Source organism: Mastigoproctus giganteus, chromosome 14, assembly GCF_048544385.1.
Source record: "Mastigoproctus giganteus isolate SK-2022 chromosome 14, ASM4854438v1, whole genome shotgun sequence".
NCBI classification, from domain to species: domain Eukaryota; kingdom Metazoa; phylum Arthropoda; class Arachnida; order Uropygi; family Thelyphonidae; genus Mastigoproctus; species Mastigoproctus giganteus.
In genome coordinates this window covers 75,819,087-76,107,444 of record NC_143588.1, presented here as the reverse complement: position 1 = coordinate 76,107,444, position 288,358 = coordinate 75,819,087, and the positions used below count along the sequence as shown (strand labels likewise).

Sequence of the window (288,358 nt, the reverse complement as noted above, 5' to 3'; positions counted from 1 at the left end):
AGTTGGTTCTGTGAGTTTGAATTTGGACAGTAAATGTATGTTTGCTGGTGGCAGCACGTGTTCGGACTGTTTTGAAAGAGAGCGGGAATTATAGAAGCCAATTCAGAAGAACCGTGCCCATGGAAGTATCTGTAGAAAAGTCATGCAGCAGAAACAGTATATCTATGAGACAAAGAGTGGAGAGACTCTGTTAGAGATGAGTCATTAATTAACCTAACTGCCCTCTTCCGAATGGAATCTAGAAGCCTGAGAGAGGTTTTGGGGGCACCGACCCAGATGTGGGAACAATATTCCATGGTAGGGCGGATTTGCGATTTGTACAGAGTGAACAGCTGTTTGGAAGAAAAGTAATGCCGAGAGCGAAAGAGAAAACCAAGTTTTTTAGATGCACAGGAAGCAATATTTGTAATATACTTGTGCCAAGAGAGATTAGAAGTCAGGGTAATCCCCAAAAGAGATATATCATTTTGCCTAGAAATCGGAGTGTCACCAAAGATAAGCATAGGAGCAGAAGAATCCTTTTTGCGAGATATAAGACAAGACTGAGTTGTAGGACTGAAATCAACTGAGTTGTCTTTGCCCCACTGGAGAAATACCTGGAGATCGGCATTTAAGGAATTGGTAGCGGATATTCGAGAAGTTGAAGTTGATTGAGCAGGGCAAGGTTTCTCAAAATGGAAAGTGGAATGCAATGTGCTATCACCAGCAAAACTATGGATAGGATTTCCAATCAATGAAAGAAGGTAATTAATATACAAGAGGAAAAGAATGGAGGGAAAGAACTGAACCTTGGGGGGACACCAGCATTAGTACTGAAGTTAGAAGACAAAGAACTATCTATCATCTCCCTCTGTGAGCGGTCAGAGAAAAAACTGGATAAACAATTACAAAAAACAGTTGGCAAATCATAAGATGGAAGCTTGTTTAGAAGACCTTTATATCAAACATGATCGAAAGCCTTTGAGATGTCAAGAGAAACTGCTTGTGTATTACTGAACGTTTCCATTGAATTTGTCCATAAATGGGTAACATAAGCCAGAATATCACCAGTGGATCGACACTGACAGAATCCATACTGGTGATCGTTGATCAGACGGAAGATTTCTAGGTAGTTTAAGAGTTGGCGGTTAATTGATTTCTCCATTACTTTAGAAAGAGTAGAAGTAATTGCAATGGGACGATAATTGAATGGGAGGGACTGGGCAAATTTCCAAGTAGAAGGAAAAACACCTTTGGAAAAAGAAAGTGAAAAAAGGCGGCAAAGAACATTCCCCCTGAAACCTGGGGGAATTTGTCCATAAATGGGTAACATAAGCCAGAATATCACCAGTGGATCGACAATGATAGAATCCACACTGGAAATCGTTGATCAGACGGAAAGTTTCTAGGTAGCTTAAGAGTTTGCAATTAATTGATTTCTCCATTACTTAAGAAAGAGTAGAAGTAACTGCAATGGGACGATAACTGGATGGGAGGGATGTCACCCTTTTTAGGAACTGGCTGGATATGAGCAAATTTCCAACCAGAAGGAAAAACACCTTTGGAACAAGAAAGCGAAAAAACAAGGCGGCAAAGAACAGGAGTAAGTTCAGGAGCACAGTTTTTTTGAGAATAAGTGGAGAAATACCATTAGGACCTGGAGCTTTCTTAGCATCAGGCTTCGTCAAAATCTCTTCTAACGTTCTTTTGACGGAAGACCACAGCAGGCATTGAACGGAGCGTGTTGGGAATGGCGGGAGGTGTTTTACCATGATCATTAATACATGAGTTGGAAGAAAAATGGGATGCTAGCAGGTCAGCTTTATCCTTGGCTGAAGTGACAACAGAACCATCTGGGTTTGACAGATGTGGGAGCAGAGATGGGCAAAAGTTGTGGCCAATAGCGTTGACAAGAGACCAGAATGCTCGGCTACCATTAGGGCAAGAAGCAAGTTTTCTACTCTTAGCCTGTTCAAAATCTAGTTTGGACAGATTAATAACTGCTTTACAATTTTTGCGAGATTTGGTGTAGGTAGAAAATGAAACTGAAGAATTGAAAACAAGCCAATTACGATATGCAATGTTCTTCTCTTGAACAGTCTTAGCACATTTATTAGAAAACTAAGGTTTAGATAAAGGATGGGATTTTAAAGTGGAGTGTGGAATAAAGGATTCCATTCCTACAAGAATAATTTCACTGACATGATCTGAGCAAACGTTGACATCAGAAGTTTTGAAACAGTAATCCGACCAAGGAAAAGAAATCTCTCGGGTCATCCCATTTTGCATTCTTGTAATGCTAAACAATACGAGGTTGGGAATAGCCATGAGATAAAGGCTCCATTGGAGAAGAGACAATCACCAAGTTGTGATCTGAGGTGCCTAAAGGGTCACTCACTTTGACCGTGTACTTAGAAGGGTTGTTTGTGAGAAAAAGATCAAGCGTGTTGGCTGTATGGTTAGGACTGTCCAGTATTCTTGCAGGTAAATGAACAATCTGTGCAAGGTCATTAGTAATTGCAAAAGCCTCAGCATCTCATCCAGCTGGGTCGGTGTAACTAGAAAATGGAAGCCAGCTGGAGTTGGGAACCTTAAAATCACCAAGGAAAATTACTTCACTGTTAGGAATGTTGGACTGGAGAAAGTGAAGTTGTAAAGAAAGGAAGTCAAAGAGCTCAAAGTGATTAGTGGAGTTGGGAGAACAGTTGAGACAACAGATGAATTTGACACAATGAGGTAAAGAGATTTTAAGACAGAGAAGATCGAAAAGAGGAGATTCCAAATTACCAAGTCTCTGACAGGAAATATCAGAATGGTCATATGCACAAGTACCACCTTTGAGGTGAAAGGAATCATACAGTGAATAATTCGGGCAACTGAGATGAGCAGTAGTTGAGTCAACCGATAACCGAGATTCTGTTAGAAAAAGTACATGGGTTTTGGCAGACTGTAAGTGGAAATGGAAATCGTTGAGATTAGAATTGAGACCACATACATTTGTGAAATGAACTAGGAAGTGTTTGGGAGGTTTAGATCTTTTTGCAGATAAGCGTACTCTATTAGTTTGACAATTCATGGTGTATTCAATAGTAAGAAAAAGTGGGGGGAGGACATGCTGTATGAAGTAATTAAATTTTTGGATATGACATACACATGGTAAGAATATATCCAGATCCTTGACATAACGTGGCATCGACAATGCCCCCCCGCATACACACTACTCGGACTCCCTCCAGTCACTGTCTGGCAGAGTAGAGGTAGCAAGATTATACACTAGCTGATCCAGAAGCCTCCTAAAGAGTTACCAATAGGTTCAGTCCAGTGTACTAACTAGCAGCCAGCCTGCGAACACCATTTTAGAGCTGTACCCTTGAAATGTAAGGAAGATTGGATCTCATCGTGATGTTCATCATAACCTCTAAAGTTATCAGTCATACTACATGATGGAAGAGATGGAGAAGGGTTGACCGGAACTTAGCTCTGGAGACTAAACATGGGTTCCACCACTTTAAGCCTCCATTAAGCAAATTGGTGGTATTGCACCAGTTGATGAGAGTCATCTACCACCTAGTATTGCCTGGTAACACAGAGAGGAAGCATTCGTCCATGTGGTGTGGGTGCCACACCTCTACCCCTGCTTACATTGGTTCACACCTGGGTGGTCACCCACAGTGTGCTTGTGCATGGAGGTTATACCCAGGATTACTAACAGTCCCACCATCATGAAGGTGCAAGCAGAGAATTTGGCTGTCACGGACCATCTGGACTTTTCAGAAATTGAGTCCACTTGACTTGAATGTCACCCGAATATCAGATCCATCAGCATTTTAGACTCCCTGGTAGCAAGCACAGCTTGTCTGGCATATCTGAGAGAATGTCTCTGACAACCTCAAGGACCAGTGTTAGAATAGTTTATTTCTTGATGGATATCACCTGCAAAGAAAGCATCCCATTTAAAAATATGATTAAATCATTAAGATTTTTTTTTTTTAATCCTCCAATGCTTTGATTTGATTTGATTTGATTTGATTTGGTTTTTTTATGGCGCATTGGCAGCTAAGGCCATAATGCGCCAAGTCAAATTTTAAAACGCTACTAAACATTTTGGTAGCCAAAGCTACCACGTCAAATAATAAATCATTGTCAAAAGATGTATAGTAAAAGTATAAAAAGTGTAAACCTTAGATTCTTTTATAAAAATTAATAGACTGTAAAAAGTTAAAAACGTCAGACATATTGTCTCTGTCACCTATAATGTGACTGAGTGTAAATGGCTCAGTCACATTAGTAAAAACGGTAAAATACAAACGTCGCGCTTCTATAAAATCAGGACATTCTATTAAAATATGACTAACGGTTAAAATAACATTACATATCTCGCACATAGGTGGGTCATCCGCCCTCAGCAAGTAGGAATGGGTTAGATGACTATGACCTATGCGGAGCCGAGCAAGAACAACTTCCTCTCTTCGGACCCTGCGTAGACTGGACTGCCATTGCGCAATTACAGGCTTAATGCGATGTAATTTATTTGTGGCCTGTCCGTGCCAAGAATCTTGCCATTGGGAGAGTAATTTAGAACGTATTATTTGCCTGTAGTCTGTATAGGGGACTGACAGGCAATGATTATCCAGGGAAATGGCTGATTTAGCAGCGGCATCAGCCGATTCATTTCCCCGGATCCCAATGTGGCTTGGGATCCAGCAAAAGCGAATATCATATTCCAATTCTATGAGAGAAAAAAGAATCTGCCGGATCCTGGACAGGATCGGATGAGGATTAAAACTCACCGATACCAGAGCCTGTAACGCGCTTGATGAATCGCAATAAATCATATACCTCTGGTAGTCGCAATTTTTAATGTGATCTAGGGCTGTTTGTATTGCATGCAACTCTGCAGTATAAATGCTAGTTTCTTGTGGGATCTTATAGGATATTGTTTTGTGAGGGAACACAACAGCAGATCCCACATGACATTCTAACTTTGAGCCATCTGTATAGATTGGCAGAAAGTCAGAATACTGCTGTCGATGTACTGCAAAGAGTTGCTGGTAGACAGATGGCGGTGTAGTAGCCTTCTCCCAGATCTTAAGGGAGAAGTCGCAAGTTGGAAAATGAGCATGCCAGGGTGGAAAGAATTGCCTTGGTGACTGGGCAACATTGTCTACCGTCAAGTTCAGCTCATTCAGCAGCCCTTGAATGCGAATACCAAAAGGTTTGTTGGCAGTCCGACGGGTGTTGTAGAGATTTTCCCAACGCGGCTCAAACACGGATGGCCACGTGGGATGATCGGGCAGGGATTTTAATTTGAATGCATACTGTAAGGACAACTGCTTACGTCGAAGAGACAGAGATGGTTCATTTGCTTCGACGTAAAGGCTTTGGACAGGAGATGTGCGAAATGCTCCAGTGGCTGTCCGGATGGCTTGATGGTGGATTGGATCTAACCACCGAAGTGCACTATCTCTAGCAGAACCATAAACCTGAGACCCATAGTCGAGTTTGGAACGGACAAGTGCTCGGTAAAGGCGAAGAAGGGTAGAACGATCTGCGCCCCATGAAGTTGATGAAAGGGCACGAAGGATGTTAAGCCCTTTGACACATCTTGTCCTCAGCTGACGAATGTGTTGTAAAAATGTCAGCTTTTTGTCGAAAATAAGTCCAAGGAATTTGAATTCTGCTACAACTGGGATGTTATTTTGCCCAAGCCTTAATTCTGGGTCAGGATGAAGGTTACGTTTGCGACAGTAGTGTACACAAAAGGTCTTCTGTGGTGAAAATCTGAACCCATTAGCCAAAGACCAAGCTGTGAGACGATCAATGGTTTTCTGCAGTTGCCTTTCAATGACCCTCATATTGCATGAATTGCAAAATATGGCAAAGTCGTCTACATAGAGGGCATTGTTTACAGTGGGTGGAAGTTGTTCTGTGATAGAGTTTATTTTGATTGCGAAAAGCGTAACACTTAGAACGGATCCTTGTGGGACTCCCTCTTCCTGAGAGAAAACTCGAGAGAGGGTGGATCCTAAACGGACTTGAAACTGGCGATTCGAAAGAAAGTTTTTAATAAAAACAGGAAGGTTACCTCTAAGACCAAAGTTATAGAGGTCTTTTAAAATTCCAAATCGCCAGGCTGTGTCGTACGCTTTTTCAATATCAAAGAAAACTGCTACCAAATGCTCGGATTTAATAAAAGCGTCACGAATGGACGTTTCCAATCGGATTAAATGATCCAGAGTGGATCGATTTCTTCGGAAGCCGCACTGTGTCCTGGAAAGCAGACCATTTGTTTCTAAATACCATACAAGGCGTGCATTAACCATTCTTTCCAGGACTTTGCACAAACAGCTTGTCAGAGCAATAGGACGATAATTACTTGGATTTCTAGGATCCTTTCCTGGTTTTGGGAAGGCAAGGACGATTGCTTTCCGCCAGGAGTCCGGAAATTGTTTATTAAGAAAAATTCTGTTAAACAGAATTAAAAGGTGATCCTTACATTGTGGTGTGAGGTGTTTTACCATTTCGTAGTGGATGTCATCGGGCCCCACAGCACTTGCGTGCGTGAGAAAGAGTGCAGCATTTAACTCCTCCTGTGAAAAGGGCTTGTTATACGATTCAAGCCCTTTTGAATAGAAGTTCAGGGGGTTTTTCTCATTTTTCTCTTTCAGGGCCAAAAACTCTGCGGGAAAAGATGTTATTGCAGATATTTTTGCAAATGTTTCCCCTAGAGTATTTGCTACTGCAGTTCGATCTGCAATTGGACATCCGTTATGCTCGAGGATCACAGAAGGGCATGGTGGATATTTTCCCTTCATTTTCCGGATCTTATCCCAGACTACTTTTGAGCTAGCAGCCTGAGTTATGGAAGATGTAAAACGAATCCAAGATTTCCTTTGGCTCTGACGTCGTACATAACGTGCTTTTGCACGTGCACGTTTGAAGGATATTAAATTTTCAGTGGTGGGATATCGGCGGAATATCCCCCACGCTTTGTTTTGCGCTTTTTTTGCTGCCGTGCATTCTGAATTCCACCAAGGTTTGGGGAATAGTGGGAACCGGCTGGATGATTTTGGGATTGCAATTGCAGCTGCTTGGACAATCGTTTCTGTGACATACATGACTGCTTCATTGATTGGCTCCTGACTGACTGTAGTGATGTCAAAGTTTGCCAGATATTGAAAGGCATTCCAGTCAGCCTGATCGATCTTCCACCGCGGTAAACTAAATGGCAGACAGGGTCTACCATTAGTTAGGGTTGTTATCACGGGGAAGTGATCGCTTCCATATGGATTTTCTTCTACCTCCCAAGTAAGTGAAGGAAGGAGAGAAGGGGAGCAGATAGAAAGATCAATGGCAGAGAATGTACGGGTAGGCATGTGGAAGAAGGTGTTTGTTCCCACATTTAGGAGGGAGAGATCATTGTCAGTGAGCATATGCTCTATGACTCGTCCCCTTCCATTGATGTCAGCACTACCCCACAGAGTGTTATGTCCATTGAAATCCCCAAGAATTAAACAAGGGGAGGGCAATTGCATGATAAGATCATCAAGGTCTTTCTGGGGGATGTCAATCCCAGGTGGCAAATAAACAGAGCAGACAGTTAATAAGAACCCCACTGTAAGGCGAATTGCTACAGCTTCAATGCTAGTTGTAAGCTGCAAAGCCTGAAATGGGATCTGGTTGCCGACGAGGATTGCGACTCCTCCGTGGGCAGACCCATCCACAATTCTATCCTTACGAATGATGGTAATGTTATACATGGTGGGGTCATCATTTGCCTTTAAATAAGTCTCCTGTACGCAAAAGCAAACTGGTTTGTGCTTTTGCAGGAGTGCCTTGATGTCGTCAGTATTTTGCCGGAATCCACGACAATTCCACTGTAGGAATTTAGCCATTATTTGGACTTGGTGGGTCCATCAGGCGGCTTCCGAGGTGCTGAGGGCTTAATTTTGTCAGTCTTGGATTTATCTTTCCTGGGGAAGTATGGACGCTGTCCTGTGTCCATTTCTTCCTCAGCAAAGAGTTCCAAAACTGACTCATCATGTACCTCCTTCTGCTCGACATCCATGTTTTCCTGGGTACTAGGTGTTACTTCCCCTTTCTTATTCTTTTCTTTTGCTTTTGTAACTTGTGGAGCATTAGGAGGTATCGATATAGGAGTGGCAGCTGATTGGTCCTTTTGTGCAGGTTTTTGGGAGCTTAAAAGATAACGTGCAATGGGAGTAAATGATTCTTTTGGAGGGACAGACATGTCCGTCTGAGTCCCAATCGAACATCTCCCTGCTACCTTCTGGGCGTAGGTAGGTTTTTTGATGTTAAGAGGTTTCACTGCTTTTCTTGCCTCCTGGTACGATATGTTTAGCTCTGCCTTCAGCCGTTGAATTTCTTTTTCTTCTTTCCACCTCTGGCATGCCCTTGAATAGGCCGGATGTTCTCCCTCACAGTTAATGCAGGTGGGTTTAGTGGCTGAACATGCTGTTGTTTCGTGGTCCTTTGCACCGCACCGGGCGCATGCAAGGACTCCACGGCAGGCCATTTGAGAATGTCCATACTTCTGACATTTAAAACACCGTAAAGGGTTCGGAATGTATGGACGTACTGGACAGTTGATGTATCCAGCTTTAATCTCATCAGGAGGTTTGGGAGAGTTAAAAGTCAGGATAACACTCCTGGTTTTAACAATTTTCCCATCCCTTCGCGCAGTGATTCTCTTGACGGCAGTAACTCCCTGTGGTTGTAATTCGGAGCAGATTTCCTCCTCGGTGACGTCGAGAAGGTCCCACTCCGAAATGACACCTCTCGATGAATTTAGTGTTCTGTGTGGTGTCACTGTTATGGGTATACCTCCGATTGATGTTACTCGGAGTAGATGTTCAGACTGCCCGTCATTTTTTGTTTCAATCAAGAGGTCCCCAGAACGGAGCCTCTTAACTGACTTGGGTGTACCTGCTAACCCATCCAACCCTTTTTGTATAAAAAAGGGCGACATTTTACCAATCGGTGTTTCATTGGTGGAATGCATTATTAAGAACCTTGGGACAGGCCCTGATGGTAGTTCGGTTCGCTGCCTCTTTGTAGCAATAATGCTATCTGCCTCTCCGTCGTTATTTTCAGATAGGGACCGGGTTGGGGCCCCTGAAGGAATACGTTTATCAGGATTCATATAGTTTTTTTAATTGTTCAGTGCCCGGGCTCCCCACCCACCACGGAGCCCAAAGGGACGCCCACTACCCGGCATGCAATAAATGCGCTCGGGAGTGGGACGCCAGGGCTACCCAGACACTATACCCGCACCGCCGCCAGCCTGAATCCTGTCCCTCGGACCATGAGGGTAGGGGCGTGGCATTGACACGGTTGACCCTCGCAGGCGAACCTACTAGCCGATTGATCCTAGCCGGGCCTTCCAGGACCACCCGTCTTGTCGAAGCAGGGGCCAAAGTGGTGTATTGAAGCTGGGCCCCTCAACCACCAGGATCCCCCTTTCCGAATTTCCACGGGTCGCAGCGCACGGCAAACACGCCGGATTCCATTGATGTAAGCCCGGAACCTAGGCTGTGGGCGTTGGATCCCAGTGATGCTAGTCTGGAAGTCCAGCAGCGTCACTGGGAGGTCCCCTCACCACGTACAGGTGCCCACGTCGAGGGGTCCTCCAATGCAAAAGTATTTTTTCTCTGAAGCACATATATTAACATTCTCTAAAAATGAGTAAATACATGCAAGCACTTGAAGATGAACAGCACCTGCGTTGGGAACAATGTTTTGTACTGTTAATAATTAATGTGTTCCCTCCCTTTCTCCCAGTGTTAACAAAATGGATTATATGTGCACCCATTATGTTAGTTAAAGTTATGTGAATTCTCCACACTTCTGCACACAGTTCTTGGCAAAGTGAACTGAAACATGAAATTCAAAGGTGCTATATACTGCATAACAATACTATGCAATATACTAGCAAATTTTCAATATAATGATGTTGCCTGTAGACAAGCTATTCAGAAATTGCAGGACTCAGTTCACACTTCAAATTTTATTACAGACACATGATATATTTTGAATAAGCCATACTAAAATGCATATAAAATCCTATATTGTTGATTGGGAAATGATAGTGACTTTATCGCAGCGTCAAAATATAAAAAATAATTTTTCACACATGCAACAATAGCAATTTGTTTTTAACGTTGACAGGTATAAAGAAATAACAACACCGCTTTCTGTTGAGTTTCGATAATTTCCAGTAATTACTAAAATATAGGAAAAATCATCACAAGATACGTAAAAGTACATACCTTTATTAATTTACAATTTAAAACAAAATTATAAAATAAAATGAATGCCAAATTCAGCAGATGTTGCTGCCATGTGTCACAGCACACAGGGGCAATACAATAAGGAAGTTAATACATTAACTGCCATAATGTCAATAAAAATAGATTCCTGGGGTCTCGCTCTCTCTTTTTTTTTTTGGAAATATAATTAAAAGACTGTTAATGAAAAATGAATGCATTTATTAATTACATTTATTACTGTTAATTGCTGATTCTCACTGTGTGTCCCATGGCAAAATTTTATTTTTATAGCAATAAGCCATTACACTCAAATGTTGTTTCTTGCCCTTATCAACCATTATGACCACAGAATAATTACTCTGGTTATGACCTTGTCTGAACATGTTTAGCTATCTGGATATTTCATACTATGTATATAAGTGCTCAGTTTTGCCGTGGCTTCATTGAAAGTCTGAAAAAGCTTCATTGAAAGTTAGTTACAAAAACTAAACAACAGATGTGAAGTACAAACATTGTCTCTCACTCTTATCAACTGCTATGACCACAGAGCAGTTACTACAATCTAGCATGAATGAATCTGGTAATTAGGGTGGGTGTGTATGTGCATGGTTATTTCACACTAAGTACTCAGTTTTGCCATGGCTGCATGAGGATGAACAAACATGGCTACAAAAATTCTAGATAAGTTTTTATACGATGATTATAATTAATTTACATATCTCAAATAAATGCAGATTTATGGCAATAAACAAAAAAACAGTACAGTATTATTTTTTATAATTTTATAACACAAAAAACTGCATATTACCATATATTCCAGATAAGTTAACTTTTAAAGGTCCAAAATTTACTTCCAAACCCATCAGTTGACTTATATGCTTGGTACAAAACACAATCTTAAATTCACATATACCTAATATCATATATATATATATATATATATATCTCAACCTAAGTACTAAAAAATTGTCTAAAATTTTAATGCAACTCTTCCATCCACCCAACTCATGTGAACATCAACAAAAACTCCTGCTGGAAACTATTTTTAGCATTCTGGTTTTTCTGAAAAGAATCATCAGTTTTAAGAAATAATACTCTTTACTAAAAGTAAACTTTTGAGATTTTAATTTCTTATAGCAAACACTTCCACATTAAGCCATAATTTATAGAGAAACCAATTTGCAGTAGAGTACTAATCAGGCATCAAGGAATGGCCCAGCTACATAATCAATGCTTCTTGTATCATACTGCATCAATAAAGAAAGAGCAACATCATCACCAATGTCTATAGGTAACAGTTTTGTGACCTTCTAAATGTGAGAATGCTGTGTACATTTACCACTTCCCTTACACTTTACTCTGCAGCATGATAAAATCATTGTATACTTTTAAAATAAGGTGCAAAAATAAGTGAATTAAAAAGCAGACAGCAGTTATTAATCTAGGTTTCACAATATTTCACTTTGCAAGATGTAAGAGATAAACATTTTCAATTTTAAGGTGTTGCCTGGAATGAAACTCATATATCCATATATGAGCTGTAATATAGCTCATATATATTATAGCTATAAGTTCTATGTGTTCTCTGAGCAGTTTGTTTGCTGGATGGGAAAAACCTGAGTTTCTGGGAGGGGAAAAGCCATGCTACTCTTGCCGCCTGAGACTAATCGGTTTGAAAAAAGCCTAAAAAACTTCCTCGCATAATTGCCAGGAATTGAACCCAGATTTACCACACGGTGTGAGAGAATGGTGAGTGCAACCACTGTGTTACTCACAAAAGCACATGAAAGACAACTGTAAAGGTGTGGGGGGGGGAGTTGACATATGGATGAACGTACGATTAAGAACACATTTTCAAGGCTAAAAATACAAGTTAAGTTATACGCCAGAACATGTGTTATTACATAAACTAAACTATTTATATATGAACTACTTCAGATATACCATGATCTATCGAAAAAAAATTTAAACCAAAAATCATATTTTAGATCTGTTGGGTCATGTAGATTCATTTTACATTACAGAATATGCTGTTTGTGATGCTAAGGTAGAGGAGTCACTCTGAACAGTAAAGTGAACTGTGACATAAATGTTGTATCATATAGCTTAATTCTGAAAAAAGTGAGAGACACTGTCTTGAGGGATTAACGTGTTAATTCCATGAGATTAAATTCCTTAAATTTCATTTACGTTTCACACCAGTATTAGCAAATTATTAAAAATATTTCTTAAATTATATAAATTTTTGTGATAAGATTGCTCCATGGGTTACCTCTAAGTATTGAGGTTATTTTTGAAAAGTTGACTTTTTTGAAAATTCAAGAAAATGGTACAAAAATATTTTTATGCATGTGATAAGCGGAATGTAATTTATTAACTTAAAACACTTTTACTGCTGGTATGGCATAAGAATATCAGAAGAGTACTTTCAAAATGATAACGTACAGTCTAAAGGTTTTTACAGTGTGGTACAATCTAAAGCATGGATTGATACATAATCCCGCATCACCTTCGGAACACATGATTCTCTACTTCTCTTTTGCCCTCTTTTGGTATGTGTACAAACAAATGGCAGTACACACGCCAAAAGAGGGCATGTGTACTATGCTCTTTTGGCATGAAAAGAAGAGAATCATGTATCCTCCCGGTAGGTGTATAAAGATGGCAGTATCTCATTGCATTTTTCTTGCAGAGGGTACCAGGCACAGAAGAAGGAAAAATGACATACAGCTGTCTCAGAGGGATTTTCACCAGATTTTTTTCTGCCATTAATCCCATTTCCGAAAGTATGGTGATTTAAAAATCGTTGCAATCCATATAACTGAAATTTTTTTACCAACCTGCCCTTGGTAAAGAGCATGGGTATTTGGCAGGCATACATCCACAAAATGTAAAAACATGTTTTTGTACCACTTTACAGTTCCACACACAACTGAACTCAGCATCACATCAGATCTGTCCACTGAACCCATATTTTTGTTATATGCATTTACACATAGTGGTGTCATTATTTTTATTTTAGTTTTCTTGTCAATTATGCCAGTATCAAACATCTTGCCTGCCTGAAGTGTTTTTAGTATTCTAGCTTCCCTTCTGTCAAGCCAATGCAGTGCCATCATAATATCTATGCAGAATAATTGTGTTGCACCTTTCAGCAATTTTTCCTTCAAATTGAATGGTGGCATTCCTTTCATTTTGGACAAACAGTGCCATCAGGATTGGTTCTCTTTTCATGCAGTTCCTTAGAAAATAGTGGACTTGAATACCAGTTATTTGTACACAGAATATAACCTTTACCTAAGTATGACTGAAGTAAATTCATTACAATAGCTCCACTCACACCTAAATTTGCATTTACTGGTACTTCAGTGGTGGGTCCAGTGTAAGGTCAAGGATATATTCTGTCTTTACATACATAAAACAAACTGTTTATACCAAATCTATGTAATTTTGTGTGAATGTGCTGTTTTATGCCAAGTTGTCCTTTAAACAGAAAAAAGCTCTCATCAATACCAGAAATTTTAAAATGGATAAAAGTGTCCAATTTTTTTTTTTTCTTAGAATATTCGGTACAGATCTCATCTTATGCATGTAACTGCATTTTTACCTGTTCCCCAATACAACTAAAATGCAGCATTCTGAGTAAAGAGAAGACTATCTCTTGCCATAATCTCAGAAAAAGTTGGGAATTTCAAAAGATAATTATTTGACTAGTATTCTTTTAATAACAGTTTCTTATTCCATACCATAAGTACAAATATATCAATAAAACAATAAATTTCTAACAAAATTTTCTTTCCATTGTCCTGATGAGTGCAAAAGTTTGGTCACATTCTCAGTTTATGTTAATGGCATAAGTATTTATCTCTTCAACTACTAATTTTTGTGACTTAAAATTACCACAACCATCAGTAACTCAGTTACTATCATCAAACTGATATATTTTAGGAGCGTACTTATCCCTACACCATTTCATTTCATTTGTTTCTAACCGCTGCTTCTTTGTAGGCCGTCTGATTTCTCCACCAGAATCAAAAAACTTACCCCAATATAATACTGGAATTTTTTGTTGCTACTAACCTCTATTTTATCAGACAAAACATTTTCAGAATCTTTGGCATCAGATTCATGATTTTAATAGACTTCTAACACTATCACACAATAAAACCGAAACTTTCCTAAGCCACCATTATCAATTGTTTATACATCATTCTGCAGTAATGCTATGCTCAGAATTTATAAACAAAAACTACCAGGTCTGACTTCCAATATTTGTAATTGATGGTTTATTTGAAAGCCAGCAGATGACAACACTTATCCATAAAGTTTTAGTAGCTTAACTTTACACAATCATAATACATAGCATGTTGAATTTATTACTTGTGTATAGTGAGTCGAGTGCTGGCTATCAGTGATGAATGCAATGCCCAACTCTAATTGAGCACAGTACCTAAAGGGTTAAAAAAGCAATCCATAATTTCTAGAAATAAACCAAAAAAAAAAAAAAAAACACTATTTCCATTAGAAATTAAAACATGTGCCACATTTTATGAATTAGCAAGTACACCAAACACCTACCTCTCCAGCAAAAAAGCAGCAGTGTTTCCTCTCAATATGTTTGCCAAATGTCATATGCAAAAGAGTAAGTCTCATATGTAATGTTTCAATTATATCACTTTCTCTGGCAAGAGGATGTTTGCGACGTGCAGATTCTCTTCGTGGCATTTGTGCTTTTATACTTTGAAATCTTTGTTGAGTAGACATTCTCAATCTGTGAAATTCTGAATTCAGTATAGTAGAAGATAAAGTATTGAAATGCTTGCATACCTGCAAAAAATAAAAAAATAAATACACACATTCACACAAAGTTCAGAGACATAACACTTATAAGTATATAGGTAAATTAAATGAGGATCAAATTTAAGAATAGTTATCCCTGTTCAGAACTTTCAATTGGCTTTGTGGATACAGAGCAGTAAGTAATCTAAACTGAGTCAGTGAGGGAAAGCATTCATAAGTAATAAAAATAATTATAACCTGTTACCTTAAATAACTCATCTGGCTGATTTTAAGCCAATCTTCCTATATAACAATATGGAGCTTATTAAGCCAGTGGTTATTAGCAGTTTGGCAATGGATCCTGCAGACAAATGTTTCTTAAGATTATCATGAAAACTTCTCTTGAATAAATGTGGATCATGCACAATTCTATGCACTTTTCCATGTAAACAAATATAATAAATTCTCTACTTCAACCATAACTGATGCTCTAGAATGATTTAGTTAAGTAACATTTAGAGTATTTACTACCTTCACCAAATACCAAGATTTTTTCTTATTCTTGATTCTTTCTTGATTCTTGATTGACTAAAGAATGACTTATTCTTTAGTCAATCCCAATAAATCAAATGTTTTGCACACATTAAATTGGCACTCTCCCAAGGTCCATTATTTTAAGAGCAGCAAAATTTCATTAAAAGAAGAGTAAATAAATATAAATACACAGATTTAAATCAAGTCTGTATGCTTCCACACAAATGTGCACAGCCTGTCGATAACTATGCCACTTGTATATATTGTTGTCAGAAACAGTTACATTGGAGCTGCAAGCCCTCTCGTCACCTTATGGATGTGTGAGAGTTTATACCTACCTGTAAATGTCTAACACAGAACAGGTGCTACATACTATACACATTTAGTGATATTTCACCTTTTAGATCTCGGCATACATTTCAGTCTCAATATAGTTATAGCTGGCAAAATTCGTTTATTTTTGGCACTTATACAGGCTTATTAGTCTTTAATTTTTTTTTTTTTTTTTTTTTTTCAGTCTTATTTGGTTTTTTAAACTATTACTGTTAGTATTTCCATTTAAATTATACAGGGTGTCAGGGCTAGAGGTATCCAAAAATGCACACATATCTCAGCATCTATAAGGTGTATTAAAATAATTTTTTTGTTATTATACAGAGCATAGTAACTCACCAAGTTTTTATGAAGGTTAGTAAAGTTCAATTTACAAAGTTTGACATCTGTCAAGTTACAAAAAACTTGACAGATGTCAAAACGATACTCGAGCTCTTGCCAAGTGTTTTCCAGAATCTGAGGTGTTATTAGAGCAACTGCTTCAACGATGCGCTGTTTCAAATCATCCAAATCCCGAACTTTTCTCTGGTACACACAGTCTTTAATAAAGTCCCATGCAAAAAAGTCCAAAGGAGTCGTATCTGGAGATCTAGGCGGCCAGGCAGTTGGGCCTCCTCTTCCAATCCAACTACCAGAAAAAGTGTTGTTCAAAAACGTGGTAACATCTCGATGAAAGTGTGGTGGAGCACCATCTTGCTGAAACCTGAAACCTGGGGGAATCTGTGGAACAGCAAAGATACTTAGTACAAATTAAGATACTTAGTATACCTAGATACTTAGTATAAATTATGAAAAAAATTGACCGATGACACCATTTTTCTGTACTCCTAACCAGACATTGACTTTTGGTGTGTCCCTTTCATTTTCGATCACTTGGTGAGGATTCTCTTTACCCTAAATGTGGCAATTGCGTCTGTTAACTTTCCCACAAATGTGAAAGGTTGATTCATCACTGAATAATAACAGATCAAGATAATTGGGATTGTCATCAATACGGCTGTTCATCTCAGCAGCAAAATCAGCTGTTAAGCGGTGATCATCTGGCTTAAGGCGTTGAAGAAGTTGAATTCTGTTTGCACGCAAACAGAGACGTTTGTGAACATGTAGCCTTGGTGCAGGCGAAGTTTTTACGGCTTAGGAAAATAGAAGTTTTTTCTGTTTTATTAACTTAAATTGGCATATTAACTTATTTTCTAGAGTAGCTCTATATTCCTAGTTACGATACTTGGTTTAAATTTTAACTTAGATAGAGATTTTGTAGGTTATTACTTAGTATCAGTAAGGGTATCCAATCCACGTGTTTTACAAATTTTGCAGAGCCGGTGAACGGGAAGTTTTTTAGCTTTTTTAGCAGCTTTATTGATTAATTGTTATATTAAATTATTTTCTGTTAAGTAGCTTACACACTTATTCAAGATCCTTGGTTTATTCTGAATTGAGACAGCGAAATTTTGAAAGTTAATTAATATAAGTGTCCGCAGATTTACTGTTCATAACTTGCCACCATTTTTATACGATACAACGTTACATCCCGAACTAGATAGCATTAGCTTAGTAAAGTATATAATATTATCAATCTTGTTGAACTTCATTGTCAATTAAATTGTACTATTTAACTAAATACATACAACGACTTAGATTTTACAAATGTAACACAATTAATTAATACATAACTTGATATGGAAGTTATATAAAGAAACTCGAAGATAATACTTGATACTAAAAAATATATACAGATATATAGTGTTACAACTGCATTGGGATACAAGTTTAGGGTTATAATTTTGTACTGAAATTGAAATTCTGTGGAAATTGAATCAAAATCATGACTCAGACCATCTAAATTGAGGGGCCCATCAAGCTCTCAGTTGCCCACATCAATGCCAGAGCTTGCACTTGATCATCACGCAACACAGTGGAAACCCCCAAGGCAGAATGCTCTGGTCCCACAGGAACTAGCAGTTGTTGGTGACTCTATTGTTGGGGAAACGGGGAACATGCTATGTAAAAAGGATAGGTGGAACAGGACCAGGGTATGTCTGCCAGGGGCAAAGGTTGATGACGGTGTAGAGTGGATATCATCTTTTACGGGCACAAAAGGTGATATTGTTGTACACGTTGGCACTAATGATATTAAGAGTAGGAGACTGGCAGAATTACTTAACAAGAACAGGTCACTGTTGAAAAAAAGCTGCGAATTATTGTTGAATTTGAAAGTGTCTGCAATTCTGCCCAGACACGATAGGAGGGGGTATATGATGAGAGCATTGTCGATCAATTCGGCCCTGCAAAGACTGTGCAAGGCTCAAGGGTAGAATTTTTTTCAGCCTGGTCTGTACTTGTTAACAGGAGAGACTGCTTCTACAGGGATGGGATACATTTAAATAGAAAGGGTGCAAGAATATTTGCTGATGCTATCGAGGCAGTGTTAGGTGGGTCGGAAAACTGCTAGCTTGGGGGGAGGATACAAGGACTAATAGATTAAGAGTAGCCACTGGCAGAGGTGAAAGTGATTCTTGCACTGCTTCTATTGGAATGGGCAGCAGCCTAAAAAACAAGATGCGCGGTATTTCAGAGACTGCTGGGAGTCATTGCGGTACAAATAAACACATGGGTTGTGTTAGGGTAGCTAAGAATAGGAACAGGTGCATGTATACTTGCATGTACATCAATGCTAGGAGTTTGGTAAATAAATTTGATGAATTTGAGGTATTGCTCAGAACGTCAAAGGCAGATATTGTTGGGATATCAGAGGCATGGTGTCACAGAGATATAAGGAATGCAGAATTGGAATTTGGGGAGTTCAATGTGAACAGGAAGGATAGGAAGGGAGGAGGGGTTATGCTATTAGTTAAAAAACACATAAAATCAAAGGAAGTGAAGCCAGTCGACATTGCTGGACAGTGCAGTGTCGAGTCAGTTTGGTGTGACATAAGCATTGGGAGATCAAAATTGAGAGTAGGAGTGAGCTATAGGACTAATGACTCTGATGAGTATAATAAGAAACTGTACAGGGAAATAGAGTGGGCCAGTAAATCAAAGAGTCTTATAATGGGGGATTTTAATTTCCCAGATATTGACTGGAATTTGTGGGTTGGTCACTCACACACTAGCAAGGCTTTTGTGGATTTATTGGATGATTGTTTTCTACATCAGCATGTTCGGGAGGCAACTAGAGGGAATAATACTCTTGATCTGATTATCAGTAATGATTCTTCATGCATTAAGAATCTGCAGATAAAGGAACCACTAAGTGGCAGTGATCACAGTGTGCTGATGTGGGATTTACTCAAAGAGGTAACTACTATCAGGGGTAAAGGGAAGGGTTTTTGCTTTCTTAAAGGTGACTACGGTGGTCTGAGACAGTATTTAAATTCTATAGGGTGGGACCAACTGATGATGTTACCAACAGCAAATTCAAAATGGGAAGCATTCAAAGAATTTATCTTGGAAGCTACTAGGCTTTACATACCAACTAAGAAATATTGTTCAAGGTTTAGGCCTAAATGGATGTCAGATGAACTAATGAGACATATGGCAGAGAAGAAAAATGCATGGGATACATATAAATTAACATGTGACATGGAAGCCTATGATAGATATAAGCTGGACTGTAACCAAGTCACAAAGGAGATTAGGCAGGCAAAGGCAGATTATGAGAAATCCTTGGAAAAGGATGCAAAGAAAAACAACAAAGAGTTCTTTACCTATGTAAACTCTAGAAGGAAAGGGATGAATCAGATTGGTCCACTGGATATTGCTGGTTCAACTGTTGATGATCCTGCTCAGGTGGCTAACAAACTAAATGAGTATTTTGCATCTACATTCACCCATGGGGAGTTATTCAGGGAGGGGAATGCCAGAGGTAATAACTGAGAGGAAAGTGGAGGAGAAACTGTTGAAGATAAACATAAAAAAGGCACCCGGGGTGGACAGGATCTATCCAGTTATATTAAATGAGACAGCAAAGGAAGTAAGCAAACCCTTAGCCATAATTATGAGAGCTTCTTTGGACTCAGGGGAGGTATCCATGGACTGGAGATGTGAAAATGTGACTCCAATTCACAAAGTAGGATCAAAGTTCAAAGTGTGACACAAGTAATTATAGACCTGTTAGTTTAACTTCTGTTCCAGGAAAATTAATGGAGGCACTGGTTAAAGAAGCACTGCAGGATCATCTAGACAAGACTTCAGTTATAGCTCAGACACAGCATGGTTTTGTTAAGAGAAAGTCTTGCCTGACCAATTTGATTGGATACTATGTTGTGGTCACAAAGGAACTGGATGCAGGGAATAACTTTGATATCATATATTTGGATCTTAGAAAGGCTTTGATACTGTTGCACATGGAAGACTGCTGCACAAATTGGAGCAGTGTGGCATTGGAGGCAAATTGCTGTTATGGATAAAGGGATGGTTGAGTGGGAGAAGACAGAGTGCTAATCAATGGACACTGCTCTTCGTGGACTAATGTTATTAGTGGAGTCCCTCAGGGTTCAGTCCTTGGGTCCATTGTTGTTTTTTGTATTTATGATATTGATGATGGTATATCAAGCTTAATGTCTAAGTTTGCAGACGATATGATGGTTGGTAGGGTTGTTAAGAACACTAATGACAGTACACTGCTGCAACAGGATCTAGAAAAGTTGAGCAAATGGGCTGAGAGGTGGCAAATGAAGTTTAACATTGACAAATGTACAGTAATACATATGGGAAACAGCAACCCCAGAGTAACGTATCAAATCTGTGGTACTACACTGTCCGTGGTAGAGAATGAAAAGGACCTGGGGGTAATTGTGCAGGCAGATATGAAGTTTTCTGAGCAGTGCAGACAGTCTGCAAGAGTAGCTCATGGTGTCTTGTCAATGATATACAAATTTTTCTAGCAGGGATAAGGAGATGATTATCCCCGTGTATAAGGCAATATTCAGGCCACACCTTGAGTACTGTATACAGGTCTGGAGGCCTCATTTTAAGAAGGATGTAGAGCTGTTGGAATGAGTACAGAGAGGGGCAACAAGATCAGTGAATGGAACAAAGGGTTGCTCTTATGAAGAAAGGCTTAAATTTTACAAATTAAATTGTCCATAGACTAGGCACCTGCGAGGTGATCTGATTGAGGTGTATAAAGCCTTGAATATTTGAGCATGCTCAATGCTGATGGAATTCTTCCTCTTGCTCAGAATAATCATCTGAGATGGCATCAATTCAAATTGAGGAAAGACAGATGTAGGATAGATGTGCAGAAGTTTCTTTTAGCCAGCGGGTAGTTGGTTAGTGGAACAGACTTCCATCCTATGTGTGGAAGTTGGTGGTCTAAATAAATTTAAGGCTGAGCTGGACAAGTATTTGGAACGAACAGAGGGGTGAAATGGAAGTGGGTTTTTTTTTTTTTTTTTTTGGCTGATGCTGCATAAACTTGCTTTCTTGCATCATATGCCTCTACTAATACTAATGTTGTGAACTGTTGAACAAGGAATCTGCAGTTCACTACTAGCCAGTGTAATTGACTTACGTGGGCTCCTAGAGAATGACTCACTCACCCGATCCACAGTCTCATTGGTCTCACGCTTCACAATTTGTGTAACCAAGCTTCCCGTCTCTTTTAGTCTTATCCTGCTGAAGAATGGATTTGAATGTCGGAGGATCCACATTCCATTCCCTTTGTGCACTCTGCCAAACACGTGTAACTGATTGAAATTCAGCTGACCAAAGCACGCACTGCACCTTTCACTGTGGTGTCGACCTCTCAACCGAGACAACAGCCATTCTTATGCTGTTTTTGCACTTGCGCGACTATTGGTGATGCGCCTGCACTAGTGACCTTGACACTGTGACGAAACAAATCTTGGAGAGATTTCCTATCGATTGTGCTTTCGTTTGAGAAAATATAATGAGTGGTTCTAGCATTATAAGCTGTTATTTTTGGATACCTCTAGCCTGAACACCCTGTATAATATTAGCAGTGGCAAATGATGCAAGAAAGCAAGCTTATAATCAGTCAAAAAAAAAAAAATAAATAAATTACACAATTCACACATCCATACTATCCAAGAATTTGTTTAGTTCTTCCTTGAATTTATTCAAACCACCCACTCGCTGATTACAAACTTCTGCACATCTAACCTGTAACCATCCTTCCTCAATTTGAATTTATGCCCCCTCATGTGTGTAGTCAGCAAGGGAAGAATGACAACATTTAGCTTACTCAATCCATTCAATCCTTAAACACCTCAATCAGAGCTCCCTGCAGGTGGCTAGTTTCCGGATGCTACAATTTGCAGCACTGAAGCCTTTCTTGTAAGAGCACCCTTTGTTCCCTTTGCCAATCTGGTTGCCTATAATTTCATGGTTATCATATTCCTGCTCATTTACTCTCATATGTTTCAGTTAATCTTCCTGTTCTAATATTTTGTGTGTGTAATTTTTTTTTTTTTTTTGTTGTTGTTACATATCTGGGGGGGGGAAGGGATTCAAGGGGCTATGGAATTGTAATCAGTCTTAGATGCTTCACAGTGTGTGTGTGTGTGTGTGTGTAATTTTTTTTTTTTTTTTATATCTGGTGGGGGGATTCAGGGGCAACAGAATAGTAATTGATCTTAGAAGCTTCACAGAGACCAATGAAGCATATGGTGAAAATTTGGTGTTGATGTGACTTTTTCCCAAGTAATGCTCAAACACCCAAAACTAATTGATTTCTGAGGCAAGAAAACTGTATGGGGGGGGAACTCAAAGCGTCAACTGATTCATTCATCTTCCCAGGGACAAATGGAACATACTCTGAAAATTTAGTGTACATGTTTACCTTATTGAGTAATACCCGAACATCTGATGCAGTGGTTTTCAACCAGGGTGCCTCAACAACATTCCAGGGGTGCCACGTAATTTGGGTTTAAGTTATTTAAACTTATTATTTTTTAATTTATATGTTTATTTAATTATAAAAAGGTGTACAGTATCTTTAATTTTGTGGTGATCTATAATTGATGTTTACTTAGTACCTCTATATAAAGAATAAAATTATTATATACTGTATATATATATAATTTGTATTATGAAATGTAATTTTTATAATTATTATAATAAATATCATATAACATATATATTTTTAATATTATATATATATATATATATATATATATATATATATATATAGAATCGTAATATTACTGTGTTTAAAATGTTAAAATAAAATAACATAAAATATTGCATGTTAAATATGGAACGTTAAATTCTTGCACTATAACTTATCTAATTATGGTGTATATACACACACACACACACACACACACACACACACACACACACACACACACACACACACACACACACACACACACACACACACACACACACACACACAGAATCGGATCTAACAGGCAGAAAATTGAGTAGGGGTGCCGCAAAATAAAATAAATTACTTATGGGTGCCGTTATTAAAAAAAGGTTGAAAACCACTGATCTGATGTATTCTGTTCACCCAATTTTAATAAAATTTGGGAATGCTCAACAAATGTTTCTAATTAGACCCAAACAAAAAATTTCATGAAAATCCATCCACTGGGAGCCAAGTTGTTACATATAGGTGGCCAGATGTCTGGACACGGTGAAGACAATCAGTGCTTTATGCATTTGTGAACACACCTAGAAAGTTGCACAAAAATAGCTGTGAACACAAAGCTATAACTGAAAATGTAAGGTGATGAAATGAGGTGCTTGGCATCTGGAGAAGATCACCAAGTAATCATCGAAAAACTATGGAACAATTGACCACAATGCATCAGTATACCCACTCCATGTGAAGAATCCTACGAAGAATTCACTACAAGAGTAGTAGGAGACCATCATGAAAACCACTGAGCTTAGATAACAATCAAAAAATACAGCTATGGTGGTGCTAGGAATACAAAGGATGAACAAACACAAGAGGACTACAGGCAAGTCATGTGGTCTGTTGAGTCCTGATTTATTCTTTTCAACACTGATGGAAGAGTGCACATATAGAGGAACCACACAAGGCAATGAACCATCCTATTATGTATTAATAGTACAGGTGCAGTTTATTATATGACCATTCTGATACTACATTTTCAAAATTTATGTCAGTTGGTCATTAGTATTCTTAATTTCCAAATCATGGACAAATATGAATAGTTATGTTTTGCATTGACAATTTCTCAAATTTAGATAACACCAAAATTTTAAATTAATGAGGTGTTATTGTAGCTATTAAAAACCTTCCATAACCTAAACATTTCCTTATAATGTGGCCATGTTATTACCACATGTCCTACACTGGATTCTGGATTACAGATATGGCCACTAACTTTACAAAATAACTTAAAAACAACTTGCAAATTCAATTTAACTCAGTGAACAATACCATGTAACAAAGCCCAAATGTAAAGTGTTTCTATTCTCCTTTGTATGAACAGTCTAAAAATGCAAATTAGTGCGGTCCAGCTCCTATAACCTGGTAACATTCAACCAGCACAAACTCATCTAGAAAACGAATCATCAATCCTAATTCAAAATGAAACTGAACCTAAAGCTTCAGAGGAACCTACTTCTAAAACTCAACTTTTGAACAACCTGTGCTACATCTTAAGTTATAAAATCAAAAAACCAGCTTGCTCTTGGACATTTTAGTATATTTCTTAGTAAGAAAGGTAATTTATTTCTCATGTGGGATTGAACAATCTTTTTGAGTTCAACTGTACTGTACTTTTTTCTTTTTCAGGGGGACATGCTGATCTAGTGTATATTCAAAACCACAGTACAAACTGGTTTCTTTCAAGATTGCACAGTACCTGTGCAATCTTGAAAGAATAAAAAAAGAAAGTATCTGCATATACTACTTATATGTACTATGCACATATAATATATAGCAGAGGTGGCATCCCCCCATGACCCATGAAAACATTTTTGATATCCTGCAGAGCTCTGGAAAAAAAACTATTCAGGCTTGCTGCTGTGTAATGTAGGGGATGATTTTATGATATTTTTCTTGGAGAATCACTGTTGGCTTGAAAAAGTAACTGAATAAATTCACTGTACACTAATAATTTTGTTCCCCAATTAAATTAATAATAATACTTGCTAACATGAAAAAATATTTGCATTTTAGTAACTGACACATTTTTGAAAACTGAATCTGAGAAAAACATTTCTAGCTCTTCAACAATGCATTCTCTATTTTGAAGAGTGATATAGGGAAAAAAAAGTCCTCCAAAGATACAATTAGAAATTAGCAGAAGTATATATGATGCAAGAAAGTAAGCTTATATAGCTTCAGCCAAAAAAAAAAAAAAAAAACACCCTTCCCATTTCACACATCCATTCACTCCAAATGTTTATCTAGTTGCTCTAATAATGCCTCTAATAACCACCCACTGGCTAAAGGCAAATTTCTACACATCTATTCTACAACTAACTGTCTTTCCTCAATTTGAATGTCTCCTCAGGCGATTAATCTGAGAAAGAGGAAGAGTCCCATCAGCATTGAGCTTGCTCAAACCATTCAAGGCCTTATACACCTCAATCAGATCACCTTGCAGGTGCCTAGTCTCCAGACACTGCAATTTGCAGTACTTAAGCCTTTCTAATAAACAGTCATTATCATTAATAAATGATATTTTTAATTTGCCCTTAATGCCATACTGCTCCAATTTGTACAATAGTCTTCCCTGTGCAACAGTATCAAAAGCTTTCCTGAAATCCAAGTATATGATATCAAAATTATTTTTTGCATCCAGTTCCATTTTGACCACATCATAGTAGCCAATAAAATTGGTCAGGAAACACTTCCCCTTAACAGCCCCATGCTGTGTCTGAATTATTATTGCAGCCTTGTCTAGATGATCTTGCGGTGCTTCTTTAACCAGTTTCTCCCTTATTTACCCCAGAACAGAAGTTAAACTAACAGGTCTGTAATTACTTGTGTCACCTTTTGATCCCCCTTTTGAATTGGGGACACATTTGCACATCTCCAGTCCATGGGGGACCTCCCCTGAGTCTAAGGAAGCTCTCATAATTATGGCTAAGGGTTTGCTTACTTCCTTTGCTACCTCCTTTAATATAAATGGATAGATCCCATCCACCCTAAGTGCCTTTCTTATGTTTAATTTCAATAATTTTTCCTCAACTTTGCTCTCGGTTATTACAAAATCATTTAGCTCCCTGCCAGAGGTTGATAAACTTTTGGCATTCCCCTCCCTGAATAACTCTTCATGTGTGAATGTAGATGCAAAATATTCATTCAGTTTGTCAGCTACCTGAGCAGGATCGTCAACATTCTAGCCATCAATATCAAGTGGACCAATCTGATTCAACCCCTTCCTTCTAGAGTTTACATAATTAAAAAACTCTTTGCTGTTTTTCTTTGCATCTTTTGCCAGAGATTTCTCATAATGTGTCTTCACCCGCCTAACGTTCTTTGTGACTTGATTACAGATCAGCTTATATCTACCACCATAGGCTTCTATGTCACCTGATAATCTATATGTATCCCATGCAATTTTCTTCTCTGCCACGAGTCTCATTAGTTCATCTGACATCCTAAACCTTGAGCAATATTTCTCAGTTGGTATGAAAAGCCTTGTAGCATCCAAGATTAATTATTTGATTGCTTGCCATTTCGAATTTGCTGTTGGTAACATCATCAGTTGGTTCCACCGTATAGAATTTAAAAACTGTTAGACCACTGTAGTCACCTATATGAAAGCAAAAACCCTTCCCTTTACCCCAGATGGTAGTTACATATTTGAGTAAATCCCACATCAGCACACTGTGATCACTGCCACCTAGTTTTCCTTTATCTGCAGATCCTTAATGCACGAAGAATCACTGCTGATAATCAGATCAAGAGTATTAGTTGCTCTGGTTGCCTCTCGAACACTGCTGTAGAAAACAATCATCCAATAAATCCAAAAAAGACATGCTAGTGTACAAATGACCAATCCAAAAGTTCCAGTCAATATCTGGGAAGTTAAAATCCCCCCATTATTAGACAATCTGATTTATTGGCCTACTCTATTTCTCTGTACAATTGTGTGTTGTACTCAGCAGAATCATTACACATATATAACACACTCCTACTCTCATTTTTGCATCCCCAGTGCAACACCACACTGACTCAACATTGCACTGTCCACCCACGTCAACTGGATGTACTTCCTTTGATTTTATGTGTTTCTTAACTAATAGCATAACCACTCCTCCCTTCCTATCCTTTCTGTACACAATTCTGCATTTCTTATATCTGTGTGGCACCATGTCCCTAATATCCCAACAATATCTGTCTTTGTTTTGACCAGGTCCTCAAATTCATCAAATTTATTTAATTATTTCCTAGCACTGGTGTACATGCAAGTATATGTGCACCTGTTCTAAATCTTAGTTACCCTAACACAGTCTATGTATTTACTTGTTCTGTTATGATCCCAGCAGTCCTTGAAATCCCCAGCACCTTGTTTTCCAGGCTGCTGCTCATTCCAATAAAAGCAGTGCAAGAATCACTTTCAACTCTGCCAGCAGCTACTGTTAATCTATTAGTCTGTGTATCCCCCCCACCAAGTTAGCAGTTTTCCAACCCACCAACACTGCCTCGATAGCATCAGAAAATATTCTTGCACTCTTTCTATTTAAGTGTATTCATTCTTTGTAGAGGTAGTTTCTCCTGTTAACAAGCAAAGACCAATGCTGAGAAAAATTCTACCCCATGAGCCTTGCAAAATCTCTCCAGGGCCAAACTGATTGACAAGCTCTCATCATATACTCCCTCCTATCATGTCTGGGCAGAATTGCAGACACTTTCAAATTCAACCCTAACTCACGACTTTTCTTCAACATCGACATGTACTTGTTAAACAATTCCGCAGTTCTCCTACTCTTAATGTCATTAGTGCCAACGTGTACAACAATATCACCTTTTGTCAAATTTTGCCCCGTAAGGCGTACCCTGCTTCCATTCCACCTATCCTTTTTGCACAATATATTCCACGTTTCCCTGAAAATAGTCACCGATAAGAACTAGTTCCTGTGGGACCAGTGTATTCTGCCTTGGGGATTGCCACTGTGTTGCCTAATGATCAAGTGTTGATCATTAGGTGTTGATGTGGGCAGTTGAGAGCGAATGGGCTCCCAATTTAAATCCTTCAAGCTCTCATAAAGGCCCATAACAATGCCGAGTTGGCACCTAACTTCCTCACACTCCTTACATCGAACATGCACAAAGACATCCCCCCCTTGTCAATATTATATTGCGTTCCTGATAGCTCCGCAAACATCAACAAGCAGTACATTTAAAAAGGCTGTGATTAAGAATACAACCACCACCCTCCTCATTTCTCCCCCGAGCCACAGAACTCACTGCATTGAGCCTTTTGCTTTGCTACTTTGGGTCTGAGGCATGATTTCAATTCAATTTCAATACAATTAAAAATATTACACTAAACTTATTTCCCAATAAAGTAATAACACTACATATATATATATATATATATATATATATATATATATATATATATATATATATATATATATATATATATATATATATTTCAGTATTGAGTTTTATCTCCTCCTGCTTTTATGTCCGAGTCAACTTTAACTTAAATTATGAACATTCAGAATTTAGAAAAAATTTTAGTTTGTGAGCATCTGTCTTTCCCCACTTTTTTTGGAAATTTAATAAATGATCATTTCACTAATTTAATTTTGCCTAACCTTTAAAATAAACTCAAACATTATGACAGGCAAGCACTGATATTGCATAGAATTTTCTATATACTGATTACTTATATAGTATGAATCAGAGCTGTAATACTCAATATGTTATACATTGATAATAATATTAGTAAAATAAAGGAGATACGGTGGTAATACTAGATAAACGTGATTATATTAATAAGTTAGATTCAGTTGTGTCAGATACCTCCACTTATCGTGAAGTAGACTCGGCACTGTTTACCAATTTGGTCAATCAATACAATAAAACGTTAACCACGTATCGAAAAAACGACTACATTACTATGGTTCAGTTAAAGGAACTGAAGTCCAGAACATACAACATTCCTGCACTTTTCGGTCAGGTAAAATTACACAAGACTGGATTTCCTATTCGACCTGTTGTTTCCTACAGGAACTCAGCATTTTCATCCTTAGCCACACATGTATATAACATTATAAAACCCTTTAGACAGGTAATACAATTTGGGATTAAGAACTACGATACATTATTTAATAATCTTAAAGACTGTAGACTCGGCGACAATGGCAATTTATTCTCACTAGATGTTACCTTGTTATACACGAATGTAAACGTTGAATACACATTAGATATTATTTGGGATATGTTAAATAAAAACTCGACACCGATTAATTATACGAAGCTACCTATTAAGGAAATTTTTCACTTAATTAAATTGTTAGTTGAGGCCAACTACATCACCTTTCGAGACAAGGTGTACAAACAAATTTTTGGATTACCAATGGGTTTGAGCCTGAGTGGCTTAATGTCAGAGATCTATCTCTCAACGATTGAGCATATACATTTGACACCTTTTCTACCCCGTATCACATACTATGGGAGGTATTTAGACGATGTTCTAGTTATTACCGATAGTAGTACTATCCAAGACATTTTACATTCGTTTAATAATATTCATTCTAGACTCAAATTTACATTGGAAAGGGAGGATATGGATACTAAGTCATTAAACTTTCTAAATTTCATGCTTACCCGGGGACTCGAATAAAATACAATTTAACATCTATCGAAAACCTACAAACACCGGTATGCTTCTACATTATAATAGCTATCACCCGTTCACCTACAAAAGATCGATTATCTTTAATCAATTTCTAAATGCCTATAAATATTCAACGACGGAATCTGCTTTGGACTCAGAAATACAAATATTAACTAGCAGATTCTTAAACAGGGGTTATTCCATTACCACAATAAACCGAATTAGGGTACCGGCTAAGGATAGGATGCAAAATACTACACCAATTAACAATAGTAATATCAAAAAATACTTTATTTCTGTCCCATATGTTGAACAGTGGCATAAACAGCTTAACAGGTTCTTTAAAGATACCGAATTTAAAACTGTAGCTAGGCCAATACGGAAGTTACACACTATACTGAACAATCGCTCGGTTCTTTCCGCGTTTGCAACACAAATTAATGATCTGGTATACAACATTTCTTGCGGTGATTGTGACTCGTCTTACCAAGGTTCGACGCGATTTTCTCTTAATATTCGTGTAAATCAACATGAAGCCTCAGTTTGTGCTTCTCGTTCAGCAGCGTCAGAATTAGCCTTTCATGCCATTAACGAAAAACATACTTTTTTATTTAACGAGGCCAAAATACTTAACATTCAACGTAATTATACGCGACTATTAATTGCAGAAACCGTTGAAATTAAATTACACGAGAATTCTGTTAATGTTCGACGGCCATATTTGATCTCCGATGTGTGGACCTTTTTGCGCATGCGCGAAAACAAATAATCACTATTTAAGTTTCAGATTTAACCCGATTCGGTAATTTTCATTCCTGTGATCACGACATACGGTCGAAAAGCGTTGTCAGCTTCAGGAAGGAAAATCGTTTTGAATATTTTCGTTAGATTCTTTTAATTGCATTAATTTGATTTTTAATTGTTTTAAATTAATTTGAACTGTGTTAAATTGATTACTTAATTATTTATATTTTACTCTAATGTACCGGTAAAGTTGTCGATTTTTTCGGTTTTTCCGTTTTAATTTCTGGAGGGTATCATACGGAAGTGTTCTACGTACTATATTGAGGTATACTCCTCTTATTATTTTACTAATACTGATTACTTGTATATGATTTATTATTCTGACATATCAGTGAGGTATGTTTTAATAAAGATGAAGTATTTTATTATTTTTACTATTCCTGTTAATTTTAAATATAATTAATAAGAAAGGTGTCGCATTTTAAGTTTTGTTCTGGTGAGCACTACAGATGAGGAAAAATAAGCAATTTGCATAAATTAAAACCTGAAAATTAGACATTAGAATATTGATGTATCAACACATCCACTTGCTCTAACTTGATCATCCTGAAAGAAAAGGTTGGCCACTCTTGGTAAACAGTATACAGGGTGTTTCAGTTAAACGTTTCAGAACTTCTAAGAGGGGGGGTAGGGTACATCCTGACAACTCGAAATCATATAGCAATGTGGGGTCGGAAATGCTTTCCTGAAGCGGTGTTGTACACAGAAGCACCATAAAGAAAAGAGACCGTAAGTGAGAAATCGTTTTAATAATACATGAAAAGAAGCAAAAGGTACATGGATTAAAGTAAGTGTTCGAAGTTTCTTCCACGGGCTACAATGCACGCCTCACATCTCCGACGCATGGACATCCGAACATTCTGGAATACTCCAGGCGAATTTCGACTTTCTTGAACAAGAACGCCAAGTTAGTAGGATGGATGATTACACGAACGCAGAGTTAGCCGATATGCATTTGGCGTACGGGGCTGCAAATTGTAGTGGGCCAGCCGCACAGCGTTTGTACGCAGAACGATATCCGACGAGGCGTATTCCCAGTCATAATTTCTTTGCAAGACTGCACCAGAGGTTAGCTGAGAGAGGTTCATTTGAAAGAGCTGACAGGGACAGGGTAAGAACAGCACGGACTCCAGCCGTCGAACAGAATGTGCTGCAGCATGTACAGGGGAATCCAAGAACGAGTACACGAAGTGTAGCAAACGCAGTCGGGGTTTCCCATTGCAGCGTCTGGAGGATTCTCCGAGAACAAGACATGCATCCGTTTCACGTGCAGCGTGTCCAGACACAGCAACCGGAGGATTATGCACCTCGTATTGTTTTCGCACAGTGGTACCTTGAAAAATGTGCTACAAATCCCCTTTTTCCTGCTGAAGTGTTGTTTTCCGATGAGGCATCCTTCACAAGGGAAGGAATTTTCAACACGCATAACGACCATATCTGGGCGGTCGAGAACCCGCATGCAATACGACGTCGTGCAGCACAGATTCGATTTTCGGTCAATGTATGGGCCGATATTATGGGAGATCACCTCATCGGACCTTACCTGTTACCGTGTCGTCTAACCGGACCTATCTACTTGATCTTTCTGCAGCAAGTATTGCCACAACTTTTGAGAGATGAACAGATTTCTGCATCGACGCAACAGACAATGTGGTTCCAACACGATGGAGCCCCTGCCCATTATAGCGGAGATGTTCGTAACTACCTGGATGTCACATTTGGTCAACAGTGGATCGGACGTGGTGGTCCCGTGCGTTGGCCTGCTCGGTCACCCGACCTATCATGTCTTGATTTTTATTTCTGGGGTCATATGAAATCGCTAGTTTATGACACCCCTGTTGACAATGCTGAGGAGCTGGTTGCAAGAATCGCAGTAGCTGCCGAAGAAATTCGAAATTCGCCTGGAGTGTTCCAGAATGTTCGGATGTCCATGCGTCGGAGATGTGAGGCGTGCATTGTAGCCCGTGGAAGAAACTTCGAACACTTACTTTAATCCATGTACCTTTTGCTTCTTTTCATGTATTATTAAAACGATTTCTCACTTACGGTCTCTTTTCTTTATGGTGCTTCTGTGTACAACACCGCTTCAGGAAAGCATTTCCGACCCCACATTGCTATATGATTTCGAGTTGTCAGGATGTACCCTACCCCTCTTAGAAGTTCTGAAACGTTTAACTGAAACACCCTGTATACATGCAGCTTAACATATCAACATACTATATCAATTATAATAATAAGTGAACACACGCACCACTGTATAGGGTAACATTAATGTTTATTGTATAAAGGTTATGAGAAGTTAATGATAATAAAAAGTTAAAAGGGAGGGGGGTCAGCCAAAATTTCAAAGGCCACTTTGCCTTCTTCTGCACTATAGCAAAAAAGAAAGAAAAGCAAAATGAAAAATTATATAATTAACATTCAGAAAAGCTTACCTAGGCTGGTCTGGAGCAGGCTTACAAAACAGAAACTGAGTGACCTAAGCAAAGTGTACAAACAAAATGATCCCTACAGTCCTCAAAAGACAAAAACTATCGACTGTTCTGTTTATTGGCTGTGGTAATTGGTGTTTGAGTGCTAATTATGCAGCACTCACAAAGAGGCATTTCTCGAACTTGGAACTGTATGTCACTGAATGGGGGAGGGTGAAATTCAGTATTATCAGCAGCTGGCCACAGATGTTATTAGCAGATATCCTGGCCAATCTAACACCCCCCCCCATTATATCAGTTGTTATTATTATTATTAATTTATCATTATTATAATTTTTATTATCATTAACTTAATCATAACCTTTAAACAATAAACATTCTAATGTTACTAGATGCAGTAGTATATGTGCTCACTTATTATTATCTCAATACCTGCGTAATTCGTATGCTGCCAAATGAGTTTTATCAGTACATCAGCTATAAGCAGATACACAAAATGTCACAAATGACAAATTAAAGCTAGTAAAAAATAAAAATTATAAACTTACTGGTCTAGTCTTGCCTATGGCTTCAAATGGCATATATCGAAATATTAATTCCAGCACCTCTGGTGGGAGATCAAGCAAACGTAGAGGTTGATTTTTAATTTGAATATGATCATCATTGTACAATTTTTTATTCCGCATTCCAGCTGATTCTGAAGTACTCATCTGTGGCTAATGAAATTGACAATTTTCACCCAATCCTAGGGAATGCAATTTAATCAATTTAATAATTAATGTGGATAACAACTGTGTTGTCATTTAATGCCAATCTATAAATGTATTTGTATATTTAAGAAATAGATCAATCTAGTACAGAATAAATGGTGAATGTGACCAAAAACTTGAAGGCAACATCAGTTATAAAAAAATATAAAATTACAAAACTTTTGGGAATTTATGCCACATATTCTTCAGATGCACACTGAAGAAAACTTAGCATCAATTTCCTAAACACTTCATGATTTTTATACAACCATTCCCCAACTTACGTAAGCTGGAATTTCCCTAAATGCTTATGCAGCACTGACAAATTTGATTGAAGCAAAAAAGAAATGTTCGACAAACATATAAATAGAATTATTTATTCAATTTTTTTTTATCTCATGAGCAGGAAAAATTACCAGTGCACAAAATTACAAAAATTTCAAAACTAAAATTACAAAAAGATAGAGGAGGCAGGCATAACGTCAGCAAGTTTTATCTTTCGAGCATCTTTGCCAGAATTAACTCTCCAGTTGATAAGCATGCCTCTGCAGAAGTTGAGGGCTGTGGAGATTTAGAAGGGGTTTTTTCGAACACATCACAAAATATCTCTGCTGCTGCTGCAGAATCAGCACTGGTGACTTCACCACATACTTGAATGTTTTGGAAACCTGCACGAGGCTTGAACCTATTAAACCATCCGTGCTTGCCACGAACTTAGCTTGGGGTTTGCCGTATTTATCCTTAATATCTTCATAAATACTTCTTGCTTTTGCTTGAATGGCCATTGGACTCAGGGGCACTTGCTTCTGAATCCGATTTTCCATCCATATTATTAATAGCTATTCCATCTTCGATATAGTCCTTTAACATGTTCTTTTATACGCGCAGTGAGACCTAATTCCATGCAGTAGATGACAAACTTTGTCCTGCTTCATACTTCTTAATTAGGAATGAAGGGGAGATTCTGAAAATCTATGTTTTTTATATGATTGAAGATTTCAGTGAAGGGGAATTCATAATACTGTAACATAAAAACCCACAGAATTCCAGTTATCGGTATTATCGCAAATACAATATGATCACGTTTACTAACTGTTTACTACCCGTTTATTGATTGCACTAACAGAAAAGCCCAATAAACCAGAAGGTGCAAATTGTTTTTATTCTTTTATGGTAGTGACCTCTAGAAATGTGTTTTAGAAAAATATCACAAGGGTGTTCAAAATTGATTCTTATAACGGAACATATGGTAACGATGAAAGTGAAGTGCAATACACATTATAAAAATGACCTTTTAGAGAGAGATAAATAGCTTAGTTATTTAATAAATAGCTTAGCGAAAATATCAACTTCCAAGGTCTTTGAATGCCAAAAAAAAAAAAAAAAAAACACTGTTATTGGGTTCACATTATAATATTTTCATGATACCTCCATTTATTCCTACAGGGTGCAAAATACGTTTCCACAATTTTTTTAAGTTTGCACCGCCTGGAAAAAACTTGCGTAAAGTCGAATATTATGTAAGCCAGGAGTGGCTGTATTTATCTGCAATTACACGTTGGTGCTATATCCAAATTTAATTATATTTACAATTTCCAATGACAGAAGGCATTTTTTGACTGAATCAGTGGTTCCTTCTGACTTTCTAACAGAATATTATGATATATTTAATTAATATGGAATTAATAAAAACCAAAAAAATTATTTTCTTTCTTAAGTGATGTTAAAAAATGGTTAAATTTAATTTCTTATGCTTATTTTAAGTTCACAATCTCTAAAATAAAGGATTAACATTTTAGTTAAGGAATACATAATAAATATTTCTTTTAAGTAATAAAGGTTATATTTAACTAACTGATGTTACATGATGAATCCATTTAATATGATGAAGAAATCCTTATTGTACAGTAAAGATACAATAACGTGCCTGCCACAGCCAGGTTTGTTTGTTATTTGGTTTTTAGGAGCATTAGCAACTAAGGCCATATTGCTCCGGGAATATGCAGTGGTCATTCCCTAACCTTTCCGCATCCTCCGTATTTGGTGGTGATGGGCTCAAACCCCAGTCTAATCAAGTAGCGTGTGCTACGCACTGCTGCTCCTTCCCACCTGGCTACGGAGGCGCGCGGCACAGCCAGGAGGCCAGGGGCTTGACAAGGTTACGGGCTAATATAAAAACATGTACGGCATTACAAATAGATAACATAAAATTAAATTAAAAACATGGCATTAAACCACACTATAGATACGATGTTTTACTTGATCTAATACTACCTCAAAGAATCCATATTTTTACAAACAGTAGAACTGCATATTGTCTGGAGAGATTTCTGGACTAACAAAGAGCATTTTTCTCCTTCCATTTTATGGTTAAAACAATCTGTTCAGTGGAACATAACTAACAGAATCATAGTGGTATATACCTTTGTTAGAGTGTAAAATAAATGTATTGCTAAAAACTGTGGTACAGATCCGCTGCCTGTATGTATAAATGCCTTATATAGAACAAAAATAAAAACGAAAATAACCCAAGTCTTCTGCATATTTATCACTATTTTCACAACTGACACTCATATGTACATTTTAAAACAAATTTACATATGTTGCAGATTTACTCATAGAACATGCGAGTGTAAAAGAAGGGGAGAGTCCTTCAACAGCACTGATCTCTTACTTTGTGAGGTTACTGCTAAAATGCTCCAAAGCTACATGAAACTAAGCAGCACTTCCATAAAATGTGAAGTACAATGTTGCTTATTTGTAATGTGGTTCCCTCCTCTCAAGATGACCAAGTAATCCACAAAAACTGTCTCAGACAGTTTTTAAATTCTGTACAGTGGAATCAACTGACGATGTTACCAACAGTAAATTCTAAGTGGGAAGCATTCAAGGAATTAATTGTGGATGCTACTAAAAGTTTCATACCTATTAAGGAATATTGTTCAAGGTTTAGGCCTAAATGGTTATCAAATGAACTAATGAGACTCGTGAGAGAGAAAAAAAATGCATGGAATGCATATAAATTATCAAGCGACTCAGAAGCCTATGGCAGGTATAAGCTAATCTGTAATCAGGTCACAAAGGAGGTTAGGTAGGCGAAGGCAGATTACGAGAAATCCTTGGCAAACGATGCTAAGAAAAACAGAAAGGATTTCTTTACTTGTATAAACTCCAAAAGGAAGGGGATGAATCTGATTGGTCCACTTGACATCAATGGTTCGACTGTTGATGATCCTGCTCAGATAGCAAACAAACTGAATGAGTATTTTGCATCTACATTCACACATGAGGAATTATTAAGGATTGAAAATGGCAGAAGGTTATCAAATTGTGGTAGGGTAGTTAATGATTTTGTAATAACTGAGAACAAAGTGGAGGAGAAATTGTTGAAGTTAAACATAAGAAAAGCACCTGGGGTGGATGGGATCTATCCAGTTATATTAAAGGAGGCGGCAAAGCAACTAAGCAAACCCTTAGCCATAATTATGAGAGCATCCTTGGACTCAGGGTGGTTCCCACGGACTATAGATGTCCAAATGAATCCCCAATTCACAAAGGGGGATCGAAGGGTGACACAAGTAATTACGGACCAGTTAGTTTAACTTCTGTTCCGGGTAAAATAATGTAGTCACTGGTTAAAAATGTATTGCAGGATCATCTAGACAAGACTGCAGCAATAATTCAGACACAGCATGGGTTTGTTAAGGGAAAGTCTTGTCTGACAAATTTGATAGGATATCATGATGTGGTTAGAAAGGAACTGGATGCAAAAAATAATTTTGATATCATATATTTGGATTTCAGGAAAGCTTTTGACACTGTTGCACATGGAAGACTATTGTACAAATTGGAGCAGAATGGTATTAAGGGTAAGTTGCTACAATGGATAAAAGGATGGTTAAGTGGGAGAAGACAGAGGGTGGTAATCAATGGGTGCTGTTCTTCGTGGACTAATGTTATTAGTGGAGTCCCAGAGGGTTTGGCGTTGGGTCCCCTGTTGTTTTGTATATTTATCAATGATATTGATGAAGGTATATCAGGCTTAATGTCGAAGTTTGCAGATGATACAAAGGTTGGCAGTGTTGTTAATGACAGTAATGGCAGTGTGCTACTGCAACAGGATCTAGATAATTTGGGCAGATGGGCTAAGAAATGGCAACTGAAGTTTAACCTTGACAAATGCAAATTACTGCATATGGGTAGAAGTAACCAGAGAGAAAAGTACCAACTGTGTGATACTACACTTAAGGTGGTAGGTTTGTTTGTTTGTTTTAAGAATTCTTGGTGCAAGAGCTACTGCGGCTAAGGTGGTAGGAAAATGAAAAAGACGTGGGAGTAATTGTGCAGTCAGATATGAAGTTTTCTGAGCAATATAGACAGGCTGCCAGGGCAGGTCATGGGGTTTTGTCAATGACATATAGGAATTTTGCTAGTAGGGAAAAGGAGGTGATTGTCCCTCTGTATAAGGCAATGGTCAGGCCACGCCTTGAGTACTGCATGCAGGTCTGGAGGCTTCATTTTAGGAAGGATGTAGATTTGCTTGAGCGTGTACAGAGAAGGGCAACAATATTTGTGAGGGGAATGAAGGGATCCTCTTACCAAGAGAGGCTTAGTTTCTGCAAATTGCAGTGGCTGGAGACTAGGCACCTGCACGGTGATCTGATTGAGGTGTATAAGGCCTTGAATGGGTTGAGCAAGCTGAATTCTGATGGGATCCTTCCACTTGTTCAGATTACGAACCTAAGGGGGCATAAATTCAAATTAAGAAAAGACAGATGTAGAATAGATGTGCGGAAATTTGCCTTTAGCCTGCAGGTGGTTAATTGCTGGAACAAATTTCCATCTGTCGTTGTGGAAGTTAATAGGTTGACTAAATTTAAGGAGGAACTGGACAGGCATTTGGAGGGAATGGTGTGATTTTTTTTTTTTTTTTTTTTGGCTGATGCTGCATAAGCTCATACACTTGCTTTCTTGCATCATGTGCCACTACTACTACTAAAGCATCATGAATCACAGTATCAAAGCACTTTGGCCAACTTGTGACTGAACCTATGATTCCAACCTGTTATCTGACATAGCATGCATGTTTCTCACTCTAATTGCCTGTCTTTATGCTGGAATTTATGACATAGTTTCAGTAATTCAGAAGAAACCTAAACTTTTTATACTTTTAAAGTTTTTTATTTTTAATTACCTGTGCTTGTAGCAGCAACATTTTGCTACATATCATATATAAAATATTACCTAAAAAAATAAAATGAAAAATGACACTTCTTAATTATAATTTAATTAACTATACACTGCAATATTACTAATTAAAAATTATTGCACACTTGCATTTCAATCCTAAAATTCTTCTGTGGGGAAAAGCAAACAAACTGCCTTTGTTTATTAGGCAGCCTTGATATTGCTATACATGCTAATTGCAAATACTAATTGCAGTGACACAATTAGCTATTCACAGCATGTGTGAGATTTTGTCTTTCTATGATAGGGCCCAGAGAGGAGCATATTGTGGTTTCTGATCAATTTTTGGTGAAGGCTACATTGTCGTTCCCATGGATGTGCCAAAAAAGAAGAAAAGGAAGAAAGGCTTGGAGAGGAATGAACGTGACACTGACAGGTTTAATGTAGACTCACTAAAAGATGAGAGCACTCAGGGTTTGTATCAACAAAGACTAGATCACGAATTAGATGAAAGCTATGGGGAGAGTGCAAAAGACATATATGAATATCTAAAGGAAACAGTGAAGAAAATTCCTGGATAGGCAAGGAAAATCTCAAAAGATGAAATCAAAATGACTGGCTGAACATAACAATTTAAGAATTTATAAAGGAAAAAAAGGAAGCATACCAAAGATGGTTGAGCTCAAAAAGTGAAGTCACAGAAAAATATATAAAGAAAAAAATAAGGAAGTGAAAGCAGAAGTCAGCAAGGCAAAGAATGAGTCCTGGGATAGAGCATGTGCCGAGGTGAGCAGCAATCTGGGATGTACAAGGTCTGTAGAGGTGTGGAGAGTACTGAAGAGTTTAAGGAAAGCTCATAAGTAAAATGCTATACTGGAAATGACAGATCTTGAGGAATGGGTCAATTATTATGAAAAGCTGTTGAATGAAGGAAGAGAGGAATTTAGAGAAACTGAAACAGAGACAGTTGCCACAAAAAGAAGACTGAACATTTGCATCAAGGAAGTGAAATAGGAAACAAAAATGGCAAAAAAATGGAAAGGCACCAAGACCAGGTGGAATTAACATGGAACTGTTTAAATATGGAGGTCTAAAAGTTATAAATCTACTAACTCAACTGTTTAACAAATTATGCGATGGTGACAAAATATCAGATGAGATGACAGTCAGATACATCACATCGACCTTCATAAACGGTGACAGATGTTCCAATTATAGAGGAATTTGCATAATGAGTCCTATTGCTAAGCTATTTGGAAAAGTGATAAAATCAAACCTGGAACAAGAAATTGTAATTTCTGAGGAACAGTGTGGCTTGTCGACTGGGTGCTCATGTATAGACCATTTATTTACTGTTAAGCAAATTCTAGAAAAATGCCAGGCTACAAGCCAAAATATATGTTTGTGTTGTTCATAGACTTAGAAAAGCATATGATAGTGTGCCAAGAAATCTTTTCTGGAAGGCTATGGAAAAAATGTTGATAAGCCAGCCATTAACTGATATAATTAGAAGGATCTACAAGAACAATACATGCTGTGTTAAAACTGGCTCAAAACTATCAAGAAAATTTTAAAACTTCCAAAGGACTACTTCAAGGATGCTGTTCATCACCTACTTGGTTTAGGCTATAACTGGAAGTTGTTCTAAGACCATGGTCACAGAAGTGTAGTTCAATGGATATTCCTCTTGGTCAAAATAAGCACCTTTACAATCTACTCTTTGAAGACAGCCAAGTTATGGTAGCACAGGATGATGAAGGTGCAAATTATATGGGCAGAAAGTTACTAGAAGAAAATAAAACATGGGGACTGACAGTTAATTTTAATAAAACAGAGTACATGAATTGAAGTGGGAAGGTTCTGGATTTAGATGGAATACAGATGAAAACTGTACAGAAATTTAAATACTTGGGTGCAATTATTCAGGCTGACAGATCATCTGTACAGGAAATTGAGAGAAGACTGGGTGAAGGTAGAAAGGTCATAGGAATGCTCAATTCAGTGCTATGGAATAAAAATATCATTAATAAAACTAAACATCAAATATATAGTACAATGTTACAAAGTATTTTATTATATGGATGTGAGATATGGACCTTAAATGAAAGACAAAAAAATAAACTACTGGCTGTTGAGATGGACTTTTAGGAAAAATCGGCAGGAACATCTAGGACTGAAAAAGTTAGAAATGACATGATAAGGAATACAATGAACATCCAAAAAACCATCATTGATAAAATAGAGAAAAAAGATTGGAGTGGTTTGGCCATATAAAGAGAATGGATGCAACAGACTGCCCAGAGGCACCATGGAATGGATGTCATGGAGAAGGAAAAAGAGAGGAAGACCAAGACGGATGTGGATAGAGGGTGTGAGAACAGCTATGAATAGAAGAGGACTAGTGGATGGAGATTCAGACAATAGAAGAGAGTGGAAAAAAAGAACAAAGGAATGACTTTTTGATGATATGTTGAGGATAACTGTTGTGATAACGGAATAAATGGAGAAGGAAAAAGAGAGGAAGACCAAGACGGATGTGGATAGAGGGTGTGAGAACAGCTATGAATAGAAGAGGACTAGTGGATGGAGATTCAGACAATAGAAGAGAGTGGAAAAAAAGAACAAAGGAATGACTTTTTGATGTTAGGTTGAGGATAACTGTTGTGATAACAGAATAAATCCTAAGAAGAAGAAGTCTTTTCATAAAGTATAATTTACACTCAGTGATCACTGAATTGTGGCCACCTACCTAATACCATATTGGGCCACCATTCACATGGATCACCTAGGCATTGACTCCACTAGATGTTTGAAGACATCTATAGGGATCTACAGCTATGTTGCTTGCAAGGCTTTCCAAACTACTGGAACAGATGAAGGTTGCATGTTCATATGCCTTACTTCCCATTTTAAAACATCCCACAGGTACTCAATTGGATTGAGGTCAGGCAAATTTGGAAGCCAATCAAGTTGAGTGATATCTTCACTGTTCCTCAAACAACTCATGCACAGTGCAGACCTAACGACACAGTGCATTATCATCTTGAATGATTCCATTTCTGTCCAGGAAAAAATGCAACATGGCAGAATGCACATGGTCTCCTAAGCATTGCCAATAGACCTCAACAATGAAATGTTGGCCCGTACGCACCAGGAGTCCTAATTATTGCCAACAAAACATGCTCCATATTAAGCGACCACTGACACCTGCCTGGATAGCAGACACCATTCATGATGGGTCCATGGACTCATGTTGCTTGCACCACACACTAAGGTATCCATTGACATGTTGCACCAAGTATTTTGACTCATCTAACCAGCACACTCCTTTCCAGTCCTCTAGTGTCCAACCAGCATGTTGCTGCCACCACAACATTCACCACTGATGATGATCAGCAGTGACGAGAGTAGGTCATCTGCTGTGGAACCCTGTAAGTTTGAGTGTGCAGCGCATTGTCATTTTGGATATTGTTGTTGCATTCCCCATATGGTATTGCAATGTCAACTGTTGCACAGTAACCTGCCATTCAGCCTGTATAACATGCTGAACACTTTGCTCACCAGGAATATCCACCTTGTATAATTCTATCAGCAGGCAGTGGCTTGACCTGTGCAACACCATTCTTTGTGCACCTTAACCATAGTGGGCCCTGTGTGGTTTCCAACATGGAAACACCCAACACACGAGCTCCCACAACCATGCCCTTCTGAAACTCTATGATAGCTTTACTACACATCCCACCCATAACTGCTATCATTTTGATTTGCATAACCAGATGCAAATTACCACTGCTCTAGCGTATGAAGCTGTTCCGCTTTTTATACTTCAAGCTATAATGATACAGTCCGTTATGGATAGTGTGGTCACAATTCAGTGATCACTGCATGTGTGTGTGTGTGTGTGTGTACACGTTTCCAATAGTTCGATTTTCTTAAATACTGGTGTTTTTATATATAGGTATTATTGTTAATACAATACTGGTCTTTAAGCTAGCCTTATCTCGGTTATCTTAATTTCCCATGGCCTATACATTTAGGATTTAGAAGCTTATTGCGTTTTGCTAAAGAAATTTTCATGATAATTATTGATGAAAAATTTTTTTTTTTTTTTTTTAAATCTGTAACAATAGGCAATTATCAATACTATTTTATAACTATATAATATTATTTATACATTTTTATACATTTTTGTATTACATCACGTGGACGTCAATCCCCTACTTCATTGGGGGCTTTGAGTGGATTGACGGCCCATTCGATTGTAATGCATTTTTTCCTTACTCGTTTCTGTTTGTATCTATCACAGCTTTGCTATTTTATTTAATTCTAGATTCTAAGGTTCTTTTTAAAATTTTTTGAACTTATGTTTATATTATTCTTCTTAATTGTTGTTAGTTAAATTAGTATTAATTATGAATTAAATTAATTTTTTATAATCTCTACAGCAACTGTGATAGAATACACAAAGCCCAACGGGTAAGTATTTTATATTGCAATACTACTACTTACTTGATGTGTTCAGTGGAGGTCGTAGAGTCGAAAAGGGAATTTACCGCCTTTAATTTGTTTTTATGGATGGCTATTTTTATGGCGCAGTCGCATTAACATTTCACTGTGTGCTGATGGCGCATTGGCCGAAGTCCCGAATTTTCAAGTGAATGCCTATTATGGTGGTTTGTTGTTCGTTTAATGAATTTATGTTAACTTTCTGTGGTTTGTGTTAACTAGTGGATTAAATTCCTTTATTTACATGTGTATTTACATTATTTTTACATTTGTTTTATGCCTTACCTCGGACTGTGCCGGTACCGCTTTTCCAAGGCGTAACAGCACGTGTTTGTCCAGAGGCAAAGCTATATACATATATAGAGCCTCTTACTATGGGTTTTAGTTGGGGGGAGGGATTGGGTTGGTTCAATTTTGGCAATAGGTTGTAGTGCAGTCAGGCGACAAGCCTCGCCTGAGTGCTGTTGTTGTTGTTGTTATTTGGTTTTAAGGAGCATTAGCAACTAAGGCCATATTGCTCCGGGATATGCGGTGGTCATTCCCTGACCTTTCCGCATCCTCCGTATTTGGTGGTGACGGGCTCGAACCCCAGTCTAATCAAGAAGCGTGTGCTACGCACTGCTGCTCCTTCCCACCTGGATACGGAGGCGCACGCCTGAATGCAATAAACCTTATAAACACGGGGATACTCTTCTGAGTAATTACTATTTTATTTTTATTTTTAGATGGTTTTTATATATATATATATATATAGTGTGTGTGCGTGTGTGGGCCAGTCATACAACACAAACACACAACTGGCTATGCAGAATTGCCTCAGCGTGTACGTACACGCACACGATACAAAGCCCTAAAATTTTATTACTTTATTTCAGGGAAGGGCAAAAATATCACTGCTGTAAGTGCAGGAAATTAAATTAATGTTAACTACAGTACAAAAAAAAAAAAAATTTAAATTCTTTATTAGTAAAAATAAGAAAAATTGCTTACACCAAATCTGCAGGGGGAATAAAAACTATTTTTTTAAATCCTTCCTCAATTACTGAAAATACATCAAAAATTCCCAGAATGGGGATAGGCAGACAGAGTGAGAAAAATGTATACCGTCAGAATAACAGGCTGTAATCACAGGATTCAGTCACAGTTCGGAGTTGAACCACTCTGATGCTGTCATACTGTGATGCCATGACACTAAAATAAAGAATTAATGATAATCACGTTGGTGCTTACCAGCCCTTATCAGTGCAGCACCTGGCAACCCAGCAACTATTCTACTCACAAGAAGACTGATGCCAAAGGGTATAAAAAATCAAACATTTTTACAAAACTTCTATAACAAGAGGACTTTTTTTTTTTTTTTTTTTTTACAGAAGTGGTAGGTGTGAAATGCAAATGGACAGGAATATCACTAAGATAGACAGAAGTAAGGATATTATAAAAGAGTCTATAGTGTCTTAGATAGGTGAGTAAGAATGAGACTAAATCAGTTTGGACACATCTGGATGCAGAGAAACTCAATAAGAAGAGCTTTTGGGTTGAAGGTAAAGAATGAGATAAATGCAAAAGCAAAAATTATGAAAAATAATTTTCAAAATTTTTTTTTTTTTTTTTTGATTTTCATTCTGATTTAAATCAACACTGAGTTGTCATGTATGGTAATGATGGATAGCAGGTTTCACTAAATTTTTCTATTACTAAACTGAACTATGGTGGTCAAATTATTACCTAATTATTAAAACTATTATATTAATATTTTAACTTACATTACTTAATGTTAACATTTTACACACACACAGATTATTGTCAAACTTATGAAAATGATGCACATGAATGCAAATACTCCATAACCAGTCATAACAGACATATCCTAGTAATATCTTTACTAACAGCTTAGGTTTCCTTTCATTGCTAATTAATAAATAAGAGCAGGGTAAGTTAAAAGTAGCATCACAACTTTAAAAGTTTGTAAACACATTCACTACAGTGAACATGTGCCAAAAGTGGTAAAAATAGATAGAGCTTAACTTAGTTTTCATGCTTATTTGTTACTGATTGCTGAAATTGCCACCAGCAGCACTACTGTAATGTAAACAGAAATGGCAATATATACTGATGCAAAAACAGCACAATGCATTTTTTTAAGGAAAAAATGAATCTATGACACAAAGTAAATGGAAAGTTTTCACAAGATTCAACAAAACTAACTGGCATAAGAATTCTTATGTAGCTACTGGATGTTCCGTGTGCCATGGTAAGAAGACAAACAGACCTGCCACGTGAGGAAACTGTTGAGAATTGAGGAGTTCCACCCAGAATCCACAAAATTCAAAGTAGCAGAACAGCATAGAGAAAAACATATGTGAGAATTAATTCTAATAAAAGATTAAACAACACTTTACTCCAGATAAATTTTTAAAGGCAATACATGATTGAGTTTATTGAAACTTGCTGGAAAGAAAACTTTACAGAAACATTCCAATAACCCAGGGATGGGCAACAAGTTGATCGCGGCTTTAATTTTGGTCGATCACAACGAATTTTAAATATACAGTCATCCAACGATTTGCACGGTCAGGTATACTACCAAAATTTTATATTGTGCAGAGAGTTTCGCTACCTGCGCATTATTTTTTTTTATTTTTTACGAAGCTTCAAAAATAGGAATGAAGAGCAGATTTTGAAAATTTTTTTTTTTGCATGATTAAAGATTTCATTAAAGGAGAAAAACATTTCATCATAATAACGTAAAATACCACAAAATTCCAGCTGTCGGTATTATTGCAAATGCAATAAGATTGAGTTTACTACCTGTTTATAATTAGATTGCACTAACAGAAAAGTGCAAATCGTTTTTATTGTTTTATGGTCATGACCTCCAGAAATAGCTTTAGAGAAATATAACAAAGGCATTCAAAACTGATTCTTATAAGGAAATAACCAAACAGAGCAATAAACGGTGGTGTGTTTGTCCGGTTCTTTTGGAAACAACTTCCTCATTCAGGAATCCTCTTCATCAATTATCCTATGTTAGCTGTTCAGACAGAATATTTTTCTGGTTCACACAACTTAGTGTTTTAATCGGTAAGCATTTCTTTTGCTGATTTAATAACTGGACAGTATTTATATGTTAATTTAATACCTTTTGATTTAAAATGAATACTATGAAAATGAGTAAAACGAATCATTTTCGTCAAGAGTGGGAACTAATTTTTTTTTTTTTTTTTTTGTTAGTTTTCGGCACATCAGCTTCTGTGGCCATATTGCACCTCCCAAGGTTTTTGCATTTTCTACTCTGATCTAACCCCGAGGCGAGATTCAAACCAGGAACCTTTGGGTCGCCAGGCAGGCACTTTACCCACCCGGCTAGCCTGGTCAGCTATGTGGGAACTAGAATACTTTTTGTAATGGTGAAAGAAAAATGTTGCTGTTTGATTTGCAATGCTTCTGTGGCTATAACCAAAAAAGAAAATTTAGAAAGGCACTTCAACGCACTCCATGGTAAATACCGATTGGATTTTCTGCTGAATAGTGACCTTAGAAAAAATAAATTATAAGAACTTAAATCCAGATTATGCACGCAACAAAATTTCTTCATGACACCTAATTTACAATCTAAAGCAGTAACTGTAGCATCATTTAAAGTGAGTCATATTCTTGCAAAAAAATGCAATTCATTTTCCGATGGTCAATTCATTAAACACGTATTTTTATAAATCACAGATTCTCTTTTTGAAAATTTTAAGAACAAAATGAAATTAAAAGTGCCCTTCAAGATCTGCAATTATCTCAAAATACTATGATGCGACGCATCGAAAAAATGAGTAAAAATGTGAGCGAACAATTGCGTGCTGATATTGCTAATTGTGTGTCCTTTTCTTTACAACTGGATGAATTTACAGACGTCAGTGATACAGCTCAATTGCTCATTTTTGTTGGTATGTTTTTCGATGATTCTGCCACCAGAGAACTGCTGAGTATGGTTTTGTTAAAAGAAAGAACTAGAGGTCTTGATATCTTTAACTCATTCAAACATTTTATTGAAAAAATTTTAAAAATTACCACTATTGAAGCTCGCATCAGTAACAACAGATGGAGCTAAAGCAATGACGGGGCATCTTAACAGATTCATCGCATTGGGCCAAAAGGATGACAAATTCCCAGATTTTGAGTTACCACTATATCATCCACCAACAAGTGTTAGCCAGCAAAAGATTAAATACTAAAAATGCTATGGACATCGCTTTCAAAATCATGAATTCCATCAGAGGATGGAATCTCTTCAAAGGAGACTTTTAAAAATGCAACTCGATGAAAAAGAACCAGATCTGATATTACACACAGATGTGAGGTGGCTGAGTCGAAGTAAGTTTCTACAGAGATTTCAAAATTTGCTGAATGAAATTAAATAAATTTGTTGATCAAAGGAGAGATGATTATCAGCAGCTACAAGATACGGAGTGGTTGTGTGATCTGGCTTTTTTGGCAGATTTTACCAGTAAATTAAGTGATCTGAATTTGGAATTACAAAGAAAAAATAAAAATGTGGGTGACATTATTAGTAGTATTTCTGCATATAAATATCAATTTTTGGCAATGGCTAAGGATCTCAAAGAAAAAAAAGTCGATCATTTTGCAAATATGCAAGATCATTTGCAAAAATATCCTGTTTTTGAATTTAATAGTGAGAAATACGTTTCTGAAATTGAGAATGTTGTGGATGATTTTGAAACCAGAATAAGTGATTTTAAAACAATTGAAGACATTGTTCAATATATTTCTTATCCATTTAATGTCCACTTAGATACGAAATAAATTGCAGAAAAGATCGCTGCGATTTTCCACATGGAGAAAATATTACTTGAAAATGAAATTATTACACTGCAAAACAATATCTCCCTAAAAGCCAGATCATCAGAAGAAGACTTTTGGGAATATGTTTGCCGAGAAAAGTACCCAAATATAAAAAAATGCAGTAAACTTTTAAATTCCTGTTTTGGTTCCGCATATCTGTATGAATCGGCCTTTTCGTATTTGAAATAAACAAAGAATCGCTGTGCTTACGGACTTGCATACAGAAGGTTCTTTACGGTTGGCCTTATCACAGCGTATCCCTGATTTTGGCAGTGACATAAAGACACAAACTTCACATAAATTAAAATTTTAAATATGTATGAATTTAAAATAATTCGGAATTGTATTGAATTTTAAAATTTATAAACATTTTTCAATATGTGTTGATTAATTTTTTTAACCTTGTGCAATGAAATTTTTGAGACGGTAGATCGCGGCACATTTTGAAGGAAAAAAGTAGATTGCATCACAAATTAAGTTGGCCACCCCTGCAATAACCCAACCGTTTAGAGGACAATTTGACAATGTTTTGAACTCCTTGTGGTTAACATCAAATCTAAAGTACTGAGCTGACTAACCATTATCAACATCCATATAGTGGCAAAACCATGTAGCAATTCCACAACACCACACAGATGCTGACAAAGGGTGGTCAGCTCAGTACAATGATACCACAAGGATTTTTTCGAAATGTTATCAAATTGGCCTCTAAATGGTTGGGTTATTGGAATTGTTTTCTGTAAAGTTTTCTTTCCAGCTTGTTTCAATAAACTTATTTATTACCTTTAAAAATTTACATGGAGTGCAACGTTGCTTAATCTTTTACTAGAATTAATTAATTCCCAAGTATGTTTTTCTTACAAGAAATTAGCATGGGGTGTAGTGTGTAAGAAGTTGAATTTAAAACCATACATACTGCACAAGCCATTAACAGCTAATAACAAGATCAGATGTCAGACATTCTGTATGGACATGATGGCAGAAGATAACTGCTAAAACTTTCAGGAGTGAGCATTTTGATTTGCTGATTTCATGTGTGGGCACTCAGGGAGAGGGAGGTATATACATTGATCTCTGCTTTTGGGGATTATTTCAAGAACATTTCAATAACACATCCTTTTGTGTATAAACTGCCTTTAAATTTTTCTAATATGTGTCACCATTTCTTATCTGTGGTTTTAATAGATGGCAACATGAAAATAGGCAATTACACCTGCCAGCACTGTTGTCCAATTTTGGCTTTACAAAAGCTGAAATCTCTAGAATTTCAATTCAGAAGTTGATGAAATCAAAATAAATTATATTTTGATTTCATCAACATCCATATAGTAAATAGAGGTAGAAGATATATGTAAAAGTAATGGTAATAACTTTTTTTTACCCTTTTTTTTAAATTTTGGTTTGATTTTTGAGACTAGTTTAACACAATATAATTTAATTTTAACAGGGCAATCAAGTCAAAATAAAAAAAATTAATATTTAAAAGCTTGCATGTACAAAGTTTTCATTTTTTAAACATTCAAAATATATAATAACTCATTCCACAGAGCCCAACCGTTCTGAAAACTCACTAAGGGAAGCCTATACAATTCAGTGAAATTCACTTTTGAATGGGTTAAATGTTTTATGTTTAGTGACAAGTGCTGTTTCATGTCACAAGCAAGATGAACATACATACAATGTAAGAGTGTGGACATGAAAATCCCAAATTGGTTTTAAAACAGGTCCAAGGCAGTCCCATAAGTTAAAGTGTTTTGTACTGAAAGTTGCAAAAAGGCATATGGTCTGTTCCCCACAGAAAGAATAATCACCAGTTTTGTGAACTGAGACATGCTGGAGAATTTCCTGTTCCTGCAAACTTCTCAGGATGAACCCAATAACATGCTCTTTTAACAAGGTAGCACCCCCCCAATGACATAAGGATGTTCAAGGCAGTTTGGATTTCCACTTTCCAGGGCAATATGCAGGACATGTAGATCCGATTCAGTGGCCAGCTTACTGATTTTCTGTGCTTTTGCAATTTCATGAGGTTACAGGGCTTTGTAACTCAAACTTAAACCAAAGTACCATGTTTGACTTAATAAACATGGTACTTTGATTAATTAACAAGATGGCCTTCACAGAAGGCAAAGCAAATAGTAATAGTATCACTGCTTTCTCAAGCAGAATAGACATGGGGTTGATTCCAGTCAGTGACTAAGATTCAGGGTTATCTCCGTTGTGGATGGTAGAAATCTTTAAAGGTTATTTTTCACTCCAAGTTCTAGTTTGTCTCGGGAAAGAGAAGAGATAGCATTCACCCCCTCCCCGATAGGAGAGTTTCATCCAGTGCCAGATTATGTCAGCAGTTACTGGAGGAAAAACAGAAAGATTACTGACAGGAAAGATGAAGCACTTTTTTATTTGTGAAAAATAACTGATATCACATCTTAAAATATTCTTCATACCTCAGTTCTCATAAAAGTGAAATGGTTTAATTTTTAAGGGGGCCAACGAGAGCATCTGAACAAGAAGCAAAGATGGAATACATGTAATCTGAAACATATACATAGAAACTATTGTCATTAGACTTCACACCATTAAACTTCTGTTTTGTAAGGTTAAGGTATGGCATAAAGTTTTTGTAGGGTTAAGGTGTGGAATATTATTTTTTGGTTTTTAGGAGCAGTAGCAACTAAGGCCATATTGCTCCGGGGATATGCAGTGGTCATTCCCTGACCTTTCTGCATCCTCCATATTTGGTGGTCACAGGCTCCAGTCTAATCAGGAACTCCGGTCTAATCAAGAGGTGTGTGCTACGCACTGCTGCTCCTGCCCACCTGGCTATGGAGGTGCCAAGGTATGGAATAACAAAAAATGAAGGATTCATCTATTGCTGTGGAAGTGGATAACTTAAATAAATTCAAGGAAGAACTAAACAAAGTACCATGTCATCACAGCATAGAGGGAAGAGATAGGTGAAATAGGAAGTTTTTTTTTTTTTTTTTTTCTGATGCTGTATAAGCTTGCTTTCTTGCATTATTTGCCACTACTAATAACTAACTCTTCTGAGATCAGTGCATTCTGCCTTGGGGATTGCCCTTGTTTTGCCTTATACATAAGTGTAAACTCTGGATTGAGTTGTGCAGCTGAGAGCTTGATAGGCCCCCAATTTGAATTCCTTCAAGGGCATAAATCTGCCATTTGTCTTGTCCACACAAACATACAACAAATTGTGGCTATATCAACTATGAAGATTTCATTGGAAATATATTGAATAAATTTCAAAAATTAGGATGAACTTAAAGATTAATTTCTTTCACTACCACACTTTTTTTTTCTTAGAAAATTTTGTGTGTGTGTGTGTGTGTGTGTGAGAGAGAGAGAGAGAGAGAGAGAGAGAGACATGAAAATAGACTTCCTGGAAAGATGTAACGTAAATATGACAGCACATTACAATGATATTTGAAAAGGGAGATGTCTGCACCAAGCATAAAAAAACAACTACATGTTCATTTAAGATCGAAAGCCCTAGAATTTATTCAAAAATCTGGTGAATCGATATATGTTCAATTTAGTATTAATATCCTATTCTGTTCATATTAATTGAATTTTGTCTGTCTGTATAATTTTCTATAATAATAAAACATTACATACTATTATTTGGATAAATTAAATTTAACTGAAATAGCTTTAAAATTTAACTTTTAATAAATTTATGGAAAATCCTTACATGATGCAAAAAAAAATGGATGCAAATTTTGAAATCAGCATAGACAGCTTAAAGTAACATATCAGACTAGAAACTTAATTCTACAAGTTTCAATTTGCAGACTTAAGTTATTATACAATTCATGAGGCTTAAACAACAAACTGAACACCTCAGGCAAAAATTAAGAAAGAATTAAAAAACTCTTAATGTTAACAATATTCGCTAAGTACATTTACCTACATTAGCAACCCACACTCACTTGTCTTGATGTGCAAGAGAATATTACAGATTCATTGCCATTGCTGTCTAAAGATGGGGAATTTCTATGGGCTTTTTTTCCCTTCTCAGGTACAGAGTTAATTTCGGGATATGGTGGCAAAGCTTTTTTATCTAATGATCTTCTTGGTTTCTCCTCAGAAAAGAAACTTGTCCTTGGGTTACACGTAGTATGCAGTCTGAAACAATAAAATAAAAGATACAAACAGGAATACATCAGAACCTCATCTATTAATGGCTTTAGGAAAAATAACCACAAACCTCAGGTCAAATCACCTGGCAGACTCAAGTAATTCATAGTGTATCCTGATGGAAAACAGATTTATTATTAATCAAAACAATGTAATTCAGGAGTAGCTGAACTTTTTATTTTTCAATTCAAGATAAAACTGAGTGCAGTGCCTTGTACCTAAATACTTCAAGTTTTCCATCCAGCGTGCTCTAATTGCAGCATCTACATTGTATCATCATAGGCAGTGCAATATTGAAAATTAAAATAGCAACCTTTAGGTGTGGAATGAGCTCAATGTGTTTTAGTTTAAAGGAATCAAATTTAAAAATAACTAAATGCACAAGGCAGAATACTTTAAGAGTTAAGAGTTTAATATCTATATAATATCGGTGTAGATACACCATAGAACTCTTAAGAAACTACAATGGTAGTTAGTGTGGGAGGCATTATTTGCTCTGTATCTCATACTGTGCTCTTCCTTCACGAGTTGCCATGGTATTGCACTACCTCGAATAAATAATGCTTCACTAATAGAATAGACTATTGTTACTTATTCTCAGTGAGTACCACCACCCAGACGGCACCGTTTCAAAGCTACTGGCCTATCATTGGTGGGTGGGCAGGTACCCTGATATTGGAGACATGACAAGAGCACAATATGAGATACAGAGCAAATAATGCCTTCCACACTAACTACCATCATAGTTTCTTAAGAGTTATCTATGGTGCATCTACACCAATACTATATAGATATTAAACTCTTAACTCTTAAAGTATTATGCCTTGTGCATTTAGTTATTTTTAAATATTATCATATAAACCTTTTGGCATCTCTCATATTGTGTGATTTTCTTCATAACTGGGTTGTCGTGTCTGCAATACCAGGGTACCTGCCCACCCACCGATGATAGGCCAATAGCCTTGAAACGGTCACCAGGGGAGCCTGCTATTCACGGAGTTTCTGAGAATTGGAGACGACAAGAGCACAATATAAGATACAGAGCAGATAATCCATCCCACACTAACTACCATCGTAGTTTCTTAAGAGTTATCTATGGTGCATCTACACCAATATTATATAGATATTAAACTCTTAACTCTTAAAGTATTATGCCTTGTGCATTTAGTTATTTTTAAATATTATCATATAAACCTTTTGGCATCTCTCATATTGTGTGATTTTCTTCATAACTGGGTTGTCGTGTCTGCAATACCAGGGTACCTGCCCACTCATCGATGATAGGCCAATAGCCTTGAAATAGTCACCTGATATTCACGGAGTTTCCGAGAAAAGGTAACAACAATCTTCGCTAACAGGGAAGCGTTGCCTATTCGAGGAATTTACAAGCTTTTGAGTAGTGTGAGTTGAAGGAGTAGTAGTAGTGGCATGTGATGCAAGAAAGCAAGTGTATAAGCTTATGCAGCATCAGCCAAAAAAAAAAAAAAAACACACCATTCCCTCCAAATGCCTGTCCAGTTCCTCCTTAAATTTATTCAACCTATCAACTTCCACAACGACAGATGGAAGTTTGTTCCAGTAATTAACCACACACTGGCTAAAGGCAAATTTCCGCACCTCGATTCTACATCTGTCCTTTCTTAATTTGAATTTATGCCCCCTTAGGTTCGTAATCTGAACAAGTGGAAGGATCCCATCAGAATTCAGCGTGCTCAACCCATTCAAGGCCTTATACACCTCAATCAGATCACCGCACAGGTGCCTAGTCTTCAGCCACTGCAATTTGCAGAAGTTAAGCCTCTCTTGGTAAGAGGATCCCTTCATTCCTCTCACCAATCTTGTTGCCCTTCTCTGTACATGCTCAAGTAAATCTACATCCTTCCTAAAATGAGGCCTCCAGACCTGTGCGCAGTACTCAAGGCGTGGCCTGACCATTGCCTTATACAGAGGGACAATCACCTCCTCCTTGCTAGCAAAATTCCTATATATCATTGACAAAACCCCATGACCTGCCCTGGCAGCCTGTCTGCATTGCTCAGAAAACTTCATATCTGACTGGACAATTACTCCCACGTCTTTTTTATTTTCTACCACTTTAAGTGTAGTACCACATAGTGGGTACGTTTCTCTGGGGTTACTTCTACCCATATGCAGTACTTTGCATTTGTCAAGGTTAAACTTCAGTTGCCATTTCTAAGCCCATCTGCCCAAATTATCTAGATCCTGTTGCAGTAGCACACTGCCATTACTGTCATTAACAACCCTGCCAACATTTGTATCATCTGCAAACCGACATTAAGCCTGATATACCTTCATCAATATCATTGATAAATATACAAAACAACAGTAGACCCAACATGGAACCCTGTGGGACTCCACTAATAACATTAGTCCACGAAGAGCAGCACCCATTGATTACCACCCCTCTGTCTTCTCCCACTTAACCATCCTTTTATCCATTGTAGCAACTTACCCTTAATACCATTCTGCTCCAAGTTGTACAATAGTCTTCCATGCGCAACAGTGTCAAAAGCTTTCCTGAAATCCAAATATATGATATCAAAATTATTTTTTGCATCGTTCCTTTGTAACCACATCATAATATCCTATCAAATTTGTCAGACAAGACTTTCCCTTAACAAACCTATGCTGTGTCTGAATTACTGCTCCAGTCTTGTCTAGATGATCCTGCATTGCATCTTTAACCAGTGACTCCATTATTTTACCCGGAACAGAAGTTAAACTAACTGGTCTGTAATTACTCGTGTCACCCTTCGATCCCCCTTTGTGAATTGGGGATACGTTTGCACATCTCCAGTCCGTGGGAACCACCCTACCAAGGATGCTCTCATAATTATGGCTAAGGGTTTGCTTAGTTGCTTTGCTGCCTCCTTTAATATAACTGGATAGATCCCATCCACCCCAAGTGCTTTTCTTATGTTTAACTTCAACAATTTCTCCTCCACTTTGCTCTCAGTTATTACAAAATCATTAAGTATCCTGCTACAATTTGATAACCTTCTGCCATTTTCGAACCTTAATAATTCCTCATGTGTGAATGTAGATGCAAAATACTCATTCAGTTTGTTTGCTATCTAAGCAGGATCATCAACAGTCGAACCATCAATGTCAAGTGGACCAATCAGATTCATCCCCTTCCTTTTAGAGTTTATATAAGTAAAGAAATCCTTGCTGTTTTTCTTAGCATCTTTTGCCAAGGATTTCTCATAATCTGCCTTCGCCTGCCTAACCTCCTTTGTGACCTGATTACAGACTAGCTTATAACTGCCATAGGCTTCTGAGTCGCTTGATAATTTATATGCATCCCATGCATTTTTCTTCTCTGTTACAAGTCTCATTAGTTCATTTGATAACCATTTAGGCCTAAACCTTGAACAATATTTCTTAATAGGTATGAAACTTTTAGTAGCATCCACGATTAATTCCTTGAATGCTTCCCACTTAGAATTTACTGTTGGTAACATCGTCAGTTGATCCCACTGTACAGAATTTAAAAACTTTCTGAGACCACCGTACTCACCTTTACGGGAGCAAAAACCCTTTCCTTTCCTTTACCTCTGATGGTAATTAAATCTTTAAGTAAATCTCACATCAGTACACTGTGATCACTGCCACCTAGTGGTTCGTTTATCTGCAAATTCTTAATACACGAATGATCACTGCTGATAACCAGATCAAGAGTATTACTCTCTCGAACATGCTGCTGCAGAAAACAATCATCTAATAAATCCACAAAAGTCTGACTAGTGTGTGAGTGACCAACCCACAAGTTCCAGTCAGTAACTGTCCCTTTCTTCCTTCTACGGCATTCCTTCCTCTACCTCTCCTACTATCACCTTCCTACATCTTTTTTGCTTTCCTAAGTCTAATAGGGATAGTATGAGGATAACAGAGATCTTTATCCCATACCATATTTCAAACAGTGCCATCTGGGTGGTGGTACTCACTGAGAATAAGTAACAATAGTCTTCTCTATTAGTGAAGCGTTACTTATTCGAGGTAGTGCAATACCATGACAACTTGTGAAGGAAGAGCACAATATGAGATACAGAGCAAATAATGCCTCCCACACTAACTACCATTGTAGTTTCTTAACAGTTATCTATTGTGTATCTACACTGATATTATATAGAAAGGAACAAAATGTATGACACAATTTCAACATATATTTATGGCAGATTATGGCAAGAATCCTCCCACCATACACTGTGTTTGAGTGGCACAAAAAAACATTTGTGACTGGGACTGTAGTTTTAGTCAAGCAAAGAAAAGTGTAAAACTGAGTGATAAAAGCATCAAAATCATGAGAGAAAAACTTATCAACAAAAATCAATTTATCGATTTGTCTGCAAGGCTCTGGGGTATTATTAATCAGTATCTTGGAATATCACAGACAACAGTGTAGAGAGTCTATTGAAAAATGCTTGTTTTTCAAGCTCTGCACACTACAAATTGTTACAGGAAAGCAATGTGGTGACAAGGTACTGCATTACTAATTCTGTAAAAACATCCTTACTCAATGCAAAGAACACTAAAGCTTCATTTGTGGTATAATTTTTGGTGATAAATGTACCTTCCACACAAAGAGCAAAATTAACAATGTAAGGTTTTAAGGCTCTAAAAACCCAAACATGATTTTTAAAGAGTGTTTGTAACAATTCAAAAATGAATGCATTTTATGCACAGAGCAAAAGCAAACTTTGGTCCATTCTTTTTTTCAAAAAACACTACATACCTCAATATGCTGGAGAACCCTCCGTTTCTCTAAATTCACAAGGACAATCCAGAGGGAAATGCTGTGCTCTAGCAAGACTTGGCACATTCTCATTTCCAGCAAAACATGCAAGGCTGTCTGGGTAAACACTTTTTGAATAGATAGATGGCCGAGGTGGACCTATCAGTTAAACAGTCCACTGAATATGCATGCAGACGTTTTTCTATGGGTAATTTGTAAAAGATGCTGTGTTCAAACCACCATTCAAAACAAATTTATTTAACTTAAAAACCAGGATCAGAGAGGGTGTTTCTAGCATCACACCTGACATGTAGAAGTGAGTGTGGGCAGAAACAGATCACATAGGTGAGATTTGCATTACCTCATTATGAGATTCACACAGACACAAAATATCTGTTATATAGGAGCTTTTAAATTTTCAGGTACTAAACATTGTATCTTATTTGGTTTTTGAATAGAAAAAGGCATACAATGTCAAAAGCAATCAACTACTTTGAATTATCTTGCAATTTAAATATGTTTTCTGTAAATACCATTATAGGCTGATATCACAGAGATCCTGAATCTGGAAATACCCAGTATTTTTGGATATAGTACCAGTTTAGTAAAAACCATAACCAAGCACTGCAATAGAGAAACCAACCTGAAGGTTCCATAAATTGAAAATAAAATTCCAAGTCATTAATAACTGTCACACAGCTGTTTCTTTATTTTCAGAGAACTATTATCCAAATGAATTTCAATATGTAAAGGTATAAAAATTTATCTTATCTGATGTCAGTCCCTAGTAGAGCTCTTAACATTACATTATAACAAAAATATGACACAACAAATTTAAAAGCCAAAATTTAATACATCCCAATTTATTTGAATATTGAAACAGTATTTATTTATTTCTCAGTATTCTGGAGCCTTTAAAAAAATCTAGTTTTCTGCTAGATATCTTGTGGTAATGGCTTAAAAATGCCCACGTTAAAAATGCCCACACCATATTTGTGAAACTGTCATATACTGTATGATTGCTTCATTAACTGGACCTATGCTAATTCTGAAACAACGAATAACACTGGTCAAAACTAAACTTTTTAACTTTTTTTTTTTTTTTTTTTTTATCAAAGATATAAACACTTTTCTAAACCAATTTTATGCACTGATTTCAAATCTGTTCTCAGTTTTTTTTAGCACATGTAGTTTTTGTCATACATCTGCTGATAACATCAATACAAGTTAACTACAACTATTTGATTACAAAGTACATGACTGGCTATAATTACATTTTATCACTTTGACAGTTTAAATCCAATACACTTAAGTTAAAATAATACATACACAGTTATACATATATACATTTAACGCAAACAATTTAAAAATGTTTTGCAGATTATTTTGTCTATAGTACTTGTCCACAATTCTGAGATAAAACATCCAGCAGTAGTCTGCCAACATACATTTCTTTCAGAAACCTTGGTAGAAATTTTCCATTAACATACAGACAACTCTCGGTTTATGATTGTTAGATTTATGAATATTTGCTATAACAAATGTCACAATCATTAAAAATTTCTTAAAGTCACCAATAAATAGAGTTCCTTATAAAACAAAATGCCAAACATATAGTGAACATAACTGTAAGATTTAAATAAACTTTTAAAAAATGTATTTATTACAATAACTATCAGGAAATTGTTGAACTGGACAATAAAATGGACCTCGACCTTGATGTAACTGGTGTGAGAGAGCTTTTGGACTCACATTTTGAGGAATTAACAACCAACGAAGGAATTGAAATAGAGACATCTAAATTCTGAAGTAACAAAAGAACCTGATATTCCACAGCCTCCCAGAACATTTACAATGCAGAAAATGGCTGCAGCTTTTAAATAAATTTCTGAGGGATTGACAATCACTGAAGAAGAAGACGCAAATATGGAAAGAATTGCAAAAGTGAAAAGAGGCATTTATGAAAAGAGGTGTCTAGCATGCTACAGTAAGATTTTTGAAGAAAAAAAAAAAAATCTAACTGTGTAATCTTCTATAAAAACATTTTGAAAAAGTGGAAAACCCAGCTGTTTCTTTATTATCAGATACCCTTCCATCTACAGCATCTGCACCTAGTGTCACTTATGCGGAAAATATTGAACTCTGATTAAGATATTGACGAATAAAAGTTTAATACATATGTATGTACAGTACATATATTATGTTAGTATTCATTTTCTTTATTTCTATTTTGTAACTCTATATGTTTTTAATTAAAATTAACAAGTACGATATCTTGTTTTTTTTTATTCTTTTTTATTTTACGTTACGTATTGTATACGATAAACCATAACGCATACATACATTATAATAAAACTTATAGACAATCGATGTTTAGCACATGGTTTTAATGCTTTAAAATGGCTGCTAATTTATACGATACACATCGTAAAAGCTCAGGAATGCAAGGTACACATACTGAACAAAATGTATAACGAACAGTGTTTTGGAATGGAACTTGTTCGTAAATCAAGAGTTGCCTGTAGTGTCTTGATGGACTTGTTCTCCCTGCTTGTCAATCACCATGCCAATGATTTTAAGAAAAAGGTTTAAATGCAAATGCAAGAAACTGTGTTTCAGCAACATACCATTTCTTTATATGCACTGAACAATTTCTGAATTCCATCTGTGTATGTGAGAGACCTGTGGTTACCCAAAAAGTTATTTGAAAGCCTAACACATTTTTTTAGTTCTAATATACTGAAGCACTATTCAAAGCATTCATTCTGCAGAAGCTCTGTGGTCAGAGGCTCCACAATGATTCAGTCTTTCCCTTTTGCAGCACTGATCTTTGGAAATTTCTCATTTAAGTCCTCTCAAATTCATCTTATCCATCACACTCACAAAACTCTTCAGCCAAGTTTAATGCTCAGAGGTGGAAGGAAAATCTTCATTGGATCCATTAATGGAACGTATTGCACATCAAGGTTGCAAGTCAGTTCTTGGGTAATTCTGCGGTTCACAGGTCAGGTGAAATTCCAGTCTTTATATACAGGGTGATTCACTACCAGTGCGACAAACTTGCAGGAGGTGTAGGGGACACAAAGACGAATCGGAATCACATAGGATTGCAGGGTCCGAAATGCTTTCGTCATGCAGTAGAGGATGTTGAACGGGAGGTCGCGTGAACAGCGATCCCGCTGGAAATCAGCATTTGCGAACCAGTTCCCGAGGCAGTAGGATGGTCGAGTATTCAAACATTGAACTGGCCGACATGCACCTCGCGTATGGAGCTGCAGACTGTAACGGGTGCACCGCTCTGCGCCTGTACCAGGAACGTTTCCCGCACAAGCATGCTCCTCATCATACGATTTTCGCACATGTGCACAGAAGGTTACGTGAGACTGGTTGTTTCACGAGAGGTAATCATGAATCGAGAGCGAACGACGAGGACGCCAGACAATGAGGAGAATGTCCTATGTCTTGCAGAAGGCAATCCGAGTACGAGTACTCGAGTGATAGGCCAATGATTGGGTATTTCCCAATCCACTGTATGGAGGATACTGTCAACAAACCAAATGAGTTCATACCATCTGCAACGCGTCCAATCATTGGTGCCTGTGGATTATCCACTCCGGAGGACTTTTGCTACTTGGTTTCTTCAACAGAAACGGTTTGCAAATGCTGACTTCCAGCAGGATCGCTGTTCACACGACCTCCCGTTCAACATTCTCTACCACATGATGAAGGCATTTTGGACCCTGAAATGCTATGTGATTCCGATTTGTCTTTGTGCCCCCTACACCTCCTGCAAGTTTGTCGCACTGGTAGTGAATCACACTGTATAATTCATTGCCACATGACACAAAGACCAGAATTAAAAGGTTCAACAGAAAGAAAAAGGAGGAATTTGATTTATTTGACATGCAAGATTCAAACAAAACCAATTTCTGGTAATGAAGATTTTCAATTGTTGAAGTGGTAGGAGTAAAAAAAAATTATCATTATTTATTTATATTTTTTTGTCTCATTTTCTTCTTGCCATCCCTTCAGCTAGTGAAAGAAATTTTTCTGTTGATGAATTACAAATCCAAGGGAAAAAAACTGCTGAACCTAGAAACTTATACAGTACTGTATTATGAATATATTTTCATTATATATTTTTTTAAATAAAAAATAATTTTTTATAAATAATAAAAAAAATTTTATAAATAATATAAATTTATAAATTTTTATAAATAATACATTTTAAAAAACAAAAAATTCATTTTTTAAAAATTAAATACAATAAAAACAATATCTTTTATGGTTGAATTTTGTATTATTATTGATATGAAAAACATTTAAGACAAATTTTCTAAATACATCCCCTTTTTCGGTTTTGTGGGTTGGATTGCAAGCAGAACCAATGGGTGTCAGGTTCAGGTGCAATTCTAGTTCGTGCAAGTGCAGATATAATACAATGGACCCATGCAAGACTTTACTGCACACTACTCATTCCTGGCATATAGTGCTTCTTTGAGGCCAGTCATGCCTGCTGTAATTTTGTTCAGAAGGATGACTATCTCACAGGCATAGGAAATGATATCTTGTAAACCCTCCTTGCATGCCAATTAATATGCCAATGACTTTGAGGTCACCACAGATATTCCATTGAGGAGTGCTATATTGCATTGATCCAAGTAGTGTCTTCATGTTATGGTGTGTCTCATTTAGGTGAACAGAGTACGCAATAGAGATGGATGGATTTAAGTTCCCATTGTGCAAGAGAACAGCTTTCAAACTTTGCTGTGATAAGTTGATAAAGAAGTGCCATTCAGATGTAACATGTAAATAAATATATAATAAATTTTCTCTTTACTGGGGGATGACCACATGGTCAGGGAAGTTTACAAGATAGAACGAATACAAGAAACAACACCATATTTAGTAGTCTCAGGCTTGAACTCCAGTCGCTCAAGGCACATGTACTTATGCACCCTTGTGCCTGACCACTAAGCTTTGGCTGCCTTTACATTAGCATTAGCAAGGGCACATGATGCAAGAAAGCAAGCTTATATAGCATCAGCCAAAAAAAAAAAAAAAAAAACACACACCCTTCTCATTTCACCCATCCACTCACTCCAAATGTTTGTCTAGTTCTGCCTTGAATCTGTTTAAACTAGCAAATTCTATCAACTTCTAGAACAGATGGAAGTTTGTTCCAGCAATCAACCACCCACTGGCTAAAGGCAAACTTCTGCACATCTGTCCTACAACTGTCTTTCCTCAATTTGAATTTATGTCCTCTCAGGCGATTATTCTCAGCAAGAGGAAGAATCCCATCATCATTGAGCATGCTCACACCATTCAAGGCTTTCTACACCTCATTCAGATCACCTTGCAGGTGCCTAGTCTCCAGACACTGTAAGCAAAATTTAAGCCTTTCTATGTAAGAGCAACCATTTTTTTCCATTCACTAAACTTGTTTCCCTTTTCTGTACTCATTCCAACAGCTCTACATCCTTCTTAAAATGAGGCCTCCAGACCCGTATACAGTACTCAAGGCCTGACCACTGCCACATAGAAGGGGATAATCACCTCCTTTTCCCTGCTAGAAAAATTCCTGTATATCATTGACAAGACACAATGAGCTACTCTTGCAGACCATCTGCACTGCTCAGAAAACTTCATATCTGCCTGCACAATTACCCCCGGGTCCTTTTCATTCTCTACCACTGACAGTGTAGTACCACAGAGTTGATACGTTACTCTGGAGTTACTGCTTCCCACATGTAGTACTTTACATTTATCAATGTTAAACTTCAGTTGCCACCTCTCAGCCCATCTGCTGAACTTTTCTAGATCCTGTTGCAGCAGCATAGTGTCAGTAGTGTCCTTGACAACCCTGCCAACCTTCGCATTGTCTGCAAACTTGAACATTAAGCCTGATATACCATCATCAATATCATTAATGAATACAGAAAACAACAATGGACCAAACACTGAACCCTGGGGACTCCACTAATAACATTAGTCCACGAAGAGAATGTCCATTGATTACCACTCTCTGACTTCTCCCACTCAACCATCCCTTTATCCATAGCAGCAATTTGCCTCCAATGCTATTCTGCTCCAATTTGTGCAGCAGTCTTCCATGTGCAACAGTATCAAAAGACTTTCTAAGATCCAAATATATGATATCAAAATTATTCTTTGCATCCAGTTCCTTTGTGACTACATCATAGTATCCAATCATATTGGTCAGACAAGACTTCCCCTTAACAAACACATGCTGTGTCCGAGCTATAACTGAAGTCTTGTCTAGATGATCCTGCAATACTTCTTTAACCAGTACCTCCATTAAATTACCTGGAACACAAGTTAAACTAACAGGTCTGTAATTACCTGTCTCCCTTGTGGTTTGGGGTCACATTTGCACATCTCCAGTCCAAGGGGACCTCCTCTGAGTCCAAAGGAAGCTCTCATAATTATGGCTAAGGGTTTGTTTAATTCCTTTGCTGCCTCCTTTAATATAACTGGATAGATTCCATCCCACCCCAGGTGCCTTATGTTTATCTTGAACAATTTCTCCTCCACTTTATTCTGTTATTACAAGATTATCTAGCTTACTGTCAGAGTTTAATACACCTCTGGCATTCCCCTTCCTGAATAACTCATGTGTGAATGTAGATGCATTCACACATCATCAACAGTTGAACCACTGATATCAAGTGGACCAATCCGATTCATCCCCTTCCTTCTAGAGTTTACATAAGTAAAGAACTCTTTGTTGTTTTTCTTGGCATCCTTTGCCAAAGATTTCTCATAATCTGCCTTTGCCTGCATAACCTCCTTTGTGACTTGGTTACAGGCCAGCTTATATCTATCATAGGCTTCTTTGTCACCTGTTAATTTATATGTATCCCATGCATTTTTCTTCTCTGCCACATGTCTAATTAGTTCATCTGACATCCGTTTAGGCCTAAATCTTGAACAATATTTCTTAGTTGGTATTAAAAGCCTAGTAGCTTCCAAGATTAATTTTTTGAATGCTTCCCATTTTGAATTTGCTTTTGGTAACATCATCAGTTGATCCCACCATATAGAATTTAAATACTGTCTCAAAACACCATAGTCACCTCTACGAAAGAAAAAACCCTTCCCTTTAGACCTGATGGTAGTCACTTCTTTGAGTAATTCCCACTTCAACACACTGTGATCACTGCCACCTGGTGGTTCCTTTATCTGCAGATTCTTAATGCATGAAGAATCACAATTGATAATCAGATCAAGAGTATTACTTCCTCTAAAAAAAAAAAAAAAAAAAAAAAGAAGGCAAAGTGCAGCCATTATCAACCCACTGCAGGATGGAAGCCTCCTCAACAATTCACGCTGAGGGAAATGGACCATAATCTGCCACGGTGGTCCAGTGCGGATTGGCAGATTGACTGTATTCAGCAGTCAGGGGCTTGAACCCCGGTCTACTCAAAGAGCGTGTGCTACTGCACTCCCGCTCCTGACCACTCGGCTACGGAGGCCGAAATGTTACTTCCTCTAGTTGCCTCCCAAATGTGCTGCTGTAGAAAACAATCATCCAATAAATTCACAAAAGCCTTACTAGTGTGTGAGTGACCAGCCCACAAATTCCAGTCAATCTCTGGGAAATTAAAATCCCCCATTATAAGACACTGATTTACAAGCCCATTTTTTTTTCTTTACTCAATTGCTCATTATACTCATCAGATTCATTAGGCCTATAACAAAAACCTACTCTCATTTTTCCTTTCCCAATGCTTATGTCACACCAAACAGACTCAACTTTGCATTGTCCACCAACATCCATTGGATGCACTTCCTTAGATTTTGTGTTTCTTAACTAACAGCATAACCTCTCCTCCCTTCCTACCCTTTCTGTACACACTGTACTCCCCAAATTTCAATTCCGCACTGCTTATGTTTGTATGACACCACCACGTCTCTGATATCCCAACAATATCTGCCTTTGATGTCTTGACTAGCACTTCAAGCTCATCAAATTTTTTTTTTATGGTAATAAAACTCCAAAACATTTAATAAATTTCAAATAGATATTTACAGTATACCCAGTTATAAAATATAAGTACAAATTCAGTAGCTTTCGGAACACGTATCCCTTTATCAACTGACAAATTTGAATACATTACAAGCAAAGTGTGGCACGTTACTCATGCGTCATTGTTGTAGCACGGACGTGTGCTGCCTTACGCCAGTGATCATCCATCAATAAAACGGTTGTCTCTAGGATGGGATGTATATGCCTTTCTGGCGATTTAATGCCTTAGGGTTGTTTATTATGTTTAGTGACTCTAGCCATAGGCGGTGGCGAAAGTGTCGCGCGTGGTCCACTATCTCAAAGTCGCGCTTGGGGTCAAGATCGTGGTTGGTAGCCCAAAAATGTTCTGCAAGCATGGACTGGTCAGTTTCGGCAAGCCGGATTGCTCTGTCGTGTTCCGTGAGGCGATCCTGGAGACGTCTCGATGTCTCACCTACGTAGCAACTGTTACAGGCCCTACAGGTGATACGGTACACTACATTGCTGCGTAAGACAGGTGTGACAGGGGTCTTCACACTGGAGACAAGTGAACGTAGGCTCCTACCGGGTAATTGCACACATTTGATGTTGTAACTTCTCAGGATCTTCGAGATAACATTTATTACTCCAAAACAGCCGAAGCCTTACAGAGGAGGAATTTGACAGTAGAAATATAGTAATCCTTCTATTTACAATCTGTACACAATGTCAGGTATCAATATACAATTTCAAATATACAAGGTCAATTTACAACATATACAATGCATAACAAACGATTTGCATTTTAGCAAAGCTGTGGTAACAGAGAAATTAGTATTTCTAATCATTTTGTTGTTTTCTTTTCTTGATAGTTCACATTAAGTAGTTGCATTAATTGCTTTGTGTTATTATTCTTATTGTTATCCCAAATTTTTTTTTTTTTTTTTTTGTTAAGGCTAAGTATACCTATCTTTATAGTATTATTATTGTTGTTATTATTAAATTAGTCATTTATTTTTATTCTCTATTAGTTTGATTGAAAAACCTTTGTAGCTCTTTTTTGATATTAATGTTTTCATTTAGAATATCAATGTTGGATTCGTTCAGCAGTTTTGCAGTTCTGTTGAAGTAGTGGAATCTGAGTTGATCAGTTCTGAATGGCTCTTGTGCCAGCATATTTTGTCTTCTCAAGACTCTTGGAGGACAGCTGAAGTTGATAAGGTAGAGCAGCTCGGGGGCATCGAGCTTGCCAGCCACGAGATGCATTAGGAATTTGCAGTCTGCCGCAGCTCTTCTTTGGTAGAGTGGTACAATCCCGAAGTGAATGCACCATTCATTGTAGGATTTTGTGTTCAATTCCAACCTAGATTTGTACACCAGGAATCTGACTATGGATTTCTGAATACGTTCCAGTTGTTTTATAAGAATTTTGGTGTGAGGATTCCAGATTTGAGAGGCATATTCTAGAATTGGGTTGATGATCATTATGCAAGCTGTTTTTATGAGCTGTACATTAGTGAAATCAAAGCAGATTCTTTTAACCAGTCCAAGGGATTTGGAGGCCTTAGCTGTAGTTTTATTTACATGTGTGTTGAAGTTTCCCTTCTCAGAAAACCATACTCCCAAATCTGAGACCTCATGTATTCTCAATAGCTCATGATTATTAGCTTTATAGGGATAATTAATCTTGTGTTTTTTGTGATAGTCTGTGACAGACATGGTGCAGCATTTGTTTAAGTTTAGTGTTAGACCATTGTTTGTGATCCATCGGGTGATGGTGTCTAGTCCATTTTCCAGTGATTCACAGTCTTGTGTTGTTTTGATGGTTTTGTATATTTTCAAGTCATCTGCATATGAGAGCACTTTGATGTCAACATGTTGCATACAATCTTGTATGTCGTTAATATATACAGCAAAGAGTAGTGGCCCCAGAGGAGAACCCTGTGGGACTCCCCTTTGTATATGGAAAGTGGAGGAGTATCTTCCTTCAAAATTAACTCTGCTTTTCCTGTTTTCAAGAAAGTTAGACATAAGTGATAAGGCATTACTTGATAGACCTGTGTTCTTTAATTTGAGGCAAAGCAACTTATGTGGTACTGAGTCAAAGGCTTTCTGTAGATCAAGGTATATAATGTCTATCTGATTGTTATTGTCAAGGCTAAGTTTTATGTCATGTTCAATGGAGAGTAGGTTAGTCACAGTTGATCTGCCCATTTGGAAGCCATGATGAATGTGGCTGAATTTATTTTTCTGAAGGAGCAGAGTTGAGAGTAAAGCAGGTTCTCAATGATCTTGCTTAGGGGATTAGATTTGTGTATGGGTCGATAAGAGGAAGGTGTGTCTTTAGCCCCCTTTTTAAAAAGAGGGGTGATAGTGGTTTCCTTTAATATTCTGGGGAGTGATCCCTTATTGAAAATGGCTGTGATCAGATGTATAAGTTGTTGTTGCAATACAACAAAGCAGTGTTTCCAGAGTGCCATGGGGAAACTGCCGGTGTTTGTGTCATAACTTAATTTAAATTTGTTGATGGTATACAGTAAAATCTCTGCATTGACTTCAAATTGTGTCAGGGTATCACTGAAATATGAGGAGGGAGAGGTGTTGTCAAGCTTACTGCTGTGATCAGCTTTTTCAGTATATAGTTCACTGTAGAATTTGCAAATTGATCTGATTGAATGTTCTCCATTTTGTTCAAGTTTTTTTGTTTTTTATAACCCATTTTCCAATGCTTCCAAAATGGACCCATATCATGCCTGTTTAGCATTGCATTCTGTAGGTTAGCTAAGTGATTTTGGTAGGCCAATTTGATACTGTTTTTTATTTGCCTTCTTAGATTGGAGAACTGAATGTAAACGTCATGTCTCTGGGTGTTTTTGAAATTGATGAACATTTGTTGTTTTTTCCTGAGTAATTGAATGATTTCTTTTGTGAATCACAGGAAATTTATTAGTGTTTGCCTTTGCATGGCTCTTGGGTGTATAGTTTTTGAAAATTAGGTCTAAGTTGTTGTACAGCATATCCAGAATTATATCTGGGTCTTGACTCCTAAATAATGGTTGCCAGTTGACATTTAAGATTTCATTTCTTATTTTGTTCCAGGGGGCTCTCCTAAAATTGAAGGAGCATTCCCTGACTTCATTGCTGATATATTTGGTCTTGATATCAAAGTCAAGCAATAAGGCTAGATGATCCGAGTGGAAGTAATTGGGGGTATAGTTAATATTTATGTCAAAATTTGTGAAGACCAGGTCAAGGAGTTTCTCTTTTCTGGTGGGGAGTTTGCATTTTTGCTTCAGGTTGAGTCTGAAAAACATATCTTTCAGAAACTGCAATAGGTGGCTATTTTTATTGTAATGTTCTTCCTTGCCCAGTCCATGCTCAAAGTGAGTGTTGACTATACTCCTAGCATTGGTGTACATGCAAGTATAGGTTTAGGTTATAATATTTTCAGTGATCGGTAAAATCTATTAAACTTCTTGAACTTCGTTGGCATTTAAATTGTACTTTTAACTAAATACATATACCGACTTAGATTACAAACATAACATAATTAATTAATACATAACTGATACGGAAGTTATATAAAGGGAACTCGGAGATAATCATTAAAAAAGTAAAGTGCAGCCATTATCAACCCACTGCAGGATGGAAGCCTCCTCAACAAATCATGCTGAGGGAAATGGACCATAATCTGCCACGCTGGTCCAGTGCGGGTTGGCAGATTGACCGTATTCAGCAGTCAGGGGCTTGAACCCCGGTCTACTCAAGAGCGTGTGCTACTGCACTCCCGCTCCTGCCCACTCGGCTACGGAGGCCTAGGAGATAATCAATACTTGACACTAAAAAATATATATCCCATTATAACTGTGTTGGGTGATAATTTAGGGTTATAAACTGAAATTGAAATTTTATTTAAATTAAAAGAAACATGACTCAGACCAGAGCAGCAAAACAAAAGGCTCAAGCTAATGGAAGTGCTGTGGCTCAGAGGAGAACTGAGGGGGGCAGTTGCCTTCTGAATCACGGCCTTCTAAAATGCACAGCTTGCATGATGTTTGTGGAGCATTCAGGTACGGGACATGATATTGCCATGGGGGATGTCTTTGTGTGTGCGCGATGCAAGGAGTGTATCGAAATCAGGCAACAACTCAGCGTTCTTATGGACCTATATGAGAGCTTGAAGGACACGGTGGATGCCCTCGAAGGGACTAAATTGAGGGGCCCATCAAGCTCTCAGCTGCCCACATCAATGCCAGAGCTTGCACTTGGTCGTCACGCAACACAGCGGCAACCCCCAAGGCAGAATGCGCTGGTCCCAAAGGAACTAGTAGTTGTTGGTGACTCTATTGTCAGGGAAACGGGGAACATGCTTTGTAAAACGGATAGGTGGAACAGGACCAGGGTATGTCTGCCAGGGGCGAAGGTTGATGATGTTGTAGAGCAGATATCATCTTTTAAGGGCACAAAAGGTGATATTGTTGTACACGTTGGCACTAATGATATCAAGAGTAGGAGACCAGCAGAATTGCTTGACAAGTACAGGTCACTGTTGAAAAAAAAACCGTGAAATAGGGTTGAATTTGAAAGTGTCTGCAATTCTGCCCAGACATGATAGGAGGGAGTATATGATGAGAGCCTTGTCGATCAATTCGGCCCTGGAAAGATTGTGCAAGGCTCGAGGGGTAGAATTTTTTTCAGCCTGGACTGTACTTGTTAACAGGAGAGATTGCTTCTACAGGGATGGGATACACTTAAATAGAAAGGGTGCAAGAATATTTGCTGATGCTATCGAGGCAGTGTTAGGTGGGTCGGAAAACTGCTAGCTTGGGGGGAGACAAAGACGAATAGATTAACAGTAGCCACTGGCAGAGGTGAAAGTGATTCTTGCACTGCTTCTATTGGAATGAGCAGAAGCCTGAAAAACAAGATGCAGGATATTTCAGAGACTGCCGGGAGTCATTGCGGTACAAGTAAACACATGGGTTGTGTTAAGGTAGCTAAGAATAGAAATAGGTGCATGTATACTTGCGTGTACATCAATGCTAGGAGTTTAGTAAATAAATTTGATGAATTTGAGGTATTGCTCAAAACATCGAAGGCAGATATTGTTGGGATATCAGAGACGTGGTGTCACACAGATATAAGGAATGCAGAACTGGAATTTGAGGAGTACAACGTCTACAGAAAGGATAGACTGGATAGGAAGGGAGGAGGGGTTATGCTATTAGTTAAGAAATACATAAAATCCAAGGAAGTGAAGCCAGTGGACATCTCTGAACAGTGCAGTGTCGAGTCAGTTTGGTATGACATAAGCATTGGGAGATCGAAATTGAGGGTAGGAGTGTGCTATAGGCCTAATGACTCTGATGAGTATAATAAGATACTGTACAGGGAAATAGAGTGGGCCAGTAAATCAGAGAGTCTTATAATGGGGGATTTTAATTTCCCAGATATTGACTGGAATTTGGGGGCTGGTCACTCACACACTAGCAAGGCTTTTGTGGATTTATTGGATGATTGTTTTCTACATCAGCATGTTCAGGAGACAACTAGAGGGAAGAATACTCTTGATTTGATTATGAGCAGTGATTCTTCATGCATTAAGAATCTTCAGATAAATGAACCACTAGGTGGCAGTGATCACAGTGTGCTGAAGTGGGATTTACTCAAAGAGGTAACTACCGTTAGGGGTAGAGGGAAGGGTTATTGCTTTCGTAAAGGCGACTACGATGGACTGAGACAGTATTTAAATTCTATACAGTGGGACCAACTGATGATGTTACCAACAGCAAATGCAAAATGGGAAGTATTCAAAGAACTTATCTTGGAAGCTACTAGGCTATACATACCAACTAAGAAATAATGTTCAAGGTTTAGGCCTAAATGGATGTCAGATGAACTGATGAGGCATATGGCACAGAAGAAACATGCATGGGATACATACAAATTAACACATGACAGAGAAGCCTATGATAGATACAAGTTGATCTGTAACCAAGTTACAAAGGAGGTTAGGCAGGCGAAGGCAGATTACGAGAAATCTTTGGCAAGGGATGCAAAGAAAAACAGCAAAGAGTTCTTTACTTATGTAAACTCTAGAAGGAAGGGGATGAATCAGATTGGTCCACTTGATATCGATGGGTCAACTGTTGATGATCCTGCTCAGGTAGCTAACAAACTAAATGAATATTTTGCATCGACATTCACACATGAGGAGTTATTTAGCGAGGGGAAAGCCAGAGGTGTATTCAACTCTAGCAGTAAGCTAGAGAATCTTGTAATAACTGAGAGTAAAGTGGAGGAGAAATTGTTGAAGATAAACACAAGAAAGGTACCTGGGGTGGATGGCATCTATCCAGTTATATTAAAGGAGGCAGCAAAGGAAGTAAGCAAACCCTTAGCCATAATTAGGAGAGCTTCCTTGGACTCAGGGGAGGTACCCACAGACTGGAGATGTGCAAATGTCACCCCAATTCACAAAGGAGGATCAAAGGCTGACACAAGTAATTATAGACCTGTGAGTTTAACTTCTGTTCCAGGAAAATTAATGGAGGCACTAGTTAAAGAAGCACTGCAGGATCATTTAGACAAGACTTCGGCTATAGCTCGGACACAGCATGGTTTTGTTAAGGGGAAGTCTTGCCTGACTAATTTGATTGGATACTATGTAGTCATAAAAGAACTTTGATATTATATACTTGGATCTTAGAAAGGCTTTTGATACTGTTGCACATGGAAGACTGCTGCACAAATTGGAGCAGTGTGGCATTGGAGGCAAATTGCTGCTGTGGATAAAGGGGTGGCTGAGGGGAAGAAGACAGAGAGTGGTAATCAATGGACACTTCTCGTCGTGGACTAATGTTATTAGTGGAGTCCCTCAGGGCTCAGTGTTGGGTCCATTATTGTTTTCTGTATTCATAAATGATATTGATGAGGGTATATCAAGCTTAATGTCAAAGTTTGCAGACGATACAAAGGTAGGCAGGGTTGTCAAGGACCCTACTGACACTATGTTGCTGCAACAGGATCTGGAAAGGTTCAGCAGATGGGCTCAGAGGTGGCAAATGAAGTTTAACATTGACAAATGTAAAGTACTACACATGGGAAACAGCAACCCCAGAGCAACGTATCAACTCTGTGGTACTACACTGACAGTGGTAGAGAATGAAAGGGACTTGGGGGTGGTTGTGCAGGCAAATATGAAGTTCTCTGAGCAGTGCAGACGGGCTGCAAGAGTAGCTCATGGTGTATTGTCAATGATATATAGGAATTTTTCCAGCAGGGATAAGGAGGTGATTATTCCCTTGTATAAGGCAATGGTCAGGCCACACCTAGAGTACTGTATACAGGTCTGGAGGCCTCATTTCAAGAAGGATATAGAGCTGCTGGAACGAGTACAGAGAAGGGCAACAAGATTAGTGAATGGAACAAAGGGGTGCTCTTATGAAGAAAGGCTTAAGTTTTGCAAATTACAGTGTCTAGAGACTAGGCACCAGCGAGGTGATCTGATAGAGGTGTATAAAGCCTTGAATGGTTGGAGCATGCTCAATGCTGATGGGATTCTTCCTCTTGCTCAGAATAATCACCTGAGAGGGCATAAATTCAAATTGAGGAAAGACAGATGTAGGATAGACGTGCGGAAATTTGCCTTTAGCCAGCAGGTGGTTGGTTGGTGGAACAGAGTTCCATCCCTTGTCGTGGAAGTTGATAGCCTAAATAAGTTTAAGGCTCAGCTGGACAGATATTTTGAACGAACAGAGGGGTGAAGTGGAAGTGGTTTTTTTTTTTTTTTGGCTGATGCTGCATAAGCTTGCTTTCTTGCATCAAATGCCTCTACTAATGCTAATGTATACATACACCTATTTCTGCTCTTAGTTATCCTAACACAGCCCATGTATTTACTTGTTCCACTATGACTCCCAGCAGTCCTGGAAATCCCTATTGCCTTGCTTTCCAGGCTGCTGCTCAATTGCATTTCAATAGAAGCAGTGCATGAATAACTTTCACCTTTGGCAGCAGCTACTGTTAATCTATTGTTATTCGTTATTCAGTTTTTTTTTTAGGGGCATTAGCAACTAAGGCCATATTGCTCCGGGATATGCGGTGGTCATTCCCTGACCTTTCCGCATCCTCCGTATTTGGTGGTTAATCTATTAGTCCATATTAATCCCCCCCCCCAAGTTAGCAGTTTTCCAACCCACCTAACTCTGCCTCAATAGCATCAGCATATATTCTTGCACCCTTTCTATTTAAGTGTATCCCATCCCTGTAGAAGCAGTCTCTCCTGTTAACAAGCACAGACCAGGCTGAGAAAAATTCTATTCCTTGAGCCTTGCACAATCTCTCCAGGGCCGAATTGATCGATAAGGCTCTAATCATATACTGCCTCCTATCATGTCTGGGCAGAATTGCAGACACTTTCAAATTCAACCCTATACTTGTAACAATTCCCTAAAAACTCCATTCATATCATAGCTACAGCAGAGCAGACCATTTATCATAAAAAATTACACCAAAGGAGACACTTTGGCACTCTTCTTAACCAAATGTTACTGCTTTAGTCTTGAGATGAGAAGTTTGCCGTTATCTTTAAAGAGGGCTAGATCTCTGTTGAGGTCATTCAAACCTTGGGTAAACAGCACTGGCTCTAAGTCTCTTTGTCAGATGTGTATTCAGGATCAGTTGAGGTTCTCAGAAACCCTCCAATCACACCTTCATCACATACTATTTCATCTTCTAAAGAATTTAATTTGTGCTGTGGTGGTTCCAGAATTGGTACCTCGATGAGTAATTAGTCTCATTGCTGAAGCCAAGTTTAGATAAATAATCTTGTGCTTATTCTTCATTGAGATTCCAGTTACATTCTCGTTACAAAAGTAACAATCATTGTGGTAGTTTGGCTCCCTCCATATCATGGGCAATGCAAATAATATTGCATGATGTGACTTTCTCCTTTCGTTCAACAGTCATGTCATTCAATTAAACACGCAATACAAATAACAAGTGGTGCCAATGGCTTATTCTAGTCAGACAGTACAGTTTTACACTTTCAAGGCATGATGCTGAATGTGTTTTGGTAATTCAACAGATCTTACCTAAAACAATTTATAATCAAATAATTAATTAGGAAATAATAAGGATACTTAAAAAATTCAAAAAATTACAAAAATATGAATGTATAGACAATAATAATTATATTCATGCAGGTTGGTTGAACAGGTATATAAGTGATATAATTAGTCTCATCAGAAAGCTACATATGTTAAGGATAACTAAAAACAGATTTGGAATCAGTGTCCAAAGATCTACCTAGTCAGGCCACACCTTGAGTACTATATACAGGTCTGGAGGCCTCATTTTAAGAAGGATGTAGAGTTGTTGGAACAAGTACAGAGAAGGGCAACAAGATTAGTGAATGGAACAAAGGGTTGCTCTTACAAAGAAAGGCTTAAGTTCTGCAAATCACAGTGTCTGGAGACCTGCGAGGTTGTTGTTGTTTAGTTTTTTTTTAGGAGCATTAGCAACTAAGGCCATATTGCTCCGGGGATATGCGGTGGTCATTCCCTGATCTTTCCGCATCCTCCATATTTGGGCACGGGCTCAACCCCCGGTCTAATCAAAGAAGCGTGTGTTACGCACTGCAGCTCCTGCCCACCTGGCTACGGAGGTGCCACCTGCAAGGTGATCTGATTGAGGTGTATAAAGCCTTGAATGGTTTGAGTATGCTCAATGCTGATGGAATTCTTCCTCTTGCTCAGAATAATTGCCTGGGAGGGCATAAATTGAAATTGAGGAAAGACAGTTGTAGGATAGATGTGTGGAAGTTTGCCTTTAGCCAGCGGGTGGTTGATTGCTGGAACAAACTTCCATCTGTTGTCGTAGAAGTTGATAGAATTTGATAGCTTAAACAGATTCAAGGCAGACCTAGACAAACATTTGGAGCAGATGGATGAGTGAAATGAGAAGGGTGTGTGTGTTTTTTTTTGGCTGATGCTATATAAGCTTGCTTTCTTGCATCATGTACCCTTGCTAATACTAATCGACATTTTTTTTTTAAGAGAAATGCTTGTTGACCTGTGTAATTAGCCAAGGAGTGCCTTAGATAATTTTCTTGTTCATCGAGTGCACTAATAATAAAACATTTCGTTTTTCTATATGCATTGCTTCCTTTGAATTTTGGAAAAGAGATAATTTTAATGATGAACCTCAAAACTTGAAATCAAATTTAACTGACAAAATAACAAGCATATCATATAAATATACAGCCACAGGATTGTTTCAGCTGTACAGTATGCTCTCAAACATTAGCACACCTAGGATTTTTCTGTCTGTAAATTTCTGTTTGGAGTGACTGGAAGATACCACCAACTATGACTGCTTCAAGAAAGGTCCTGTTGCAAACTTTGTCCTCTTCAGAAAAGTTGACTCAAAGTTTTCTTAACAACAGCAGCCTTCTGTCTACACTTGGCTATCAAAAGCACTTCCAAAGTTTCATCAAGAAGGAAATATCTAAACTGAGTTTTTGTTTTTTTAACCTCACTGAATATCCTCTCACACTCAGCATTGCTATGAGGAAATAAAATGAAAAACATGACTATACATAATTTGTTATATTTAAAATTTCCTTCTGCACTTGTCACTTCCCAACCAAGGTTCAGTGTATATATCACTTCTTTCATAATAGCTTCTGTATATCAATTTGTTCATAATAGCACTATCAGTTCTGTCAGTTTCAGTATAATTCTCACACAAACTGTGAGAAGTGATAAAAGAAAATCATCTATTACTTCATCTATTTCTTTATTTTCAATGATACTAAAAAGTACTGGAACTGTCAACAAAAAAATTAATTTCAAAATAAGGCAATACCAATTGAAATCTGTACTGCCATGGCATTTAAAAGAATATTTTTAAGTGGGAACTTGCATACCATACAACAACAAAGTACTTCCTTAACTGAACAAAAGAACAGTATCTTCTCTTATTTTAGTCCCTCTACGGCCTTGGCAGCTATACTGCGAAAGTATTGGTGAGCCCAAAATAAGTCAGAATCATCCTTCTTATTCAGTCTGCTTTGGTAAACAACTTCCAAATTGAAGTGGAATATTTAACAACTACTGCTCTATCAAATTTACACATCACATTCTTCAACATAAGGATGAAGACGGCGCTGACCCTCTTTAAAAATTACAGCTGTGAATTACAGGCTCCGAAAAAGCGATAAGTGTTTGCCTTTTTATTTACCTAATTGTTATTTTATATTGTACTTTATATGTAGTCTTATGGTTATGCTGATTATTTTTATTTTTCATTTAGATAAAGAGTTTTTGTAGATTACTACTTAATATACGTAAAACTGTTATTTCGTTCAAATCTTGCAGCCATTGTTTTTGTATAGAGTAGTAGGGAACTCAAATTTTTAATTTGAATTAGGATTTAGGATTCTATTAGATAGTGTAGTATTGACAATTATTTAATTAAATTTATTAATCTTATTAATTTAAAATATCATGCCCCAGACTAAAGCAGCAAAGCAACAGGCACAAAGTGGCAAGAGTGCTGTGACTCGGGGGAGAACTGAGGGGAGCGATTCTCCAACGCATCACAGCCTACAAAAATGTGCAACTTGTGAAATGTTTGCCAAACTCTCTGGAACAGAACATGATCTAGCCAAGGAGGATGTCTTTGTGTGTGTGTGTGTGTGTGTGTGCGCGCGCCAGGTGGAGAGAGTGTCTAGAAATTAGGCATCAACTTAGCGTTCTACTGGGCGTCTATGAGAGCTTGAGGTGTAGGGTAGATGCCCTCGAAGAAATTAATATGAGGGGCCCGTCAAGCTTTCAGCTGCCCAACTCAATGCCAGAGATCACTCGTGGGTATCAGGCAACACAGCGGCAATCTCCAAGGCAGAATGCACTGGTCCCAAAGGAACTACTTATTGTTGGTGACTCTACTGTCAGGGAGATGGGGAATATATTGTGTAAAAAGGATAGATCGAACAGGACCAGGGTATGTCTGCCAGGGGCAAAAGTTGACATTGTAAAGCATATATCATCTTTTAAGGGCATAAAAGGTGATATTGTTGTATACGTTGGCACCAATGACATTAAGAGTAGGAGATCTGCAGATTTACTTAACAAGTACAGGTCAATGTTCCAAAACAGTCGTGAATTAGGGTTAAATTTGAAAGTGCCCGCAATTCTGCCCAGACACGATAGGAGGGAGTACATGATGAGAGGCTTGTCAACCAATTCGGCCGTGGAGGGAATTTGCAAGTCTCAAGGGGTAGAATTTTTTTCAGCGTGGTCTGTGCTTGTTAACAGGAGAGACTGTATCTACAGGGATGGGATACACTTAAATAGAAAGGGGGCAAGAATATTTGCTGATGCTATCGAGGCAGTGTTAGGTGGGTCAGAAAACTGCTAGCTTGGGGGCAACGAGATTCACAGACAAAGGTTAAAAGTAGCCGCAGGCAAAGGTGGAGGTGATTCTTGCACAACTTCTATTAGAATAAGCAGCGACCTGGAGCAAGAGGTGCTGGAGGTTTCAGGGACTGATGACAGTCATCGTGAAACAGTATATGGGATGTGTCAGGAAATAGAAGTATAGTATAGTATAGTAAAATATTTATTTATTTACCATACTAGAAGTATAGTAAATAAATTTGATGAATTTGAAGTGTTGGTCAAGACACGAAAGGCGGATATTGTTGGGATAACAGAGATGTGGTGTCACACAGATATAAGGAATTCCGAACTGGAATTTGGGGAGTACAATGTGTACAGAAAGGATAGAAGGATAGGAAGGGAGGAGATGTCATCCTGTTAATTAAGAAAAACATAAAATCAAAAGAAGTGCATCCAGTTGATATAGATGAACAGTGCACTGTTGAATCAGTTTGGTGTGACATAAGCACTGCGAAAGCAAAAATAAGAGTAGGAGTGTGTTATAGGCCTAATGACTCGAATGAGTACCATGAACAATTGTACAGAGAAATAGAGTGGGCTAGTAAATCAGAATGTCTTATTATGGAGGATATTAACTTCCCAGATATTGACTGGAACTTGTGGGTTGGTCACTCGCACACTAGCAAGACTTTTGTGGATTTATTAGATGATTGTTTTCTGCAGCAGCATGTTCAACAGGCAACCAGAGAGGGTAATACTCTTGACCTAGTTATCAGCAGTGATCATTCGTGTATTAAGAATTTGCAGATAAACGAACCACTAGGTGGTAGTGATCACAGTGTACTGATGTGGGATTTACTTAAAGATATAATTACCATCAGGGTTAAAGGAAAGGGTTTCTGCTTCCGTAAAGGTGAATACAGTGGTCTCACACAGTTTTTAAATTCTGTACAGTGGGATTAACTGACAATGTTACCAACAGTAAATTCTAAGTGGGAAGCATTCAAGGAATTAATTGTGGAAGCTACTAAACGTTTCATACCTATTAAGAAATATTGTTCAAGGTTTCGACCTAAATGGTTATCAAATGAACTAATGAGACTCGTGACAGAGAAGAAAAATGCATGGGATGCATATAAATTATCAAGCGACTCAGAAGCCTATGGCAGATATAAGCTAGTCTGTAATCAGGTCACAAAGGAGGTTAGGCAGGCGAAGGCAGATTACGAGAAATCTTTAGCAAAGGATGCTAAGAAAAACAGCAAGGATTTCTTTACTTATATAAACTCTAAAAGGAAGGGGATGAATCTGATTGGTCCACTTGATATCAATGGTTCGACTGTTGATGATCCTGCTCAGATAGCAAACAAACTGAATGAGTATTTTGCATCTACATTCACACATGAGGAGTTAAGGTTTGAAAATGCCACATGGTTATCAAATTGTAACAGGGTGCTTAATGATTTTGTAATAACTGAGAACAAAGTGGAGGAGAAATTGTTGAAGTTAAACATAAGAAAGGCACCTGGGGTGGATGGGATCTATCCAGTTATATTAAAGGAGGTGGTAAAGGAAGTAAGCAAACCCTTAGCCATAATTATGAGAGAGCATCCTTGGACTCAGGGGAGGTCCCCATGGAGTGGAGATGTGCAAATATGTCTCCAATTCACAAAGGGGATCGAAGGGTGGCACGAGTAATTACAGACCAGTTAGTTTAACTTCTGTTCCAGGTAAAATAATGGAGTCACTGGTTAAAGATGCATTGCAGGATCATCTAGACAAGACTGCAGCAATAATTCAGACACAGCATGGGTGTTGTTAATGAAAGTCTTGTCTGACAAATTTGATTGGTTATTATGATGTGGTTACAAAGGAACTGGATGCAAAAAATAATTTTGATATCATATACTTGGATTTCAGGAAAACTTTTGACACTGTTGTGTATGGAAGACTACTGTACAAATTGGAGCAGAATGGTATTAAGGGTAAGTTTCTACAATGGATAAAAGGATGGTTGGGTGGGAGAAGACAGAGGGTGTAATCAAGGACCTCGATGCAAAGAATAATTTTGATATCATATTTGGATCTTAGAAAGGCTTTTGATACTGTTGCACATGGAAGACTGCTGCACAAACTGGAGGGCATTGGAGGCAAATTGCTGCTAGGGATAAAGGAATGGCTGAGTGGGAGAAGACAGAGTGGTAATCTATGGACACTGCTCTTCGTGGACTAATGTTATTAGTGGACTCTCTCAGGGTTCAGTGTTGGGTCAATTGTTTTCTGTATTTATAAATGATATTGATGATGGTATATCAGGCTTAATATCCAAGTTTGCACACGATATGAAGGTTGGCACGGTTGTTAAGGACACTAATGACAGTACGCTGCTGCAACAGGATCTAGAAAAGTTGAGCAGATGGGCTAAGAGGTGACAAATGAAGTTTATCATTGACAAATATAAAGTACTACATATGGGAAGCAATAACCCCAGGGTAACATATCAACTATGTGGTATACACTGACAGTGGTAGAGAATGAAAAGGACCTTGGGGTAATTGTGCAGGCAGATATGAAGTTTTCTGAGCAGTGCAGTCTGCAAGAGTTGCATGGTGTCTTGTCAATAATATACAGGAATTTTTCTACCAGGGATAAAGAGGTGATTATCCCCTTGTATAAGGCAATGGTCAGGCCACACCTTGAGTACTGTATACATGTCTGGAGGCCTCATTTTAGGAAGGATGTAGAGCTGTTGGAATGATTACGGAGAAGGGCAACAAGATTAGTGAATGGAACGAAGGGTTGCTCTTATGAAGAAAGGCTTAAGTTTTGCAGATTACAGTGTCTGGAGACTAGGCACCTGTGGTGATCTAATTGAGATGTGTAAGGCCTTGAATGGATTGAGCAAGCTCAATGCTAATCGAATTCTTCCTCTTGCTCAGATTACTCACCTAAGGGGGTATAAATTCAAATTGAGGAAAGAACACTTTTAAAATAAATATGCAGAAATTTGCCTTTAGCCAGCAGTGGATGATAGATGGAACAAACTTCCATTTGTTGTAGTGGAGGTCAGCAACTTAAATAAGTTCAAGGCAGAACTAGAGAAACATTTAGAGTGAATGGATGGGTGAAATGAGTAGGGTGGTTTTTTTTTTTTTTTTTTTGGCTGATGCTATATATGCTTGCTTTCTTGCATCATATTCCCTGCTAATGCTAATAAAAAGAAGTGGTCCAATGTACTTGAAATGCAATATTTTTTAATCAATAAAATATTTTCTAATCAATAGAAAGGACTTATTCTATCCCACCCCAAAGTTCTGCTAAATACAAAACATACAATTAATTTCTTATGGTATGAATTATACTACATCTCCCTTCCTCAGTTTAAAACAATGGGCACCATCTCATATTCAGAATACTGAATTTAATACTAATACCAACACCAAAAGACAGGGCTAGCCAATAAAGTTTTAAATTAATGACTTGTCTTTCGGCACCTAGTGTTGTTATTAGTATTACATTCTGTGTTCTGAAGTTTATGAAAAGTAGGCCCAATCACTATTTTAAACTGAGGGAAGAGAGAATGTGGTATAATTCCCTAAGCATTATAACTCGTAACACCATAAGAAATTTTAATTGTGTTTTACATTTAGCACCACTTTAAAAAATATAAGTGAGTTAACACCTTTATTATTAAACAAGTTATTTAGTATTAATAGTGGAAAATGAAGCAAGAAAACAATTTTATAAAGCATCAGCCAAAAAAAAAAAAACCTACCCACCTTATCCATCTATCCCCTCCAAAAATTTGTCTAGGTCTTCCTTGAATTCATTTCAACTACCCATTTCCACAACAACAGATGGAAGTTTGTTCCAACAATCAACCACTGGGCTGAAGGCAAACTTCGATGCTGGGTTAATTCTTGTTAAAGGGAATTTTTACCTTATCAGCCACTCAGGCCAAAGCATACTAGCTCTTATGATATAGGGTAAATCCCATAGTTTTGTCATGAATTATACTTTTACAAATGGAAATATCAGAAGTATACAAAGTTATAATTGGGAGCAAAATGATTTTTTGATAACTGAGAAGTGGAAGAAAAACTGTTGAAGCTAAAAGTAAAGAAGACACAAAGGGTTAACGGAATCTATCCAATTCTAGCAAAAGAGGATTTTTTTGGCCATAATTATGAGAGCATCTTTGGATTCAGGAGAAGTGTCTATATGCTGAAGACGAGCAAGTGTCTCTCCATTGACAAAGGGGATCAAAGAGCAAACCTGTAAACTTAACTCCTGTTTCAAGGAAAATAAGTACTGCAGAAGCATCTTGACAGGAATGCAATTATATAGAACTCAGCACAGATTTGTTAAGAGGGGATCCTGTCTGACCAATCTGAGTAGCTACTATGACACAGTAAAAAAAAATAATAATTTTGAATTGTATAGCTAGAGTTCAGTAAAGCTTTTGACATTGTTCTGCATGAAATGAGAGACTGCTGAACGAGTTGGGGCAGTTTAGCTTTGGGAGCAAGTTACTGCTGTGGATAAATGGATGGCTGAGTGACAAAAGTCAGAGTAGTTATAAATGGTGACTGCTCCTCTTGGACTAATGTTAAGAGTGGAACCTCTCAGAGCTCATGCTGGGTCCCCTACTCTTTTTAATATATATTGATAAAGGAAAATAATACTTGTCTAAGTTTGCTGATGATACAAAGGTTGGCAGAGTGATTAATGACAGGAATCAAGGCATTACTGCTGCAACAAGACAGAAAAACTGAATAGATGGGCTGCAAGGCACCACTTGAGTTTTAACATTTGGGTGGTACTATACTTAAGGTATTAGGAACAGGGGTAACTGTATAGTCTGATATGAAGTTCTCTGAGCAGCACTGACAGGGTGCTAGGACAACTCATGGGGTTCTGTTAATGACATACAGCAGTGGTGTCCAATCTTTTCCCATACAGGGGCTATATTCAAAGTGAGATTTCTTTTGTGGGCCACACCGAGTGATTCGAGAGAAATTAGCATGTTACATTTTCCATATCTTGTTACATGTAAAAGGCAGTTTATTTTCATGTTACCGTTTTTTATTTTCAGGCTATATATAAAAAATGCAAATTCCCAAGACTTTTGTGTGCAACAAATCTATGTCAGTGATTTTTTTCGATTTTATTAAAATTATAAAAATATGAATTACTTTTGCTTTTTAATGCCCACTTCAAGAAATTTGCAATGCTCAACTTCTCGTTGGAAAGGATCACTGCTTTTCAATATTAAGGTGAATAAATAAATATAATGATACACGTAAAATTGAAATATTCGAAAATTTTATTAAGTAAAATACACAATAACATTTACTGAACAAAACTTAACATTTAATGAGATAGTTGATGCTGGATATTTTTAGATAATTGTTCAAAACTTGGTTTAAAATTTATGATGCCAGTTATTACGGAATGAAGATGCTCATATGTTATTGTTTCTTTTTAAATATTTATTTAATTTCATGCGTGAAAAAATTTGCTCACAAACATACATTAACCATTTTCATGGCATTTTCTTTTATTAGCAGAAAATCTTCAGGTGGGAGAGTCTTGTAGAATTCAAGTAGTTTATTTTTGCAGTCTATATACTTATTTTTGAACCAAGCTTTGGATTGAAGATCAATAATTTCAAGTTGCAAGCTGGGATTGTAGTTTTCGGCAATTGATTCTCAAACAAGCTTATGTCTTTTTCATGGGATCTTATATCAGTAAATCGACTTTGAAACTCGTCAAAAAGTAATTGTAATAACGAAAGGCAGCGATTCTTTGGAAATATGTGTTTCTCATTTAGCTTGATACAACATTCAAAGGAACTAAATTGTTTCGCTCAATTTGGGATTTAAATAATAGCAACTTATTCTGAAATGATTTCATGTCACCATACAAATCAGAGACCAATTTTCCTTTACCTTGTAGTTTTAAATTAAGAGCATTTAAATGACTAGGAATGTCTGTAAGAATTGCAAGATCGAACAGCCACTCCATATTTGATAGTCATTTTATTGGTTCCCCCTTTTCTGTTATAAAAATATCAATTTCATGACATGATTTAAAGAAACAATATAACACTTTACCACTACTAAGCCATCTCACTGCACTATGTAAAATTACAACTTTGTATTCAGCTTCAATTTCTAAATGAAATTGTTGGAATACAGTGATTAAGGCCATGTGATATAAAATTTACAGTTGAAATAACCACATTCATAACGTGTTGGAGATCCAATACATTCCCATAGAGAGCGTCTTGTTGCAAAAAATTTCAATCTGAGGTTCAGCTCCGATATACAGGGTGTCTCAAAAATATTGGTACAAACGTTTAGGGGGGGGGGGGGTAGGTAACATCTAAAGGAATGTGAATATCATAGGAACCCATAACCGGAAACATCACAGGAAAATAGTAGCAGAAGCACAAGAAGCAGAAATAACACGAGACAGTAATTAGTGGCAAACATTTATTTGACATAATATTAACAATGGAGTACGAGATGGATGCATTTCATGATGTTACAACAGATACTCGAAGGTTCCACCATGAAACGCTATGCATGCGTGACACTGACGCAGCATGGATTGGCGGACACACCTGGAGTTTCTTTGACAGTAGCAGCAGCGCAGACGAGTCTCGCCACGAGATCCATTTCCGTCTCCACAGGCGATTCATACACGATAGATTTGAGGGCCCCCACAGAAAGAAATCAAGGCTCGATAAATCAGGTGAGTGTGGGAGCCAGGCAACGGATCCACCACAGCCAGTCCAGCGACGCCCAAAACGCCTGTTCAAATGGTCATGAACACACCTTCCATAATGGGCAGGCGCCCCGTCATGTTGAAACCAAATGTTGCATCTCACATTTTCTGGAACATCGTCAAGTAACCCTGGTAGAACTTGTTCAAGAAAGATTCGATATTTAGCGGAGTTCATGCGGGATGGTAACAGGTATGGGCCGACTAAGCAGTCACTGACCATACCTGCCCACACATTTATTGCGAAGTGATGGATGTTGTGCCGCATGGGGGCGCACACCGTGTGGGTTGTCGTGAGCCCACACATGAGCATTGTGCTGATTGAATAAGCCTTCCCGAGCGAAGTAAGCCTCATCCATGAACAAAACACTGAAATTTTCCCTCTCGCAAACTGATGAACAGTGCTGTCTACCGACTTAAGGTGACAGTTCCGGTTATGGGTACCTAAGCGATTCACATTCCTTTAGATGTTACCTACCTCCCCTAAATGTTTGTACCAATATTTTTGAGACACCCTGTATATTTCTTGGTTATTCTACCCACAAGCCCAGTGTTTACACCAGTCATATTTTTTGCACCATCAGTTGTGACTCCTACCAGGTTTTTAATATTTAATCCTACCTTTTCAATAGATTGGCAAAAATTTTCAAAAAGATTTTCACCTGTAGTTGTTCCATGCATACTCTGTAGATCAGCTAAATCTTCAACTGGTACAAAGTTATCACTAATTCCACCTACGAAGATAAGGAATTAGGCTCTTATCTATCAATCCAGTGCCATACTAAAATATTTCATTTTTATTTTGTTTTTCAAAAGTTCTTCGAATAAATTCTTTCCAATATCTTCTAATCTTTGAATAATTGTTTGTCAAGACAAACAATTATCTTGTATCACTGTTCATTTCTTCTGACAAATTTCTACCACAACTTTTAACAAAACGTTTAACAAATTCACCATCACTAAACAGTTTATTTTTAAAATTGCTCAAATGTACAACTTGATAACTGGCACTCACAGCAAATAAATTTCTTGACTGATATGTTTTCAGTGTATTTTGTTATTTTCTTAATTTGTTTTGTAACGTTGAACACTTTTCTTTTTGCCACTCTCCTTTAAAATGATAATATTTATGCTTGGAATCATAGTGTCATTTTAAATTATATTCTTTAAAAAGTAACATAGTATCCTTACAAACAAAACACACTGCTTTTTCATCATACTCAATGAAGAAATAGTCTTTAGTTCACTTTTGATTAAAAACATAACACTCCAAATCGACTTTCCACTTTTGGAACATTTTTAAGGATGATTTTTAAGGCACATTTTAAGGATGATTTTTAAAATTCAATACAAATTAATAACAATTCTATACAATGAACAAGTTATATCCAAATAGCAGAATTTCACAATATGAAAAGATTGATATGAACATAAGTGTATTTAGCTTACATATGACTGCACTGGACTACAAGTACACTTTCTGTACACTTTTGATACAGTCGAGTTCAAAGCTTGCATACCTGTACAAGCAGCGGTGCGACTCTCTAAAATGCTGTTTTAGTTCACTTTCCACATGGGTCGTATAAAAACTATTTGCAGACCATAGGTTGGACACCACTGACATACAGGAATACTGCTAGCAGGAACAAGAAGGTGGTTATCCCACAGTATTCCATACATGTCGTTGCTCTTACAAAGAAAGGCTTAAGTTTTGCATATTACAGTCTGGAGACTAGGCACTGGCGAGGTGATCTGATAGAGGTGTACAAAGTCTTGAATGGTTTGAGAATGCTCATGGGATACTGCCTCTTGCTCAGAATAATCACCTGAGAGGGCATAAATTCAAATTGAGGAAAGACAGATGTAGGATAGATGTGCAGAAATTTGCCTTTAGCCAGCGGGTAGTTTGTTGGTGGAACAGACTTCCATCCCTTGTTGTGGAAGTTGATGGCCTAAATAAATTTAAGGCTCAGCTGGACAGGTATTTCGAATGAACGGAGGGGTGAAGTGGAAGGGTTTTTTTTTTTTTTTTTTTTTGGCTGATGCTGCATATGCTTGCTTTCTTGCATCATATGCCTCTACTAATGCTAATGTCTGGAAGCTTCATTTTAAGAAGGATGTGGATTTGATGGAATAGATGAAGGGAAGGGTAATAATAAGGGCACAAAAGAATATTCTTATCATGAAAAAATTCAATTTTAAAAACTGCACCACTTGGAAACTAAGCCACCTATGAGCAGTGTTCCCGTTTTAGTGCTTTTTGAGCTAGATTGGCACTTTTTTGTTTATCTAGCACATCATTGTATTATGCTCTATAGCAGTGTTTTCATGCTTTTCAGAATTTCTAGCATCATATTTGATCCATTGCTTTATTTTTCTCGAAAAATGCTCTCTTTTAAGCTGAAGCTCTGTGCTGCAACATTTTTTAACACTGCCCAGTACTAAACTGCCAAGTATCTTGTAATTACAATACTATATTAAGAAACATATCAAAACTAAAACTTTACAGGTAAACCAAGTAACCCTGCTCTAATTGATAGAACATACAGATATTCTGTATTCCCAATGATTATAACTGGGAATACAGAATCTGTTTTCTGTAATAGCTATAATAGCCCAATTAAATGGTGTAACGTGTACACTCTTCTCTAAATTTCTTTTGAAAACAAGGATTTATTATTTGTGCATATAGTATTGCCATATATATATTACTGTTTTATGGTATCATTATTTGTTACGACAAAAAAGGGGGAAACTAACAAAAGATGGTACTTAATAGAGGGTCGCTTAATGCAGGTTTCACTTTTCAAATTACTAGAGTATCCCACCCAAAACATAGATGCAGTAAAACTGAAATCGTTTCTACATGGTATCCATTGTTCTGAATACATTTAACAAAGTGTTAACAAAAATTAGTCCTTTTCATTTGTGCTGATTCAGTTACTTTGAGTACGTGACTATTTTTTATTCATTTATGAATTTTAACACTGAACAATTGTGCGTAATTTTACCCCTGTGTGAAAATGAGTAAAAAATATATTCAACACTTTCGTGATCAATGGCTCAAAGATACTAAATATAAGAACTGGCTTTGAAAAATGGTGATTATTTGAAATGTTTTTGTAAATACTGTAAATGCACATTGACAGCCAAATGAAGTAACAGTGAAAGGCATCGTGAAAAAAAAAGCATCAAGAATATGAATCAATAGAAACAGCACTGAAAAATGTGGCTATTCATCTGTTAGGGAGAGAAATGAGAAAATTAAAAAAAGGATGAGGACTAGTATCCTATCTCATCATGAAATGCTAAGGGTTTGGCAGTCTCTGCTATTGTCTCTAAATATTTCCCATTTGCCATCAAAAAAATTTTGCACTTTTGTTCTCTGCACTGTCCTATTTTCAGCCTACTTAAAGAAAGTGACTCTTTCAACAGGCATAGTTTTTGCTTCTACTTTTTTTGGTACTCAATACACATTTCTGTATATTTTAATAATCTTAATATTTCAATTATCAATCATTTTACAAAAACCATTTTATTTTGCATCTACATACTTTTTAATTAAACAGCAATTGTTTGATTGTTGTGTGCTTCAGGAGAAAATTGGAATATTCCTATAAGCAAGGCCAGATTTTCAGGGTGCAGTAGTGCAATTGCTCCAAGCCTCACGGTCACAGTAGGCCACAGTTCAATACAATTACCACAGGCCTTGGGGAAACTTTACAAGCTTATATTAGGACCTATAAAATGTGCATCCCGGAACCCCAGACTACCTAAATCTGGCAGTTGTACATAATAAATTTTCATAAACATTTTGTGAGACCAACTGGAAAAAACTGTGGTAGAAAACAGTGGTATATTTCCGAAAGCAGTTGCAAAAATCTAGCTGGTGATAAGTATTTGCAAATTCTGTCTCAAAATTACTAAATCTCTCCCCATTTTGGCACCAGTTTGTTTGTTTGTTTGTTTATGGTTCTCTTCTACAGTTCTCTTCTACACCCTCATATAAAGAATGCATTTTCCAGTCTAAAATGTGTTTATGTGGAGGGAAAAAGAAGCCAAAAAAAATAAATAAATAATAATGAAATATTAAAAATGGAACCCACAGGTGAGAAAGCCATTTATGAAAGCAAATACATTATCATATTGCTACTTCCCTTAAACATATTATACCCGTGATATTTTATTAATTTTTGCCACCACATTCAAAATTAACTGAAAGCTTTTTTTTTTTTTTTTTTGCTTCATTTTACTACGCCGAAAAAACCAAAGGATTGTCTTACTTGTAGCCCCGGGTAGGGAAAAAAATCAATCAGTAATGTAATTTCAAAAACAGAATATCTTTACTGTGTGAATTATACATATACACACATATATATATATATATATATATATATATATATATATATAAGCAATGCCATGTATAGATGTTTTCAATTTATATAGCTTTTCTTTGCAAATATAACGAATTATTAAAACTGTGCCTAAAAGTACAATGTTTTTCTACATTACATACAGCGGTGACTTTGAAAATCTGAAATGACAAGATGGATGAAGATGAAGAAATTCGTTGACAATTACCACTTCTTAAATTGTTCTGATATATCTGATAATATTCATTTTAACTACTTATGCAAAGTACTTTACGGAAGTTTAAGAAACTTTTAAAATATACTTACTAACGTGAGATAAAATATATTAATAGGTTAAATTGTTGTCTCAAAATGTTGCTCTATTTTGAATTGTTGCTCTATTTTTTTTTTTTTTTAATTTTTTCGTATAAATTTTCATTCAAAAGGAAAAAATCATTCGAAGGCCGAACTTGATTTAATTAATTTTTTAATTCACAATAGATTGCTGGCTTCACAGCGATTAAGTAGTCATTATTCTATCTATGAACGTACAATTGAAAATTGTCAGGAAGTTTATTTAGTCGGCTGTCATTTTCACCTAACTTCTTAAAAAAACAATTAACCTTAATTTACCTTCCTATTTTGCTTTATTCGAACTTTGAAAGCCTTTACATGTTTGCAGGAGTCTAAAATATTCCTACACTGCGTCTCACGATTATGCCATAAATGCACGAGAATCAACGAGAATACGCAATGTTCTTGTACAGTGAAGTCATTTAGAATGGTTCACTGTATTCAAATATAAACTTTGATCGAACTGATTAGTTAAATATGAATTCCACAATTACAATCGTTTTGAAATATAAGAAAGAAATGATATATGCAACGGTTCAATACAATAAAAAATGCGATCTAAAGTAAAGAGAGATGCACAGGTCCCAAATATTTATGAAACTGCTTTATAGGTTCTGGATCCAGAAGGAACCAAAGTTTCTATTATTCTTTTAGTCACAATTCGTTCAAATGCCTAAGGCCGAAAGTGGATACCCTCTCATATATAATAATATATATTAACAAGTGGCATGGAACAAGAGACAAGAGTGATGGATGTGCAAGAATAGCTGGATTAAAGGAACAGTGACGGCGAGGGACTCCCCAAAGCAACTAAAGCTATGATGAAGCGACAGCATGTGTCTGTGAATTGTATGTATTCTGTGATCGATCTGCCTGTTTGCTGGATGAAAAGCCCAGTTTCTCGGAGCAAATACCAACGTGAAACCATTCCTTACGACCAACTAACTCAGACACCTTGTGAAAAGAGCCCAAAAATTCGGTGTACCATTGACACCATTCGAACCTGGGCATTTCCACGCGGTGTGGGGGAGAACGGTTATATTCGTGTGCTACTTGAGAGGGCCTAAAGTGATGGAGGCCCCAAAACAATGCAACTACTGTTTTTGTCAGGTAGTCCTGAAACCTTATTTTAGTGTACCATAATCGATGGTAACAGGGCCTAGATTGGCTGAGTTTAGCTTCACATGTAAGTATTTCAGTGGAGAAACCAGCATAATCCAAAAAACTAGGGGTCCAATGGCTCATTTTCTATGGTTATTAAAGATCGCCTTGTGACATTTCAGAGATCTCGCGGTGAAGCAGAATTTATAGTTTTGCCTCTGTTTAAAGCTGTTCTTTGAAATGTGTCATTCAGCAATTAGGCTCACTGACCAAAGAATATATGCAATTTATAAACATGACATAGTTGAATGAATGGCTGAATACTAATTTTGGGCGAAGATCCAAATGACACTTTACACAAGCAGACTATTATGCACAATGACAAATCCGGGAGATTGCTGTTGTTAGGTTTTAGGTGCATCAGCAACATCGGCTAGGCCCTATTGCGCTGCATATATTGTTTATAATTTCCGTGGGTTCTCTGGTCGATTTTGCTGTTTTCTGGGTGGACGAAATGCCCAAGTTTCTGGAAGAGAAAATAACCATGCTACTCCCACCTGAGACCAACGACTAACTCAGCCACATTGTGAAAAAGACCCATTAAATTGCTCACGTTATTGACGGGCTTTGAACTCGGGTCTTTTCCACTTGGTGTGGGGAAACGGCAATTATACCCACGAGAGCAATTTGGGAGGAAGAATGGGATAATCAACCTCCCATGATTGTTCCAAAAAAACAGATTCGTACATGTTATAATTCTCATTATTTGTAAACAGAACAATGTTGATAAGTTGTCATCATTCCCGATTGATTAATCTTGTTTTCCTAAGCTTTCACCCCCCCTCCAAAACATGGAAGCTGTATTACCCCTGATCAAGATGACGGAGGCGCCTCCGTAGCCAGGTGGGCAGGAGCAGCAGTGCATAGCACACGCTTCTTGATTAGACCGGGGTTCGAGCCCTTGCACACCAAATACGGAGGATGCGGAAAGGTCAGGGAATGACCACCGCATATTATTATTATTGTTATTATTATAAATATCAATTAATTTCCGAAGAAATGTCCCTTTACAGCTATGCAGCTAGAGGACATGAGTTACATACAGATATAAAACATAAAATACAGACAAATGCATTGTATACAGAGCCAGATACAATAAACGGCCTTAAACAGCCATTGGTGAAGATACAAAAACATAAAGTTACAACAAAAACATAAAGTTACAACAAATAAAAGTGCATACGGATACATCGGAGCGTGGACAGTGCGGCATCACAGACAGTCCACCTAGAGCATGACTAAGGCATACATGTCTGCAAGAATGGAAGATCTGTAGGTTCTGTCCTTGCAAAGTTTCTCAACGTCTATGGCTAATCTATTAAATATTTGGAAGGAGTTATGTGGAAACATGTTGTCCAGGGAAGACATGCTACGCAGCTTCGATCTGTATGGGGCGGTATTGCACTAGCACCTTCTCCTCTCGGACGGTCTGGCGATGATATCCCATATATCAGGTGAGCTCGGTTTTCCGGATAGAAGCTGAGATAGGGTAAGAAGGTTTCTAGAGATTATGTGATACCTCCATGGAAGCGTATTAAGATTGGTGACCAGAACAGATTTTGAGATTGTAGATGTTAGCCCGGCAACCCTATTTAGCCATTTTAAGATCAAGAATTCCAGGGAGAGGAACCTGGCTTGGTATGATGAGGGTGCTGAGGACCATATAGTCGAGGCATATAAAGGAATTGGGAAAATGCAACGAAGAATGTATTTGATGATAAGGTTCGGGTTATGGAAGTTGGAGATCTCTTATTTTACTGCCCATAAAGCCGAATATGTTTTCGTTCGAGTGGCATTAAAGTGAGGCAAGAAGGTGAGGTCTTTGTCCCAGGTGACACCCAAATCCTTATGTTGGATGACGTTTTTAGCTGGAGAGTTCGCTATAATGAGGTTCACATCGTTGGTATTTTTCTTCTTGGTGATAGAGAGTTGTGAAGTTTTCTCTTTATTAATGGAGAGCCCAATCACATGAAGGTAGTTTTCCAGTCCATGTAGCTGTCGGTTGGAGCTCACCGCAATAGACTGGAGGGACTGGGGGCATTTTGTGATGATGAAGAACTTAATATCATCTGCGTAGGTGGTAAAATTAGTACAGTTTGATAGGAAGAGTTCTAAAGATGCGGCGAAGAGGGCGGCAGAGAGAACCCCCCCTTGGGGGAGCCCTCTAGATCAGAGAATATGATGATTATGATTTTGATTTCTGATCCATAGGGTCATGGACTGAAGGAGTTTCCTAAGAGAACTAGGATGTTGCTAGAGATTTTGAAGTAGTTGCGCCGTATGGTACATAATGTATGGGTGGACAGATTGTCAAAGGCCGCCTAAATGTCGAGGAACACAATATCCAGTTGCTCTTCGTTGCTTAAGGTACTTTCAATTCTGAACAGTGTGTCCAAGAGGTTGGTGAGCGTGGATCGTCCCGGTAGTACATTATGGAGGTATGGAGATTTGTGACCGAACATGTTATGGGTGAGAGCAGGAAGTATGGCTTTTTCCAAGATTTTGAGGAAAGTGCATACTACGGAAATTGTTCTCTAGTCATTAGGCGATTTTGGGTTAGACTTTTTTGGAACGGGAGAAACATAATATGTGTTCCAGATAGCAGGGTAAACTCCTATTATGAGGACGGAATTGAATGCGTCAAGCAAGAGGTCAATGATATATACACTGCATAGTTTAATCATGAAAACAGGGAATCCATCCGGGCCAGTGATGGACTTGTTGGGAAGACTGTTGATGATCTCAGTAAGGCGTTCCTTTGTGATGGCTATTTTATCCAGTGATGTCTGGTCAGCTGGTGGATTAACCCGAATAAAGGGGTTTGGGGCAGGTAGGGGCTTAGTTTCGAGCGAGTTAGCCCACGCGAGGAAGATATCAATGGTCATGGGGGGACTGTTGGTTCTTGTTGGTGTAGATTCTTTTCCCAAGTTTCATTCTGTGTGCAATCCAGTCGTTCTGCGCCTTCCTCCGAATGCGTAGGAAGCGTGCCCGATGTTTTTTATAGAACTGGTAGTCGGCTAGATCCCGTGTTCTTTGCCATTTCCTGTATAGTTTCTGTTTCATGATGAAGGCGAGTTTTGCGTCTCTGGTAAACCAGTTCTTGGTCCTGGGACTCTAGGCGTACAGATTTGGAAGCCCCTTCACGGGCGATGTCTTTTAACAAGTTAGCTAAATTGGTAAGCGTTTGATCAGGATGGCTAGCAGCAATTTTTTTTCCAGTCTGTAGCTTTTAGTCTTTGTAGGATGATTTGAGGTTGCATATATTTCAATGAGAGGATCTTGAGTTGGAATTCTTTATAGTCATGTTGTTCAAGTTGTCAGGGAGAGCATAGGCTTTCACTATCAAAGGAAATTGGGAGGTGATCTGATGCAAACTTAAAAATCGGCATTGTGAGAATGAGATGGTCAAGGTTATGGAATAAGAGGTCGAGGTTTTGATGTCGTCTTGTAGGTTGCATATGGGTTAGTCTAAGGCCTAGAGATGAGAAGAAGCGTACGACGTCCTTCATTGCAACTTCGTGTCTATGGGAGGGCACGTTGAAATCTCCTAAAACAAAGGTGAGCATGTGAGGCTTGACGTGGGTTATAAACCAAATAATTAGCTCATCCGTTGTGTCGAGATTATGGTCAGGAGGTAAATATACAGCTACAACTTGAGTTCTCACTTCTTTGACTTCAAAAATTGCAGAAATGGCTTCAAATGCAGGGGAGACGCTGAGTTGTGCACGCACAAGGTGATGGATGTCTTCGTAAATGATGGAGACGCCACCTCCACGTCTGTGGTCCCTGTCGTTCCAAATATTTCTGTAATGGTGGGGAGTGGCCATCTGGGTGAATTGTGTTCCAGACTGGTTAAGCCAAGTTTCCTGGATACAGATGAAATCATGTTCGTCGAGCAGGAGGAGAGATTGCAGAGGGGCCAATTTGTTAACAATACTGCTCACATTTATGGCCTTAGTTGCTAATGCTCCTAAAAACTAAATAACAAACAAGATGACTGACTCAATCTTGATGTGGAAATAGCCAAAAATAGTTGCTCTCATCCAACAAAAATAAAGTCAACTTTGTCTTTGATTTGAACACACCATACACACCATGATTTATAGCTTTGATTGCCTGAGCTTTTCTGATCAACCAAGTTCATCCTAAATTAATAATAACATAGAAAGAAAGAACATTTGTTTGAAACCAGTGCATTCTACACACTTTATAAATATCATTTGTTCAACACAACGTTGTTGTGCCTGCAAGCCAAATCTTTTTAGGCCGGTTAGATCAACTTCTGTTCCGGATAAAATAATGGAGTCACTGGTTAAAGATGCATTGCAGGATCATCTAGACAAGACTACAGCAATAATTCAGACACAGCTGATATGCATGCTGCATAAGCTCATACACTTGCTTTCTTGCATCACATGCCACTACTACTTTTCAAAGCGGCTGAATAGATTTTTCTCATTTAATTAAATAACGTACATAATGCAAAAGAACATTCCTAATTCATTGCCCATTATTAGCACAGTTACTATGATCGCTGTTCCTATACATTATTATTTTTTATTATTAGTAGTAACAGGGCTGGATTTTAGTGTTGCTGGACCCTAGGCATTTTATTCCGAATTGTGCTAGGGGGGGGGGGGCAAAACGTTTCTTCTATTTTAACACTTTGACTGCTAATCACGTCGATTAACGTGCCTCGAGTTTCAACTATAATAAATAATAAACCAGCTTAATTGACGGAGCGACCATCACTTCAATTCTTCTAGTTTCGAGCACAGTCGCTAGATAGCATATGCATATTAAATTGTAGCTCCTAGAGTCGATTGCGCACAGGTTTTCTCAGCTCATTTTTCGTTAGTCACAGTGAAAAGAGTGAAATATTGTTGTTTTTTTTTTATGTTTACCCTTCCTTCGTAGGCCCTAGGCACTGTGCCTATGGAGCCTAAGGGAAAATCCGGCCCTGGGCAGTAATAGTAACAGCTTTAGTAGCAGCTAACGATAAAAGAAAGTAAGTGCATCAACCAAAAAAAGAAAAAACATTTTTTATTTTTCAATATTGTAATGAAGAGAGAGAGAGAGAGAGAGAGAGAGAGAGAGAGAGAGAGAGAGAGAGAATTATACGGCTTTTCTACCACAAAAAATATTATTTATTTATTATTATTATTTTTTTATTAATAGGAGTTCTGAGTAGATTCAACAGTAGAAATCAACTGTCCACTACAGAAACTTGTACGTACTTATTTACGATTCCTTTAACAAAACTTCAAAAGTTAAAAGTTCATAAAAATGAATTGTTAGTCTCTTATTGAATCGGCAGTCCGAACTATTTAATTCATTAGGTTTGTTTGTAAGAAAGTACCTTCAGAAAATTGTCGTCTGAAGTTCACATCGAATCTCTGCGAGCTTATTTCAAGGCTACAGTGAAATACGTTCTTTACACATGGCAAATTTATAATTATCAACCCAGATGTAGATGCGATTTTGCTTGATTTTTCGCTTTATATTTAGTATTCTCGCGGGTAGGAAAGTTGTTATAATCACCGTGTGGAAAACGTTTGGGTCGAAATCTGTCAATGAAGCAAGAAAATTTATGGGCTTTTTTCACACCATGCCTGAATTAATTAGTGCCAGGCGAGGATAGCAAGGTTTTTTTCTCCTGGATAAATTTTTTCATCCAGCAACACACGCAAATGTTTCATAAACTATTTAAGTTTTTGCATTAGGTAACTCTAAAATGAAAAAAAAAATATTTTCACACAACAGCATAGTCAAAAATGGAATTTTTTGATATTTACCAATGGTGTCCTGATTCAAAAAGAATCCTGAAATGGCACCAGCTAACCATTTGGTGTTGATATTGCACTTGTAAATGATACAACTAAAATTTTCTCTATATCATTTAACATGAACTCTCCTACTACCATTTTCACTTCCTAGAGCACGGCAAGTGTTTTTTCATTCACTGTTATCCTGGTTGCAGCACCCAACCAATTGCCTAATACGATCCATAAAAAAATTTGAGCTGCCACGGGCTGAATTTGACTATTTATCAAATGGACTAAGCAGTGTCATATATACTAAGTGACCACTTTTATTAGGTTCTTACCTAATAGTGAGAAGGTTCCGCTTTTAGCTGGTGAAATCAGTTGTATACATTGCCATAACTGGGTTGCATTATAATAAGATAACATTCTAAACTCAGCGTTCCTGTGCAGTTGGTAGAATTGCCGTCCTCCCCCCCCCCCTCCTAACCGGGAGGAAAAAGACCTCAGTTCGAATCCTATCAACGACGTGATGAATTTTTATGAGTCTGTCTCAGACCACCGTAGTCACCTTTACGAAAGCAAAAATCCTTCCCTTTACCCGTGATGGGTAGTTACCTCTTTGAGTAAATCCCACTTCAGCACACTGTGATCACTGCCACCTAGTGGTTCCTTTATCTACAGATTCTTAATGCATGAAGAATCACTACTGTTAATCAGATCAAGAGTATTACTCCCTCTAGTTGCCTCCCGAACATGCTGCTGTAGAAAACAATCATCCAATAAATCCACAAAAGCCCTGCTAATGTGTGAGTGAGCAACCCACAAATTCCAGTCAATATCTGGGAAATTAAAATCCCGCATTATAAGACTCTCTGACTTACTGGCCCACTCTATTTCCCTGTACAGTTCCTTATTATACTTATCAGAGTCATTAAGTCTATAACACACTCCTACTCTCAATTTTGATCTCCCAATGCTTATGTCACACCAAACCGACTCGACACCGCACTGTCCAGCGATGTCGACTGGCTTCACTTCCTTGGATTTTATGTGTTTCTTAACTAATAGTATAACCTCGCCTCCCTTCCTATCTTGTTTTTCCTTCCTGTACAAGGATACAAGGACTAATAGATTAATAGTAGTAGCCACTGGCAGAGATGAAAGTGATTCTTGCACTGCTTCTATTGGAATGAGCAGCAGCCTGGAAAACAAGATGCAGGGTATTTCAGAGACTGCTGGGAGTCATTGCGCTAGCAGTTTTTCGACCCACCTAACACTGCCTCGAAAGCATCAGCAAATATTCTTGCACCCTTTCTATTTAAGTGTATCCCATCCCTGTAGAAGCAGTATCTCCTGTTAACAAGTACAGACCAGGCTGAAAAAAATTCTACCCCTTGAGTCTTGCACAGTCTTTCCAGGGCCGAATTGGTCGACAAGGCTCTCATCATATACTCCCTCCTATCGTGTCTGGGCAGAATTGCAGACACTTTCAAATTCAACCCTAATTCACGGATTATTTTCAACAATGACCTGTACTTGTTAAGTAGTTCTGCCGGTCTCCTACTCTTAATATCATTAGTGCCAACGTGTACAACAATATCAGCCTTTGTGCCCTTAATAGATGATATCTGCTCTACAACGTCATCTACCTTTGCCCCTGGCAGACATACCCTGGTCCTGTTCCACCTATCCTTTTTACAAAGCATATTCCCCGTTTCCCTGACAATAGAGTCACTAACAACTACTAGTTCCTTTCGGACCAGCGCATTCTGCCTTGGGGGTTGCCGCTGTGTTGCGTGATGATCAAGTGTAAGCTCTGGCGTTGATGTGGGCAGCTGAGAGCTTGATGGGCCCCTCAATTTAGATCCTTCGAGGGCATCCACCCTGTCTTTCAAGCGCTCATATAGGCCCATGTTTTTTTCACAACATTGCCAAGAAGTCGGTCTCAGGCGAGGGTACAGATGTGGCCATGGGAGCAGGCAGCATGGTGCAAGGTGGTGCACGTGCACTTTATATTCTCATTAATTTATTGAAACAACTCATATATCACCGTCCATTTGTGTAACATTAAAACAACACAAATTCTACAAAAAGAAACGAAAATATTAATTCAATTAATTTATCAAAACAAGAACAAAATTAAAATAACGCTTGCAAAGCAGAATTAGACCACGCGCCTTTTTCTTTTCCACTCTGCCCGAATGCACTCACAGTCTGCGGAATACTTTCTCCCACCGACCATGGAACGTTGGCTCCGCTGTTCAAGTAAATCAGTTAAATTTGACTTAATTAAGGTATCGCATGTATTCGAAAATTTGTTCAACAAAACATTTATTCCCACATGCATCACCTTCAGTCTGCGCTGGTAGCACAGTGGTATCGTCACTCCTTACACAGAGTGGAAAAGGTTCGGGTTTGTATCCCGTCGAAGACACGAGGAACTTTTATGGGCTTTTTTCACTCCATGGATCAGTTATTCGGTCTCAGGCGTAGATAGCATGGTTTATCCCCCCAGAAACAGGTTGTCCAGCGAAACAGTCAAATCGACTAGAGAATACACGCAATTTACAGACACAATACACGTGGGTATAGGTAATAACTTATCGGGTGACCCTCATGTAATACAATAGAATGTCAATTATCCGAACTAATTTGGACCAAGGTTGGTTCGGTTAATCAAATAGTTCAGATAATCAAACATACATGAGAATACCCAGTTTATACGAAACAGTGTAATTAAGTCTACATTTAAATTATTGTACGCAAGGTATTTTGAAATATGAAGTTTTATAAAAAATAGTTGATTTAGGAAATGGTTTGTAAATAATAATCAAAAAGTTTTGAATAAACAGTGTATATTATATATTACATTTATTTTGGACTTACCTAATTATTTTACAAGGTTTTAACTATAAATCACACTTTTTTTTCACATAAACAGAAATAAATAAAAACATAAGTAATAGCACACAAATAAGAGTATAATGAATCTTGGGAAGGTTTATTTTTGAGAATATATAATCTTGAATTTTTCTTTGAACCATGCGAGATTGTCTTTTTTTCTCGGCGAGGTCTCTTATTCTCTTTAATAGCAATATCTCCGTAGAACTGCATTCAGACGGTTTCTCACACCATGCCATTGCAGTTTCTATCAAGTGAAAGTCTCCCCATGAGTGAGCCCGCTCCCTCTTCTTCTTCGTCATCAGAATCACCTTGGTTAAAGTCAGCACTTTCTTCATCCGGGACTAATGCAACAATTTCTTCTTCAGTTAAAATATGGATAACCATGATCATCAGTATGGAACTATGCCGCTGCATCATCTTGACCACATTCGGAAAATCCAGGAATCCCTTGATATTAAGTTACAATATCACCCACGTCTTCATTCATATCTTGCGCATATGTGATAGTCTCTTCGGCCCCAAAGCTTATGTCATGCCTTTTTCATATTTCTTTCCGACAACATGTTCCAGAGAACTGCTAAAATGTAGCAACAATCCTTATTGTTGAGGGTCTTTTAAAACTCAACCACGCTCTCTTCATCTCCCTCTGGTAGCAGAAAGCGACGTTTTTTATACATCTTTTTTAGTTTTTCTATAACACCTTGATCCATTGGCTGCAGCAGGGACATAACATTTGGCGGTAAAAAACTGACAATGAAGTTCTCATCAATTTAATTATTTTTTTCAAGAGAGGGGTGGGATTTTTTTTTTTTTTTTTTTTTTTTATGTGAACCCCAAACAGGAGAGGTATTAGAACCTATAGTACTTAGTACCGTGCTTGGGTTTGAGGTTAAGAAGACGAAAGAAGATATTTGTTGACATTGGACTTTAACTTCTGTAGATTGTAATTTTCAGGAAATACGTATGAAGGAAGGTTGTTCCAGAAAACGGCAGTTGAATTTATGAACGAAGAAGATGAAAAGTTGGTTCTGTGGGTTTGAAGTTGGACAGTAAATGGATGTTGGCGGCACGTGTTCGGACTGTTTTGAAGGAGAGAGCGGGAATTATAGAAGCCAATTCAGAAGAACAGTGCCCATGGAAGTATCTGTAGAAGAGGCATGCAGCAGAAACAGTGCGTCTATGAGAAAGCGAGTGGAGAGACTCTGTTAGAGATGAATCATTAATTAACCTAACTGCCCTCTTCTGAATGGAATCAAGAAGCCTGAGAGAGGTTTTGGGGGCACCACCCCAGATGTGGGAACAATATTCCATGGCAGGGCGGATTTGCGATTTATACAGAGTGAGCAGCTGTTTGGAAGAAAAGTAACGCCGAGAGCGAAAGAGAAAACCAAGTTTTTTAGATGCAGAGGAAGCAATATTTGTAATGTGCTTGTGCCAAGAGAGATTAGAAGTCAGGGTAATCCCCAAAAGAGATATATCATTTTGCCTAGAAATCGGAGTGTCACTAAACATAAGCATAGGAGCAGAAGAATCCTTTTTGCGAGATATAAGACAAGACTGAGTTTTAGAAGGGTTGAAATCAACTAAGTTGTCTTTGCCCCACTTGAGAATTACCCGAAGATCGGCATTTAACGAATTGGTAGCAGATTTTCGAGAAGTTGAAGCTGATTGAGCAGGACAGGGTTTCTCAAAATGGAAAGTTGAATGCATTGTGCTATCATCGGCAAAACTATGGATAGGATTTCCAGTTAATGGAAGAAGGTCATTGACATACAACAGGAAAAGAGTGGGGGAAAGAACTGAACCTTGGGGGACACCGGCATTAGTGGAGAAGTTAAAAGACAGAGAGCCATCTACCATCACCCTCAGTGAGCGATCAGAGAGAAAACTGGATAACCAATTACTAAAAACAGTTGGCAAACCATAAGATGGAAGCTTGTTTAGAAGACTTTTATGCCAAACACGATCAAAAGCCTTTGAGATGTCAAGAGCAACTACTTGTGTTTCACCGAACCTTTCCATTGAATTAGTCCATAAATGGGTAACATAAGCCAGAATATCTCCAGTGGATCGACACTGACGGAATCCATAGTGGTGATCGTTGATCAGATGGAAGGTTTCTAGGTAGTTTAAGAGTTGGCGGTTAATTGATTTCTCCATTACTTTAGAAAGAGTAGAAATAATTGCAATGGGACGATAATTGGATGGGAGGGATTTGTCACCCTTTTTAGGAACTGGCTGGATATGAGCAAATTTCCAAGCAGAAGGAAAAACACCTTTTTCAAGAGGGGGGTGGGATGGCGCATTATCGATAATAAACAAAACTTTACCAGCTTTACCTTCATTTTCTTGATGCCTCTTCACATCTTGAATAAAATCTTGGCTAAACCAATCCAAAAAAATGTTGGAATTCATCCAAGCATTTTTCTGTCCTTTATATCGTACTGGTAGGCACTTTACAGCTTTAAAGCATCTGGGATTTCTCAACCACCAACAATGGTAAAACATTCTATCCACTTGCATTTGCACCACCATAACTGTAACACATTGTTTGAAAGCTTTGAAACCAGAAACATTTCGTGTCGTGATGCAAGTAATTTACGAAATAGTGACTTCCAATTAAGACCAATTTCATCTGCATTGTAAATGTCATCCTTGGAAAACCTTCTTCCTCTGCCATTTTCAGAAAAGACTCTTTAAAAGCTTCTGCTTCGGGTTTTATCACCTGATAAAACCTCTTGAATTTCAAGCTTCCTTATACGGTAGCGAGATTTGAAAATTTTCAGCCATCCTGTACTGGCTTTAAATTCAGATGGACTTTTAAAATTTTTATTCAATTGTCAACGCTTTTTCGCATAACAGAGGTTCAGAAATAGGTTCGTCTTGACTTCTCTTTTGTAGAAGCCATAAATAAACGTCTTCTGATTTCTCATTACTAGCATTTTTCATAGTTTTCCTTTTTTTAGAGCCATGTTCATTGTCTGACTTTGAAGTAAACTTCAAAATTTCAATTTTTCTGCTCTTTATGTCAAATATGGTTGCTTTACCAATGTTAAAAATCTTAGCAAGCGATACACCGGTTTCGCCCTTTTCCAGTCTATTAATAATTATTATCTTGTCTTCTATTGATAACACATTTCAGTTTCTTATGACTGTAGACACCATCATTAACAAAAATGGGCGGCAGTATTAAAATTAAAAAGCGAAATGACACCAAAATTTCACTTTGAAATTGCCACAAACAAAAACTCTAACATTGGGTGATTAGAAACAAAATGCCTGAAAGAACCTCACACTGCAGTGGCTCGCAGCAGACTGAGTTAAAACTAGCTGTATGGTAATGGGTCCCCCCACCACCATACTCCCGCACTCATAACGGACAATAGACAATGACGGAACAAGGTCACGGGAGACTGTCCTGGGTCTACCCAGTAGTTAAAGCCAATGTTTGATTTTTAACTCCTGTAATGACAAATTAAGACTATTTCTATGCTATACTGCATATATCTTCAAATAAATAATAGGAAACGAATGCATCAGGCGGCAGGATAATATTTCAACATAACCAGTACACTAAAAGTAGATACTGTAATTTTTTTTAGGAAGTGGTGGTGGTCCAGGTAATTGCGATTCGGATAATCAACGGTCTACTGTCACACCACCTTTAAAAATATCCTGCTGGTGCCCAATGATGTGGCCCTAGGATTTTTGGCGCTCATAGGTAGAAATGTATTTGGCGCCCTGGAGACACAATTCTTAAATATTATTATAATAAAAATTTTGAATTTCGGCGCCCCTATGCCCTGTTTATTAGGCTTGCCGTGTTCTGCTGACCCTGCGAAGGTAGCATGGGTTTTTCTTCTGGAACCTAGGGTTTTTCGTCCCGCAAACGGCAAATCGATCAAAAAACACACACCATCAGACATTTGTAAATTGTTGTATGGAAGTTCCCATGACAGTCCTTTTACTTTCTTTACATTGTCCTTCAACAGGTGTGGGGCACCAGAAATTCTGCATTATGAATACTAAGTTACCACTTGTCTTTGCAGATAGTCTTATCCAAAAAGTTTGGCAAGTCCCAAAACCACTAAGGCTATGAAGGGCCAGTATCACCAAAAATCCACTAACATGGGCATACTGAAAAAAGCTTATAAAATAAAAGTTCATTCCTCTTCACACATAATTCAAACTCTGGCCTTTCCTAGAGTGGAAAGCCAGTGATTTTAACCATTGTACAGTACATGTAATTTAGACATTATACAGGGATAGCTCAGCACTAATTACAGGGATGGTTCAGCACTTGTTGATAACTGATATTAGTTATCAACAAGGAGGTACTAGAAGAGGTTTGTATGGGCAACAGTAATGCAATTATGAAGGTAATTCAAAGGGTAAAAGCAATTTGTATATTAGAGACTATAATCATTGTCAGAACGTCAAAATGAACTTTGTCAGAAAACAAACATTCACTGGGTGTCCCTCTAATAAGCGCAGTAAATTGGGCATGTTTTATGAACCAAAACGATGAAATGTTATATAAACATGCTTCTAGAAATTAGCATTATAATTTGTAAAAGCATATGATGCAATTAAAGCAAGCTTATACAGCATAATCCAAAAAAAAAAACCAAACAAACAACTCTTTCCACAATTTGAATTTGTTTCATCAGGCAATTAATTTGGTCAACAGGAAGAATCCCATCAGCATTGCGCTTGTTCAAACTATTCAAAGCCTTATACACCTCCATCAGATCACCTCGCAGGTGCCTAGTCTCCAGACACTGCAATTTGCAGAACCTAAGCCATCTAACAGCAATCGTTTTTTCTATTCATCAATCTCATTGCCCTTCTCTGTGCTCATTCCAGCAGCTCTTTGCTTCTTAAAATGAGGCCTTCAGACCTGTATGTGGCCTGACCATTGCCTTATACCAGTGGTGGCCAACGAGTCGATCGCGCATTTAAGTTCAGTCGATCACGACGAATTTTAAATATACAGTCATCCCTCGATTTGTGCACCTTGTGCAATGAAATTTATTGCGGCACATTTTGAAGGAAAAAAGTAGATCGCATCACAAATTAAGTTGGCCACTCCTGCTTTATACAATGGGATAATCAACTCTTTATCCCTGCTAGAAAAATTCCTGTATATCATTGACAATACACCATGAGCTACTCTTGTAGACTGTTTGCACTACTCAGAAAACTCGATATCTGACTGCACTTTTCTCCTGTTAGGGAGAAAATTTTCAAATGGCTCATTTGTTAAAAAAAACCCACTTGCAGAGCCATTTATATAACATTATTTCAGTTTTTGGCACATAGGACTCGCCCTCCAATTTATTATTTTATGGATGCCCTGTATATAAAGGCAAATTTAAAATCATTATATTGAAGTATATTCAGTGAATTTTGTGCATCTTCTGAACATGGCTCTTTTTGGATTTCACCATTATTGAACTTCATTCGGTAATTCAGTTTCTGTGGTCTGAGTGACAAAAACCATTCTAGATTCAATAACAAATATTAGCTCAGTGCATAAGAAATCCGTATTACACAAACCACTGTTAATCAACACTCAGTAATTCAATTTTTGCTGCCTGAGGGAACAAATTCCTCTTAGATTCACAGATGAACATTAGCTCAGTACACTGAAATCTGTATTACGCAAAAGTGTACGAGTGGGTGGAAAAGCTCAAAACCAGCAGACAAACTGTGCAATGTCATACAGCAGCAAGGACTTCTGAAATTATTTTTAAATGAAAAATGAATTTTTCTTATATTCATTGTGTAGTTTTAAGTCTTTCGACATCTTTTTGCAACACTTCAAGTATTCTGTGAGCAACAATTTTGAAATTGCAAAAAGGTAAAAGATGTAGTACTAACTTGGCTCTTTGTGTGAATATGTATATATATTTGGACAGTATCAGGAAGATAGTGAACTTATGTAACAAGAGTTGAGCAAGCAAGATTAATAAACTATCAAAAATGGCATTTTTTGATATTTACCAATGGTGTCCTGATTCAAAAAGAATCCTGAAATGGCACCAGCTAACCATTTGGTGTTGATATTGCACTTGTAAATGATACAAGTATAAACTAAATATATATTTTGATTTTTTTTTTTTTGAGATCCATTTAGTAAAAGAGTATTAAATATATATATATATAATTTTTTTATAGTTTGGCTATAGTAGGATTTAAAACCTTGTTTTATAGCACAGGCAGAAGTCTTATGAAAGGCATTGGTACTGCACTGCACTACTAAGTAACACTTCTTAAAAACAGAAGTATATTACAGGCAACCCCATATAACACAGTACTTTTACATGGTTTCACTTTAACACGGGCGTCTCTGTAGCCAGATGGTAAGGAGCAGCAGTGCGTAGCACACGCTTCTTGATTAGACCGAGGTTCGAGTCCGTCACCATCAAATACGGAGGATGCAGAAAGGTCAGGGAATGACCACCGCATATCCAGGAGCAATATGGCCTTAGTTGCTAATGCTCCTAAAAACCAAATAACAACTTTAACATGATTGATAAATTGCGGCAATGCTCACACATGGTACTTCTACAAGGTTTCACTCTAACACAGTTTGAGAATTGCTGGAAATCTAGAATAGCACGGTATTTTTGAGCTTTTGTGCTGGGAAAACCCTGCTATTACGTTTGATGTAATTTTCAACGTTTCCATTCCTCTTTGTGAATCCCTGCTGTTGACTCACCAGTAGTTATCGCTTTCATGGTATTTTTCTAAAGCACATTTCTGGAGGTCACTACCATAAAACAATTTGCAGTTTCCGGTTTATTGGTCTTTTCTGTTAGTGTAATCAATTATAAATGGGTAGTAAACTTGATCTTCTTGCATTTGCAATAGTACCGATAGCTGGAATTCTGTGGATTTTCACGTTATTATGGTGAAATGTGTTTCCCCTTCCATGAAATATTCAATCATGTAAAAAAACAAATTTTCAGAAACTGATTACGCCGTATCGTGTTTGTTGCAACTTGTGCATGCCTTGTTCTTTATTAATTGCTTATCATTTTTACTGTTTTAAATTTTGCAACAAAAAAAAAGGCAGTGAACAGAAATATCATTTAGTATGTACATATTGCAGTATGTATTAATTAAGCTCTGTATGTAATCGCAAATATATTTTTATTTTGTGAACTGGAAAATATTCTTCCGATTTTCACGTATCATTTAAAGCGGGGGTCCACTGTATTTTGTTGGGAGAACTCTGGGTGCTTCTGTGCTATTAAACTTGTGCTTGTTTGAGACCATAAAAAATATTGTGACTTCAAAGAGTTTTAAAAGTTCGTGACTTTGAAAGAGAGCAGAAGGTACACAAAATCTAGATGTGCAGAAGAGATTATGCTTAGAAGTGATTAGGAGGAAGAAAATTAAAAGAAGGTACATTATCTCACATATAAGTATCACAGTTTGTAAGGTAAGATGTTTGTTCAGTTACTATTTAAGTTACTACTATTATAAAAATAAAGTTAAAATATTCTATTACTTCTATGAAAAATAACTTTCCAATAGTTATAAAAAAAATGCTTGTTGTTGTTAATTTGGTTTTTAGGAGCATTAGCAACTAAGGCCATATTGCTCCGGGGATATGCGGTGGTCATTCTCTAACCTTTCCGCATCCTCCGTATTTGGTGGTCATGGGCTCGAACCCCAGTCTAATCAAGAAGCGTGTGCTACACACTGCTGCTCCTGCCACCTGGCTACAGAGGCGCCTTAAAAAAAATGCTGTATTTTTGTTAGCTTTTGGAATGTAACCCTCCTTTTTGTACTGATTCTTAGTCCCATATAACATGGTTTCACATTACACGAGATTTTATATTTACAAAGGAGCAGCAGTGCATAGCACAAGCTTCTTGATTAGACCGGGGTTCGAGCCCGTGACCACCAAATACGGAGGATGCAGAAAGGTCAAGGAATGACCACCGCACATCCTGGGGCAATATGGCCTTAGTTGCTAACGGTCCTAAAAACCAAACGAGATTTTATAGGAACCAAACTACCGTGTTATATGAGGGTTACCTGTAATTAATAGTAATGTGGTGCCACACATGGTTGATTTTGGTGCTTGTTGGCACCCAGATCGTTTGCATGAAACTGGTATGAACAATCTTATGAGACCATTATTTAACACATTCATAAGTCTTTCGTCTGCTCAAGCTATAAAATAAGAATGTAAATCCTACCATAGCTAAACTGTACTATTTACTCAGGGTCAGAGCATTTCTTAGCCCATTTGTATTTATACAAGATAATTCACTACCAGTGCGACAAACTTGCAGGTGTAGGGGGCACAAAGACGAATCGGAATCACATAGCATTACAGGGTCCGAAATCCTTCGTCACATGGTAGAGGACGTTGAACGGGAGGTCGCGTGAACAGCGATCCCGCTGGAAGTCAGCATTTGTGAACCGGTTCCCGAGGCAGTAGGATGGACAAGTATTCAAACGTTGAACTTGCCGACATGCACCTCGCGTATGGAGTTGCGGACTATAACAGACGGGCGCGCCGCTCTGCGTTTGTACCAGGAACGTTTCCCGCACAGGCATGCTCCTCATACGATTTTCGCACGTGTGCACAGGTTACGTGAGACTGGTTGTTTCACGAGAGGTACCATGAATCGAGAGCGAACGAGGACGCCAGACAATGAGGAGAATGTCCTACGTCTTGCAGAAGGCAATCCAAGTACGAGTACTCGAGCGATATGCCAACGATTAGGTATTTCCCAATCCACTGTATGGAGGATACCGTCAACAAACCGAATGAGTTCATACCATCTGCAACACGTCCAATCATTGGAGCCTGTGGATTATCCACTCCGGAGGACTTTTGCTACTTGGTTTCTTCAACAGAAATGGTTTGCAAATGACTTCCAGTGGGATCGCTGTTCACGTAACCTCCCTTTCAACGTCCTCTACTGCATGACGAAGGCATTTCGGACCCTGCAATGCTATGTGATTCCGATTCGTCTTTGTGCCCCCTACACCTCCTGCAAGTTTGTCGCACTGGTAGTGAATCACCCTGTATATACAGGGTGTCTCAAAAATACACGGCAAAACTTCAGGAATGAGTTCCTCATATGTAGACAATAAAAATATTTTATATAAACATAGTTCTGGAAATGCTTGGTTCCCTAGTTACTAACTTGAATGGCTTATCTCCCGCAGGTGATTTCCTTCATTACAAGGTACTGACAGAATCTGGGGGTTTTCCATTCCGACCATGTACTCAAATCAGGAGCAAGCGGATATGCACTTTACGTACAGTTTGGTGGACGGCAATGCTCTGGAGGCTCACGTTTGTACCACGAAAGGTTCCCAGAACAAAGATGTCCAGACAGGAAAACATTTGAAGGTATCCATCGCCGCTTTTGTGAACATGGGACCTTTACACCTCGTGCTGCTGACAGAGGACGACCAAGGTCTATGACTCCTGAAGTAGAGGGTGGACCAACTGCCTGGCCTCCACGCTCACTGATTTAAACCCACTAGATTTCTTCTTGTGGGGGCCATTTAGTCATTGGTGTATTCGACTCCAGTAACTGATGTGGAAACTCTCTGCAATCGAATTGTGGCAGGTTACGAGACAATACGAAACATGCCAGGAATTTGGCATCGTTTTTGAGAGTCCATGAGACGTCGATGTGAGGCCTATATTCAGGCAGAAGGTGGATATTTTGAACAATTACTATAAGGTGATGTGAACAGTTAAGTATCATAGACAGACCTTCAAAACTCGGAAACCAAGCATTTCCAGAACTATGTTGATATAAAATATTTTTATTGTCTATATATGAGGAACTCATTCCTGAAGTTATGCCGTGTATTTTTGAGACACCCTGCATATATTCATATATTTTTATTCTACAAATGTTTGTTTCTGAAGAACACAGATGTGCTGCCCACAAAACAATTGCACCAGGTGGCTATTTCTTTAGTTTTTTTTGGAGGAGTATTTTCAATGAAAGTACCATTAAATAAAGAACATTAATAAGGCTGGATTATATCAAGCCTCCCCACCTACCTAAGAAAGATTTTTGCCCAAGGGTATATCCTGCACTTTGACAAACACTAAATTAATGCTTAGAAATTTTAGTGAGGACAGAACATCTACAATTTGCTGAGATTATATACCATTTTATTTTTTCATCAAATGAACAAAATCTATTAACAATATTTTACACGATTTTTCTTTAATGAATGTACAAAATAGCTTTATAAAAAGAGATATTTCAGGACGGACATTTTTTTTTAAATATGAAAGCACACACATTTACTGTCTTAAAAACTGATAAACAAACAAAAACTATTGGGATAAATGCCTGGAGCATCTGGAATACATACAACATAAAATATTTATGTTAAACAAAAAGAAGGCTAAAAAATAAATATGCAAAACAATTTTTAAGAAAAACCAAAATGTTGCTGAATGAAAAGAAGAGTGTAGCCATTCATCACTAGTCAAAATATAATATTACAAATATGTAATGAACAGCATTACTCTACTAATGTTTTACAGCACTCAATGTTTCAATCTATACTGGATCTTTGGTCACATGTACAAGATGGTTATAAAGTCCATTCCCACTTTTAAAAATTAGTAACTACAACTGCAAGTCATAATAACAATTTTTTTTTTTTTTTTTACACTGTAATCAGCATGCGTGAGTTTTTCTTAAAAAATTAGTTCAAAATTTGACCACCATGGAGCTAAGCAATTTATTCACTCCAATAAGTAAATTAGCTTTTGCATTCATTATAAAAATGAAATTGGAGAATTCTAGTGTTTGCTCGGTATGGTTTTATTCTTCATAAAGATAAAAAAGCTTGAAGCTGTAGCCCTAACTAAAGTAATAAAGCCCATTCAACTGTTTTAAAATGTTGCTTAAAGATAAAGCACTTTTAACTAAACTTTTTACAAGAATGGCAACAGTGTTAATGCAGCCCTCAGAGTGTTAAAGACAGAAAAATGTCTCAAGGCCTTCGAAGAAGGCTATCTTAACTCTTAAGCTTAGAAATGGTTGTCCATCAGTATCACTAGAAGTGATTCAAATATCTGATGAAGTGCAATAACTTTTTCATCTTTGAAGGATGGCATCAAACATTCCATCAGAAATTCTGAAGGCAGCTGTGGTAAACAAAATGCCTCATCTTGATTGTTTATTTGAAAATAATGAACATGTGGAGATTTGATCTTTAATAAATATAGATAAAAAAATTACCTTTGTGTTATTTTTTAAATTGATTACTTTGCACACTCACCTAGCAGTAAAATTTAAACAAAATTTTTTACTGTTTAAAAACAAAACACATATACTGATCACAATGGAAAATAACACTTTTCAATACAACCTACAGTTTTTCAGTTATTAATTTTAAAGAGTGAGAAAGGACTTTGTAACCACATTCTACTACACTATATAACCAAAGTATTCAGAAAAGCACAGGTAGTTGCAAAATGAACTTTTAATTCAAAAACCCAAAAAAATAGTATGGCCATCTTTGGCTTATAGAACAGCCTTGACCCTCTGGGCATACTTTATACCAACCAGTAGGTGTCAGCTGCCATTCAATTCCATTCCTCTTGCAAAGAAGTTGCTAAAGCTGGTGTGGAAGAAGGCCATTTTGGCTGCAACCTAATCCAGCGCTACAATTAACCCCACAAGTATTCACTGTGGTTGAGGTCGAAGCTCTGAGCCACCAGTCTGACTTTTTGATGTCATTGTCCACAAAGCAGTCCTGTATGACCCTCACCATGGGACATGGAACACTGATGTGCTGGCAATGACAACATCCATTTCCATAGTACCAATTGTGCACAGTGCATAATTGTCCAAGCCATTCAAGAAGATTGAGCACTTCACGGATTCATGAACTACTACCAACAGACGAAATCCAAACCAGCCCCATACCATAATACTGCCTCCATCTGGTTTCTTGTTCAAGACAATACATCTAACAGGAGGAACTCTCCAGACATATCCAAAAAGACAATCAGAACAAAACACTGTGCTCTAGAACCATTAATATCAGGGATGACACCACTCTGTTTTTTCATAAGGGTGACCATACTGGACTTATGCAAAGCTGCTTTACCATTAAATCAAAGGATGCAGTTCCTGAATGATGGCTGATGAATGTTTCTAGGATCTGCTCTGTGATGTTTTCTGCATATGACATGAACAGTTCTCTTCATTTTAATTGCACAAGGTACAAGAAAGCTAGAAGATTTAAATAATGACCTCATGATTAGCACAGAACTTTGTTACTAATAATGTAAAGGCCCTGACTCATCAAACTGCAAATCTCTTCCACTTTTATATATATTCTTCCACTCTAGCTACAAACATCCTGAGATTTATATTGATATGCCAGAGGCAATATGAATGCATGGGGGACTTCTAATACAGCACACATTTATGGAGGGAGCGTACAAATACTTTTGGTCATATAGTGTATAATACAAATACACAAAATAAAGAACTGAAAAATCTTTTAAAGTGTTAGATATGCATGTAGCCAGAATCCAATAAAGCTTGAAGGTGCCTTGTTCTGTTTTATAGTGTTATCAGTATAAAACTGTTCATTGTATTATTGTAGTAGTGTATGCACTGTCTATTAAAATATGCAACTTTGATTATAACAATTGTGACCTTCCACACAGAACTGGGATCCTTCAAAATGATGATACAATACAGTATCAAGTATATATACAATGCTAAAATAAATTTGTAATGCAGTAAAACATTTGAAAAATTACAGTAATAATAACGCCTAACATGTTAATTATTCCTCCAAGGATTATTTTTCTTGATAAGTTTAGCCTAGCAGTAATCACAAAAAAATTTTAAAAAAATCTAAAGTATTTCCTTCAAAAATGTGTGGTATGAATAAAAATGATGTACAAAATAAAATATTAGCAATATAAAGGTGACTTTTTCATACATCTTCAGAAACATAATTTGGATGAACAACTAGAATTGGATCATCTTCTTCAACTTCTTCTCCTTTCAAGCCTTTTTTTGATAAAGGAATAATAACCTGATCCTGGAATGAAATTTAATATAATTTAATATGATGACACTGTATTTCATATTATGAAAGCCTTCACAACAAGTTGCCTATCCAGTTATGCTTTGAATAAGTAATGCTTCCCCAATAGAGAAAACTATAGTTACTTATTCTCAGGTGGATGCCACCATCCAGACAGCTGTTTCAGGGCTATTTGGCCCTTCATCGGTGGGTAGGTACCAATAGTAAAAATAATTCCACAATATGAGAGATGCCGAATGGTGTTTAGTAGTTTAATACATAATAAAAATTAAGGGCTAAAGAAGCCTCAGACTGTGGAAAAATTTACAGAAGTTAGTGCAAATGCATTGTGTCTATATTAAATTAACTAAATTAACTTAAGTAGCACTAGTAGTAGTAGTGGCATGCGATTCAAGAAAGCAAGTGTATAAGCTTATGCAGCATCAGCCAAAAAAAAAAAAAAAAAAAAAAAAAAAAATTACAAAACAATCCCCTCTAAATGTTTGTCCAGTTCCTCCTTAAATTTATTTAACCTATCAACTTCCACAACGACAGATGGAAGTTTGTTCCAGCAATTAACCGCCCACTGACTAAAGGCAAATTTCCGCACATCTATTCTACATCTGTCCTTCCTCAATTTCAATTTATGCCCCCTTAGGTTCATAATCTGAACAAGTGGAAGAATCCCATCAGAATTCAGCATGCTCAACCCATTCAAGGCCTTATACACCTCAATCAGATCATCTTGCAGGTGCCTAGTCTCCAGGTGCTGCAATTTGCAGAGGATCCCTTCATTCCCTTCACTAAGTTATTATAATGGCATCATTTCAACTGGGTTGTCAGCTGTTTTACCATCAGGTACCTACCAACCCACTGATGAAGGGCCAAATAGCCCTGAAACAGCCATCTGGGTGGTGGCATCCACTGAGAATAAATAATAGTCATCTCTATTGAGGAAGCATTACTTATTTGAACCGGCCTCCGTAGCCGAGTGGGCAGGAGCGGGAGTGCAGTAGCACATGCTCTTTGAGTAGATCGGGGTTCAAGCCCCTGACTGCTGAATACGGTCGATCTGCCAACCCGCACTGGACCAGCGTGGCAGATTATGGTCCATTTTCCCTCAGCATGAATTGTTGAGGAGGCTTCCATCCTGCAGTGGGTTGATAATGGCCGCACTTTACTTTTTTTTTTTTTTACTTATTTGAAGTATAACCAGATAGGCAACTTGTTGTGAAGGTGTTCAAAATATGAGATGTAATGAAATGCCACCATAATAATTTTGGTTAACTTACTGTGTATAGACATGATGCATTTGCACTAACTTATGTGTCTGTAAATTTTCCTGCAGTCTAAGCTTTAGCTCTGAATTTTTATTAAGATGCTAAATTGTTGCTAAACTATATTAAGATGCTAAAATGTAGATTAAAAGAATTTAAAAATCAGCCATATGAATTAACAAAGTTAAGAATATTTTTAAAGCCAGTAAAGATTTTGTATCTGTGTCAGTATAGCAACTATGTTATTTGTCACTTTTATGTAAAGGTCTATGTTTGTTTGTTATTTGGTTTTTAGGAGCAGTAGCAACTAAGGCCATATTGCTCCGGGGATATGCGGTGGTCATTCTCTGACCTTTCCGCATCCTCCATATTTGGTGGTCATGGGATCGAACCCCGGTCTAATCAAGAAGCATGTGCTACGCACTGCTGCTCCTGCTCGCCTGGCTACGGAGGCGCCTGTAAAGGTCTAGTTTTGGTTTCTTATTGTAGACCAGCAGAATTTTCTAATGGCTTTTTTTTGTTTTTCTAACATTTTCATTCCACAAATCAATAAACCAGCTCAGAATACATTAAATATGTGTACTTATACATAGATGCAGAAGATCGCAGCAGGATATCTGTATAATTTTGCAAGACAACAGGTAAGGAATAACTGTGGCTGTTTCATTAATAACTGAACAACTCTAGTTGACACTGAAAAGCAATGATGTACAAGTCAGGATCAAAAAGTTCCCAAAGCTGAATTTTTATTTTAAAAAATATTTTTTTTTTTACAGATTTTTTGCATCAAAATAATTTTTAAAATAATGACCGTGGCTATTTAAATTTTTTTTTTCTCCACTGGTTATATAACTGGAGAGAGACCTTTTTCAAAGTTCTTTTCTGAAAGCAGCTTGACTAATGCAATCGATTATGTCACAGCTGCTATAACCCCTACCATTTTTGCTGTTATGGGCATTGCATCAGGCATCCATGTAAAATTTACTTATTTTCGCCGATTGCAATAAAGATATTATTATAATTTCTGCTTTGCAGAAATAGTGAATAGATGATTAACGCTTCCACATCTACTTATACATAGATGTTGAAGGTGGCAGCACAAATCTGTATAATTCTACAAGACATAACAGGTGAGGATGATAACTATGGCTGTTTCATTAATAACTGAATTACCAACAACTCTGGCTGACATCGAAAGGTACAAGTCAGGATCAAAAAGTTCTCAGAGCTGAATTTTTATTAAAAAAATATATTTTTTACAGATAGCTGCATCAAAATAATGACTGTAGCTATTTACACTTTTCTTTCCACTGGTTATATGAGTGGGGGGGGGAGGATTTTTCAGTCATTTTCTGAAAGCTCCTTGACTAATGCAATCAATTATGTCACAGCTGTTATAATTTCTGCTTTGCAGGAATAGTGAATAGATGATTAATGCTTTAATCATCTATTCACAAACATCTACCACAATGAAACTAAAAGATTCTTAACATTTTAAATGAGAACTGTGAAAATTAAGAACTGTATGAATAAGAATATCCAACTAAAAATTTCTCTTTAATACTAACATTCTTATCTTGTTTGGATACTTTGTTTGACTGCTTAAGTAGAAACAGATATATTTTGGTCCCTTGAAATTCACATTAATAAGGTTTTACTGTAATTATAAATGGCTACTCTTCATAGAGTAATAGTATAGGTGGGGTCCCATAGGATTCAGTACTGGCCCCATACTGTTCCTTATTTTAATGATAGTGTCATATAAACATGCATGGCGCCTCCATGGCCAGGTGGGAATGAGCAGCAGTGCGTAGCACACGCTTCTTGATTAGACCAGGGTTCGAGCCCGTCACCACCAAATACGGAGGATGCGGAAAGATCAGGGAATGACCACCGCATACCCCGGAGCAATATGGCCTTAGTTGCTAATGCTCCTAAAACCAAATAACAAACAAACAAAACAATAAACATGCAAAACTTCGAAATGCAAATTTACTTCCATCCTTTGACTTCAAAATACAGGGGATCATAAGGTTTTACTGTAATTATAAATGGCTACTCTTCATAGAGTAATAGTATAGGTGGGGTCCCATAGGATTCAGTACTGGCCCCTTACTGTTCCTTATTTTAATGATAGTGTCATATAAACATGCACAAACTTCAAAATGCAAATTTACTTCCATCCTTTGACTTCAAAATACAGGGGATCATACCCTACATTCTTGAAATTAATACTTGATTTTCTTGCCTTGCAATGCATTTGAAGTAACTGTTACAACTTTTACATTAAATCCTGTTATAACGTAGGCTTGAATTTCTTTTCAACCACACAAAGTATCAATAATAAACACTAAGGACACAGAACAAGCAGTAGGGCATTATGTGGCAAAGAGCACTTTAAATGAAAAATAACACTTCTCCATATATGGGTTTATTGGAGTCCTCCAGGATTCAGTGCTGGTACCCAGTGTTGTTTTCAATATTCATTAATGATATCGATGAATGCATATTGGGCTTAATGTCTAAGTTTGCAGATAATACAAAGGTTGGTAGGATGGTTAAACAGGGAACTATTGATCTAGAAAAATCTAAAAAGATTTTTCTAGATCAGTATTTGGAAAAATTAGGCAGATAGGTTGAGAAGTAGCAACTGAAGTTTAACATTGAAAAATGCAAGGTCCTATATATGGGTAGCAGTAATCCAGATTAACATACCAAATGTGTAGTAACCATGCTGAGGATAGTTGTTGTTATTTGGTTTTTTTAGGAGCATTAGCAACTAAGGCCATATTGCTCCGGGATATGCGGTGGTCATTCCGTGACCTTTCCGCATCCTCCGTATTTGGTGGTGACGGTCTCGAACCCCGGTCTAATCAAGAAGCGTGTGCTATGCACTGCTGCTCCTTCCCACCTGGCTACGGAAACACGTTGAGGACAGTGGAAAATGAAAAAGAACTGAGTGTAACTGTGCAGCCAGACATGAAGTTCCCCAAGCAGACGACCTGCTAGGACAGTTCATGGGATTTTCCTCAATGATATATAGGAATTTTTCAGCAGGAATAAAGAAGCAATTATTTCACTGTATAAAGCAAAAATTAAGCCACATTTTGAGTAATGCATATAGGTCTGAAAGTTTCATTTTAGGAAGGATGTGGATCTGTTGAAATGGATGCAGAAAACAGCAACAAGATCAGTGAGGAGCACAAAAGGGATACTCTCACCAAGAAAAACTTCCGTTCTGCAAACAGCAGCATGTGGAAACTAGGCACCTGTAAGGAGACCTGATTGAGGTGTTTAAAGCTTGAAATAGATTGGATAAGCTAAATGTTGATGGCATTTTACTCTTGTTCAGACAAAACACGTAAGGAGTTATAAATTTAAATTGAGGTAAGATGATTGTTGGATAGCTGTGTAGAAATTAGCTTTCGACCAGAGGATAGTTGAGTTTTGGAACAAATTTCATTTGTTGGAAAATTGAGTAGTTTGAATAAATTTAAGGAAGAATTAGACAAACTATTATAGGAGATGTGGAAATTATTTTTTTATTTTTCTTTCTTCTTTTGGCTGATGCTGTACAATCTTGCATTCTTGCAACATTTGCCACTACTAATACTAATAAAAAATAATATTAAAACAAAATTTTTTATTTAGCAATATTAATAATATGTGCCACTGTTAACATACACAGTCACCTAGTGTCAGCTTTTAACCACATACCATTAAATTCACCGAGTCTGTAACTGAAAAAAATTAACACACCGGTGTATTCGAAAAATAACACAAACTTTGCCAACAACTGGAAAGAAAACTTAAGCTAATTTGAAAAACTGGAAGATACATCCAATTATTGGAAACTTCTAACTAAACTAGAAGAGCTTACAAGTACAATATTGTATATGGGCTTGGAGATCCATCTTAGTAAAAATGTGAACCTACTGGATAGCATAGAGAGACAAACAACAAGTGGTTAGAGGGTACACATAGATATTCCAATTAAAAGAGTAATTTGAGTTCTGTAGGCCTGGAAAATACTGTAACCTACAAGGTGAACTGCTAGAGAATTTTAAAAGATTTAAAGTGAGTGCATCTTTACAGTTAGTCCCACGACATACATTAGAGGCATGAATTTAGTGGGAGGGAATAATTATCAAACAGATGTCTTAAATTTTAATAAGTTTAGAAGTTTATCAAAATTTAAAGAAAAAATGTATTACTTGAAAAAAAAATCAGTAAATGAATTGAGAGAAGGAAATTGAGATTGCTTTTTTTCCCTGCTACATAAGTTTGCTTCCTTGCATCATTTTGTGAATACTAAAGCTAATACTATACTTGAATACTAACATTCAAACTAACCTTGAACAGTTGATGATTCAAGGTATACTACAGAATTTCATTCTTTGATTTCAACTAATCATTTCACAAAAAGAACAAATCACATGTGTTTAACTTTGATGTATCTCCTATCGGAATTGGCTTGCATCCAAATCTCCACATTACTTTTCTGCCTACATCAAAGTTCACAACAAATGTAAAGAGTTATTAAATCCCAACTAGATTTTGAACAGACTAAGGGTAAAAAACTTGCTTCTTGTCCAAATGGTAGCCAAGCATAGTGGTATTTTACCAAAGTATTTTGGCTGCAACTTTTTCCCATCTCTTTATCATATTTAAAAAATCATTTTAAATAATTAACAATATATGATTATGTATTTTAATAAGCAACTGAGTTGGCTCGATTAAAAATAAAAAATAAATAAATGAAAAACCTCCCCATACATTAAATGGTGCTTATACTTAATCTTCAAACAATCAAGTGAAATCTTATGTAAGATGCTGCCAGCTTTGTAGCACATTTCCACCCTATTCAATAGAGACTTCTTGAATGTGGTACAAAATTATTTTGGAAAGCAATGAATTGCTCCAGAGTGGTTCTGAAATGAAGTCAGAGCTAAATATGCAAAAAATGCTATAATTCTGATGTGATCCATAATAGGTTAAACTTATTAAAGCAACGGAGAAAGAAAATTAAAAGACTGTTCATGATAGTGAAGTACATTTTAGGAACCAGAAATAGTAAAGAATCTTATCTCATAGTTTTAGCAGAAACTATGCAAAAATAAATGGAACAATTAACCATTAGAAAAATGAAGACCATCGGAGAAAATAATTTTCCTCTATGTATAAATAGCAGGGGATTATTTAAATTGTCACAGATTTCACAACAAATAAACAACAATTCTCACTATGCTTTTATTTGTAATATGGGGGATTCTTCTCCTGCACCAGATGATTAATTTAACAGTTACTGATCTCATCAGCATACTGATCTCACCAAGCATCTCATTAGTGCATTACCTATTACCTGAAAATCAGTATCACAACAGTGGCAATTTAATACCAGCTGCATTACAAGTTCAATTATAAAACAGCTTAAAAAAAATTATACAATAGTTCAACTCACATGGTGAATGAGTCTTTCAATGATTTTCTCCACCAATAATTTTTTCTGTATCAGCTCAGCTTCACTTTCTATTTCGTTCTCTATTTCTTTTAAATACCAGTTTATTAATTCACTCATTCTAATACCTTCTTCTCCAGCTTCTACATATAAAACAGTAACAATACAATAATATTAAAAACACAATATGAATCAAATATATATACACATACATATAGGATGTTTCTATATACTAAAACATAGCCAACACTCTTGTTCTTTTTCTCACTAACCTAGTACACAGTCATGGTAGTGGTCCTCTAAGCACTTCAGATCACAACTTGGTTATGGTCTCTTCTCCAATGGAGCCTTTCTCTTGTGGTCATTCTCACCCTCATGTTGTTTGGCATTACAAGAATGCAAATTGGGATGATCTACACGATTTCTATAGTTCTTTTCTTTGGTTAGATTACTGTTTTAAGTCTTTTGATGTAAAATGTTTATTCAGATCATGTCAGAAAAATTATTCCTGTAGCAATGAAATCCTTTATGCCACATTCCACCTTAAAGTCTCGTCCTTTAGCTAAACTTTGGTTTTGGTTTGGTTTCAGTTTTTTTGGCACAAGAGCAGCTAAGGCTATAATCTAAACCTTGGTTTTCCAATAAATGTGCTAAGGCTATTCAAGATAAGAACGTAACATATCAGAATTGGCTTGCATTCATATCTCCAGATTCATTTTCTGCCTACATCAAAAGCTCGCAACAATTGTAAAGCAGTTATTAAGTCCAAACTAGATTTTGAACAGGGCTAAGGGTAAAAAACTTGCTTTTTGTTCAAATGGTACCTGAGAATAGTAGTATTTTACCAAAGCTATTGGCTGCAACTTTTGCCCATCTCTATTCCCACTTCTGCCAAAACCAGACAATTCTACTGCCACCCAGCTAAAGATAAAGTTGACCTGCTAGCATCCTACTTTTCTTCTAACTTGTGTACTGATGATCTTGGTAAACCAACTCCTATCATTACCAGAACACTCCATTTAATACCTCCTGTGATCCTCTGTCAAAAGGATGTCAAAAATTATTATATTAGGGTTACCCGTAATTGATTACATAAACCCGTATTTTTGACAGTAAATTCCTTGTGTTCTCTGGTCGATTTGCCTGTTTAGCAGGACGAAAAAAATGCAGTTTCTGGGGGGGGGGGGAAACCTTGTTATCTATGCCTGAGACTGACTAACTTTCTTGTGTCATCAACAGAATTCGAACCCGGGCCTTTTCACCCGGTGTGGGGAGGACAGTGACGATACCACTGTGCTACCAGCACAGACTCAAAATGATGTCAGAAGAATTTTAGAGTCTTAATACGAAGAAAGAAATTTTCAAGATTATAAATGATGCTAGAACTAGGGGACATAAATTCAAGTTACGGGGGGAAATGTTTAGATTGGACTGCAGGAAGTTTTATTTTAGCCAGCGAGTTATAAATTACTGGAATAAGTTGCCTTCATGTAGTAGAGGCCGACAGTTTGGGGAAATTCAAAGGTCATTTGGATAGTATTTTCGAGTAAGGGAAGCGCATAGGATGATAGGTTTAATTTCTTTTTTTTTTATTAATTAATATTATTATTATTATTATTTTTTTTTTTATCATTGTTTTGTTCGGATTTTTTTTTTTTTTTTTTTTTTTTTTGGCTGGTGCAGCATAAGCCATAGGCTTTCTTGCACCATGCGGTCATTACTAATACTAATACTAAAGCACCAGGTCCTGATGGTATTTCTCTTCTGCTGGGACATTTGCTCATATCCAGCCAGTTCCTAAAAAGTGTGACAAATCTCTCCCATCCAATTATTATCCTATTGCACTTCTATTCGCTTTAAAGTAATAGAGAAATGCATTAACTGCCAACTCCTAAACTATCCAGAAACCTTTCATCTGATCAGAGATTGCCAGTATGGATTCCATTAGTGTTAATCCACTGGTGATACACTGGCTTATGTTACCCATCTATGGACAAATTCAGTGGAAAAGTTTGGTGAAACTCAAGCAGTTGATCTTGACGTTTCAAAGGCTTTGGATAGTGTTTGGCATAAAGGTAGTAGTAGTAGTGGCATGTGATGCAAGAAAGAAAGTGTATGAGCTTATGCAGCATCAGCCAAAAAAAAAAAAAATCACACCATTCCCTCCAAATGCCTGTCCAGTTCCTCCTTAAATTTATTCAACCTATCAACTTCCACAACGACAGATGGAAGTTTGTTCCAGCAATTAACCACCCGCTGGCTAAAGGCAAATTTCCACACATCTATTCTACATCTGTATTTTCTTAATTTGAATTTATGCCCCCTTAGGTTGGTAATCTGAACAAGTGGAAGGATCCCATCAGAATTCAGCGTGCTCAACCCATTCAAGGCCTTATACACTTCGATCAGATCACCGCGCAGGTGCCTAGTCTCCAGCCACTGCAATTTGCAGAACTTAAGCCTCTCCTGGTAAGAGGATCCCTTCATTCCCCTCACCAATCTTGTTGCCCTTCTCTGTACACGCTCAAGTAAATCTACATCCTTCCTAAAATGAGGCCTCCAGACCTGTACGCAGTACTCAAGGCGTGGCCTGACCATTGCCTTATACAGAGGGACAATCACCTTCTTCTCCCTGCTAGCAAAATTCCTATATATCATTGACAAAACCCCATGACCTGCCCTGGCAGTCTGTCTGCATTGCTCAGAAAACTTCATATCTGACTGCACAATTACTCCCAGGTCTTTTTCATTTTCTAAATGAAAAAGACCTGGGAGTAATTGTGCAGTTGGCAGTCTTTTTCATTTTCTAAATGAAAAAGACTGCCAACTGTTCTTAGTAATTGGGCATCCAGTTTTCTGGCTGCTCTCTGACTGCTCACTGCAGGTGACGGTAAACAGTTCTCTGTCTTCTAACTTTTTTTTTTTTTTTTTAATGTAAACTCCAAACACGAGAGGTATTAGAACCTATAGTACTTAGTACCATGGGTACCATTGGGTTGGAGGTTGAGAAGATGAAAGAAGATATTTATTGACATTAGACTTGGAACTTCTGTAGACTGTAATTTTCAGGAAATACATATGAAGGAAGGTTGTACCAGAAAACGGAGGTTGAATTAATAAACGAGGAAGATGAAAAGTTGGTTCCGTGAGTTTGAAGTTGGACAGTAAATGGATGTTGGCTGGTGGTGGCACATGTTCGGACTGTTTTGAAAGAGAGAGAGAGGGAATCATAGAAGGAAGCCAATTCAGAAAAACAGTGTCCTTGAAAGTATCTGTAGAAAAGGCATGTAGCAGAAACAGAACATCTATGAGACAAAGAGGGGAGAGACTCTGTTAGAGATGAATCATTAATTAACCTAACTGCCCTCTTCTGAATGGAATCTAGAAGCCTGAGAGAGGTTTTGGGGTTACCACCCTAGATGTGGGAACAATATTCCATGGTAGGGCGGATTTGCGATTTGTACAGAGTGAACAGCTGTTTGGAAGAAAAGTAACGCAGAGAGCGAAAGAGAAAACCAAGTTTTTTAGATGCAGAGGAAGCAATATTTGTAATGTGCTTGTGCCAAGAGAGATTAGAAGTCAGGGTAATCCCCAAAAGCGATATATCATTTTGCCTAGAAATCAGAGTGTCACCAAAGATAAGCATAGGGGCAGAAGAATCCTTTCTGCAAGATATAAGACAAGACTGATTTTAGAAGGATTGAAATCAACTAAGTTGTCTTTGCCCCACTGCAGAATTACCTGGAGATCGCCATTTAACGAATTGGTAGCAGATTTTCGAGAAGTTGAAGCTGATTGAGCAGGGCAGGGTTTCTCAAAATGGAAAGTAGAATGCAATGTGCTGTCATCGGCAAAACTATGGATAGGATTTCCAGTCAATGGAAGAATGTCATTAATATACAAGAGGAAAAGAGTGGGGGAAAGAACTGAACCTTGGGGGACACTGGTATAAGTGAGGTAGTTAGAAGACAGAGAGCCATCTACCATCACCCTCAATGAGTGATCAGATAGAAAACTGGATAACCAATTACAAAAAACAGTTGGCAAACCATAAGATAGAAGCTTGTTTAAAAGACCTTTATGTCAAACATGATCGAAAGCCTTTGAGATGTCAAGAGAAACTGCTTATGTACCACTGAACATTTCCATTGAATTTGTCCATAAATGGGTGACATAAGCCAGAATATCACCAGTGGATCGACACTGACAGAATCCATACTGGCGATCGCTGATCAGACAGAAGGTTTCTAGGTAGTTTAAGAGTTGGCGGTTAATTGATTTTTCCATTACTTTAGAAAGAGTAGAAGTAATTGCAATGGGACGATAATTGAATGGGATGGATTTGTCACCCTTTTTTAGGAACTGGCTGGATATGAGCAAATTTCCAAGCAGAAGGAAAAACACCTTTGGAATAAGAAAGTGAAAAAAGGCAGCAAAGAACAGGAGTAGGTTCGGGAGTGCAGGTTTTGAGAACAAGTGGAGAAATACCATCAGGACCTGGAGTTTTCTTAGCATCAAGATTCGTCAAAATCCTTCTGACATCCTTTTGACGGAAGACCACAGGAGGCATGGAATGGAGTGTGTTGGGAATGGTGGGAGGTGTTTTACCAAGATCATTAATACATGAGTTGGAAGAAAAATGGGATGCTAGCAGGTCAGCTTTATCCTTGGCTGAAGTGACAACAGAATCATCTGGTTTGGACAGAGGTGGGAGCAGAGATTGGCAAAAGTTGCGATCAATAGCTTTGGCAAGAGACCAGAATTGTTGGCTACCATTAGGGCAAGACGCAAGTTTTCTACACTTAGCCTGTTCAAAATCTAGTTTTGACTGATTAATAACTGCTTTAGAATTGTTGCGAGCTTTGGTGTAGGTTATTATTTATTTATTATTTGGTTTTTAGGAGCATTAGCAACTAAGGGCATATTGCTCCGGGATATGCGGTGGTCATTCCCTAACCTTTCCGCATACTCCATATTTGGTGGTTACGGGCTCGAACCCCGGTCTAATCAAGAAGCGTGTGCTACGCACTGCTGCTCCTTCCCACCTGGCTAAGTAGGTGTCTTTTTGGTGTAGGAAAAAAATGAAACTGAAGAATTAGAAACAAGCCAATTACGATACGCAATGTTCTTCACTTGAACAGCCTTAGCACATTTATTAGAAAACCAAGGTTTAGATAAAGGATGAGATTTTAAAGTGGAGTGTTTTGAAATAAAGGATTCCATTCCCGCAAGAATAATTTCACTGACACGATCTGAGCAAATGTTGATATCAGAAGTTTTGAAATAGTATTCCGACCAAGGAAAAGAAGAAAAGAAATCTCGCAGGTCATCCCATTTTGCATCCTTGTAATTCCAAACAACACGAGGTTGGGAATAGCCATGAGATAAAGGCTCCATTGGAGAAGATACAATCACCAAGTTGTGATCTGAGATGCCTAAAGGACCTCTCACTTCGACCGTGTACTTAGAAGGGTTGTTTGTGAGAAAAAGATCAAGCGTATTGGCTGTATGGTTAGGACTGTCCAGTATTCTTGTAGGAAAATGAACAATCTGTGTAAGGTCATTAGTAATTGCAAAAGCCTCAGCATCTTGACCAGCTGGGTCGGTGTGACTAGAAAACGGAAGCCAGCTGGAGTTGTGAACATTAAAATCACCAAGGAAAATTACCTCACTGTTAGGAAAGTTGGACTGAAGAAAGTCAAGTCACAAAGAGAGGAAGTCAAAGAGCTCCACGTGATAAGTGGAGTTGGGAGAACGGTAGAGACAACAGGTGAATTTGATACAATGAGGTAGAGAGATTTTAAGCCAGAGAAGATCAAAAAGAGGAGATTTCAAATTACCAAGTCTCTGACAGGGAATATCGGAATGGACATATGCACAAGTACCACCTTTGAGGTGAAAGTGATCATACAGCAAATAATTTGGGCAACTGAGATGAGCAGTAGATGAATCAACCGATAACTGAGATTCTGTCAGAAAAAGTACGTGGGGTTTGGCAGACTACAAGTGGAAATAGACATCGTTGAGATTAGAATTGAGACCACATATATTTGTGAAATGAATTAGGAAGTGTTTGGGAGGTTTAGATCTTTTCACAGATAAGCTTACTCTAAGCTTACTTAGTTTGGCAATTCATTGTGTATTCAATAGTAAGAAAAAGTGGGCGGGACATGCTGTATGAAGCAATGAAATTTTTGGATATGGCATACACGTGGTAAGAATATACCCAGATCCTTGACATAACGTGGCCTCGACAATGCCCACCGCATACACACTACTCTGACTCGCTCCAGTCACTATCTGGCAGAGTAGAGGTAGCAAGATTATACATCGCTGATCCAGAAGCCTCCTCGTGAGTTACCAATAGGTTCGGACCAGTGTACTAACTAGTGGCCAGCCTGCGAACACCGTTTTAGAGCTGTACCCTTGAAATGTAAGGAGACTGGATCTCGCCACGATGTTCTTCATAACCTCAAAAGTCATCAATCATACCGCATGATGGAAGAGATGGGAAAGGGTTGACCGGAACTTAGCTCTGGAGACTAAACATGGGTTCCACCACTTCAAGCCTCCAATAAGCAAAGTGGTGGTATTGTACCGGTTGATGAGAGTCATCTACCACCTAGTACTGCCTGGTAACACAGAGGGGCGGAATTCCTCCATGTGGTGTGAGCACCACACCTCGACCCCTGCTTATGTTGGTTCACGCCTGGGTAGTCACCCACCATGTGCTTATGCATGGAGGTTATACCCAGGATTACTTACAGTCCCACCATCATGAAGGTACAAGTAGAGGATTTGGCTGTCACAGACCATCCAGACTTCACCGAAATTGGGTCCACTTGACTTGAGTGTCATCCGAATATCAGTTCCATCAGCATTTTAGACTCCCAGGTAGCCAGTACAGCTTGTCTTGCATATCTGAGAGAATGTCTGTGACAACCTCCAGGACCGCTATTCTCCACTATTGCTGATGTTCCACAAGGTTCAGTTCTTTCTCCCACCCTTTTCCTCTTGTATATTAATGACCTTCTTCCATTAATTGGAAATCCTATCCATAGTTTTTCTGATGATTGTACATTGCATTCCACCTTCCTGGTTGAGAAGCCTTGCCCTGTACAAACAGCTTCAACTTCTCAAATAACCACTACCAATTCCATAAATTTCTGATCTCCAGTGGGGTCAAATTAACTTGGTTAATTCCGATCCTTCTAAAACTCAGTCTTATCTCACAAAGGATTCTTCTGCTTGTATGCTCATCTTCGATGACACTCCGATTGCTAGGCAAGGTTATATATCTCTATTGTGGATTACCTTGATTTATAACCTCTCTTGGCATAAGCACATTACAAATATCTTCCTCTGCTTTTAAAAAACTGGGTTTTCTCTTTCGCTCTCGGCGTTACTTTTCTTCCAAACAGCTCTTCACTCTGTACAAATCCCAAATCCATCCTACCATCAAATATTATTCCCACATCTAGGGCAGTGTCCCCAAAATCTTTCTCAGGCTTCTAGACTCCATTTAAAAGAGGGCAGTTAGGTTAATTAATGACTCATTTCTAACAGTCTCTCCACTCTGTGTCTCATAGACATTCTGTTTCTGCTGCATGCCTTTTCTATAATTACTTCCAAGGGCACTATTCTTCTGAGTTGGCTTCTATAATTCCTGCTCTCTTTTCCAAACCTGTACAAACATGTACTGTAAGTCAGCATCCTTTTACTCTCCAAACTTTAAAAACTCACATAACCAACTTTTCTTCTTCCTCATTACAGGTGAAATTCACGTTACCTCCATCATTCTCCCAACCCCACAAATTACTTGGAACTTTTTTTACTTTCTTTCTTTGTGACTCTGATGTTCACGACTCCAGCTGGCTTCAGTTTTTAAGTTATGCATCCAGCTAGTCAAGACACTTAGGCTTTTGCTATTACTATTTCATTTCCCTACTAGAATACCAGGCAATTCTAACTACACAATTAACACTCTTGATCTTTACATAATCAGAAACCCTACAAAGTACACAATTAATGTCAGTGGCCCTCTAGGCACATCAGACCATAACTTGGTGATGGTCTCATCTTCAATGGAACTGCTCGCACACGGCCATTCTCAGCCCTGTGTCATTTGAAATTACAGGAATTTGAAATGGGACGATCTGCACGATTTCTATTCTTCTTTTTCTTGGTTGGATTATGTTATTATTACATGTTAATTTTCTAATCCTAAATGTATGCTCAGATCATTTCAGTGAAATTATTTTTGTAGGGATGAAATCCTTTGTTCTGCATTCTACCCTAAAATCTCATCCATTATCTGAAACTTGGATTTCCAATAAATGTGCTAAAGGCTGTTCAAGATAAGAAAGTAGCTTATCACAATTGGATTGTATCCAAATCTCAGATTCATTTTCTGAATACACTAAAGCATGCATCAATTGTAAAACAATTAATCAATCCAAACTCAATTTTGAACAGGCTACAAAAGTATAAAACTTCATGTCCCAATGTAAATTGAGCAATCCGGTCTTTTTCCAAAGATACTAGCTACAACTTCTGTCTATCTGTACTCCCATCTCTGTTACAACCTGATGGTTCTATTGCAGCTAAGCTAAACATAAAACTTACTTGCTGGCATCCTATTTTTCGGCTAACTCGTGTATCAACAATCTTGGTAGACCAGCTCCTACCACAGCAAATACACTCCACTTAATGCCTCCTGTGGTCTTATGACAGCAGGATGTTGGAAGAATTTTGAACAATATCAATACTAAAAAAGTTCGAGGTTCTGATGGTATTTCTCCACTCATTCTCAAAATCTGTGCTCCTATTCCATGTTACCTTCTTTCACTTTCTTATCCTACTGGTGTTTTCCCCTTTTGAAAATTTGCTCACACCTAGCCAGTTCCTAAAAAGGGTGACAAATCCCACCTGTCCCATTATCGGCCTCATGCATTTACCTCTACTCTTTTCAAAGTAATGGAGAAATCCACTGACTGTCATCTCTTAAACTATTTTGAAACTTTTCATCCGACTAATGATTACCAATGTGGATTCTATCGGAGTCAATCCAATGGCAATATACTGACTTATGTTACTTATCTTTGGACAAATTCCATGGAAAAATTTTGTGAAACACAAGTAGTTGCTCTTGACATTTCTAAGGCTTTTTGTTATGTCTGGAATAAAGGTCCTCTAAAGAGGTGCCATCTTATGGACTATAGACTGTCTTTTTTGCAAGTGGATATGCAGTTTTCTCTCTGGCTGCTCTCTGCAAGTGATGGTAGCAGATATCACTGATTTCTAACCTCTCCAGTAATGCTGGATGTTCTCCAAGGTTAAGTTCTTTCTTTCAATTTTTTCTTCTTGTATATCAATTAGTTTTTTTCCACTGATTTGAAATGTTATCCATAGTTCTACTGATGATCACACTCAATATCCCATCTTACATTTTGAGAACTCCTGCCCTGCACAAATGGCCTCAATTCATAAATACCCACCACCAATTCCCCAAATGCCAACCTTTGGGTAATTCTCCAATGGTGCAAAGAAAACTTAACTTCAATCCTTCTAAAACTTAGTCCTGCCTTATTTCATGCAAAAATCAGAGTCCACTGCTTCTATGCCCATCTTCGATAACTTTCAGATTCCTAGACAAGATCTCATATCTTTATTAGAGATTACCCTGATTTCTAATCTCTCTTGGCATAAGCATATCACAAACATTGCTTCCTTTGAACCAAAAACCTCAGTTTTCTTCTTCTTCTTTTTTTTCCCTCTTGGTGTTACTTTTCTCTCACAACTACTACTCACTCTGAAATATCTCAAATTCGTCCTACAATGAAATACTGTTCTCACATCTGGGGTAATGCCTCAAAACCTCTCTCACAAGCTTCTGAACTCCATTCAAAAGATGATAGTCAAGTTAATTAGTGACTCACGTCTTAAAAATCCCCCCCTCCAACTCTGTCATACAGACATTTCAGTTTCTGCTGAATTCTGTATATATTTCCACAGGCACTGTTCTTCTATATATACTTTTATATATGTTTTAATGGAAGCAACATTTTAAGATATTATTAATAATAATATATAAAAAAAATAAATAAATAATAATAATAATAATGAATTATGGACCTGGGATACTGCTATATGCAGAAAGTACCCAATGACCATATCTACATAAGTTAGTAGTCGTGAAGGGCAATGTGCTAACGTTACGTTACTGGTAACGCTAGTAGTAGAGAATAATCTCCCCCCCCCCATATCAAATTTATTAGACCCCTAAATTTAACTGTAAAGTCCAGCTATAGGATCGAAAGAAATAATCGGTCCATATTTATTTTATGCCAATCCAAGTAATGGTTTCCATACTGCCAGAAGTATGGTGTTTGTAGACAGCAGTCATGAGTGCTCATTGTTGAGACTGCACGGTCTGAACACTACGGTTCTGACAGTGGGGAAGATGTCCCATCTGCTTTACAAAATAGATATCGCCATCCTCAAGAATTATTAGCGAGTTGGACTAGGAGAGTTGGAAAAGAAGCTTCCTATATCTAAAATAAAGGTAATCCCTGTTGATTTATAATATAATAGAATATAGGAATTATCGAGCACTTAATAGCTCTCAATTATCAAATATATATATATATATATATATATATATATATCTTTTAATTTTAACATTAAACGTTGGTACATCTTGATTTAAACATGATAGACTTTTTTATGATGATTTTTGGAATCAGCATGTTTCTTTCCTCCAGAATCATATTTTCATTGTGGAGGTATGACAAAAAAATATTTTTTGTTGGGTAGTGTAATTATAAGACCTTACCTTCTTGTCTGCTTTCTTCTTTTTGCAAGTGAAAGATGAGTAAATTAGAGAGAGATTTATAATCTTCATATGACAGCCTCAATTTCTGTGTCTGTTTTTCTTTTGTGGCTGGTAATCTATCTCTATCTGCTTCGACCTCAGCATGGCTTTCTAATCCATTAACACCATTAACAACTAGAAAAGTGAAATTATTAATATTTATGTTAATTTCAAAAACATTTTCATATGATTTAAAATTTTTCTATAGTAGACTGAATTATAATATAGAGAAACCTCTCTAAAGCAGACACCACACGATCAAAAGAACGTGTCCACCATAGGGAAGTATTCACTTTGCAGAGATCAGCATAACCATTTCAGTAATCAAAAAAAAAAAAAAAAAAAATGAACTTCATTGTAACTAGTTGCTTGATCAAAATTTTTTTGTTATCATTGTACATATTCAATTAACTTTTAATAAATAACTTTCAGTAAAGACAATTTTACAGCATTTCATTTTCATTAAGGACAATTAGATTACTTACTAGTTTAACTGATATTCATTGTTTTTGCCAACATAGAATTTTTTTAATATAATATGATACATCCCCTTTTGATGGATCAAAATCCCTCCCAGTAGCACAGCTATCCTTTTCGGGACCGGAGGCAAAGAACATGTTCGGGCCCCTACTTAATTAATGAAAATTGCAAAAACAGGAGACAGCCAAAGACGCTGGGCCCCTAAAGGGCCCAGACCCAGAAGCAATTGCCTTGCTTGCCTATGTAGTAGCTACGCCACTGATCTCTCCCTCTAAGTTTCTGCATACAAACTTCAAGAAATTTCATTCCTTAAAAAGTTAACACTCAATTAATGCACAGTAATTCCCAGGAAAATTTCAAACACTATTCAAGGGCAACAGACACTACTGTTGCTAAAGCAGTTACAAGAGTAATGGCAAGCATCACGTTTTTTTGAAATACAGCAGGCCCCCGTTATAACGCGGTTCGCTATACGCTGATTCGCTATAACGCTGTTCTTATATTATGACCCGTATCTGACTATAACGCTGTCACAGATCACTATAACGCTCTTTTACAGATTACATTTTTGACATAACGCAATCGTTTCATTTGATGGAGTCGATAGCTTGAAAATGAATAGCAAAACAGCATTAAAACGTTTCCCACGCCGACTTGAGAAATTTTCCCACGCTCAGTGAAATTTTCTCGCCCGCTAATTTAGTTTCAGTACAGTGACTTGTTACGTAGTTCCGAGATCAACATTTTAAAAAATGAACAAGTATATTGCTTGTAATATTTGCGTTATATGCATTTATCCGAAGTCTAGTCATCACTCAGTAGAGTATTAGATATCGTGCCTAACGGAAAGTTTACTTAAATATTGTATCGTAATTAATTCAACCAACGCAGTTACATTTTCGAAGAGCTAATAATGACTGATAGGAATGAAAAAGCAACAACGTCTGGGCGCAGTACGAAGACTATAAATGTAAGAAAAAGACTGAATTTAAAAATTAAATTAGACGTTTTGAAGCGAATCGATTCCGGTCAACGACAAACGGATGTGTGCCATAATTTAGGACTTGCAACTTTAACTGTAAGAACAATTATAAAAAAATAAAGAATTAATTTTTGCAGCGGGAAAGATAGCTGTTCCACTGCAAGCAACTAGGACTAGGCCGGCTATTAGGATTGAAATGGAAAGACTAATTTTATTGAAGATAATATTCCAATGCAGAATTCAGTTAAGTTAAATATTAAAAAGAGAGAGAGAGAGAGAGAGAGAGAGAGAGAGAGAGAGAGAGAGAGAGAGAGAGAGAGAGATTAGCCAATATGATGATCTGAAGAAAACTCGCCTAAAAAAAAAAAAAAAAAATGTGGAACCATTTAAAACTGGTAAGGGCTGGTTGAATAGATTTAAAATCCAGGGAGAAGCCGCAAGTGCAGATCATGGAGCCGAAACTTTCAAAAAAGAACTTTTGTTAAAATTATTGAAGAGGGGTATTATGTGTTATACTTCTCAAGTTTTTAACATAGCTGAAGCAGGGCTTTTGTGGAAACGAATGCCTAAAAGAAGTTTCATATTGAAAGAAGAAAAAAACATGCCAGGTTTCAAAGCGGCGAAGGATCGGTTGACTTTATTGTTGGTTGTAACGCTGCGGGGGATTTAAAATTAATACCCCTTTTAGTTTATTTGGAAGAGGGCCAAAGTTCAACTCAAAATCCACACATTTTTCATGATTAAATTCATCAATTGAATTAAATTCATTATTTTAATTGGAATTTTAAATTTACTTTTGATACGCAAGTAGTTACCACATAATTATACGTATGCAATGCAGAATATTTTATATGTGCAAATATTTGAATATTAAATATTTTGACCGACATTTGTGCATCTTTTCATTACTGTTTATTATTCATTAGGAAATATCCTATGGCACCGACCGCAGCTCATAAATACGTATGTTACCTTATGGGAAAGCGGCGCTCGCTTAGCGCTGATTCACTTAGCGCTCTGTTTTTCCGGAACGAATGATCAGCGTTAAGCGGGGGTCACCTGTATACGGAATGTCCACAACCTTTACAACTGAAATGTTATTGTGTGAATAGGGTATATGATGCAAAGCCAAAACCACTCCAAAGTGATACGGATATCTTCGAGATTTACTCACCAATCAGAAAAAGTATGTAAGTGTTCTGAAGTAGATGCCAGTACAATTACAAAACTGTAATCACAGAGAAATTCACCAACAAAATTCCATCCCATTGATTTTGTCAATCATTGGCTTCTGTATGCACTGCAACTTGTATGGTTTCATTCTTAGACGGCGACTTAAGTGAACACATTAAGCTCACAACTGGCATGGCGCATGGATTTCCCTGGGTTTTGTGAAACATTCCTTGAACCAGCTCCACTGCACTCTGACGTTTTTTTCAGCTACTACTTCTGCAAGGATGAGTGCAGAAACAGGTATCCATTTTCAGTACACCGAATAGACCTACAATTTCGATTGTAGGTCTATTCGGTGGTCTTAAAGCCAGCTTGCTTTTTTAAACAGTGCTCAAAATTTACAATACTACAACTCATTAAACCAAACACACATTATATCTTCCTGTGGCTGATAAATTCTGCCATGATTCCAGTTTTGCAATTATGCTGCCATATAGTGCAAAGTGCACTTTACTGGTTGGTGAATAAAGACTTAAAGATAACCTCTATCAGCTGGAAGTGGTTTCAATTTGTATCACATACCCTATTCACACAATAATGTTTTAGTTTTGTAAAGGAGATTGGAGATAATCCAATCTCGTATACAGATTTGCTACAATCTTTTTTTTTTTTTTTTTTAAATTCTAGAAACAGCATTTCTCAGTATGGCAATTTTATTGTCTTGCTAACTGAGGTGCAACAATAGAATGTCATGGGACAGCCCAAATAAGTTTGTAAACATTCCTTACCAGCAGTGGCGAGCATATCAATCACACATTGTGCCATCTGTAATCCATGGCCATCACAAGACAAATTAGCATTAATATAAAAATCTTTAGCTTCATTTTCCTTCACTGCAAATGCCTGTTGACCAATGAAAATGTGCATGTATGTAAATTACCTTCAGAAGTGTTGCCATCTGGGGAGGTTCAAACACCAAAGGAACACCTATTAAGTATCTCCAACCATATTAGAGAGTGTTCATTTCAGAGAGGTCACTTAACATAATTTCTACTACTTGTGAATGGGACCCAAGCCTGAGTGTCAGGCTTGGGTCCCTTATAGAGAGATGTTCATTAAGGGAGGTTTCACTGTAACAGTACAGTAAGTTCCCCACATACATTCCAGGACTTCTTATGTAAGTTGAGTTTTAAGTAACTCGGGAATGACTAATAAAATATTGCTACTATATCCCTGATATGCCAAAATCACAAAAACCACATAATATCCTCAGAAGAATGAAGAAAAATAGTCATATATTTTTCAATTAATTAGTTATATATTTTTAATCAGTTCAATTAAAAACTTTATCTGGGAACAACGGTAAAGTAGCTGGAGTGGCACATAAGAACAGAAAGCATAAAAGGAAGAAAAACATATGTTATTGTACTGTAAAAACTGACATGTATTTCGTAGCCTTGGCTATTATAGTTGACTTCACTGGTGTCGATCCCTTCACCACTTCTCGTATTCTGTCCTTGTACTTTATTATTGTGTTCACTGTTGACACTGACAAATCTAAATTCCATGCGATACTTGTTAATGTTTGACCATTTTCATACATCCTTATTATTTTAATTTTCTGATCCAAATTGATCGCTTTCCTTTCCTTGGTAGATTTACTAGTACCCCTCTCACTTATTCTCTTAGTTGGCACCATGGTAACGGTCAAAATGAAATTTTCTGTAAAGAACTTCACAGGGTTAAGGCAGAAACACACTATTATCACCTCATGCAAGCTCACATTTTACTAAAGTATATTTCTGGAGGTCACTACCATAAAACCAATTTGCAGTTTCCTGCTTATTGGGCTTTTCTGTTAGTACAATCTATTATAAACCCATAGTAAACTTGATCTATTTTGCATTTGCAATAATACCAATAACTGGATTTCTGTGGGTTTTTACATTATTATGGTGAAATGTGTGTCCCCTTCACTGAAATCTTCAGTCATAAAAAAAAAACATCAATAAATTTTCAGAATCTTCTCTTCATTCCTATTTTTTAAGCTTGTTACTCCATATCTCATTTGTGCAATTTGTGCTTGCCATGTTCATCACTACTGATTGCTTATTTTCTTTCTTATTTTTTTTTTTTTTTTTACTGTTTTAAATTTTACAATCCTAAAAAAAAAAAAAAAAAAAAAAAAAAAGAGTGAAAAAAAATTTATGTAAGTCCAAAGTTAAGTAACTCGGGGACTTCATCATCATCAGTCATTTTCAATTCACTGCAGGATGAAGGCCTCTCCAGAAACTTCCCAGTTCCTTGTTTTGTGCAATGGCTATCCATTTACTACCCAGGAACTCGTGAATTTCACCTGTCCATCTCCTTTGTTGTCTTCCGGGTTTTCTTTTAGCTCTTCTTAGATACCATTCTGCTTTATTCTTAGTCCATCTGTCATCATGTCTTTAAGCTGTGTCCTCCCGAAGACCATTTCAGTTCTTTAATTTTGATAAGAATGTTCTTTATTTGTGCTTGCTGCCTAATCCATGTGTTTCTCTTCTTATCTAACAGTCTGATCCCTAATATAATTGGTTCCATTCTTCGCTGTGTAGTTTCCAGCTTCTCTTCCATTCTTTTGGTGAGTGCCCAAGTTTCACTTCCATAAGTCATGGTGGGGAGTATACATTGGTTCATTATTTTACATTCAGACAAATTGGGATATTGCTCCTCAGTATGTGACTATATTTTCTGAATGCTATCCATCTGAAATTTATTCTTCTCTTTACTTCCAGCCACTTATCATTATTACAGCTAATGACTTGTCCCAGAAAGTACATGACTCCACCTTTTCAATTACTGCTCCTTCAATGATTATATCCTGCGGCATACTTGTTCGTCATTACTTTTGTTTTAGCCATATTCATCTTTAGTCCGAAATCCTTACTAACTCTGCATAACTGATTAAGATTTTCCTCCAATTCTTTAGGATTGTGGCTTATGAGCAATGCCATCTCCAAATTGTAAATGGTTTAGGTACTCTCCATTCACATTGACTCCTTTCTGCAGCCAGTCCAATCTTTTGAAAGCTTCTTCAAGGGCAGCAGTAAACAACTTAGGAGATATTGTGTCTCCTTGTCGAACTCCTTTCTCAATTTTAAATTTGCTACTTTCTTCGTTTAGTCTAATAAAGTTGGTAGCATTCTCATATATTTTCTTCAAAATTATAACGTATGGGGTGCGTATGCCTTGTCTTTCCAGTGCCCAAAACATTGCCTTATGCTTAGGAATAATGATGTTTTAATTCATTTGCTTTCTCTATTAGCTGTGATATTACGTGAAGGTGATCCACAGTTGAGAATCCTGTCCTAAAGCCAGCTTGCGCTTTTGGTTGATTCTCATCAAGTATTCTTTCTAATCTGTTAGTAATGACCCTTGTGAACAACTTGTAGATGTAGGACAACAAGCTAATTGGTCTATAATTTCCAATTTCTGATTTATCTCCTTTCTTATGCAGCAAAATTATGATTGCATTATTCCACTCCTTAGACATCACACCTTTCCTAATGTATTTTGTGAAGAGTCTTGCCAGTTTCTGTGTCATGTCTCTTCCTCCCAATCTTCACCCGGAGCTTTCTGATTCTTCAATTTCTTCATTTCCTCTTCGCACTGACCAGGAGCCTTGAAGTTCTACACTCTACACGTTTGTTGCCACCAAACTGACATAACAGGGCTTACCATCGAGAAGATGTGCACAAGTGGATTTTAGGGAGGCAGGCCAACTGGACTTCTCCTAAATCTTCTAAAATAGAAAGATATTGGATCCATCAGTGTTTTAGACTGAGTGTTTGATAACACACAGAATGCCTGTTCCCCTCTAAGCCCCCTCTAAACTCAGGGGCTTACTGTATGCTAAAATGATAATTCTCCATAATTATCTTTTGGAGGGAGTAGTGGTTGGTTTTTTTTTTTTTTTTTTTGGCTGATGCTGAATAAGCTTGCTTTCTTGCATCATATGCCTCTACTAATGCTAATGCTAATGCTAATGATAATTCTCCATAATTATCTTTTGGAGGATATTCTTGTTCACTAAGAATATTCCCTACCATATATAAGTTATGATTTCACAATATGAGATGAATTATAAGAATACCTTTTTATGGAATCTGTTTTGCTTTATGTAATTTAGCTATGTATAAGGCCTCCATAGCCGAGTGGTCAGAAGCAGGAGTGCAGTAGCACATGCTCTTTGAGTAGACCGGGGTTCAAGCCCCTGACTGCTAAATACAGTCGATCTGCCAACCCGTACTGGACCAGCGTGGCAGATTCTGTTCCATTTCCCTCAGCATGAATTGTTGAGGAGGCTTCCATCCTGCAGTGGGTTGATAATGGCTGCAGTTTTTATGTCAGTTAAATCAGTCATAACTTGAGCTTATAGTGCTAATTCTTATATGATATAAATATTCTCTAATATGATACCCCGTTTTCTGTGTTCATTTTATTTTTATCACTGGTACTGTATCCCTTTCTGCTTTAACTTCAGTACAGAATTCTAATCTGATAACACTACTGACAACTAGAAAAGCGAAAAGTTATGACCATGTTAATTTCACAAAGGCTTTAATCTGATATAAAAAAGAAACTACTGAAAACTGAACTGTGCTGTAAGAAATGAGAAATGGTAAATCGGTCTACACAAAAGGTATTTAAAACCTTTTTTGTACTTAGTACCATGCATGGGGCTTAAGGCTGAGAAGACAGAACCTACTTGAGACATTGAAATTAGACTTCAATTTCTGTAGGTTGTAATTTTCAGGAAATACATGTGAAGGAACATTGATCCAGAGAACAGAAGTAGAAGGGATAAAAGAGGAATAGCAAAATTTAGTTCTGTTAAGTTTGGAGTTGAATAGTAAATAGATGGTGGCTACATGAGGCACATGTTCTGGAATCCCAGCCCCTAGTTCTGGAATCATTTATAACAGTGAAAATTTTCTTGATTCATTTTATTATCTCCTCTCAGAGCCTTAGAGAACTCAATCAGATCCCGTCTAAAGTGCCTGATTGTCAAGCTCTGTAGTCTGCATATTTGGAGTCTTTCTTCATACAGATGCCATTTTGCAGTTCTCACCAAGTGGGCTGCAAGTATCTAGACCATTTCAAGAAGTTTGATGGGTTTTTTTTTTTTTTTAGGTGAAATTTCCATACTCAGACAATATTCCAAGTGGGTCTTACAATTGCTTAATACCATAAGGGATTATGACCTCCCTGTCTCTACAAGAAAATGTTTAATAAGTTATCAATGTACACAGTGTGGTCACCTCCACTTTATTAGATGCAGTATTCTCAATCTCGCACATGGGATATACACAGAGTTACTAACAGTCCACCATCACAATGATGCAAGCAGAGGATTTGGGTGTGGCAGAACAGCTGAACTTTGACAAAATCTGGTCTACTTGACTCACAAGTGGGACCTGAATATTAGTTCCATCAGAATTTTTAGACTCCCAGGTGGCAATCATAGCTAATATGCCTGGAAGAATGTCTGAGACAAGCCTCATGGACCAAGATGAAAAACCAAGTACCATGATTCATCAATCCATGGTAAAGCTATCTAATCCCAGGAAGAACCAATTAGGATGGGTTGTGCACCAACCAAGTTGACACTGCATCACATGCTTTGATGTTTGGTTTGTGTCCTCCAGCTCTTCTGTAAAATCCATTGCTACAGCTCTCAATGTATCATCCTTGCATTAATATCAATTCCTGTGGCCATCTTGAACTCACGGTTGAAAGTATTTGATGAGGAGTGATGGGATCTACATGCCACTTCTTCAGAGCACCCACTTTCTGTCAATTTCTATGGTCTTTCTGAACATTTACTAGGTACTAATATCATAATGTTTAAATTTGGTGATTATGTCAGCCACCACTGACCTATGGTGTTTCAGTTTTGCTGAATGGTACAAACAGATTGATTATTAACATGATATCCTATGACAACCTCTTTGAAAGTCATTAAGCTGTAGGCCTCGACCCACCTACTGTATTTTGCTGATCTGTTTACATACAGCACAAACACAGTTGTTTTAATACCCATTCCTGAATATGTATGGTGGGTATGATTCATTTTTACAAAATCTGAGGGTGTCCAAATAGTTTTGGTAATATGCTGTATATTCAAATATCTTTATGCATGAGTAACAACAATGCATTTAGTTATACCAGTGGTTTTCAACCTTTTTTTAATAACGGCACCCCTACTCAATTTTCTTCCTGTTAGATCCGATTCTCTGTGTGTGTGTATATATATATTAAAAAAATATGTTATATGATAGTTATTACAATAATATAGCTATAAAAAAATTACAATTCATAATACAAATCATATATATACTGTATAATTTTATTCTTTATATAAAGGTACTAAATAAAGATCAATTACAGATCACCACAAAATTAAAAAGATACCGCACACCTTTTTATAATATATAAATTATAAAAAATGATAATAAATGAGTTTAAGTAACTTAAACCCAAATTACATGTCACCCCGGTTGAAAACCACTGAGTTATACCATTACCATATGCATGGAAATAAAAAGTGTAATGGTGGATGAACAAAATTAATGATAATTTGATGCACAGCATCAATTAATTACTGTCAGTTCAACATTATATAAAGGGATGTTCTACTGCAATAACATGTGAAATATGTATAAACACGAACCTTTACTGTAACAAGTGCTTTAGACTGCAGTAATTATGTAATGTAATTTTTATCATACATGTTTTTATAAATACACATCTCTTATTCTATTATTCTGTTTTAATTGTTGTTGTTGCTACTTGGCATATGCTAGCATTTTTCCACTCTTAAAAGTTATGGGAAAAAAAGCATATGCAATTGGAGTGTGTGGAAAGCATGACTAACACATTGCAACTTGACTTGCCTTTTGGGTTACACTTCTCTCGTCAGCTGAGCTGTGTACTCATAAAAGCATGGCACTTGATAAAATGCTGAAGTTACTTTCCGTCGAAAGGCACATTTTAAGATAAAGCTTTAGGTTGGACTTAAAAACAAAATGTTTTTACAAATGCTGTTGTTGTTATTATTGGTTTTTAGGAGCATCAGCAACTTAGGCCACACTGCTTCAATATGTATTATTTCTGCAGAAGTGTATGTCCACATGCTGATTTTTTTGTTGAGGGCCTGAAAAACCAGGATAAATCCTCCTCCCTCCACTTGAGATTGGCTAACTGCAGTTAGCCAATCTCATTTGAAATGATAAATGCCTGTGATAACAGGAGTCAGCAAAAGTAAAAGTGCTAGGAGATATCAGTTATCTTCACAATCTCTCTCTTCAACGTCCTTAAATTCTTGTTTCCTTCAGTAGCTGTGCACCTTTTAGCCTGAAATTTGGCCATAATAAGAATCCATCACGATAAGAAATTTTTTTTTTTTTTTTTTGATTTTTTTAAACTCTCATTATGGTAAGCTTCTATAGCATATCTTTGCTCTAGTGATGTTTAAAAAAACCAAAAAAAAAAAAAAACACCAGCATGGCCAAGTCAGTGTCACATTAAATATTTATTTTTTGGCAAAGAGAAAATGAATTAAAAAATTGCTTATAAATTCATTGCAATTTCATACAGACTAACACCAGGTAAAAAGTTCTCAGTTGTGAGCTTTTTTGTAAAAGTTTACAACTCAGAACTTCAGATACTAAACTGAATTATAAAAATGTAACTCTACTGCACTTTAAATTTAACTAGATTATAATTAGAGAAAATTTTTATCTTCTATTTCATATGCTAATATCTAACCTGGAACTTCTCCATTAACTTCAGCTACTTCCATATCTTCATCCTCTCTTTCTTCATATAAATGTATATCAGGTTGTTCTACACGAATAATAGATTTATTCAGGAGTCTATATGCCTCCCTCACATGTTTTGGCTGAATCTATTAATACATATGCAAAAAATATCGACCTGCTATAGCATTGTTACATATATACACAATTGCTGCATATATCACATTAGCATTAGGTTAGTAATTACATACAAAGCTGAATGATTGGCATGAATTAAATTTATAAGTGGATAAAACTAAATATTAATCCTACTGTTGGTCTGCTCAATAAAAGTTACTTCACTGGTCCTATAGAGTCTTTTACATTATTTCCATTTCATTTTACATCATCACTATTTCCATGATTCTGAGCATATTTTAAATGTTAGATATCTGATATGTAAATAAATGATTAAAAACTATAAGAGGAAACCTCATACCTTTATGTAGGACCGAAATTCTCTCAACCCTCACAGTTGAAGTATTATGTGATTATCTGATTATATGAATGAATGTCCCATATATAATATTAAATAAACTCAATTACAAAGACTGCATTAAAATTATATAAATAGATCCGTGTTAAAAGATTGTCATGTATTCAATTCTCATCCCAAAAATAACGCACCAAGAAAAAAGCCAGGGGAAGCCGACAGCCATCAACACCCCTAAAAACCCAACCAATGACATATGTCAACATGAGAACTAAAACAATTGTCAAATTAATCCTTAAGAAACATAAGATAAATGTATATCGAAATTAAAATATCTAAAAACCTAATATTGTCTAAACTTCTTATAAGGGACCAAACTTATTTATGCATGGTAATTCACACATTGGTTAGTATAAATAATCTCATACCAGGAATTCGATAGGTTTATGCATACAAAAGGGTGGACATCATCCACGAAAAACAATTTCCTTCTTGTGAGCATGGAAGCTACCCGAATAAGTTTGGTCCCTTATAAGAAGTTTAGACAATTTTAGGTTTTTAGATATTTTAATTTCAATATACATTTATCTTATGTTTCTTAAGGATTAATTTGACAACTGTTTTCAGTTCTCATGTTGGCATAAGGTTTCCTCTTATGATCTAATTAGTAAACAAATGAGTATAAATGTATTATTTCTAATCATCATTTCAAGAAGGACTGGCAATAATATATTTATTTATAAGAAAAGAAAAAAAATAAAATAATAATAATTTCTTATGTCTTGTGACTAGGGATGTCAAACCGGTTATTTGAGCATATTTATAACTATTCGATAACTGGTTATTAATGTCAGGTAACTGGTTATTTTCTTTTTTTGGTGTGCTATGAAATTTGAATGGTACTCTAATGGTACTGCATAATTGACAAGATTGTAGTTTTTGATAACGTAATTTTCTGAAAGAGCGCATATTTTGTTATACTATCATTCAATGCTACAAGCATTGCTGTCATGTTTCAATATCTTTTAAGAGATAACAAATAAAAAATAAGTAATCGAATGACAGCAAATATATTAACACTGTATGATATTTCTAGCTTTCCAATCATTTTACAGCATCATGTATAAGTTCATCAAGAAAAGATGCAACAGTTTTATTGTTTATATTTTTTGATGTATTGTGCTAGCACTGGTGAGTTTAGTGTTATTAAACGTGTAAAACATGGGCCTTTATTATTCAAACAAAAATAGATCACATATTCAATATGTGATCTCTGTGCATCATTATGCAGATTGACGTTTACTGTAACTGCAGTCAGTGTTTCTTCAGAGTGCCCTACACAACAGCTGCAATTTCATCTTTCAATTCTTCTACAATATGCAGACTATTCCTGTAGACCGTGTCCTCCAGGATTCTCCACAGGGAATTACTTGCCATTTGAATGGTCTTTGTCAGTACACTTGCAGGATTTGAATCCTACTCAGGGATTCAGTTTCTGCAGGTATGCTGACAATGATCATTCAATTTCATATCATCCAGGATGTCGATAGAGATGATGTTCACTTCCTTAATGAACATTTTAATGTTCATTAAGGAAGTGAAGAAACCTCATCTGCTATGTGGTCTTGCCCTATCTTATTGTAAAAATGTTTCTTCCACCGTGATTTTTTTTTTTTTTTTTTTTTTTTTTCACTTTTACGTTGCCTCAAGTTTGATGCTGTATAAACCTAAAAGTGTCAACTGAGCTGCCCCAATCAAGGGTATTTTTAATGATTGCTGGGAAATGTGTTGTCTGTTATGCTCCATGAGAATATTTAACATTGGATGAAATGCATATTGCATTTAAAGGATGTTGTGGTGGATTTAGGCATTATATTCCCAACAAGCCAGCAAAATATGGCATAAAGGTCTTCACTTTAATTGATGCCAGAACTTGTTAAATATTGAACAGGGAGATATATTCGGCAAACAGCCTGATGGCCCTTTCAATTTGGTGAACACTGACAAAGAAATACTTGTCAAAATGATATCTCCTTTTTCAGGCTTAGGAGGGAACATAACAATGGATAACTTGTTTAATAGTTACCTATTAGTCACAAGTAGGGATGTCAAATAACCGGAGTTTTTTAATAACCAGTTATCCAATCATTTTTGCACTAGATAACCGGTTAACCGACACATTTTTTTGGCTTATAGAAAGTAGTACAACAAAATGCTGCTGACAATTGCAATTTTTTTATTAATAACATGAACTACATAAACAAATCGATAATATAAAAGAAGTAAGTTAAAATATTTCTTTTTTTTAATCATATTTATTGCTACATAAACAAATCGATAATATAAAAGAAGTAAGTTAAAATATTTCTTTTTTTTAATCATATTTATTGCTTATTAAATAATAATTACAATTAAAACAAACAATATAAAGTTTGAAAATTTATTTTTTCAAAAAGTAGTACTTTAAGTAAACAAGTACATCTAAAAGTTCGGGATTAATTCTATTTCTAATCTTACTTTATATAGCTGAGCATTGTAGAAATAATTCATTCTGTAGCAGTGGAAGTTGGCTTTACTGTTAATAGAGCATTATGAAGGTTTTACATAGTTTTTGTGCGTTGTCCTGTACTTTCAAAGAATTTCATTTATTTCTGAATGTCATCAGTTTTCGAACAATTATTGGACTTAAAACAGCCGTCAATAGTTGCTCTTAATTCACCGACAAATGACATATCTATGTTAGTGTTACTATTTGTTTCGGTACTATTCGTCATAGTAACATTATTTTTAGAAAGACTTATCTTTATTAGGAAATAGTTTCAAAATTAATGTTTTTGCAAATGGATATAAAACTGACTTTTGTACATAACTTAGATCACCTTGATTATTTTTAGGCAGGTTTCCCATTTGTAAAAATTTCATTAGAGATATTAATTTTTTATTCCTGCTTTCGAAAACTTTATTTTTTAATGCTTCTAAAATTTTTATACTTAAATCATTGTCTATTTCTTAAAGTTTTGCAAACATGAATTTTAAAATACCTTCCACAGTCATCAATGTCGTCGTTTCTTTGCTAAGTTCCACTACACCTAATTCTATCGGTTTTAAAATTTTTATTAATAATTCTATAGATTTGAAATCACTCTCGTAATATACATGATTTTGTCCCATATCATGTAGAACTTTTTTAATACAATTTTTAACAAGAACTAATCTTTCAGACATTGGAATTAATGAATTCCATCTAGTTTTCACATCTAGAAGTAACAACAATTCTTTCTTCCTTTCTTCAACTATATATTTTTTAAGAATTGAATTTTTCACGCTTGAATTTTTAAAAACTTTTATAAGTGCTCTGGAATGCGTTATAACTGTATTTAAATTTTCTGTTTATACTCCACAATGACCAGATGGTCAGAGGAGGTCACATATGAGCCAATAAAGCAAAACGGGAGGGTGAAGAGGGAGGAATGGAGTGTATAATAGTCCCATTAATTTATTAAGAAATAATGATGCATATATACCCAATTTTCAAGCCTTCTGCATAAGATGGGCAGATATTCTCACCCACCCCTTCCTGGATACACTGTGGATTACTACCCAATTTAGAAGCTGATTAAAAAAACCCTTTTTCTCTCCCTCCCTTTCCCTTTAATATCCTTTTTCACTTCCCCCCTCCTCTTTGGCTTATCGTTTCATACCTCTTCCACATATTACTCACCCTCCCCCTCTTCCCTTGTTCATTCTTCTCTCTAGCATAAATCAATGTGCTTAATAATGTTTCTAAATTCTCTAGCATTGCACTGTGTTCGTATAAACTATTGCTCCAGCCAGTTTTTATAACTGATAGAAGCATTATACTAATGGCAAAAGCTTTTATTATATATCTACATAAAAAAAATCTTATTATTTTTTGAGGTTGATCTTTTAGTGATATGTGCAGGTAAACTGAAATGGAGAACAGTGAAAATTTAAGCACTTCCACTTGCACAGAGTAAAATCTATGTTTAATTTCTTAAAGGCATACAGATAATTCTCAGATGATCCGTGTTACTTCCTGTACTACCTCTTCAGTCACTAAGGAAGTGGTACAAATTTTACTCTAGGCAGGTGGAAGTGCTTAGGTTTTTACTGTTCTCCCTATTATTTTTTAGCCAACAGGTTAAAAAAAATAACAAGTGTAGTACATGCACATTTATATTAGTACATACATATATGGTATTATACCAATATACAAGGTGAGCCAAAATTATGTATAAACACTTTGATATACTGAATCTTAAAAAGTTATAGAGTAAACATGAACCAAAAAGGCTTTCAAATTGATTTCTTTGATGACATCTTATGTGCTCCTTAATGGCTTGGATGGTTTTGGCACTTCTTGATGTTCTTTTCCTCCCAGATTTCCTTATTAATGTTGTGAACAGTTCCATATTCTTCAGACTTATCAAACAGGTGGACTATTATTAGATGCACTGGCACTTTTTGTCCCATACTGACATTTCCATATATGCTGAACATTTTTAATGTTCTCATACTTTCAGTACCATTTCAGAATGCACATCCTCTCTTCAAATGTTAGCTAATTATTCTCAAATTACAAAAAGGATCACCAATTAACATTCAACACAATGAAGACTTGCTAAAAGCCTAATTGTTTATTTCAGCCTAAAAATAAACAACTTTTTATTCTAATCTTGTCATTCTGTCTACAAATTATGATTATTTAAAGCATTTATACAATGATTTTAACTCACCCCATCCACACATTTTTATAGAATACTATATTTCATTGGTACAATCTAGAATATTTAATTACTTTTAATTGTATATTATATTAAAATTTATAATAGTCAGTGTACAAAGAACTTAATATGTATCTATTCCTGACCACCAAGGGTTTTATACTTACATTAACAGATAATAAGAACCTCTGTGTTGTCAGTCCAAATTAAAAGTTAATTAATGATATAGGGAAAAGATGAAAAGGGATAAACAAGCTACAGGTACCTTACAATTATTATTGCAATAAGGAAAACTATTCAAGATACCTGTTTTACAAAATAAAATATTCTGAAATCATATTATTTAATTTTGCAGTGCAATATTAAAATACTGCAATTGTTTACAGGTAAGATCAAACATATACATTGACATCTTTATCCTAATGTGTAATTACCTCTTCACAACAGTGAAGTCGAGCCATGGCTTCTGAGAGGCGTATCATGCTTTCTAATTGTCGCACTGTGATGCGCCAAGATGATTTTGATAAACCAGCAGTGTCTCTCAATCGAAGGTGACGATACTGATCTACTAAATAATCTTCTGCTTCTTTGCTTATCTGTGAAATAATAATGGAGATTAATAACTTTATTCTTTACTATATATATATACAAAGGGTACTAGGAAAGTTTTGCAATATGACGCAACAATGAATCACAGGAAGCTGCTTGTTGCTGAATGTTTAGACATGTTCATACGTGCATAGTAGCCGCCGCGCCAAGTCGATGGGCTCAGTTATTCATTAGTAGTGAGAGTGTAAAGTGCTTGCGATGGCATCGTGGTCACGAAATGAGATAAGGACAGTTTTGCGGTATAATTTCGTGCATGGTTTAACCATAGACCAGTGCTTAGAAGAAATGACTCTTGCACTAGATGATGATTGTCCACATCGTACAACGATATTCAGGTGGTATAGAGAATTCCAAAGGGGAAATTTCACTCTGGAGGATTCTGAGAGGCCGGGAAGGCCACGAACGTCAGTTACGGAGGAAAACGTTACTGCTGTGAGGAAAATGCTTGACGAAAACAGGCGAGTGACCTACCAACAGATAGAGGATACTTTGGGCCTAAATGCACCAGCAATTCGTTCGATTCTGCAAGATCATTTGCACGTGAAGAAACTTTGTTCTCTCTGGGTGCCGCATCAACTGACTGAAGAGCAGATGACACGACGTGTGACTTGGTGCCGGGAGATGTTAAAAAAGTTTGATAAGGGACAATCTCGGTATGTGAACAACATCGTGACAGGTGACGAGACTTGGCTGTACTATTACGATCTGCCGACCAAGGCTCAAAACAAAGTTTGGGTCTTTGATGATGACGACACACCCGTAATTGTCAGAAAATCCCGATCTGTAAAGAAGAAAATGATAGCTGTATTTTTCAAATCGAGTGGAATTGTGGAACGTGTCGTTTTGGACACGCAGAAGACAGTCACAGCTAAGTGGTATACTGAACAATGCCTGCCTAAAGTCATTGGATCTATGAAGAACCTGTGGCCAAAGTCAAGAATGGACACCTGGTACCTCCATCACGATAATGCTCCAGCTCACCGCGCCAAAGCCTGCACCGAATATTTGACCACGACAGGACTGAAACTTCTCGAGCACCCTCCCTACAGTCCAGACCTTGCTCCCTGCGACTCTGCACTGTTCCCGCATGTGAAAATGAAGCAAAAAGGGTGGGACAACGAGTGTGCTTTACTCCCTAGTGAAACTTGGCAGAACTGGTTTAAAGATTGGTTTCGGAGGATGGAGAGGTGTATTGAATGTAGAGGAAATTACTTTGAAAAAATTAAATAAACAAAGCTGTATTGCAAAACTTTCCTAGTACCATTTGTATATCTTAAAAAGACACCTATTCTGAAACTCTCCTCTTAAATGGACAAAATGTATAGTATTCAACTTTAAATGGTGAAATATACCGTTATCAGTTCATTCTTTTTGCCTCCCCCAACGCTGTATACATAGTATTTCTTTTATTAGTTATACTAGTTTTATTAGTTAGTATAAAGTCCCATCTATTTTGAGAAAATAATGATATATCTCGAAGAATAAAGAAATATAAAAAGGGAGATTAAGGGGGTGAAATGAGTGACTACAGATTTCTAAACTCGAATTCTGGTTTGGGGGCCGACCGGGCTAGCCGAGTGGGTAAAGTACCTGCCCGGCAACCCAAAGGTCGCGGGTTCGATTCCCGCCTCGGGCTTGGATCAAAGTACTGCAAAAACCATGGGAGGTGCAATATGGCCACAGAAGCCGATGCGCCAACAACTACCAAATCAATCAAAAAATCAAATCTGGTTTGGGGGGAAAAATATAGTCAGTGGTTAAAGAAGTACCAAAAGATTACTTTGAGAGGAATGCAATTGTATGAAAATCACTGCATCTTGTCTGACCAATCTGATTAGCTATTATGATGGGGTAACAAAGGAATTGGATGCAAATGACACCATATACATCATCATTTTGATATCATACACTTAGATTTCAGTAGAGCTTTTGACACTATTCCACATGAAATGCTGTACAAATTGGAGCAGTGTAGCATTAGGAGCATCAGAGCTGGAAAAGGAATTAGAAAATGTGAATTGGGATATCATCGGTTTGGCTGAAACAAGAAGAAGAAATGAATCACTTATAAGTTTATCAAGTGGAAATCTGTTGTACACCAATGGAAACAGTGAAAGGAGTGAAGGTGGAGTTGGGTTTCTGGTCCATAAAGATTTTAAAAACAACATTTTGGAATTCAAAAGTACATCACCAAGGGTGTCAAGACTAATACTCAAGATTTCTAAGAGGTACAAGCTAAAGATTATAATGATTTATGCACTAACATCGAGCCATGATGATGAAGAGGTTGAATAAATGTACACCGAAATTGAGAGTCTTCTAGATGAGCAGAAAACCCACTACACTATTATTATGGGGGTCTTCAATGCTAAGGTTGGAAAAAGGTAAAACAGCGCAGAAAGAGGAACTATAGGAAATTTTGGAATTGGTGAAAGAAATAAAAGAGGTGAAAGACTTGTGGAATTTGCAGAATCTCAAGGACTGTCAGTAATGAACACTTTTTTCAAGAAAAGGGTGAACAGAAAGTGGACATGGAAGAGTACAAATGGATTAACAACTAATGAAATCGACTTCATCCTCACTAACAGAAGATATATTGTGAATGATGTTACCGTCCTGAATAAGGTAAATGTTGGAAGTGATCACAGAATGGTAAGATGTACACTTGATATAGATGTAGGAAAGGAAAAAACTGACTCGAGTAAATAATACAAAGGTTTTTGAGATAACAGAGGAGGAAAAAAAGCAGTATAAACTGGAACTTAAGAACAAGTTTGAGCTTCTGCAGACTGCTCAGGACCAAGATATCGACGAGGAATATTACAACTTTCCGAAAGTGATAAAGCCCAAGAAACCTATAGGGAAAAAGAAATCCAAAGATGAAAAAATTAGTCAAGAAACACTTGTCATGATGAACCGAAGACGACAAATGAAGAGCAAGAAAAACACTGACAAGGAGAAAATTGAGTATACTGAGTTATGCAAAGCCATTAGAAAGAGACTCAGAGAGGACATAAGAAGATTTAACACAAGAAAAGTAGAACAAGCATTAAGGGAAAACAAAGGATTTAAATCAGCAGCCATGAGCAGTAATACAGAAAGACAAATGATACTGAAACTGAAGAATAGCGATGGTGTACTTATAAACAGCAGAGAAGGCATAATTCAAATAGCAGAAGACTACTATAGAGAATTATACAAGGAGCGAGGAAATGATGCCAGCAGTGGGGAAGATGGATTGCAAAGTAGCAACACATACGACATACCCGATACTCTTCCTGATGAGGTAGAACATGCATTGAAGAAAATGAAGAATCGGAAAGCCCCGGGGGAAGATGAAGTTACTGTAGAGTTGTTAAAATTGGGAGGAAGAGACATAACATAAAAACTGGCAAGGCTCTTCACAAAGTGTATTAGAAAAGGTGTGACGCCTAAGCAGTGGAATAATGCAATCATAGTTTTGCTGCATAAGAAAGGAGATAAATCAGAAATTGGAAATTATAGACCAATTAGCTTGTTATCCCACATCTACAAGTTGTTCACAAGGGTCATTACTAACAGATTAGAAAGAATACTTGATGAGAATCAACCGAAAGAGCAAGCTGGCTTTAGGACAGGATTCTCAACTATGGATCACCTTCACGTAATATCACAGCTAATGGAGAAAGCAAATGAATATAAAACACCATTATGCCTGGCATTTGTGGATTATGAAAAGGCATTCGACTCCATACAGCATAAGGCAATGTTTCGGGCACTGGAAAGACAAGGCATAGATACCCCATATATTATGATTTTGAAGAAAATATATGAGAGTGCTACCTCCTTTATTAGACTAGACAAAGACAGTAGCAAATTTAAAATCGAGAAAGGAGTTCGACAAGGAGACACAATATCTCCGAAGCTGTTTACTGCTGCCCTTGAGGAAGCTTTCAGAAGATTAGACTGGTCGCAGAAAGGAGTCAATGTAAACAGAGATTACCTAAACCATTTACGATTTGCAGATGACATTGTGGTCATAAGCCACGATCCCAAAGAATTGGAGGAAAATCTTAATCAGTTATGCACAGTTAGTAAGGATTTTGGACTAAAGATGAATATGGCTAAAACAAAAGTAATGATGAACAAGTATGCCAAGGAAAGGGAAATAATGATTGAAGGAGCAGTAATTGAAAAGGTGGAGTCATATACTTATCTGGGACAAGTTATTAGCTGTAATAATGATAAATGGCTGGAAGTCAAGAGAAGAATAAATTTTGGATGGATAGCATTCAGGAAATATAGTCACATACTGAAGAGCAAAATCCCAGTTTGTCTGAAACATAAAATAATGAATCAATGTATACTCTCCACCATGACTTATGGAAGTGAAACTTGGGCACTCACCAAAAGAATGGAAGAGAAGCTGAGAACTACACAGCGAAGAATGGAACGAATTATATTGGGAATCAGACTGTTAGATAAGAAGAGAAACACGTGGATTAGGCAGCAAACTCAAGTAAAGGACATTCTTATCAAAACTAAAGAACTAAAATGGTCTTGGGCAGGACACATAGCTCGAAGACATGATGACAGATGGACTAAGAAAATAACAGAATGGTACCCAAGAGGAGCTAGAAGAAAACCTGGAAGACAAAGGCGGAGATGGAAATATGAAATTCATGAGTTTTTGGGTACTCATGATGGCCGGTGCTCAAACCAGAAGGAACTGGAAAGTTGCTGGAGAGGCCTTCATCCTGCAGTGGATTGAAAATGGCTGATGATGATGATGATGATGATGGCATTAGGAGCAAGTTTCTGCTATGGGATAAAGGGATGGTTGAGTGGCAGAAGACAGAGGGCGATTATAAATGGGCACTGCTTTTCTCGGATTAATGTTATTAGTGAAGACCCTTAGGATTCAATGCTGGGTCCCTTACTGTTTTCAATATTTATTAACAATGCTTCTGAGGGCATATCAATCTTATTGTCTATATCTGCAGGATTAATGACAGGAATCAATGCATACTACTGAAACAAAATCTAGAAAAAATGGATAAAAGGACTGAGAAATGGCAATTGAAGTTTAATATTGATAAATGCAAGGTACTTTGTATGCACTGCAGTAATCTCAAAATAACATACCACTAGGGTGGTACTATACTCAAGGTGGTGGAAAATGAAAGAGAACTAGGGGTAACTGTATGGCCTGACATGAAGTTCTCTAGGCAGTGCAGACAAGCTTCGAGGTCAGTTCGTAGGAATTTTGCAAGCAGGCACAAGGAGGTGATTATCCCATTGTATAAGGCAATAGTTGGGCTGTATCTTGAGTACTGCATACAGGTCTGGAAGCCTCATTTTAGGGAGGACAAGGATCTGCTAGTTTGTTTGTTTGTTTGTTATTTGGTTTTTAGGAGCATTAGCAACTAAGGCCATATTGCTCCGGGATGTGGTGGTCATTCTCTGACCTTTCCGAATCCTCCGTATTTGGTGGTGACGGGCTTGAACCCCGGTCTAATCAAGAAGCGTGTGCTACGCACTGCTCCTTCCCACCTGGCTACGGAGGTGCCTAGGATCTGCTAGAATGGGTGCAGAGAAAGGTAACGAGATTAGTTGGGGGAGGGGGAACAAAGGGTGCTTTTAGCAAGAAATGCTTCAGTTCTGCAAACTGCAATGCCAGCGCCAAGAAACTAGACACCTGCAAGGGCACCTGACAGAAGTGTTTAAAGTTTTAAATGATTGAGTAAAATTAAATTCTGATGGCATACCTACTCTTTCTCAGACAACATACGAGAAGACATAAACAGAAAATGGTTGGATGCAGCATAAATGTGCAAAAATTTGCTTTCAGCCAGACAATGAACGATTGTTGGAACAAACTACCATCTGGTAATGTGAAAGTGGGTAGATTAAATAAATTCAAAAAAGACTTACACAAATTATTAGAGTTGATGGAAAGATGTGGTGGGCAATTTTTTTTTGGTTGATGCTGCATAAACTTGTTTCCTTGCTTCAATTGCCACTAATAATACTAATACTAAATACATTTATAATTTACTCATAATACTAAATACATTTATAATTTACTTATAATACTAAATACACTTATACTTTACTAATAAACTTGCATTTATCAATATTAAACTTCAATTGCCATTTCTCAGCCCATCTGCCTAGTTTTTCTACATCTTGCTGCAGTAGCAAACCCTGATTACTGTCATTAACCACCCTGCCAATCATCCCCTTCCTTCTAGTGTTTACATAAGTAAAGGTACTGTATATAAGCAGAAGAAATCCCAGATTAATGTACCAACTGTGCATATGTACCACTCAGGGTAGTGGAGAATGAAAAAAAAAAAAAAAAACCTGGAGGTAATTGTGCAGTCAGATATAAAGTTCTCTGAGAAGTGCAGACAAACTGCCTAAGCAGCTCATGGGGTTTTGCCAATGATATACAGGAATTCTGACAGCAGGGATAAGCAGGTGATTATCCTGTTGTATAAGACAGTGGTTAGGCTACATCTTGAGTAATGTATAGAGGCCTGGAAGCTTCATTTTAGTAAGGATGTAGATCTATAGGAATGGGTGCAGAGAATGGCAACATGATTAGTGAGGGGAACAAAAGGATGCTCTTACCAGGAAAGGCTTTATTTTTGCAACTTTCAGTGTCTGAAGATGGGCACCTATGAGGTGATCTGAATGAAGTGTTTAAGGCCTTTAATGGATTGAGTAAACTGAATTATGATGATCTATCCTCCTGCTGAGATTATACACGAGGAGACATAAATGCAAACTGAGGAACGACAATTGCACCACAGATGAATATAAATTTTCCTTCAGCCAGCGGGTAGTTGATTGTTGGAACAAACATCCATTTGGCATTGCAGAGGTGGGTAAACAGGTGATATGGGGAGTGCTGGCTGATGTATAAGCTTGCTTTCTTGCATCATTTTTCTCTACTGGTTATATTTATACTATACTGAAAAGGTATTTATTAATATAACATACAGTCCAATGCACATTAATTGAAATGCAATCAGTTTCTTCCTTTCAAAAAATTCAGCCATTTAAAAATTTAATCAGGTTTTATATTTTACAGAACTATTTATAGAAAACTTTAGAAAAATTAACATTAGGTACATTATTATGAAATATGACTTCCTACTCATTTTGATATTAATTCATGGTCTTGAAGTTTCATGAATTCAGCATCATGAAACCACACACAAATTATCCTTTCTGTAGCTGAATAATCAAAATTATACAGCCCTCTTTCCCTCCCCAACAAATGTCACAAAGTTCTTTGAACAGCCTGACTGGGTGAATTTGTAGTTTAACACAAATACAAGTATCACCAAACAATTTCTGGACTTTTTTTTTTTTTTTTTTTAGAAGGAAGCTAATCTTTTATTCAATTCTTTTACTAATCTACATGAGAAAATGGCTAAATAGTGATCAGTTTCCTAATTACAAAAAAAAAAAAAAAAAAAAAAAAAAAAACCAAACTTTTTTATTTTTTTGACTGGATGGTTAAATGTTTATTGAAAGTAAACTACAGATGAGTTTGTACCAAAAACCAGGACCAATCAAAACAAAGACTTTTCTTAAAATCTTGTTCTACATAGCATATAATTTTTTTGGCCCATAATAACCACTGATGTTTCACTATGTCTGCCGAAAGGTACTTTTTCACAGTTGTGTGCTTTTCTGCCTGTTAAGAGAAGCCTTGCTGAACAGTTGCAAGAAAATAAAAGAAACAAAAATTTGACCCATCACAGACATGTATTTGATATAAAAGTTTGGTAAAAGTAGCGTTTTGTTATAATTTCAGTGCACAAACTCTGCCAAAATTAATGAAAATTTATGAAAAATCAAATTTTATTTCATGATTTTTGAAAAAACCTGATGCGAGAACTGTGGGTTCTCACATCAGGTTTATTATTTTAAGGTTTAGTTTATGACTTTATTATTAAAGTAAACAAAAAAAAAAAAAAGGCCCTTGGGGTGGATGGGATCTATTCAGTTATTTTGATGGTGGCATCAAGAGAGGTAGGCAGGCCTTTGGCCACAGTTATGAGAGTGTCCTTCAATTCAGGAGAAGTCCCTGTGGATGGGAGATGTGCAATGTACCCCAGTTCACGAAGGAGGATCAGAGGGTGACGTGAGTAACTGCAAACCTGTGGGCTTGACTTCTGTTCCAGGTAAAGTACTGAAGTCACTGTTTGGGGGAGGGTGATGCGGGCCATCTGGACAGAAATGTGGTTGTGCTGCAGTCGCAGCATAGATTTGTTGAAGGGTGGTCTTGTCTGGCTGATCTGATTGGATATTGTGGTGCAATAGCACAGGGGGCTGGATGAGATGTACAAATGTATCCCCAGTTCACAAAGGGGGATCGAAGGGTGACACGAGTAATTAGAGACCAGTTAGTTTAACTTCTGTTCCGGGTAAAATAATGGAGTCACTGGTTAAAGATGCATTGCAGGATTATCTAGACAAGACTGCAGCAATAATTCAGACAAAGCATGGATTTGTTAAGGGAAAGTCTTGTCTGAAAAATTTGATAGGATATTATGATGTGGTTACAATGGAACTGGATGCAAAAAATAATTTTGATATCATATATTTGGATTTCAGGAAAACTTTTGACATGTTGCACATGGAAGACTATTGTACAAATTGGAGCAGAATGGTATTAAGGGTAAGTTGCTACAATGGATAAAAGGATGGTTGAGTGGGAGAAGACAGAGGGTGGTAAACAATGGGTGCTGCTCTTCGTGGACCAATGTTATTAGTGGAGTCCTACAGGGTTCGGTGTTGGGTCCTTTGTTGTTTTGTATATTTATGAATGATATTGATGAAGGTTTATCAGGCTTAGTGTCGAAGTTTGCAGATGATACAAAGGTTGGCAGGATTGTTAATGGCAGTGTGCTACTGTAACAGGATCTAAATAATTTGGGCAGATGGGCTAAGAAGTGGCAACTGAATTTTAACCTTGACAAATGCAAAGTACTGCATATGGGTAGAAGTAATCCCAGAGAAATGTACCAACTGTGTGGTACTACACTTAAGGTGGTAGAAAATGAAAAAGACCTGGAAGTAATTGTGCAGTCAGATATGAAGTTTTCTGAGCAATGCAAGAGGCTGCCTGGACAGGTCATGGGGTTTTGTCAATGATATTTAGGAATTTTGCTAGCAGGGAAAAGGAGGTGATTGTCCCTCTGTATAAGGCAATGGTCAGGCCATGCCTTGAGTACTGCGTACAGGTCTGGAGGCCTCATTTTAGGAAGGATGTAGATTTGCTTGAGCTTGTACAGAGAAGGGCAACAAGATTGGTGAGGGGAATGAAGGAATCCTCTTACCAAGAGAGGCTTAAGTTCTACAAATTGCAGTGGCTGGAGACTAGGCACCTGCGCAGTGAACTGATTGAGGTGTATAAGGCCTTAAATGGGTTGAGCATGATGAATTCTGATGGGATCCTTCCACTTGTTCAGATTATGACCCTAAGGGGGCATAAATTCAAATTAAGAAAGGACATATGTAGAATAGATGTGTGTGGAAATTTGCCTTTAGCCAGCGGGTGGTTAATTGCTGGAACAAACTTCCATCTGTCGTTGTGGAAGTTGATAGGTTAAATAAATTTAAGGAGGAACTGGTCAGGCATTTGGAAGGAATGGTGTGATTTTTTTTTTTTGGCTGATGCAGCATAAGCTCATACACTTGCTTTCTTGCATCACATGCCACTACTACTACTACTAGAGACAGCAGTTTAGGTTTGAAGTTGACAGGTGCAGGGTGCTGGAGAATGAAAATACCTCGTGGGTGGGATGCTTAGGTGGCTGGTGTGGTTTTGTCGGTGATTATTCCATTCTGTAGGAGCATGAAACCACTAAAGATGTGGTTGGGGCACATCTTTAGTAGCTGCATGCAGGTGTGGGAACGTCATTTGGAGGGGACAAATGAGGTTAGTGAGAGGCACCCACCTGTACCCCTCACCAATATAGCAACTACTCATCTAGATATAGATAATAAATTATAGACTAAAGTATACGACAAACAGAAAGAATTTAGTTTTTATATTAAAATTAAGAATTTAATTTTAATCCATTAGCTTAACACACTGGCATTCAAATATTTCAAAAAGAATTCACAATATTTATTTTACACAGCTTTAGAGTGATAAAAAATATGTAATATGTATATAATATTATTGAATCACTTAGAGACTTGAGATCTAAGCTGATTAAGAATGGTTTTCCATCTAAGTTAATCTCTAAACACCTTAACAAAGCTATTATTATTGAGTTAACAAATGGCACAATAATATAAATCCAAGTTAAATTATAGCTAATGTATGTATTAAATAAATACAGTGGTACCTCCGGTCACGAATGCCTCTAGTCGTGAACAAATCGGTCCACGAACACAATTTCCGAACAAATTTTGACTCGACCCGCAAAGAATGCCTCGGCGCACGAATGCACAAACATGGCTTTGGCGCCATGTTTTCGGCTCACGAACAGCATCAGTTGTACTCAGGTTTGCACGCTGTGAACATTGTTTGTCATTGCGTTGTTCTTGATACAATTTTTTTTGCTTTTTGCATTAAATTAACCCTCATTATGGCTCCCAAGAAAGTGAAAAGTGTTAGTGAGTGTGGTGTAAAGAAGCCTAAGCATATTACAGTAGAAACGAAGAAGGAAATAATAACTAAACATGAGAATGGTGTTCGTGTTTCTGATCTCGCCAAGCAGTACGACATGGCTAAATATACGATCTGTACTATCTTAAAGAATAAAGATGTGCTAAAGACGGCTTATGTGGCTAAAGGAGTGACTATGTTAACGAAGCAAAGGTCTCAAGTGTTAGAAGAAGTAGAAAAATTGTTAGTTTGGATTAATGAAAAGCAGCTTACTGTTAGCGAGGCCCTAATATGCGAGAAGGCTTTACTTTTGCACGGTGATTTAGTGGCGAAAATGCCGAATACAAGTGATGCTAGCATTGACGAATTTAAAGCAAGTAGAGGCTGGTTCGAGAAGTTTCGTCGACGAACTGGAATTCATAGTGTTGTTAGGCTTGGAGAGGCAGCTAGTTCGGACAAAAAAGCAGCAGATGCCTATGTGGAGGAATATGCAAACTTTATCAACTCTGAAGGTTACGTACTGCATCAAGTTTTTAATTGCGATGAAACGGGACTTTTTTGGGAAAAAATGCCAAGAAGGACCTACATAACCCAAGAGGAAAAGTCACTGCCTGGCCACAAACCAATGAAGGACAGGCTTACACTTTTATTGTGCGCTAATGCAAGTGGGGATTGTAAGATTAAGCCTCTTTTAGTTTACCACTCTGAAAATCCGCACGCTTTTAAACGCAATAAAGTGCTAAAGGGTAAACTTCCGGTATTGTGGAGAGCGAATAGCAAGGCTTGGGTAACAAGATTACTTTTTATGGAGTGGTTGACTGAAGTTTTTACGCCAACTGTCAAGAAATACCTTGAGGAAAATAATTTTCCCATTAAGTGTCTGCTGGTTATGGACAATGCTCCTGCCCATCCTCCAAGTATGGAAGAAGACCTTGATGTTGAATATGACTTCATAAAAGTCAGATTTCTGCCTCCTAACACCACTCCTCTCATCCAGCCCATGGACCAGCAAGTAATTTCCAACTTCAAGAAGTTATATACAAAGGTTCTTTTTTCCAGGAGTTTCCAGGTGACCAACGACACAGATTTGACCCTGCGTGATTTTTGGAAGGATCACTTCCATATCCTCCACTGCATAAACCTCATTGACAAGGCATGGAACAATGTCTCTAACTGCACGTTTCAATCTGCCTGGAGGAGACTTTGGCCAGGTTGTCTGCCTGATAGAGACTTCGAGGAGACAGATGTAACTCTAGTAAACGAGATTGTGACCATTGGCAAGAGTTCGGGCTTGGAGATCAATGAGGAGGATGTGGTGGAGCTGGTGGAGGACCACAGACAAGAACTCAACACAGCTCTGTTGAGTTGCAACGTGAACAGATGAAAGTTATGCAGGAGGAGCACTCAGGAGAGGAGGAGGAAGAAGTGGTACATGTTTCAAGTGCTGAGATCAAAGAAATTTGTAGCAAGTGGAGCGAAGTGCAGGTTTTCATTGAGATTGTTGTTGGTATTGTTATTTGGTTTTTAGGAGCATTAGCAACTAAGGCCATATTGCTCAGGGAATATGCGGTGGTCATTCCCTGACCTTTCCGCATCCTCCGTATTTGGTGGTGACGGGCTCGAACCCCGGTCTAATCAAGAAGCGTGTGCTATGCACTGCTGCTCCTTCCCACCTGGCTATGGAGGCGCCGTTTTCATTGAGAAGCATCACCCTAACAAAACTGTGACCAGCAGAGCAGTGGACATTTTAAATGACAATGTGATGTCCCATTTTCGAAAAATTATTCAACAAATAAAAAGACAAATGTCTCTGGATTGTTATCTTGTGAAAACACCAGCCACCGAGCCAGCAATCGAACCACTTCCCAAGATACAAACAAGAGAAAAAACACCAGAAATGCCCGATGTTATTATGGAATGGAGCTCTCCTTCGAAGGAGTAGTCTTCCTCCTCCTCCTCTACCATCTACCTGTGCCAGAAACTATCAACCACAAAGGTAAAGTTATACTGTATATTTTATATTATATATTTTTGCCACACATAAATCCATAAAAAAGTCAAAAAACAATATGTTTCTGGGGCGGGCGAACGGATTAATTGGATTTGCATTTAATTTCAATGGGAAAAATTGTTTTAGTTCGTGAACATTTCGGTTCCCGAACGGAGTCAAAGAACGAATTAAGTTTGTGACCCGAGGTACCACTGTATTTCAGTTCTCCTGGTTCTCACTGTTCACTATTTCTTTTGGTTCTTTTCGCAAAGTTCTCTCTATTACAGTTATATCTGTTCTCTCTAACCTTTCAATTGTCATTCTGAGACCATGTATATATGTATATAGCAGGCACTTCCCTTAGCGGCGACTCCATTGCCAGGTGGGAAGAAGCAGCAGTGCGTAGCACACGCTTCTTGATTAGACCAGGGTTCGAGCCCGTCACCACCAAATACGGAGGATGCGGAAAGGTCAGGGAATGACCACCGCATATCCTGGAGCAAGGCCTTAGTTGCTAATGCTCCTAAAAACCAAATAACTAACTAACTAACTAACTTCCCTTAGAATATGTTACTTATAACTTATGCTGTTTGAAAAAGTTGTACCTATATTTGTTCTAAGGGCAGTAATTAATTTTAGTTATAGGCATTTCATTTCCATTTGGTTTACAGATATTTCGTTTTTAATTTGTATATTGACCTTTCATCCTAATTTATAGGCATTTCATTTCAATTTGGTTTATAGTTCAATTTGGTCAATTGGTACAATGACTAAATTGAATACATTGACATTTGGTACATTGGATGCGAGAGTACATGTGAACAGGCAAAGTATTTACAGCTACAGCAAATAGAGAAGTTTTTGCTTTTTTGTTGACTTAAATTAGCATATTAATTTATTTTTTAGAGTTGCTTTATATTCCTAGTAACAAAACTTTAGTTTAAATTGAATTTAGATAGAGATTTTGTAGGTTATTACTTAGTATCGGTAAGGGTATCAAATCCATGTGCGGACAGGTTTTGCAGCTCCCGCAAACGAAAGTTTTTAATTATACTTAACCACTTTATTGACTTAATTGTTAGATTAAATTATTTTCTATAAGTAGCTTATAGACCTAGTCAAGCTCCGTGGTTTATTTTGAATTTAGATAGCATGATTTGGAAAGTAAATAATACCTCGTGACCATAGATTAACCGTTCGTAACTTGCCGCCATTGTTATATGATACGATGTGTGCTAGGGTAAGGTTTAACGGAAAACTAGATAGTGAGTATAGTAGTATCAATTAATCAGTAAAATTTATTAATCTTATTAAATTTCATTGTCAATTGAATTGTACTTTTTTAACTAAATAAATATAGAGACCTAGTAATTACAAACGTAATATCATAAATTAATACGTATAAGTTGACAGGGGATAAGAAAGTCATATAACGTAACTCGGAGATAATATTCGATACTGAAATACATATATATAGTGTTATAACTGCATTGGGATATAGGTTTAGGGTTATATTTTGTATTGGAATTTTATTGAACTTGAATAGAAATCATGACTCAGACCAGAGCAGCAAAGCAAAAGGCTCAAACTAGTGGAAGTACTGTGGCTCAGGGGGAGAACTGAGGGGGGGGACAGTTGTCCTCTGAATCACAGTCTATTGAAATGTACTGCTTCTTTGATGTTTGTGGAGCAATCAGGAATGGGATATGATATTGCCAAGGGGAATGTCTTTGTGTGTGCACGATGTAAGGAGTGCGAGGAAATCAGGCACCAACTCAGCATTGTTATGAGCTTATACGAGAGCTTTAAGGACAGGGTGGATGTCCTTGAAGGATTTAAACTGAGAGGCCCATCAAATCCAGAGCTTGCACTTGATAATCACGCAACACAGAGGCAATCCCCAAGGCAGAATGCGCTGGTCCCAAAGGAACTAGTTGTTGTAGGTGACACTATTGTCAGGGAAACGGGGAACATATTGTGCAAAAAGGATAGATGGAACAGAACCAAGTGGTATGTCTGCCAGGGGCAAAGGTTCATGATGTTGTAGGGCAGATATCATCCTTTAAGGGCACAAAGGGTGATATTGTTGTACACGTTGGCACTAATGATATTAAGAGTAAGAGACTGGCAGAATTACTTAACAAGTACAAGACATGCTGGAAAAAAAGCCGTGAGTTAGGGTTGAATTTGAAAGTGTCTGCAATTCTGCCCAGACACGAACTTCATGCATCAAGTATAGTTAATAAATTCGATGAACTTGAAGTGCTAATCAAGACATCAAAGGCAGATATTGTTGGGATATCAGAGATACAGATATAAGCAGTGCGGAACTGGAATTTGGGGAGTACAATGTGTACAGAAATGATAGACAGGACAGGAAGGGAGGAGGGGTTATGCTGTTAGTTAAGAAACACATAAAATCAAAGGAAGTGCATCCAATTGATGTTGGAGGACAATGCAATGTTGAGTCTGTTTGGTGTGACGTAAGCACTGGGAAAGAAAAATGAGAGAAGGTGTGTGTTATAGGCCTAATGAATCTGATGAGTATAATGAGCAATTGTGCAGAGAAATAGAGTGGGCCAGTAAACTAGAGTGTCTTATAATGGGGGATTTTAATTTCCCGAATATTGACTGGAATTTGTGGGTTGGTCATTCACACACTAGCAAGACTTTTGTGGATTTATTGGATGATTGTTTTCTACAGCAACATGTTCGGGAGGCAACTAGAGGGAGTAATAATCTTGATCTGATCTGATTATCAGTAATGATTCTTCATGCATCAAGAATCTGCAGATAAAGGAACCACTAGGTGGCAGATCACAGTGTGTTGAAGTGGGATTTACTCAAAGAGGTAACTACCATCAAGGGTAAAGGGAAGGGTTTTTGCTTTCGTAAAGGTGACTACGGTGGTCTGAGACAGTATTTAAATTCTATATGGTGGAACCAACTGATGATGTTACCAACAGCAAATTCAAAATGGGAAACATTCAAAGAATTAATCTTGGAAGCTACTAGGCTTTTCATACCAACAAAGAAATATTGTTCAAGATTTAGGCCTAAATGGATGTCAGATGAACTAATTAGACATGTGACAGAGAAGAAAAATGCATGGGATACATATAAATTAACATGTGACACAGAAGCCTATGATAGATATAAGCTCGTCTGTAACCAAGTCACAAAGGAGGTTAGGCAGGCGAAGGCAGATTACGAGAAATCTGTGGAAAAGGATGCAAAGAAAAACAGCAAAGAGTTCTTTACTTATGTAAACTCTAGAAGGAAGGGGATGAATCAGATTGGTCCACTTGATTGACTGAGTAGAAATGAATTCCACACAGTTAGGTCCATTAGGTGAAAGTAAACTTTCCTGTAGTATTTTTTAATCCGTTTCCTGGGCAGGGTATGGTTCGCCAAATGCTGGTTAAATTTATCTACACCTCCCATGGAAAAGTTATAGACAAAAACTACTTTTCTTTATGTAAAAGAAAAATAAGTTTCATCACCTACTCACTATGTAGAATCTGCTTAGAAATTAACATTTCACATAAGTAATAATAGAATTCTAATTACTTAAAAATTGAAAAATTAGATTAAATTATTTTCTATAAGTAGCTTATAGACCTAGTCAAGCTCCGTGGTTTATTTTGAATTTAGATAGCATGATTTGGAAAGTAAATAATACCTCGTGACCATAGATTAACCGTTCGTAACTTGCCGCCATTGTTATATGATACGATGTGTGCTAGGGTAAGGTTTAACGGAAAACTAGATAGTGAGTATAGTAGTATCAATTAATCAGTAAAATTTATTAATCTTATTAAATTTCATTGTCAATTGAATTGTACTTTTTTAACTAAATAAATATAGAGACCTAGTAATTACAAACGTAATATCATAAATTAATACGTATAAGTTGACAGGGGATAAGAAAGTCATATAACGTAACTCGGAGATAATATTCGATACTGAAATACATATATATAGTGTTATAACTGCATTGGGATATAGGTTTAGGGTTATATTTTGTATTGGAATTTTATTGAACTTGAATAGAAATCATGACTCAGACCAGAGCAGCAAAGCAAAAGGCTCAAACTAGTGGAAGTACTGTGGCTCAGGGGGAGAACTGAGGGGGGGGGACAGTTGTCCTCTGAATCACAGTCTATTGAAATGTACTGCTTCTTTGATGTTTGTGGAGCAATCAGGAATGGGATATGATATTGCCAAGGGGAATGTCTTTGTGTGTGCACGATGTAAGGAGTGTGAGGAAATCAGGCACCAACTCAGCATTGTTATGAGCTTATACGAGAGCTTTAAGGACAGGGTGGATGTCCTTGAAGGATTTAAACTGAGAGGCCCATCAAATCCAGAGCTTGCACTTGATAATCACGCAACACAGAGGCAATCCCCAAGGCAGAATGCGCTGGTCCCAAAGGAACTAGTTGTTGTAGGTGACACTATTGTCAGGGAAACGGGGAACATATTGTGCAAAAAGGATAGATGGAACAGAACCAAGTGGTATGTCTGCCAGGGGCAAAGGTTCATGATGTTGTAGGGCAGATATCATCCTTTAAGGGCACAAAGGGTGATATTGTTGTACACGTTGGCACTAATGATATTAAGAGTAAGAGACTGGCAGAATTACTTAACAAGTACAAGACATGCTGGAAAAAAAGCCGTGAGTTAGGGTTGAATTTGAAAGTGTCTGCAATTCTGCCCAGACACGAACTTCATGCATCAAGTATAGTTAATAAATTCGATGAACTTGAAGTGCTAATCAAGACATCAAAGGCAGATATTGTTGGGATATCAGAGATACAGATATAAGCAGTGCGGAACTGGAATTTGGGGAGTACAATGTGTACAGAAATGATAGACAGGACAGGAAGGGAGGAGGGGTTATGCTGTTAGTTAAGAAACACATAAAATCAAAGGAAGTGCATCCAATTGATGTTGGAGGACAATGCAATGTTGAGTCTGTTTGGTGTGACGTAAGCACTGGGAAAGAAAAATGAGAGAAGGTGTGTGTTATAGGCCTAATGAATCTGATGAGTATAATGAGCAATTGTGCAGAGAAATAGAGTGGGCCAGTAAACTAGAGTGTCTTATAATGGGGGATTTTAATTTCCCGAATATTGACTGGAATTTGTGGGTTGGTCATTCACACACTAGCAAGACTTTTGTGGATTTATTGGATGATTGTTTTCTACAGCAACATGTTCGGGAGGCAACTAGAGGGAGTAATACTCTTGATCTGATCTGATTATCAGTAATGATTCTTCATGCATCAAGAATCTGCAGATAAAGGAACCACTAGGTGGCAGATCACAGTGTGTTGAAGTGGGATTTACTCAAAGAGGTAACTACCATCAAGGGTAAAGGGAAGGGTTTTTGCTTTCGTAAAGGTGACTACGGTGGTCTGAGACAGTATTTAAATTCTATATGGTGGAACCAACTGATGATGTTACCAACAGCAAATTCAAAATGGGAAACATTCAAAGAATTAATCTTGGAAGCTACTAGGCTTTTCATACCAACAAAGAAATATTGTTCAAGATTTAGGCCTAAATGGATGTCAGATGAACTAATTAGACATGTGACAGAGAAGAAAAATGCATGGGATACATATAAATTAACATGTGACACAGAAGCCTATGATAGATATAAGCTCGTCTGTAACCAAGTCACAAAGGAGGTTAGGCAGGCGAAGGCAGATTACGAGAAATCTGTGGAAAAGGATGCAAAGAAAAACAGCAAAGAGTTCTTTACTTATGTAAACTCTAGAAGGAAGGGGATGAATCAGATTGGTCCACTTGATTGACTGAGTAGAAATGAATTCCACACAGTTAGGTCCATTAGGTGAAAGTAAACTTTCCTGTAGTATTTTTTAATCCGTTTCCTGGGCAGGGTATGGTTCGCCAAATGCTGGTTAAATTTATCTACACCTCCCATGGAAAAGTTATAGACAAAAACTACTTTTCTTTATGTAAAAGAAAAATAAGTTTCATCACCTACTCACTATGTAGAATCTGCTTAGAAATTAACATTTCACATAAGTAATAATAGAATTCTAATTACTTAAAAATTGAAAAATATTCAAAATAATAACATCTGAAATATTTTAGTAACCTACAATCATCTAATTCACTACATATGTATGTAGTGAATCAAAAAACAGTTAAAACCTTCCAACAGCATACACTGAGTGAGAGTTTACATCAACAATATTAGGATCGACATTTGCCACATTTTTAATGATTACACCAAATCCTACCTTCCTTTATGCAACAATTAAGCGTATAATGCAAAAAAAAAAAAAAAATTCTATATCAGTAATAGTACCTTTGGTTTGAACTGACGGGCAAAAAGAAGATATCTCAAAATTTCATCCACAGTGTATATTCTTTCAATAGATCCTGTATTATTACTATGTAGATCAATAATCCGTCTTGCAATAGCATAATCTGTAACCTATAAAAATTATACTTATATTAGTTGATTGATAAATGACCTTTAAATAGGATTGAATAGATTAAATTTAATATTAGGCTGATAAATCTTGTATTGATAAAATGTCAAATTAACATTTTATCAATACAAGGTTTATTCAGAGCAATCATGGTAACTAATTAACAAAAGTGGATGTTTAAATTATCAGAGGTTGTTATTTAGATTATTGGGACTATAAAATGAAAACATTTTTCGCACATAAATTATCAGTTTACATATGTATTTATTATTTAATGCAGTGGTTCCCGAACTACTGAGATCTACGGGCCCTTTCAAAAATCAAAAATGTTTACGGACCCCTTCAAAAATCATACAATGTTTCCGGACCCCTATACATATGTATGTGTGTATATGTATGTATATATGCATATTTTTCTCTGTATTTTCTCTATATATGTATGAACACTGCATTTTCTGAAAAGAAAATTCAGTTTTATGTTTAAAACAACTTTATTCTTATTTTTACATAAATATATAATAATAACTCTATCATCAATTTGCTATACAAAGAACAAATAAGTTAGCAAGTTCCAGGGGTTCCGTGAAACGGACCCTCTGGAACTGGTCTGTGGGCCCCAGTTTGGGAAACACTGATTTAGAGCATATCACGCAATGTATTATTCACTTTTTAATAAAGAAATCACAGTCTTTTGTCTGCGTTACTTTTCTTAGTCTCTTCTCTACAGCACATTCATAGAATTGATATAAAAGTAAGATCTGGTGGGTTGGTATGCCATTTTCTGTGGTTTATTCAATAAATGTGTTAAAACATAAAATAGCATCTTTTCCATGTTTCACCATATTTGTTTAGTAAAGCATGGGAATTTCTGTTTTTAATTCAATGTATGAGAGGCATTCAATAAATTATCTACCTAAGGAATGTACTTTCCATAGTTAATATTTCAATGATTCATCATGTTCCTACATATCTCAACTTGAATCATACTAATTTTGCTCCAACTATGTTTTTAGGTTGTGCTGCTGTAACAGAAAGAAGGAAGACACCTGTATCAAATTATGGATTTACTGAAATTGGAGCATCGTTCAAGTCATCAAGTTTCTAACCAAAGAAGGAAATGGGCCAAAGGCCATTCATGAAATGATGGTGGCTGTGTATGGCAACAGTGCACCTTCACAGTACCAGGTGAAATTCTGGTCAAAACAATTCAAGTGGGGTAAAGAGCCCATCAAAGATGATCCACCCAGGAAGGCTTGTGACAGCGACCACTCCACAAATGTGCCAAGCTGTGGAAACCCTTGTGCTGAATGACAGACGTTTAAAAGTGTTCCAAATCTCTAGGAAAGTGACATTTCTGAGGGAACACTTATAACCATCCTCCATGAACATTTGGGGATGACTAAGGCCAGTGCAAGGTGGGTGCTCAGATTTCTGAACCCTGTGAAGAAGCAATTCAGAGTAGTGTTGTGAGGAGAATTTACAACTTTATGGTAGGGATCCTGAAACTTTCATCTCAAGGATTGTTACAGGTGATGAAACATGGGTTCATCAAATAATCGAGTGTTAAGAGAGTATGGATGCTGCTGAGCTCTTTTGCCACTGGTTTTATAAATGAATGTGAAGGGGTTGTTTAAAATAATGTGTCTATTTATGCATGAATATAACATATGGCTACATGGGTTCATCACTGAGATCCCGAGACCAAGCAAGAATCAATGCAATGGAAGCACAAGGGTATACCAGTTCTCCCTAACCCAATAAATTTCAAACACAACCTTCAGCTGGCAAGATCATGGCCACCATTTTTTTGGATGCTGAGAGAATTTTGTACATTTGCTACTTGGAACACAAGCAGACAGTCAGTCACTGAGGAGTGATATGCATCCCTACTGTACAACCTAAGGGATGTCATAAGGGAAAAACACTGGGGAAAACTTTCCAGAGATGTGCTGCTTCTTCAGAACAATGCACCAGTGCACATGTCACATGCTGTTGCTGCTGCTTTGAGAGACTGTAACTTTACATAACTTACCCATCCACCTTATAGGCTGAATCTGGCCCCCAATGACTTTCCTGTTTCAACACCTCAATAAAAACGTACGTGGATGTTGCTTTGCTGACGATGAATTAAAGTCTGCTGTTTCTGCATTCTTTGTTGGATAGGATAAATAATTTTATGTCTAGTATTTCCTCATTGTCAACAAATTGGAATAAGTGTATTGAAGTTCAGGGGAGTTACATCAAAAAATAAAAAAAAGATTTTTGCCTTTATCTCATTTTCTTCATAGGTAGATAGATAATTTATTGAATATCCCTCGTACAACCTATTTTCGTCTTCTTCCCAACTTCTTGGTTCATTTCATTTATCAGATAAACAACTGATATCAATTCTTCCTCTCCTCAATTTCATTTCTGAAAAATTATCCAATTGTCCCCCCCCCCCCCCCCACACACACATTCACTTCTAGAAAATTATCCAATTATTCAAAATAGGATGCATGGCTTAATCCTAAGGATTACTTTATGTGAATCAGCCAAATAGATAATGGAAAAGTATCCCTGAACAGGTTTCTATTGATCCTGCCTTATATGTTGATGAAAGTTAATGAATTAAAAACAATTTTATGCATCTTCTAATTTATATATGGTTTAAAAAACTACTCTGAATTCTCTATATTTAAATATTTCTGTTATTTTTCAGCTTAATTGTGCAAATATGGGTAGACCAAAATTTTAGATTTATATAAGCTATTTTTGCACAATGCCTGCCAGTTCTGAATGCAGTTAAAAATTGTCAAATACCACATGCTTACCATCTTGTTTTTTTTTTTTTTTAATGGTTGAAGAATGGATTAAAAAGACAGGGACTATGTGAGAGAACATGGACTATGTATGACACACTTCAGATATATACTATTATCCCCTGGATAGTAAAAAGGCTTTCTGTGGGAACGTGGCTGTGATAAAGATTAACTGTTTAGTAAAGGCTGAATACAGTTAATCATTAACAGATGCTAATTACTGTATAAGTTTGTTTTTTAAATACTTATTTAATAAAAGATAAGGCATTATTACTTCCTAAGTGATCCTCAGTAATGTACTTGTGATATGGTTAACTGTTGCAAACTTATCTGCCTTGAGCCAAAATCTGAAAAGAATTTCAACTTACCTCATTACATTCATCAACTAAGATGAAAAACAGATCAAATCTTGACATGATTGGAGCAGTTAACGTGATATTTTGCTTCAGTGATTTAGTTCGATCATAACGTCCACCAATAGGATTAGCAGCTGCTAAAATGGATGTTCTAGCATTCAAACTTGCCTGAAATTATTATTAACATAATTATTTTCAGTGCTAATCTTTAGGAAACATAAAATAATGGATCAAATCATTAAACCAGAAATGTATATGAAATCATTAAGTATTCAATTAGTCTTGCAGTTCCATATATAAAGTTGTTTCTCACTGCTTTTGGCTGTACTCATTTTTACCTATGGGCGAAAAACACACATGAGTTGACCAGTGGTCAGCATCATGCTAATGGATAGTATATTCATAAATTCAAAGTTCCTTGTGAAAGTATGCATAAATCCTAAAAATATCTGTTCTAAAAATTTCTACACATATTCTGGAACTGCAGAATGTGTATGGAAAGTCTGTGATTAGTCATTCAAGCATGAAATGGTGAATATTTGCATCTCAAATAAGAGAACTGTTTTGCAGCACTTTGTTTTTTTTCCATCAACTGCTTACATGGGAGTGATGAAATAATGGCTTCAACCATTTCACCAAACCTGCAAACAGGGTAATTTTACTTTTGACTGTCTTTCTCTCTGTTGTGACAGCAGATAAATATCTAATGTTGTGAACAAAAAAAGTTAATAGTTTCACTTGAAGGTACTGAGGAAACTTTTTTGACTGTTTATATAAGCCTCAATAGTTACCAGCAGTTCATTTAGCCAAGTGGCAATAATCTTATGCTGAGAGGGGAAAGTTTAAAGTCTATACTGCTTCTGTTGTTACAGCCTAGGTTTCTATGATTACATGAATTTCATGTAATCGTAGAAACCTAGACACTGAAAAGAATTATAACACAACAGGAGGGATTTCAAAGAAGGCCAGACAATCTAACGGCAGCCTAAGCAAAAACATCAATATAAAATGGGACAACAATGGGCATCTCTGGACTCAGGGTAGATCCCTTTGGATTGGAGAAATGCGAGGGTATCAACAATACATAAAAGCAGTTCTAAGAGTGAAGTTGGTAACTACAGACCAGTTAGTCTGACTTTAGTGGTAGGAAAAATTTTATCGGCAATGATTAAGAGTGAAATCCAGGAACATTTAAGATAGATATGGCATTCTGAAGGACACACAACATGGCTTTGTTAAGGGAAAATCATGTTTAACTAACTTAGTAAGCTATTTTGACACAGTTACTGATGAGTTGGATTTAGGAAACAATGTCAACATGGTTTATTTGAATTTTAGCAAAGCATTTCACTCGGTCCTTCACAAGAGGTTACTGTATAAGGTTGAACAGTTTGAAATTACTGGTAAGATTCTAAGATGGACGGTTGGGTGGCTGCAGGGCAGAAAGCTGAGAGTTGTGATTAATGGATATTCTTCAGATTGGTGTAACATCAGGAGTGGGGTCCCCCAAGGATTGGTTCTTGGACTACTGTTGTTTCTAGTTTTTATAAATGACATCGACGAAGGGATAGAAGGCATCATGTCAAAATTTACAGATGATGTAAATATTGGCAGAGTTGTTAATGATCAGTGCCAAGCAGCGCTCCTTCAAGATGAACTTTCCTTGGAACAGACTTCAAGGATGGCCAGAGAAGTGGCAGTTATGTTTTAATGCTGCTAAATTCAAGGTCTTACACTTGGGGAATAACAACTAACAAATAAATTAGACACTTCGAGTTGAATTAAAAACAGTGGAGGAGGAAAGCGATCAGGGAGTTACAATACGGGCAGATATGAAGTTTTCTGAACAGTGTAAACAGTCAGCCAGGAAAGCCCATGGTGCCCTATCGATCATTTATCGAACGCTATGCTGTAGAGATAAGGTCTTAATCCCACTGTATAAAGCAATTATAAGACCACATTTGGAATACTGTGTTCAAGTATGGAGACCTCATCTGAAAAAAGACTGAGCTCCTTGAAAGGGTCCAAAAACGAGCAACTCGAATGGGAAGATCGGCAGAAGGACGACCATATGAGGAAAGACTCCGATTATGTGGGCTACAGAGCTGGATGACCAGATTGAGGTTTATAAGGCTCAGACGGATTAACGGATTAGTAAAATGAATGGAGGTGGAATTCTCGCTGTTATAAACATGATGGGTGATCATTTAATTCGCGGACTAGTGCAAGATTTTATGTTTACCACGTGAACTTTCCATAACTGCCACTAGAGGTGCTTTCCCTGATTGCTACTGAGCAGACTGTGTGTGCATTCCAGTACTTGTTGAGCTAGTGTTGTGTGAAGAGAATTTTTTAGCCACGTGTCACTGACGATAATTTTGAAGCAAGTATCAAGTAGGACATACAAATTGAACAGCGATATGTGATTCATTATTGTGTCAGATGGGCTTAAATGCATCGGAAACAGTTAAAGAGATGAATGAAGCATATGGTAATGAGTGTCTTGGTAGGAAGGCCATATTCCAGTGTGAGTGAACTTTCCAGTGTAAAGTGGTTTCTCCATCAAGACAATGCCAGGCCCCATATGGCTAATATTGTTCAGGCAGTGATCACTGCCATAGATGCAAAGGTTCTGCCACATCCCCCCTTATTCACCGGACTTAGCCCCGTGTGATTTCTTCTGTTTCCAGTCTGAAGGAAGCTCTGAAAGGCAAGAGTTTCACATCCGACAATGGTCACAGAACCACGATGGAAGCACTTCGCAGTCTTTCAAAAAATGGCTCGCAAGAAGCATTTAATGCATTGGTACAACAGTGGCGAAAGTGTGTAAAGTTCAAGGGAGAGTATTTCAAGAAGGAGACATCCACAAAAGATTCAGATGATGACAATTAGATTTTGATTTTGCACCAATCTGCAAATTAAATGATCACACCTCGTAATTCCAAAACTAGGGGCCATAAATTCAAATTACAGGGGTTGAGGTTTATATAAGATTGTAGGAAGTGTTCTTTTAGCTAACAAGTCATTGATCGTTCGAACAAGTTGTGCCCTCGCAGATAGTTGAGGCTGAGAGTTTGAATAAATTCAAAGGTCAACTGGACAGCTATCTGTGAGGGGGGGAAGCATATAATTTGTATTTTCTTATCTATTTGATTTTCTTTTGTTTTTTTTTCAGTGTAGCAAAAGTATGGCTTCCTTGCAGTACATGGCAAATACTATTAACATAACTCGACTCACTTCCCCCCCCCCCCAAGGACGACCTTCAGGAACATACATTTCACACTAATACAATTCATGACACATTTTATCCCAAAACTCAGCAGAATACCAGAGCAAACAAAAATCCAAACAGAAACAACAGAATAAATATAGTCATGAAACCTCCCACCTTCCCAGCATGAGTTCACTGGCTTCACAGTCTGAACACAGAAAATCATGGCCCACTGCAGCTAACCTGCGAGGTTTCCAATCAAAAACAGTTCATAGAGATACGGTTTTCCTTTAAGCCAAGGATGGCATATGTTGCACACAAACCTATCATAAGACAGCTTCCTGCTTCTTGTATTTCAATTTGATAGTACCTTATGTTTTTCAAAACAGCAACAGGTAATGACCAGGGTCGAGAGAAACGAAGTCCCAGGAATACAAGTAGACTGCAAATGTATAATATTATTTCAGCTTTAATTCTGTACATGGCTAAAGGAAGGGCTACAAGATTTAGACAGTAACATATGGTTAGTCAAATTACTAAAAGTTATTTAAAATAATTTACCATTAAAAGTGTCGAAATGGTTTGACTCTAAGCTCCTGTGAGCAGTTATTTTTACACCATAAATCTGTTTAGAACTGCAAAATTCAGTGTGATTTCCAAGTTAAATATACCTTCTAAGTAAACAACATTACCTTTACTCCTGCTTTGGTAATAGAAATAGTTTGCTGTTCCATAGCTTCATGAATGGCAACCTGATCTTTGGGATCCATTTTATCAAATTCATCAATACAACAAACACCCTATAACCAAAATTATACTCAATGTTAGAAACTTTTGTATACAGTATAGGGAATTCTAAAAATTTGTAACCTATATTTTTAAGTTTCTAGAATTTAAAGGAAAATTACGGTTTTAGAAATCAAAGTGATTGATTAAGGAGTGGGAGGTATAGATTAATTCATCTCAGAACTCCATGAATTTTTAATTCTTCCTGGGATCCACTTTAATGGTGGAATGAACCAACACTACTTGAAAATCATTGCACAGCCTCCCCCACACAAATTGTTCTAATGTGTGAAAGTTAAGATTTATTTTAACCATGAAAGGCTAAAAAACAGATGCCATAACAAAGTTTTGGGAGGTTGTCCTCAGCTAGTCTAAGAGGCTGATAAGGTTTCATGAGAAAAATTTTTGATAACCATAATGTGTGCATTCAGTTGTTTGGGAATTGTGAGAAAACTTGCTATATTTAGTTACCAGATTTAGATTTCCATATTTTTAATGTTTGCTTGCCTAATAAATTCTTACAAATCTGAAAACAACCACATCAAGTTTTCCAAGATGCCTGAATGGATGCACACATGTACCAAATGCTTCTTACATGAACAGTTTCTGACGAGCAGAAGATCATCTTCAAAAGCTGTGTCACATCCTAGTTTACATTCATCCACAATTTAAATTTTTTCTTATGAACCCAATGTGAAAAGTGTGAACATTTCTCAAAGGGGATATTAACATTTTAATTTTTAACAGTTACCTTTTAATTTTGACTAATTCAAATCAAATCAAATCAAATGAATTTTGGGAAAATCTCAAGATATAAACTTTTGTTATCTAATTAAATCTAGTCTAGAAGTCTCCACATTGAAATAATAATTTATATAATAATTATGCCACTGAAAGATAATTTGTAAAAAAAAAAAAAAAAAAGTTCTAATTACCATGTGCTAATGTTGCAATATAATGTTAATTTACATCCTAAAAGCAGAGCAAATTTTATTCAAATAAGCTATGCACTTACCTCTCAGTGTTCTCCCCAGGACATATTGAATGGGCGCACTGCCCGGCTAAAATTTAAGTGATTCTCGCGGTACCATATGGTACTGCTCAGTGATCTTGATCAATATTAATTCGAACATACTATGCGATCGAGGTCAATGTGACAGGAGCATGTAATGTTAAATTATTTTGCAATTAATTTTTGCTCTGGATTGCTTAAGTCACATTTATAAATAACAGAAAATTTTATAATATTACAAAGTATTATACTTCCCCACCTGGCTACTTCATAATGCCACCCAGCTGCGAAATTTTCTGGGGAGAACACTGCCTCTGATCATGCTTTTTCTGAACTCTGAAATGGTAACCTCATTTATTGTATTTTAAGAAAAAAAATAATGTTAATCTATGTTTATTTCCCTCCATTACAGATGCTTTAATGCAAACAAACAAAATGGCTGCCAATAAACACAACATGGAATAGTTTACACAAGATGTATGACAGAACATTCTAGAATTACACAGATGTTTAAAGTGCTTAACAATTTGTTGCCTAGTGGTTCATTTTGGAAACAGAATGCTGAAGAAGATTTTTAATGAATGAACTGACATGAATTTTCAGTAAAGGCAGCAAAAGTTTTAATGTTGAATTCGCATAACAGAAATAAGAAAAGATAAATCTCTGATATTGAAATGATTTTCTTTTTCAAGATCACATAGCTGTGCTAGATGTATCAGGTTTTATTTGTGAAATGTTTTTCTTTATAAAAAAAATTATACTCAACAAATCTGTGTTGTTGCACTATTTTTGCTTCTTCATTATCATTATATGAGAACACGAGGCTTAAAAAAAATAAAAACCTTTCTACATGACCTTAACAGGTATAATTCAGATATTTGAAGGAAGAAGCAACAAGTTTTACACTAGAAATTCTAATAAAGATAACATGTCACACAAACACATTTCAGAAGTTGAACCTGCTGCTGTTAAAGAGGACAGAGGTAAGCCACTTTATTTTCTACAAAGCAAGTGGAACTATATGGTTTTTAAAAAGCTAGTAAAAGAAGATATGAGGGCCAGTCAATACGTATTTATCCTCACTTAGAAATATCTGAATTAGGGATTTGAAACTTGGCTGACAATTTTGCCCTTCTCTATGTGGTTGCCATTTACAGCTACACATTTTTCCCATGTATGGATAAGCTCTTTCAGGCATATTTAATAGAATATCTCAAACTGAGCAATAAACCAGGCTTCCACTTCATTAATTACCTCCTCATCAGTCTGAAATCTGTAACCCTGTAATGGTTTCTTCATTTTAGGGAAGAAGAAGAAGTCTGAAGGTGAGAGGCTGGGAGAATAAAGTGGATGCTGCTGATTTTCAAATCCACACCTAACTACAAAGTCCACTATAAGAGCAGCCTTGTGAGCAGGAGCATTGCCAGAAAAATTGCTGGAAAACTATCCAGACACATCTGGATATCTTTCCATATCTCTTCAACTTAGTAATCTCTCTTAACTTTTCCAGGACTATATAGTACTCCCCAGTTAGTCTTCTGGGACTCTACTTTTAGAGTAGAATCCCAGTTTGTTTGTTTGTTATTTGGTTTTTAGGAGCATTAGCAACTAAGGCCATATTGCTCCGGGGATATGCAGTGGTCATTCCCAGAACTTTCTGCATCTTTCTTCCGTGGTGGTCACGGGCTCGAACCCCGGTCTAATCAAGAAGTGTGTGCTACGCACTGCTGCTCCTGCCCACATGGCTACGAAGGTGCCGTAGAATCCCAGAAGACTAACAAAATGACCCTGTTGGCAGACAATAGAATAAAGGCTTTTTTTGGGATTGATGAAGATGAATGTTTCCACTGTTTGCTTATCTGTTTTGTTTCAGGATCAATGATGTACCCAGCATTCATCGATCATCACAATTCAATCAAGAAAAGTCATCAACATTCTCTCTACTAAGCTCCAACAGTTGCATGGAATAGTCTTTCCTGTGGAGTTTTTGAGATTTAAACTGTTCACTGATTATGCAAAAACAAGCAAAACAAAATCCTTTTTTTGGATGAAAAAAAAAAACAAAAAAACTTTACTACCAAAGATTTTTTCAGTAGCTTTACTACTGAAGAACAATTTACTAAATAAAATGACTGAGCCTATTCTCAAAGATCTCAGGTTCTCCACAAGGATGTTATAATAAGTGCGAAACCATACCAACAAAACATTATAGAGAAGGAAGTAAAGCCAGTAAATGAAACAATATTTGTTCGATAACACTAGTTATTCCAAAGGGATTCTGCTTCTGCTGCTCACAAAGCAAAAACCTAAGGGTTTTTGCTTTGTGAGCCTTATAAATTGCCCAGATTTGGATTTATTAGATAGTAAACTATGGGTATAGTTAGAGAATATATTCTACAATATATGACACTAGATTATCAATAGCCTTAATCAGTCTTAATGAATGTAGCAACCAATCTCTTCATGATCATGCATGCAAACATCAACGAGTGGCTGACTCAGCTGAAAGACTACATCAAGGCACAAGGGAATTTTTAAAAGGTCTCTGAATATTATGTTACTGATTGATATGTCAGCATTAAGCAACAAAATGCAAAATAAAATATTTTATTTGTTATTCTTGTGTAAATATTCAAACGCTACATAATAATAATTATGGCAGCATTGGGTATAGGAAAATCTACAGAGTATCTGTTTCAAGTACAAAATTTACGAATAATTTTAACTTGGGTTTTTACCGATTTTTCTAGGGACCTCCGTTCTCACAATCTTTGTAGCAGTGCCATATTAAAAAACTTAAGCTGTGTGGTCAACTGTTGGGGTCAAAAAGAACACTGCAAATGATAGTCAGGTTATTATTATATTGGCTATTCCTGATGTTAGATGATCAAGCTACATTAATTTCTTAGAGAAATTTAAAAACAATCAGGAGCTACTACAAGGTAACTTCTGCTTTTCAAACTATCTGGTATTATCAAATACACTAAGTGGACAGAAATCATAGGATACCTACCTAGTAATGGGTAAGCCCACCTTTTGCCCAGATAAGGGCAGTCACACAGCGAGACATTGAGCCAACTAGTTCACGAAAGTGTTCCACAGGTATTTCCATCCATGCTTGCTGTACTGCTGTCCATAATTCCCTCACATTCCTGGGTAGAGGATCCAAAGTTCAAACGGATCTTTCCACAACATCCCAAAGATGCTCCACAAGGTGTGGAGCATCTTTGGGATGCTGTGTTCATGTCTGGTGAACGGGGAGGCCATTCCATGGTGGTAAAATCTGCTGAATGCTCTTCGAACCATGTTCCAGTCACCACGGCTCTGTAGGGAGGCACATTGTCCTACTGGAAGAATCCATTGCCCTGTGAGTGCACGATGACCTGCAAGGATGGACATGCAGCCTAGACCAGTCAGAGATGTGTCTAGATGTACAAGAGGTTCCAACGTGTGCCAGTTGAACACACCTCAGACCATTACTGACTGTTCACCTGCCTGAACAGTTCCTTGTTGACATGACGGGTGCATAGCTTCATGGGGTTTCCACCAGATATGCACCCTCCCATCCACTCTAAATAACTGGAAATGGGACTCATCGGACCAGGAGACTCATCTCCAATCATCCAAGGTCCAGTGCCGATGTCCTTTCGCCCAGGAGGCATAGAGTCCTGTGTTGTGGTGTTAGCAATGGGACTGGTGGGTCGGCAGCTCCCATAACCTATTGCGACTAATGATCGCCTGATGGTCTTTGTGGAGACATTTCTGGCACCTCCCTCGTTGAAGTCGGCGGTGATTTGTGTCACTGTCGCTCTCCAGTTGGCTGAGCGAGACAGACATCAACAGCCACATTCATCCACCACCTTTCTCTGCCTACAGTGCTGTCCACAATGAGATGTTATTCCAGAAATGGCATATTCACAATACACTCTTGATACTGTCGAATGGGAATAGTACAACTTCTGTACCACCTCTGCGATAGAGTGACCCATTCATCGGACACCCACTATCATCCCTCTTTCAAAGTCGGTTAACTCACGACATTTATCCATACTGACATCGAATTTCCAACTACAGGAATGCAGTGTACCTATATACCTGCCAAGTGATGGGTTCATCCACTAGTGAGAGGGGTAACAGTGTCGTGTTGCCCAGGAACTGGGTATCCCATGAATTCTGTCCTTTCAGCGTATATGTTCTTAGGGTAACTTAATTTTAATTTAAAAAAATAATAATAATATAATACATATTGAATTGTGAGCTTACATTATCAGCCAACATAAGAGCTCCAGCTTCAATTACAAATTCCTGAGATTCTTCATCTCTAACTACAGCTGCTGTAAGACCAGCAGCTGTTGAAGCTTTTCCACTGGTGTACACAGCTCGAGGAGAAAAGTCTGTAACTTGTCTAAAAGAAATTAATGAAATAAATGAATTTAGTTTTTATATATAAAATTACCATTCACTGAGGGAAATTCTATTTACTTACCTAATGAAATGATTATATCAATGCTCACAAATGGTTCTATCTGTTAGTCTGATATCTGAATTATTTCTATAAATGCAGCTCCCATCTCCAACTTTATTTTAACAAAATTTTCAAAAAGTCTGTGGCCTTTGTTATAACAAATGTATTTGTGTTTAAATTTTTTTTTTTGTAAACTATTCATAATGATTTCCAGAAAAGAGAAAAGCAATCTATAAGTAGTATTTGTTATCTAACAGGTGTAACTCAATTTTAAAAGAAAAGAGGGAAAAGTGGAAGGGAAATAGACCTACTGAAAACCAAAATAGTTGTATCTCCACATTAAGCCTAATTGTACTGTTATTATTTGTTTTTTTTAGGAGCATTAGCAACTAAGGCCATATTGCTCTAGAAATATGCGGTAGCCATTCCCTGACCTTTCCGCATCCTCCATATTTGGTGGTGATAGGCTCGAACTCCAGTCTAATCAAGAAGCGTGTGCTACGCACTGCTGCTCCTTCCCACCTGGCTATGGAGGCACCCCTAAGTGTACTGACTTGTGTAAAAAAAAAAAGGGGGGGGTTAGTTCATTTTGAACTGTCTCTGTGTTGCACTATACATAAACACTTTTTTACTGAAGAGACATTCACTTTAACAGAAATTAATTAAATTTGTTAAACAGAACTTCAGTTACTCACCAGAAGTAAATGCAGTGTCATTTTCTCTAGTGATTTCCAAAACTCTGTGGCCAGCACAATCCCAGATTTTTATTTTTGGGACTACTTAAAAGGAGAAATAGATATGAACAACTCTCGTTGAAAAAATTAAAAGCCAATACAGAATCAAAATTTCAAAGATATCTGTTCAAACAGTATATCAAACATGATGAAAAGATCATGCTTGCATCTGGGAAGAACACTTTCAACAGGAGGCCTCATTTTAGAAAGGATGTGGAGCTGCTGCAATAAGTACATAGAAGGGCAATGAGATTGGCAAGAGGAACAAAGGAGCACTCTTACCAAGCAAGGCTTCAGTTCTGCAAATTGCAGCATCTGGACACTAGGCAACTGCAAGGTTATCTGATTGAGGTGCTTAAGGCTTTGAAAGGATTGAGTAGATCGATGCTGATGGGATTCTTCCTCTTGCTCAGACCACACACATGAGGGTCACAAATTCAAATTGAGGAAGGATGGTTGCAGAATAAATGTGTGGCAATGTGCCTTTAGCCAGTGGGTGGTTGATTAATGGAACAAATTTCCATCTCTTGTTGTGGAAGTTATCAACTTCCACAACAAGAGATGGAAATTCCACGAGGTTGCAAGTAACAACCAGTTTTGTTAGTAGCATTAAAATTCCATGTCACAATTTTGCAATGGAGCAACAAAAGCATATCAAATTTTGCCTTTAAACTGGGAAAATGTGCAATAGAAACATATGAAATGTTAACTATTTATGGTGATGAAATGTTAAGTCATCCCAGTGTGTTTAAATGGTATAAGTGGTTCAAAGGCAGATGTGGGGATGTTTGCAATGACCCATCATCTTCTCCAAATGAGACAGAATTTCAAAAGTTCAGGAAATTGCAGCTAGAGATCATTGTTTGACCCTCAGAATGATGGCTGATGAGTTAGATATGAATACGGAGATGATTCATCAAATTCTCCTTGAAGATTTAACGAAAAGGAAGGACTTTGCAAAACCTGTGCCCTCAGCTTCACGGATAAGCAGAAGCAAAGAACAGTGTTGGAATGCAAAGACTTCATCCAGAACTGTCAAGACAAACCTAATTTCCTCAACTGTATTGTGATTGGAGATGACTGTTGGATATTTCAGAACAACCCAGAGACAAAGTGTCAGGGCATGCAGTAGACTTCAAAATCATTAAAAAGGCCCAAAAAAGTTTTGTTTACAGAAGTCCAGATTCAAGTTAATGCTGATCATGTTTTTCAACAAACAGGGTGTGATTCACAAGGAACCTGTCCTAAAAAGGAGAGTCGATGATGCATTCTAAATACAGGTACTTCAAAGACTATTGAAATGCATTTCCTGAGTGAGGCTAAAATTTTGAGAGAAAGGTAGCTGGTTCTTGTCACACAACAATGCCCCCACACATTCCATACTTGTGGCGAAGAAATTTTTGATGAACCATCCACCCTACTCTCTTGATCTAGCACCAGCGAACTTCTTCCTCCTTCCCAAGGTGAAAACTGCCCTCAAAAGAAACAGATTTCAGGACCTTGAGGATACAAAGAAAAACGTAACCACCTAACTGAACATCATCTCTTTGCATGCCTTCTTTGACTCTTTTCAGAAACTTTTAGAATGGTGTAGTAAGTGCATTCAATCAAGTGATGATTACTTTGATATATAAAAATAAAATCATTTTTGAGTTCCTTCAACTTTTCATTCTTTTTATTACACTAGTCCAGGAACTTCATAGCCACACCTCATATAAAAGAAAAACCGCAAAATGTTCATGACATAAAGACACTCTGATGTATTTGCATAAATGTTCATTTTTGTATTAATTGCATGGAAAGGGGACAATATATGGTTAGTCAACTAAGTCATTTAATCAATATGTATTGATTAAACAACTTAGTTGTCATTTAATCCATACTTCTGACTAACGGTGTATTGTCCCCTTCAACAACTAAGTACATTACTATACCACATAATGTATTTTAAAATTAAAGTGAAGTGTTACCACATTAATCTATGCTTAAAATATTGGCATGTTTCGAGGTTCTACTGAACCCCATCTTCAGGCCGGTAGGGGAAAGATGAGAAATTACATAAGATCCTACACAGTATTACAAAGTGCTTTTGCATAAGATATTGTAATAACAACAAAGAGTGAAAAAATAAGAGAGGTAATTAAATTATTCCCAATAAATCCACTAGCAGCTGGATATTTCAGTTCCAAGAATACTATGGTGAGCAAAAGAAAAATTCTCCTGTACTGCAGAGGACACATAACTGAAGAAACAAAAAAAATTTTTAATTATTTTCTACATTTGATTTGTTATAATTCAAATGTGTTAAACAGATAATCTTATTTTCATATATCAATGTGTGTTTGTACAAGGTCTTGTACAATAGAGGAGTCATGTCCCGTTATCAAGGCTAGATTTATTGAAGTGTAGTGACAAGGTTGCGCCAAAGTCCCAAGGCTGCAGAGGATCCAGGAACAGCACAATTACTGTTGGTGTAGAGCACCACAACCTTATTTTTAGGGTCTATAAAAATATGTGAGCCAGAGCTCCAGACTACCTAAATCTAGCACTGCCCATCATATACACTGCACTAACTAACCAAGCACCATGAGTCAAACACAACTATAAATATGCTCATACAGTAGTATGAAGTAGAAGACAGTAGCATGGCTGTGAACCAAATGCCACAATAACTGGAGTTAAGAGACGTACAGCATGGAATGATACTAGGGTGCCACATAAGCAATGTGCCATTCAAATGTGTGTATGTGACATTTCAATGGCGGTGAAAATTCCTAGGTCAGTGATCAGTGACACGATCTGCAAATGAAAGCAGACTGGTGCTGAAACCATCATGAAATGACCCAGAAAACACCCAAATCTGATGAAACGTGACAGGAGAGCCCTACAAAAAATCATCCACTAAAAAAAAAAAAATGCAGGTCGATGTTGCTGCATCACATACACACATGCCCCCTTAGTGAGACTGGGACCAAATGCAGCATTGGTAGTGCACAGGACATTGTATGAATGGGTTACCATGATCGTGCGGCTGTACAGAAGCCATTAATACCAGATGCTGTCTAGTTTAGTGTAAGTTCTGCCATTCTTGAACTGCAGACCAATGTAAAGCTGTGCTTTGGAGTGACGAGTCAGGGTACATGGTGTACCAGTCTGACAGTTACGCCTGCATTTAGCAGACGCCTGGAGAAAGCTACCTACTGGAATGTATTGTCCCAACAATGAAGTTTGGCATAGATATTGTGATGGTCTGGGACTGATTTTCATGGTTTGGCCTGGGATCATTGGTTGTTTCAGACAAAAACGTGATTGCTGAGGTCTATTTAGACATCCTAGACAATATGTTATCTTGTTGTGGTGGACAATCAGAGAAGAAACATACCTGTCTCAGCAGAACAATGTTTGATGTTATACTGCTCACATCGTGACAGACTGGTTTGATGACATGAATAATGAAAAGTAGATGGGCTAGCCTAGAGCTCTGACCTCAATCCTACAGAGAATCTCTGGGATGAATTGAATTGTGTGTGAGGAGAAACTACCCAAAAAAATAGAACTTTTTGTAAATGTCTTCCAAAAAACTGGAAAAGTTTTTTGGAAAGTGGAGAGTTTTCCACAGAGACTAGAGGCTGTCATAAAAACTAAAGACTTCAGCACACATTTTCAGTTTTCTTGTAAAAAATAAAGATTATTTACATACGTAGGTGTCCAAATATTAATGGCAGGGCAGTGTATGCTTGTGTGGAAATGTATGATTGATAAAGTGAGTAGGAACTAGTTTGCTTCTGGTTGGTTATTTGCAATTGCATGTATTCCTTGGTTAGTCTGTCTACTTTGCTGGATGAGAAACTCATATTTCTGTAAGAAAAAAAAATCACATAACTCTTTTTTGAGACTGACCAACTCAGCAAAGTGAAAATAATACATAAAAGCACTTCCTGTCCACATTGGAATGAAATCAGTCCTTTTTCATATCATCGACACCACACCAAAACCACGAATGTGCAAATTTGGCACTTTTTACCTAAATGCATTCTTGAATTTGTGTCTTGATCAACTACACCCTGCCAGCTTGTATGTGTATTTCAAGGCCAAGTGGTTGAAAATGTTACATGCATTTTCACTTATCTGTGAAAAAAACCCTTTTCACCATGCAGATTCATGAATGTGGCAGTTTCGTTAGTTTGGCAGGGTAAATACTGACAGAGCAATTTGACAAAGTAGCACTTTCAGGATTTTGGCATGTACAGTAGGGTGGGGATAGGTCAGCTCATGCATGCTGTTACATGTATGAGTTTTGTTTGTCACAGTTTGCCAATCAGTATTACTGTAACATCTCATTTTTGTGGTCAAAAGTAAAATTTGGAATAATGAGTACAAGTTTTTTTTTTGTTTTAGTTAGTTGTTGGCGCATCAGCTTCTATGGCCATAATGCACCTCCCAAGATTTTTTTTTGCAGTACTCTGATCCAAGCCTGAGGCGGGATTCGAACCCGCGACCTTTGGGCATGGACCACTTAAGTGGTTTTTTTTTTTTTTTTTTTTTTGTTCGGCTGTTGTTCAGTTCTTGGGTTTGGGCGGCCCAAGGCTGGACAGCTGGCACTCAACAGTCTATCTAGCACTCTCTCTGTTGAGTGTTTAATTGTGCTTTGGCGCTTCAGCTTTTAAAGACAGAACCAGGTCCGGCTCCACGTGCCAGGGACGGGCATCAGATTGCAGTTGAAGAGTTCAGCTGCTTTCTGATGGCAAAGTGACCTGACATAAAAAACATACTATACTCACAAACATCTCTCTTATATTTACTTTTATTCTTTCCTATTCAAAATTTCTTGTTTATACACTTAACTTAGCTTAGATTATGAACTTAACTTAACTTAAAAATTTTTTTTTTTTTTTACTTTATTTCTCTTTTCAAAAATATGTTTTGTCTTCTTATTTCTTAGCTATCTTTTTATTTATCAGGTCCACTTTACAGATTTTCTGTTTTAAATGATTTAGGTGGAGATGGGCATTTGCCTGGGAACCACCCTGAACCAGTATACACACACGACCTTTGGGTTGCCAGGCAGGCACTTTACCCACCTGGCTAGCCCGGTCAGCATGAGTACAAGAATGTGAAAAATTCTTGCACAGTTTTCCTCACTTCAAATGGAATCTGATTTGGAAGGTGAAGATTGTGATCCCTTGAATTACTTTGAAGTTTCAGACAACGATAAAAATTATGTACCCTGCGATGACAATAGTGACTCATCACTTATGGCTTTGATGTGTATGTACTTTTTAAAAATTATCCCCAGTTTAAAAACTGTTAGATATGCATTTTTTTAGCCAGGCTATTCAGAAATGGAGTATAACTCAATGCACTCTAAAGTTTAGAGAAAAGCCAAGTATGTACCCATGTATGTCCCTGAGGGATGGGCCCAAATAATTAGAGGCACAAGATTAAAACTTATACCATACTGTGTAAATAACATACAATGCGATGACTTTTGTGATTTTACTTGCCAAACAACTTAAAGGCACTGTTCTTTGGAGAAAATTCTGCTGCCTTGAATTCCAAAGAAGGACAGAATGAGCAAGTCACAATGTTTTACAAAACAAACCACAAAGATAAATTTATAACAGTAAACCTAAGAAGACTTAAAGGAAGATCCAGCAATGAGCAACCCAACCTTCCCAAAGTCTATAATGAGGAACTTTGTATATCTCAAGCAAAGCCTCAAGATTTAATGAAAATGTGCCAAGATTTGACAATACCAAAGGAGTATCACAAATTCTCTTTAAAATTAAATATAAGGGATATTACCAGCACCAAATTTAAGCGAAGAATCTGAATATGAAGACAATATTGAAAATTAATTTATACCAACTTGTATGTTATTGTAATTAAACCTGTGTTATTAATGTATGTTTAATTTATTTAGATGTATATGTTATTCTAACCTCATTTTATTAATAAATCATTCATTTCTGACTAAAATGTGTTCAAAATTTTTTTTTCACTTTTTCAATTCGTTATGAATTTGACATACAACACCAAAACAATGAAAGTGCTTTTTAAGTCCCCACATAATGGCAATCTTAAATTACCAAATAGATTAAAAACAGCATCTTTGGACAGTACTTATAAAACAACATTTAGTTAAATAACTTCAAAACTTGATTTTTCTAAAGTCAAAGAATCTTTAAATGCATTTTTCTCAAAATTATCTTTTTACAGATTTGCGATTTTGGTGTGGGATCGACATATAATTAAAAGAATAACTATTGTATTCACTGTGCTATCTGTAAGAGATGTCAGCTTCTAGAGTGGAAAGTGATACTAAATACACAACATGAACAGTTTTATTTGAAAGTGAAACTCAGTGAATATAAAACAGCTCAGGTGTATAACACAGTACTTCTACAACACGATTGATAAATTGCGGAAACAGGGTACAATATAGTACAAAATCGCACAACATGATACTGATATAACACTGTTAGAGAATTTCGGTAAACCTCGCATAACAGGATATTTTTGAGCTTTTGTGTGGGGGGGAACCCTGCTATTATGTTGAATGTAATTTTTCAACATTTCCACTCTTTTCGAATCCCCGCTATTGACTCGCTAGTCAAAAAAAAAAAAAAAAAATATTGAGAAATCCCTGTATTTTATTTTGTTGGGAAATTACTGTGTTACATTCTGTGCTATTGAACTTCTACTTGTTGAACTTGTGGAAAAATCTAGATTTCAAAGTTTTATTACTATTGGATAGCAACACCAGGCCATCAAAAAGATTTAAGTCATCCAAAATTTGAAGTTATGTTCCTATCACCACAGTTGTACTGGGTTAATACAACTTCTTTCATTCAGCCGTTAGATCAAGGCATTATATCCACCTTTATTACTCGTTCCATCAGAAAATTGTTACAATGGATTTTGGAAAAAATTGATTCCGAATCTATTGAAGAAATGGAGGCATGGAAATATTTCTCAATCGTGCACTGTATCAGAATCAGCTTTGTCGCTGAAAGAAGTAAAACTATTAATGTTAAATGCATGTGGAAAAATGTATGGCCAGAGTCAGTTCATTCAGTAAATATGACTGAACGGGAAGAAAATGGAATCGGTGCAATAGTAGAACTTGCTACATTGGTAGGAGAGGAAGGTTTTGATGATATGACTACTGAAGCCTGCGTGGGTAGCACAGTTGATAGAATCACCCTCCTCCCCACACTGGCTGAAAAAGACCCAATTTCAAATCCTGTTATGAAGGGAGGAATTTTTATTGGTCTTTTTCACAATGTGGCTGAGTTAGTTGGACTCAGCCGAGGGTAGCATGGTTTTTTTCTCACAAAAACTCGGGTTTTTCGTCCAGCAAAACAGAAATTCGACATCAGGACACACACAACAATTTATAGCAACATATACAGAGTAACATGGCCTTAGTTGCCAATGCTCCTAAAAATATAAAAAAAAGATATGATTACTGAAGACATTCAAGAATTACTGGTAGAAAAAGAAGCCAGCATAGCGATTTGGTGCAAATGGCATCGGAGGTAAAATCAAATCAATTAAGATGATGATATCACAGATGAAAATTCTAAACTTCCAAATTTTACACTAAAATGCAAAGGGGAAGGCATAAGGTTAGCTGAGCAATTATAATCTTTTTTTTTTTTTGAATGCAGATTCTTGAATGAAAGGAGCCCGAAGTTCAAAGGGAGCTTCAAAAATGCTTAGTTCCATACGATGAAATTCACAAAGATTTATCAAGCAAAAGCAAACAAACTCAGATTACTGATTTTTTTAAAGAGAGCAGAAGATACACAAAATCTAGAATGGTGCATTTTTGTTAGTTTTGGTAACGAAATAGTGTATTTTTGTTAGCTTTTGGAACATAACCCCCCTTTTTGTACTTTTTCTTAGTCTTGTATAACACGGTTTCGCACAACACAACATTTTACAGGAACCTAATAACTGTGTTATATGTGGGTTACCTATATTTTTTTAAATTTCACTTTATACATGTATAATTATGGGGAAGTTAATCCCATAGGAGTTCGTATTGCAACCACTGCTGTTCACACAATCCTGGAGTCTTCCTGCTACAATTCTGTAAATTTTTTGGCACAAGTCGTTTTTGTCCATCTACTGTAAGTTCTCTGAATGAACCTGAGAGATATACCATTTCATTTTGTCAATATTCCTCGATTTCTTCAGCGCATTCTGTCATTCAGAACTAACATTCCATAAGAAAATACCCACAGGGGTGAGTCTTGCAACCACAGAGGCATTAGTGAGATGGGTGCACAGGGGAAAGAAGTTAACCTATTGAATGAAATGTGGTGCAAAGTTTTGCATGAATATTCAAAATAAGTCATAAGTCCTGAAATTCTACACCTGTTTCAAATATTAATAAAGCTTTCTGTAGGGATTGTGGAGTTGAACACTTAAAACATTCCTAGGACCAACAGAACTTTTCATTATTGAGTGATTCCCAATCATCCAAAACACACCAATATTTGTAAATAAAAATAAAGGAGTATGATCACTTATCATACTACTACTATAGTAATCTCACCATATTTGTTCTACAATTTATAGTAAACTAATTTGCCCTTAGCTGCTTAAAGAATAAACAGAAATTTATTTTATTATTAATAAATCACATCACTGTAATGAGCTTGAATAATAGCATGTCTGTGGAAAAAAACAGGGGTGCACCCAGGGAGTGTGGCTGCTGGGTTTGAACTCCCTCTCTTTTTTATTATTAAAAATATTTAATAATAAAAAAAACCTTCGACGAACTAAAGTTAAAAATTAAACACTTCTCACCACATAAATATTGAGTAAAATTCTTTGTTTATTGGTTCTAAATAATCATTTTAAAAAGGTTTAATTAACTCAACAATTCTGCACACAATTATGATGTTTTGAACCCACTACAGATCATTTTCAAGTCTAGACTGCGAATTTGAAGTAGCAGTAGTAGTGGCATGTGATGCAAGAAAGCAAGTGTATGAGCTTATGCAGCATCAGCCAAAAAAAAAAAAAAAAAAAAAAAAAAAACACACACACACACTATTCCCTCCAAATGCCTGTCCAGTTCCTCCTTAAAATTATTTTACCTATCAACTTCCACGACAGATGGAAGTTTGTTCCAGCAATTAACCACCCACTGGCTAAAGGCAAATTTCCGCACACATCTATTCTACATATGTCTTTTCTTAATTTGAATTTATGCCCCCTTAGGTTCGTAATCTGAACAGGTGGAAGGATCCCATCAGAATTCAGCATGCTCAACCCATTCAAGGTCTTATACACCTCAATCAGATCACCGTGCAGGTGCCTAGTCGCCAGCCACTGCAATTTGCAGAGCTTAAGCTTCTCTTGGTAAGAGGATCCCTTCATTCCCCTCACCAATCTTGTTGCCCTTCTCTGTACACGCTCAAGTAAATCTACATCCTTCCTAAAATGAGGCTTCCAGACCTGTACGCAGTACTCAAGGCGTGGCCTGACCATTGCCTTATACAGAGGGACAATCACCTCCTTTTCCCTGCTAGCAAAATTCCTATATATCATTGACAACACCCCATGAACTTGCTAATAACATTAGTCCACGAAGAGCAGCACCCATTGATTACCACCCTCTGTCTTCTCCCACTCAACCATCCTTTTATCCATTGTAGCAACTTACCCTTAATACCATTCTGCTCCAATTTGTACAATAGTCTTCCATGTGCAACAGTGTCAAAAGTTTTCCTGAAATCCAAATATATGATATTAAAATTATTTTTTTTGAATCCAGTTCCTTTGTAACCACATCATAATATCCTATCAAATTTGTCAGACAAGACTTTCCCTTAACAAACCCATGCTTTGTCTGAATTATTGCTGCAGTCTTGTCTAGATGAACCTGAAATGCATCTTTAACCAGTGACTCCATTATTTTACCATTATTATATTGGAAGTGTTCAGAAACACTTCCAATCCACAGCTAAACACCTGCAACATTGTAATACTCTACTGCAATACAGTATTGTGGGGTTCTAGTTGCTGAGTAGAAGCATTTGCTGAACTTTTTAGGCTCAAAAATGAATCCCAGAGCAGGTTCAAAATGTTATCATAATTGTGTGCACAGTTGTTGAGTTAAGTGGACCACTTTTATAATTATTACTTAGAAATAACACACAAGTAATTTTACTCAGTATTTATCTGGTTCAAGAAGAGAAAGAGTCACAAAGTGACAAGATACAGTTGGGACGGTCATCAGGAATCCCTTCTTGACTATATACTCATGGATAAAGAGCGGCATAGAAGACGAAGCCTAGCGGACGTCAAGGTCATTCCTAGTGTCTCCTTGGGTAGTGATCACAGGTTAGTTGTTGGAGTTCTAAGATTCCCTAAATTGAGGAGGATCAAAATAACAAGAGAGAGAAAACTAAGGGTGTGGAAGTTTAAAGAAGAGGAAAAAGGGACGATGTTCAGAGAGAAGAGTTCAGGAAGGTTGTACCTAAGACAGTGATGAACAGTGTGGAATCAGAATGGAAAGCATTCAAAGACTGTATAGTAGGACAGACGGAGCAGGTTTGTGGAAGGACAAGCAATAGAAGGAGATGGAAAGAAACCCCATGGTGGAACGATAGAGACTGTGAAAATCAAGAATAATGCATTCAGGACCTACTTTCAGAACAGAAATGATGAGAATAAAGATAGATATGAAACTGTGAAGAGAGAGGCTAAGAGGATAGTTAGCGAGGAGAGAAGAGAAGACTGTGGTTGGAAGAATGGAGTGAAACTCTACAATGGGATATTGATAGTAATAAAAATACGCTGTATGGTATGGTGAGGAATAGAAGAAGATATGGTGAACAGAGCAAATACTTGATGGATGAGAATGTGAACCTAATAACCAAGGATGAAGAGATAAGAGAAACATGGAAAAAGTATTTTGAAAATCTGTTGAATGTGCAGGACAGCCAGCAAAAGGGACAAAGGCAGGTTGGTCATAGAAGAGAGGATGGAAGAGAAAATATGGAGAGAGATGTTGTTGTTGTTATTTGGTTTTTAGGAGCATTAGAAACTAAGGCCGTATTGCTCCGGGATATGCGGTGGTCATTCCCTGACCTTTCCACATCCTCCGTATTTGGTGGTGACGGGCTCGAACCCCGGTCTAATCAAGAAGCGTGTGCTACGCACTGCTGCTGCTCCTTCCCACCTGGCTACGGAGGTACCATACGGAGAGAGAGCAGACAGACTTGATGTGGAATGATGTAGTACAGGCATGGAAGTACATTAAGACAGATAAGTCTGCTGGTATGGATGAGATAAATGGAGAGATGCTGAAGGCTACAGGCAAGGGAGAGATAGTGTGGACATACAGACTGTTCCATAAGATCTGGGATGAGAGTCAGGTGCTGAAGGACTGGAAAGAAGACTTGATCATCCCATTGTTCAAGAAGGGAAACAGGAAAAAGTGTTCCAATTATAGAGGCATCACACTGACATCACATGTGAGTAAGCTGTATGAGAGAGTGTTAGAGTGGAAGATAAGAGGAATGATTGAAAATAGGATGGCCGAGGAACAGTATGGCTTTAGGCCAGGCAGATTGACGGTGGATCTAATTTTTTGCATCAGACAACTGATGGAAAAGTGTTATGAACACGATAAAGAATTATGGATGGCATTTTTGGATATAAAGAAAGCATTTGATGCTGTAAAGAGAAAGTGTGGGAGGTTTTGAGAAACTTGGGGATAGAGGAACATCTTGTGGAAAGAACTGAGAATATGTGCAACAATACAGTGAGCAAAGTAAGAACAATGATGGGGTTGACAGAGAGTTTCAAATAACATCAGGTTTGAGGCAAGGAGGCGTCCTGTCACCACTACTATTCATAGCTGTCATGAATGATGTGCAATGTAGAGTGGTGGAACAACTTGGACAGGACCAGATGAAAGTCATGCTCTTTGCAGATGACCTCTGCATACGGGGAGAGAGCAGGGAACAAGTGCAATGGCAAGTTGATATATGGGCCAATGAATTTGGACTGGTTTTCAGTCAGGAGAAGAGTGAAGTAATGGTTCTAAATAGGAGTGGCGAGCTTGACAGATACATTACAATGGAAGGGAAAGAGCTAAAAATGGTTAACTTCAAGTATCTAGGAAGCACCATTACAAAGACTGGAGTGATAGACAAAGAAATAAGTAGAAGGATACAAGCGAGCGGGAATTTCTATAGGCAGACAAGAGATCTGATCTGGAACAGGAATATACCACTGAAGTGTAAGAAGGCTATATATCAGGCCTATTAAGTACCAATTCTGACGTATGCATCTGAAACTTGGACTATGAGGAAAAAGGATGAAAGCAGAATTCAGGGGGCAGAAATGAGATTTGTGAGCATAGTCGAAAAGACAAGACATAACAAAATCAGGAATGATGTGATTAGGAACAGAATTCAGGTTGAAAAACTCCAGGACAGGATTGAAAGGTCCCGTCTGAAATGGTTCGGACATGTAAAGAGGATGAAAGAGAGGCGTTTGCCAAGAATGTTTGATTTACAATTAAGGAACAAAAGACCAAGAATGAGATGGCAAGACATGATAAAGACATGTCATTAAGAGAGGAGGAAACTGGAGTGAAATCAAAGATAGAGAGAAGTACACGGACAGGGCATGGCAGCGAGGCTTCATACGTCGACCTGTGGAATAGCGGAACAATGACAGATGATGATGATTTATGTGGTGATGGTAAGCCAATAATTTTAACATGAATTCATAGTAAATTCCCATGTATGCCAATCCAAAAAGAAATGATATTTTCTATATCAAGGCAGAAGCTCTGATCCCACCTCTATTCAGAGAAAAATCATGGGTGCAAGCCCAGAAAGAAAGTAATTTTCCAGGACAAAAGCAAAGTTAATCAACAGAAATTAGCAAATGGGAAATAAAATGTATAATCAGGAGCACTAAGGTCCAGAAAATGTACTATCAGGAAATTGTACTGGTCCAGTAAACAATACACTGTCAGCAAATTGCACCATCAGGAATATTACTGTTGGCAAATAAAGAGGAACAGTACAACATTTAGTTGTCAAAAATTTTTATTTTTAAAACTTCAGTAAGGGATAAGTCCCAATGCTACTGAATGTAAGTGGTTTTACTGTAGTAAATATTATAAGATTGTCATAACTATTTTTTTTTTTTTTCTATATTCAGTTTAAAATTTTAGTGTTTTAATCTCACTTACTTTAGAAACTGACTCTTCGCTGTACTAGGATCTCCTACGATGCAAACATTGATATCACCTCTCAGCGTAGTGCCTTCCAATGTAGTTTTTGGAACCCCTCCAAATAGCATAAGTAAAATCCCCCTTTTTACTTCATCATTTCCTGAAAATTAACTACTGTCAAATTTCCTATACTCATGAAGGTGTCAAATAAGATCAGTTTAGTGATTTAAATTGTTCTACAGAGTGTATGTTGGCTGAATTTAGACTACTATTCAGAATTTGATAACTAATTCTAAATAATTAGAATATTTGGAATTAAACAGGTGAGAATTTAGACTTAGCCAGATGAACACTTTGCTCCTTATGAGGAGATATTTGATTTTGTAATAGTTAATGTATAGCGTGTTGAATTTCAGGTATGTTATAGCAAATATAATAATTCATGATTTATAACAAAACAAAAAAATGATTTAAAACAAAAAAAGAGCAAAAAGCAATGAATTTTATGCATGAACTGAGAAAATTTCATTTCTATGCATCCACCACATTGTCCATTCATTCCTTCAACCAGTACATGGCAAGAAATACAATATCCACTGCTTCAGCTACAATACAATGTATATGGATAGCCTAAGTCAGGGATGGCCAATGAGTCAATCACGGTTTTAATTTTAGTTGTTCACGACAAATTTTAAATGTACTGTATGTAAAAAATAGATTAGTCAAAATCTAAATGTTATGCACTCCACTGCATACGCTTTTTACAAATCCGTTGTACATGACTACTTTAAGTAAGCTCGTCGACTGAAAATTCAAGCAGTTATGTTGTGGAGAGCTTAGTGTATGTGTGAAATTCTTATTCAGCTTACTTAATATTAATAACTGGATAGTACTTAAACGTTAATTTAATACCCTTTGATTTAAAATGAATACTACGAAAAAGAGTAAAACGTATCATTTTCATCAAGAGTGGGAACTGGAATACTTTTTTGTAATGATAAAAGAAAAATGTTGCTCTTTGATTTGCAATATTTCCATGGATATAGCCAAAAAAGGAAATTTACAAAGGTACTCCATGGTAAATATCAATCGGATTTTCTGCCTAATAGTGACCTAAGGTCACTTTTAGGCAGAAAATTAATAACTGGATAGTACTTAAACGTTAAGTACTTTTTATGATTTTCTGCAATTAGGCAGAAAATCATAAATTAATATAACTTAAATCCAGATTATTCGCGCAACAAAATTTCTTCATGATACCTAATTTGCAATCTAAAGCAGTAACTGTAGCATCATTTAAAGTGAGTCATCTTGCAAAAAAATGAAAATCATTTTCTGATGGTCAATTCATCAAAGACACATTTTTAGAAAACATTCTCTTTTTGAAAATTTTAAGAACAAAAATGAAATTAAGTGCTCTTCATGATCTGCAGTTATCTTGAAAATACTGTGATGCGACGCATTGAAAAAATGAGTAAAAATGTGAGCGAACAATTGCGTGCTGATATTGCTAATTGTGTGTCCTTTTCTTTACAACTGGATGAATCTACAGACATCAGTGGTACAGCTCAATTGCTCGTTTTTATTCGTATAGTTTCCGATGATTCTGCCACTAGAGAAGAACTGCTGGGTATGGTTTCATTAAAAGAAAGAACTAGAGGTCTTGATATATTTAACGCATTCAAAAATTTAATTGCAAAAATTAAATTACCACTACTTATTCATTGTTATTGTATCAATAACAACAGATGGAGCTAAAGCTAGGGCATCTTAACGGATTCATTGCACTGTGCCAAAAGGAGGATGAACTCCCATATTTAAGTGACCACTGTATCATCCACCAACAAGTGTTAGCCAGCAAAAGATTAAATACTAAAAGTATTATGGACATCAGAGGACAATCTCTTCAAAGGAGACTTTTCAAAATGCAATTCGATGAAAAAGAACCAGATCTCATATTACACACCGATGTGAGGTTGTTGTTGTTGTTGTTATTTGGTTTTTAGCAGCATTAGCAACTAAGGCCATATTGCTCCGGGGATATGTGGTGGTCATTCCCTGACCTTTCCACATCCTCCGTATTTGGTGGGCACGGGCTCGAACCCCGGTCTAATCAAGAAGTGTGTGCTACACACTGCTGCTCCTGCCCACCTGGCTACGGAGGCGCCTACCGATGTGAGGTGGCTGAGTTGGAGTAAGTTTCTACAGCGATTTCAAAATTTGCTGAATGAAATTAAAAAATTTGTTGATCAAAGGGGAGATGATTATCAGCAGCTACAAGATACAGAGTGGTTGTGTGATCTGGCTTTTTTGGCAAATTTTACCAGTAAATTAAGTGATCTGAATTTGGAATTACAAGTAAAAAAGTAAAATGTGGGCAATATGATTAGTAGTATTTCTGCTAATAAATATCAATTTTTGGCAATGGCTAAGGATCTCAAAGAAAAAAAATTTGATCATTTTTAAAATATGCAAGATCATTTGCAAAAAATCCTGATTTTGAATTTAACAGTGAGAAATATGTTTCTGAAATTGAGAAAGTTGTGGACGATTTTGAAACCAGATTCAGTGATTTTAAAATAATTGAAGGCATTGTTCAATATATTTTTTATCCATTTAATGTTGACTTAGAAAGGAAACAAATTGCAGAAAAAAAAAAAAAATTGCTGAGATTTTTCACATGGAGAAAATATTACTTTGCGAAACGATATCTTCCTAAAAGCCAGATCATCAAAAAAAAAAAGATTTTTGGAAATGTTTGGCAAGAAAAGTACCCAAATATAAAAAAAATGCAGCGAACTTTTAAATTCCTGTTTTGGTTCCACATATCTATGTGACCGGCCTTTTTTGTATTTGAAACAAACAAAAATTAAGAATTGCTCTACTCTTACGGACTTGCATACAGAAGACTCTTTACGGTTGGCCTTATACAGTATATCCCTGATTCTGAAAGCTTAGCAGATGACATGAAAACATAAACTTCACATAAATTAAAAATTTAAATATGTATGAATTTAAAATAAGAATTCTGAATTGTATTGAATTTTAAAATTTATAAATAACATTTTTCAATATATGTTGATTAATTTTTTTAACCATGTACAATTAAATTCTCGATATAGTAGATCGTGGCACATTTTGAAGGAAAAAAGTAAACTGCATCACAAATTAAGTTGGCCACCCCTGGCCTAAGTGATATGTATAAAAATAAATAAATAATAACCACCAGATGTCTATTAGTCTGATTTTAATGAAATTTGGGAAGACTCAATAAATCGTTCCAAATGAGCCAAATATGAAAATCTAACCACTGGGAGTTGAGTTATTACATGTGGACAGACAGGGCAATAACAATTGTCAGATTTGTATTGATCCAGTTTTTGGCAAAATTTGGGAGGACTTTACAAATCTTTCTAATAGGCCCAAATATAAAATTTCATGAAAACCTATCACTGGGAGTCAAGTTATTACATGCAAATGGATGGACAAAGATATAATAATTGTTGGATTTCTACTGGTCCAATTTTAATGACATTTGGGAGGGCATCGCAAATCTTTCTGAAAGGTCCAAATATGAAGTTTCACAAAAATCCATCCACTAGGAGTTAAGTTATTACATGAAGATGAAAAAATAATAATAATAATAAATAAATAAATAATAATTGCCAGATTTCTATGGTCTGATTTTTATGAAATTTGGAATGGCTTGACATCTTTTTAAAAGGCCCAAATATTCTGTCATGGAGACAGAGGATTCCAAGAATAACAATTACATTAGAAACTACAAATAATACAAGTAATATAAAAAATAAAACACAAAATTACAAAAAATATATAGTTATGAAATTTCAGTTAAAATACATCATATACGGCACTTTCCTTATGCTACTACTACTACAAGAACAAAAACTATTCATTTTTGGCATCTCACTGAATGCACATTGACACACATGTTGGCATGTACCAAGTTGCTGAGGAAACTACGTTGTGTTATGCTCTGCAAGGCTAGAAGTTTCAAGATGAAATTCATTCAACCTGTGCAAGAGCAACATCGTTATCTCAGTATCTGAACAGAGAGCAACAAGAATATTTTAAGCATGCTATATTCTGTTAGGATTGAAAATTCTTCCAAAATTCTAGCTGCACAAATGACAGGAATTGTACTAACTGATGTTGAGTGGGTATTGGACATTACAATGTTATTCTTCTGCAGACAGGCACTTTGCCATAGGACACATAGCTCAGAATTCCCAATGTAGTGTTTGGAAAGGTTGTCCAGTGAAAGTCAACTCAACTTGAACAAAAGGGATATAACCAGGGCTCCCACTCACAAATTTTAAAAAAACTTAGATTGCAACTTAAATAAACCCAAAAAAAACCTAGTTTTCATCATATAGTATAGCAACACAAATAAGATAAAACTTACCATGCAAAAATATCTTTTATTTAATTGTAATCAGAATTTTCATCCCATTCAGTTCCCTCCACATTTATTTTTTGAAGTTCTTTCATTTTTTTCAAACGTCTTCGTATGTTTTATGACAAGTTCCTTGTATGACTTCTTTTACCAATTCTGATTTAGGTTTCCATGTATAGCAATTTTGATTAGATCTATTTATCGCCTGTTTTGCTATTAGTCGATTTTTCACAGTTTCTGGTTTAAGGGAGTTTGTGGCTTTTGTTTTTATATGGTTTACTTGGGAGAAGATTCTTTCTACGCTTGCCGAAGAGTGAGGTAAAATAGTTAGACTGGTCATAAAGTTAGATAAAATCTCATATTTAGAATTATTAAAGCCATCTTTTACATTACGTAACAGATACCAAAACTCAGGGATGGTTTTGTAAGAGAAATCTAAATCTTGATTTAAACGAAATGATCTCCATTCATCATCTAGAAGATCTAGTTTGTCTTCAGAAACAAGGTGAGGGAACTGCACATTGCTAAATGGAAAATTGGGGATGCCGAATTGGCACGATCATGTATCACTGCTGGGTCAAGAACATTGAGACTGGCGATAATTCCATCATCATTTAGAGGAAATCTTTTTCTGATTTCCATACAAAGTTCAACAAGAAATTTTAAACAATCATTTTTAAACCTGCTTTCACTGTCACCAAGTGGTGTTGAATTTAATAAGGCCATACAACGGCCTCCCAAATATATTTTATTCAGAGGCTTATGATTTATTGCATTGCTTGGATCAATTTCAACCAGCTTGCACGAAGTAATGACTTCTTCTTTTATGAAAAAACTAAGAATATTTTTATACTCAATTGAAACCATTGAATGAAGTAAGTGCAATCTGAAATGTTCAGATTGATTTGAAATACTGATATGAATATTGATTCAATATTCAGGCAGTTTATTTTCTCCAGTACATATCCTAAAAACAACAACATATGCTTAGTTCCTTTGGTGATCATGGTATTGTAAATATTCCCTGCACCATCGATTTTGTCAATTTTTGATTGAGACTGAAAATAAAGAACTAACGCATCCCACTGCTCAATAATAATTTTTATTACATTGCCATGGGATAACCAACGTGTTTGTGCTAATTTGGGGATTTTATGCGTAGCAGTATCTACAACGTCTTGAATCATTTTGAACTCGTTTAATCTTTTACTACTACGGGAAAAATAACAAGAGATATCTTTTATAAATATTTCTAGATATGATGGTAGTACCTTGACTGAATGACTAGCACATAATGCAAAAGAATGACAAACACATCCCATTATAAATACTGATGGTACATCCTTTTTTAGCAATGACTGGAACCCACTCTTAGTGGCACAATTATCACTTCTAAAGCCAACGAGATTACTTATTTGAATGTTTTTTTCTATGAAAAGATCTTTTACAGCTTGATAAAGCCCTTCTGAAGTACCATTTTCGACACAAACAGTGTCAAGTAACACATCTACAACATCAAGTTTTTGAATATCAAAATATCTAACAACTACAGCTAGAACTTGCGATAAAGATAAATCTGTACTTTCATCTATTATCATTGAAAACTTGTTGTTTCTGCATATGTTAGAAATGTATATTTTTTCATGATAGGCTATGCCATCTTGTATAAGATAAGAGACTTTAGTCGCCTTCATCTGAACTTGTTTTGCAATATTGCTATCATGAAATGCTTTCTTACATGCTTCTATAAGGTGATCACATTGTGCAAATGGAATATTATTCTCAGAAATGAGTGCAGCAATTGTTAACTCTGCTTTTGCTACTTCTTCATTCTCCGTAGGTTTACGTTTTGTGAAGAACGTGTCTAACGTTGAACTTGTCTTAGCAATATTTGCACTTTTTTTATGTTTAACTGTATTTTTATGCGCTAGTAACATCGATTTATTGGCATTCTTTAATTTTATTTCACAACAAATACAGTAAGATGCACCTTTTTCATTACTGTCTTCTTTCAACCAATCCTTTAATTCCGGATCTTCTAACCATTCGTTTCTAAAATTTTGAGTATACCACCGTTTACTCATCTTTCTCTGTGGAGAACAAGTTTCAGACATTGTGGGCAATTTGTGGGTATGGCTAATTAGCAGTTATCTTATTTAAAATGTTCTATAAAATAAAAAATAAATCACTAATCCATTAACATAAAATAGAAATAGCCACTACAATTTAAATTTATTATATCGCTGTATGTAGTACATGCATAAATGTAAAAATCACACCAAATAATGCAATAATATCACGAAAGACTGTGCAGTAAAGACCGCCTTCCGCCTGCTCAATAGGCTGCGCATACATGTTAGTAACACGAACATGTATGCTTACATGTATGAACATGTAAGCATAATTTCATAGTGTAGAACCCTGCGAAAACTTTGAAATCCTTTTACATTTGTAGTATTTTGTACAAGCACTTGAGATATTACAAATTATGATCAGTATTGTTAGAATATAAAATTAAGAAAATTGTAAACTGTTATTAAATGTATTAAATTTTATTGTATTTACAAGAAATAAAAATAAATTTTGACTTAAAATTAAAAATTACCAAAAAAAAACCCAGATAATGAGATATTTTTGTGAAAAAAACCTATCAACCCAGATGACAATCAAAAAACCCAGATCTGGGTGGAAAAACCCAGCAGTGGGAGCCCTGGATATAACAGGATTGGGAAATGGATGACTGTCCAGAAGATTACATCTATAGGATGAAAGCGAACTGTTCTCTAGTGGAGAGACTATGAATGTAGGATTAGGAATGATCAATGTGCTTTTTGTATTGTTATTGTTGCCTGAGATGTAGCTGTATTTCAAATTTACACTCCTTTCATATACCATTAACCGCTGCATAATCTTCTGTATTTGTCAAACACGCTAACCGTTAAACTGTTATTTTAATCTCGGAGCCGAAATATTTACCACACATATAACATGTGTCTAATGAATCCTCTGTACCACTTCTTCTGTATGGTAAGATGTATTATCAGTTTTTTTTATGCTTCAACCACCAAATTTTAATAATCAAGAGCACATTTTAACACAGCCACTACATGCAGCACCACTACGGCACATTTGTTCCTCTATGCAAGGTAACTGTTAAAAAATTTCCAATCAGCATATGGTTTTTTTATTTTCAATCACAGCTGTTTTATGTGGAAAAATCTAGTGAGCTTCCTTCTTACTTTCAGAGCAAGAATAAAAGTAATGGAAAACATGTGTAGGATGTTCATCAATGGCATAAGAGGATACCTGACTTAAACTTCAGTTCCCTATGCAGGGCATACATTGTTAAAAAAAAGTTTCCAAGCAATAGATTTTTAATTTGAATCAGAGCTGTTCTACATGAGAAAGTTGGGCATGCTTAATTTCTAGCATTGAATCTGGTTCTCCTTCCACATGTGTGGCCGTGTTCAAGGGCAAAATATTTATCAAAGATAGTAAAGGAGACCCAGCTCTTAGCTATTGTTCTTCTATGTGGAATATCCTCTTGGATCATTGGAAAAAAAATTTTAAGCAATATACACGAGCCTAATATTCCAACCAGAGATGTTTTGTTGTTTTTCGTCCAGAAAGTCAGCAGTACTTTTTGTGGCTGATATGACTGCATTAATATGGCAACAAATTTTGATCAATGGTCCAAAAAGATAATCCAATAATAATAAAAACAGAATTTATTGGGTAATGATAAAATAACATGAAATAATCGAACTTCAAGTAAGAAGTGGAAATGCTTTCTATGATGTAAACAAACTGCACTATAAATAATTCCTAGAATTTTGACTATTCCCTTTCATGTTCACACATGAGAAATTTTTAGGGATGAGAATGCTGGAAGTATATCAAATTCTAATAGGGAGCAGAATAATTTTGTGATAACTGAGAGGAAAGTAAAAGAAAAATTGTTGAAGTTAAATGTAAAAAGGCACTTGGGGTGGATGGGATCTATACAATTATATTAAGGTAGACAGCAAAAGAGATCAGCAAACCTTTAGCCATAATTATGAGAACATCCTTGGATTCAGGGTAGGCCCCTATGGAGATGCACAAATGCTTTCCCAATTCATAAAGGGGGGAGAGGGTAAAAGGGTAAAGTAATTAATTACAGACCTGTAAGCTTTGCTTCTGTTCCAGAGAAAATAATGGAGTCATCATTGAAAGAAGTAACGCAGGATCATCTGGACAGGAATGAAAAAGGTGATGGATGAAGTGAATAATTATAGACCTGTATGCTTGACTTCTGTTCCAGGAAAAATAAGAGTCACCTATTAAAGAAGTAATAGGACCATCTAGATAGGAATACAGTTATACCATAATCACATCATGGATTTATTAAGAAGCAATCTTGTCTGACCAATCTCATTGGATACTATTAAGTAACAAAGGATACAAAAAATAATTTTGACAACTTATACTTAGATTTCAGAAAAGCTTTTGATACTGTTGCACATAAAAACTGCCAAATCAGAGCAATGTGGCATTAGTGACAAGTTACTGCTAAAGTTAAAAGGGTGGTAGAGTGGCAAAAGGCAAAGAATGGTTATTAATGGGCACTGCTCCTGGGTTAATGCTTTAAGTGGAGTTACTCAGAGTTCAGTGCTGGGCCCACTGTTGTTTTCAATTATATACTACATTTCTCCTCAAGGGACACGGCTCCATCAACAACAAACTGGCATCCACGGGCATTACGGAGGATCCCAAATGTCACTCTGGAGTTAATGAGGATTGGGATCACCTTATGTACTTCTGTCCAACATATGAGGATCTTCAGTGCTGACTCATCACTCAAATTCAGGACAAACCACAAGGATATGAATTTTTATATGTCAACAAGGAGCACTACTATCAAGCCTTTTTCCCCACTTCGCCCAGGAATTATTCACCTGGAGATCACTACTTCCAAAGTTGCCACTTTTTTTTGATTTGGTAGTTGTTGGCGCATCGGCTTCTGTGGCCATATTGCACCTCCCAAGGTTTTTGCAGTACTTTGATCCAAGCCCGAGGCGGGAATCGAACCCGCAACCTTTGGGTTGCCGGGCAGGTACTTACCAAAATTGCCACCACAACCTGCCAATGCTTCCAGACTAGCTGAGACACCTACCTAGCCATTTTAGTTATGCTACTATCAGGAACAACCACACTACTTCAGTCAATTTGCATAATTCAAATTGCATAATGGCATCTACCTCATCACCTGCAGAATTTGTAACATTAAATATGTTGGACAAAATAGTAACAAATTACACTTAAGAATCAATCTACATAGATCAGATATCAATATTTTTGGCAAAAATATAAACAAAGACTTTCCAAACACAGTTTTTCTAATTTTTATACATCTGTTCTCTTACAAATTCATGATTACAACTTAAGGACAATACAAGAAGAAATATTTATGTTAAAACCCTTTATCCTTATGGTCTCAATAATAAATGCAATCATCAATTTATCTCCAATCATTTATCTGATACCTATGTCTACAACCAAGTTCAAATGGTTAAATATCTTTAAAAAAATAATTCTATTAAACGATCATATATAAAAATCTACAGGCCAAAAGAATAAATCCAAATTAAGCAGTTTCACTCTTGTACTACTTGAATGGGTTGTTCAACCTATTAATGTATTTTCTATCCATAGTCCACTTTTCAATATTGAACTTAGCATTCTTAAAGCCTTGTTTAAGTTTATTTCTTGCTACCATTTGAAATCTGGTCATCTTTTTCACCTTTTGAATGTCTGATTGAAGTAAATTTAGACTTAAATCTATTTCAATAATCAACAACAGGAATATTCTTTTCTTCTTATTAAATTCCAATTCAAACTTGTGGTCTTCTTAATATCAATAAATGTTTAAATTTTCACTATTCTTTACTTCCTACAGCCTGCCAGAACACTAAAATCAAAATTAGATATAAATATTCAAAACCTTTCAGCTTAATTGTCTTTAACTATAAATCTCTAGCTACCAATCTTAATGCTAATACTTCTGATTTATATAATTGCATTTCTAAGCATCAAAATTTCAAAGCTTTCATTGATCTCAACTTTGGACATATCATTACTAGAGGGCTAGATATTGTATCTCACTATCCCACCCCGAACTTAAAGAAATCCTTTTCTATGGCTTTAAGTTCAGGTTATCTCCTAAAATCAATTTTACCACTTACAAAAAAAAAAAAAAAAAAAAGATCTTTATCAGGATCTTTTAAATTTTTGCATCTCTATGTCCTATAAAAATAATATCCATGTTGAAACCTTCCATATGTGGTTCACTACCGTCTTTTCAGATCAATTTTCTAATGTATACACTCTACATATCTAAATAATGAACCCTTTAAGCATTAGAATTTGGCTAAAATTAAGGCTGAGTTGAAAGAGCTACATGAGCATTTTATTATTACTCCAGTTGATAAAGCTGCCAACAATTTTGTTTTCATTTCATCTGTAAAACCTTTTATGCAGATGTTTTAAAAAAAAGAACTGCAATCTAACAATACTTATAGCCCTGTTCTTTCATCACCTACTATCATTAATGAAAAAAAAAAAAAAAAAAATCACTGGCCATCAATAAGAAACTGAAAATCAATAATTACAGTTTTCCTTATATACATTTCATTTAAAATTTTCATAAAACTCCAGTCAGTTTCAGATTCATTACCTCATGTAAAAACAGCTATTCTCAATTACCAAGTAGAAAATTACAGCTATTACTACAACCTATCATGGACATTCTCCCAAACAATAAAATTATTCTCAATAATTCACCCATTTTAGATGCTTTGAGTACAAATAAGATGGTAAATATTAAAACCTTTGATCTTCACAGTCTTTTTACTATTATCAACCTCTCAAACTTAAAAATGTGCTAAAAGAAATGTATCAAAAGCAATTATTATAAATATATGCAATTAATTGCAGCTTAGCCTTTTGGAATAATTTGGTTAATCTCTTATCATTAAAAACTTTGTCTTTGATGGCAATTCTGTTTACCAGCAAATTAAAGGACCACTCATGGGCAGTCCTATATTAATCATTATTGCAAATTAATACTGGTTTGAAATCTCCTTTCCACAAGACATGTTACTTTTTAAATATGTAGATGATTCTTGATTTTAAGGAGTCCTTATGTGCTGTAATGTAATAACTAGATCGTATGTATAGCTTAGCTTAATTTTCAGCACTCACCTCATAGTAATCCGCTTAGCTGGTGGAGAGTTTTACCACATACATAGTGGTTATAGGATTCTAATAACTTACAGGGATTATGGGTTTAAAACTAAGTTATGGGCTATAAAAATTTTCCTAAGAAAGGAAAGTGCACCTTCCATTCTATGGTTGCCTAATTAAATTAAATTAAATGAAGAAAAAAAGGAAAATAGAAGCTAATAGCCGTGCACGAGCGACTTTCGAAATTCGTCCTCAGTTAGCTATAGTGGGGGGGGGGGGAGAGCGCGCTTGTGTTATATACAGGTTGGGTTCCCGAAATGCATTTCAGTGCACGTGGAAACTTAATACGTGCTAAATTCCAAATGGGGGAGAAATTGACGGGAATCTTTTTGTTTAACACGTTGAGTGATGTATGGCGCTTAAACCATTTGATAACAAGGGCTTCGTTTTCAAGGATTTTGTAGCTGGAATTTAATTTAACTACTGTGATGGCTGAATCGATGAGTGGGTTGTGATTTTGAGATTGGACGTGTTGTGTTAGTTCTGTACTTGCTGAATTAGTTTTGAAGCTATTAAAGTGGTAGTATGCACACGTGTTGGAACCATCACCACAGTTCATAATAACACTAATAACCCAAACAAAATTATTAACCACGTGAACAAGAATAAGATACATAAACCCCTTATCGCGCTCCCATATCATCAACAACACGCTAGAAGACTTCAACAGATTTTTAAAAATACAGATATCAATTTAATATTCACATCTTATAACAAATTAAGTTCCAAATTCAATTCATACAAGACAACACACAAGTACAAGACACAAGATCACAACAACATTATATATTTGATCAGATGCCAATCAGATTGCCAAGCATATTACATAGGCAGTACAACAGCAAGATTCGGGATATCAAAAATTTCCAACATGCATGCATACTACCACTTTAATAGCTTCAAAACTAATTCAGCAAGTACAGAACTAACACAACACGTCCAATCTCAAAATCACAACCCACTCATCGATTCAGCCATCACAGTAGTTAAATTAAATTCCAGCTACAAAATCCTTGAAAACGAAGCCCTCGTCATCGAATGGTTTAAGCACCATACATCACTCAACGTGTTAAACAAAAAGATTCCCGCCAATTTCTCCCCCATTTGGAATTTAGCACATATTAAGTTTTCACGTGCACTGAAATGCATTTCAGGAACCCAACACGTATATAACACAAGCGCGCTCTCTTCCTCCCCCCCACTATAGCTAACTGAGGACGAATTTCGAAAGTTGCTCATGCGTGGCTATTAGCTTCTATTTTTCTTTTTTTCTTCATTTAATTTAATTTAATTAGACAACCATAGAATGGAAGGTGCACTTTCCTTTCTTAGGAAAATTTTTATAGTCCATAACTTAGTTTTAAATCCATAATCCCTGTAAGTTATTAGAATCCTATAACCACTATGTATGTGGTAAAACTCTCCACCAGCTAAGCGGATAACTATGAGGTGAGTGCTGAAAATTAAGCTAAGCTAAGCTATACATACGATCTAGATATGTAGATGATCTATGTGTACTCAATTATCCTAATTTTATTCAAAATTTTGGTCATATGTATCCATAGGAACTCACCCTAGAAAAAATTAATTCTTGCAACCAAATTGCCACTTATCTGGACCTTAATATTCATATTGATAATGGACATTATATTATTAATCTTTACAATAAATGTGATGCTTTTACTTTTGAGGTGATCAGTTTCTCTCATTGGTTCTCTAATATCTCTCAAAATGTTCATGCTAATACCATCCTCTCCCAATGCAAAGAATTTTTATCATTTGAAAATAATTATAATTTGGCTGTTTCTAACCCGAGAATACTCTGAGATCCAATCTTCCTTACACTTCAAGGGTGCAGCTCTAAAACGGTGTTCCCAGGGAGGCCACTAGTTAGTACACTGGAGCAAAACTATTGGTAACTCTTTATGAGGCTTCGGGATCAGCTAGTGTATAATCTTGCTACCTCTACTCTGCCAGATAGTAACTGGAGGGAGTCAGAGTAGTGTGTATGCGTGGATCATTGTCAAGAGCACATTATGTCAAAGATCTGGGTATATTCTTACCATGTGTATGCCATATCCAAAAATTTCGTTACTTCATACAGCATGTCCCCGCCCCCAAATTTTCTTACTATTGAATACACCATGAATTGTCAAACTAATTGAGTAATCTTATCTATGAAAAGATCTAAACCTCCCAAACACTTCCTAGTTCATTTCACAAATATACGTGGTCTCAATTCTAATCTCAACGATGTCCATTTCCACTTGCATTCTGCCAAACCCCATGTACATTTTCTGACAGAATCTCAGTTATAAGTTGACTCAAGTGCTGCTCATCTCAGTTGCCCAAATTATTCGCTGTATGATTCCTTTCGCCTCAAAGGTGGTACTTGTGCATATGTCCATTCTGACATTCCCTGTCAGAGACTTGGTAATTTGAAATCTCCTCTTTTCAATTTTCTCTGGCTTAAAATTTCTCTACCTCATTGTGTCAAATTCATCTGTTGTCTCTACCGTTCTCTCAACTCCACTAATCATTTAGAGCTCTTTGACTTCCTCTTTGCAACTTGACTTTCTCCAGTCCAACTTTCCTAACAGTGAGGTAATTTTCCTTGGTGATTTTAATGTTCACAACTCCAGCTGGTTTCCGTTTTCTAGTCACACCCACCCAGCTGGTCGAGATGCTGAGCCTTTTGCAATTACTAATGACCTTAGTCATTTACAAGATTGTTCATTTTCCTACAAGGATACGGGACAATCCTAACCATACAGCCAACATGCTTGATCTTTTTCTCGCAAACAACCCTTCTAAGTACACGGTTGAAGTGAGTGGTCCTTTAGGCACCTCAGATCACAACTTTGTGATTGTCTCTTCTCCAATGGAACCTTTATCTCATGGCTATTCCCAACCTTGTATTGTTTGGCATTACAAGAATGCAAAATGGGATGACCCGAGAGATTTCTTTTCCTTGGTCGGATTACTGTTTCAAAACTTCTGATGTCAATGTTTGCTCAGAACGTGTCAGTGAAATTATTCTTGTAGGAATGGAATCCTTTATTCCACACTCCACTTTAAAATCTCATCCTTTATCGAAACCTTGGTTTTCTAATAAATATGCTAAGGCTGTTCAAGAGAAGAACGCTGCATATCATAATTGGCTTGTTTCCAATTCTTCAATTTCATTTTCTGCCTACACCAAAGGTCAAAACAATTGTAAAGCAGTTATTAATCAGTCCAAACTAGATTTTGAAGAGGCTAAGAGTAGAAAACTTGCTTCTTGCCCTAATGGTAGCCGAGCATTCTGGTCTCTTGCTAAAGCTATTGGCGGCAACTTTTGCCCATCTCTGCTCCCACTTCTGTCAAAACCAGATGGTTCTGTTGTCACTTCAGCCAAGGATAAAGCTGACCTGCTGGCATCCCATTTTTCTTCCACCTCATGTATTAATGTTCTTGGTAAAACACCTCCCACCATTCCCAACATGCTCCACTCAATGCCTCCTGTGGTCTTCCGTCAAAAGGATATCAGAAGGATTTTGACGAATACTGATGCTAAGAAAGCTCCAGGTCCTGATGGTATTTCTCCACTTGTTTTCAAAACTTGTGCTCCTGTTTGCCGCCTCTTTTTTCACTTTCTTATTCCAAAGGTGTTTTTCCTTCTGCTTAGAAATTTGTTCATATCCAGCCAGTTCCTAAAAAGGAACTGGCTGACAAATCCCTCCCATCCAATTATCGTCCCATTGCAATTACTTCTACTCGTTCTAAAGTAATAGAGAGATAAATCAACTGCCAACTCTTAAACTACCTAGAAACCTTCCATCTGATCAATGATTGCCAGATGGATTCTGTCAGTATCGATCCACTGTTGATATTCTGGCTTATGTTACCCATTTATGGACTAATTCAATGGAAAAGTTCGGTGAAACACAAGCAGTTGTTCTTGACATCTCAAAGGCTTTCAATTGTGTTTGGCGTAAAGGTCTTCTAAACAAGCTTCTATCTTATGGTTTGCCAACTGTTTTTTTGTAATTGGTTATGCAGTTTTCTCTCTGATCAGTCGCTGAGGGTGATGGTAGATGGATCTCTCTTCTAACTTCTCCACTAATGCTGGTGTCTCCCAAGGTTCAGTTCTTTCCCCCACTCTTTTCCTTTTGCTTATTAATGACCTTCTTTCATTGACCAGAAATCCTATCCATAGTTTTGCCGATGACAGCACATTGCATTCCACTTTCCATTTTGAGAAACCTTGCCCTTCTCAATCAGCTTCAACTTCTCGAATATCCGCTACCAATTCCAGGTAATTCTCCAGTGGGGCAAAGACAACTCAGTTGATTTCAATCCTTCTAAAATTCAGTCTTCTCTTATATCTCGCAAAAAGGATTCTTCTGCTCCTATGCTTATCTTTGGTGACACTCCGATTTCTAGGCAAAATGATATATCTCTTTTAGGGATTACCCTGACTTCTAATCTCTTGGCACAAGCACATTACAAATATTGCTTCCTCTGCATCTAAAAAACTTGGTTTTCTCTTTTGCTCTCGGCGTTACTTTTCTTCCAAACAGCTGTTCACTCTGTACAAATCGCAAATCCGCCCTACTATGGAATATTGTTCCCCACATCTGGTGCAGTGCCCCCAAAACCTCTCTCAGGCTTCTAGATTCCATTCAGAAGAGGACAGTTAGATTAATTAATAATTCATATCTAACAGTGCTTCTCCACTCGCTGTCTCGTAGACGTTCTGTTTCTGCTGCATGCATCTTCTACAGATATTTCAATGGGCACTGTTCTTCTGAATTGGCTTCTATAATTACCACTCTCTCTTTCAAAACAGTCCGAACACGTGCCGCAACCAGCCAACATCCATTTACTGTCCAACTTCAAACTCACAGAACCAACTTTTCATCTTCCTTGTTTATTCATTCAACTGCCATTTTCTTGAACAACCTTCCTTCATTTGTATTTCCTGAAAATTGCAGTCTACAGAAGTTCAAGTTTAATGTCAACAAATATCTTCTTTCGTCTTCTCAACCTCCAACCCAACCATGGTTCTAAGTACTATAGGTTCTAATACCTCTCGTGTTTGGGGTTTTCTTAAAATATATATATATTAAACTCATTGGAAACTTTTTTCTCTTATCATGATTGAGGTTTCATTTTCTTAAAGCTCTTAATATCATTAATTATAAAAAAAATGTTTAAAAATCATATTGAACTACAGCAGATTTTCAATTACTAAAATTCTTTTCTCTCACACCACATTGATCTATTGTAGATTACATCTCTGTTAATATTTATTTATTATTATTCATTACTTGGTGTTTCATTTATTTCTCATTTTCCAGGCCTGTATATAGCATATGATTATGCATGATGATTAATTATACTATGTAGGTATTTTTTAGTTTAGTTTTAATTTACTTTTTTGTTCTCTCTTTTCACATTTGATTTGATCTTCACAGTGTTGTATTTTCTTATTGAAATTTGTGATTCACATGCTCAGAATTCTGTTCAAGGTCCTACTTTAGGAACAGGATTTGCAAACCTGAATCACCTGAGCAAATCTATTTAACTTCATTTCCTTATATTTTTGACCCCTCATTTCTTCATCTTATTTCCTGCAAAGCCATTAGATTCTTGAATGCTTACAGGTTGATATTCCCTTCCTATTATATCTTTTTTAAACTTTGCGAAGTTTTACATCCTTTATTTATCACTACTTTGTTAGTCATTCCCTTTAAGTATGCTGGGTGTACATATCATGAAATTAACTGCTCACTTTCCCTTCCCCATGCTAAATGTCACTAGTCTACTACTTTAACTCCAAAGTTGCTAGAATTTACATATGATTTTCTTTTTTGCACTTTTAGTTCTTTAAATGCATTTTCTCTTTTCACCTCTAACCATTTTCACCCCCCCTCCTTTGCTGTTCTACTAGATGTTGCTATGTGAGGACTATATATTCCAGTTGCACTTTGTTTACATTTCTTTAGTGACCTCACTTACACCTTTTACTTTTGCCTTTCACATGGCCAGCTCCACTTTCACCGAGCTCCATCATTGTGTGTTTTTCATCTGTGGCGAGTTACTTTTCCATTTCTTCATGTCCTCTATAGAACTAATTATACAATATATGCCAATGCATTACTTTTTCCATCCTTTTTTCACAACTGTCAGTTAACTTTTTCACTTTTGGTATAAAATTTTTTCAATTTTTTTTTTTTTATGAAAATTCAAAGTCATCATAGTTTTCAACATTTTTGGCTTATATATTATATCAGAAACAGAGACAAGCTTAATATTATTTTTTGTACATACAATTTCAGCAATTGGTTCTTGAAAAAGATGCTGAGATTGTACATTGTGTAACAATATCCAGTTTTCTTTAAATACTTTATCATTTAGTAATATATAAAATATATATTTATATACTTTTTTATGTTGTTGTTTTATTACATGTACCATTCTCACTCCATCTCTTCTCTTGTCTTTTTCTTACTATTCCTCATTATCTTCCTTCTATTTTTCTTATTCCCATTTGATATCTACTCTTTGCTAATCTACATTCCTTTCCTCATTATCTTTCTCTTTTACTGATCTCTTCCTATTCTCACTCCCTCATTTCTACTGTTTCTCCACCTAATGAGTTCTTAACTAATCTTATCCCTTTGTTTACTCAGTGAGCTCCCTCTTGCTATTCTTGTCTTAATTTTTATTATTATTCCCTCTTTTGTTCCTTCACTTTCACTTCCTTCTTACCTTCCCCCCTTTTCAACCAATCTTCTCTCTCTCTCTCTCTCTCTCTCTCTCTCTCTCTCTCTCTCTCTCTCTCTCTCTCTCTCTCTCTGTCTTGTTTCTCTTGTTCTTTTATTTCTATTATTTTCAATCTCATTCCCTTTTATCTTTCTCTTTTACTATTTTTGTCTACTAATCTTTTCCTAACCTTACTCTCATTATCTTTCTATTCTCTCCACTCTTCCTTCTATCTTCATTCCTCTGCCCTTAAAACTATATATATAAAATGGAAACTTACCATGAACAGTAGGAAAGAGACTAGAAATAAGGTTGTGGTATAAGTTTTTATCTTGACTCATTTCATATATCTTTTCCCATTCCTGTGGTGTCATTTGTTTTTTTAATGTTTCTGCTGTCATATCTTCTGATTCTAGTTCCCTACCACCAAACTAGAAAAATAAAATAAGAATAAATAAGCAAGCAAAGTAAAAAAAAAAAAAAAGTAAACAATATTATTATAAATGAAATTTTAAGAGAAATTTAGTTACAGCAATATATAAGAGTAATAAAAATCAAATTATCAAATGCAAACATACTGAGAGAGAAAGAAAACAAGTTAAGGCAGTGGTTTTCAACGAAGGTGCCACAAAATTTGAGGTTAAAGTTACTTAAACTTAATAGAGGTACAGTACTAAATAAACAGATATATATATATTAGTACAGTCAGTCCTCGTATAACGTGTTTGCACTACACGAATTCGATCATACACGATTTATAAATAGGGGAACGATATCATATATAACACGAACCAAATTCGCTTATGCACGATTTGCCTCTGTGTAACGCAGAATCACCCCAACTGAACACAACACGATAGGAATGAAGAGAAGATTCTGAAAATATATTTATGTTTTTTTTATATCAGTGAAGGGGAAACATATTTCACCATAATAAGGTAAAAACCCACACAATTCCAGCTATCGGTATTATCGCAAATGCAATTAGATCGAGTTTACTACCAGTTTATAACAGATTCCACTAGCAGAAACGCAACTGGAAATTGTTTTTATTGTTTTATGGTAGTAACCCCCAGAAATGTGCTTTAGTAAAATGTGAGGCGATAATAGTGTATCTCTGCCTTTACGGTGTTGTTTATTCAGTTGCTACACACGCGCGTAGTTTTGTTTATGTGTATCAAGTGTGCCTCCACATTTTGTAATTGTGCTTTATTCCCTAAAAATGAGTAAAATACTTAAAAGGTGTGAAAAGGAAGCATCCTGGTGCAGACACTGCAGATTCAGAGAGAAAAAGAAAAGCAATATCGATAAACAGAGGCAGACTGGGTCAAAAATTCTTACCCGGGAAAATTTGTAGTGGCCTCATACTATGGTTTATGGCCAAAATCACACCGGCCTCCGGCCCACCGGAGATTCCCCGGTAAGGTTTATGGCCAGTTCACCTCTGTCGATAGAGAAAAAATATGAAATTGTGAAACGCTTTGAGCGAAATGACCATGTGATATTGCACGTGCTACAGGCCTAACGCTGAGGCAACGCTGAGAATTAGAAAGATGCATAAAAACAACTTTCATAGCAGGAACAATTCAAAGTGTAATTAAAATCTATTAGATTAAGACACAAAGAAGTGGAAGAGATGGAACGGCTGTCATCTGTTTTGATAGAAAATCAAACAAAAAACAAGTTTGCTTACGATAAAAACAAAAGCATTAGTAATATTTTGTTACATAATAGTCATAATAAAATACGTATTTTATTACAATAATTTATTGTTTTTGGTAATGTTTTGGTTACAAACGTGTGTTCAAACCTTGGGTGGTCGACACCTAACCCTATTTTTCCCATAGGGCCTGTTGTTTATATCGCACGATTTTGCACTGCACGAGGGTTTTTAGGAACATAACTATCGTGCTATACGAGGACTGGCTGTATTAGTATTAGTAATGGCCGCATGGTGCAAGAAAGCCTATGGCTTATGCTGCACCAGCCAAAAAAAAAAAAAAAAAACCCCAAATAAAACAATGATAAAAAATAAATAAATAAATTAAAATAAATAAATAATAATAATTAATAAAAGAAAAGGAAATTAAACCTATCATCCTATGCGCTTCCCTCACCCGAAGGTACTATCCATATGACCTTTGAATTTCCTCAAACTGTCAGCCTCTACCACCCATGTAGGCAACTTATTCCAGCAATTTATAACTCGCTAGCTAAAATAAAACTCCCTGCAGTCCAATCTAAACATTTCTCCCCGTAACTTAAATTTATGTCCCCTAGTTCTAGCATCATTTATAATCTTATATATATCATACATACTTATATATATTATATAAGTATGTATGAATAGATATATTAGATAAAGTATGCATAGACTGTCATACCTGACGTTAATTTTTCATCAACTGAAACCTTTTTCATCCACTGTACTTTTTATTTTAAAATTACATTTAATAAATATATATATTTGTATTTATTTAATATGCATGTTGTTACAAAAAGCAGTCAATGTCTGGCTATTTAGCTATTGCGAGGCGAAGTTAGAAAAGTACTTAGGATAGTAATAGACATGTTGCACTAATAGCTCAGAGTGTTGAAGAATTTTCGGGGTAGGAAAGTGAAAAGAATATAAAGCTGGTGCAAGTTCCTGTCCGTATTAGTAACGCCCATGAACTGGGGTAGGTTTTTTTTTTTTTTTTTTTATGTAAACTGCAAACACGAGAGGTATTAGAACCTATAGTACTTAGAACCATGGTTGGGTTGGAGGTTGAGAAGACGAAAGAAGATATTTGTTGACATTAAATTTGAACTTCTGTAGACTGCAATTTTCAGGAAATACAAATGAAGGAAGGTTGTTCAAGAAAATGGCAGTTGAATGAATAAACAAGGAAGATGAAAAGTTGGTTCTGTGAGTTTGAAGTTGGACAGTAAATGGATGTTGGCTGGTGGCGGCATGTGTTCGGACTGTTTTGAAAGAGAGTGGTAATTATAGAAGCCAATTCAGAAGAACAGTGCCCACTGAAATATCTGTAGAAGATGCATGCAGCAGAAACAGAACGTCTATGAGACAGCGAGTGGAGAGACACTGTTAGAGATGAATCATTAATTAACCTAACTATCCTCTTCTGAACAGAATCAAGAAGCCTGAGAGAGGTATTGGGGGCACCACCTCAGATATGGGAACAATATTCCATGGCAGGGCGGATTTGCGATTTGTACAGAGTAAACAGCTGTTTGGAAGAAAAGTAACACCAAGAGCGAAAGAGAAAACCAAGTTTTTTAGATGTAGAGGAAGCAATATTTGTAATGTGCTTGTGCCAAGAGAGATTAGAAGTCAGGGAAATCCTAAAAAGAGATATATCATTTTGCCTAGAAATCAGAGTGTCAACAAATGAGATATTTGCGAGATATAAAACAAGACTGAGTTTTAGAAGGATTGAAATCAACTAAGTTGTCTTTGCTCCACTGGAAAATTACTTGGAGATAGGCATATAAGAAATTGGTATCAGATTTTCGAGAAGTTGAAGCTGATTGAGCAGGGCAAGGTTTCTCAAACTGGAAAGTGGAATGCAATGTGCCATCATCGGAAAAACTATGGATAGGATTTCTAGTCAATGTAAGAAGGTTATTAATATACAAGAGGAAAAGATTGGGGGAAAGAACTGAACCTTGGGGGACACCAGCATTAGTGGAGAAGTTGGTGCCTCTGTAGACATGTGGGCAGAAGCAGCAGTGTGTAGCATACGCTTCTTGATTAGACCGGGGTTTGAGCCCGTGACCACCAAATACGGAGGATGCGGAAAGGTCAGGGAATGACCACCGCATATCCCCGGAGCAATATGGCCTTAGTTGCTAATGCTCCTAAAAACCAAATAACAAATAACAATCAGTGCAGAAGTTAGAAGACAGAAAGCCATCTACCATCACCCTCAGGGAGCGATCAGAGAGAAAACTGGATAACCAATTACAAAAAACAGTTGGCAAACCATAAGATGGAAGAAGCTTGTTTAGAAGACTTTCATGCCAGGTTGTGTGCGTCTCTCCTCCATTTGGCTTAATGACTCCAGGTAACGCTTTCTTCTGTTTTTACTTTTGGTTTCAGTTTGCCTTTCTTCTTTACAAGCCTATGGTATTAACACCCATTTTTACTAATGCTTACAAATACCAGAGCTCTTTCTTTAAGGTTGGGCCTTACACACCCAGTAAGTTCAGTAATTTCATTGACTTTTTCTACACTTTTTATCTTTTCACTTTCTTTTTCTATCTTTTTCCCATTCATAAAACTATTAGTGTAATACAAGGGTGATACGAACACTCCGACTATCCTTCATCCTATCGCTACTTTCGCCTTCTTTTAATACTTTTTCTCCCTTTCCCCATCCTCAAGAATGTTTACCCTTCCTTATACCACTTGCTTGGCCACACTTTTTAATCAAATTATGGTGCACACCTTTGTATATTTGTATTATAAATACAAACTAAAACTAAAACTTTATTAACTTAAATTTTTACACTGCATATAACCGCATGGTACACACCTTTGTATATTTGTATTACTTTACTTTCTTTTACTTTATTTACTTATTTTTTTACGCTATGTAGGGACTACCTTGTCTGATAGTATTAAGATAGGGGCTGCATATTTGCTTTTCCCTTTTCTTGTACTATAGACAAGTTTGGAAACAGTGTCTGATACATAGACAGGAGTAATCCCCTGATGAAATGCCTGGCCATGTATCATTTTTTCTTTTACTGTACTCAGATTCTGCATATTTGCCATCCCTATATTCATTCAACCTTCTTTCCAAAAATTGCCCTTCCATATCTAAATACAGTGATATCTCTTTATTATTTATTTGGTAATTTGTAATTTTTCGTATATTGTTTTCTTCCATAGTCCCATTTCATTATTGCACTAGGTTTTTTAAAATTCTTTCACTTTTTCACTACTACTTTACTTCCTTTTTCTACTTTCCTTTAAACCTCTTTTAGTTCAGGCACTCTGTGTACTTCTCTTTTCCATCTTTTCAGACTCTACACTTTATGTTACAAACTACACATTTATATATATATATATATATATGGAGAAAGAGAGAATCAGATCTCACAGGCAGAAAATTGAATAGAGTTGCCATAAAATAAAATAAATTACTTAAGGGTGCCATTATTAAAAAAGGGTCAAAACCACTGAGTTAAGGCACGAGAAAAATCATCACTACAACTTAACACTGAATATATGCAAATTTTATAATTTGGAAAATTTTTGCATATTCTACATTTACCCTTGGATTTGTAGGTGTAACAGAGCATCCTAAGAAAGCCATTCTATAAGAAAGATCTCTAACTCCTAGAGCTTTCAGTCCTCGAATCCCCTCTGTTTCAAACCCTTCCATTCCTTTATGACGGGCACTGCTTTCAGTACGAAGGCCTAAAGTAAGTTAAGAATATATCAAATATTAAATGGCTAATTTTTCAGAAATTTTTCCAAATGTGTGTAATGTATTCTAATAAATAGATATTTATGCTTATTTATCATAAAATAATTTCTAATGTAAGAAAAAGAAAAATATTTCAAAGAAAAAAGTATTTAGTTTTACTTCTCAGTTTGACAACTAAAATTCAGCCAATATAAAATCTCACTACTTTTTCAATTAAAATAACTGTAAAATAAGCTGAGAGCCTTTCTTAATATGAAATAAATATAATTTCAAAATTAATCTTCTTCCCTCAAATATAATTTGAGGCTTTTGAATACGCTACCTTTCAGCATTCAATTTTTACAGCACTGCAGTAGCGTATGAAACTTTCAAGTAGCAATCAAAAAAAAAAAAAGGAATTAACAAACAAAATAAAATAATGTAAACCCCCATTCTGCAAATTTATACAATTAGTTATTGAAAACACTGTTGTGAACACACAATTAAGTAATGCACAGTACAACTGTCTTGTCATGTACTCAACCACATGATGATTACAATTTATTAATATGCGACAATAAAAGCATGATATTCCACCAAGAAAATGCCCCCCATCCTCATCTAATTTACCATCACAATAAACAGGTCTAGGTATAGAATTAATACCCAGACAAGAGAAAATGAGAAAAATAATGTTTTGTAATATTTTAACTGCAATCTTCATTAAATTTAAAACAGTCTGATTAAAAAGCAGAATTCTTGCATTCTATGTTGGGAAAGATGAGGGTGGAAAACTGTTTTCCAAAGAAATGAAGTTATGATAAATTAACTAAATAAATAAACCACTATATAAAATAGCTAAATAAATTAACCACTGAATATTAAACTTTAACTTTTTTAAAAGAAAAAGAAATTATGTAAATATGCAATACAGTGCTTTTATTTTTAAAATACTCTTTGCAGACTAATATAATTATTTCAATTCAGATGCCTAAAATACTAAAAAAAAAAAAGTAAAAAAAAAAAAAAAGGATATTCAGATTTTACTAGTCTGAGTTATGTATGCAGAATTTTGAAAATATTCTTTGTATATGTGGGCTGCATCATCCATTTATACATTCATGCTAATAGGTCAGTGTATACTCAGAAAGCCAAAGGTGTTAAAAGTACTGTAATTGTGTTGTGTGCTAGAGTAGACCACCAATGTATGAATCAACATAGGCATGGGTTAAGGTGTGGCATTCACAGTCCATAAAGAAATGGCCATACCTCTATAATATTGGAGGATACTAGTTGTAGATGATTTTCATTACTTGATTATGACACTGCCACATTTACCAGAAGCCTGAAGTAGCCATTAAAAACAGATGAAACTTAGAACTAAGTTTGAACTTTTCCTTTCCTTTTACCAATCCTTCTAACCATGTAATACAGTTATTTTTAAAAGTACTTTTATTTTTAAAAGTAGCATGACAAGATCCAATATCTCTTACATTTCAAATATACCGCTTTAAATGGATCTGGTAACACTTTAGAAATCTGCCAGGTCAGCTAATGAATAATCCAGTGACAAACCATGACTGAAAGGAGTTTAAGTTGTGGTATGTAGGAAATTTTGACTTTTCAGTAAACACGATAAAGGTATTTCAAAAGATTAGAATAAAGCATATCACAACTGGCATTAAAATCCCAAGGTTCCTTTACTGCCTCCATTAAGATCACAACAGTGCAAATAGTTTTAACAACTCTAAAATGGATTTTGTAAAGTTCAAGAGTAAAACAAATTTACATCCTTATATCCAAATGAAGTCACCCTTTCTCATATCTTATTATATCCAATTATTACAATTCCTGTAGTTACTTCACTTCTGTTTTGAATTCAGCTTATTGCAACCTTACAAAAAAAAATAAACAAATAAAATAAAGCTGGTGGGTTGCTAATGCTAGTAAAAAAAGTAAGTTGCTAATACTAGCAACCTACGTTTTTTTCTTTTTTTCTTTTTTTGTTCTTGGAAAATCTCCATCAGCCCTCAGATAAACACATCATATTATGGCAGCATTTCTCTTGTACAGGAATCCCTCTATTAGCGCGAAACTCTAATTAGTGCGGTTTATATTTAGCTACCAATTTTCGATTAGCGCGGTATTTTGGCTTGGCTAAAGTATGCATAACATTAGAGAACATTATAGGAACACATTACTTGTTTTCTTAGTGAGCACACAGCTCTGTTCACAAAAGGGAGTTACTGTTTATTTCACGTCGTGTCATACCTTCTCCACCGAGAAATAAACAAACAAGAATACAAGATACAGTGTGGGAAGCTAGTTTGTTTTTCTACCATAAGAAAATAAAAAGAAACGGATTATTTCAAACATGTATTATTACAACAATTGAAATATTTTTTAACATTATGCACTCTGAAGGACAACACCGGCCACACCGCATTTATTACATACACTTTATCAGTTGCTTTCAGTTGTTCTTGCGTTGCGTGTTAACGTACAGACTGTTATCTCCCGCCATTATGTGTTGTTTACATTAATTACTGTGCATACTAATTAATTACATTAATTTCTATTAAATTAATATATATTATGTAATTATTAACTATAGATAAAAGGAAAAGTGTATCTGATAGTGCCTCTGGTAAAAAGAAAAGTGATAACATTAGATGAAAATACTGAAGTCATAAAAAGATTCGAAGATGGTGATAGTAAAATACAAATTTCTCGACATCTTGGAATGCCTGAATCAACGGTTGGATGATTTTAAGTAAAGCCAGTACATATAAGGAAAAGGTAAGCTTGCTTCATCATCAGCATGCACACAAACCACAAGAAATAGAAGTGTTATGATGATTGAGATGGAACGTCTTTTAACCATTTGAATAGAAGACTGCAATCAAAAAAGAATTCCAATCTGCACAATGACTATAAAAACAAAAGCCTCGAGTATTTATGCAATGTTAAAGGAAAAGTCAACAATAGAAAACTTGGGTAGAGTGGTAACTGAAGAAAATGTTCAAGCAAGTTCTTCAAAAGAAAAAGTGACTGAAGTGGAAATGGAAGAAAATTTCACTGCCAGTAAAGGCTGGTTTGAACATTTTAAGAAAAGAACAGGACTGCATAATGTTGCATTGACTGAAGAAGTGGCAAGTGCAGATAAAGATGAGGCCACGAAATATCCCAAAATTTTAAAGAAAATTTTTGATGATGGCAGCTACACAGATCAACAAATATTTAATGTTCATGAAACAGGACTTTTTTGGAAACAAATGCCAAAAAAAAACCTTTCTAGCAAAAAAAGAAAAGGCTCAACTGGGCTATAAAATTTCCAAAGATAGAATAACACTTTTATTGGAAGGCAATGCAAATGGCTTTTTGAAATTAAAACTCATGGTTATCTATAGAAATGAAACTCCCAGATCTTTCGGTAAAGGTTTTAATAAAGCAAGCCTACCTGTTGTTTGGCACTCTAATAGAAAAGCTTGGGTCACGAAAGCTTTATTTGAAGAGTGGTTCACTTCCAATTTTGTCCAAAAGTTAAGGCCTACTGCGAAGAAAATAATCTTGCATTCAAAATTTTATTAATTTCAGACAATGCCCCAGGCCACCCACCAGCACTTTCTGATTTGTGTGAAAACGTGAAAGTTATTTTTTTACCTCAAAATATGACAAATCTTTTACAGCCTATAGATCAAGGCATAATTGCTACTTTTAAGGCCTATTATTTACGAAGAACATTTGCACAAGCAATTGAAGCAACAACTGGAAATGGTGCAGTTTCTTTAGTTAAATTTTGAAGAAATTACAACATCAGGAAAGCAATAGACAATATTCATGAGTCATGGTTTGAAGTAACATCCAGCAATATGAGAACAGTTTGGAAGCATATTTTGCCACATTGCACAAATGATTTCTGTAGTTTCACTCATGTCAACACTGTTACTGATGAAATAGCAAATATTGGAAGAGATCTCGGCTTTGATGAAATCAACAACAGTGATGTTCGCGAATTGCTGGAATCACATTCAGAACAATTAAGTGATTCTGACCTCCTTAATACTGATGAACAACAAGCATATGACGAGGTGGAAATTTGCAAGAAAGAAAATGTTCAAGAAAAGAAGTTGACATTAAAAGAACTTGAAGGAATATTTCGTGCAGCTGAAAATTTGAAACAACTAATCATGGATGCAGACCCAGATATCAAGCACAGTATGCAAATTTACAGGAACACTGAAAAAGATATGTATCCATACAAGCAAATTTATGATGAAAGGAAGAAAGAAAAGTCTGCGCAGACCAGCCTTTTGAAATATTTAAAAGAAATAAAGTGAGTTATATATTGTAATTTTTTAATTTCAATAAACTTTTGATTACTGTACTGCAAATATTTATAATTATCCTTTGCTGTTATACTACTGTACATTAAATTGCCATAAAAATACATATTTTTAAAAATATTGATTGGTATATTGTAGGTCTTGGAATGAATTTAGCTATTTTGTATTGATTATTAACTTTGATTAGTGTGATTTCGCATTGCGCGCCATTTTTGGGAACCAATTAATCACACTAATCGAGGGATTCCTGTACTTCATTGTCTATGCTCCAAAGTTACTTTCTATTTCGGATGACATTTTACATTAATATTCTGCTACCATTTACCCCTGTAGCATGGAAATTATATCAAGCCTGTGTCTAAAAAGGAGACAGTTTCTATTTTTTTTTTTACCCAATTATTATCCTATGGCCTTTACTTCAAAATTTTCTAGATGTCCCACTACACCAAAAATCTTATCTAATTAATGATCAACAATATGAACTTATCACTGATGGAATGTAAGTGAGGAATTCTGTAGTTCCATAGTTAAATTTCTCATGTCATCCATTTATGCACAGATTAAATGATAAAGTTTGAAAAATCTCATACAATTCCTCTTCAGTTTGAAGGCGTTTAACTGGGTCTGGCACGAAGGCTTTTAAGTAAGCACTCATCTTATATTACTCCATATTTTGCTTATGAGCAGCTGGCAGAAACAATCATTTCATTGCAAAAGGTCCCATATTCTTTAATTTACACTTCTTTCTGTTTGTCACTGGAATTCTTCCAATGAATACAAAACCTGTCCACAATTCTGCAAATGAGGATATGCCACATTTCACTATCTCATTTCACAAATCTTACACAAACAATGAAACTTCTCAAGAATCGACCGTTAACTCCTTTAATGATACAAACGTTCCGGTGTGGAATAGTAGTAGTGGCATGTGATGCAAGAAAGCAAGTGTATGAGCTTATGCAGCATCAGCCAAAAAAAAAAAATCACACCATTCCCTCCAAATGCCTGTCCAGTTCCTCCTTAAATTTATTTAACCTATCAACTTCCACGACGACAGATGGAAGTTTGTTCCAGCAATTAACCACCCGCTGGCTAAAGGCAAATTTCCGCACATCTATTCTACATGTCTTTTCTTAATTTGAATTTATGCACCCTTAGGTTCGTAATCTAAACAAGTGGAAGGATCCCATCAGAATTCAGCGTGCTCAACCCATTCAAGGCCTTATAGACCTCAATCAGATCACCGCGCAGGTGCCTAGTCTCCAGCCACTGCAATTTGCAGAATTTAAGCCTCTCTTGGTAAGAGGATCCCTTCATTCCCCTCACCATTCTTGTTGCCCTTCTCTACACGCTCAAGCAAATCTACATCCTTCCTAAAATGGGCCTCAAGACCTGTACGCAGTACTCAAGGCATGGCCTGACCATTGCCTTATACAGAGGGACAATCACCTCCTTATCCCTGCTAGCAAAATTCCTATATATCATTGACAAAACCCAATGACCTGCCCTGGCAGCCTGTCTGCATTGCTCAGAAAACTTCATATCTGACTGCACAATTACTCCCAGGTCTTATTCATTTTCTACCACCTTAAGTGTAGTACCACACAGTTGGTATGTTTCTCTGGGATTACTTCTACCCATATGCAGTACTTTGCATTTGTCAAGGTTAAACTTCAGTTGCCACTTCTTAGCCCATTTGCCCAAATTTTCTAGATCCTGTTGCAGTAGCACACTGCCATTATTGTCATTAACAACCCTGCCAACCTTTGTATCATCTGCAAACTTCAACACTAAGCCTGATATACCTTCATCAATATCATTGATAAATATACAAAACAACAGTGGACCCAACACCGAACCCTGTGGGACTCCACTAATAATATTAGTCCATGAAGAGCAGCACCCATTGATTACCACCCTCTGTCTTCTCCCACTCAACCATCCTTTTATCCATTGTAGCAACTTACCCTTAATACCATTCTACTCCAATTTGTACAATAGTCTTCCATGCACAACAGTGTCAAAAGTTTTCCTGAAATCCAAATATATGATATCAAAATTATTTTTTGCATTCAGTTCCTTTGTAACCACATCATAATATCCTATCAAATTTTTCAGACAAGACTTTCCCTTAACAAACCCATGCTGTGTCTGAATTATTGCTGCAGTCTTGTCTATATGATCCTGCAATGCATCTTTAACCAGTGACTCCATTATTTTACCCGGAACAGAGGTTAAACTAACTGGTCTGTAATTACTTGTGTCACCCTTCGATCCCCCTTTGTGAATTGGGGATACATTTGCACATCTCCAGTCCATAAGGGACGTCTCCCATAATTATGAGAGCATCCTTGAGTCCAAGGATGCTCTCATAATTATGGCTAAGGGTTTGCTTAGTTGCTTTTCCACCTCTTTTAATATAACTGGATAGATTCCATCCACCCCAAGTGCCTTTCCTATGTTTAACTTCGACAATTTCTCCTCCACTTTGCTCTCAATTATTACAAAATCATTAAGCACCCTGCAACAATTTGATAACCTTCTGCCATTTTCAAACCTCAATAACTCCTCATGTGTGAATGTAGATGCAAAATACTCATCAAGTTTGTTTGCTATCTGAGCAGGATCATCAACAGTCGAACCATTAATATCAAGTGGACCACTCAGATTCATCCTCTTCCTTTTAGAGTTTATATAAGTAAAGAAATCCTTGATGTTTTTCTTAGCATGCTTTGCCAAGGATTTCTCATAATCTGCCTTCACCTGCCTAACCTCCTTTGTGACCTGATTACAGACTAGCTTATATCTGCCATAGGCTTCTGAGTCGCTTGATAATTTATATGCATCCCATGCATTTTTCTTCTCTGTTACAAGTCTCATTAGTTCATTTGATAACCATTTAGGCCTAAACCTTGAACAATATTTCTTAATAGGTATGAAACTTTTAGTAGCTTCCACGATTAATTCCTTGAATGCTTCCCACTTAGAATTTACTGTTGGTAACATCATCAGTTGACCCACCATACAGAATTTAAAAACTGTCTGAGATCGCTGTACTAACCTTTACAGAAGCAAAAACCTTTTCCTTTACCCCTGATGGTAATTATATCTTTAAGTAAATCCCATATCAGTACACTGTGATCACTGCCACCTAGTGGTTCCTTTATCTGCAAATTCGTAATACACGAATGATCACTGCTGATAACCAAATCAAGAGTATTACCCTCTCTGGTTGCCTCTCGAACATGCTGCTGCAGAAAACAATCATCCAATAAATCCACAAAAGTCTTACTAGTGTGTAAGTAACCAACCCAAACGTTCCAGTCAATATCTGGGAAGTTAAAATCCCCCATTATAAGACATTCTGATTTACTAGACCACTATATTTCTCTGTACAATTGCTCATTGAACTCATTCGAGTCATTAGGCCTATAACATACTCCTACTCTTATTTTTGCTTTCACAGTGCTTATGTCACACCAAACCGACTCAACAGTGCATTGTTCATCTATATCAACTGGATGCTGTTATTTGGTTTTTTAAGAGCAATAGCAACTAAGGCCATATTGCTCCGGGGATATGCGGTGGTCATTCCCTGACCTTTCCGCATCCTCCGTATTTGGTGGTCACGGGCTCGAACCCCAGTCTAATCAAGAAGCGTGTGCTACGCACTGCTGCTCCTGCCCACCCGGCTACAGAGGCGCCATTCAACTGGATGCACTTCTTTTGATTTTATGTTTTTCGTAATTAACAGCATGACACCTCCTCCCTTCCTATCCTGTCTATCCTTTCTGTACACATTGTACTCCCCAAATTCCAATTCTGCATTCCTAATATCAGTGACACCACGTCTCTGATATTCCAACAATATCCCCCTATGATGCCTTGACCAACACTCCAAATTCATCAAATTTATTTACTATACTTCTAGCATTGGTATACATGCACCTATTCCTAGTTACCCTGACACATTCCATATACCCATGATGACTGCCATCAGTCCCTGAAACCCCCAGCATCCCTCGCTCCAGGTCGCTACTTATTTGAATGCCAATGTACAATTGAGACAGACCCATCCTGACCCTAAAGAGTCTCTGACACTAATTCATGCCACAAGTTTCAGAATGTAAAGGTTAATATAGTTACATTAGTGTAAATTCAGTGGTTCTTGATAACAAGTCATGAAGCTCCCTTGCGATGGCTGTTTCTTAGAGTTTAAAATTATGACTTTTACTATATTTCAATCTTCATTCTTTTAAGAATGGAGGCCTAAACACACATTAAATCTGCAACCACAGTAATAATGTCATTATGGGTCCAGCCGATTTCTTTAATTTAAAAAGTATTCCAGGCATAACCTTAGCAGAACTTTTTAAGTGACAATAGCTTGACTGCAGCCATGTAGCCAGCATGTGCATATCCAAACCTATGTGACATCATAATATGACATTACTGTAAACTATTGTAGGTATAAATCATACAGCCCCCACAATGCAGAAAACTTATTTTATATGCTTAAAAGCACAGCAGTTAAAATCTGTGACTAATGAGCTGAAGTAATGCTTACAGTAGCAACCAGAATACTCTACTGACTGATAGATAATCACGTGTCTCACTGATATAAGAATAAAAGTGCAGTTAAATGCATTCACTTCCAATATTTACAGTTATATCATGATCGTTAAAAAATTAATGCTGAAAATTTTATATGAAACCAATATGAAAGTAGGTTATATAGAATATAAAGTAGGATATATCATTTGTGGAGATATATGTACAGCCATAGACTCTCCAAACTTAGGTTAGGTTTGCCCACAAGTATAACTGACTTCAATGCTAACAAAACCCAATTGAGCATTATTCTTTTTAAAAAAAAATATATATATATATATATATTTTTTTTTTTTACTAATAATATTCATATTTTTCTACCAATTTAAATTCTTCAACTCAAAATATAGCCTTTCTTGGCACAAGTATACCACATCCATAGCTTTGTCAGCATCAAGAAAACTATTAATCCAACACAAATCTCAAAATTTTCCTACAAAAGAATACTGTTTCCATATCTAGGGGAAGTAGACATGGTTCTTATAATACACATTTATATTGTACTTGCTTTTTTTTTGTTCTACTAGTTCCATTCTTTAGAAAAATCTATCAAAACCTATACATAAACAAGTTTCATGTTAACCAGTTTCTTCACTTCCCAATAAATCTAAAGTGCTAAGTAATACAGGACCATTAACCTTTCTTATTTGAGAGTAACCCTGGTGTGTGTGTGTGTGTGTGTGTGTGTGTGTGTGTGTGTGTGTGTGTGTGTGTGTGTGTGTGTGTGTGTGTGTGTGTGTGTGTGTGAGTGAGTGAGTGAGTGAGTGAGTGAGTGAAGAATGGCTTTTAAGCTTAAAAAAAGTAATTTCGATTTTGTTTACTACAGATAAATAAGGTGAATAAGCAAATTTGCACTAATTTACTGCATTCATTTTTGTTTTTATTTAGTGAGGTCAAATTTAGATCTTTAATAGCTCTTTAAATGATTTTTTGGGTAATATTAAAGTTAAGTTAATAAAATAAATTAATTTTGTAAAAAAGAAAAAATGTCTGCCTTGTGTTTACAGAATACTGTAGAATCTGACTTGAGCAACTTTCGACAGCTAATGGAAGCCTTTAAAAGTTATAACAAAATGTTCACTAACAAAAAAAGAACAATTTGCTTTAAATCAACAACAACAAAAAACTCACCAGGTAAGGATATTTGGCTGACATCTGGAACAACAATCAAGGTACCAGTAAAATCACAACGGTCTCCAGCTTGGGCTGTTTCAACTGCTTCAGCTCTTAATATAACTTCAACACTAAGATAAATACAAAATTAAAATATAAAATTATTTTAAAACAATAAATATATATAATTAATAGCCACAAAATTCACAATATGATGGGGGTACTAGTAAGTTTTAAGCATGCCCCATTTGTGGTTCTTTTATAAGTTCTGACAGTAACATATTAAAACTGGAACCATTCATATATAAATGTACTAAATTTGGCACATCACATAATACAATTATTTTAATATTTCCAACATCACCCAAAAGCAAGAAACAATAAAAATAATTATTTCTTGTTTTTGGGTGATCTTGAAAACAAATTCCAAAATGTTAATTCCATAAGAATCACTATGCTATGTATCATTAATATATATTTATAAAATTCAGAGTCTAAACAAACACAATAAAAAATTTAGACAACCATATGCTACATCTCTTCTGTGAGATCTTCAACTATGGTAAGTAAACTGAGAAAACAGAGAGAAACTAATGTCACCGTCTTACATGCTGCTTATAGTCCTCTTTGTCCTCTTTTTTTTTTGAAAGTTCACTGGCACAGTCTTGACACAGTGTCAAGACAGTGTCAAGGCTTTGCCATTTCTTAAAATGCACATATTAATAAGAGCTGCAATATATGATTTAGTGTAAATTAGGCCTAATTGCTAGGTACATTAATTATATTGACAGAGAAATTTAAAATAGTAGAAAAAAGATAATTTAAAATAGTAGAAAAAAGATAATTTAAGATAGATCAAAGTAAATCCATATCAGAAAATTAATTAATATCGTTATAGTCTGTTCAAAAAGTTTCCAGATTGTGCTTGTTGTTCAAGGTTGAGGCAATGGAGTGCACTGCTACAAATCATATTGTGTTTAGATATGCCTTTTCCTTACCTCCAAACAATAAGCTGCTCACTCATTTATGGCAACATGTTATTTGTACAAATATACAAAGATGTTTTCATATCTCATCATACTTCAAAAGTTCAGAGTGCACTGAACAATGCATGTGTGTGTTAAATTTTGCTTTAAAACTGGAAAACCACAACTGGATATTTTATTTATTGTCACAAATAAAATATCTGATCTTAAAATAACCTATGGAACACTGCAATAGGCTCTACATCAGTTTTTGAATGGAACAATCTTTTCAAACTGTCTTTCAACAAATGTTGAAATTGCATCACAAGCACAAACTTTGGTACAAAGTGACTGAGGAGTAACTGTTTGTGAAATCACTGAAGAAATTTGTATCTCCAATGGGTTATCTCATTTTAACAAAAACTTTGAATGTGAGGTGCACTTCTGCAAAGTTTGCATCATGGCTGTTAAAAAACAATGTGAGTGCTACCAGCAAGTCACTTCTGATTTGTCTGAATGTGTGACTAATGATGAGACACTTTTGAAATGTATAACTGGAGATAAAACAGGAGTTTACAGGTATGAGTTCTTCTCTACTCCCCCCCCTCACTGCCGAGAAAAAAAGTATGGCAGGTGAAGGCCAGGTTGCTACCATTTTTTGACTGTGAAGGTGTTGTCCATTGAAGAGACACTCCAGAGGAACAAAAAAATTAATAAAAAAAATTCCACGATGAAGTCTTGGAAGGTTTTGTGATAGTTCAAAGAAAAACACCAGAAAAATGGAACTCCAAAGAATGGTTGCTTCATCAGGATCAGATCTCCATGTGACCTTTTTTTTTTTATTATTTCCTAGATAAAAAAAATGTGAAAGAACACACCGAACTTGATGACATGAGCAATAAAGAGCAATACAATGGCTCAGCTTTCAGCAATTTCAAAATCATTTTTCCAGAAGTGCTTCCAAAAAGGGGCAAATTGATGGAATAAGTGTATTGCCTCAGAAGAACACTATTTCAAGGAGGATTAAGTCACCCACCACGTAAGCATGCTTATTGTCACTAAATCATTCGGATACTTTTTGAATGTACCTCACAGATTATTTACACAAACTAATGGTGAGTGCTTGCACTAAAAGTACATGGCCTGACCATCTGTTGGATAAACATAGGATGACTATGCTGAAAAACTGCCATGAGTTAGGTCAGAATGAATATAGCTGCAATTCTGTCCTAACATGATAGGAAGGATAATATGCTGAAAGCCTTGTAGATTAACTCAAGACTTCGGGGAATGTCCAAGGCTCTAGGGAAGAAATTATTAATTGGCCTGCATTTGTAGTTAGAAGGAATCTATTTTGTAGAAATGGTATTCATTTGAACAAAGGTGGTGCAAGGATTTTTTCTGGTATCATTGAGGATATCTTAAGGGTCCATGGAAACTGCTAGTTAGGGATGAGAAGAGTAATTTAGATCTGTGTTTATCTGATGATATGGGTCAAAGTAATGCTCACATTCACTTCAAGAATTGTTTGTTACCACAACAGCCAATGTTGATAAGATGTTCAGAGGATAGCAGTGTTTCAAATGAGGGGAAAAGATAAGCTTGGGATACACACCTAATAAACTTCAAGGGGTGTGTCAGGGTAGTAAACTATAGAAGATTATTTAGTCTTAACTGTGTTTACAGTAATGTTGTTGTCACTAAAATGTTGTCAATAAAAGGCTGAACTCCTCGTTAGGACAACTAATGCTGACATAATAGGGCTAACAGAAATGTGGTACCACCCAGAAATTGGGGATGTTCAATTCCACTCTGGTATGTATAATGTATTTAGGAAAGATAGGGAAGACAGAAGTGGTAGAGGAGCCATGCTTCTTATCAAAAGTAGCCTAAGCACAAAAAGAGAATTTGCTAAGATAAGTCTGTTACATCAACAGCATAGAATCTGTGTGGTGTGAGTTAGTTGGAAACAAAGGTATAATGAAAGTGGGAGTAATCTACGCCGGAAGATTGTGAAGAGTCTATGTGCAGATGGAATAAGCAAGCAAGTGCAAATGTCTTATTATGAGTGACTTGTTCTGCCCCAGATTGATTGGAATAAGTGGGAGGGAAACTCACCATGGAGAAAAGATTTTTTAAATAAACTAGATGATTATTATTTGTACCAGCATGTTAGAGAAAATAATAGGGGCGAGAATATTCTTGACCTCATCATTACTAATGAATCAGACAACATCACAGGGCTTAAAGTACATGAACCATTGTCAGGAAGTGATCGCACAATCATCAGATGGAAGATGAAGAAAGATGTAGCAGTAGTTAAAGGTAGAGGCATGGGGTTTTAACTTCAGAAGAAGGGACTATGACAGTTTAAGGCACTTTTTTGGCCTCTATTAATTGGGTGGATTGCCAAGTAAGGGTGAATACATTTTAATTATGGACTACTTTTAAAGCAAAAATCACAGAAGCCACGAATGCATACATACCATTAAGAAAGTATTGCAGGAGGAGGATGCTGAAATGGATGACTGTGGAGCTGGCTTGAGAAATAGAGCAGAAAAAGATAGCATGGAATGGTTACAGGGCAACGAAAAGTACTGAAGCCTACAATAGATACAAGCTGACGAACTGAAAGGTACTTTGCATAGGTCTTTGCTGACAAAAGGCTCTTTATGCTGAGAAGAGGCTGTCATTTCCATAAATGACATTGAGGAAGGGATAGAAGGCATGCTGTCAAAATTTGCAGATGATGTAAATATTGGTAGAGTCATTAATGATCAGTGCCAAGCAGTGCTCAAGACTCCAAAGATAGTCAGAAGTGGCAGCTATGTTTTAATGCTGCTAAATGCACTTGGGGAATAGCAACTCCAAAATAAACTATACACTTGGTGGAGTTGAATTAAAAACAGTCAAGGAGGAAAGGAATCTGGGAATTACAATATGGGCAGATATGAAGTTTCCTGAACAGTGTAAACCGTTAGACAGGAAAGCCCATGGTGTCCTATCGATGATTTATCAAACATTATCCTGTAGAGATAGGGAGGTCATAATCCCACTGTATAAGGAAATTATAAGACCACGTTTGGAATACTGTGTTCAGGTATGGAGACTCCATCTGAAAAAAAGACACTGAGCTTCTTGAAAGGGTCCAAAGATGGGCAATTCAAATGTCGAGATCAACAAAAGGATGATTGTACAAGAAAAGACTCTGAATATGTGGGCTACACAGCTTGGCAACCTGACACCTTAGAGGTGATCTGATTGAGGTTTATGAGGCTGTGAGAGGGATTAGTAAAATTTATAAGGTGGAATTTTCGCTATTATAAAGAATTCCAGAACTAGGGGCCATAAATTCAAATTACAGGGTTGAGGTTTCCTTGTAGGCTGTTTTCTTTTAGTCAGAGTCATTGATTGCTGGAAAAAGTTGCACTCACAGGTAGTTGAGGCTGAAAGTTTGAATAAATTCAAAGGTCAACTGGATAGTTACCTGTATAAAGAGGGATATATATGTTTGTATTTTCTTATCTATTTAGCATTTTTTTTTTTTTTTTTTTTTTGCCAGTGCAGCAAAAGCCTGTGTCTTCCTTGCACTATATGGCAAATACTAATTACTATTACTACTTCAGGTTAATATAGGAATTTCCAAAAGCAAGACATGTCAAGTGAATATTCTTGAATCTCACAGTTCTATAATTCCAATTTTAAAGAAACAATTTTGTGAGTTTTACAAAGGACTATATATATTATCCCTGCTTAGCAAGGGCAAGTCAGGCTATCACATTTTGTGTGCAAATCAATTGCCATTAAATATCATTACTGTAATGCAATTATTCACATGCACAAAAAAAAGAATGTCTGATACTGCACAATTTGATAAACAAGTTGCAGGGCTTTAAGTGACAAGAAATAAGTGAAAAAGTGACAAAATAAGAGAAAAAATTTCTTTTTTTGTGCATGTGAATAATTGCATTAACAGTAATGATATTTAATGGCAGTTAATTTGCATACAAAATGTGATGACCTGACTTGCCCTTACTAAGCAGGGAGAATATATACAATCTTTTGCTACCTTGGCAAAATTAAGTCAACTGACCAGACTGACTAAATGCTTCAAATAATGCTTAACAGTATTATTTGAAGTCATAATGATAATAAAACGTAATAAGACTCATTTTTTGGATGGCAAAAATGTTGAGATAAGTGCGTTACAGTCAATAAGGATTCCTTTGAACAAGGCTATGTTGATCTACTTGCCTGCTAACTAATAAAGTAAACCAGACTCAAATTTTAATTTTAATTCATTTGAAATAAATTAAAACTAATTTAACTGAAATTGATTCACGATAAATAACTTAGAACATAACTGAGAAAGTCCCATTCACAAATAAACAACTAAATACTCAACAGAACTATGGAAGAAAGAATGAGAATAATATTTATTTTTTTTGAAGCCACTACAATAAACAATGATATTCAAATACCACGTGTGTGATTTCCATTAAATAAAATAAACTTTATTTGGCCACAACTAAAATACTTTATATACCTTCTAGGAATGCTTCCTCTAGGTAGTTCAGCTTGTGTTTCTTGAATACGAACTTTCTGAAAATCCACAAATCTGGATTTATTAATTTCCAACAAGAATCGAGAACGATTGTTACAGACTGGATTACGGCATATTGTCGGCTGTAAGATAAAAGTATATCCAATAACTAATATCAGTTTTAAAAAGTACAACATGCACTATGTTAGCATGAAACAAATCACAATAAATTATTCAGACTATACAAACTTGAGCATCTTATTTTTCTGTTATAAGAAAATCAATCCATGTTGGTCATTTTAAGAACTTATAAATAAAAGATATCTTTACACAGTTTTAACTTTATTCAATTATGATAGTAGATGCTTATAAATATAAATACTAGATTAACAATAACTGGAATAAAATTCTATGGGTTTTAAACAGATGGTGGTGATAACCCATTTTCCTTTTCCTTCTAATAAATATTAGAAAGAAAATATAAGTTTTAAAAAAGGCTCCTTATAAAAGTTTTTTTAAAAAAATGATCTCTTTAAAAATATTATATAAAAAATAAAATATCCTTCTCAAAAAGTGTGCCAATTTTAATTGTATATATTTACCATAATATGACACAACATTAAAAAATAAGTGGCACAAATTTACCTATAGACCTGTCAATTTGAATTGTTTTCTACTGGGAGAACACAAAAGACTTCCATTCAAAGTGCTGATGTTTTATCTGTGGGTTGTGAAAAAACACCACTTTTCATCTCCTATAACTACTGTTCTTGGAAATCCTGGATTACCAATTACAACCAGTTCTCTACAAAGTTCAATTCTCACTTCCATCAGATCTGTTAAAACTTAGGAACAAAACAGTTACAAAATCTTTTCATGTTTAAAATATCAGATATGATGACTTAGCAACTATCATATGATATTCCAAATTGAGATGCTGTCTTTAATTCTCATTTGACAATTGTCCCAAGTAATGCTAGGTGCAGAAGACAAGTTCATTATTCGTTGATGTGCAAGATCTCCCATGCCTTGTGTCATTCACAGTGATATTATGTCCATCTTTTTTTCAACACATGCTTCAACAAAAAGCAAAATTTCAGACAGCCCTGTTCAAAATGTGAAATTCTAAAAAACTCTAAAAAATTATGATATGAATTTACTAATCATCCACAACAGATAAAAGTAAACTTTGCAGATAATGCAACCAAAACACCACTTATATAAAAATAAACTTTGCAGATAATGCAACCAAAACACCACTTATATAAAAATAAGTCCTAGACATTCTAGGTTAGAAATAAAAAAAAATTTTATACTACATTCGGATATTTTTAATTAATTCAATCCTGGAACTTTTTTATCAAACCTTATATAAAAGGAGACAAAGATAGTAGCAGTTTTACAGTAGCAACAGTTTTGTAAGTATATGTGAATAGGAAATTTGTTTCACTGATCCATGTTGCGAGTGTGCTAAACTAAGTGTATGATGTTTTACTGAAATGCATACACACTGGCTGAAATCTGGGCTCTATTTTACAAGTCAAAATCAAATGCCAGTTCAATGAATGGTACAACCCAAGTTTTCTCCCCATCCAAAAAAAAAAATTCAGATAAGAAACAAGAGATATGAAAATGATGCCGATTACTGAGTATGATTGGGATGACAGCTATCTGAGTAGTGCCGCTCAATGAGCCAACACAGTAAATGGTGCACACTGGCACTTGTTCCCGGAGAAGCATTTGTGTCCACCAATACAACAAAAAGTGTAGCCATTTCCTGGGGACAGCATCAGCATTTTGCCCAACAATTCAAGATGTCATGTAGGGATGCTGTATAGGTACTACTGCAGTGGTGACGATGAGAAATCCTTGATTACCTATCCATTCTCTGGACATGAGACCTTAATAAATTTGATTTATCACTAGTGTGACCATATACTTTTGGAGAAAAACCAGGACAAAACATGTTCCAAAGAAGAAAACTGGGCCAACGTGACTGCTTGAAAGAAGGAAATCTGGGACAACGTTAGTGTTGGAGTCTTTAATTATATATACATTCGTAAGTAAAGTAAATTATTTTCTGAGTACTTTAATAATATTTTATTTAGTGTATTAATAAATAATTTAACTTTAAAAATACATTTAAAAACTTGCAACAAAATGCGTAACGCAAATTAAATTTTTTTTTTTTTAAAGGTGGGTAATTTTAAAGGTAATTTTAATAAAGTTACATTAAAATCTGTTCACATTATGTGAACAGATTTTATAAATGAAAAGAAAAGAACTGTGTTTTCTTTTTTTTTAAATTTTTGTTAGTTCAGTGGTAATCATTACAAAAAATCAAGTGCACTTAGTTAAAATGCAAAATTTATTTTGCATTTTAACTAAGTGCACTTGATTATGTTATTAATTATAGAAATAGTTAATTATAATTAATTAACAAGTTTGCAGATTTCCAGGTGACCAGGCTGCCGTATGGTTTAGATGATTCACTGTCTGGTTGTGTAATAGATAGTATTGCTGTGTTTAAGATTTAGTATAACATACTTCATTTATTGTTTTTTTTTGTGCAAGATTCTACATTTGTGAAAAATTCTATTATTAAGTAACTCGTAAGCCATAAATTTCTAAGGAAGCTAATGTTAATTGATCTCTATGGAATAGAAAAATAGACCAATAAAAATTTTACAGTTGAAATAAAAATATTTTTAACCGGGACATATACTAAACTTGCCGAAACAACAGTCTAAAATCCGGTACATATGGTCACTCTATTTATCACTCAGAGGTCAATGCTTTTAGACAATACAAGATATATACTGTGAGCACAAGATTACTCCCTAATCACTCTTCAACAAAATCAGGCTGCTGATGGTACCAAATATCTTCTGCATGACTGGGATAAAGTTGTACAGGAGGCTGGAAATCTTGAGGAAATGTAACCATCAAACGCTTGTAAATATGTGTTCTGACTAATTTCTTGAACAACACTATTACATCATTGTGTTTGATGTCTCTGAATACAGCAGTCTTAGAGAACCTAGCAGTAACCTCATGAAAGCAATGCTGAGCAAGATGACGCACAAAACAGAGCAATCTGTATTCTTAGTAAAATTTAAAAAATTTGAAACTAGAAAACTGAAGTTGACAAACATTACACCTCCTTTCACTGAATTTTATTTAATGCATCCATCTCATTAGTGACTTTTAAGATTTTGAATCATATTTCTATTTGTGTCATAAAATTACATTAATTTCTGTTAAGATTATTTATATTACTGTTATTCAGAATGCTTCACAGTAGTTTAATAAACAAATATCTATGGCACTGTATGTAATTCAACATAAATTTTTAATATTTTGGTTTTTTTGTATACCTGAAAGGGTTATATAAGCAGGAATGATTTAAAAGCAGATATGAAAGTAAACAATGCTTGCTAGGATTATCAGCTCCTCAGCAGCTAGTGCTTTCAAAGGATACAAAATTTGTAAAATAAGATACAAAAAAATCAAATATAACAGAATAAAAATATACAGGGTGTTTCAGTTAAACGTTTCAGAACTTCTAAGAGGGGTAGGGTACATCCTGACAACTCGAAATCATATAGCAATGTGGGGTCGGAAATGCTTTCCTGAAGCGGTGTTGTACACAGAAGCACCATAAAGAAAAGAGACCGTAAGTGAGAAATCGCTTTAATAATACATGAAAAAGAAGCAAAAGGTACATGGATTAAAGTAAGTGTTCGAAGTTTCTTCCACGGGCTACAATGCACGCCTCACATCTCTGACGCATGGACATCCGAACATTCTGGAATACTCCAGGCGAATTTCGAATTTCTTCGGCAGCTACTGCGATTCTTGCAACCAGCTCCACAGCATTGTCAACAGGGGTGTCATAAACTAGCGATTTCATATGACCCCAGAAATAAAAATCAAGACATGATAGGTCGGGTGACCGAGCAGGCCAACGCACGGGACCACCACGTCCGATCCACTGTTGACCAAATGTGACCTCCAGGTAGTTACGAACATCTCCGCTATAATGGGCAGGGGCTCCATCGTGTTGGAACCACATTGTCTGTTGCGTCGATGCAGAAATCTGTTCATCTCTCAAAAGTTGTGGCAATACTTGCTGCAGAAAGATCAAGTAGATAGGTCCGGTTAAACGACACGGTAACAGGTAAAGTCCGATGAGGTGATCTCCCATAATACCGGCCCATACATTGACCGAAAATCGAATCTGTGCTGCCCGACGTCGTATTGCATGCGGGTTCTCGACCGCCCAGATATGGTCGTTATGCGTGTTTAAAATTCCTTCCCTTGTGAAGGAATTTTCACGGTCATATGAAATCGCTAGTTTATGACACACCTGTTGACAATGCTGAGGAGCTGGTTGCAAGAATCGCAGTAGCTGTTGAAGAAATTCGAAATTCGCCTGGAGTATTCCAGAATGTTCGGATGTCCATGCGTCGGAGATGTGAGGCGTGCATTGTAGCCCGTGGAAGAAACTTCGAACACTTACTTTAATCCATGTACCTTTTGCTTCTTTTCATGTATTATTAAAACGATTTCTCACTTACGGTCTCTTTTCTTTATGGTGCTTCTGTGTACAACACCGCTTCAGGAAAGCATTTCCGACCCCACATTGCTATATGATTTCGAGTTGTCAGGATGTACCCTACCCCTCTTAGAAGTTCTGAAACGTTTACCTGAAACACCCTGTATATAAAAAAAGAATTTATCCACCATGTACTATCTTGCCAAGAATTACAAGGCCTCAAAATGGAATTTTGAATAGGAGCATGTTATGCATACTCTACAAGCAGGGAGTCCCAAACTTTCCCATAGAGGAAAAACTCCATTTTGAACTCTTATAACATGTTTGTCACTTTGAAATCAGAATCCATAAAACATTTAATACAGATCTGCCTTTCAGCTAGAATAGCATTCAATAATATTCCTTCCAAATTAATAATACAGTAATAATTAATGTGCACAACATAGAACAATGGGAAAATTATGGAAGTCCCTTCTATAAATCAACGATTAACTTAGTCATCCCATTATTTAAAAGCTTTTCAAACAAAATTCCAAATTCTATTCGTGGTACTGCAATATGCAGATTAAAACTACAAAAATCTGATAAAGCTTTCAGTGCATTTAACAAATAGTTGCAATCTAGCCTGAATGTCATCACACTGTACTAGACTTCATTGTCACAAAATAGATTTTAATTTCTTTCCTGAATCTACATGGTTCTGAACTTAATTTATTTTTGTAAGGGGATGGGAGCACACGATCATTTACTTACTTGGGTATATTTAAACTGCTGCTCCACATCCTTAATAATTGTCTGGCAATCAAGGCAAGTGAATGTTCCAGCAACCAATTCTGGATGAACAGGATGGGTTCTTACTACTTGGCCACTAATACGTAATAAGCTACCAATTTTTGTTGTTGTCAGTTCACGCACCCTACAAGCACATTAAATACATACAACAATCAAACAAATACAAGGAAATATAATATAAACTTCAACAAACCTATTTACTGTTTGAATATATACAAAATCTTTTAAATTTTCAGTTATTACCAGAAGCTATAACCAGAATACTGTACAATATCAAGAATGTCACTTTTGTTCATTTCACATTAGCAATAATTCCTTATGAATAACAGCATGCTTGTCATTTCAATATCAGAATCCATAAAAAACTTTTAACTCAGATCTGTCTTCCAGTATAGCATTCAATAACATTTCACTCAAATTAATAATGCAGCAATAAATAATGTGCAAAATGGGGAAAATTATGCATGTCATTATGAAATTCAATAAATCATATTTTGCTTCAATGCATGAAGAATAATTGGACTGCATCATAGTTTACTGTCCACTGTTACCAATATGAAGAGAGAGGTAGCAGTAGTTAAAGACAAAGGAATGGGTTACAATTTCAGGAAAGGAAATTACGATAGCTTAAGGTGCTGCATGGCCTCTATTAACTGGGTTAATATCTCACAGAGGGTGAATACAATTGAATTATAGTATAACTTTAAAACATTAATCACAGAAGCCTTGAATGCATATATACCATTAAAAAAAATACTCCAGGAGGATTCCAAGTTGGATGAATAATGAAGTTGCCAGTTTATTTGAGCAGAAAAAGATGGCATGGAAAAGTTACAGAGCAATAAAAAGTATTGAACCTATAACAGTTACAAAACTGATCTGTGATAGTGCCACAGAAAAGGTTAGGCAGACAAAGTCAGATTATGAGAAATTGCTGGCAAAGAGGGCAAAGGGTGGGAATAAGTAATTTTTCACATATATAAATGCAAAGAACAGAAGGACAAATCAGATCGGACCCTTATGTAATCGTTGTGAGATAGTATTATATACCCCAGCTGTGTGATTATGAAATATGCAAATATTTTGACCTATATTTGACTAAACGTCTAAGCCATTCAATTCAAGTGTGTACTCAAACAAAGAACATGCAAAATGAGCTAACAGAGTTTCAGAGAGGTAATGAACATTTTCCCCACATGATGGTTGTCGTGTAGGGAAAATGTCTATGCAGATTTTTGCTCAGGAATTAAACATTCCCAGGTTGACAATAACAACATGCTGAAAAAACGAAAGTCTGGAGGTGAAAATGGGCCCAAGAAATGACCAATAAAATACTAACAAGAGCAGATATGCCCTGAGATGGCTGGTAACCTCATCTCAGCATCAGACCCTAAAGAATCTCAGTCTAGAACTGTAAGTAGCCACAGGCAAACCTGTAACTGTTTCCATGACACAGAGTTGCATGCCATAAATTTTCACATAAGAGCTGTAACTCACAGACTATTGATAACAGAAACAAATGCACACTGTTGATTGCCATAGTGCATGACATATCAAACTTTACACTGCACCACAGGACTGATATCCACTGATCCACAACATTAACAATGGCATTTCTTTAGCCCCGTCACAGGGCATAGAACATCATTACAGAATACAAGCCATGAATGCCACATCTACAGTGATGTTCTCAGAAATTCTGTCTGCCCTTCACTGTCGATTTTATGGAAGTGGCCCTTACACCTTCCAACAAGATAATACTTCAAATTACAAAGCACGAATGTGGATGTATGGTGTGAAAAGAGTAACACTGATAAAAAATTGCAGTGGCCAGTATAGAGCCCTGATCTCAACATAATTCAACTGAACATCTTTAGGATAAATGAGTTAAATTGAAACAAAGCAATGCCAGGATAGCCCTCTTCATTAGTGAATTCACATATGCTTTAAAGGAGTAGAAAACAATACCACTAGTTTTCTACCAGAAATTAGAAGAACCTCTAACATAATGCACTGAAGCTATTATTGTGACCAAAAGTGCCCAGCACACTATTAACTTCTTGGAATAAATACATGATTTGTACATAACTACCAGTGGCTCAAGTTCTGAGAGATTAAAGGCTGAAGTTGCAAGTATGCAAACAATTTAACCTAAGGTGGAACCAATGTGTGAGTGTGCTTATAATAAAAAAAGATGAAGAAATGAAATAAAACATATTAAAAGGTGTTAATAAAATAATTCTATACACAGTTTGGTGTGTCTCATCTCTTCACCAGTATACAAGATGTGATAACATTTGCTGTGACTGTCAAAATGAATAATATTAAATTAATGGGTTTTTTTTTTTTTTAATTAGCAAGGCACACTAAACATAATCCAAATGAGTAAATGTTACACAGTGTCATTCACTCATTTGGATTATGTTTAGTGTGCATATATAAATCTCCACCAGTATACAATACTTCACCAGCACAGTTTGGTGTGTCTCATCTCTGCACCAGTATACAAGGTGTGATAACATTTGCTGTGACTTTTAAAAACTTATTTTATTATTTCTTGTAGCTAACTAACCATGGTTGCAATGAAAATTTTTTTAAAAAGGATTTTAAAGTCATTTTAAAATTGTTTTTGAACCCTCATCTGAAATTAAAGTAAGCCATTTAAAAACAGATTGAAAATCAAAATCAACCTAATTATTTCAGTTTAAATCCCTATATATAATAACAACTATTAACGGCAATAATAACATTTAAGTAATAAAATCATATTAACCCCTTCACGGAACTTTTTTTTTTCCCGGAAAATGTGCCGTAACGGATTGACTTTTTTTATTTTACAGATTAAAAGTATGCGTCATGCGAATACTCGTTGTATAGTTTTTTCTGTTATTTATTAATTTTTTCATAGAAAATACATGGGAATAATTAACCCATTTGGGCTATCCCAAGTTATCTCGGATACACCAAAAAGTGTGCAAATTATACAGATTTTTTTTTAATAAATTAGCGCTTGAGCTAAAAGAAAGGAACAGAAAAAGTCTCCATTACTCATAAATAAATTTAAAAAAAATCAAGTGGAACACACAAGCAGTAATCACAAACTAACTACATTCTGTCACACAGCCACCACAAGTGGACAGGCAAGGTAAGCGTCGCTTGCGGGCGGCAGTTCAAGAGGATGCTCAAATATTTTTCGATATTGTTTTTGTGAATTATTTTCGTGGGTTCAGTATTCTGCATTTAGGACGGCAAATTATATTTTGCTTACTGGCGGCACAGGAACACGCACTACTGTTCTGACATTGCTGTACAATATAAGTAAAATGAAAGCCAGTCGTTTTGCTGCCAGGCGTAAGAAAATCCTGAGAAAACTTGGGATATACCTGCCTAATGCAAAATTAGCCAGATAAATACCAGAGAAAATATGTTTCGGTCCTAAATTGGAGGTATTATTGTTTGCTTCGGGTATTACTGTATACCGAGTTTTCGTGTAGTTCCAAATAACATTAAAACTAAAAACGAGATATCTCGGGATAATCCATGAAGGGGTTAAAGCAAGATTTCTAATTTTTTTCTGATAATAGCACATTAAAATCAGGCAGAAAAATAACAGAAGCATCCGGAAGGACTAAAATCCTTTTCACTGAACAACCTAAGAGTTGGATAATTCAAGAAACAGAAAATAGTAACAAAAAGATAATGTTCATTTCAATTAATAATTCAAAAATTTTGAGTGCACCTTGTTGTATAGTAAAAGTTCTATTATCTGATGCACAGTGGGATTAGGATATTCTGGTTATCTAAGTTTTCTACTTATCTGGCCATCCCATCAACATGGGGAAAACCAATGGATAACAATATACATACACTAAGTAACAACTTTAATAGATTCACCTACCCTTTTCATGAAATGGGATACTCCTTCAAAAAACAGCATTGTGCATTCATAACATGCTGTGTATGTGTATAATTCAGTGAAAGACTGAACAAGACAAAAGATTTAAGGACTGAATGTATTGGTATTAGTAAGGCCCAAACAGATACAAAGAAGCAGACTTTTCTAGAGGCCAAAAAAATAAAATAAAATGCCATATTTGTCAGTACCAGATGTAACATGCCAGTACAAGTATCTTAAAAGCTGAAACCTCATTGGAATTCTCGTGTACGACTGTATCAGGATTGGTCCAATAACCAAATAATATTCAAATAATGGTAATCCTGTGGTCAGAAACAACATGTTGAATGAGAAACCAATGGAAGCAGAAAGGACCCGGGCCAAAAGAAAGGCTACAGTCAGTTAAATAACAACTCAGTACAACAGTAATAACCAAAGAGGAATTTAAGAATGCACAACTCATTGTATCATGTCATGGATGAGATACTGCAGCCAATGACTGAACTGAGTTCCACTTCTGTCAGTAAAAAAAAAAAAAAAAAAAAAAAAAACAATGTATGGTTATAGTAGGCTCAGCAACACCAGGACTGGAAAGTTGTTTCAATGTAGGCTGGTGGTTTGACAGTGTAAGAATGTTTTTGTGGTACACACTGAGGCCCCCTTGATACCATTGGCAACATTTGGATGCAGCAGGTTATTGGAAACTATTTTCAATGAGGCACATGCCTTCATAGCTGTGGTGTATCTCTCTGCGAATAGGTTCTTCCAACATGGATAAGATACTGCATGTTGAATTTGAAAGTGTCTGCAATTCTGCCCAGACACGATAGAAGGGAGTATATGATGAGAGCCTTGTCGATCAATTCGGCACTGGAAAGATTGTGCAAGGCTCAAGGGATAGAATTTTTTTCAGCCTGGTCTGTACTTGTTAATAGGAGAGACTGCTTCTGCAGGGATGGGATACACTTAAATAGAAAGGGTGCAAGAATATTTGCTGATGCTATCGTGGCAGTGTTAGGTGGGTCGGAAAACTGCTAGCTTGGGGGCATACAAGGACTAATAGTTTAACAGTAGCCGCAGGCAGAGGTGAAGGTGATTCTTGCACAACTTCTATTAGAATAAGTAACGACCTGGAGCAAGGGATGTTGGGGGTTTCAGGGACGGATGGCAGTCATCGTAAAATAGGTGGGTATATGGGATGTGTTAGGGTAACTAGGAATAGGAATAGCAGCATGTATACCAATGCTAGAAGTATAGTAAATAAATTTGATGAATTTGAAGTGTTGGTCAAGACATCAAAGGCGGATATTGTTGGGATAGCAGAGACGTGGTGTCACACAGATATAAGGAATGCAGAACTGGAATTTGGGGAGTACAATGGGTACAAAAAGGATAGACAGGATAGAAAGGGAGGAGGGGTTATGCTGTTAATTAAGAAAAACATAAAATCAAAAGAAGTGCACCCAGTTGATATAGATGAACAGTGCACTGTTGAGTCAGTTTGGTGTGACATAAGCACTGCAAAAGCAAAAATAAGAGTAGGAGTGTGTTATAGGCCTAATGAGTACAATGAACAATTGTACAGAGAAATAGAGTGGGCTAGTAAATCGGAATGTCTTATAATGGGGGATTTTAACTTCCCAGATATTGACTGGAACTTGTGGGTTGGTCACTCACACACTAGTCAGACTTTTGTGGATTTATTGGATGATTGTTTTCTGCAGCAGCATGTTCGAGAGGCAACCAGAGAGAGCAGTGATCATTTGTGTATTAAGAATTTGCGGATAAAGGAACCACTAGGTGGCTGCGATCACAGTGTACTGATGTGAGATTTACTTAAAGATATAATTACCATCAGGGGTAAAGGAAAGGGTTTTTGCTTCCGTAAAGGTGAGTACAGTGGTCTCAGAAAGCTTTTAAATTCTGTACAGTGGGATCAACTGACGATGTTACCAACAGTAAATTCTAAGTGGGAAGCAATCAAGGAATTAATCGTGGATGCTACTAAAATTTTCATACCTATTAAAAAATATTGTTCAAGGTTTAGGCCTAAATGGTTATCAAATGAACTAATGAGACTTGTAACAGAGAAGAAAAATGCATGGGATGCATATAAATTATCAAACGACTCAGAAGCCTACGGCAGATATAAGCTACTCTGTAATCAGGTCACAAAGGAGGTTAGGCAGGCGAAGGCAGATTACGAGAAATCCTTGGCAAAAGATGCTAAGAAAAACAGCAAGGATTTCTTTACTTATATAAACTCTAAAAGGAAGGGGATGAATCTGATTGGTCAGATTCATCCAATACTTGACATCGATGGTTCGACTGTTGATGATCCTGCTCAGATAGCAAACAAACTGGATGAGTATTTTGCATCTACATTCACATATGAGCAATTATTAAGGTTTCAAAATGGCTGAAGGTTATCAAATTGTAGCAGGATACTTAATGATTTTGTAATAACTGAGAGTAAAGTGGAGGAGAAATTGTTGAAGTTAAACATAAGAAAAGCACCTGGGGTGGATGGGATCTATCCAGTTATATTAAAGGAGGCGGCAAAGCAACTAAGCAAACCCTTAGCCATAATTATGAGAGCATCCTTGGACTCAGGGGAGGTTCCCACAGACTGGAGATGTGCAAATGTATCCCCAATTCACAAAGGGGGATCGAAGGGTGACACGAGTAATTACAGACCAGTTAGTTTAACTTGTGTTCCGGGTAAAATAATGGAGTCACTGGTTAAAGATGCATTGCAGAATCATCTAGACAAGACTGCAGCAATAATTCAGACAAAGCATGGGTTTGTTAAGGGAAAGTCTTGTCTGACAAATTTGATAGGATATTATGATGTGGTTACAAAGGAACTGGATGCAAAAAATAATTTTGAAATCATATATTTGGATTTCAGGAAAGCTTTTGACACTGTTGCGCATGGAAGACTACTATACAAATTGGAGCAGAATGGTATTAAGGGTAAGTTGCTACAATGGATAAAAGGATGGTTAAGTGGGAGAAGACAGAGGATGGTAATCAATGGGTGCTGCTCTTCATGGACTAATGTTATTAGTGGAGTCCCACAGGGTTCTGTGTTTGGTTCACTGTTGTTTTGTATATTTATCAATGATATTGATTAAGGTATATCAGGCTTAATGTCGAAATTTGCAGATGATACAAAGTTTGGCAGGGTTGTTAATGACAGCAATGGCAGTGTGCTACTGCAACAGGATCTAGAAATTTTGGGCAGATGGGCTGAGAAGTGGCAACTGAAGTTTAACCTTGACAAATGCAAAGTACTGCATATGGGTAGAAGTAACCCCAGAGAAATGTACCAACTGTGTGGTACTACACTTAAGGTGGTAGAAAATGAAAAAGACCTGGGAGTAATTGTGCAGTCAGATATGAAGTTTTCTGAGCAATGCAGACAGGCTGCCAGGGCAGGTCATTGGGTTTTGTCAATGATATATAGGAATTTTGCTAGTAGGGAAAAGGAGGTGATTGTCCCTATGTATAAGGCAATGGTCAGGCCATGCCTTGAGTACTGCGTGCAGGTCTGGAGGCCTCATTTTAGCAAGGATGTAGATTTGCTTGAGCGTGTACAGAGAAGGGCAACAAGATTGGTGAGGGGAATGAAGGGATCCTCTTACCAAGAGAGGCTTAAATTCTGCAAATTGCAGTGGCTGGAGACTAGGCACCTAGGCATCTAGGAAAGTCGACGTTATTGGATAAGTTACCATATATTAATCAAAGAAAAAAATTCAATGCTTCTTATGTAAAGTTTGAATAGCCTATTTAATGTAGTCTAATGTTATTAAATAAGATTAGGTTGCAAATTTATACATACATTGATGAGTTTATATTATGATTGACCCACAGCCGACCTATTATAAGTAAAGATACGGAAAAGTTTTCTGTCACTTCTAAAGGACCATTTAGTCAACTGATGCCCAAACAACTGCATCTGAACACTTCCAAATAAGCAGAGTATGTTATTTTAAAATAAAATTTTATTTTGTTTCTGTTTAGTGCTATGGTCAATTTCCATAAAATAACTGCACAGACTATTGTATTGAAGTTAGATTACATAAATTTGCAAAATGAGAAGCCACAATTGAGAAATGAATACAAAAGAAAGTAGCAAAAGTGCAGGGCCGTGGTGCTTGATTATTGTGCAGAATGTTATGCCTGAAGGTGAGTACAATCTGTTATTTATCCTCTTCATACTTTAGTCAATTTCTGTAACCTAAATATACACAACAATGTTCTGTAGGTTAATTTGCAAAATGGAAAGCCTGTAATTCAGAAATTCATGCAGAACAAAGTAATGAAAGCCTGGTTGGCAGCAGTTTCCTACCATACAAACATTATACCCTTAACACAGAAAATTGCCTTATTTATAAATAAATTTTTTTGTAATTCAAAATTATACAAGATTTCTCTGGCTGATAGTAAATTAATTTAGGAAGTCTGACAGAAGGTAATGACTTAAAGTTGCTGCGGTAATGCCTGCAGTATGCTAAAGAATTACAATGACAGCTATCTGTATGCATGCTAATACGTTGTGATGTCAGCTTTCAATCATAAGTACTGTAAACCAATGAGAGCTAAAAAGAGACAAATGTCATTTAGTTAGATTGTTAGCTAACCAACTGATCGTGCTAATTTCAGGGGAAAGTTTTCAGTGGCATTAAAAAGGTTATTCACTTAACTCTTATCTAAATGTTTAGTTAATTTAAAATTTTTGAAAATACCATAGTTAAGATGACTTACTTGTGTCTGGTAGGAACATCAATAAAGCTAACAAAGAATTCTTTTTCGATATTTACTTCTGCTCTGTCTTTCACAAAGTTATAAACAGCTCTACATAGATATGGATATACTCTAAAAAAAAAATTCATTCATAATAAAAATACTTTAAAATATCAGTGATTTTTAATAAATTATAAATGAAATTAAAACATTACGTGCAAAATATAAACAAACCTTTTAACAAAAGCAATATATATTATTTTCCATATTTTTCTAAGAAATTAAGCAAATCAATAAATTTTGAAAGTTGAAATATTCTTGTTAAAAAACGTGTAGAATATAAATTACATATAAATCTAATTTAGTTAATGAAACAAAAGGTGATTAAAAAAATACTTCTCAATGGAACCAAAACACTATCTCTTGAACTGTGCTTTAATCTACAAAAATACGGGGTAAGAAGACATAAAAACCTTAATTTATACTTTTTTTTTGGTGTTTGGCATTCTGCCACAAAATGGTTTACTGACTTTTTTTCCTCAGAAAAGTTAGTTTTCTGTCCCCTTCTTTTTTTTTTTTTTTTTTTTTTTTTTTTTTTTTAGGAGCATTAGCAACTAAGGCCATATTGCTCCGGGATATGTGGTGGTCATTCCCTGACCTTTCCGCATCCTCCGTATTTGGTGGTGACAGGCTCGAACCCCAGTCTAATCAAGAAGCGTGTGCTATGCACTGCTGCTCCTTCCCACCTGGCTACGGAGGCGCGTCCCCTTCTTACCCAAACCCATAAACTGCAGTTCCCACTTTTAATGACATCTCACTTTTAGCACCATAAATTGTATATATGACAATTTGTAATGTAAATTACTTTTTTTTTAATATCAAGTTTTTGTGTTTCTCTTTCAGCAAAATAAATTTACTGCCATAAAAAAAAATAAATTTATTATTCAGTGCCCCATTTTCATAAAAATTTTTTCATCAGTCATAGAAATTTTTCTTCTTGAGATCTGTTGTTGAACAAGTATTGCTCAGTATCAAAGTCTGCTTTTATTTACAGTATTAAATGTTACCTTGATTTTTCCCTCAGCATGGGAAAATAAAAAGAATAAAGCATCAAGATAAAGAAAGAGACTTACTTTGGAAACAAAATTAGGAACTTTATAGGAAGCAGATATAGCCTGAAAAAGACTATTGCATTTCAGTATTCTGCAAAATAGTCTTTCAAAAGAATGAAACAGAAAGAACAGCTGTAGAAACTCAATGAAAAAGTTACTATTGACACAAAAAGAAAAAACATCTGCCAAACAAAAATCAAGATGTCAATGAAACTACTTTCCATTGGCTAGAAGATGCTAGAGTGAACAATATTCCAGTGGTTCAGAATAACTGAAGAAAAACACTTCTCTGCATACATCTCATCATCAATGATATTGATGAAGGTATATCAGGCTTAATGTCGAAGTTTGCAGATGACACAAAGGTTGGCAGGGTTGTTAATGACAGTAATGGCAGTGTGTTACTGCAACAGGATCTAGATAATTTGGGCAGATGGGCTAAGAAGTGGCAACTGAAGTTCAACCTTGACAAATGCAAAGTACTGCATATGGGTAGAAGTAACCCCAGAGAAACGTACCAACTGTGTGGTACTACACTTAAGGTGGTAGAAAATGAAAAAGACCTGGGAGTAATTGTGCAGTCCGATATGAAGTTTTCTGAGCAGTGCAGACAGGCTGCTAGGGCGGGTCATGGGGTTTTGTCAATGATATATAGGAATTTTGCTAGCAGGGAAAAGGAGGTGATTGTCCCTCTGTATAAGGCAATGGTCAGGGCATGCCTTGAGTACTGCGTACAGGTCTGGAGGCCTCATTTTAGGAAGGATGTAGATTTGCTTGAGCGTGTACAGAGAAGAGCAACACGATTGGTGAGGGGAATGAAGGGATTCTCTTACCAAGAGAGGCTTAAGTTCTGCAAATTGCAGTGGCTGGAGACTAGGCACCTGCGCGGTGATCTGATTGAGGTCTATAAGGCCTTGAATGGGTTGAGCACGCTGAATTCTGATGGGATCCTTCCACTTGTTCAGATTACGAACCTACGGGGACATAAGTTCAAATTAAGAAAGGACAGATGTAGAATAGATGTGCGGAAATTTGCCTTTAGCCAGCGGGTGGTTAATTGCTGGAACAAACTTCCATCTGTCGTTGTGGAAGTTGATAGGTTAAATAAATTTAAGGAGGAACTGGACAGGCATTTGGAGGGAATGGTGTGATTTTTTTTTTTTTTTTTTTTGGCTGATGCTGCATAAGCTCCTACACTTGCTTTCTTGCATCATGTGCCACTACTACTACTACTACTACATGAAAGGCTAAAATTTATTGTAACATTTAGAATTACTGTACTACCCAATACTAAATGTTCCAGGATCCTCTTCAAACTTCGCCCTCTCATGGTGATGAAAATAAGTTAAAAAACATTTTAAAATAAAACACATATAGCCATTACACATTAATCTTTACAATGACACAAACAAACTTGACTTTCTCCAGTCCGACTTTCCTAACAGTGAGGTAATTTTCCTTGGTGATTTTAATGTTCACAACTCCAGCTGGCTTCCGTTTTCTTGTCACACCGACCCAGCAGGTCGAGATTCTGGGGCTTTTGCAATTACTAATGACCTAGCACAGATTGTTCATTTACCTACAAGAATACCGGACAATCCTAATCATACAGCCAATACGCTTGATCTTTTTCTCACAAACAACCCTTCTAAGTACACGGTCGAAGTGAGAGGTCCTTCAGGCACTTCAGATCACAACTTGGTGATTGTCTCTTCTCCAATGGAACCTTTATCTCATGGCTATTCCCAACCTCATGTTGTTTGGCATTACAAGAATGCAAAATGGGATGACCTGCGAGACTTCTTTTCTTCTTTTCCTTGGTCGGATTACTGTTTTTCAAAACTTCTGATGTCAACGTTTGCTCAGATCGTGTCAGTGAAATTATTCTTGCAGGAATGGAATCCTTTATCCCACACTCCACTTTAAAATCTCGTCCTTTATCTAAACCTCGGTTTTCCAATAAATGTGCTAAGGCTGTCCAAGAGAAGAACATTGCATATCGTAATTGGCTTGTTTCTAATTCTTCAGTTTCATTTTCTGCCTACACCAAAGCTCACAACAATTGTAAAGCAGTTATTAATCAGTCCAAACTAGAGTATGAACAGGCTAAGAGTAGAAAACTTGCTTCTTGCCCTGATGGTAGCCGAGCATTCTGGTCTCTTGCCAAAGCTATTGGCTGCAGCTTTTGCCCATCTCTGCTCGCACCTCTGTCGAAACCAGATGGTTCTGTTGTCACTTCAGCCAAGGATAAAGCTGACCTGTTAGCACCCCATTTTTCTTCCAGCTCATGTATTAATGATCTTGGTAAAACACCTCCCACCATTCCCAACACGCTCCATTCAATGCCTCCTGTGGTCTTCCGTCAAAAGGATATTAGAAGGATTTTGATGAATCTTGATGCTAAGAAAGCTCCAGGTCCCGATGGTATTTCTCCACTTGTTCTCAAAACCTGTGTTCCTGAACTTACTCCTATTCTTTGCCGCCTTTTTTCACTTTCTTATTCCAAAGGTGTTTTTCCTTCTGCTTGGAAATTTGCTCATATCCAGCCAGTTCCTAAAAAAGGTGACAAATCCCTCCCATCCAATTATCGTCCCATTGCAATTACTTCTACTCTTTCTAAAGTAATGGAGAAATCAATTAACCACCAACTCTTAAACCACCTAGAAACCTTCCGTCTGATCAACGATTGCCAGTATGGATTCCGTCAGTGTCGATCCACTGGTGATATTCTGGCTTATGTTACCCATTTATGGACTAATTCAATGGAAAGGTTCGGTGAAACACAAGTAGTTGCTCTTGACATCTCAAAGGCTTTTGATCGTGTTTGGCATAAAGGTCTTCTAAACAAGCTTCCATCTTATGGTTTGCCAACTGATTTTAGTAATTGGTTATCCAGTTTTCTCTCTGATCGCTCACTGAGGGTGATGGTAGATGGCTCTCTGTCTTCTAACTTCTCCACTAATGCCAGTGTCCCCCAAGGTTCAGTTCTTTCCCCCACTCTTTTCCTCTTGTATATCAATGACCTTCTTTCATTGACCAGAAATCCTATCCATAGTTTTACCAATGATAGCACATTGCATTCAACTTTCCATTTTGAGAAACCTTGTCCTGCTCAATCAGCTTCAACTTCTCGAAAATCTGCTACCAATTCCTTAAATGCTGATCTTCAGGTAATTCTCCAGTGGGGCAAAGACAACTTAGTTGATTTCAAACCTTCCAAAACTCAGTCTTGTCTTATATCTCGCAAAAAGGATTCTTCTGCTCCTATGCTTATGTTTAGTGACACTCCGATTTCTAAGCAAAATGATATATCTCTTTTGGGGATTACCCTGACTTCTAATCTCTCTTGGCACAAGCACATTACAAATATTGCTTCCTCTGCATCTAAAAAACTTGGTTTTCTCTTTCTCTCTCAGCGTTACTTTTCTTCCAAACAGCTGCTCACTCTGTATAAATCGCAAATCCGCCCTGCCATGGAATATTGTTCCCACATCTGGGGTGGTGCCCCCAAAGCCTCTCTCAGGCTTCTTGATTGCATTCAGAAGAGGGCAGTTAGGTTAATTAATGATTCATCTCTAACAGAGTTTCTCCACTCGCTTTCTCATAGACGCACTGTTTCTGCTGCATGCCTCTTCTACAGATACTTCCATGGGCACTGTTCTTCTGAATTGGCTTCTATAATTCCCGCTCTCTTTCAAAACAGTCCGAACACGTGCCGCCACCAGCCAACATCCATTTACTGTCCAACTTCAAACCCACAGAACCAACTTTTCATCTTCCTCATTTATTCATTCAACTGCTGTTTTCTGGAACAACCTTCCTTCATACATATTTCCTGAAAATTACAATCTACAGAAGTTCAAGTCCAATGTCAACAAATATCTTCTTTCATCTTCTCAACCTCCAACCCAAGCACAGTACTAAGTACTATAGGTTCTAATACCTCTCGTGTTTGGGGTTCACATAAAAAAAAAAAAATTCTATAATTACAATAATAATTGCAGGTGCTATGATGAATATATATAATATAGAGCTTATATATATATATATATATATATATATATGAGCTCTATAAATGCAAGAAAATGGTGGCCATCCTAAATTAAGACAGAAATGTTTTAGCCTTAGCTCAGTTGTTGCCTTTTTCACCTTTCACATTACTAAACGTAAAGTGTACACTACGTGTTTTAAACTTGTGATGAAAATGCATAAATCCAAATAATGTTCTATTGATTAACATTTAAATCAAACATACAAGTATATTCAAACATTTGTGTCAGTAATCAATAACACTTAATCGTCACATAGCCCAAGCAGCTCTGATTGTTGTTTGTTATTTGGTTTTTAGGAGCATTAGCAACTAATGCCATATTGCTCCAGGAATATGCGGTGGTCATTTCCTGACCTTTCTGCATCCTCCGTATTTGGTGGTGATGAACTCAAACAGCAGCTCTGAAAGACTACAAATTTTATTCCTTATATTATCTCTTTATTATACAGGTAACATATATAAAATTTCACGGGTCTCAAACCTGCAGTCTACTGAGAATAATAGGTTTCATAAATTTCTGCATGATTAATTACTTAGAGTTGTGGCACTTTCAGTTTTCTGAACAAAAGGAATTAAACCAACAAAAACTCAGTTTCACCTATAAAAATCCTTCTTTCAGGTTATATACAAAGAGTCAATAACCTAACCTCTTCAAAAAAAAAAAAAAAAAAAAAAAGATGACTTTGCTTTAAAGAAGCAAAAAAATAAACCAATAGCACAGAACAGAAATTAAATGATAATCCCAGAGCAATATACTCTTCTTTTTTCCCTTAATTTTAGCTTCTTGCTATTTCTGTTTCTCATGCTATTAGTTTATTCAAAGATTGTGAAGCATTCTTTCTATCCTTCTTCAGTATTTTACTTTATGCAAATTTAAGCTTAGGCTATTATTTACTTATTTCCTCCTCCTCACCAGCACAACCTGGAACTTGGAATAATTTTGCCCAATTGGCATAACAATTAGTAATAAAGGAATTCATCATAAATTAGAATCTTCAGAAATTAGTTTAAAGAAAAAGAAATGGAATTAACAGATACAGGCAATGGTAAGACCATATTAAAAACAGGGAAATAAGAAGATTGTGGGTAACAAATATCCAATCAAAAGAAAATGAAGAAAACTTAAGATGTATGAGCATATAGAAGGCATGGGTGAAGGAAGATTAGCTAAACTGATATTTGTAGCAAACATGAATAGTAATAAGCTCAAAGGGAGATAAAGAGGAAAGTAGATTCGTGTTGATGAGCAAGCATAGGAAGAAACAGGCCTTACTCTGGCTGTGGCTAAAAATCAAACAGGATATAGTATCACATGGGAGAAAATAGTGAATGAAAGACTGATAGTCCAGAACTGATTTATACTATCATACTGGTCTGTGGAGTTGTGAGCAACCACCGGTGCCACTTGACCCTAAACACTATCATACTGGTCTGTGTCACCATTCACTATAGCAGGTTTGGATGATGAAGGTAGTTTAATCAAAACAAAATCTATATATCATAAAACTTCAGTTTAACAGAGTACATGAGGAAAGTTAAACTCAAAAGAAGTACATACAGTTGCCAAATTTGCTATAGTAAATTCACTCATTTATAATTCAACCCTTCATTTATAGTAAATTATGATTTATACTCTGTCTACTGAAAGAAATGACTTGAGAATAATGTCACAGCAGTTAAACGGGCACACTCACTAATTCTGTCACCATATGTCCTACAATTATTTTAATATCACTTCACAATCATTGCCAGCATAAATATAGATACATTTATGACTGTCGTGAAAATTTGAAATAAGACTTATTTTTCAGCATATTTACATGTTATGTTGTTGTTATTATTTGATCTGTTCTGCTGTAATTTATATAGCCTGCTTATTTACTAAGTACTGCAAATAGGTCAATGGTGTTTTTGTTTTATTATACTGTAAGAGTGGATAGAATCTGACTTGGTTGTTCTTTCCAATATTTGATGGTTCTGAAAAGAACCTTTTATATTTGATAATGACAGTAGAAGGGAATCTTTGATATATTTGATAATGACAGTAGAAGGAAATCTTTGATATATTTGATAATGACAGTAGAAGGGAATCGTCACCTTCACTTTCTGAAGAGTCACTTGGTGACATTAAATACTACAAGTCGCTCCACAGCATCATCCAAATGGGCCAGCAGATTCCTTATAATCTTGAATAATTTTTTTCTACATGATGAATTGCTGAAATCCAATTTTCTTTGGTAATTGATGCAAAAGTGTCTTCTACTAATTTTTTCACGTCAGTCGACTTAAATGTGGTGTTCTTTTGAGCAACATACCCCTTTACCTGAATCCATATCAATCGAATGGGATTGAATTCACAATGATAGGGGAACAATCAAATAACCATGTGAGCTCTGAATGCAGCCTCATCAATCTCATAGCACATCCTGGAATCCTTATGCATCTTAATTATCTTATAAAGCTCCAGTCTGTATGTGTGACCTGGAAATGATATACCATATCGAATTAGCCAGTCTCATTTCCTGTTTTCAACTACTGCTGGTGTATGATAGTACAACTGGATGCCCAGTTGATGGCTGTAATATGCAGCACTACTCATCACAATGTAAGAATTTTCTGGGAATGTTTGGAATAAGTTGATTATTAAACCATTTCAGAAAAATGTTTGCATCCATTTTCTTGTGGTAGTCTGGATCGCTAACCCTGGAAACGAAAACAAGAATGAAACCATTTTCATTTCCTGCACAAGGAATTATTAATCGCTTGCCTTTTCCAATAGACTTTCAAGTTTGTTTCATTGTCTTGCCAGCAATTTGAAAGAGTATGGTGTTTGTTTACCCACATCTCATCTAAACATACACAGGACCAGCCTTTGTCCGTTGCTTGAATGGTATGCAAAAATTTCATCCTGGGAACGTCATTTCTTTCCAAAAGGGCTTTATGTCAGTTAACTTTACAATAGCAAAATGTGAGCTTCTTTACTATCATCCTTAACAATTCAACACATCCTGTAAAATCTATCTTTTCTTTTAAATTAAAATGTAGGTGATGAAGGGTTGGAATTTCACCTGCATAGTACAAACTATGGATATGTTGCCAAATTACTGACAAATCAAAATCATCTAAGGTATCATTGTAATTTGCCCTCCGTCTCTTTATTCCAGGCATATGGAAAGGCATTCCTTCTTTAACAATGATGGTTACCGTGGATCAAGTGACACTGGTAGCCATGGCTGTTCTTTCCTTTACCTGATTTACTGGAAGTAATGGCTCCCCTTTCACTTTTTCTTAGAAAAATATTGCTGCACATTATAAAGCACTTCCCAGGCTTGACTTCAAAGAGAACTACCATGTTTTCCAACATCAGAATGTGAAGCTTCCATAACAACCTATAACGCAGAAGATATTTCTTGGCTAAATGCCTAAAAGTATGAAGTTTAATGTTTATTCATGGGTTATGCACACACATCATTTCTACTACCCAGGTAGTTTTAACGCATTGTTTTAAATATCTCTCATATTGTGAATACCTTCACAACAAGTTGCCAAGGTGCCAAAAAGCCTAGAAGCAGTGCCGTCTGGGTGGTTGTATCTACCAAGAATAAGCAACAATAGTCTTCTCCAAAGGTGAAGCATTACTTATTTGAGGTAGTGCAATACCATGCAACTCTTTGTGAAGATATTCCCAATATGAGAGATATTTAAAACAATGCATTAAAACTACCTGAGTAGTAGAAACGATGTGTGTGCATAACCCATGCATAAACTTCATACTCTTAGGCATTTAGCCAAGAAATGTCTTCTAGATTAAACCACGTACACCATCAGGCATCTTTGATATTGTGGAGTTTTACTTCATAACTGGGTTGTCACTAGTGCAACAATGGGTACCTACTCACCAGCCAAAGAAGGACCAAAAAAGCCTTGAAACGGTGCCATCTGGGTTGCAGTATCTGCCATGAATAAGTAACAATAGTTTTCTCCACAGGTGAAGCATTACTTATTTGAGGTAGTGCAATACCATGGAAACTCATTGTGAAGTGAGTTGCCATGGTATTGCAATTCATAATATGAAAGAGTTGGTTTATGCATGGTTACTGAAAGGACATAATTTTTACTAAAATGGTAGTGTGAATGCATCATTTAATTATATTTCATTCATACTACCCTTGTAGTATAAATGATAGTACATGCAGTAACCATGCATAAACATTAAACTTCACAACCCTTAAAGTAGTTTACAACGATTAATGGCAACTGAGGAAGAAGCTGGAAATAACTTGCCACAACTAAGCGATAAGTGCAGGTTGCTAATATCCAATTTGTTTCTTTCAGTAGACAGAGTATAAGCATTTATCAAAAATAACACTGACTTATTTTGATTTGATTTATTGGCACATTAGCATCTAAGGCTATTAGATGCTAATTATGCACCAAAACATAGTTATATAAGTTTAAAAATAAATATATAAATTAATTCTGATAACCCTTGAAAGAAGGTTATCTTGGCATAAGTCATATAATGGCTAAAAGCAGTATACTTATTAAAAATATATATATTCAGAATTTTATATAAATTTTATATAAATTAGATGAACAAAAAATGTAACAAAAAAATATATATTCATCTGTACTGATTTAGATTTTAATGTTATAAAAAATTAAATTCACCAATTACCTGTAGTATTCCTCCTGAATGGTTGTAGCTAAATTCTGGTTATACTTTTCTATGTCTTGAAAACTCACTTCCAAAGTATTTCTTTCTGGTTTAACCAAGTTTCTGGCATCTTCCACATATTTGAGCTTGTTGTGATCATCTTGGTATCTGTTAACCAAACAGATAATCTATTTAAAAACAATGTAAAAACCTCAGAATTTCTTTCTTTTCCCTCTCCCTGCTACTCAATATATAAAAATGCAAAAGCATACAAATTCAATACTATGGCCTGTTCAATTCCCCCCCCTCAAATTTTTATTTTTACAGCAGTTTCATACATGCACAAAAATAGTAATAATACTACTACTAATAACAACACATATCACTTTATTGCACGGAAAATATTACCTTATATTTGATAATGATAAACCTAACATCAAATTATATTAACACATATGGAGAACTACCGAATTTAAATCATTTATTTATGGAATTTTAAAAAAAAAATAGCAATTCCAAATTTTCCAGAATTTTTAATTTTGCCAACGATGGCTAATGTTTGTACATAAAATGTAAGGGAAATAAATTCAAAAATATTTTCACACAAGCGCTATGGAATGGAAATACCGTCTGATAATACTTCATATCTCACAAAATGTAAGTTTTTCTTTCCATCTTTCATAAGTTATTACTAACATGTTAATTTTTTTTTTTACCATAAGTGGAGTACTACTATTGTTTATACATAAAGCAAGTATGCATTAACATCACTCCAAAAGTCATTCATTACATCAATAGTGCTTGCATAATATTTATATAAGGTGGGCCGGATTTACAGTATAAGCTAAACAAACTACAGCTTGGGGGACTCACATTACAAGGGGCCTTGCTCCATCCTAAAAAATCCTTATTTTTAATACTGTCACAGGTGAACAGTAAGAGAGAAGGGCCTCACACTTGTTATAGCGTAGGGCCACAACAAGTTTAAATCCGGCCCTGTATACAAGTGACAGCAATATTCATGTTCGGTTAAAATGCATGCACAGGGATACAAAGTTTTGAAATGAAAAAGTTTTGAATGAAATTTCATTACTACAGCTGAGTCACACCTAAAAGCTTAGCTATTTAAACAGTGAAAATTTAAAGTGTACTAAATATTCATCTAATTTTAAGAAACATTTGTCAAAACAAAAGTTTATTTACTCCTCTAGAAAATCTTGAAATAGCTTTTGACATCGGTCACCAACATCGTCTTTTACACGTATTTGTCCAACACGCTGTTCAGACACATCCATGTTTACAAATGACGTGCTATTAAAAGCCGACTGAGAAATACACCTTGCTGATCACTGTTGCCAATAGCAGGTTTCCCGCCAAACATATCACGTGCCATTCTTTGTATGTATGTTGTACACTCCAACCCCATGGTGTCACTTGAATCGATACTTGCGAAAACTGCTCCAACAGGTGGTCCGCAAAGAAATTTTATAAAAGGCCAAAAAAGATTTTCAGATTTGATAAAAAATATTTTAATATATACAAATACAGTAAAAATAAAAAAAACAGAATACTGTATATTATTTGTAGTTAGCCAAAGAGTAGGGCGAATTTAAAGCGGATCAAAATTAGCATCAGGGGTGATATTATACACAGAGTTCTACCACAGTGTGGGAGGCGAGTGGGAGGGTGAATCTCATGCGGAAGCGCATAATTTCTAGTTTTGCTCTGATGGAAACGGGATGAGATTTTAAAAAATAAAAAAAAACAAAATGTAAAATATTTTAAATGCGTTAGTTTTGGTTATTCTAGTTTTATTTTATTTTTTTTTTATTTCGACACTGAAATCAGTTAATCTTCTTCTTCAAGAGGAGTGTTTCCATTTACAATGGTTTCCTCAGCCTATAAGTTATTTTTTGGTAGGATTTTTTCCAGCCATAAAGTGCGGTTCAAGGTGTCTTAGTCTGTTAAACCTCGGGCTGTCATGCTCTCCCGTACTCCATCCATCCATATCCTCCTAGGTCTTCTCCTTCTTCCAGGAGATATCCATTCCAGGATAGCCTTTGGATATCTGGTTTTTAAAATAAGTTAATATGTGTTTATATTGCCGTACATATAGGACCACGACATACACTGTGCTGCGTAATAAACAAAGATTGGTTTCTATTCAAATGAGCAGAAGTCTGAAAAACAAGATGCAGGATATTTCAGAGACTGCTGGTAGTCATTGCGTTACAAGTAAACACATGGGTTGTGTTAGGGTAGCTAAGAATAGAAACAGGTGCATGTATACCTGCGTGTACACCAATGCTAGGAGTTTGGTAAATAAATTTGATGAATTTGAGGTATTGCTCAAAACATCAAAGGCAGATATTGTTGGGATATCAGAGACGTGGTGTCACACAGATATAAGAAATGCGGAACTGGAATTTGGGGAATACAATGTATATAGAAAGGATAGACAGGACAGGAGGGGAGGAGGGGTTATGCTATTAATTAAGAAACACATAAAGTCAAAGGAAGTGAAGCCAGTTGACATCGATGGACAGGGCAGTGTCGAGTCAGTTTGGTGTGACATAAGCATAGGGAAATCAAAATTGAGAGTAGCAGTGTGCTATAGGCCTAATGACTCTGATGAGTATAATAATATATTGTACAGGGAAATAGAGTGGGCCAGTAAATCAGAGAGTCTTATAATGGGGGATTTTAATTTCCCAGATATTGACTGGAATTTGTGGGTTGGTCACTCGCACACTAGCAAGGCTTTTGTGGATTTATTGGATGATTGTTTTCTACATCAGCATGTTCGTGAGGCAACAAGAGGGAGCAATACTCTTGATCTGATTATCAGTAGTGATTCTTCATGCATTAAGAACCTGCAGATAAATGAACCACTAGGTGGCAGTGATCACAGTGTGTTGAAGTGGGATTTACTCAAGGAGGTAACTACCATCAGAGGTAAAGGGAAGGGTTTTTGTTTTCGTAAAGGCGACTATGATGGTCTGAGACAGTATTTAAATTCTATACAGTGGGACCAACTGATGATGTCACCAACAGCAAACTCAAAATGGGAAGCACTCAAGGAACTAATCTTGGTGGCTACCAGGCTTTACATACCAACTAAGAAATATTGTTCAAGGTTTAGGCCTAAATGGTTGTCACATGAACTAATGAGACATGTGGCAGAGAAGAAAAATGCATGGGATACATACAAATTAATGGGTGACATGGAAGCCTATGATAGATATAAGTTGGTCTGTAACCAAGTCACAAAGGAGATTAGGCAGGCAAAGGCAGACTACGAAAAATCCTTGGCAAAGGATGCAAAGAAAAACAGAAAGGAGTTCTTTACATACTTGAACTCGAGAAGGAAAGGGATGAATCAGATTGGTCCACTGGATATTGATGGTTCAACAGTTGAGGATCCTGCTCAGGTGGCTAACAATCTAAACGAGTATTTTGCATCTACATTCACGCATGAGGAGTTATTCAGGAAGGAGAATGATGTAGGTAAAGTAAACATTGGCAGTGAGCTGGATGATTTTGTAATAACTGAGAGGAAAGTGGAGGAGAGATTGTTGAGGATTAACATAAAAAAGGCACCTGGGGTGGATGGGATCTATCCAGTTATATTAAAAGAGGCAGCAAAGGAAGTATGCAAACCCCTAGCCATAATTATGAGAGCTTCTTTGGACTCAGGGGAGGTACCCATAGACTGGAGATGTGCAAATGTAACCCCAATTCACAAAGAAGGATCAAAGGCTGACACAAGTAATTATAGACCTTTTAGTTTAACTTCTGTTCCAGGTAAATTAATGGAGGCACTGGTTAAAGAAGCACTGCAGGATCATCTAGACAAGAATTCAGTTATAGCTCAGACGCAGCATGGTTTTGTTAAGGGCAGGTCTTGCCTGACCAATTTGATTGGATACTATGAGGTAGTCACAAAAGAACTGGATGCAGGGAATAACTTTGATATTATATATTTGGATCTTAGAAAGGCTTTTGATACTGTTGCACATGGAAGACTGCTGCACAAATTGGAGCAGTGTGGCATTGGAGGCAAATTGCTGCTATGGATAAGGGGATGGTTGAGTGGCAGAAGACAGAGAGTGGTAATCAATGGACACTGCTCAACGTGGACTAATGTTATTAGTGGAGTTCCTCAAGGTTCAGTGTTGGGTCCATTGTTGTTTTCGGTGTTTATGAATGATATTGATGATGGGATATCAAGTTTAATGTCTAAGTTTGCTGATGATACAAAGGTTGGCAGGGTCGTTAAGGACACTACTGACGCTATGCTGCTGCAACAGGATCCGGAAAGGTTGAACAGATGGGCTGAGAGGTGGCAAATGAAGTTTAACATTGACAAATGTAAAGTACTACATATGGGTAACAGTAACCCCAGAGCAATGTATCAACTCTGCGGTACTACACTGACAGTGGTGGAGAATGAAAAGGACCTGGGGGTAATTGTGCAGGCAGATATGAAGTTCTCTGAGCAGTGCAGACGAGCTGCAAGAGTAGCTCATGGTGTCTTGTCAATGATATACAGGAATTTTTCTAGCAGGGATAAGGAGGTGATTATTCCCTTGTATAAGGCAATGGTTAGGCCACATCTTGAGTACTGTATACAGGTCTGGAGGCCTCATTTCAAGAAGGATGTAGAGCTGCTGGAACGGGTAGAGAAGGGCAACAAGATTAGTAAATGGAACCAAGGGTTGCTCTTACGAAGAAAGGCTTAAGTTTTGCAAATTACAGAGTCTGGAGACTAGGCACCGGCGAGGTGATCTGATAGAGGTGTATAAGGCTTTGAATGGTTTGAGCATGCTCAATGCCAATGGGATTCTTCATCTTTCTCAGAATAATCACCTCAGAGGGCATAAATTCAAATTGAGGAAGGACGGATGTCGGATAGATGTGCGGAAATTTGCCTTTGGCCAGCGGGTGGTTGGTTGGTGGAACCGACTTCCATCACTTGTTGTTGAAGTTGATAGCCTAAACAAATTTAAAGCTCAACTGGACAGGTATTTCGAACGAACGGAGGGGTGAAATGGGAGTGGTGTGTGTTTTTTTTTTTTTTTTTTTGGCTGATGCTGAATAAGCTTGCTTTCTTGCATCATATGCCTCTACTAATGCTAATGCTAATGCTACATTTAATCTAAAATAATCCGTCGTTTAATGTTATCAGTTTTCATAAACCCAATGTGATTACAGTAAGCACCCACTGCATATACATACATATATGCAGTGGGGCATAATGAATTCCGTTATAAGGAATGCCGTTTTCACATGGCCTACATAACGTGATGCATTTCTGGGCTTTTTTGACATAACCTGTAATATGCTCAGGATGCTTCCGTCGAATTTCCTTGCAACGCATTAACCCTGATCATGATTTCCAGAGTAAAGCAAAAGTCTAGCAATCAGCCAATTTTAGTTTGGTAGCGTGGTTTGTAATTTTATTTATTTATTTTAAAGTAAAATACAATATGTTTATTTGCCATTTATGATATTTAAGTATCATAATATGCAAAAATTTGCTTTCAGCCAGACAGTAATTCATTGTTGAAATAAACTTCTCTCTAGTGTTGAGGAAGTAGGTCATTTGAATAAATTTAAGGAAGGATTAAATAAATTGTCGGAGAGGATGTACAGCGGAGGTTTTTTTTGTTGTTGTTGTAGTTGTAGGTGTAAGCTTGCTTCTTTGTATCATTTGTCGTTGCTAATACTGAAACAGAAATGCTTTTGTATAATATATTAGAAAAATGCAACAGAACTTATTAGGTATAACTACCCATATCATGAAATTCATGATACGGGTATTGGCCACAGATTACTCCTCTAGAACTAATTCATGTATGGTGGAAATATGATACAAGGAAGAAAAGCTTATAAGTACCAACCAAAATCAGAAAAAAAAAAGTTCACTTGCCGATTGCTTCCAATAATTTGTCCAAACCTTCCTTAAATTTATTCAACTTTCCTCCACAATACTATGTGGAAGTTTGTTCCAACAATTTATTGCTTTTTTGGCCAAATGCAAATTTCTGCACAATTGATTCTGTAGATTACCTTTTCCAAATTCAATTCAATTTGGTCCTAGCAGAGACGTTATAATCACAGTTCCTCTACTCTCACCGGGTGGAAAAGACTGGAGTTCGAATCGAGTAAATGACACGAGGAATTTTAAAGCGACGTTTCGCAAACTGGCAGAGTTAGTTGATCAGAAGCAAGGGTTGAATGGTTTTTCTCCCGGATACTAAGGATTTCCGCCCAGCAATCAAGCAAATTGACTACAGAACACAAGCAATTTGCAGACATATAAACGACGCAATATTTTATAAGTGCATATGCGCCTGTAACCACACAACAACAACAGCTTCATTTAGGTCACCCAGCAGATGCTTCCAGAACCTGTCATACTTGGTATGAATATCATTTTATGATCCCAACTAATCAAATAGTTCGTTTCCGCAACCTTTCTAACAGACCTATATCCTTCCAAAGAAACAACTCCTTGAGTAATAGAACCATGTGTTCGTACCATGCAGTGTACAGCACTTGGAAAGAAATTTAGGAATGATTTATGTGTGCAATTCAGCGCTAAAGTGGACAAGGCGAAATATTTAAATGACTTTAAACGTTGCATGGCAGACGTGCCAGTCTGAATATTTCGGAAAGCGAAACCGTGTGGGGTTTTCACATAACTATACAGGAATTGGTCCAATAAACAAATAACATACAGCCAAGGCGATTCTTTGGTCGGAAACATCTGAGCTCATTGATGCAGGAGTTCAACGGCAGCTGACAACGGTAAAATAAAGGTTGCATAGATAAATAACAAACCAGTGCAACCAAAGATGCATTTCAGAATGCATCTTCGGTTACCTCTGCACATTCACTCTTCACACGTTGTCACAGGGGAGGTATTGTTACCGAAGACGAAAGAAAGTTCCATCCCTGTCAGCTCAATAGATTATGAACAAACAAGAGATTACGGTGATTATTATTGTTATTTTCTCTGATGATTTCCAACTCTTGAGGTAAAAAAGTGCAGAGGGCAGTTGTTATGTCCGACTTTTCTTACTGTTGATCGAGGAACTATCTGACTCCTACAGCTTTTCAAGAATGAGACTTTCTGGAGGTGCATGTAGCTGTTCTCTGAGAGATCAGAGATCTATTGCTGCCTAGCTCTCTAGCACCATACCGGTAGCTGACACGATGATCGGGATCGTTATTATTTATACTGTATGCCACATCTCTTTGATCTCCTGATTAGACGAAAGAAAGTCTAGAATTTTTCTAGCAGGGATAAGGAGGTGATTATTCCCTTGTATAAGGCAATGGTTAGGCCACATCTTGAGTACTGTATACAGGTCTGGAGGCCTCATTTCAAGAAGGATGTAGAGCTGCTGGAACGGGTACAGAGAAGGGCAACAAGATTAGTAAATGGAACAAAGGGTTGCTCTTACGAAGAAAGGCTTAAGTTTTGCAAATTGCAGAGTCTGGAGACTAGGCACCGGCGAGGTGATCTGATAGAGGTGTATAAGGCTTTGAATGGTTTGAGCATGCTCAATGCCAATGGGATTCTTCATCTTGCTCAGAATAATCACCTCAGAGGGCATAAATTCAAATTGAGGAAGGACGGATGTCGGATAGATGTGCGGAAATTTGCCTTTGGCCAGCGGGTGGTTGGTTGGTGGAACCGACTTCCATCACTTGTTGTTGAAGTTGAGAGCCTAAACAAATTTAAAGCTCAACTGGACAGGTATTTCGAACGAACGGAGGGGTGAAATGGGAGTGTTTTTTTTTTTTTTTTTTTTTGGCTGATGCTGAATAAGCTTGCTTTCTTGCATCATATGCCTCTACTAATGCTAATGCTAATGCTAAGTCTGTGTACTTCCTGCTTTTCCTTATAGGTTTTATGGAGGTTGCCGGTATTGGGCACCTCTACGTCGATCACACAGGTAACTTTTCCTTCTTGTGGACAAGCGTTATGTCTGGTCTCGAATTCTGCTAGGGCTTTCTTCCACTCTTCTATTCTTGATATATTGAGATTTCATGTTTCCACTTCAGCTCCTGATTGAAGTTCCTGTACTTGTTGTTTCTCGTCCAGTTTTGTTTCCATTGTCAGTACTCGTTGTCCTTTGTAGTTGGTCGCTAACATCCTGCTTGCTTTTTTCAAAGATTGCAGTTGCTATCAGGTTCTTGACGATGGTCCATCGCTTGTCTGCTATTTATTGTTCAGTGACCTGAACAGTCAGGAATCGGTTCAATCACTTGGTGCTTAGATTCATCCAATAAACTGTCACGTCTTTGTCTAGCTTCGTTACCTTGTAGTATGTTTGCATGATGAAAGTACTCATTTCGATGTGACAATGTGTTGACTTCTTCCCTCCTGGGTGGGCACTAGTGCAGTTGCGCCAGAAGCACTTCCAGTTGGTTGGGCTGGATGGTCTTGCCCTTCAGTTATGATTGCCAGTGCCACTTGCTCCGCTCTCCGCAGGAGACTGCTTCTGACTTTTCAAGCCTACCCCTCTGCCTAAGTCCTGAATGCAAGTTTATCCTACACCACTCAATACGGTATGTTCAGTATTTCTACTTCTCATCTTCTTCTAGCTATGGAGGTGGACCTGTTTTAGCTTTGGCTTTTGCATTGTCATGGGTGGCTGTTATCGGAACGACAGCACCCTCAAATTCAGCTGCCACTTTGATCTAGGTCCGATGAAGCGATGTCTGTGATTTTTTTTTTTTTTTTTACCTCCGTGGGATTCAAACCCGGGTCCCTGATATTGGTGGTCGGGCAACGTAACCACTGGGCTAATCACACCCCCTTGTTAGTAGTACTAGTTGCAAATGGTGCAAGAAAGGAACCTCTGGCATCAGCCAAAAATATCCGAAACTTCCCATTTCACTTGACCATTGTCTCTGACAGTTTATCTAGTTCTTGCCTGAATTTATTCAAACTGCTTACCTCTACAACAAAAACTGTAGTGGATGGTTGATTGTTGGAACAAAACTCAATGGGGATCTTGTTCTAACAATCAACCACCCTCTGGTTGAATGCATATTTCTTCACATACGTCCTACAACCATACCTCCTCAATTTGAATTTATGCCCCCTCACATGTCTAGTCTGAGGAAAAGGAATGATTCCATCAGCATTGAACTTACTCAATCCATTCAAGGCCTTAAATACCTCAACCAATTCACCCCATGGTTGCCAAGTCTGCAGACGCTACAATTTGAAAACCAAAAGCCTCTACCAAAAAAGCTTGTTCTGCAAATTGCAGTATCTGAAGACCAACAATGTAGCAGCGTATCAGTGGGCACTGCTCTTCGGGAACTAACTTTTTTAGCGGAGACCCTTTAGGATTCAGTGCTGGTCCCATTTTTGTTTGCAATACAAGTAACTCTCGGTCAACGAACTAGTTCCGTTCCAAGATGTTGTTCGTTATGTGTACCTTGCATTCATGGGCTTTTAAGATACGTATCGTATACGTTAGCAGCCATTTTAAAACATTAAAATCATGTAATAAACATCGAATGGTCTATACAATACGTTTTATTATAATAATATGAATCAGGACTATAATGTTCAATACCTTCTCCGTTTATATCAATATTTGTAAAAGAATAAGAGAAGTTTACCTCAATATGATACCTAGAACACTTCCATATGCTATACTCTCCAGAACTTTTACCCCGGGGGCTCACATCTGGTGAGTATGGGCTTGGCACACCCAGGGTCCTGAGCTGGATATCATCATTCTTCTCTTTCTTGGTGATTCCTTTTGACTCTCTCTCTCTCTCTCTCTCTTTCTCTCTCTCTCTCTCTCTCTCTCTCTCTCTCTCTCTCTCTCTCTCTCTCTCACTCACTCACTCACTCAGGGTAACTCGGGAATTTTTTTGGCTGGTGCAGCATAAGCTTCAGGCTTCCTTGCACCATATGGCTAATAATAATAATAATAATAATAATTAAAACGAAACAATTAAAAAATCGAAAATCTTACATTACAGTAAGAAATAATTAACAATAATTAAAAATCAAATGAACACAATTAAAAATCAATTTAACGCAATTAAAAATTAAGTAAAAAATTAATTTAGCGAAAAAAATTGCAAAACGATTTCCCTTCCTGAAGCTGATAATGCTTTTTCGACCGTGTAGTGATCACAGGAATGAAAATTACCGAATAGGGGTGAGCATGGAACTTAAATAGGGATTATTTAAAGCCTTGAATGGGTTGAGCACACTGAATTCTGATGGGATCCTTCCACTTGTTTAGATTACGAACCTAAGGGGGCATAAATTCAAATTAAGAAAAGACAGATGTAGAATAGATGTGCGGAAATTTGCCTTTAGCCAGCGGGTGGTTAATTGCTGGAACAAACTTCCATCTGTCGTTGTGGAAGTTGATAGGTTAAATAAATTTAAGGAGGAACTGGACAGGTATTTGGAGGGAATGGCGTGATTTTTTTTTTTTTTTTTTTTTTGGCTGATGCTGCATAAGCTCATACACTTGCTTTCTTGCATCACATGCCACTACTACTACTGTTATTTGTCTTCGCGCATGCGCATAAAGGACCACCAGTCGAGAGAATCTCTTGACTGGTGGTCCTGTGATCTGCAAATGATATCCTTTGCAGATCAACTCTGTATGATCTGCAAATGTTCGTAAATCGAACGTTCGTAAACCGAGAGCTGCGTGTATTTATTAATGATATTGATGAAGGTATATCAGGTTTAATATCAAAGTTTGCAGATCATACAAAGTTTGGGCAGGGTGGTTAACAGCAGAGATCAGGGTGAACTACTGCAACAAGATCTAAGAAAATTGGGTCAATGGGCTGAGAAATGGCAATTGAAGTTTAACATTGACAAATGCTAGGTAATGCATATAGATAGCAGTAATCCCAGAGTAATTTATCAACTGTGTGGTACACACTCAGGGTAGTGGAAAATGAAAAAGACCTGGGTTTAATTATGCAGTCAAATATGAAATTCTCTGAGCAGCGCCCATACTGCCAGAACAGCTCATGGGGTTTTGTCAATGATATACAGAAACTTTGCAAACAGGGATGAGGTGATTATCCCTTTGTACAAGGTCATGGTTGGGCCACATCTTGAATACTATATACAGGTCTGGAGACCTCACTGTAGGATGTAGATGTGTTGGAACATGTGCAGAGAAGGGCAACCAGATTGGTGAAGGGAACGAAAGGGTGCTCTTACATAGAAAGACTTGTTCTGCAAATTGCAGCTTCTAAAGACCAGGCACCTGGGGTGATCTGAGTGAAGTATTTAGGGCTTTGAACGGATTGAGTAAGCTGACTGTGAATGGCATTCTTCCTCTTGCTGAAACTACACACACACGAGAGGTCATGTATTTAAGTTGAAGGATGGTTGCTTGATAGATGTGCAGGTTTGCCTTTAGACAGTGGGTGGTTGATTGTTGGATCAGACTTCCATCTGTTGTTATGGAAGTGGACGGTTTGAATAATTTAAGAAAATAACCCCAGGGGCTCACATCTGGTGAGTATGGGCTTGGCACACCCAGGGTCCTGAGCTGGATATCATCATTCTTCTCTTCCTTGGTAATTCCCTTTTATATCACTCTCTCGGGGTAGTTCAGAAATTTTTTTTTTTTTTTTTTTTTTTTGGCTGGTGCAGCATAAGCCTCAGGCTTCATTGCACCATATGAATAATAATAATTAGACAAATTCCTGGACAGTACAGATGGGAGAAGTGTTTTTTTTTTTTTATGATGCTTTATAAGCTTGCTTCCTTGCATCATTTGCCACTACTTATGCTACAATTAATTACAAAAGATTAAAATTAACAAAAACATTAAATATGTCTGATATATAACAAAAACACACTGAAATGAAACGCACTGCATACATTACCTAACTTTTCTTCAATATCATCTTGTGGGCACATTCTTCACATTTTGACACATCCTTAAGGTCAATTTATGTGTTAATCCAAATTGTATATGTTGTTTAAATAGGTATTTTATATTTTATGCATTGTAATAAGTTTATTAACTATATGTACTGTACATTTTATGACTGTGCCACTTAAAATTCAAGCTGTTTAAATACTGATACATCATAAAATTCTGTAATTTCTTTATGATATCTAAATCACTCAAATCTTATGAAATACAATAACACACATGATAACTTTTAGTCTAAAAACATGAATTACAAAGAGAGAAAGAAAAAAAAAAAGACTGAATATATTCACTTCAATTAATACTTCTGGAAAACTAACAGATGTCAGAACACACTGTTTGGGGGTATTTGTAGAATACCCCAAGGCAGAATGTTCTCCAAGTGTACTCCAGAAGGATTTCTTATATGGAAAAGCAGTGGTTGCATCATTTGTTTACAAATTAAATTGCATCACACTTATACAAACACTTATACAGGAACTCCCCGACTTAGGCAAGGGTTGCTTTCCGCGGAATGCTACATAAGACGGATTTTACGTAAGTCAGAATTTCCCCCATACTTGTGCAACATTCGCACCTGTGCTCGCTGAATTGATTGAATCAAAAGAGAAATGCACGACGAACATGTAAATAAAATTATTTATTGTATTCATCAATTTTTTTCTCATGCACAGGAAAAATTACAAAAGTGTGCAATTTAAAAAAAATTCAAAATTATAAAATTAAGTCAGTAAGTTTTACCTCTCAAGCATCGTTGCCAGAATCGACGTCTTCAGCTGATAAGTACGCCGCTGAGATTTAGAAGGGGTGGGCCGCTCAACCTTATGAAATAATATATTGGTGGATGACTGGACGGTGGCTTTTTTCTTTTCATCGTAGATTTCTTTGTAGCAAGCAAGCATATCATTCACCCCTCTGTTAACTTTTAAGAATCATTCACTGTCAGGATCCATCTTCTCAAACCTCGCCATTACCGATGCAATTTCACGAAATGCCACTGCCATTTCTCTGGTGGTGAAGCGTCTTGGCTCCTTATTTGGTTCATCTTGAGCTTCGTCAGCATTTTCTTCTTTCACTATCGCTGCCTGCAAGTCAATAAGTTCTTCGTTAGATAATTCCTTCTCTTCTTCCTCTATTAATTTGATGAGCTGGAAGTGCTAGTCAAGACATCAAAGGCAGATATTGTTGGGATATCAGAGAAGTGGTGTCACACAGACATCAGCAGTGCAGAATTGGAATTTGGGGAGCATAATGTGTACAGAAAGGATATACAGGGCAGGAAGGGAGGAGGAGTTATGCTGTTAGTTAAGAAAGACATAAAATCTAAGGAAGTGCATCCAATCGATGTTGGTGGACAATGCAGTGTCGAGTCTGTTTGGTGTGAAATAAGCACTGGGAAAGGAAAAATGAGAGTAGGTGTGTATTATAGGCCTAATGAATCTGATGAGTATAATGAGCAATTGTGCAGAGAAATAGAGTGGGCCAGTAAATCAGATTGTCTTATAATGGGGGATTTTAACTTTCCAGATATTGACTGGAACTTGTGGGTTGGTGACTCGCATGCTAGCAAGGCTTTTGTGCATTTATTGGATGACTGTTTTCTACAGCAACATGTTTGAGAGGGAGTAATACTCTTGATCTGCTTATCAGCAGTGATTATTCATGCATTAAGAATTTGCAGATAAAGAATCCACTGGGTGACAGTGATCACAATGTACTGATATGGGAATTACTTAAAGATGTAACTACCATCAAGGCTAAAGGGAAGGGCTTTTGCTTTCGTAAAGGTGACTACAGGGGTATCAGACAGTTTTTAAATTCTGTACAGTGGAACCAACTGATGATGTTGCCAACGCTGAATTCTAAGCGGAAAGCCTTCAGGTACTCAATCTTATAGGCTACTGTGGTTTCCATTCCAACTAAGAAATACTGTTCAAGTTTTAGGCCTAAATGGATGTCAGATGAATTAATGAGGCTAGTGGCAGAGAAGAAAAATGTATGGGATGCATATAAAGTATTAGGTGACACAGAAGCCTATGGTAGATATAAGCCAGTCTGTAATCAAGTCACAAATGGGGTTAGGCAGGCGAATGCAGATTACGAGAAATCTTTGGCAAAGGATACAAAGAAAAACAACAAAGAGTTCTTTACTTATGTAATCTCCAGAAGGAAAGGGATAAATTAGATTGGACCACTTAACATAAATGGATTGACTACTGATGATCTTGCTCAGTTAGCTGATAAACTGAATGAGTATTTTGCATCTACATTCACACATGAGGAGTTCTTCAATGAGTGGAGTGCCAGAAGTTAATCAAACTCTAACAGGGAACTAAGTGATTTTGTAATAACTGAGAGAAAAGTGGAGGAGAAGTTGTTGAAGTTAAACATAAAAAGGCACCTGGAGTGGACGGACCTATCCAGTTATATTAAAGGAGGCAGCAAATGAAGTAAGCAAACCCTTATCCATACTTATGAGAGCTTCCTTTGATTCTGGGGAAGTCCCCATGGACTGGAGGTGTGCAAATGTATCACCAATTCACAAATGGCGCTCAAAAAGGTGACACAAGTAACTATAGACCTGTTAGTCTAACTTGTGTTCTGGGGAAAATAATGTAATCACTGGTTAAAGAAGCATTGCAGGATCATTTTTACAAGACTGCAGTAATACCCTGGTGTGCAGAACTTGAAGAACAACATTATTTCTAAAGGTTACAACCACAAAATTTTTACTTAAGGTACTCTTTACTGATGAGAGTAGATTCAGTCTCAGCAGCGATTCTGGACGTCAGCTAATCTGGCGAGAGATTGGCGCACGGTTTAACCTCGCAAACATCACTGAAAGGGATCGACATGGCAGTCCAGGTGTTCTCATCTGGAGAGGCGTTATCTTGGATGGACGTACACAACTCCAGATACTGGAAGGCGGTACTGTAACCTTTGCAAGCTGCTGTACTGAAGTAATCCTTCCCCATGTGCGTCTGTTCCGAGGTGCCATTGGACGCGAGTTAGTGTTTATGGATGATAACGTCACACCCCATCGCACTGCAGCTGTTGATATGCTTTTGGAAAGTGAGGACATTGTTCATATGGATTGGCTTGCCCGTTCTGCCAATCTAAATCCCATCGAACCCATATGGGGCACTCTGTGGAGACGCCTAGCAGCACGTCCACACCCACCAAAAAATGTTCACCAGCTGAATATGGCACTGACAGAGGAATGGACAATGTTACTGCAAGAACTTATCAACAACATTGTTCTAAGTATGTGCAGGCGGTGCAAAGCCTGCATCGACATTAAGGGTGGCCATATCTCCTACTGAGGATCACCTCTTCCCTTTGTTCCAACTTTGGCAGCGATGCATCTGTATCATGGCAGCCAGTGCAATGTTGCCATTTTTGAATAAAGTCCCTCTGTACCGTTTTGTTTCCTTCATCATTTCTGTACCTCACGAGGCTCCCTGGGAAGCTCAGGCGAACCCTAGGGTCGGCCAGCCAGAGTTCTCTTCCCACATACCTGGTCCGGCTCCCAGTGCCAGTGACGGTAACTAGCGGTCTGTGGTGTTCCATGGACCCTAGGCTAAGCGGCCAGATGAACAACATAACCCGCACTAAGCAAACATGAACATACACTAACATATGCTATCTGGCCTTGACAGTACTGTACTGTCTTACTTCACAAGAGATTCAAATGCGGAGTTGTGCGAAAGCACCGGTGCCGCTTGTCAAAAAACACTATGTCACTATGTACCTCACGAGGTTCCTTTTGTATGCTTTTCCCATATCCAAGCCACTCCTATGAGAAGTTACAGGTATAAACCAGACTGGTCCTTAAATTTTGCACACCAGTGTAGTTAAGACACAGTATGGGTTTGTTAAAGGGAGATCTTGTCTGACCAATTTGGTTGGGTGCTATGATGTGTCATAAAGGAACTGAATGCCAAAAATAATTTTGATATCATATACTTGGATTTCAGGAAAGCTTTTGATACTGTTGCACATGGAAGACTGCTGTACAAATTGGAGAAGTATGGCATTAAGGGTAAGTTTCTACAATGGATAATGGGATGGTTGAGTGGGAGACGGCAGAGAGTGGTAATCAATGGACACTTCTCTTCGTGGACAAATGTTATTAACAAGTTCCCCAGGGTTCGGTGTTGGACCCATTGTAGTTTTGTATATTTATCAATGATACTGATGAAGGTATATCAGGCTTAATATCCAAATTTGCAGATGATACAAAGGTTGGCATAGTTGTTAACGACAGTAAAGACAATATGCTCCTCCAACTGGATCCAGATAAATTGAGCAATTGGGATGAGAAGTGGCAACTGAAGTTAACATTGACACATGCAAAGTACTGCATATGAGTAGCAACAACCCAAAAGAAACGTACCAACTGTGTGATACTACAATCAGGGAAGTGGAAAAGACCTGGAGGTAATTGTGCAGTCAAATATGATGTTTGCTGAGCAGTGCAGACAGCGGCTAGGGCATTTCATGGAGTCTTGTCAATGATATATAGTAATTTTGCTAGCAGTGACAGGGAGGTAATTATCCTGTTATACAAGGCAATGGTTAGGCCGCACCTAGAGTACTGTGTACAGGTCTGGAGGTCTCATTTTAGGAAGGCTGTAGATTTGCTAGAACGAGTACGGAGAAGGGGCAACAAGACTGGTGAAGGGAACAAAAGGGTGCTCTTATAAAGAAAGGCTTAAGTCAGTGGTTTTCAACCGGGATGCCGCAACAACATTCCATGGGTGCCAGGTGATTTGGGTTTAAGTTAGTTAAAGTTATTATTTTTTAATTTATATGTTTATTTCATTATAAAAAGGTGTACAGTAACTTTCAAATTTTGTGGTGATCTATAGTTGATCTTTACTTAGTACCTCTTTATAAAGAATAACATTATATACTATATACTGTATATATAATATATATTAGTAAAATAATAAGAGGAGTATACCTCAATATAGTGCGTAGAACCCTAGAAACCTTCCGTATGATACCCTCCAGAAATTAAAACGGAAAAAACGAAAAAATCGGCAAACTTACCGGTACATTAGAGTAAAAAATAAATAATTAAATAAGCGGTACTCACCTTGAAATTAATCTGCGATGGTTTACTTAGGAAGCGTGGTTAATGTTTAAGTTGAATTGTTGAATTGAAAATTAAAAGGGAGGGAAGTAGATAAAAGTTGACTGAGTTAAATAGGCGCAAGGAAATAGAAGTGTACACATCCAATCCTTGGTTGTCATCGAAATAAAGAGAAGAAGGAATGATTAAAAACTATGTAAGTGAATCCGATGAAGCCAATAGTCTTTACGAGGACTTTCGTTAGTTAGAGAACGTCTTCAGTTGGCAATGTGTGGGGAGAGAACGCGCGTGATATTTTAAGAATAAAAAATTATACTCTCGTGATGCCTTTTTTGACATGTGGGAACTTTAATCTCGAGAGGTTCCAAATTGGGGAAAGATTGAAGGGGAGTTTAGAATTTAGAATTTTGAGGTTAGAGTGGTGCTTGTACCATTCAATAACTAGGGCTTCATATTGGAGTATTCTGTAACTGGATTTTAGTTTAATGATTGAAATGGCAGAGTCGATGAGCGGGTTGTGGTTGTGAGTCTGGGCATGAGTTGTAAGTTCTGTGACAGATTGGTTGGACATGAGACTATGAAAATGGTAGTATGCACGGGTATTGGATGTTTTTGATGAGCCAAATTTAGTAGTGGTACTTCCGATATAACATGTGTTGCAGTTTGGTTGACAATTGATGAGGTATATAATATTATTAAGGTCGTTTGTAGGATATTTGTATGAGTCTTTATAGGTGCTGAAGAAGGATCCTAATTTGTTGTAGGTGGAAAAAACAAGGGAGATATCAGTGTTGTTAAATAGGCGTCGGAACTGTCCTGCTAGTTCATTGTGGTAAGGGAGGACTATGCGGATGTTTGTTTTATTTTTGTCTTTGGTTGGGGTGTTAGATTTAATTTTATTTTTAGCGTTAAGGATTGTATTTAAAATAAGTTGGTGGGGGTAACCTCTGGATATAAATTTGTCGGTGATATACTGTATTTCATTGTGAAGGTCAGTGGGTAAGGAACTGTACTTTAGTGCATTGTGAATTTGGTTATATAAAACTGCCTTTTTAGTGTTTAGAGGGTGATGAGAAGCAAAATGTAAGTATTTACCGGTGTTTGTATTTTTCCTGAAAATTTTCGTATTTAATTTTGTGCCTGTTATATAGATAGTAAGATTAAGGAAATTAATCTGATTATTTTGTCCAATTTCAAGGGTGAATTTAAGTCTATCGTGTACAGAGTTAAGTTTTATGAAGAGGTTATCAATAATGGATCTGTTGCCTATTACAAGAATGTCGTCGGCATAGCGCATGTATAGTTTTAGTTCAGGGGGAAAGGGGTGTAGAATTTGGCTTTCAATGGCGGCTAGGTAGATTTCAGATAATGGGGCTGAAATCCCTAGTCCCATTGGTAAGCCAAATATTTGTTGAAAGATTTTTTTGTTGAATCTAAAAAATCTTGCTTCTAATAGAAGGGTGGTGAGTTCAAGGATATGGTCTATAGAAAGGGAGGTACGTTTTGTTAAGGTATCGTCTGTTTCTAAGAATTTGCGTAGGGCTTGTAAAGTAAATGGGATATGGACATTCGTGTAAAGAGAAGTAACGTCATAGGAAGCTAGGATGTCTGTATCGGATATTGTGATATTATTAATTTTTTGAAAAGCTTGATTGGTGTTATTGATCTTGAATGTGGAAAATTTAGTAAGGGGGGTTATGATTTTAACCAGGAAGGAGGATAAATTAGCGAAAGCTGAATTGCTGTATGATACAATTGGTCTTAAAGGGTGGTCAGCTTTGTGTAACTTGATAATCCCAAACATGTGGGGGAGGATGTTATTGCGAATTCCAATTTGCTGTAGTGTGGAAAGGTTGATTTCCTTATTTTGCCTGAGTTTCCTGAGAATTATATCGAGTTTATTTTTGAGTCTTGTGATGTTATGGTTATTAACATTTATGTATGTGTTTGGGTCTGCTAAGATGGATTCTAATTTTTCGGTGTAGATGTCTTTATCTGTTATAACGATCGTATCACCTTTATCAGCTTTTTGAATAATAACGTTAGAATTTTTACTGAGTTTGTGTAAATCCATAAGCTGTTGTTTTTTTATATTAGAGCAGGAAGAAAGTTTGGTATTAATAATACTATTTGTTTGGTGCATTAGGCGCCATTTATCGGGATGATGTTCGAGTTTGGACTGGAGTTCAACGATGCAGTCTTTTATAGGGTAATGTTGATTTTTGATGGCAAAATTAAAGCCATATTCCAGGCCAGAAAGTTCAGCGGGTGTAAAGGATTTGGAAGAGAGGTTAACAGTGGTGATTTTTGTGGGGGAACGAGTCGTAAGGGAATTCCATTTTTTATTATGTCTTTGTGTTATTTCTTGGTTGGTAGCATTAATACGTATATTGTTTTTGTTGGTGAACTCGATCCAGGCATGAGGGGTCATTTCTTTTTTAAGGTAAAATCTGAGTTGGTGTATACTATTTAAAAGGCTATATTTTTTGTTATATCTCTTCCTGATTTCTTCACGGATGATCATAATAGATGTGCGGTGTATGATATGGGGATATTTTTTGCAATTATTTTTAGGAAAAATGCGGGCAAATTTAGGGATGATATTGTGGTGGAGGCATTTTTGTAAAAAGGCAATGTGTAACTTATTGGAAAAATATTTGATGAGTATACTGGTTAGTTGAGTTTTTTTATGATTATTAGACATGTCTAAAGGCATCAGAGAGAATAAAGAATGTGAAAAAATTAAAATTGGAGGGGCGGTGCAGATAAGGTGTCGGTTATTACCGTTAAAAATATCTTATTAAATTTGACAATACGAAATTTTTAGAAATCTTCAAGTACCGTGTTAATGGACTAGAAAGGAATAGCGAAAGCTTAAAAAGCGGTACTCACCTTGAAATTAATCTGCGATGGTTTACTTAGGAAGCGTGGTTAATGTTTAAGTTGAATTGTTGAATTGAAAATTAAAAGGGAGGGAAGTAGATAAAAGTTGACTGAGTTAAATAGGCGCAAGGAAATAGAAGTGTACACATCCAATCCTTGGTTGTCATCGAAATAAAGAGAAGAAGGAATGATTAAAAACTATGTAAGTGAATCCGATGAAGCCAATAGTCTTTACGAGGACTTTCGTTAGTTCTAGATATAATTCTCAGGAAACTCAGGCAAAATAAGGAAATCAACCTTTCCACACTACAGCAAATTGGAATTCGCAATAACATCCTCCCCCACATGTTTGGGATTATCAAGTTACACAAAGCTGACCACCCTTTAAGACCAATTGTATCATACAGCAATTCAGCTTTCGCTAATTTATCCTCCTTCCTGGTTAAAATCATAACCCCCCTTACTAAATTTTCCACATTCAAGATCAATAACACCAATCAAGCTTTTCAAAAAATTAATAATATCACAATATCCGATACAGACATCCTAGCTTCCTATGACGTTACTTCTCTTTACACGAATGTCCATATCCCATTTACTTTACAAGCCCTACGCAAATTCTTAGAAACAGACGATACCTTAACAAAACGTACCTCCCTTTCTATAGACCATATCCTTGAACTCACCACCCTTCTATTAGAAGCAAGATTTTTTAGATTCAACAAAAAAATCTTTCAACAAATATTTGGCTTACCAATGGGACTAGGGATTTCAGCCCCATTATCTGAAATCTACCTAGCCGCCATTGAAAGCCAAATTCTACACCCCTTTCCCCCTGAACTAAAACTATACATGCGCTATGCCGACGACATTCTTGTAATAGGCAACAGATCCATTATTGATAACCTCTTCATAAAACTTAACTCTGTACACGATAGACTTAAATTCACCCTTGAAATTGGACAAAATAATCAGATTAATTTCCTTAATCTTACTATCTATATAACAGGCACAAAATTAAATACGAAAATTTTCAGGAAAAATACAAACACCGGTAAATACTTACATTTTGCTTCTCATCACCCTCTAAACACTAAAAAGGCAGTTTTATATAACCAAATTCACAATGCACTAAAGTACAGTTCCTTACCCACTGACCTTCACAATGAAATACAGTATATCACCGACAAATTTATATCCAGAGGTTACCCCCACCAACTTATTTTAAATACAATCCTTAACGCTAAAAATAAAATTAAATCTAACACCCCAACCAAAGACAAAAATAAAACAAACATCCGCATAGTCCTCCCTTACCACAATGAACTAGCAGGACAGTTCCGACGCCTATTTAACAACACTGATATCTCCCTTGTTTTTTCCACCTACAACAAATTAGGATCCTTCTTCAGCACCTATAAAGACTCATACAAATATCCTACAAACGACCTTAATAATATTATATACCTCATCAATTGTCAACCAAACTGCAACACATGTTATATCGGAAGTACCACTACTAAATTTGGCTCATCAAAAACATCCAATACCCGTGCATACTACCATTTTCATAGTCTCATGTCCAACCAATCTGTCACAGAACTTACAACTCATGCCCAGACTCACAACCACAACCCGCTCATCGACTCTGCCATTTCAATCATTAAACTAAAATCCAGTTACAGAATACTCCAATATGAAGCCCTAGTTATTGAATGGTACAAGCACCACTCTAACCTCAAAATTCTAAATTCTAAACTCCCCTTCAATCTTTCCCCAATTTGGAACCTCTCGAGATTAAAGTTCCCACATGTCAAAAAAGGCATCACGAGAGTATAATTTTTTATTCTTAAAATATCACGCGCGTTCTCTCCCCACACATTGCCAACTGAAGACGTTCTCTAACTAACGAAAGTCCTCGTAAAGACTATTGGCTTCATCGGATTCACTTACATAGTTTTTAATCATTCCTTCTTCTCTTTATTTCGATGACAACCAAGGATTGGATGTGTACACTTCTATTTCCTTGCGCCTATTTAACTCAGTCAACTTTTATCTACTTCCCTCCCTTTTAATTTTCAATTCAACAATTCAACTTAAACATTAACCACGCTTCCTAAGTAAACCATCGCAGATTAATTTCAAGGTGAGTACCGCTTTTTAAGCTTTCGCTATTCCTTTCTAGTCCATTAACACGGTACTTGAAGATTTCTAAAAATTTCGTATTGTATAATTAAATAATCAATTTAACACAATACAAATCAATTTAAAACAATTAAAAATCAAATTAACGCAATTAAAAGAATCAAACGAAAATATTCAAAACGATTTTCCTTCCTGAAGCTGACAACGCTTTTCGACCGTATGTCGAGATCACAGGAATGGAATATTGAGTAGCACAGCTCTGATTCATACTATATAATATACAGGGTGTTTCAGTTAAACGTTTCAGAACTTCTAAGAGGGGTAGGGTACATCCTGACAACTCGAAATCATATAGCAATGTGGGGTCGGAAATGCTTTCCTGAAGCGGTGTTGTACACAGAAGCACCATAAAGAAAAGAGACCGTAAGTGAGAAATCGTTTTAATAATACATGAAAAGAAGCAAAAGGTACATGGATTAAAGTAAGTGTTCGAAGTTTCTTCCACAGGCTACAATGCACGCCTCACATCTCCGACGCATGGACATCCGAACATTCTGGAACACTCCAGGCGAATTTCGAATTTCTTCGGCAGCTACTGCGATTCTTGCAACCAGCTCCTCAGCATTGTCAACAGGGGTGTCATAAACTAGCGATTTCATATGACCCCAGAAATAAAAATCAAGACATGATAGGTCGGGTGACCGAGCAGGCCAATGCACGGGACCACCACGTCCGATCCACTGTTGACCAAATGTGACATCCAGGTAGTTACGAACATCTCCACTATAATGGGCAGGGGCTCCATCGTGTTGGAACCACATTGTCTGTTGCGTCGATGCAGAAATCTGTTCATCTCTCAAAAGTTGTGGCAATACTTGCTGCAGAAAGATCAAGTAGATAGGTCCGGTTAGACGACACGGTAACAGGTAAGGTCCGATGAGGTGATCTCCCATAATATCGGCCCATACATTGACCGAAAATCGAATCTGTGCTGCACGACGTCGTATTGCATGCGGATTCTCGACCGCCCAGATATGGTCGTATGCGTGTTGAAAATTCCTTCCCTTGTGAAGGATGCCTCATCGGAAAACACTTCAGCAGGAAAAATGGGATTTGTAGCACATTTTCCAAGGTACCACTGTGCGAAAGCAATACGAGGTTGAAGAAACTTCGAACACTTACTTTAATCCATGTACCTTTTGCTTCTTTTCATGTATTATTAAAACGATTTCTCACTTACGGTCTCTTTTCTTTTTATGGTGCTTCTGTGTACAACACCGCTTCAGGAAAGCATTTCCGACCCCACATTGCTATATGATTTCGAGTTGTCAGGATGTACCCTACTCCTCTTAGAAGTTCTGAAACGTTTAACTGAAACACCCTGTATATGTATTTGTATTATGAAATGTAATTTTTCTAATATTATTGTAATAAATATCATATAACATATATATATTTTTACAGAGAGAGAGAGAATCAGATCTAACAGGCAGAAAATTGAGTAGAGGTGCCGCAAAATAAAATAAATTACTTAGGGATGCTGTTATAAAAAAAGGTTGAAAACCACTGGCTTAAGTTCTGCAATTGCAGAACCTGGAAATTAGGCATCTGCGTGGTGATCTGATTGAGTTGTATAAAGCCTTGAACGGGATGAGCAAGCTGAATGCTGATGGGATTCTTTCTCTTGCTCAGATGAAGAACCTGAGGCGCATAGATTCAAACTGAGGAAAGACAATTGTAGAATAGATGTGCAGAAATTTGCCTTTAGCCAGCAGATAGTTGATTGGGGGAACAGACTTCAATCTTTTGTTGTTGAAGTTGATAGTGTAAATAAATTTAAAGCTTAGCTTTACAGGCATTTGAAGCAAATGGAGTGAAATCGAAGAGGTTTTTTTTATTTTTTTTTGGCTGATGCTGCATAAGCTTGCTTTCTTGCATCGTATGCCTCTACTAATACTAATTAACTCCTTCACGTCTTTGGCATCAACGTCCAACTGAAGTACCTCTGCAACCTTTATCTTATCTGTGAACTCTTCACATGATGTCTTTTACAGATCCTTCAAAACCTTTTACGTGTCATGGGCATATTTTCTTCCGTGCACCATTTAAGCAACTTTTAGTAATTTCTGACCAGGCCTTATTAATGATGGCGTGGTAAATATTGTAATTTAAAAAAATTAAAAAAGGTTTGCAGACCCCTTATATATATATATATATATATATATATATATATATATATATATATATATATATATATATACACACACATTGGGTTTTCTGAAAATAAAATTCAAGTTTTATGTTTAAAACAACTCAGCTTTATTATTTTTACATAAATATATAATAATTTTATTTATCATCATTTTGCTATACACAGAAGGAATAATTTGACTAGTCCAGAGGGTCCAAAATTTCGTGGACCCTGTAGAATTGGTCTACGGATCCCCAGACCCCAGTTTGGGAAATGCTGATCTAATAGAAGCAAATCTTGAAAGGAACATTGTTGTCTTTACAATATTTTTTCAACCTCGGGAATGAAGCAACATTTAAACCAATCCTCAGATATTGTTATCCATGCTCTCTGGTTCAATTGGAAATGCATTGATGCCCTTAAATGCACGAGGATTTCCAGAATTGTACACAAGCAGTGGTTTTAATCTGTAATATCCAGCTGCATTAGCCCCAAGCAAGAGCGTGGCCCTACCTTTTGATGCCTTGCAACCTGGCATTGTATTTTCCTCTTTGGCAACGTATGTTCGATCAGGCATTTTTTTTCCAACAGAGAGCAGTCTCGTCAACTTTAAAAATTTGCTGCGTTGAATAGCCGCCTTCATCAATAATTTTTTTCAACACCACAAAACTTTTCTGCAGCTGCAGAATCAACACTGGAAACTTCACATACTTTAACATGGAAACCAGCACGATGCTTGAAACTATTAAACCACCCTTTGCTTGCCACAAACTTTGGTTGGGGTTTGCCATACTTATCCTTAATATCTTTATAAATACTTTCTTTTGCTTGACTGGCCATTGGACTCAGGACCACTTGCTTCTGAATCTGATTTTCCATCCATATTATTAATAGCTGTTCCATCTTCGATATGGCACCTGAACAGTTTTGTGATGACTGTTGATCTTAAGTGCGTTGATCCTTTGACATGTTCTTTTATACACACGCACTGTCTTTTAAAATAGTATTCACTGTTGAAACAGCAAGACCTAATTCACTTGCAATAGATGACAAACTTTGTCCTCCTTTGTACTTCTTAAATCATTTTCATCTTCATTTCTAAATCAATTTTGTTTCGTTTCCTTACACTACCACCAGTTGCACTTTTCGTTGATTGCTTTCCTTTTATCATTGTAATACGTAAATAGAAATGAAGAGAAGTTTCTGAAAGTTTGTTTTTTATATCATTGAAGATTTCAGTGAAGGGGAACACATTTCACCATAATACCGTAATGTAAGAACCCACAGAATTCCAGTTATCGAGATTATCGCAAATGCAATAAGATCGAGTTTACTACCCGTTTATAATTAGATGCACTAACAGAAAAGCCAAATAAACCAGAAAGTGCAAATTGTTTTACGGTCGTGACCTCCAGAAACGTGCTTTAGAAATATATCACAAAGGCATTCAAAATTGATTCTTATAGTGGGGATCATATAATAACGATGAAAGGGTAGTGCAATTTCCATTAAAAAAGTGACATTTTAGAGAGATAAATAGCTTAGTAATATAGTAAAATTTTCAACTTCCAAGAACTTGGAATGAATTACAAAAAAAAAAAAAAAAAAAAGAAGAAAAAAAGTGTTATTGGATTCACATTACGATATTTTCGAGAAATCTCTATTTATTTCTAGGGGATGCAAAATACGTTCCAACGATTTTTTTGTTTCCACCGGCTGGCAAAAATGTAAAGTTGGATTTGAGTAAGTCTATTATCACGTAAGTCGGGGAGTTCATGTATGTAGGCACAGCTGCTTCAGTAATGAAGGTATACATAAAATTATACATAGCATATGCTATTTATTTTATGGCAATTAAAAATTTAGTTAAATAGATTTTTAATCTCCACTGTGAAGATTCATAAACTGTACAGAACATCACAGCTTCTATTGACAGAGGTTGAATTCGTGTCATTCAAAAGTTTGCTTATTATGGTGAAGTTAGTATCTCTGTAATTTAATTTGATTGTATATATGCACCGACCAAAACACATTGAAACAGTGCTTATTAGGTAGAGATCGAAATCTAAGGTGGTCAGGTGTCTTCAGGGTCATTGATAATGTTAAAGCCAGAGGGAACTTATCATAACATGGTAAAGTGTGGATTTATAATAACATCCCAATTTCAGAATATCAGATAAGAATAAGCAAATTTATGGCAAAATACTCAAGCATGAACTAAATGAGAGCAACTTTCAACTTCTCCACTTGATTATGCAGAACATCATTTTCCAAATATCTAGTATGTTACCAATAACAGAATACTGTTTTTCATTATAATTGCTTTGGACAATGATATTTGCTTTTTCCTTTATTTTTAGTTATTTAGTTAACTGTTTACATCATAAAGCATATTTAGCATTCTCTGTTGGAAGGACTACGATACTACTAGAAAATACTAAACTCCCAGCATCAGCAAATAAATAGAATTTGTTAGATTTTTATGTAATTAGGGGAGGGGGGATTTCTTAAAATATAAGTTCAGAAGAACAGGTTGTTTTGATATAGACAAAGAAAAGTTAGTTTACTTATGGATATAAGTGGTTTATTATGAAATTGAAACTCTGAACTGGAAGAAAAGAAGTGGTGTGAAAATGATATTTATATAAAAAAACAATAACGGCATTTATTAAACTTTTTTAGCATCATGGAATTATCAATATGTAGTACACTAAATTCACAAAAACTTTTACACACAAAAATGAAGTATATAGAAAACAATACCTAAAAGCACATTAACTTTTTAAAAAATAATATATATATAGCAGCATTATAAAAATAATCTTCATATATGAAATATTTGCAGCTATAATTAGCACCAGATTTTTCTTTGTCATACATTATTACAGTTACGATTACACTTTGATAAATTTTTAAATTGGTTTTTGCTACTTATTTAAAAATTTAATCAAAAGACTCCCTACAATTTCATAGGATTCATTATAACAAAAACTCATTTCTATTCACAAAATTATGAAATTTTGCTGTGCAACCTCATTTTTACTAAGAATGACAAAAATAAAATAGGAAGCAATATTCTTATCTAACACTGAATTTATTAAGACATTTTTATTTTGATTATAATTAAACTTTGTTGTTTGGAAGTAAAGCACAATTATAACTACTAAAGACATCACAAACACAGGTGATAGGCATGATGTCATTTTTTCCCCCTATTTCAAGGTATATATTTAAATTTTTGATTAAGAACAATAACATTAAAATTGATTTTCCTTTTTAATATTTTCATTATATCTATTTGTGTGTGTCTATATACACACACAAAAGGAAGAAAAACTTCTTAAGCTTTTAAGCTTTTTACTACATATATAAATGTGTAGATACGTGTGAGTGGAGATTATGTACAGGTACGTGGGTATACAAATATAGTGGCTAGATTATTAAGTACATCCTCATAATCCAAATAACTGGCTGCTCTGCCAGAGACAATGTCACATATCTATATCGTTCTTTATAAAGAATGCTATGGATATGTGACAGGCAGTTGGATACCGAGGAATACCATTCGTGTACAATTCGGCAAAAAGAATGGCCCGACAGTGTGGAACTCTGAGCAGAGTACGATAATCACCAACTATGCCAGTGCATATAGCACAGATACTGCTGGCTTGTTCACTTACAATGCTATCAAGAATTATCCAACAACAAAACTGATGTGAGAATCAGAGGTGAAAAAAATCACGCAGTCTAACAGATTGATCATAATTGGCCAAATGACAGCACTGTGTAACAGCAATAACAAAGGGCTATGCTGAAGTGCATGACACATCAGATCCTATCATGGATAGGCACAGCAGCAGCATACATCATCAGATTCCAATGCTTGTCATCTAAAATCAAGCAGTTTAAAGTTCAATGGGCAGAGTAACTACCAACAAGTCTTGATTCCCACAGTTTATGGTAGGACCAGAGTATAGATACAGCAACATGAATCAATAGACCAATAATGACAAATGTCAACAATGCAAACTAGTAATGGAAGCAAGATGTGGGAAGTGTTTTTGAGGCATATATGTCAAGTCTCCTGATACCAGAGGATAAACATTGGAGTGACACAGTTCTGGTAAGAATTACTTTAAATAGCACCATGTCACAAGGCATGAATCATTCGAGAATGATTCCAGGAGTATGAGGGTAATTTTATTATTTCATTAGCCCGCTCAGAGAGAGAGAGAGAGAGTGTGTGTGTGAGCGAGTGGGGGGGGAAGTAGAATACCATAAAAGATATGACAAAGAAGTAATATAGAAATAAATTAATGATTAACATAGAAATGTTACAAGCTTAAAGTAAAAAAAAAATTATAATGAAATAATCAAATTAGGTAGTTTATCATTAATAAACTAATGCTTCTGGAGCTCAATGATGCCATGTACACAACAGAAAAAAAGTTTTTCATCAAATATGAATTATAAAAGAAAAGATCAGTTTTCTGATCTGAATTATTTATTAAACTTATCAGGACAAGTCAACTAATGTTTGTCATGGCTGCACTGAACAGTTTGTTTTAATGACCTATTTCTTTAATAGGTTAAGACAACAGCAATTAGTTTGATTTTGTTCTTATATTTACACATCATACAAATGTAAAACAAATTGTTTCCTGGCTTTTTTTTTTTTTTTTTTTTTTTGTTTAATGTTGTCTTGACTTTTGCACATAATACTTTAATAATTTCATATACTATCCAAATGTTAACTTACTTAAGCAGTAAATATAAAGCATTAAGAAAGCAAAGCATCTTTCTAAATCAGTACCCAAATGAGCATCATACTTAAAATGTTCTTGCTCTACCAAAGTTAAATCTTGATTAAAAATTTCTAATCTTTAACTTATATCAGATTATGCACATATTTATTCATCTTTTTGTATCTGATTCCCTAAGTAACATCCACAGAATTTGACCATAAGACACATTCAATGGAAGACAATAATTAATACTAAATACAGGCAGCTCTAGCTTAACGAGTTTTTGTATTATGAGTTCTTTTTATCAAGTATCAACAAAATCAAAAATATGAACATTGATCGCAATAAATAAATACTAAATATTCATAAATAAGACATTTCAAATCACAAGCGAATGTATACAACACAGTACTACTGCGTACTGTATTGTATACAATATTTCCTGCTGTAATAGTACTGTATTGTATACAATACAGTACTATTACTGTAGTACTACAGCAGAGATCGCACAAAATGAAACAAAAGCAGTCATTATTATTACTAACAATTCCAGCTTGAGGTTTCCACACATGACGTGTTTCCACAAATAACGTTACTGATCTGATTCAAGCACATAGTGCAGAGCTCACAAATGAAGACCTCCTTGTAATGGCAAAATGTGAAGAAGCTGAGGAAGAAGAAGATTTAACAGCTGAAACTCCTGTTCATTCCTTCACTCTCAAGAAGCTTAATGAAGCTTTACGACACATAGAAAAAGCAATTCAGATTTTTGAATAAAGATTAAAATTTCAAGTGCACTAGTAAAGTTTCCACAGATTTAAAATATGCTTATGTATTCTGTCGTGAAATTTATAAAGAGAAGACTGTCTTGGAAACTAACGACTCTTGAAGCATTTTTGAAGAAAAAGACTACTTCTTGTGCTTCCAACAAACCAACAATCAATGTTGAACCAACAACGAGTGTGCATTTAGTTGATGATGAAGAAGAATAAACATTCTTTAACATTTGTATGACATTATTAATTTCTTTATTATTATAATTTGCTTGTTTTTTAAGGCTATGTTTTCATTTCTTTGGATAAAGAAATCATTGTTTAAACATAAACTATTGTTTTGTTGACCTTTATTTAATTTTATTGTTGAAAAATTTCATTTTTGAGAACGTAACTCCTGTTTTTTAACATTACATCTATGGGAAATAAATTCCCGCTTTACGAGCTCGCGCTAGAAATGAATTAACTCGTAAAGTAGGGAACTACCTGTAATATTAATTTTTAAATTTTGTTCATTTCTATACTATAAAAAAAACTGTCACCCTAATATCGTTGCTCTAAAGTTTATACTTTTTTTTAACCAATAGACTAAAAATTTAAGACTAAAAATTTTTAAACTTCTTCAGTTCAAGCTAGAACAGTTTGTACTGCTCTTTCTTTTATTCCTTTAATAATTCATTAGGTCCACTCTTAAATATTAAGTATATCAGTGCCGTGGCTAGCCATTTCAGTACCTGAAGGAAGAATGAAAAATTGCACCCTACTGTTAATGATGGCAATTATTTAATCTTTCTTTTGGCGCCCCTTTCACATGGCTTTTCACGTGAGGCAAGAGCCTCGTTCACCTCACCCTCAGCATGGCTCTGATGTATATCACTGGCTTAACTTTTTGTTAAAAAATAATAGAAAATTAGCCCCAATATGGTAATTACTATAAGAATAAATATTAAATAAACAACCAGGGGATTTCCGATCTGAAATGTTTCTGTTTATTTCCCATATGGCTTCTAAACTGGATTAACACATGGACTCTTTCTCCTCCTCCCTCCCCCCTCCATAACCGGTCTACAAGAAAGTGATTTAGCATACAACAACATGGATTTAATATTTATATCTGCTTTCATATTCACAAACCATAGCAAATACCAATATGATCTCAGCTCTCAGAAGTGATATAAAAAGGAAAATAAATAATAATAATCTACATGAGAAAAATTTCGCTCCCCTATACCTAAATTCAAGTAGAATATATTTGCTTTTGCAAGAAAAAGAAAAAAATATGTAAGTACAAAATTCATATAACATACATAATGTTGGTATTGCTCAATTGTAAGAATCAAATTGCTGTATTTCATTCTTAAATACAGTAACCTTAAATCACGCTCATTCTATCAAAAAAAAAAAAAAAAAGAGAGAGAGAGAGAGAATTAATGATGTTCTTGTTTATTGGAATGAGCAACAGTCTGGAAAATAAGGTGTGGGGGATTTCAGAGACTGCTGGTAGTCATTGTGGAACAAGTAAATACATGGGCTGTGTTAGGGTAGCTAAGAATAGGAACAAGTGCATGTATACTTGCATGTATACCAACGCTAGGAGTTTGGTAAATAAATTTGAGGTGTTGGTCAAAACATCAAAGGCAAATATTGTTGGGATATCAGAGATGTGGTGTCATTCAATTATAAGGAATGCATAAATGGAATTCAGGGAGTACAATATGTACCGGAAGGATAGACAGGAAAGGAAGGGAGGAGGAGTTATGCTATTAGTTAAGAAACACAAAATCCAAGGAAGTACAGTTAGTCGATATGGGTGGACAGAGCAGTGTCGAGTCAGCTTGGTGTGACATAAGCACTGGGAAAGCAAAATTGAGAGCAGGAGTGTGTTATAGGCCTAATGACTCTGATGAGTATAATAAACAAGTGTACAGAGAAATACAGTGGGCCAGTAAATAATCATATTGTCTTATAATGGGGGATTTTAATTTCCCAGATATTGACTGAAATTCGGGGACTGGTCTGAACAATTTGATTGGATACTATAATGTGGTCACAAAAGGAATGATGCAAAGAATAATTTTGATACCATATATTTGGATCTTAGAAAGGCTTTTGATACTGTTGCACATGGAAGACTGCTGCACAAATCGGAGCAATGTGGCATTGGAGGCAAATTGCTGGTATGGATAAGGGGATAATTGAGTGGGAGAAGACAGAGAGTGGTAATCAATGGACACTGCTCTTCGTTGACTAATGTTATTAGTGGAGTCCCCCAGGAGTCCATTGTTGTTTTCTGTATTTATCAATGATATTGATGATGGTATATCAGGCTTAATGTCTAAGTTTGCAGATGATACAAAGGTTGACAGGGTTGTTAATGACACTAATGACAGTACGCTGCAACAGGATCTAGAAAAGTAGAGCAGATGGGTTGAGAGGTGGCAACTGGAGTTTAACATTGACAAATGAAAAGTTGGTTGGTTGGTTTTGATTTTATTGGCACATTAGCTACTAAGGCTATAATGCGCCCAAATGAAAAGTACTGCATATGGGAAGCAGTAACCCCAGAGTAATGTATGAACTGTGTGGTACTACACTGATGGTGATAGAGAATGAAAAGGACCTGGGGGTAATTGTGCAGTCAGATATGAAGTTTTCTGAGCAGTGCAGACGGTCTGCAAGAGTAGCTCATGGTGTCTTGTCAATGATATACAGGAATTTTGCTAGCAGGGATAAGCAGGTGATTATCCCCTTGTATAAGGCAACGGTCAGGCCACACCTTGAGTTCTGTATACAGGTCTGGAGGTCTCATTTTAAGAAGGATGTAGAGCTGCTGGAACGAGTACAGAGAAGGGCAACAAGATTAGTGAATGGAAAAAGGGGTGCTCTTATGAAGAAAGGCTTAAGCTTTGCAAATTATAGTGTCTGGAGACTAGGCACCTGCGAGGTGATCTGATTGAGGTGTATAAGGCCTTGAATGGTTTAAGCATGCTCAATGGTGATGTATCCTTCCTCTTCCTCAGAATAATCGCCTGAGAGGGCACAAATTCAAATTGAGGAAAGACAGTTGTAGGATAGATGTGTGGAAGTTTGCCTTTAGCCATGGGTGGTTGATTGCTGGAACAAATTTCCATCTGTCATTGTAGAAGTTGATCGCTGAAACAGATTGAAGGCAGAACCAGACAAACATTTGGAGCAAGTGGATGGGTGAAATGAGAAGGCTGATACTGTATAAGCTCGCTTTCTTGCATAATATGCCTTTACTAATGCTAATGACCACCAGATCAGAGGAGTTTACGATGAATTATCAATACAAACATTAATCATATTTAGCAATCATGGACTTGAACCCCGATTCATTCAAAGAGCATGTGCTAGCATTCTCGCCGCTGACCACTAGGCTACGTCATGCCTAATGTATTACCAAGTAGCAGTAGTCATTTAATTCGTGATCCTTATTATGAAAAAGCATAAAACGCTTTTTCATTGTAAGACATCATAAATTAAATGACTAATCATAACTAATACTACTTGGTTCACAAGCTTTACAAACTTCATAAACACTATTATAAAAGAAAGTTTTTTTTTTAAAAAGCAGACTATAAATGAACCAGCTAAAAGTTTCCATTTTGTATATTTAATAATATTAATTTTAAAATGAATAAATTATACCTTTACTTGGGGTTACATCACTATCAGTTAAATGAAAATAAATAAGAAATATGATATTCCAGTTATTCATAGTGATGGAATACATTTGAAGTCATCAGCTCAACAAAGGTAGCATATTTCTGAGGATTCTGTTATTTTATTTCAGTAGAAAATTTAATTCCATTTACTGATACAAATTCACTTTCATTTATTATATAA

The 288,358-nt window shown here is 36.6% G+C and overlaps 2 protein-coding genes across 4 annotated transcripts in view; both read right to left on the bottom strand.

Annotated features, from left to right (window-relative positions):
* Nucleotides 1-89,399, bottom strand: part of dmpd (F-box protein dampened) — a 158,255-nt gene extending 68,856 nt beyond the window's left edge. Inside the window, exons 1-4 of one of the 3 annotated variants that reach the window (XM_090388227.1) lie at nucleotides 89,298-89,399; nucleotides 52,145-52,340; nucleotides 33,450-33,646; nucleotides 14,847-15,095 (exon numbers count right to left, since the gene is read on the bottom strand). In XM_090388227.1, the coding sequence (XP_090244353.1) occupies nucleotides 14,847-15,095; nucleotides 33,450-33,611 (411 nt within the window). In that variant the 5' untranslated portion in view covers nucleotides 33,612-33,646; nucleotides 52,145-52,340; nucleotides 89,298-89,399. Of the gene's footprint in view, nucleotides 1-14,846; nucleotides 15,096-33,449; nucleotides 33,647-52,144; nucleotides 52,341-57,108; nucleotides 57,223-88,991; nucleotides 89,094-89,297 lie in introns of those variants that run through there. The other 2 variants (XM_090388228.1, XM_090388229.1) reach the window with 2 other exon arrangements.
* Nucleotides 89,400-111,817: 22,418 nt separating this feature from the next.
* Mcm6 (minichromosome maintenance 6) lies at nucleotides 111,818-255,991 on the bottom strand. Its single transcript, XM_090388414.1, has 18 exons — nucleotides 255,900-255,991; nucleotides 254,718-254,864; nucleotides 244,898-245,008; nucleotides 236,194-236,356; nucleotides 230,886-231,025; nucleotides 225,393-225,505; nucleotides 215,170-215,315; nucleotides 210,168-210,318; nucleotides 191,455-191,596; nucleotides 177,285-177,426; nucleotides 171,916-172,023; nucleotides 168,025-168,180; nucleotides 164,729-164,857; nucleotides 145,604-145,765; nucleotides 139,963-140,101; nucleotides 129,480-129,653; nucleotides 118,649-118,788; nucleotides 111,818-111,925 (listed from the first exon to the last, which is right to left on the bottom strand). Exons 1-18 carry the CDS (start codon nucleotides 255,989-255,991, stop codon nucleotides 111,818-111,820), a joined length of 2,463 nt encoding a protein of 820 aa, XP_090244540.1.
* Between the last annotated feature and the right edge of the window lie 32,367 nt (nucleotides 255,992-288,358).

Bases quoted from the DNA above. Each gene is read 5' to 3' on its own strand.
- Mcm6 (XM_090388414.1), bottom strand. From the start codon at position 255,991: ATGGATGTGTCTGAACAGCGTGTTGGACAAATACGTGTAAAAGACGAT. The intron at 164,858-168,024 runs GTAAGTTGAAAT...TAATTTTTATAG, and splicing joins TAGTTGATGAATGTAATGAG to GTTACAGATTATGCTATTGC. The intron at 140,102-145,603 runs GTAATTACACAT...ATGTATTAATAG, and splicing joins GACTTCACTGTTGTGAAGAG to ATTCAGCCAAAACATGTGAG.